Source organism: Passer montanus, unplaced genomic scaffold (assembly GCF_014805655.1).
Source record: "Passer montanus isolate IOZ18808 unplaced genomic scaffold, ASM1480565v1 scaffold58, whole genome shotgun sequence".
NCBI lineage: Eukaryota > Metazoa > Chordata > Aves > Passeriformes > Passeridae > Passer > Passer montanus.
In genome coordinates, this window is record NW_024370816.1 from 802694 (window position 1) to 1091051 (window position 288358).

The 288358-nt window shown below is 38.6% G+C and overlaps 2 protein-coding genes across 9 annotated transcripts in view; one reads left to right on the forward strand and one right to left on the reverse strand.

Moving 5' to 3' along the window:
* The first annotated feature begins 28925 nt into the window (after positions 1 to 28925).
* Positions 28926 to 175040, forward strand: NTNG1 (netrin G1). 8 transcript variants are annotated; one of them, XM_039726340.1, is made up of 10 exons: positions 28926 to 29415; positions 34670 to 35359; positions 90474 to 91114; positions 118127 to 118299; positions 128008 to 128034; positions 137607 to 137672; positions 139580 to 139639; positions 144677 to 144844; positions 150319 to 150456; positions 174462 to 175040. In XM_039726340.1, exons 2-10 carry the CDS (start codon positions 35114 to 35116, stop codon positions 174779 to 174781), a joined length of 1839 nt encoding a protein of 612 aa, XP_039582274.1. In that variant the 5' UTR covers positions 28926 to 29415; positions 34670 to 35113; the 3' UTR covers positions 174782 to 175040. The 8 variants fall into 8 exon arrangements, with proteins under 8 accessions (XP_039582274.1, XP_039582276.1, XP_039582278.1 ...); XM_039726342.1 differs by lacking the exon at positions 150319 to 150456; XM_039726344.1 differs by lacking the exons at positions 144677 to 144844; positions 150319 to 150456.
* A 25905-nt stretch (positions 175041 to 200945) lies between these two features.
* The window catches only part of VAV3 (vav guanine nucleotide exchange factor 3), a 147367-nt gene continuing 59954 nt past the window's right edge, over positions 200946 to 288358 (reverse strand). Inside the window, exons 8-27 of the mRNA XM_039726393.1 lie at positions 287264 to 287367; positions 285198 to 285297; positions 284345 to 284440; positions 282624 to 282692; positions 280115 to 280201; positions 279598 to 279683; positions 279102 to 279234; positions 278658 to 278767; positions 264035 to 264136; positions 262790 to 262890; positions 254280 to 254302; positions 251328 to 251373; positions 229264 to 229400; positions 225423 to 225488; positions 221793 to 221827; positions 219926 to 220042; positions 219166 to 219253; positions 215954 to 216083; positions 205139 to 205290; positions 200946 to 203415 (exon numbers count right to left, since the gene is read on the reverse strand). Of these exons, the coding sequence (XP_039582327.1) occupies positions 203374 to 203415; positions 205139 to 205290; positions 215954 to 216083; positions 219166 to 219253; positions 219926 to 220042; positions 221793 to 221827; positions 225423 to 225488; positions 229264 to 229400; positions 251328 to 251373; positions 254280 to 254302; positions 262790 to 262890; positions 264035 to 264136; positions 278658 to 278767; positions 279102 to 279234; positions 279598 to 279683; positions 280115 to 280201; positions 282624 to 282692; positions 284345 to 284440; positions 285198 to 285297; positions 287264 to 287367 (1824 nt within the window). The 3' untranslated portion in view covers positions 200946 to 203373. The remainder of the gene's footprint in view (positions 203416 to 205138; positions 205291 to 215953; positions 216084 to 219165; positions 219254 to 219925; positions 220043 to 221792; positions 221828 to 225422; positions 225489 to 229263; positions 229401 to 251327; positions 251374 to 254279; positions 254303 to 262789; positions 262891 to 264034; positions 264137 to 278657; positions 278768 to 279101; positions 279235 to 279597; positions 279684 to 280114; positions 280202 to 282623; positions 282693 to 284344; positions 284441 to 285197; positions 285298 to 287263; positions 287368 to 288358) is intronic.

A 288358-nucleotide genomic window follows, 5' to 3' on the forward strand; every position in this document is an offset into this window, starting at 1 on the left:
GAACATTGTTTGTCTTTTGTAGTTGTTGAAAACAAAGTTTTGTTCTAATTTGAACCAGAAGTACTACCAAATTTTAACTATTTTCCCCTGGAGGGATGATTCTGTTTCAGACACAGGGTAAGAACAGGGAGGGAATAGTAAATTGTTGCCATGAATGAGCACATTAACTGCTTGTGTTTTTCTGATTTTTTGTCCCTTACTGCTGTATATACTCATCTTCATGTTTTACCTTATCTTCATGTTTTACCTGAGCAGAGCAGACCTGTTTTGAAGAGAACTATGTCCACAGTTTGTTCCAGTTCCAAACTAATGCCGATTTCACACCCAGTGTTGAAAGGCACAAGTTTCCATTCTGAATCTAAGTAGTTTAGGAAAATAAAGTAGCAGTCAACAATACCCTACAATGCCTGTGAGGGGACACTTGCCCAGCCTGGCTACAAACCCTGTCACGTTCACAGCACATCCAACCAAAAGTGTTGCAAGCATTGCCAGCAACACAAGAGCTGGCAAATCACACTGGAACCTTGCTGCAGTTCATTGACTCATAAGGCAGAGAGGAGACCGTATAAACAGCTCCTGAAAGCTGTGCCACTGAGCCACCAGGAAAGGCAGCTTCTTCCAAGAACAGGATCTGCCACAGCAGTGCTGTTTCATCAGGAACATGTCTGGAGCCCAAGGGAGGAAGAGAGAAAGGGCGGGCAGTTGGCACACTGCATCTCCCCAGCATCCTCCTTGCTGGGCTTCAGAAAGGCACTTCAGAAGGAAGGTGGTACTGCCCCAACAGGGCCCTCCAAGGGCCAATTTGTAAGAGCAGCACATCACTTAGAACAGCAAAGCTGCCAACAGGGTAAACCATGTGCAAGAGCCTTGGTGGGCACTAGGACCTGTGGGATCTCTGCCCCTGCCAGGCAGGGACCTTGTCTGGTGAGTCCAAGAATGGTGACACTAAGAAAAAAAACCATGCCAAGATATTTCAGCTCTGGCAGGGACGGGCCTGCTGCTCCTCCCCAGTAAAGAAGTTTGTGAGAGGGAGCCTCAGAGACCCTCTTTCAGTACAATCTTTCAGGAGCAATCCCAGTGTCCATGTGGGGAGGCAGCCCAGCTTCTGTGGGACACACAGTGCCAAGGTCCCCGGGACAGTGACTGCTGAAAAGCCCACAGCACTGTCCACTATAAGTGTGGGAGCATTAAATCTAACAGCATCCAGGAGAAACTGCAATTTGGATAAACTAAATTACACCTGCATTTACAGTCAAATTCAGAATTATCCTATTTCTGAACTACTGTGGCCCAGATGAGAACGAGGTGAAAGGATTTCTGCCTTGGAAAGAAAGGAGTATTTTCATTTTCCCTGCCTTGACTAGTTTTAAATTTTTTTTAACTTACAGACCAGCTAAAACTGAAATCTAGAAGTAGTGATATGATACCTATTAACTCTATTTTCTATACTAGCAAAGCAAATGTGTAAGACTGAAGTGCTTTTATGGTATCCTTGATTATTTCTAACAGAACTTGGGGGGGGTGGAGACCATCAGCTCAGCTCTGGGATGAGTATATCTATTATAAATCTGTTATCTCAAAAGGAACAGCAGAGGTGTTATTCTCCAGCTGGAAAGTTGTATTTCTCGGGTTCAAGGATTTTTTGTTTTGTTATTGTTTCCCCTCTTGTAGATTTGCCACTGTAACACTTGGCATTCAATGGATCATATCCAGCAGGTAACTGAAAGGGTATGCCTGTATTTATTTTGAAAGACATAAGTTATGTCCTTATTATCTACATGAAATTGCTAGGCATTATATTATTAAATACATTTTAAAAGCGCATGCCTAATTGCTTTATAAAAAAGGCAAATCAGGAAAAAACATTGGAATTGGAAAATAATTTGCACCATGCTTCTTTACAGGTTTGTGATCTGCAAAATACAGTTAGCTTTTTCAACTTGTGATTTTTTTTCTTTTATGATATGTGGGAAGTTATTAAATTGAAATGAGCCTCTTCAAATATAGTTTACACATTTGACCAACGTCTAAAAAAAGGAGTATTTTGCTATATATGCACCAATAAATGGAATAATAGCAATTAATAATAATGGAACATCAAACTTTAATTCAGCATTTGTAAAGGTTTCTGAATTTTTCCTACAAACACTTCTGTGGAAGAAAAAGACCAAATATTTCATGCAGGAATACTAAATTACAAACCACCCTATTCTCTGACAGAAAGCAAGAGAGGGTGACTGCCCAAGTTTGCTTCTCACTGGCTCCTATATCATTGATTCCTTTTGGCACTTTCTATCTAGAGCACAATGAAGTTGTTCCATCTTCATCATCATGCTACCTGCTGAGCTTTGTACTGCCTGAATTGTGCTGCTTTATTTGGAAAGAATTAAAATTATCTACTAGAAAGATTGAAAATGTTTGATGCTTGCATTTTGGAGTAAGTGGCTGTTCTTGGTCATCTGTCAAGATTATAAAGAACACATTATTGTTGCATGTGCTGCATACAACTCATGAATAATAAACGTGAGGCAAAAAAAGAAATGTAGATCACGATTTTTTGCTTTTAAAATCTGTACTCATGTTTACACAAGTTTATCATTATCATGACATCACTCATCTGATTCTTCTCTTAGTCCAGAGTTGAGACAGAAATTAACATATGAGAGATGAAACAGTCTTAGGTCCTCTACTTCAGAAAATCTTACAGATATCAAGGCCAGCAGGAGATTTTAGCCATGTCTCTCCTAAAAATTACTCAAAATTAGGTTACATTCACTCCCAGCAGATGAAGTTATTGTGCAGCAATGGAAGTACATGGCCAGTAACAAAGAGGCACTGCCCTTACAAAGAGCAGCCCAGCTGGTGATATAAAACACTGGCCAGCAGTTACAGCATTTGCTGCTGTCCTGATCCTACTGGATGAGTTGTGGGATGAGGAGCACTCTGCAATTCAATTTTAAGAAAAGAGCAGTATGTCTAAAAAATAATTGAGAAGAATTGTGAACAGCCATGACTAGGAAATTTCTAAGTAACACATACTGTATGTCCCTGGCTAGAGGGGTCACTGGTATGACCTTTTTTTCCCCACAGATAAATACAGCAGGTGCAATGTAAAGCAATCAAAATGTGCTTTTAAACAATCATGATCAGGAGGAACTCAATCCCCAGCATCAGTAATAACAGACAACAACCATGTGATAATTACACTAATAGGCCTTATTGTTGCAAGGCAGAGAGAGAACAGACACCAGCACTTACCAGTCTTCCCCAACTAAAACTGCTGATCCAACAGAAGATACTATCCTTCTAAAAACCCTGCCCATTTAAATCCTAAAATATCAGCATTACAAAAACAGTACTATTAGTGTTTTACGTATACAAACAGACACATATCGCCATTATAAAGGGTGCTATTGATAAGCAAATTGTTTAGGATATTTAAGGTTTTTAGCACAGTAACGATCATCAGGTTATTGAGGAGGGCTACAACAGAAAGGAGATTTTTTTCTACCTCATTTACCATGAATAATGTTCAATCCTTATGAATTCTTATGATCTTCATGACCCTGAGATAAGTCCCATGGGTTAGAGCATAGTGCTAACACCAAGCTTGTGGGTTCACCCCATATGGACCATTCACTTAAGAGTTGGGCTTGATGATCCTCATGGGTCCCTTTCAACCCAGAATATTCTGAGATCTGTGATTATGATTTATGACCAGTCAAGAAACATGTATAAGTTAAAACTACCTCTCCTCCAGGAGACAGGTGACTGTCAAATTCCTCCATTTACTCACAGTTAAAACTACACAAGCAGCACCTAAAATGCAGGCACTTTGTTCTAAACCAACGCAAGGAACAAAGGCTGCTTAAGTAGTCCTCTGTAGACTGCATTAAGGTTACACTTCTCAATTTCAGAATACCTCCATAACCCCAAGAGCCACAGACAAAATCCAGAATACCACATTTGAATGATCACCTTTTATGCGTCGCAAAACACAGATTGCAAAATTTAACATGAGGATGGAGGTGTGCTTGTACAGCAATGACAAAGTGTACCATCTTTCAAGGAGCTGACTTTTACAAGGCTAAACCACCTTTTCTTCTTTCCTTTCCCCTCTATGCCATCCATTTCTTTTCATAGTGAGTGGAGAACTAAAATTGCTTGCACTCACTCTATATAAATTCAGCCTGCACTAAATCCCAACACTAGTGTTTGGCAAGACACACCCACACCAAGAGCAGGAACCTAAATGGCAGCAAACAACTTCCCAAAGGTGTTCCAGCTTCCCACTCCATGCCAGATCCCCCTTGCCCACCCAGGAGGGCCCACGACTTTCAGAAGTCCAAAAAGAACACACTCAGCCCTGCAGTGATAGGGTGCTTCTGCCAGCCAGAGCATAGGAACAGGGCTGGCAAGGGAGACAGTGCTGCTGCTGACTCAGCAGTCTCCAGGCCAGAGGTTACTCCCTTGCAGAAGGCAGCAGTGACCACGGGCAGCAGAATTAGGATCAGACAGAGGAAGAATGAGGGTCATTAAAATGTTTGCAGGGAAAAAGAAACAAAAAAAAAACCCAAAAAAACAAACAGTCAGGCAAGTTTGGAAACCGCTGTAGTAAAGAGAAATTCATAAAATAAAACTCATTGCAAAATATATTTTTTTCTGAGGTTCTTTTTATAGCAAGCTTTATTTTTTGAAAATTGATATTCAGTTTTACGAGATATTTACAGCTCTTACAAGCACAGCAATTCCTGCTTTCCTTACTGTTTTGATGTTAGAATTTGATGAACACCTTCAGATGTGCTGATCTTTATTATCAACTGCAGCTACGCTAAACACCTTTAAGGAAAAGGATGTTGGCTCACCTGTTTGTAAGAGCCATCCATCAAAATATGCAGATAATTGGGCTGCACACAAACTCTAATCATAATAAGTAGGAGGCTGGAAATATTTGCCACTGCCAAAACAAAAAGGAAAAACCAAAATCACCAAATCAGGGACTGTCATTTTTATTATTTTTGGTTGTAAAACAGCCGAGGTGATTCTGTTCGGAAGACACTGAACTTCATGTCCATGAAGCCAATTAGCATAGTCACTGTTTGTTCATTACTCAAACCTATGTCCTCCAATTTACACTACCCATATGCTGGGCTAATTTTGTACAGCATAAGATGCCAGAGAAAGGTGCCAGATCCCTAATACAAAAAAATTACAGATACTGCAGTGGCTCAGCTGACAGGCAGAACTGCTTCCAGGATGGAGTTTTGGACCAGTCTGTCACAAAATTCACCCTACCCATATGAATCCTTTAAATCTTTTTTCCTAGGCTAAAATTAGATTTTAGCGATGCAAGGGGGCAGAAGGGGAAGGATTTTCTGTGATAACTGATTTTGGTGGTGACTGCGCAGAATTGTATGGGAGGTACTGAAAAAATTTTAAAAGATCACTCTAACAGTCTGATGGGGGGAAGGGAGTGCTAACACAGAAATAACTCCTGTAAGACAATTTTCCATACCAATCTTCTACTCTGTGCCACAAACATACAGTATATAACATAAGAGAGACATATGATTACATCTATACAAGACAGTGCAGAGGTGCTGCTGAGGTACAATCTGACAAGACCAAGTTTCCTAGACAGTTGAAAGGGGAAAGCATCTAAGCAAGACCCTTAGACACTGATGCATGGAGAACCTTATCAGCATCAATAAGAACATGGATAATTTCCTGTCTGGTACAAAAGGCAGCAATGAGACTTTCTTGTGTCTGAAGGAAAGAACAGGTCTTCCCTGTTCAACCTCTGGGTGGCTTACAGGCACTCTCTCCATGAGAAGAGGAAGCAGGCAGGAATATGCCAGCCATTCACAGAGTGGCCCAGGCTGGATGAATGCCCAGCCTCAAACCCACCAGGACACAGCCTACTGCAAAGCAAAACAGGGCTTTAGGAGACTCTACTCTTGCCCTTCCTGGACAGATCTGAGGCTCTACCTTCTCTGTCACTCTGCCTTTCCTGATGAGCTCCCATTCTCCCTTCTCCCACAACATCATGTGCTTCCTGCACACCCTTGTATATGGACATGAAAACAGGGGAAAAGTCACTTTTGTCTATAACAGCAAAGAAATTCAGCAAATGTTTAAACTATCAAACTAAGTGGAATATCAAGAGAAACTTCTGAAAATAAGAGCAATAGTGGTTGTGGAGTTCTTCCCCCTCTACTTCTACTTTGTCTTAGTAATGGTGCAGAGGCCATGTGAGCTGCTCACCATGCATTACAGAGCTCATCCAGCAAGGAACACCAATCAAACAGGCCATGGGAAAGCCAGTAACATGATTAGCACCCAAACAGCAACAAGGGTGAGGGTCCTCTGTAAGAGCAGGAATTCAGATGTGCAGCCTCCTTCCTCTTCATTATCCCACAACACAAGCACATAGAGCTGTAAAAGGAAGATCCTCCCACCGAGACCTACTGCAGATGCAAACATAACTGTCTCCAGAAATTAGCAAGGCAAATAGATCAGCAGAGTCTTATTGAGGCTTGTGACCGCTATTATACTTGGCTGCCACAGCTTTCCTGGTGGAAATCAAACACTAAGTGAAAGAGAAAAAAAACCCTTTTGCACCTTGCCTGTCAGTGAGCCATGTGCAATCCAGCCTGTAAATAGCTGAGCTAATTCCCAGCTGTCATATTTTTAAATGCCACCCAAGTGCCAAAGGGAATGCAGACATCCAGAGCCATGCATCGTCCCGATCAGCAAGAACAACGCTACCCACTCCTGCTCCCTTCTGCCAGAGGCCACTGGGCTAATACAGCTGATAAGTGTAATTCAGAAGGCCAACTGTCAAAGCAGATGAAGTGCATGTTTTCTTCCCAGCCTTGTAATGCAAATCAGTACATCCTGTCAAAGAATGACAATTTCAGGTTTTCTTCTTGTACCTGAATGAAAAAGGCACAGATTCTCAAGACTTGCAAAGTCATATCCTCTTGATGCACAGGTCAGGGGTGGCAGCCAGCTAAACTCTGAGCCTTGCCAATGTGCTCCATGGCAGACCTAGAGCCCATGGGCAGAGGCTGGATCACACAGCTTTGATGTACAATCATGTCCGACAGGAAAAGTTCCTTTTGTGTACAACACTTAATTCCAAAGAAAAATGAAAACTCCCTGTTTGTTATTAATTAGGAAAGTAATAAGATTGTGCCCAGAAGTACTTTTGCATCTTGTGACCTTGTCAAAAAGCTGATGTCATCTACATTAGTGCACACACAACAGCATTCCTCATGTCTTGCACCTGGCATGAGAATCTCATTGCCTCAGAAAATATATTTAACATTATAGGAGTTTAAGCCTCTGCTGAAGCCTTTTAAAAATGTCACATACAGCTCTTCAAACCTCCAATCCCAGAGCCTTCCTGAGAATAATGGAGAAGTTAAATCAACTTTACTCTGGGATTATCTTGCCCCTCCAAGTCCTCCCTTGGTCAGAAGTAATTTATTGGAAGATTATCACCACTAAAAACAATTCTCTATCCTCCTTGGAAGTATTTCCTTCCAAAGACTAAAGAGCTTATGCTAGCTAGACTTGGAAAAGCTGGCTAATCAGAAGGACATTTCTGTTAATTTCTCTAATGTTCTTTGCAAACTGCTGGCATTGCAGACAGGCTGCTCAGGTGTGTGGACAAGCATCCTGTCCATTTTTCCTGCATTTATTAGAGACAAAATTCAGCCTCCACCAAAGCTGCGCACATCATCCTGCTTTTACTAGTATCTCTGATGTGTGAGTGGTAGGTGAGCTATCTCATTAACAGCAACTGCTTTCAGTCTGGGTATTAGCGATTTACAGTACAATGGCTGGAGCTCTCTTTGCATACCTGTATAGCACAGTAAAAAATACAACACAGAAAAGTGTTAATGAATTTGTAAATTATGGGAGCAGACAGGGTCAATGACATATTTATTATCTTAAAAAGATAGATTAATCAGGCCTTGCTAGAACAGGATAAAAGGTGGTTCTGCCAGTAGATACATGTGAAATCCCTGTTAGTCTATGACACAGCATAAGCAAAAAGAGCTTAAATGCCACATTGTTTTGTTCAAAGGAAACCATTTCAGAGAATGCATATTCCAATCCTTTGAAAGGGTGGAGATACCTTTCAATCTGTTTAAACTATCCCTGATTCTTGATCAACAGCAATAAAATGAGAAAACACCCTTTACCTTAGCTCAAGGGGAGCTATTGTTAGGCATATCCACAGCTGTCCTCAGTTTCTAGGTAGCCCATGCACTCCAGCACTGCTCCATGCAGCCTGCTCTCCAGGCTGCCCTGCCTCTGGTAGCTAGAGAGCAACCCCTGCACATGGGTAGAGAGGGGATACCCTGTACCCAGTAGGAACAGGATCAGGCTCCCTGCCCAAAACCCACAGCTCTCCACAAGCCTTTATTCCACCAAGAACCCTTAGACAGTGAGAAATCGGGTAACATTATAAAATTTTAATTCAAATACTTTAATGGTAAGCCAACCGGATTTTAGGTGCATTGCTTTAAAAAATAGGAACACATATAAAGGGATCATAAAAGTGTAACTTCAGATTTCTCAGAGAAGTAGAACTGGGTTTCATCAATGATGCCCAGACATAAGCAGCATTAGAATAGAGGTTTTCCTCTTTTCTGACATCCCCTCTCCTGTTTGGTGGTATGAGCTGTATCAGTACAAAATCTCTCTGGCATTTCAGATCCATGTTCTACCTGCCCTCCTCTCTCCCCACCCTCTCAATACTCTGTCATTTACAAAAGGAAAGATTTTGATTAATGAGTTCTTCCTGCCAAAAAGATAGCCTCACAAGCAGCAGAACAAAAATAAGTTAGAGTCTACAGAGCCCATAAATACAATATTTCTGCACAAAAATCTCCAATTAGTCGCTAGGCACACTTGCTTATGAGTCATTAATGAATACTTCTATATGTTGAACATTCGTATCTTTCTGTTTGTGACACCGCCTCCAAGCCTGACCCCCTGTCATCACATCAAAAGGATCAAGATTTTAAATGAGGTATTAGCAATTTCTTAAATAGCTTTTTTTAGCAGCAGGGGAAAGCTATTGAACCGTGACTGTTCAGTCATAGGCAACTATTGAAATCCCAACACTTCATCTCCTCCATCCTTCAGCAGAGGAAGGCAGCAATGCCACGTGTCTCACCACATATAGCATTCCTGTATAGGAGTGATGGAATTTGCGGTTATTTAGAACCCAGCCAGGCAGTGGGCAGCTTCCTGCACTCTCATGGAAGTTTACAAACAGCAGAAAAGCCAGATTCTGCATGACAGCATCAGGAGGAACTCACCCATAAATTACTTTGCTTTCTAAAATGCAATTTGATTCCACCAGGTACATACAGATTAGAGAGAAACTTAATTAGTATGTCTTTTATTCTGCTATTCATTCTACTAGCCCTAAAACTGCCTTTTTAATTATCTTCAACTTATTCTGTATTTTAAAGTGAGGTCATTACCAAATTTGGGCAAATCACATTTGTTTTCAACATATCACAGCTGATACCATTTGGTTCTTGGACCACATCACTACCAACAATAACAGTGAGTATCACAAAAGTAGTAAACAAGGGGTTTGAGTGACTTAAGCAAGCAGGGAAATTGTTTCCTTCTGCTCTCAGCTATCCTCTGCACAGCCAGGATAAACCTTCCCTTTCAGTCACCCCCAAAGTACCAGCACTACTCATCTAATTTATCTGCCTCCCCAGAGCCCTCTCCACCCACAATATGTTTGTTCCTGCTTTGTATGGGATTTAAAATTCCCATTTAAAGTTTAAAATCCCCAAATTTCTATAGTACGAAGATGCTCCCAGGCTTGGCGTAACAGGGCTGGCCATGGCACAATCCCCAGCTTTGTCCCAGTGCTGGACAATTCTTACAATTCTTACCCTCTCCACAAAGCTTTCCCATTTAAGCCCAGCACATCAGCAGCAATGAGGCAAGGTGGCCCCTCCTGGGGACACATGTCATTGTTCACCTTCCCTTCTGGTGAATCAGAATTTTACCACAACCAGGTTCACCCAAAAACAAAGCAGCAAGATTCAGATACATTCAGCTGTCCTTGCTGTCTAATAAATGAGTGTTGTCAAAAGAAATCCAGTTCTTGTTATTTTGAGGCTTGCATGGGGTCATTGCATGATTATTGTTCCTTCTCGGGGGGGAGAAAGGCAGTTTCTGTGCTGGATTGCTCCTTTTAGATATAAAAACCACGTAAGGCAGCGGATGTTAAAAAAAAAATTGAAGTATGTGCAGAAGAGGTTCACATACACTATTTTAGGCTGGAGGAAATACCTTACAGTAAGAAACCTGAACAGCTCAATCTGTTTATCTTATCAAGAAGATTGACTGGAGAGTTGATTACAACAGATAAGCACCTCGTGGGCAGAAAATACCAGGCACTAAAGGATTCTTTAATCTAGCAGAAAAAAAGTGTAAGAAGAAGCAATGGCTGAAAGAAGATTAATTCAAACTAAAAATTAGGAATGTATTTTTTAATAATTAATTCGGCAACCTATTGATCACAATAACAAACGGGGAGAAACTGAGTAGTGTAACACAAGAGAAGGTTTGACTGGACAGCCTCAAGATCCCAAGATCCTTCTGGCCCTGCACTCTGAATTTCAGAAGGTGGGGGGTGAAAGAACTGGGAAGTATTCTGGTGTAAGAAAGTGCAATTCATATTTCTTGTCAAAATGAGAACTTCACTTGCCCATGCTTCATTCCTTTCTTCTCCTGGTCAGTGAAAGGAATATTATAGATTTTGTTAATTAAGAACATTTAAACAGCTAAATCATTCACGTATTTCAATGCACATTTATATTATGATGTGCATCCAGAAGTCACATCCAGATAACATTTCAATGAATACCAGGAAGTAAAATTCTCTTAGTATACTTTTTTAGGGAATATTTTATGTACATAGCTGTCATATATATACACACAATATACATTTTATGGGGTTTTTATATTGATATAGATATATATAAGTATTTCATAGTAACCAAAGAATAAAGCTGGAAAACTAGAACTGGAACCAAACAAAAGTAGCTTCTAAAGAGTCCTTAGACATGACAGCTCAAAGGGGCAAGCTGAAAGGCAGCATTCACCTCTGAAAGAGTCTGAGATGCACCCCTTAACCCCACCTCATATTGTGGGCACAACACCTTGGCAGAGGTGGGCAGGGTCTCACACCACACAGTGTCACTCAAAGGATCCCCATCTCAGATCAACAGAGGTGAAGCTTGGGGATCTCTTACATGTCCCACTGGCCATTTCTTCATCAGCCCATTGGACAACAGTGGTGGAGAAAATATTTTGTTTATGTGAAAGCAATATTTTTCTGCATTGTCAGTTTCAAATTGCTGGAAAACCAGCACTGAAAAATAAAGCTTGTATAGAAATTGACTGTTTTCCTGCAGCAGTCCCTGTTGTGCTATGGGGAGCTACAAAGCTATTGATATTTACCTTGGGGTTTATTCTTCTATTTACTGTGGATTTCAGTGAAAGCTATTGCTCTGGTAAACCTCATGCCAATTAGTATGATCTCAATAGATACTGAACATTTCTTTTAAATGCATGTGCTACAAGGAATGCAAATAACACCATAGAAACTCCTACTTTTTAATTAGAAACTGCATTTAAATAAAATTTCATAAATCAAATTCTGGTCAGTTTTAACAACATAATCCAGGGTACATTAATACTATTACATTAATGTAAATTATGTATGTAATTATGATTATAGAATTTTGCCCAGTAAAGCATTAAAAAGTCTGAATATTTACTAAAGAAACGTGGTAAGGAGTCACACTGTGATCATCCATCTCTTCACCATCGTTAAAACAGGCTGTGTAGATACTAACTGCAACTTTGCCCAGTTGGACAACCTGGTGGGTAAAGAGGCTTGGCTCCTGGGAACAAAATATAGCAATCTCCCAACTCAGAATGTCTGGTCATTCTCAAGAAGAAAGTTGCTTACTGTACACCAAAAATACATATTGAGTTACTACTCCAGGTGACAAAGCTTCAGCAATCACCATAAAATAGTCAATCAACACTGGAAATTGCTCATTATGAGCACCCAATTATAAGATCTATTGATTATTTCAGAAAAAAAAAATTAAAAACCACCACAGTAAAAATACTGCATAAGAATTCATACATTGTGAAGCTCTCTTAAGCATTTGGGCTTTCAGTATCTATAGTAAATGCTCCTTACTAATCAGCTTAAACAATGATTTGGAATTCCTATGGACAACAAGTCCTTTAAGGTCACACAGGGGACCTGTACTGATAGACTGATAAGATTTCAACTGAAAGACACTCACAGGAAAAGAAAAGAAGCTTCTACACCCAAATGACACATCAAAAAATCCACCCACCAAACAAGATTTAAAGCAAACAGAAAATCAGATGTCTGGGCAATTAAGCAGGTATGGGATGAACACATCAAGTAGTAGAGCAACCCATTCCCATGGCCTCTGTGTTATGGGAACAAAAAGCATAAACTGAAGACAGCTCAACTTGTCCATGATACCATCTCATGTATTTCATGCAGAAATGACAGGACAGCTGAGGGGGGTCCAGCGATGCAGCAGGTATGGGATCACAGGCAGAGAAACCAGCAGGTCTCCATGCACAGTTTGGCAGGGAAGTGAAGGATGCTCTATTCTACAGGCTTGGTCTTGTTCAATAAGATAAGCAAAAAAGGCAAGACAAGAAAAGGTTACATTAGCAAGCAGTTATCTACAGAAAAATGATTACCAGATTTCAGATATGGAAAACATAGGTAGAAGTCTAGCATAATGAATTTGAGTATTACTCAGTTTAATTCCATCTGTAGTTCTGACTGTCACATGATTGCCATGAAATAGAAAAAAAGGCAGAATTAACAGCCTTGCTGATGCAAAGCACCTGCAGGACACCACAGGCAATAGCCTGGGAGGGGGAAGATCCCAGGGGCCTGAGGACCATTCAGAAATGGTCTTCAGGGCAACAGTTGACATGAAAGGTGGGGATTAATGATGGACTCAGAAAGCAGCACGACAAAAGATGCTGAAGCTGTGGAAGGAGGGGTTTAGGGCGGGAGGTTTGTGCCAGTGCAAGCAGTCATGCAGGGTGGGCAGGGATCACGCAGGAGGGAGGGCACAGGACAGGGGCCTGGAGAGCCTCTCGCAGCCCTGCCGGCTGCCCTGATTCATCACTTCTGCTGGGGGACAGTGACTCCCAGGCTGTGGAGGGAAAGCAATGCACAGTCAGGCTTGTGCTCAAGCATGAGGAATCATTCTCTTAATTATCACTTAGGTGACTCCCTAACTAGTGTGTAAGCAGCCATTTCTTACCAGAACACTATTCTGAAAGAGGTTCTCTTTTTCCTCTCAATTTCAATGTAATCTGACAAAAAAAAAACCTCCACCAAACAAAAAAACCACAATGCTGAAGGCTTGATAGTCATCGCAAGAACAGTTGCTCTTTGCCTATCGATACTTTCAATACATTACTGATGAGTAAGGTTCAATCAGATTTACAATTAAATTATTTGGTCATGCAATTAATGATGAAGATGTCTGACATATGTCAGTAGAGCAGCATGGTTCCTGTGTAGGCTGACAGGACTTCTACTTTTTACCTCAGTGGCAGCAGAGCCACCCTAATGGTGAGCAATTCAGAATTTTCTGCCTTAGAGCTTTTTTAATGCCATGAATAGCATGCTGTATCCTTGGTAGCATATCTTTGAGGCTATCTGTTGGCATGGCTTAATTATCCAGTATCAGCTTTCAACAATGAGAATATGAATTCTGACATGGCTGTTAGAAGTCTAACAGCTCTTTACCCAAAATGTACATGCATTCTCTGGAGTCCTTAGGCACAATTTTTCTTTTCCATCACAGTAAAATGTGACCTCTTTACTGGCATTAGCAGTGATATTGTAATTCATAAACCATCCTTAATTGGGGCTAAAAAGCATTGTAATGATGAGAAATACTTCCCTGAAAAAATAGATTTTGCTTGCTGAGGTACTGCCTGACACCTTCAACACTCAAGAATCAGAATGCTAAAGATATTCTGAGTCAAAGAAAGCTTATGGTAATAAAGAATAGCCTGGTATATAAAGGGAGAAGTCGCTGTCTTAAGGGTGAAGTTAGAAGACTTACTTTGACTGCATTTCTTTTCGTCTTTCCATGCACCTTATTACATCTCCTGCAACTGTGACAGAAGAATTTCTTTAGAGCAACCTTCTCCCTGGCTGCAGTCCTGGACCTCACAGCAAGTCCCAGTATTCCCAAAGACAGTCCTCTCCTCTGCTTACAATGAGAAAAACAGTACTGGGAGGAACAGGCTATGTTGAAAACCGCTCTTCTAGAGAAAGGCTTCCTAATTCCATTATGATTTTCATTATGTTACCATTTTAAAATGTCCAAACAATAAACTCATAAGTCTCCTGCAACTGTGACAGAAGAACTGCTTTAGAGCAACCTTCTCCCTGGCTGCAGTCCTGGACCTCACAGCAAGTCCCAGTATTCCCAAAGACAGTCCTCTCCTCTGCTTACAATGAGAAAAACAGTACTGGGAGGAGCAGGCTATGTTGAAAACCGCTCTTCTAGAGAAAGGCTTCCTAATTCCATTATGATTTTCATTATGTTACCATTTTAAAATGTCCAAACAATAAACTCATAAAAATACATAATGAAAACAGTCAGACCATTAACTAAAGTCAAATGCAATGCCACTATAATAAAACTCACAGGTGCTCCTGCAATCAGCAAAGCAGCACAATTCTGATTAAACCATGAAGAAGGGATTCTTTTAAATCTTTTACTTCTGTTTCCAGATATGTAGAAATGTGGGTTTAATGTGGCAAATTATGTTTCTTTATGTCATTATTTTCCTGAACTGGATGCTGTGACAACAGTCTGCATTTCATAAGGCATGTCTTCCAACTAGCAAAATCTATGCTCAACAGGAAATATGCTCCACTTAGTCCAAATGTTCTGAGGACATCAAACATATTTATATAAACATGCTGTATCATAACTGAGAAGGTTGCTGGTACTTGGGATTTAGACAGCACTTTACAGCTTCAAGGTGCTGTACAAACATTTAACTTATTTATTAATTTTCTAACTAGGGACATAACCTAGATTTAGTTAGAAGAAAGCTGTGGATGAGAGGAGGTTGGGTAAACAGGTTTATCATACTTATGTAAAAGACCATACAGAGTTCTCTTAGAGGTGCTTCCTCACCAAAACAAAAAGGTAAAACATCTCAAAAGCTGCTAATCCCTGATGGGGAAACTCTATGAAGGCCAGCTCAGACGACCAGGTTGAGGGTTTCAAAGGTATTCTTCACTGGTCTCCCCATGTTCTCCCAGAGAAGAAAATATTATTTCCCTTGGATTCAGTGGAATATCAATGAATACTTTTCAAAAACTTCTTCCTGTCACTCAGCCATGTCCTTCCCTAGTCCGTAAACTAGAGCACTACAAACCAGCAGGCTCAGTACTCCTGCTCTGGATTCCAGGGTTTAATTCCACACTCAGGTATATTTTCAAAGGCTCAGGAGTTATGACCTAGATTTACAAAAATATGTAGATTTATAATCCCTATTAGCTGCTTAACATGAAGCAACATAAATAGCCTCAGTGCCCATCTCCAGAAGGGTTTTTGGTAAGAGCCATTTACTTCACAGCTGATTTTTGCCCAATTTATAAAATTGCTCTGAGTCAAACAGGGTGCAGCTAAAATCATCTGACCTCTACGGGTTTATGTTCTGACAACAGAGGAGAGTGAAACTCTCTCATCTGATATAGGAGTGTCTCTGCAACTTATTACTCTTTCATTGGCACATAGTAAATTGAGCTCTGGCAATAGCAATGCTACTGGGAAATAAAGATAATTAAGAAACATAAAGCATGCCACTCTTCTTGAACCCAGTTGGAATCTTGGTTTTCTGTGTCTCTCATTGTAGGATTATGAGTCTGGTTTTAAGTTTGTATTCTCATAATTTTACATAATTGACCATTTGCAATCTTTTATAATCTAAAATATCTAATAACTATGCACAGAAAGTGAGCCCTTTCCATAGTATTTATAAATATTTCATATGAACTGGAGTTAATACAATTTATTTATAATGCATGGGAGTCTGCAGTGGGTTTATAAAAATAATGTGTGTTAACATGCAGTCATGATTTAATAATCAGGGACTAATTTCTAAAATACATACAGAGAGTGGCTGGTTCCAGTAATTGGCAATAGGATCGAGAGGTGCAGATATTGACAGATGGCTGAGCTATGGTTAACACACCATACAGGGGAGAGCAAAGATAGCATTAACACAAACTTCATCCTATTCATTCCTTAATAATTTCACTATCCACCACAACAAACCTAGAATAGCTTCTTCAGAAGTCCCCAAGATGAATTCCATACTCCTGCTAACAACCATTGTGGTAGAGGATGACATCACATATATTATGTAAGCACAGTGCAATACAGCCATCCAAGGTTTTTCACCTGCTCAGAAAGCTACATGAGCCACTAACCACCTATTAACTAAATGATTCAAAACTGTTAAAAGGGAAGGAAAGTACTCTATCTGTTCCATAGTGAATGCATCTCTCATCTGATACACTGAGGTTGCTGAACCAATTTCCACACCACTTTGGAGATCTACACAGAAGATGGGAGTGAAGAAACTTATGTACAGAAGAAAATAGATAAAGCTATTGGACTGACTGAAGAACATGCATACAGCTGAAATAGACTTTCTCATTTTGATCTGTGGTGAATAAAAGGATGCAGAAATAAGCAAGCCAATGCAATACTTCCCATACTCTTTTAGCAGCTCTATATGAAAGACAACAGAAAAACAATTGTTTGTGCTGCTAGATAATAATTTCTTCGTTTGAGGGAGGGGAGAGAGCCACAGCATACGCCACAGTCCAGACAGCCACAACACACAGAGTATCACCTACAATTTCAGAAAGCTTCAACTCACAGCTGCAGCCCATTGGCGATGAGGGTGAGCCACAGCCCCACTCCCAATTATCACAAGCTGTGCACCTACAGAAGACCTTAACACACACAATTAAGCCAAGAGACCTCTACCGCAGTAGTTTCAGCTGCACATTGTTTATTGTTTGTTATGGGATTAATCACACTTTCTATAATGTTACAGTGACAAAATTACTCTAGATATATTTCTTTACTTTTTTTTCACTACTCAGCAACAATAAAGTGAGAAGTGTGTTAGAAAATAGTATTTCTAATGGCTTTCTTTTAAAATATATTTCAGGTTGTTCATGTCACAAAATGCTTATATTTTGAACTCTCAGACTGTTGGGCTGAGCAAAACAGGGCCTTAAAACAAAATTAAAGAAAATTAAAAACCAAGCAAAAAAAAAAAAACTAGTTTTGATCCCTATTTTAAATACAATTTATAAATAAGAATCATAATGGAATAAGCAGCTCTTTTAGGGCAGTTAGAAAAGTTTCTCAGAAGTAAATGAGTGTTCAGGCAACAACTTACTACAGGATGTGAATTTTAATATTTCAATTTCCTATTGTAAAAGACTTTGTATTATCTGTTTGGTAAGATAACCTACATATTTATTTACAAGAGAATATAATTACAAAGACAAAAGAACCCTTAAGAACTAATATGAAATTATTCCCCTAAGTAAAGTTACTTTCAAGCTTTAGCACCTGCAGTTATAAGTTGTATTGTCTTGGCTCTCCTATGAGTATTTATTTAGCACACCCTTCCTGCTGATTCCCTGCCCCATTTTGCCTGCTGGAGGTGCCCATTATGGAATGTTTCAGCAGGGCCACTGCAGACTCCAATCAGAGCAGCACATTTATATTTCCTGTAAAAATACCACTTAGCTCCATGCCACTGAATAGATACAAAGAATAATATATTATGACACTCTATAAAAATGTATTTTTTTAAAAGCTGCAATGTGTACTAGTTGAGCACACAATGTTTCTCATTTTGGATATAATTTGTGATTTCAGACATCAGGTGAAGCATAAGAAAAATGAGAACACATATTTTAGATTATGTTTTTGCATAAGTCAGAAGGATATACATGGCTAATACTTAAAGTGACAACTGTAGCTGATATTGATTCTGATCTGCATGAAGTGCTGGGCAGGACTGGAAGCCAGTGGCAGATTCCCCATGGAGACAGATGCTAATGTCAAAACATGCTCTCCCAGCTCTCAGGCCCTGAGAACCCAGCCCCAGATCTGCTGAAATCAAAGAGCCTGAGAGGGTAGATGGTCCAAAGGACACCTTGCAGGCAACTTTGAAAGAGACAGATCTGAACCCTGCACCCACTGAAAGCAGTTGTAACTTCACCATCAACTACAATATGGATGCTAGATGCACCCCCTTGGCATTTAACTTCTGATTTTGGAAAATTTTCTTTCTTTCAATCCTTTTTATGTGCTTGTGAATCATTCTGAAAAATACTAATTCTGTTAAAATATTTGCTTTCAGAGATCCTTTGTACTTTCTCTTTTATTAGCAGACCACATCCATTGCCCAGCTTTCCCCTCTTAACAATCCCCAGGTTCTGCTTAATCCAGTTTTGCTTTTCTGAAATTACTTGCCTGTTGTTCATAGTTCTTTTTAAACTCTATTTTAAAAGTGAAACCTCCAGGTTCACATCTTTTTCTCTCTGTACATGCCTTTTTGGAACACAATACACTGAGTTCCCATCCTCTCAGGTCTTGAAATCAGTCCTTGGATCCCTCAAAATGTCCAAGCTCAGAGGAGGGGAGGGCATGTGTGATGTTTAATATAATGTCTTTTCAGAGCATCAAGGAAATGAGGAAAAAGAGACTAGGAAAAGGAAAGCTTACCCTCGGGAACATTACTTTTAAAAGCCCTAGAGAAACAGAAACCCTCTGAGAAGAAATGCAAGAAGCCTACAGAGGTGCGCTGCGCTGCGGCCTGAACTCACAAGCCTGGCACAGCTCTGGTCTCCTCCTGCTCTTATTCATGCCAAGGGCCAAACTCCTGCAGCCCTTGCTCTACAGCCTTCTCCGCTCCACTGCTCCTGCAAGGAATGACATCCCTGTCCTGAGGGAGGAGGCAGAGCTGAGAGCCCCAGGCTGCCCTCCCTCCCTCTCCAGCCACAGACACTTGGGGCCCGGCACAGCCCCAGCCGCTGTCACACACAGCACGCACCGCCCTGGCGCGTGAATGATCCCTACGGTATCACTTCACCTGGGACAAACATTTGCCCTCCTGCTCATTTTTTCTCCCGCCTCAGGTGGAAGCCCTACCAATGCATGGAAAGCAGAGCTCCCCAAGATGTCCAAGCATCTGCAGCAGCCTGAGTAATCAGTATACACTTCTCAGGTAAACTAGTAAACTTTTAGCACAAGAGAATACAATCATAATGATGTATATGAGAATAAATTTGTAAATATTACTGATCAAACTTCAGATCAATAGATGTTTTACATACCAGAGTAAACATATAAACTCCACTGCCAGCTTAAGCCTTTAATCATTTTATTCATTTGTGGATTCATTCATCTTTCTATAATCTGATGTATTGGTCTGGTTCTCCAACATAAAAACCATTATTGCAGCAAATGTCGCCATTTTAATTTGTAACCAGTGTCCCAGAATTTTTCATGAATTAATTGGACAGTCTTGCACATTAAATATAGTAATAAATGTCTTGCAATGCAGGTGAAATTTAAATTTAAAATATAAATAAATTGTGAATATCCCGATATTTATGTTTACTAAGTACACAAGTCTGCTAGAGAAAGAAAACAACTAACATCATCTTGGCCCTGACACTGTCTCTACAGTACTGCAAGGCTGAAGGCATTGTAGATCTGCATGAAAAAGAAGACAAGGAAATAAAGTCAGGACCTCTCTCAAATGCAGTTTGGAAGAACCATCCTGGGGCTGGAGAGGCAGCAACAAGGGGCTCTCTCCCCTGCAGCTCACTCCTAAGCCATAAGCCTCCCCACTGGGTTCTTGTTTAATTCAGATCTTACAGGGATTGAACCCTTGCCCATCTAATCTCCTTGCCTAGGGAGCCAAGGGTGGCTTCCTCAGCCAGCACCTACTTTTCTGTGTCTGAAGCACTACAGGTGAAATTCCAACTCTGGTAAACACCAGTTAGACTCTTTTTTTCTTTTTTAGCAGAAGAGCCAGCTGTATGTCAGAAAGACTTAGATATCTTTAAAAAAAACTAAAGCACTCACATCATGCAAAACATTGCAAGGCCACAGTGTCACCATCTGAATTCACATTAAAAATACTTCAAATCCAGAACAATGTATAGCTTTGCTTTTACACATAACTAGATGAACTGTTGTTAGTACAGACTTGTAGTATAACACAGTTTCCTCTGGAAAGTCAAGATATTATTTTTGGAGTAAAAACCAAAACACTATTTTTTACATGTGCACATGGGCATAGAACCTTTAAAAAGAGACTAAACAGTAGAGCACCTTTTAATTTTATTCCCTCCCAAACAGCATAGTAAATAAAATAGCACTTTGAAAGGGTTTGTATAAGTTATACAGCTAAATTTTCACACATAAAGAAAAAAATAAAACTCTTAATGGAATTTCTTTCCAATATCCTGTTATATTGAGCATAAATACAAGTATCAGACAAACCAATCATTAATTCCTATTGAAAAATGCTGAAGAAAACTTCAGAAAAAAAAGTACTAATCTAATCTACCAATTTGTGTAGAAAACCAGTGTTTTGAGCTACAAAAATATCTGTATTATTTTTCACATATTTCTGATACTAATCATATTTCAATTTGCTAAAATCTGTTTTGATGTGTGGACACTATGCTGCAACCTAATAAAGCAACTGAAATTACCATACTCTTAGCAAGAGATTCAATTTTTCAATAAATGAAATGGCCTTCCCTAAAATTCATTATAAGAAAGCTGTTAATTTGTAACTGCAGAAATTTGGTGACGATTACAAAAGGCTCTTGAAGTTACTGTTTCACAGTAATACAGCAACACAACCATTTTCATAGCAAATCCAGTCAAACATTTAATGTTTACATCATTGTAAACTTGAAAACATAATTAGTGATCTATCCAGTTACCTAGAACAGTTGGATAGTGCTGCCCTTCACTGGTTCATAATGGTATACCACAAATCAAAACTAATGGCTACCTGACAAATCTGTGGCTCAGCTGCATGAAAACTGAGTTTCCCTGCTCCTCCCTCCAGGACTTCCACATACCAGTAAATGAACACCCAAAACTGCCTCTTCATAATCCAGGTTTTCAAGTAATAAATGCTTTTATATACTTACTCATGCCTTTCACTGGGAGAAATAAGATAGTTACCAATACTATCCCTGCCCATTGTTCTTGCATTTTATCCCATGTCAGAGCACTACTGTAATCCCCTCCTCAGTGTTAAATTATGCTTTTCCTCCATGCAAGAAATGCCTCAATAAGAGAATAATGAACATTTTTGCTGGAATGTTTCTTTTCAATATTAAAATATTGGACAGATTAAAAGTGGTACTAATAATGTCTGTATTTGTGTAGGAACAGGTGGGATCATAACTGGTAAATAACCAGTAGTTCTGAACATGTGCATTTTGTCCTGATGAGGGAACAGAATATAGCTGGTTTAGCAAATGTAATAGTCACCTATGTCCACATATTAAGTTTCATCTGGGAACTGAATTTAGATTAGTTGGTTGTTTCATATTAGTTGTCATACACATACTGAGACCTTGTCATATACATAGTGAGACCTATGCGTCTTTGAAAAAGTGCTTTTTCCAAAGGAGATGCATTTAGGATAGTATTAACAGCTAGAAGGTGTCTGATGACAGATGATGAATGACTGCTAATTACAGTAGGTATTATATGCAGCAAGTCCAACCTTAGATGCATAACTGAGATGAGAGCAGAGCTCCTTTCTGTACACAAACATAAGCAGTAGTCCCTGACTTCAAGTCCTGACAAGTCTGTCTTCTAAAAATAAAAAAACCAAGTACAAGAAATATTTTCAAAATACAGAATCAAAAGATAGAACCTCCATTTCAAAAACAGGCTCAATACTTTTTGACAAATAATCTATTCCTATTTATAATATATTGTGTTTACTACTATGTTTGAAGAATGGCTGAATCTTGCATTGGTGCTGGCCATTTCTAGAGAACATTTCATTTTTAAAAGCCTTTTTGGAAGTGCAAAAAAACCTTGCTATGCACATTTTGAATCAATTGTATTGACAGCTGTACCCTATGATCACCCATGCGGGTAAGCAGGCTCCCCCAGAACTCGGTTCGGTTACAGCCGCAGGAGCCTCCATGAAGCTCTGCATGACTGTGTGTTTCCAAAAGAGTGTCCAAAATTTCTGGAAAAAGTGCCCAAACAGAAGGTGAACTGAGCAAAGAGAAATTCAGAAAACAGGGAAATCTGAAAACTTTCCTCCAAAGCACCTTGGACAATACCATTTAGTGAGTTTGTCGCTGTAGAGATGGCTGAGTCATCCCAGCCCAGTTACTCTGCACTCACCCTTCCTAGGGCACCTTATTTTCATTTGATTAATAAGTATTGGCTCATGAACAGCAACTGGACTTTTATGATCTTTGTCTTCTACAGAATGCATAACGATACCATGGAAATGCTTCAGATAAATCTCTTTCATCTCTTATTTCATGGTGGAATATTAAGGTTCACTTTTTCTAGAAGGTTTGACAAATTTCTGAGGACCCTTATGTCACCCCCACTACTAACCACAACCAATGAACTGTCAACAAAGACAAAGAGTTAATGGCTGGAATAGTATAAATAAAAGCAAAACGAGCATATAAATAAAAGGTCTTTACAAAACAGCCTAATAGAACATCTCGTGTTTTGTTAAGCCTTTGGTGCAAGCGCATCACTACCTTTCCCACAGTCAGCTCAGCCTGCTCTGCAAAGATGGTTATTTCCTCTGCCGTTTAGCAAACCACAGTTCCGCGTGGCTTCCCTGAAAACGACACAAACTACATTGCACCTCCTACCAGAAATCAGTGCTAAAATACCATCTAATTTGTTAGCCAGGGTTCCTGAGTGCAGCCACAGCTTGCAGCCAGCGGCTGCAGCCGGCTGTGCTCACACCGTGAGGAAGAGCAGTCACACTGCGAGGAAGAGCAGTCACAGCGGAACCGAGAGCAGCCGCGCCCCCGGCTGCCAGGTGGGACAGCCATTAGCGGCAATACAGCCCCAAGGCTTTGTCAGGAGGGTTCTCAGCTACTGCTGGTTTCTAGGAAGTGATGAAAACTAAAAATCCTGGACCCTGGAGGGAGGAATCAATAAGCGACAGAAGGGTGTACCTCTGTCTGCTACCCTGCACCACTCCAGCGCCTTGTTCTGCACACTATTCCCTGTCCAGCTGCAGCTTGGACCCCAAGTTGGTCATTTCCTTCTTTTCCCTGCAGAAAAGGACTGATACTCTCATATCTAATCTTCCCTCCATTGCCCGGATTTTCTACATTTCTGTCTGTATTTTGCTTAGGATACAGCTGGAAAGACTTTTTATTAGCCATGTTCATTTCAAAAATAATTATCAAGTATTTTTCTTTTCTTTAAAGTGTGAAGTATTTGTTAATTGCAAAGGAAAACATTTAATTTAATGACATATCTGTTCACAAAACAAAGAAACAGTGATTGAAAATAGAATGTATGCTGCCACTTTGTGAGAATCATTTACAGCACAGAAAGACCACTTTGGCAGACACATTTATGTCTATACAAAATTAGATTTCACATTTATTATGTGCATGTGGCATATTATTAATTATTAACACCAAAAATAAATGTTTATGTTTGCAGAAAAACAAGCTGCTAAATTCTGAAAAAATATTGTTGAGGATTTACACATTGTGTCATGTATGTTATGTAAATGGGAACAGCAGAGATTCAGTATTTATTATTAGAACAAGACATTTTTCATTCTGCAAGTGGAAATCCAGGCTGTAATTTACATGCATCTCTGAATCAACAAGTACAATACCTAAGAACAACACTTTGTATAAAAAAATAACTGACTTTGCCTTCTCATGAAAATTCTTTGCCCGCATTCCCTGGGGAACTGCATGGGAATTACAAACACACTGCTCTCAGGAGACCTAAAATGGTCCATTTTCTACCCTAGACCTGAGGAAAAAGTAATGGGGTCCCACAGCCTGCTAGCAGGAAACAGTCCCAGCCAAATGAAAAACGCTGCTGATGAGGTACTCTTTCTCCCAGATTTCATACCTACCCTATTTCAAGATTTCAGACCCCAATGTCCTGTTCAGAGAAGCTCTCAGCCCTGAAACATCATTGGGAAAGATCTCCTTACCCTCTAAGGAGAAAAAGTCATTATCAAGCTGTATGGAAATGGAAGCAGGAGTAGGATGACTCGCATATCTCTTGATGTAGTGTTCATCAGTGTAACATCATACTCCCAGCTGGCTGCCCAGATTACCTTACTCAGGGGCGTGCCTCCGCAGGCCTTTCCCATTAGGACTTGCAGGCCTGCTAAACTGGGGCTGCTGTGATGGAAGCTGTGCTCTAGACAAGGCACCTGTAGCTGCCCGCATTTTTTGTTCTGTCACCCAGCTTGCTCAGAGAAAACCTCTCACAAACCGTGCTGTGATGGAGATTTCAGAGCAAGAGGTGACATTTTTTTCAGTAGCCTCCAAGTCCCCTGCCCTTGAGCTATGCTGAAGCTTGAGTAGTGTCAAAACACTACATAGGGATGTCTATGTAGTCACTGTTTCACTAAACAGAGGTCAGGATTTGTCCCCTGCCGGTACAAATCACAGAATCATTTGGTGTCCTGAGTTGGTTGCTAGTTCCAATCCTCCTGATGTGGGCAGGACCACACCATCCACTAAAACAGGTTGCTCAAAGCCCCATCCAGTTCCTCCTTGAATGCTTCCAGGAAGGGGGTATCTACCACTTCTTTGGGCCACCCGTTCCAGAGCCTTACTACCCCCAGACTAAAAGATTTCTTCCTAATATCTAATTTAAATCTATCTGCTTTCAGTTTATAGCCATTTCCCCTTTTCATGTGACTATACACCCTTGCAAAAACCTTTCTTCAGCTCTTTTTCTGTTGGTCTCCTTTAGGTTACTGGAAGGTGCTATAAGGTCTCTCCAGAGCATTCTCTTCTCCAGGTTGAACAACTTTAATGCAGAAACCTTTGATTTTGTCATTTATCTAAATACAATTTTCCAGTCATTCTGCTGTAAGCACTGGAGGCACTAAACATGGAAGCCCAGAACAAAACTCAAATTCTAGACAGCCAATTGATTTTACAGAAGGCTTAAACTACTGTGGGCAAAGCAGCAATAAAGTGAACAGACGAGCTCTGCCGCTGGGAGAATTTGCTGTTTCTTGCCATTTCTACCCCTGTCTCAGCTCAGCAGTAGGAGGCAGGGGCAAATTAGCACTACTCTTGCTCTTATCTTCCACACCTTTTGCCTGCTGCTCTGCAAAAAACTCCTTCAGCTGGTGACAAAAGAGGTCAGAAATATGCATGCAGTGTGATGGAGGAGCAGAGCAGCACACGGAGCAGGTAGTGGCTCCACAGAGCAGAGGTGTGCAGAAGCAGCGAGCTACTCTCTGCTCAGCAGGACCCTCCCTGCCACCACTGAGCCCCAGCAGCTGCAGCCACTGCCTCCCCTCTTCTGTCCTGCCAGGGCACTGGCCCCACCATGAGCAGCCTGTGTTGTGAGGTCAGGCCCAGCCGCTGCATCGCATCACACCTGCAGTGTTCGCTGCGGCCCTCAGCCACCAGCATGCTGAACACGGAGCTCCAGGCAGGGAAGCTCCCTGTGTCTCTGGATACATTTCCAGGGACAGCTGCTACTTCAGGCAAAGCCAGGTACTCTGTTAGTGCCCATTGCAGCAGTACTCTGCTGTGGGGAAAGGCAGTAATAAAATAATTCTGCTGTATCATTAGAGGTCAACTTGGACTACAGCAAGTAATAAAAGATTCATAATGGCACATGAGGGGATGCACTAAATAGCCAAACCACAGCTTGAAAACATGCAAAGCTTGTTTAGATTTAGGACTTGGTTAAAAACTTGCAGTTCAGCTGGTGCTTCACCAGAAAAGTTTGCAATCAGCGATATCACTTCTGTACCAGCAATTTATGCTGCTTCTAGTATAAATTATGCCTTGCAGCAAGGAGTGTCCTAATAGGCATAGGTGCTCCCATGTTCAGGCCAGTAATCAAAAATTAATCCCCTTTCCTGATTCTGTTAGGGGCCAGTGCCAGCTATTACTGAGAAGACATAAGAAATACTGCTGGAAGCACTTTCAAGATAACACTTTTCCAGTGTTGTGACTTTCAATCCTTTGGTATTTAACAACTGCTAAATCTTAATTTTTAGTGAATTTCCAATCCTGTAAGGCAGGCAGTGGGACATGAGGTGTTTTTAAATATTCCTTTCAAACTTTGGTTAATCTTATCTTCTGTCTACATATCAAATCTGCTTTAGGAATCCTGCTGAAGTCCAGTCTCAAGGTGCTGTGACAGTGAGTTGCTCAGCCCATTTATGTGTGAAAAATCATTACTTACTACTAAAAGAGTTTCAGAAATTTAGTACAGGTATTGGCACAGTATTTTTCAGTTTGGTTATAAAAGCACTGTCCCTTCTCCCTTTAACTCCAGCTTGTCACTCTACAAAGAACAAAAACAACACAGACAAATCTCTAGCTGCTGAATTCCATCTGCTTTTCCATCCTTTCAACAGCCCTTGACAAAGAATTTAAATCAGATTCCTTTTCTCTCGTGAGCTTAAAATTTGGCTGTAAAGTTTGGCCACATCCTCAGACTAGACTTGATTTTTGGCCATCATTTTTACCAGTAAGGCACATCTAATCTCAGACTTGGTGACACTGCACTCAAACCAGCTGCTCTAGCTTTGATGCAGAAGAGGCCAATACCATTAGCATGAAGAAGTTAATGACATTTGACGTATCAGATGACTCGGTCTTGCCTTTAATCTTTGGGGCCAGCTCAGTCCCACCCGGAAAATAATGGCCTCAGGAGAGAGGCCAAAGACTGCAGAGGAGAGAAAACTTCCAGCACATCTCTGGAGGTGAGGTTTAGGGCATGTGACCGGAGCAGCACAAGGTGCAGAGCAGGTGTGAATGGCACACTCCAAGTGGCATTGCTGTGACATAAAGAGCTATGCTCTTCATGTGGAAAAGAAGGCATCCTCTCCCAATTCAAGTCTAAGCAAGACAACACTCCTCCAGCGCTCCCAAACCACTCCCCTCGCAGCACCTGCAAACAGCCGATCCAGCCTGGCCAGAGACGGACAAAGCCACACTCAGAGCACCACGAGGCAGCGGAACCCCAGAGCTGTCACAGGCAGCAGGGCTGGTCCGTCCACATGTGCCACTGCAGGGACTTGGCTCAGTGTGTACAGTCTCTTGCACTTCGCTGTACAGCCCACCATCTGGCTGGTAATTAGGAAAACAACCCTTTTCTTCCAACTGCAGTGAAACTCTGCCCCTCTTCTTTACAAAAGGCCCTATGGAGTCTCGATGCCTGACATGCTTCCAGTTCAAGTGGGAAGGAAAAATTACTGATTTCCATCTTCTATCCTTTTGTACCTCAGGGACCAGGAGGCTGCAAACAAAGCAAGAACTGCTTCTGGGGATTGAAAATCCCTGAAGCTGGTTTTTACCACCCCTTTGATCATTCCTGGCTTTCCCACACAAAGAACTTTTCCATGTATGTGGTACCTGCAACTAACACGGTCACAGAGATTCCAGAGCATGAATGGAAATGCCAAAACAACACTACTGCCCACACAGAGAAACAAAAGCTGGGAAGAACTAGGAAGCATCTTTTTTTTTTACTTTACTGGGTTACCTGTCTTAGGGAAAAGAAGAAAACTGCCGTTCCTAATGGCTCCTGCCAGATATTTCCACAACCTATCAAATCCCATGGCTCAAATAGTGAACAAATTTCTTGCTCTTCTGTAAATCCCTGCCTCATTTCATCTGGTTACCTATTGGCATTGCAAACCGCCAAATTTTGTCAACAAAATACAACGGCACTGTTGCCTACATAAATACATTTAACACTTCTTAACATGCAAAACACGCAAACAAACGATAAACGCAGCTTCTGAGCGTTCACAATGCAGCCAGTGTCCCACTGCCCAGCGCTGGCAGCTGCAGTCGGTCAAATTCAGTAACCAGGTAGTTGCCAGGAGTAAGCACAATTCCTGCACGGGACTTGCTAGTCATTAGTTTTAGATACTGCTTTGCAGCTTGAAGAAATCTAAAAGGAAGAAGTGCGTGCGCCTCTCGTTTAAGCGACAGAAGTAGAGGGCGTGCAGGAGGGAACGGGAAAGCATAGCAGAAGGAGGAGACGGGGTTTTCGCGTCTTTCAGGAGCCCCGAGGGGCTGGTACGGGGCGGGCGGTCACAGCAGCACCACAACAGGACAAGTCGCACTCCCTCCCTGTGTCGGTGGCACTTCGGTGCTGTAGGCAGAGGACGAAGCGGCGCTTCCCCGGCGTGCCCAGCACTGCGGAGGGACCCTCCGGCGACTCGGGCGGCACGCTGCCCGGCTCCTGCAGCCGAGCGCGGCTGCGGCGGGGCGCTGGGGTCAGCCCGCCGGGCTGGGGGCTCGGACGGCAGCAGCACGGACAGCACCTCCGCCTGCGCGTTACCAGGCTGAAGCCGAAATAACACGGGAAAATTAAAGCTACTCCAGCGGGCACGGAGGAGCCGCAGCCCCGCCGGCGGCTGGGCGGCTCCCGCTCGGTTCGGGGCGGCGGGTCCGGTCCCGTTGCCCCCCCCGCGGGGCAGGCGGCGCCGCGGGGCCGGGCTGGGGCGGTACCTGCGCGGTGCCTCCTCCGCCGGAGCTCGGAACCGGGAGCCGGAGCTCGGACCCGCCGGGCCGGGCTGCGCCGCGCCGAGCTTTGAAGGGGCGCGGGCGGTGCGGGAGCCCTGAGGCAGCGCGAGCGAGCCCTGAGGGAGGGGCGCGTGCCTGGCGCCGGCGCGCGCCCCGCAGCGCGGAGTCACCGCAGCCGTCCCGGTGCGCGGCGGCGGCGGCGGCACGGGGCATCGCCCCCGGGAGCAGCGGGCAGGTCACTGCCGCCCAGCCTGGGAACAGTTCCTCCCGCGCATCGGAAATTGCAGGCGGCTTTTCTAAACATTCACACGCGCACAGAACCCCCAAAGAAAACCCCTGATGGCGGTGAGCAGCGCAGATCAGCTAAACGCGATGAAAGAGATGCTTTTCTACGCTCAAAGTTGGTGCATGTGCGGTTTTGGCCTCTGACTGATACACTTTTATTGTTCTGCAATCAACTTTTCAATACTCCGGATCTGATGGTAGGAGCCAGCATTACTTCTACAGAAATGCTAGCAGAGACAGTGAGTGGAACAAGCGGTGGAGATGCTTTTAAAGAGGGAATAAGTCACTGTCTTGCCTAAGGACAATGCGGTTCAGGATGAGAAGCTGTGGCTTGGGAAGCCCGTCAAGGGGAAGAAAACCACAGCAAAACTTCCCCTGGCTTGTTTTTTGTTGTGGTTATGGTAGTTTGTTTTGGTTTTTTTTGTTTTGTGCTTTTCATGGGGAAAAAAATAAAGGTCGATTTCTGGTATATTTCTGTACCTTAAAAGGATGATTACTAGAGAGTTTCAAACAGTTAGTGGCGATACTCTCATGGAGTTATGAACTTTGTATCAAACCTCTGACACTGTTAAACAGCTCTAACTTTCTAGGTATTTATGTAAAATACAGCTATAGCACAGAGCAAATTCAGCAACCAGTAGGCATTCATTTTTGAACCTGAGAACTTTCAGTTAGAAAGTCATCAGCTCACACCATAACTTGAAAAGCTTTTTAGCCTTATACCCTGGATAACTGTGTGATGAGCATCCACACGCTTCACCTTACTGAGTGTGAAGAATCATTGAAAAAGAACCAAAAACAAAGCCTGTAACTTCCCCAAATGCTAACTTAAATTCCCAGAGGAAAAACTTGCAGAACAGATTGATGCTAGGTACAGAGATATTTAAGGCAAGACGCTACAATTATAAAGATACGAGAGGAAAAAAAGCAGCTATGTACTGAGGCTCTAAAATTTAAATAGCTGAAATGCTTTTTACTCCATATTCTGACAGCTGATGATACCTGGCAAGCAATGGCAGTGGTAGTATGATGTGTCAGTCAGCAAAGAATAATGTGTGAAAACCAGAAGTATTTCAAGTGTAGTGCCAATTCGCAGGGTTTTGGTAGCTGTATTTTATTTTCTTTAATTAGGTATTGACATTTTAAATTTCTCCTGAGGCTAAGAAATCATTTTCTGCTAAATAGTTAAATAAGCTGCATAAGAATAGAACCTAAACTTTAACTGGGAACAGCATTTGAGGCCAACGACACCAAAGCAGCTGCTTGAGTATACTGAATTTCATACTAGTATTGACAGAAATAATGTGTATTAAATCATTAAATACAGGTTTCCTTCTTCTTTGAATAAGTAAATAATTTTGCCTTTATAAAAGGGGTTGGTTTGTATATGTACAAGGCTCTCAGGTTGTCTAGGTGTAACATGGTATACAACACAAGGTTAGTAAATGTAAGTTGCACGAGGGTTAGTTCTGTATTCTAATACACATTATTTCCTATGCTCTCAACGGACTTTAAATAATTAACTGGAGTGGACACACAGGCGCTTTTTACTTGGGCTTGATTGGATCCATTCATCTGCTTAAGCTGTTCGGGATACAAACTTGAAACATGTTTCTCTTGGAAAAATCTGTTCCGCAGCTGCCGCTGTGGGGAGGTGACAGCCGGCGCTCCTCGCCTGGCTCGGCTGTTCAGCCAGCTCTCCTCAGGCAGAGGAGTATCTGGTGCTGGCTCTCCTTGCTGCTCGATCCAAGGCACGGGCACTGTGGGAGGTGGTCACTGTTTTATTACCTCCTTCTCGTTCCTGTGGCTTGCCAAAGGGAGGCCCAAGAGCCCACCCCTATGGATCTCAGGGATTTCCCAGCAGGGAGCTCATGCAAGACATCCAGCCGCTGTGGTTTGTGAGGAGGCGAAGGGGGTGGATTTTCACAGTGATGGAAGGAGGCAAAGGAGGAGTGTTTGCTAACATCCCCTAATGAGACCTGAAGTTCTTCCCTGGCACTGATGCTGCCAAGTTGCATTTTATCTATTCTGTAAAGGGGGTGTCTCCTCCATCTGCAGAATTAACAGGCTGCATGAGCTGTGACTTCCCCATCTGGAAAGGGATTCATGTGCTCAGAGCCTCCCCGCTGCTGATTTCAGTCTGGGGGTCAGCTGCGTGCCATTCTCAGACGGCTGTGACATACTCACTTGTGGCCGGAACGACGGGCACTTCGCACACGGAGCAGCGCTCGGAGGGGAAGGCAGAGCAGACGTGGCCTTGCGCCGGTGTCTCCCAGGTGCCTCCTAGTGTTTTCCACAGTGCAGAGGCTGTGGCACATGGGAATGTTCGAGGCCCCAGCGCTGCTGCCCCACACAGCAGACGCCAGGAGCAGTGTGCTCTGGAGGCTTTGCATACATTTGCTGAAGCCGTCCCGGCAGTTTGCCGTTCCCTTGCCCTCACAGCCAGCAAGGATGCTGGTCCCTCTTTGCCGCCTCCATGGCTCCCATCACCAGGGTGTGCGACTAGCAGGGCAGGGCAGGCGGAATCAGGGCATCAGACAGTAGTTATCAGTGGTTTGTTTGATTACCTCTTCCTCAGGTCAAATGCACAGGCATTACAGGGGACAAAAAAACCCATTGCTGTGTGTTTCCCACAGCTAGAGGCTTATCACTAAACATCTGGTACAGCTGTAAACTTCAGAAATGTTACTCTAAACGTTTTTTCTACAAAATAATTCAAATAGATATGTCCTTAGCAATAGGGCACTGAAATGTAAAATGCATATCATAAGTGACTCTGCAGGAACAAACAAAAGCAAGACAAATCATATAGCTCCATCAGAAAAAAACCTGGCAGCACTCAGCACATGATCCTTAATGTGCTTTGGTCAATATCTTTCTCTATATCAATGGAAGCTCATTAAAAGAAGATATTGCAGACTAACTGAGCCATGCCATACTAGTTCTTGCCAAAGCTTGACATTTTTAATACATTAATAATATGTCTGTAATGTAATGGAAAACTATTAATCAGAACTGGTTATATGCCAGAAATTTAAGCTATAATTGGCTGCTTCTTGTCAGGAGTGTCTGTTGTACACGGCTACAGCTGCCTAATGCTCAGATGTCTTGCACTCCTCTGCACTTTTTTCTTGTCAGTGCACTAAATTCAATCGATGTTATAGTCTATAATTCTGTGTAACGACCATCATTATGACTGGCTTACTTTAATGAGAATTCGTTATATGGGAAGTATTTTAGCACAGTGTGTTAAGGTAGTGGCTTGCTTCACATTATTTAGTCCTACCCAGTCCTGTTTATTAGTGGATCTGAGTCTCGGCAGTTATCAAAGGTTACAGGTAACTAAAGAGCTAGAAAGGGAGATGTTAAATAAAAACTTTTTTTTTTGCCTGAATATACAAGCTTGCAGTCTAATGATAATTACACTCAGTAACTTCTACACAGAAAAATTATATTTATTTATTTACTTACTGTTTATTCCAGCTATGACTAAGCCATTTCCAGTAAAGGGTATTTGATTTGCCATAAATTTAAAATAATTTGCGGCCTCTTCTAGAAGGAGTTGTTTCCCATTTTCATAGTGACATAGTTTCCCATAACCCTAAGCTGTGGGCTCTTGCAGGTGCGTTGTTTTCCCCTTCAAAATTGTAAGTACATTGGAAAGGAAACACAGGAGAAGGAGTGTCTTTAGAATGACACGGAAAGTGTTCTCTGAATTACTGAATTCCAAAATAATATGCAAACACTCCCACTGAAAACAAAAAAAAAAAAGAATGTAAGGTTGCTACAAAGCCAACAGTACTACCCAGCATGCGTCTTAAAGAGATTTAAATTTAATTTGGTCTTAGATATTTCTGCTTTTGTGTCAAATTCAGATTTGAAGCTTAAATATGTTTGAACAAATTGAGAATTGTTACTGCAGGAAAATTCAGATATTCTCTGCGTATTCTGATAAAATACATGAGAGTTGTATGGTAACACTTGATAAAATGAATATAATGGAAAATTGCATTTACGTCCATACAGCAATTATTGTAAATTACTTTGCTATGGAAACACAATTCAACCATCTGTTGGCATTTCATGGTGTCTGTAGTTTAGCTCAGTTTAAGATGAAGCATTATTTAAATATAGGGAGGCTGTTTGTGAATAGCTTTGAAGATAAGTTTTGAAAACGAACATTCCCAATGTGACACGTTAAGGAGCTTACCAGGTCACACACCTCTTCCCGTGGCTGTGGGGTGTAGGAGGGTTCATGGCACTGGGCATAATTTAAAGCTGGGAAGCAAAGCAGGCTGCAGAAAGTGGCAACTTACGCTTGTTTCTCAACATCTGTCCGGTGGGTCTGGCTAGATTTTAGCATCCAGACAAAGAAAGTGGGGAAGTGCTGCAGCGCCTGGCTGAGATCTCCTGCTGGCAGCCCAGCGCCCTGGCTCTCCAACCTCGGGTGGCACAGGCTGACACATATGGACTGGAATTCCTGGTTTTCCTTGTCCCTGTTTAGGGTACTTACTCTGTCTTTGCAGTTTTCCTCATACAGAATTTGGAAATTTTTTTCCTGTGTTATTCAGGAAATACATATTTGAAGTTGCTGTGATATGATTCTAGCATTTTATACCTGTAATAATATAATTCAGGTGCTACAAAGTAAGGGGATTTCTGGTTGTTTTCTGAAAAGGTGAAAGGGCATATATCTGCTGTGAAATAAGTGCTGAGTACTCCGGTACAGCCACCCTCAAACCTAAGAAAATAAGGGGGGAAAGCATTCTTATAGTAAGCTACAAAATAAGCCATTATCTTTATTAGTAGTTTGTCATCAGTGTGGTCAGTAAATCACAGTTCAAATGTAAAAAAAAACAAAACAATGGAGCAAAGCTCTTGCAATGCTAATGAGAAACATGAAGGAAATTGAATTGTACTTGCTATATATTTGTTATTCTTAAAATAATAATAATAATAATCTAAAAGAAATATGTAAGGCTTTTGGAGCTCCATGAGGTCCTCTTGCCAAGAAACTACGAGCACCTGCTAGCCCTGATGCCCATGTCTGTGTCACTTGAATAAAAGAACCTTGCTGCTGCTGCCCTGCAGTGCTGGGCTGCCTGCTCCCCTGCCTGCCTGCACCATCTGGGCCATGGCTGAATGCAGTAGTTTGCTCTTCAGTTTTGCTAGGGTGAAAATACAGTTTTGGAAACAGGAAGCTCTAACTCACCTGGAACATTATAAATCTGTCTTTGTTAGAGTACAGTTAAATCCTTCATGTCAAAATACTTTTCACTGTGAATGATTTTGGTAGTTTTTTCATTCTAGCACAGAACCCACAGTAAAGGTTATCCATATTGTACCAATTTGCTTTATATTGCATCAAATCTCCAAAATGTCAACATATCGTATATTTTGTAATGCATTGATTCTTGGACAATAACTCTTAATTTTTATTGTTTCTAAAAGGGTGCTGATGCCAGAAGAAAAGGATGATTGATGGGAAACAGACACCAGCCTACAGACACTCACCCTCTTCCTTCGGATACTGATTTATCAGTGTGTCCAGGCATCCCCTGCGAGCCCTGAACACGGAGGATCACTCAGGGTTATCGACAGTGTAGCTGAAGACCTGCAACTTCACAAATTATTATCTGCTCTTGGACATCTTTTACAAGAAGCCCTGACAGATAAGTTATAAGGCAAAGGACAAGCGCTGCATGGCTGTGAAAGGCTGTCATCAGGGCCTGGGTGGCTTCTACCAAAGTCTTTAACAAACATCCCATCCTAATGCTTCATGTTTGAGTTGGAACCTATTTTATAAATATATAAATTAGATGTACATATAATCTCTAGACTGCACATACGCCAGCACTGAGCATCGTTACGAAGCTGACATAAAAGGATTTAGAAATGTATTTGTCAAGATTCCTGTCACTTCACACCCTCTGGGTTACTGTATCCTCCGTGATGCAGCACTACCCTTCTGTGTGGGGACACTATGACGTGTGTAAGACTCAGATTTACACCGAAGAAGGAAAAGTATGGGATTACATGGCCTGCCAGCCAGAAGCCAGAGACATGATCAAATATGTAAAAGTGACTCTGGATCCCCCCGACATAACATGTGGAGATCCTCCTGAGACTTTCTGTGCAATGGTAAGGCAAGCTTTTCATTTTGCATAATTAGTGGGGATATATTTGTGATATATGGCTTCAAAATAGAAGCCCTAGAGTGCACACAAAATTATCCAAGAAAACCTGCATCATATTCCAAATGTGAAAGGTTCTGCTGTACAAAACTCTGAGCAGTACATTAAGCTGAGCAATGAGATGTTCTGTTTCTGAGGACTTGACTTTATCTGAATTCCATGTCTCTCTACAGCAACTTTTAATGTATCTAAAGAAACCAGCATGAAACTCTTATTGTGCTAACCCATAACTGGGATGGCCTTTGCCTGATCAAGAAAGATTTGCATGAACTGATTCCACTAAAATCAGTTTAAAGCATCATAGCATGGCATAATTAAGTATACTTTCCAAACAGTGAGACCAGTTAAACTCTAATTGCTAAAGCTTAAAAAATGGTGTTGGGAGTTGGGCTGTTGAAGGTTTCCCAGCTACCCAAGGAGCTGCAGCAGGTATGTATGGACAGTGCAGCTAAAATCACCTCCAAGCTCTAGCAACTACTCAGAGCTTTCTTCCTAGCTGAAACTGTAGGCATGCAAGCAAACTAAGAGACCAGAGCTCCTCATTTTACATGGTCCTAAAATAGACTGGGTTTGGAAATATTTGGCTTGGTAAGTAAATGCACAGGTATAAGAATCTGACACTATATATGTATATACACACATATGTATGTATATCAATATTTTACAGCTGTGCTGCTCCTGAGTGTTTGATAGATGACACTGTGAGAGGTTGTTTCAGTTAAAGGAGATCTTTAACTTGTAGAGAACTTCTTTGTCCTCACACACACAGAGACTCTCTTTTCTTTGTGATTGGACATTTCTGTTAAATAGTGAGTGGAAGATACTGAGTTCCTTGAAAAGAAAATAAGAGTATGGTGTACAAAACATGCACACTTAAATCTCTTAATACAGCACTGGAAACATACACCACATTACCTACATTATTTAGGTTTGAAAGACCAATGAGTTCTGGTAAGTGAGGTTATCACAACTGAGAAAAGCCTACAAGATATTTATTTGCCTGTGTACAAATCATCATTGCTGGGTGACAGCATCCCCACAGGAAGGAAATTTGCTTTTAAATGCCTTGTGGCATCATTTTCCACCACTGCTGTTCTGTAAGGAGTTCAGATCCAACCACACATACATTTAAGGCATTATTTGCACGCACGCAGCTGCTTCCCACGTACATTATGGTAATAGCCACGTGATAAATTGTTGAGCTACATGAATAAATTACATTCAGTATGAACCTTTGACTGCACCACTTGCTCTCTGCCCACTAATCCATCTCTGCTGACATGTCTTTGACACTCTAAATCTCCAAGCAGCTTCAAGCAGCCACTGTTTAAAAACAAATAGAAATCATGTGCCCCACATAACATTGTCTTGCTGGTTTTTCTCCTTAATCTTGAAATACATTTTTTCCCTCTGAATAGTTATAGCTGTGATTTAGCACTCAATAATATTTAGTAACTCATCATGTAATGCAAAAAGTTGTTCTTTTAATGAGAAAACAAAACAAACAAACCTGCCCAATAAAATTTGTTTCTTCCTTTTAGTGCAGATAAACATTGCAGCAGTTCCTATCTTAAGTAATACTGTAAGTTTCTCAAGGCCTTTGTTATCAGTATGCACTCTACTTAGAACAACAATTTTAAAGGAAAAACAACCAGGCAAACAAAAGACATTTTGATTAAATTTAAGTGTTAAAAATGGTGCCAGAGCTCCCCTTGAAAACATTTGACCAGACCAGGTCATCAGAGCTGTGATGTGGGAGCAAAGTTTGCTTGGGAGTGACCTGAGATTACAGCTGTAGCTCATTTGCAGCTTAAGCCTGTGAGATGCAGAAGGCCACCAGAATCCTCACATGAGGAGCAGAGAAAGGGGAGTAACTGGGGAAGAACGAGAGAGCACACACAGAATGAGAGTGTGCATTCAGCTACACAAGTGCAGAGTGACTCTTACACGATAAACTGTGGGATTTGTTTCCAGGATAGATGTAGATTGTACATATACACTATATTTAGGTATGCATTGGTAATGGCTGGGTTTGCTTGAAACATAAGGAAAATGACAGAAATATTTAATGGGTACTGCCCATGGCTCACAGCAGAGCGTTCTCATCCCTAAAAATGCTTCATTGTCTATCTGTACTATAGCTACCTGTAGGAATTAGATATTTCCTTCAAATAAGGTTTTATATATTTTGTAGGGCTGAGCCCTTGGCATTTTTGAGACCTTGAATTTTTGTGTTCACTTTTGGTTTTAGAAAATGAGTTAAGATAGCACTGACATACTTGGAGAAAGTGGGCAGCAGAAAAAAGTTCTTTCGTGTTAGGCATGTTCTGGTGCTAAAAAATCCCAAATTTGAAGTGACAAAGATGCAAAGGTTTCTTTTCAGCACAGTGAAGTGCCAAACTGGCTTATACAAATGCTTGGCTTTCTTTTTGTAAGTACTGGCTATGTGCCTGCCAAACCTGTACCACTGTTTTGTTATTGAAATCAGGTTAACACTGACTTGGAGAAGAACAGGGTCTTTTCAGGTATTTTAATAATAAGCAAGGGTACCAAGCAGCCAAGTCTGCTTCTGCAGGATGACAAGGAGGTTGAAGCAGCCTCCTGTTTTATTTGCTTGTCAGTTTCCTGATCACTTTACTAATTTTCTCTTCACCAAATGGACTAAGGTACTAGCTGTGTAATATAGATTAGATCCTTGAAACAAACCAGACTGAGAATTTCATTCAAGTCCTGCTGAGAGATTATGGTAGAATCTAAGGCAGTCTGTGAGAGTAGCTGATCATAATCTGCAATAACACACAATGCAGCTGTGCATTGCAATGTGTGCAAGCATACAATACAGAAGAGATGGGTGGTTAAATTGGCCCCTTACTTATTTCTGCATATTCCTCATGGCATTAAATGTTCTTATGAGTCTGTGATGAATTTGTACTTTCCTTGTTTAGTTGACAGACTGAATAACAGGGCTTTGCATATGTAAATTTGTTGCAAAATATAACAGCCCTAGCTGACAGCTAAAGCCAGCATTTGGCAGCTCACCACTTGCAGGTAGCTTTGTGGTGTCCCCCCAGAACAGCATTTGTAGGTATTATGGGGAGCATATAACAGAAAAACTATCCCACCGTTGCTTTTAGGCATCTATTCCGAGAATAATATTATCGTTTCTGGTGACATTCAGTATTGACAGCTCATGAGATTATTCTGAAACCTCAAACCCCTGGAGTCCTACAATTATGATTATGAGATTCTCAGGTTTCATTTAAAACATCATGTTTATTTCCTTAGTCCTTCTGGTTGCAGGGAAAAGTTTGAAAATGAAACCAAGGAGCTCAAAAAGCAGAAGCCAAAAAAATAATCTTCCAAATTATTGTTTGTTTAAAATCTCATCAGATTTAAAGTCATTCGGGTTTTCTACAACTTGGAAAGGATTTTTGCTCAACAGGAGAGAGGCATAAAAGAAACTTATAAACAAATAAGTGGCTAAGAGCAGTTGAACACTTAAAATTTCTAGATGTGGAATTGCATGTATCTGTAAGAAGGATGTGACAACATCATTCCAGCATAAGTAGGGCTCCTCCTGCCTACAGGATAACCAGCACTGTGGGGAAGGGTTCACTGGTCACCTCTGGCTTCCCTGTCCATTATAAAGCAGTCTCTAGTGTCTCAGAGTGAGCTACATAAGCTGGCAGAAGGTGTATGACTGCTTTCTGTGGTATTCCTTCAAGGAAATTTGGACATCTTTTGTCAGTCACAGACTTGGACTAAACATTCACAGTATTTGAGCCAGCGTGACCCCTTCCTGCAGATCTGTAATTTATGAACTTTGAGCATTTGGCATTGCTGAGAGTGTGTCTGGCACCGTATGCTTGTGCATAGTTGGCCTGGGAGGAGACAGGAGAGGAGAGAGGAAAAGAGAAAGAAGCTATTCACATTTTCAGATTTGAGCTGCAGAGACACTAAGCAAATTCTGAAGTACCTGGTGGTGCTAGTTCTTGTGGCCTGCAGCATTTCAGTGCGAAACAAATCTTCTTGAAATTCCTGGGAGTAAGTAATAGTCAGTGAAACCTGCTTCCCTCTTTGTAAAAACAATTCCACAATACTCTGTCCAGTCATAAAGAGAAACAAATCTGACTTCCTGTAATTTTCACCATCTTTTGCTCTACCAGAACAGTGTGTAGGTGGCTTCTGGCTTTCCTTCTAAAACATGTGCCAGCTATATCCCTGGTACAGGCTCAGGAACCTGATGATGCTGCTCGCAGCTCAGAGATCCTGTCGCCCCAGTCCCACCTGCCCTGCACAGGGACTGGTCCCTCTGCTGAATTCCAGCCTTTAGCATGGGGCTTGTATTCAAACCTGAACCGTGATTACTGTGCAAATTCATCATGGATTTGACCAGGAGACTCCTAGTGGCTGTTGCTGTAATTTGCAAACTGGAGATGGGTTTGTGTTACCGACCTGTGTTTGCAGCTCAAATGGCAACATTAAAATATAATTTTCTGTTTGTGTTTAGACCTAGATATCATAATACATCCCAACAACTAAAAAATGATGAAATTATCTTCAATTATAGTTGCCTGCAGCTAATTTCCTTCGTAGGTTAAATAGAAGCTTGAAAAGGAGCCTGCAGATGGGAGTCCTGTGCATTTGTACATTTTATAGAGCAGAAATGCTGATGACAGTAGAAATTTGAGCCCTTGAGTGCTACTCCGTATTTCATAGCCAATCAAAACTAAATTAAGAAACAAAGATTATTAAAAAGTATTCTGCACATGTAATTCTGCCGTAATATTATGAGGTGGACATTAAGTTTTTTTCCCTTTGAGACGTTCAGCATCATTAATATAGCATTCCTTTAATTACAAGTAGGCTCATATTCCTTAAAAAGGGGGAAATACTATGTAGCATAGATAGTGATACCAATATTATGTTTACTGAAATAATTAAATGAACAGATACTTTTCCGAGTAATGGGTAAATCAAAATGTGAAACAAAAATTATTTTTGAAAGCATTTTGGCATTCATAGATACTTTCTCAAATGAGACATTTCAAATGAGTGTTGTGCAATACCATTAGAAGATGCTGTTAAGAAAAAAGCTTTTTTCTTTTATGGGCTAAATTTGAATAAAAATAAAGGATTCTAAATTCTGTCTGTATAGTCTTACTAGATAGCACGGGGTAGAATGGGAGCAGGAAGTTAAAGATGAAGCTATTGCTACTGTATTGTTTAAAGTGGATTTTCATAGTTGTATATTTTTAAAGTATGTACAGCTCAGAGTTACTGCAGACTTCATTTACAACATCTGCATTCATCTAATTTGAACTCTTTGGGCACGTTTAATTTGTACAGCTGTTGCTTCGTCACTGTAGAGCGCCTTGCCCTTCAGAGAGCAGGGTTTTTGTTTGTGTGCCTCCTCTTAAGTCACTAAACATTTCATTGCATTGCATTTAATTTCTAATACTGTGAGCCCTGAGAGCCTCAGCCCCTGCCCATTGGCCTGTCCCCAGCAGGGCAGGACAGCTCAGCCCCACCACTGCTGGGGCTGCTCCCATCCAGCCCCACTGAGCCCCTCGTGCAGCCCCTCAGCTGCCAGTGGGGCAGGAGGGACACCAGGGACACCGACTGGCCCTGTCTGTCCCCCAGGGACATGAAGGGCATGGACTGTCGCTATGCTGTCCCCCAGCTCCCCCACACTGGGCAGCACCACCTGCCAGCCTACCTGTGCCTCTGGCAGCACCTGCTGTACACTCTGCAAAGGCTCCTTGGTCCTCATGGGAAAGGATTCCTTGGTTTCCTACAAGATTTAAGAAGATGGATATACTTAATGACAGCAGGAATAAAAAAATAGTTTGGTAAAAATTTCTGTTTTCATCCAACTGGAAGCAATCTAAAAATTAATAATTGCTCATAAATCAAAACTGAGGATTAGTAGTAAAACAGAGTTGCATTTTATTCATTATCACATATCAAGATGCTCTAGTAAATCTTTAACAACACTCTGTCCAGTTGCTTTTTTTTTTCCTCCTCAGTTACACTTTGGGTACTGGAATGTTTTCAAGCCTGAAACAAAACAAAAGCACACCCACAAAGTACTTCAGTTGTTAAAAATATTTGAGGGTAAAACAGGGTTCCTAAATAAAATAAACGGTTTCTACATATTTTCAGTTGCAGTTTTAAAGCACATGTCACTGGTATGTGTAGAAGAGCATCCTTTTAAAGAGATTTATAATTTGTAAATACGCTTTGTAAGAACAGCTGTTAAGCATTTTCTAACATTGCCTTTATTCCATTTACTACTTGCTCTTCCAGTTTGGTTTGTTTTTCCCCTGAAGTTAGCTGGGAATAGCAGACATTTTTAGACCGTTATTTAAATAACAATTGATCTTAAAAAGCAGGGAGCTGTGCCGGGGGAGATTGTGGCTCTCTGGACGAGGCTCTTTAAAATACCTGAGCTGGTGCCTCCCCCCACTGCTCCCTCCAAAGCACTGAGGTGGGTATGTCGAGGGAGATACCCAAGTACTCTGTGGGAACTTGGAGTTTTGGCTTTGTTTGAGTATGGAACCAGCAACACCAATTTTATAAAGAAATAAATATCTTCCAGTATAAAATGAATTCCCAGACATCCATGTTGAATGTGAATGGCTTGCTGTCAGTGCAGTCAGACCAGAAACATCCCCTCAGCAGCACCTTTAGCAAAGTAAAATAATACCGCTTTATAAATAAAATATTTACTAGACCTATCATAATTTGAACTGCTGCTGGTGAGGCGGAGGTGATCTCGATCCCGTGGCTCACTGCAGGGAGACTCCTGACCAGATTTGCTGGGGTGCAGTACAGCAGCACATCCCAGCTGGTGCTCCTCAGCCAGGGCAGGACAGCACATCCCTCCTGCACTGATGCGAGGAAGAGCTGGGTGACCCCATTTCTTCTCTGCTGGAAAGCCTGAACTTAGAATTTTTTCCAGGATGGCAAATCCTCCTTTCAGCAGAGTGACCTTTGCCTCCCAACCTGCCGGTGTCACGCAGGCAGCCGGGAGGAGCGGAGCTGCAGCATCGCCCCCTCAGTTTGCTTTCGCACACTTTGGTCAGGGGCACGATGCCCTCAGTCCCAAGGGAGCGTGCAGCATCAGGCTTTCCAGGCTGAAGACACTGTACAAGGAGAATTGTATTATATTTCTTCCCACTGTGGTAGACAAGTCTCAGAATGTGAATTTTGGATTTACTTGGCAGAACTGAGCAGAGATAATTTGGACAAACCTAAGCAGCATAAAACTATCTGGATAAACATATTTTTCAATCTTCATTTAGTACTTGAATGTCTCTGAACCCTAGAGTTTCGTGTCTTTTTCTTGCAGAGCTTGTACTTTGTAAAAGCTAAGAATCACTGGAAACCAAATGCAAGTTCCTGAGGCACTTCCATATATTAAAATTTCCATTTGTAAGCATTATGTTGAAACAAAGCCAAGTGAACTCAACTGAGAATTCTACAAACCTAGTGTACACCAGGACAACCACACTGGTTAGTGGGCTCCCCAGAGTCCTTTGAGAAGGAAGAAATCAGTAAGTTGACTTTCAAGTAATGATTTTAACATTTAGACGTTTATGTTACTTATAAAGCATCCAGTTCTTATGCAACCCAAATCACCTTCGTTCATTCATTCAACAAAAAATAAATGTACAAACTGAGATGATAATCTGCGCTTTCGTCCCTTCTCCTGTATGCTGAGAAGCAGAGGGGGAGAAATGCAGACAGGCATTAGCAATTCCTCTTGACAAAGTATGGAAATTACCCATCTCATTATGTGAGGATGAAAACCTGTCATTTATTTTTACCCACCAAGTTTAGAAAGGCCTGAATCTGTGGGAGCTGGTCAATTTTAACATGAGTACCACTGCCACTTTTTTTAATACTCATACTGCTTTGCCAAAACTGCCATTTTCAATACATAAAATGACGTACCTATTTAAGAATAGCTAAAACCGGATGAGAGAATCTGTTAATCCAAATATTTCTTGACTTGTTTCAAGGCCTATGAGTACTGGCTGAATATGAAAATAAAAAATAATCCCAGATACTATTAAGGCCATTGACTGATGAGATGCAGATCCCTGTGTACACTGGAAAACTCATCTCCCTAGTTAAAAAATAGGTAGCTCTGTACCTGATTTACTTGTAGAAACAATGACTGTTGTCGACATTTTAGGTATGGAAATTTCTGTTTTCACAGGTCACTTGTGGTGACATCATGTTGATCTACAAGTATAAATATAGCTAAGGACACAAAAATCCTTGGCATTGAGCTGACTTGGCAACGTGCATAACTGATTTCATGTAGCTTTGATGTTTGATGTGTTGTATTTTCTGGAAAATGGTTTTATTTCTTATCTTTTAGTTCTTCAGGCAGATTGTTTGTATGGAATTTAGGAATGAAAAAAGGAGAGGAAAGAAAAGTATGCAAATGAATTTTAATTATATTTACTACAAGCAAGAACTTGTACTATATCTGGGATATTTTATGTCAGGCTTCAGCCCAGAGAGAATTTTTATAGCTACGTATTTGTAAAACCTCTAAAAGAAGACACCATTATGATGAAAGGAGCATTTTCTTACATGTACGTGCCGTGTCTTTCCAACATCTTGGTGCATTTTACATTTTTATCTGTAAAACTGTCACGAGCCACATTTTAACTCACCAATTTGATTTTTACCAGCTACACCTGCTCATAAGACGTTTTCCTCCAGTGAAAACTAGAAACAGAGCTACTTGTGGGTGACATTAACAAGTGACTGGGGGTGGGGAGATGGTAAAAAATAAATAAAAAGGAATAGCAAACAACTACACAAAAGCCCTCATCCTCTAAAATCTGCAACATGCATAGCTGTAGGGGGAAAAAAAAAGTACAGAATGCAGTTTTCTAACCGCTAAAACAACTTTTCTACACGTGCTATTTTCCTCCTCTATTTTTAACACCAGCTTGCAGACTGACATGCCTCTTGGCTTCCTTGACCATATGGATCTGCCAAGTAGAATGAATACTGTAGGGATAGCCTGCAGAAATATCCTAGCAAGGTGTCTCACTTCACAAGGGTTGATTCAGACTGCCAAACACGTTAAGTAATGGGTTTAAGGGGTTCAAGCATTGTAGCTTCCCTCACTAAATTAGTGGGGTAAATTTTTGCCAGCATGTTTGCAGCTGAAAACCCTGTTTTACTTAAAAAGAAGTGGGATAACCCTTTGAAAATAAAATGTTAAGAACACAGAAGCTTTTTGTCATCTGAAGCAGTGGCTTTGATTTTTTAAAAAAGATACACTTCAATAACTAAAAGGAAATTAGAAGTGACTCATCATGTATATTTCATGCCTAAGAGCTACTGTTTGACTTTACATGAACAGAGCTTAAAATATGATCTTCCATTGAAATTAATGTGTCCTGTGTTAGGCAACAGAAGGACTCCTACTGACAGCAATGGATGGTGACAAAAAGCAGCTTCCTTAGTAGTGAGCATTATCTTCTGACCTGTACTAGTTTGAAACTCTCAACTAGAAACCATAAAACCATCTTAAGTTAACTGTATGCCTTTATATTCTAATATTTTTCTTGTCAGAAGCAATTTCACTGAAGTTCAGTTAGGTACAGCATTTTCAGTTTTAAAATCTTCTTTACTCATTTTACTTGTACTGGGGTTTGGATTAGTTCAGCCATTGTGAGCTTCAGTGCAAGGCTCTTTGTCCCCAGTGACAAAACAAGTTTTGGAGAATGGGACATTACCCATCTTTTTGGTTTTGGGGCATACAAGAATATATACTGAAAGCATCTAGCTGGAAAGTGCCAGCTAGGATACATATATAGAATACATAACAGGGTTTGCATATTAAAATATTCTATTTTAGCTTTATGCATCTCATGGATTATTTGTAAATAATTGAAAAGGACAGAAGACTATTATTGACTAATCTTTCCATAGTTCTCCATAACTGCACCATCATGGCTTGTAGCACTCAAACATCAGCCAGGCATCATCAATCATGAACTTCAAGTTTTATAAGTTTGAAAACAGGTCTCAGAAAACACTACAACAGTTGTCCTTCCTTTGTTAGTCAAGGTGGGGGTTTCAGCAGAACATTTTGTCAAATTTGAAGCCTTGACAAAAAGTCTGCCATTTTTTCAGTGTTAAACAGTGGACTGATGTCTGAAATGCCACATGGGGTTGGTTTGAGTTTTTTTAAGCCGTACAGACAATTGTTTTCCCTCTTCTACAATCTTCAAGTCTTCAGCTGGTGTAGAGTGTACACACATTTAATGGGATGGCGTGGCAGGCAGCTCTCCATGTCTGCCACTTGTGCAATCCATGTGGCCCTCCAGAGTGCCAGCCCCTCTCTCCCTTTCTTGAAAATGGTGGAGAAAACAAAGACTGAAGAGAGACACGGAGAGTTGTTCCAAAGAACAGAGGAGCCTGCCTTCCTGGTTGCACCCCTGTCTTGTCACACCTTTAATGTTCTGCACCTTGAGAAGCCACCAGGGCTGATGGGCTTGTTCTTATACACAATTCTGATATCCTATATGGATAATATTCTTTTTGGAAATGGTACAGACCACACAGACCTAATCTGTGGACTTTTGATGGGTACAGGTAAAGTGTTTTCTAGAGGTTTTCTAAATTTAAAGAGTTCAGCAGTAGGATGGGAATAGATTGTGCAGAAATGCTTATTGGTTGATGAGGACCTGCTCACCATGCTGCTTTTCCCAGGTGCTCATTCTCTAGGACAGTAAACACATTGCAGGAGCTCAGAAAAAGCAGGCATAGCTCTTTTACCAGGCAGTGTTTGACTCTCCCAATCAATAACAATCTGGCTAAGAATTTGAAGTAAATCTTGTTCTTGTGATTGTATCATGTCAAGGGCATCGTACTACTAAGTGATGGGTTTGGAATAATAAAATTGTACATAAGATCAGAAACAAAAATCAAAAAACAGGGCACCACTGAGTTTTACTTTAGGAACAGGGGCTTTTTTCACTTCCCATCCTCAAGGTCATTACACCTCTACTAATGCAACCATCAACATCCTCCTCCTCCTGTCAGGGCAGTTCTCATAACTTCCAAACAAAATTTAGAGGAGCTGACCAAGAAGAAAAATGTTCTTCACAAATTACTACAGGGATGAATGGCACCTGTGTCTGTGATGACCTGTTTAACATTTTCTTGATGACACCACCATACATGAGCTTCCTGTCATGTAAGCCACAGTTGATTTTTTTGTCTTTCAGCCAGCCAACCACCAAGGCCACAGAAAGCAGATGTAAGGGCAATGCTGAGCAAACCTTTCCTGTCACTGCCTTTTCTCTTAGTAATTGTTTTCTTGATAATTATGAGCTGTATAAAGCAGGAAGAAAATCCTGTATCACAGGAAAAGCAGAACAAGTTTACTTTTACGGTGATGAAATAAATCATAAATTGGAAACACTTTGGAATTCAAAATTACCCCTCCTAACCAAGGATCAGGTGCACAGCATTTTGCTGCAACACATGTGAATGTTGGCAGTGCAGCTCTAGCAAAGGGCAGCTGCTGAAGAAGAGGACAATAAACCTCCTCATCAGAGCTAGTAGGGAACCTGAGAGGGAATGCTGGTCTTGGTGGCACACCTGCCCTGTATCCAGCACACACCAGAGTGTTCCAGGGGTGCTGCAGCCCCCCAAGCAAGCCATGCACACAGCAATGTTGCATGTTGGAAGACGGTACCAGATATCCCTCCCGTTTCTGTGCTTGGACAGAAATTGAAGGGTTCTTGGATAGTTTGTTTCCAGGAGAAATCAGCTTTCTGCCACATAAGAAATGCATGAGATTCTAACAATATTGTCACTGAGACTTTGTTAGAAGACATTATCTGGCCCATAAACACCCCAGACAGAGGAGCTTGCAATTGAGCCTGCAGTACCACTGTACCTGCCAACACAAAAACTTATTTCAAGCCTGCACATCGGAGCTCTTCACGTGCCAGGTGATGGGGTTCAGTTATTATTGGCTTTAATTACTTACAGTATTCTGACCTAGATTTCTTAATGCTTGATACAGAAAAAGCAGTACAGATAGTAAGCACAACAAAATACAGGCAGACTTTAGAGCTAATTTACAGAACTTTAAGCTAATGAGAAATGAGAGTCCATTCCTTCTATATCTTTGTCTCAATGTCTTATTCTGCAGTCAGTGAAATTCTCAGTCATTGAGCAGCCATAGAAAAGAGCTATTTTCTGATTTGGTTTGGGTTTTTGGTGGAATGTGTTTAGCTTTTCCAAGTTTGATGAGTCAGGTTTCAGCTATTTTTTTAATATAATTTTCTTTGCTAATTGTATGTGCAAGAGTCACAGAACTAAGGTTGTAAAAAAAAAATCTAATTTTAACCTGCACTTGATTTATGAAATGATACTGAGTTCCTTGAGTTTGGGAAAATAACATATACCACTAATAATCTCTGGGAACTGATTTAACACTGTATTCTATTGCCGTGCTAGGAAGAAGCCAAGGACTTGTAACAATCTGTCATTTGCAGTGACATTTTTATTACTCTTTCAGAAAGGCTATGCTTTAATTGTCTCCTTGCTTCAAATCAACTTCTTAGTTTGCTTTAACAGTATTTTTTTCGCTGTAGCTACCATTGCCCTTGCTAGAAGAAACCTAAACTCTCTGTATATTTCTGGCATGGTAACTGCCAACAGGAACAGGAGCAGAGAACCTACCCGTGTCCTTCTAATTTAAGAGAGTGAAAATGCTACTGACTGCAAGTCGCATTTTCATAGAGTTGACACCAAATTCCTTGTAGACCTACATCCCAGGCAATTCCCCCTTGATTCACTAGGATTGACCTGAGAGAAAATCCATCAAAATAATATGCCATTTTTTCCCAGTATTGTGGAATTTGCAACAAGCTGCCCAGTAGAGAAATAGCTTTGCTTTCAACTATTATAAAGAAACTGCAAGCTCTTAATTTAGTAGCAATGTCGCTAGTGCTTTAGCATCTTCTGCAGTGTGCCTCCAACTGATGAACTGAAGCACAACTATAAATAACGATGATGTCTTTGTCAGCTTGTGAGAAAAAAGGGTTGGATTTTGGTTTTGTTTTTTAGGTTTGGTTTATTTTTCACATTTCCTGGAAGTGCATGTAGTAAGATATCTCTAATCTCTTCTTTTGCTTAATACATAGATTTATCTCTTTGATGGGTTACTGAATCAAACCACCAATTTGTTGCCTGCTGGTTCATGCTCAGTGACCCATGGGAGCACTGCCCTAACATTTTGTTGTATTCAATGGGTATGCCAAAGTTCAGTGATTGCATCAAGTTCTCAGTTTACAGTTCAGAACTTTGAGGTGCACTTCCCTTTCCAAGTGAGAGGCAATTTCCCTCCACCCCAAACTGGACTTCATAGAACCTGGCCAAACTGCATTCTCAGACCTCTGGTTTCTGTGCATTCCCTATCCTTCACCACTCTGTATTTGATAACTAAGAAGTTGTCCAGGGAACAAATGGCTTTGTTCATTTGGATGTACCAGCTCTGTATTTTAACTGAGCACCAGTCAGAAAAGCATAAAGTTTCACAAATCCCCAGATTGAGGACTCAGTGCAATGATGAAGAGGAGGGACTTGATGCCAGCTGTGGCAGCATAGCTGGTCTGCATGCTAAGAGGTTTTAATGAAGCAGATGAAATCCATCCTGGATTCTGAATCACATACACACTCAGGCAAAATATGATTGGGAAAAAGAAAAAAGAGTTAATTTTCAGGGCTTGCATGCCTTTGGATTTGTTTGCTTGAGTATATTTTTGGAGGGTAATGTTAGATGCTAAGGGAAAGTTACAGCAAGGCTTGTGACTAATGGATAAGATGCAGTATGCTCTGTGATGCTATGAGAAAAATGCTGATGCAGTCAACTGATACCAGAGAGATAAAATAACACTAGCATTGAAAAAAAAGAAGCCAAACTGAAAGATTTTGTCAAGTTTTTGAGATCCCACCTTGGTATCATTTTAGAGGGTGTTTCTAATTAGTAGCCACAGAAATAATTGCTGATTAAGTTGTTATACAACTCGATTAATGAGGTGAAGGAAAAATAGCAACATTTTCATTTTAATGAGATGTCTGCTCTCTGCTATGCATCTTAATGTACCTTGCTGTCTGCACTGACTTGGGGCTCCAAGGCTTTGTCATTTCTTGGCAATTCTGTTCTCTAATTTCTTCTGACACATGGTGCTTAAATCCACACGAAATGTGAGGTGAGGCAGAGAGGATTCCTGCAGACTGCCATGCCATAAGAGGAACACTCATTTGCATTATTCATTAGATAAATGCACTGATTTGCATCTCATTCTGGTCTCCTCCATTTCCAGGCAGGGGATGGAGACAATTCACAGAATTGCTGAATTTTTGAATGATATTAATAGTGTTCATTTGGGATTAAGTCTCCATTGTCTGCTGCCCTGCATTTTGTCCCACACTTACCTTAAATACCTACAGAAACTGATTCTTTTGTTCTTTTTATAGTGAACTGTGCCTATTTACTGCATAGTAAAAGGGTGCTAATTTGTTTATCATTGCAATTTTGAAAGCATTTATCAAAGCCATAATTCAATGTTTGATCATTATTTGTGATTATTGCAATCTTTCTCCTTGTTTTCTGAGGTTACAGTTCAAAAACAAAAGCTTGTAAATCAACTGCAGTGATCTGACAGTATCTATAATTTTTTTGCTATTCAGTATTCTTGAGCAGTAAGCTTTTAAGAACTACATGCCCTCTGTTAACTAGAATGTTAATGCAGTAAAGTTGAGAAATAGTATAGCCCTAGATAACCATCAACATTGTCTCTCTCTCTTCTAAGCTTTATGAACCCATTTACATTATGCTTGGCATTAATATTTGATTCAGAAATCTATACTGTAAAAAGGATAGGATATCATGGTTCTGTCCTCAGGGTGTTGGGGGAGGAAGGTTAATTTCGCAGGATGGGGGTTAGTACTATTGAGCTCTTTCATCCTGTTATTAAACACAGGGTACTGTCTGGGGAAATTGGAAATTTTAAAGGATTTAAACCAGTATCATTATTGCATCAACACTTTTTGAGAAAACCTATATCATAAACACCTTCAACTGCTGCTGCAAGCCAGAGGTATTCCCTGAACCATCATTTAGCTCCAAGGACAGCAAATTGCAAATACAAATAGTGGTTTATTAGCTCAGTGAGTTAGAGCATGGTGTGGACAGCACCATGGTTGTGGGTATTGGCCGTTCACCTAAGAGCTGGACTCAATGATCCTAGTGGGTCCCTTCCAACTCAGAATATTCTGTGATTTTGTGACTTTCAAAGCCCTCCTTTACACCTGCTGCTGCACTGGGCTGTATATTGCCCAAAACTAAGGAAAGACATTGCCACCATTTTAAATAGCTTGGACCACAATCGAAACACAGACGTCAAAAGCAATTAAAAAGTGAGGCTCTGAAGGCTGACTTAGGCACGTTATTTTTGTTGAAATTGTTGCATGGCTCTCTGGCTGCTGCTGTAGCTCTCTGATTTGCCATGATAGACAAATTCAGATCCTGAATTAGAAGGTGGGAAACACAATGGCCCTGAGGAGCAGTTAGTCAAGGCTCTTCATCAGAAAGCAGGGTTATGGCAGAAAATACAATTGAAATGGCATATGAAAATTAAACCAGTTTATATTAGGACTCTGCCTAATACATAGCTTAATTATAAGTGAGTTTGCCACAAGTTAGTGACAGCTGAATCTAAACAAATCACCTAGCTAACGTGCTGATTGCACTAACCACAGTTGTTGTCAGGGGTGGAGGATGCCATATGGCTCCTCTTCTCTACCCAGGTCCAAATATCATTAGGAAGAAGCTTAACTACATTGACAAAAATGAGGAATTAGCCAGTCTGGCTTTCCTCCAGCCTGTGGGGTGTGTGCATGTCCCAGGGTCTGGCCATTCCCAGGCACAGTGAGGGGCCACCCAGTTTTTTCCAGAATGTACCGAGTGGAGGAATATCATGGTACTTGAGGACAAACAAAGGCAGCTGGTGCTCAGTTGCATTGCTCAGGCACAGCTTAGCTCTCCAAGACATGCCCAGATTATGTCTGGGCACTTGGTGAAAGGAAAATAGAATGTAAGTGACACCGACTGCAAAGCAGGGCAGGGCAGGGCAGGGCTGAATGACGCACGAGCCGGTCCTGCACCAGGCGAGGTCGGGTTCAGCCACAGGGAGGGCTTTCTGTGCAAAGGAGGACAGAGTCACGATCCCAGGCAGGGTATTTGGTACAAGGCTCCTAAAGTTTGTACAGCCTTTTGATTTTGTGAACAGACAAAACTGTATAGAAATCCTGCAGTGCCATGACCAAGGTGTTACCCCTCACATTCCCTTTTAATTTCAGAATCTTGTCCATTTACAAGTATCAAATGCTAAAACCAGTCACTAAGAATAATGCAGAAGCTACTGCTCCTGCAAGAGCCACAGAGCTTGCTTGCATCACCACTTTGAAATGAACTTTTAGCATGTCTGTTCTAAACTGTGTGATGCTTTTCTAGGTTGCACCAGAAGTACAGTTTATGCTATATTAAATTGTTATTAACTATGAAATGTCATCCAAAGTATAATGTTCTGCCAGTTCGAATTATATATTTTTGTTTCGCTTCTTGCTTTGAAAAATACATATTTGAAATTTTTAAGCGTGCCAAGTAGGCCAGATGCTGCCCTTCAGAAATAAAAATTGCCTTAACTGATTCTATGATGATTTGGGTTGTACAAGAGCCGTAAAATTTCTGGCAGACTTAAAATATCTTTTCTTGAACACTGGTCCCACTGTGCTGATCTTGCTGTCAGCAAGGGTTTGCAGATCCTCAGTTATGAAACACCTTGTCACCACTCACCCAGCAGCCGGCTCCTGCTTTGCTGTGAAGTTTGCTAAAATGCTTTGTCCAGATTTTGAACTATAGAATGTATTTTCTAATGATTTTTTAGGAAAATGGTTGTGGGCAGTCCTCACCCTGAGATAAAACTCGGGGTAGCTATTGTAAAGGGTATTGCAGAAAAGGTGGATAATTCATTATGCAGAAGCGTTTAGATTATTCTAAAAAATATTTACCCTTAAAAATGTCCTTGTCTAGTGCAAAGTGAGTAGAGCAGCTGTTCAAAATTTATTTTTATCATCACTCTTCAATGGATATTAGACCTCTTTCTCTTTTGGGGCTTGCCACAGTGTCCCTGGCGAATTTACTGCACAGCTCTGCCTCATTCATTACAAACCACCTATTTTATCTGCCATGGGCTTCTCTGCACAACCAGAAGCACCTCTGAGTCTAGAGCAAGCCTACTGAAGTCACTGTGGAAGCATCTAGACTCTGTTTTAGTTTTTCCATACTGTCTTCACCATGTTAAGTAGACCCAAGAAAACCCCAAATTTAGGTTGGTTTTAGGATGGAGCAGAAGATTTTTACTGGCACAGGAAAAATTCCTCCAGTGGCAGAGGATTGGCAAAATCAGCCCAATGCCATCTGCTCTTTGATCCTCCCCCGATTTCAAAGGCTTATTGAGGAGATGGACCATGCCAGCAGCTGGAAGACATGAAGCAAGGCCTGAGAAAAACCCTTCCAGACAGTCAGAGTGCTGGGACTTGTGTAACCAACGCAAGCTAGAGTACCCTACACCCTACAGGATGCTCTAAATTATGCCTAGAGTTCTTCCAAGTCTTAGCAGGATGAAATGCTCTTTAGGACCACTCTTCTCCCTCTTCATTTGTGATGAGCACAAACTGGAAACCAAAATACATGAATTTGCTCCACACTATAGGTAACAATTTCTATAGTATGTTCATAAATTTTAAAACTAAATTTGTTTAAAATAAGCTTCAAGAATGACAACTGAAATAAAAATTTTGGCACCTTTCAAATAGAATAGACTCATAGAATCACTAAGTTTAGAAAAGACCTCCAAGATAGTTGAGGCCGACCTATTACTGAACAACTAAACCTTGTCAGCTAAACCACAGCCGTAAGTGCCACATCCAGTTGTTTCTTGAATACCTCAGGAATGGTGACTCCACCACCTCCCTGGGTAGCTCTTTCCAATGCTTAACTACCCTTTCAGAAATTGTTCCTCATGTCTGACCTGAATCTCCCCTGGCACAGCTTGAAGCCATTTCTTCTTGTCCTGTTGCTGGTTGTCTGGGAGAGGGGCCAACCCCCACCTGGCTACAGCCTCCTTTCAGGTCATCTTAAAGGGCAAAATGTATTCCCTGAGCCTCCTTTACTTCAGACTAAACACCCCCAGCTCCCTCAGCTCCTCATAGGACTTAGTCTCTAGACCTTTCACCAGCTTTGTTGCCTTTCTCTGAACATGTCTTCCCTGAGCCTCCTTTACTTCAGGCTAAACACCTTCAGCTCCTCATAGGACTTAGTCTCTAGACCTTTCACCAGCTTTGTTGCCTTTCTCTGAACATGTTCCAGCTCCTCAAAGTCTTTCTTGAAGTGAGAGGCTCAGAACTGGACACAGACCTTAAGTGTTTCTCAGTACTACAAGAACATTAGTCATTTGGAGCACAGAACACTTTACAGGCTGCAGCCCTTCTAATATGCCTCACTAATTACAGAGAGCTGATCCTCATTTGTTCATCCCTCACGTGTGAAATTCTGAGAGCTGCATCAAATTAAGTTCCAAGTATATTTTCAGTTTATGTTGAGATGCCACTATTTCAGCTGAAAGAGAAAAGGAATATTGCTTTCCTTCAAGCGGTTTGAACAACAGTGCAAGGAGCTTACATCTGTTACAAGTGGAAAACACTATCTTTATGCATTTTTGCAAAGCAGCCAGTGGCTAATGGACAGGAAGTCTTTTTGAAAGTTTTGCAAATCTACATAATGTTCCTGAGGACTGGAGTGTGCGTTCGAATCACAGATTTAACTGAGAGAAGAAAAGCGGGGGCATTTGTGCAGATAGCTCACTGTTGGCTGTGTATCTGAGAAGGATCAAAATCACAAGTCTTGCCAGCTAAGAATAGCATTATTTTAAGTTTAAAATACTCCCTTTATGATGTTTCCTTTCAGTTCATAGCACATAGATCAGTGCTGCTTCCTGCCCTTCACAGGAGACCTAAGCGTTTGTAGGTGTTGTGCCGTGATAAATGTGGATATCTGTGAGTGCATGGAGTTGGTCCCTTCTCCAGAGCAATGACTCACTTGTAACCAGGGTGCCTGACAGAAATCCTATAGAGGCATGAACTAATCTAAATTGCAGTGACCAGAAATAAATGTGTATAGTGGTAGCTGATTATACTACAGTTTCTTACCACAAGCTGAAGCACAGAGTTGTAAGACTGCTCCTGAGAAATGCAGTCTCTGATGGACTTTCATTGCACTTAATATTTGTGTTGTGGAGCAAACGCATCATGGGGGTACTCTCTAAAACCTGGAGACCTCTGACTCAAATAACATGATTTATACAATGATCTTCCTGTTCATCTGCAGTGCCTGTGCCCATGCATGTACTTGCAGTCATGTGCTGTGAACAGGAGCCAGCACCTGCACCTCAGCTCACACCAGTCAACTTCCCACAGCAGTGCACTGCTTCTAAATGCTTTAGTGTGCAAGCCCCTACTGAATACTGTGATTAAGGGTTCTCACAGAGGAAAATTAATATAAGAAAATTATAGGAAACCATACTTTATGTTTCCTTAACTATCTCACTGTTCACTCCAGGTACCTTCAAAAGAATTAAGTATATAAATATATATATTTTTAGTGCTTTAGAGGCTATACAGGAGATCACAGAGCATTAAAGTTCCTGCTTTCATATAGAATTGTTAAAAGTCAATCACAGTGGTAGCTTCGAAGGAATAGCACTTATTTGCCATGCCAGCTAAATTTAGGAGATTACTGCTATAACTCAGGCATTCCAGTCAGTTGTATTTCTTTTTTTTTTAAGTCGATGGTGCTATTACAGCAACTTAATGTATTTGCATTTCTCAATACATCTTCTTCATCTAAGCAGTCTAGATTTTCTTTGTCTGAAAACCTTTCCAAGCTTCTCATCCTTTCTTGGTTACAAGGTAATCAGAGTTCTCTGAACATCAAATGGCATGAGAACAACAGCAGCAACAATGTCTAAAAACTTGTGGGAGTCTGCAGGGGAAGTCAGGCAGAAAGTAATATCACACTCTGCATCAGCACTTAATGATGCATCATTTCCATAAACTTACTGAAGATGGGGGTTTAACTGGTTGATTTCCAAGTGAGCATTTTCTGTGTTGTCACTGTAAAAATATTTATACAAGTGTATTATTTAGGGTAACATGTATTTATAAGCCCTTCTTGTGCTAACAGCATGCTGTCCAAACATCTGGGTGATCCCCTACCCCAAATGCAAGCTCTCATTTTATGGACAAGTTGTGAAGTACAGGGAAATGAAGAATCCACATTAGCCAGCATGAAAGATACTAGTTGTAACAAAGAACACAATGAATATTTAGTGGCATATTTCCAGTTGCTGAAAAAGAGGGCCCCTTTAAGGAGATTCATTATCTCATTTCACTGATTTTTATGGAGAACTCCTCCCAAGTGTGAAAAATAGCATGAAAGAAAATACAAGGGTTCGTGTGTAATTAAAAAAAAAGTGTAAGTAAGTAAAAAACAAACAGATAAGGAGTAAAGGCTCTTATCACCAAGCAGTGCTATGAGGGCAGCACTCACTCACTGATATCATACTGAATGATGAGTGTGGCAGGAACAGGCAGTGAAGGGTTCCAAAAGTGAGGGTGAACAGCTAATGGCTGATGAGATGGAGAAGGAGTAGCTGGTGCTGGAGTGCAAGAGCATGCAATGAGCTAGAAAAATAATCTTAGCAGAAGCATTCTGGATTTCTGGATGGTTATCAACAGGCCTAGATTGCATTTGTCAAGGCCAGAAAAAAGGTTGTTGCTATAATCAAAACACGGTGTGGGAAGGGCCTCAATGAGAGTTTAACTAGGAAGACGGATAGGAAAGACTGTATCACAGTGATACGATAGTGATGGAGCATGGAAGCCATAAATCATCTGGCAGAGCCAGTCCACTGTCAGCAAGGCCAATTAGCCCATGATGAGCACTGCGCTGCCAAAACGAGGCGTCTGCTACCCAAGCTATCGGGTTTTAGCTATCACAAGAACATCTAAACAACAGATTTATAGCTAGCTCAGTTCTCTGCTCTGTGCAACTAAATACAGTGGAAACATATTTAGCCTAAGTGTGACTTTCCAAATTAATCCACCTGACAGGCAGGAGGTACAGCAGATCCTGTTCGCTTTAAGTCATTCTTTGCAGAATGTTTCCTGCAACCACAGTTTCCCTTCTCTGCAGTCCTGCTTTTGACTCACAGCTCTCAACTTCAGTCACTTACAGTCTCTCCTCTGATCAATTTCCCTACAGCAACCCCATTTCCTCCCCCAGTACCTCAAGTTTCAAACAGAGGGTCCAGTTCTGCTTTGTCTTCCATGCCAATGCAAGCAGTATTTGTCCAGACAGATACTCAGCAGTGACGTGCACTGCGAGGACTGACATGCTCAAGGAACAGACATCTTCTGGATCTGGCTGTTTGCTGTAGTCCTCCTAAGCAGCATAGTGTCATGTCTCTTGCCTCAGCATGTCAGGTTTGCCATGGCTTTATTCGGGGCACTTAAGCATATGGAGATTTCAGATGGCTGCTTTCCAAAGGATATACTGGTCATCCAAGACACACCAATCTTACAGTCATTTGGCAGTTCCAGACTGCACTGGTACAGGCTACACACATTCCATCATAGGCCCAAACCATTCAGTGCATTTACAGTAAAGAATTTTGTGTACCTGATAATATTTGAGTACTTTCTAACGATGCTAAATGATAAACACAGGCATTCTGGAGAGGGGAAGACATGGAACCCAAAATGCTGCTAAAAATTGTGTCAAAAAAACTTTGAAAATTCATGCTGTGCTGCTTTGAATCTGATTACCATCAGTATATTGGGGTTTTCTTTTCTGAATGACAAAGATACAGAATTATCATTAAAACTATTTTGTATACTTGGGATGACATTTTCCTAGTTATTAATTCAGTACCTTCCAGATGTTAAGCCTTTGAAGCAAAAAATTAAAACAAGTGTAATATGCTTGATGGCATAAAATAAGACATAGCTAAACATCTGTATGAACATGCTATCAAACAGTATCAGTCAGTGAGTTTTTGAGAAACTAGAGCAATTTACTATGAAGTACCTGTATATAAAATGAGAAATTTAATGACTGAGACACAAATAAAATTTAGAGGCTAGCTTCAAGCATTCCTCAGCAGCTCAGAAGGTTTGTGTTTTTGTGGCTGGGGCCCATGGAAAATGTTCTGGTCAGCATTAGCCAAGCCAGAGGCCATCATTGTATTCATCAGCAGTGCTGTGGAACACTGCAGATCCTGGATGCTGCCCAAGCACTGGTCTACCAACCCAAACTCTCAGGCAATGAAGCTTGAGGTTTGATAGAAATGTCAATACTGAATTGCTGTGACTGCACTATTCCTGCACATTTTGGATTCTGCTTCCCCCACTATTTACCCTGCATCCTTAATTTGTCCTGTTTTCATCCACTGAAACCATTTCAACCTCTAAAGCACTTGCTTTCTTCACAAATTCACAGACAAATACAGGAAAGGAGTGAAAAACTTCAGCTCTAGAAGGGTTACCTGTTGTGTCAGAGTAATTGTGAGGTTTAGAGAAAGTTTGATTTCTATATAGAATTTGTATTTAGGGTTTTATCTCAATTTTGTCTGCTTTAGACCAGCATAACCATGACTTCCCTAGAGTGATATGAAAGGAACATGCAAGGTATCTTTGCTTAAGCTTTGGTAGAAACTCAGGCTATGCTTGACAAGTCAGTGGTTCATGTCCCCAAAGAATGGAAGCAAACCTGTTCCTGCCTCAAAAAAAAAAAAAAAAAGGGGCAAGAAAGACCTCTGCTCCATTCATTTTTCTGCAGAGCTGGCATTTTAGGATGCTGAACAATTAGTGGTATGTTTATAAAAGTCATTATAAAAAGTGTTGTTTTCAGCAGAACAAATTCAAGGGTCTCACTCATCAATTTTAAATGAGAGTAGCAGGACTGCAAGGTCAAAAGTATGAGCTTATGCTGTTGCTGCTTTGAAAATGCCAAGATGGATTTTCACCATAGCTCTGCTTCACTCCAGAGTAAAGCCTCCTCCATTATCTTTTTAAATTAAAATGGACACCAAAAAGCTAAGTTTTATGAATTAAGAGAAAGGACTTTGCACTCTGGTTTGATTTGGAATAATTATAATTATTGGGAAGTATTTTTCCCAGTACACTTCCTGTCTCTAATTAAATCCATGGAAATGCCTCATTTTTTCGGTTATTGCCAAAGTGTTTCAAACTCACATAAAAATGTGCAATTGTAATTTCATTAGAATTGCATTTCTCCAGGCTATACAGGTGCAATGAAAGAAGAGGTAAAATTAATTAAAACTGTGGACATGTTTATACCCACCAGGTGTCATAAAAGGTAGTGGCTCAGACATTTTTCAAGTAATTAAGCAGACAGTTCTGCTTTTTCTGATGAGTTATTGCCCTTCCCTCTTTAATCTGTGTAAGAGATTTCATCACAGAGCTATTGTCAGGTGATGGGATTGCTCTTTACAGTCGGCATCCCCCTCACACTGCCTCTCGTTAATCGAAATCACATCATCGCTGCAGAGAGGCAGTGACATGCCATCGGCACGTTTCCAAAGGCAAGCTCCGTGTGCCAAGCTCTGCCCACAATTTAGGCTAAAAAGGGGATAACACAATTTTCAATTTAACCATATTTGGATTAAATAGCTTGAGTGTTCATTCAGGGCATAGCACATCTTCTGAACATAAAGCACAGCTCTCCTCAGTGAGGGCAGCATTTAATCAGATTCATATGTGTTGGTGGTGTTTGTGTTATCGAGTTTTTTCATTCCACTTCTATTTTGTGAGGAGATTTTCTTTTCTTCTGGCCATGTTGAGATAATCACTGGTTTTCCTGAGGATGTGCAAATTGCCATGGTCACCTCCTCAGGCAATACTGTACATTAGACTGTAATGATGGCATTTTCTAAGTTTTTAATGTAAGTTAGGACCAGAATTTTGTACAGATTCTTTCTCTGCTTTGGCAGTGGATATAAATATACCTCTTGGCTCCTCTCTTTGGGCTTCCAGTAGGTAAACACAACCTCCACATCCTGCTGTGTATCCTGTGTACACCGCTCTGCCTAGGGGAGGAGCAGATGCTCTCTGGGCACAGACACGACCCCACAGCTCCGGTACCGAGAGCGGGGCAGCCAGGTTCAGTCAGCCTGGACAGAGAAGGTGACTCCTGGGACAAAACAGGAGGCACTGCCCCTCCTGCCATTGCCCCTCCTGCAGGGCGGTGCAAGAGCCCTGCTAGCCCTGTGCTCCCCGCGGCTCTGCTCAGCATTATTAACAGCCACAGCCACCTCCAGTACCATCCCCAGAACGTGAAAGCTGTTTTCCATCCCACAGCCAAGGGAACAGGCTAAAGCCTGCATTCTATAGCAAGTTATGCATTGTCCCTCCCAGTCATGCAGCATTGATGCAAACAGACAACCAAGTCCACCATGCTTTCTCAGGAAAAGTGGTCATTTCTTATTTTTGTTTCCTTTTTCAGTTGGTTTGTATTCTGCAATTGCAAGTAAGTACTTTCTAATGCGCAATTTTTAATTTTTTTAATACTGCAAGAAAAAGAGTCAGTGTATAGATTACCCTATATTTGACAAAGTGAAACATGCTAACTGCATTCACTTGCAAATATCCATAACAATGGACATACTTAGAGCAAAAATAATTCAGAATGACAGTATTCACTGCCTGTTTCCATTTAGAGTTGGTACATTCCCTGAGCTTGTTTTTTATTTAATGCTCTGTCTTTATTAACTTTTATCATTTCAATTAAATTACCTTTCATAATATTATAATATTCTCCTGCTTTCAACATTATCCCTTACAAGGTCATCTCTGATACATGACTAATGCATTTCACTGAAATGCACAAATAAAATATGATAGTCACATTAAAGCCTATGGGACTGTGCTGAGAATAACAACTCAGTCCAAGCTTTTAACAAAAAAATTTTTTAAAATACAGTAAAACCTTGGAGATGAAGGATAAAGTCATACCCTTCTAGCACCAAATTCAGCTTGTGTATACTTTGTACCTGCTGTTCTGTGGCTGAATTTGACCTTTTGAGGGTTGAAGATGGGGTTTGAAGCAGTTGGTTGTTGTTTTTTTTTTTCTTTTCAAGTTTTAAATAGCCATTTTATTCTATTTCAGTACTGCTACAGTACTGCTTCTGCTACAGCCAACATAATTCCAGAATCTACCTTGACCTAAATGATGCTTTGTTGCATTTCTGTGTCACGTTCGGTACCTTCTTTGCAATGCCCTGACATTTGGTTAAACATCATAGGATTAAGCTCCATCAGTAATTAATTTAAAATATATTGCTTGTTCCACTGATTTCTCTCATTTCAATAGGTAAAATAACAAATAGAGCCCTTCATTTACTACTTTTGTGCAAGTCACACTATTCTCCCTAAACATGCTCTCATTTTTCCTCCTGTTGCAGTCAGTCCAGACATCTAATAATTTCTATCACGTGATCTTGAGTCTTTTCTATTTCTGCAATGTCCTATGTCAGGTGAAGCAAACAAAAATATATTTTAAGAGAGGGTACAACAATGATTTATGGAATGACATGCCAGTATTTCCAGTGTCTTGATCCGATCCTTTTGATGTCTTACTGTTATGAAATTTTTAACCCATGGAAGTTCCTGCTTCATATACATTGTGCCGTCTTAGGTTCTTTTATAGACTTGAAAGAACTTTGGTTTACCACAGGAAATACTTTACAAAATGTTCAGTAGGCACCAGACTCCTCAGAGCTTAAGGTAAGATAGTTTGAAATCAGCTTTAAGCAAAATACAATATGGAGAATCTCAGATTTATCAAGGAAGAATTTTTTCTGGGAAAGTTTTGGCAGTTGGTATTTTCTGTCACTTACTGAAGGAGTTGTACACTTTTAATTTCTTGGAAAACAGTTTGTATGGCAGCCAGGTGCTTTCAGAGCATCTGACACCAAGTGCAGTCTCTTACTGTTCTTTTGTGAAGTAGGGTAACCTTGGATTGGTAGAGAGTTTTTTTTTTACTTCAACTTATTTAAAGTGCCTTGCTAACAAGGCATTAAACACATTGCTGAAGGATTTTTTTCTTTCACAGTAGATATCAAATTTTAAATTAGAAAAAAAAGAGCTGTTCTGGTGGTGGATACTGCAGCACCTTGGACACACTACTGCAGCTGCCCCAGGCTTGCCTTTTGGTTCTGCGTCTCCTGACATGCTGCAGTCTTCCCTGGTGAGCCAAGGGGCACTGCACACAGCCTCACAAGCCTTCAGCTGAGAGAACTTGAGAACCAGCATTACTGCCCAACTGAGACCCAGCACTGCCACTGAGGAGCTCCAGAACACATCCATGGTGATAGCCCCAGCTCCAGCAGTAACTCAACATCAATCAATCCATCTCTTTCCTGCCAGTACTGTCCTCTGACCATCACCACTTGCTGAGAGCCCTTCCAGTAGTGGCAGACACAGTTACACACAGCAGAGTTTAGCACACAACACTTTCAGTAGGTAACTACAGCATAAAAAGTAATGCTGCTGGCTGCTCATGAAACACTAGCCATAAAAAAAGCTGCAGAATTCTAGGAGAATAAAAACCTTAAGTTCTATTCAAGTAATTTGAAACTCACCTTGCTCAGGTGCCATCACAGCCTTCCAAACAGTAGCAACATCTCCAGACTGCCCTTGACATGCTCACTTAAGCTCTTAGTTAACAACCACCATTAACAACCTTAATTGGGTAAAACTGTGGAGGTTTTCAATCAGAGGAATCATCCATGCCTAATTTTCACCTCGCTTCTGAAAGCTGGGTCCATGGTGAGGCAAAGTTTTCATCATGGTTCTCAAAAGAAGTCAACCTAAAAATTGAAAAAATGGAATTAAAAAAATAAATGCGTGTTACAATGCTCACACTTTAATTAATTGGGAATGGAGCAGTCCATCAGTTCTGTATTTTTATATGATGAAAACATATTTGTGCACTGCATTTTTAGACTTACATTTTTAGAAGTAATAGTCTAGTGTGGAGATTACATAGGATTTGAAGAATGCCTCTTTTTAGAAAGATAATACTCCTTTTAAAATGTGAAACTGGAAGCAGAATGGTAGCACCTGAGAAAGATGTAGGTGGATAAAACTTCAATAAATAAATCAAGCAGAGCAAATCCACTGTCATCCTTGGATATCTGGAGCGTGTTCTGATGCTTTCTCAATAGAGGATACTTTGATTTTATAAAAAGTATTAATTTTATAGAAAAGTTGTATGATCAAAAATCCAAACCTATAAATAAGTAGGTAGCTTGGAATAAGACACTGAAGCTTAACATTCAGTTGAGCTAACTAAATCATGCTGTTTGTACCTGTCCTCATCCCACTCTTTCCCTAGCCCACATACATGTGTTTTTCTAGGTATGGGATCACTGAATTTTTATATAGCATGTAGGCAGTTATGTATGTCATTACCAGTGTGGCAGAAACAAGTTAGTTCTGATAACTAAACTTTTCCAGTGCATTTTGCTAAGCGAGAAAGAAAGAAAACAGAAAATAATTGTAACTTGTCTGTGACTAAATGTGACAAAGCTGCAGTATGAATGGGTATACATGTTCTGTCTTCTCTTGTCTTGGGACCACTGTTCTCTCTTGTTGCTGATAAAAGTAAGATTGACTCCATTACTTCTAGGAATGGAGGCTGAAGCTAGACACACATTTCAGTAAAGCAGATGCTGAGCTAGTGAAACATCTGGAAGAAAGGTGGTAATCTTATTTCTAATTATTATTCTCTCTATGGGCCACCACCTCTGGAGGTTTTCTAGTTTCACAGAATCTGATGTTCCAAGTGTCTTTTAATCCTCATTCAGCAAGTGCACCACATGGCTGAGGATAGATTGTCCTTTGCTGCAGTGTCCTCCTCTGCCTGCTGGGGTTAATGCCCATTCCCCGTCAGCAGAGGCCACAGAGGACTCCCCCTCTGCTTCAGCCCTGAGGTCTCCTGGTTTAGCTCTAAACCACAGCCAGCAGGGCAGTCAGCAGAACTGATGAATTCTGTGCTGACATGAGCAGCCAATCTCATCTGCCAACTGCTGTGGGTCTGTGACCTCTAGGGAAGAGCCATGAATTCTTCTCTCCAGCCAGAATCACTGGGGAGCAGATGTCAAAGCCCTCTGTGAGCTGGAAGTGTCATCATGTCTGAGCCCAGCAGCACTTCATGTCTCTTGGTTTTGGATGGGTGCATTTATCTAAACAAAGCTCCTTTTCTGTTTTGTTTTGGTTTTTGTTGGTTTGTTTGCTTTTTGCTTTGGCATTTACAGAGGGGGGTTCAAATCGCTTCAGTACCAGTTCTCTGCTGTATCCAGTACTAGTTACAAGCAGAGTAACCAAGGAATAGTGAACTTGTGCTTTCTTATACCAAGTTCTCACCCTCATTTGTTTTATCTTGGCCTTGTGGGAACATCTCAGCTAGCCCTCTCAGGTATGGCCACATGGAATCATAAGGTCTTTTTGTTTCCTTTTCCTGGTTCCTTCTATACACAGCCTTAAATTACTGCAAGCCATAGTCTTGCCTGTTCCACCCGTGGCAAAACATAGTGCCTAGCTGCCAAAAACACTCCCCATCTTTCTTCTGGACATCTTGCAAACCACGGTAAAAACTGTTTTGTGCCCCAGTCTCCTGCCAAGTCTCTTTCACATTCAGGTGATGACTTAATGTTTATTCTTCAAGAGGATCAAAGGCTGTCCATGAGTCCTTGTTTTCTGGAGCACTGTAAGCTTCCTAATGCAGCTTGGGAAGTTGTTGAAGACACCTTGGCCATGTATCATAGGCACCTTCAGCACAGGTCCTGTCAGGTGGGGTCTGACACATGAACGTTTGTCAAAAACATTCAAAGGAACACCTTTCTTACAACCCAGGAGTCCCAACATGTTTCCAGTTGGGAACAGTACAGCCAGCACTGCAGCCAAATAGTATTGTGCTTTAAATGAATCATGACGTTGCAATTTCAAGAAATACAGTAAAAATCCTTAGAGAGAAAATTATCACACTTCTTCTCTATCAGGCTGGTCTTTTCCCATTTTTCTCCTAAAATGGGTACTTCTAAGGGAGGTGGGAGGCCCAGGTTCTGTCACCTGGGGAGGCTGAGCTGTGATTACTCACTGTGCCGGCCCCACTGCACCATTACTTACTTGAGCAGCACAAGGAAATGTTTCCTTCTTCATTTACTACTCATTTTCTAACTACTTCTATCTAAATCAGATTTTTGCCCTAAAGGACTCATGTCTGGCTTTGTGGGTGTAAAATATACTCATACAGGTGTTTTAGGGTTGTGTTCTTAGATATTTCAGAAACTGTGCTTTTGTCTGGCAGCTTCTGTTGAACTTCATCAGTGAGCAGGCTAGAAGTCTGACCTAAGGGGTTTGTGTATTCATTTGTATTAAAGCCATCAGTATTTGGGCAACTCAGGATGACTGTGATTGGAAGTTCAAAAATACAATGATCCTTTGTGTCTAGTGCATGTTATGCAGGAGAATATTTAAATCAATAATGATGCTATCAGAGCTGGAAATCAAATGCAAAATAATTCCCTGGGCTTCCCATGTATAATGACATTTGCTCTTTTGATGAATTGCTAATGTATTCTTCAACAGAAGAGCTGGCATCCCAGCCGGCTTCACTATATAAATGGCAGGATGGAGAGAGCAGGATTGTATTTACTACTATTTACTGCTAACAAACTACACACCTTTCAATGTGTCTCTCTCTCTCTGCTATGAATTACTCTTGTTCTGAAAAGGGAACATCTAAACAAACTTTAAGACTAGTCTTTTAAGAAATTACTATTTTCTTCAAGGAAATGTTAGTTTGCTTTGTTTGTTTTGAAGTGACAGTACCAAATTGAAACGTTATCTTTTTAAATAGGCAGGAATTATTTCAGCTGTGATGCCTGCCTTACGCTCTCAGCAATTTCTGTCACTCTTACTGTAGAGCATTATTTTCCTCTGTTCTTTTCACTTGCATTTGTTTCTGACACCCTGTGCAAGAGAAGCAGCCTAACCTAACCTGTGGCAAACCAGCACTAGCGGCAGTGAAATGAACTAAATCCACTGTGCTGTCCAATGAGATGATGATGGGATGAGAAAGCAGAGGAAAAAAAATCCTCTATTATTTTCATTTTATGCTGGTATTAATTTGGGGAGTTTCATCTTTCACAGTAATCGGCTAAAACTCAGATGATCAAGCAAAGATAAATCTGAGTTGTTTTGCTTCTTTGTTAATAATGTCACCGTAAGGTTAAAAAGGCAATGATTTTGAGTTTTATTACTCTGAATTATTAAATTTTTTTTGTGAGCATTTAAAAGGAATAGTAGTTCTGAGATTTTTTTTTTCTAGACGTACTGTTGTGTATGATTCCTTTCCATAGTGGATTCATAAAGATTTTCAAAGCATGAAGTATTTCTGATTCCCAGAGGACTCCAGCTGGAAGATGACAGCTACAAGACTGTACAGAAAACTTTGTATTTGAATGGGGTCTAGTAATTTTTAGCAGATGCATCTTTTTATCTTGAGATTGGTTGATGCTCTGTACCTGTAATATTTAGGTATTTTACAAACGTAACTCTTCGGGTGTCGGTGCCACTGTATGATTCGTATCTGCAGTCCAATCTGCATTAATCCCGCTCTGGTTACCTCTGCTGGTTCTGCTGACTGACACTGAACCCCGCAGACCATGCTTAAAAATCATCAACTCTGATACACAGTTTTCAAAACATCTCACTAAAGGTGTGAGACTGTCAGAGAAGAACAAGTGAAAAGTTTTCATCTTATCATCAGTCTTCTACTTGACCAGCAGGCAGAAAAGCTGAGTGCAGTGCCCCAGCCAGCGCCCATGCCAGCCGTGGCACACACAGCAGATTGTCTTCCTTTTGTTTCTTTTGGATACCATGGTCATTGGAATGCATGGAAGTTAGGTGCTTCCTTCTTTTGCTTCCCTGCTTGCACCATTGCTCCAGAGTCCTGCATGCACAGGATCAGGCTCTTTGCTTATGTAAATCACTCAGCTCAAAATATCCCCAAGTTGTGTGTCCTCCTTACAGACTGCAGCACGTACCATGCCGCTCTCCCAGCGCAGAACAGTTTATAGCCAGTTTACTCCCTAACACAGCAAGTGCAAATTTTATCAGGGTGATGGATTATGTAAGAAAACACATTTCCCCCATTGATTCATTGTTTCAAAGGACCCATTATCTCTCCCATTTTCTGTAGCATTCTTCTAAAGGTCATATCACTGTTTCTGGAACTTTTTGAGGAAAAAATAAAACTGTGATTATTTCCTTTTTTTTTTCACATCTGAAAAAGGAATAATTTCACAGCTGTTTGCAAGAGGTTAAGAGTGTGCCGACAGCTCCAATGATTAGCACAGGCTGCTTCTGTAGCCTTGTTTGCTCATACACTGTCCTGCATGTTTCTCCAGTTCTCATTGCAGGGCCTTGAGAATCCAGGAAAACTCTCTGTGAGAAAAGCAGCTTGATGTCAAAGCAGCTTTGCTGATAAGATCCAGTCTGGCTCACCGCTGGCACTGATAAAGCTTTAGGTGGATAGTAAATAATAGATCTATTTGTGCTGTATGTGTTAGCTGCTGCTACCCTTGTGAGGAACACGATTCTACTGGCATTTGGCTTTTTGTCATGAAGTTTGTCTTTAAAAAAATCTATTGTAGAAGAACTTCATTGGTCTCCATTTCAGGTGTTTAAACATTATGTGGGCTATTCTTTTAAAAGGATGTCTAAATACCTGAGGGTTTAGGTTATGAACAGGCCTGTAATAATCTAAATAGGCATTCACACATTCAGAGCATTAAGCCCCCTTAGACATAATTTTATCTCTGAACAGAGGAGCTTAAGAAAGTGGGGATGGAGAGCAGCCCTGCTCACTTGCCCCTGTGTGGGTCTGGGGCAAGTTGTGAGGACAGGCAAGTGAGCACACAGCCCCCCCAAGCCCCATGGAATCCATGGTGACCATGCCACAGGAGGTTTAACCTATTTCTCAGCAGTCCCTTGAACTGCACACACAACATTTCTGACTGTGCCTGCCATGGGTGCCTTTGCTGACTGTCTCTTCGCCGATCATCAGTGTCATTCTCCATGGCAGGTTTAAACATGAAACCAAACCCTGGTGTAAAGCAGGGACCCCCCTGAGAGGCAGATGAAGAAGCTGCCAACTGTTTGGTGCCAACTGCTGTGGGCATCAAGCCGCTCACTGTATCTTCCCCAGAAATGCAGGCACGCATTTAAAATACCCAGCCACTCTCACTGGAGACTGAATCAGTCAAACATTAGATATTCATCTTTCATTCCTGCCTATTGCTACTAATTGGTAGCCGAGGTCTTTAGCATGCATCATAGCTGTAACTAAGTTAAAAATACAAAGTCCCCTTAGAACTAAGAGACTTTATAGATCTAAAGTTGATGCAATGTTGCCTTTTGTACAGCAATTCCTATTCTTCAGCTGGTTACGTCCATGCTGTGCTCTGATTTGCACCAGTTAAATCCAGACTAACATCAGCAGCTTTAGCAGAATTAGCACAAGTTTGCTCTTATTTTCTCTATGAACATTAGTATTTTTCAACTTCTACCATAGCAAGGGTTATCAAAGCATTTAGACAAAATCTGAGCATCAGGAAAGATGGAGAGATGTAAGAGCAGGGGATGAAATGGGGTGAGCATTGTGCTTCCTTTCCTTCCTCCTGCACCTTGCCCGTAGCCCAGGACTGAAGCTCTCCGTTGATGCCATGTCTAGGGAAAGCAACCCATTCTTCAGAGCTGGAGATTACTAGTTAGTGGGGTTTCTCACTAATTTGCATTAATTAATAAACCAGTTCTAGCTGAGAAATTTGCAGGAAAAAAACAACTAAACTATTTGAATATCTCTTCCATTATGCAGAACTGCAGAGAAGACTGCAAGGCCAAAGTAAGCTTGAAAGAAAACTTCCAGTTTCATTACCTTCTTTCTTACCTTTCTCTTTAGAAATCCTGCAGAATATTCACTTGAAATGCTGATCCATCTGAACTTTAAGTTGACATCTGCATGAACTTGTTACCTGTGGTTTTGGGTTAGCTTCTTGGCTGCTGAATATACTTTAACATTTTTAATCTTTTATTTTTCTAGCCTTTTTCCATTTGCCAGATTTCAACATTTTTGCAATAGCACATAGAGGCACCATTTTTTTTTCTGTTATCAGTCAAGGGAATACAGAGAAGAAAAGGAAAAGAGAAGAAAAGGAAAAAGAAAAGAAAAAGAAACTTGAGCAAAAGAGCAAGCACCATTATTATTTGAACAGGCAGCTGCTTCTGACAATTCACCTAAGGTAGTTTTCTTTTTCTCTGTAGGACTTGAATGCATTCCTCTCAAGACTTTGGTATTGATCCTCCTTCTTTTCAGAGTTCCTGACCTTCCTCCTTTGCTGTCTCAGCCCAGCTGGTATGCTTTCATACAGTTTGGTTAGCTTCTCAGCACTTGCATTTTACATTTCAGCAGGGATACCCTTAACATATTTCATCTACTCATGTATACCACAGCAACTGAACTGGTGAGAGATAGTCTGTAGATCTGGTTTATTTGGTTTTTAATAGCTGATGTTATCTGTTGAAATAAAAACTCAGGTTTATTATGTCTCAACTATGAAAATCTCACAGATAAAAGTCATGCTCTGTATCCCACCTTTTTTCTTTTTTCTTTCCTCCTCCAAAAACCTGAAACAATTCAAAGTGTTTTGTGTCAACATTTTTTAAAAGTTGTATTTGCTAGATACAAAAATCATTGTTGGTGGACATTTTCTTCCAAGTGAAATTTTCAAATTTTCAGTTTGATATTCAGCTCAGAGCCCAGACTTTGAAATCTCAAAGTCCTTCACAAGCTACAAGTTCTGCCCTCCTCAAAGCACGACTGGAAACCACCTGAGCCCCCTTTCCCAGTCTGTTGCCATTCACTCTGTGGAAGGGCTGCTCCCGCACGCGCTGTGCCTGGCTGTCCCTGTCACCATCTGAGCGCCTCTCTGGCTGCTGTGCGCGCAGGAGCAGCTCCAGGGGCTGTGAGAGAACCGTGCCCACGGCGGGCAGGAGGCACGAGGAGCCCGGGCTGCTGCCCGCTGAGCAAAGTGGCCATGGAGGAAGCCAGAGGAAATGGCCAAGCCTTGTGAGACAGGGAGGACAGAGGGAAGGAGGAGGCTTCCTTCCCACAGTTCACATCTTCTGTGGAATGGAAGGCAAAAAAAAAAGACTGAGTTGCTGATTCCTTCTGTGGTGAAAAAAAAAAAATGTAGCACACGGTGGAAATGGCAACAGGCACTCTGTCAGTGGCTGAGACATTAGGAAAATAATTCTTTTACTTTCACACTATATGGAGAAGGAAAACATTGATATATGTTTAACTGTGGCAGAGGAAGTGAAAACAAGAGCTGTCTGTGGTGACATCATAGAGAAGAGCAAAAATAATTATTGAGGAGAAAAAAATCTCCAATAAAATATATTTTACATTTTAATAGTTGTGCTGAGATGTTTCTTGAACCATCATTAGTATGTTCCACTCTTCTCTTTTCCCCCTACTTTTCCTTTGCTCCTCATGCTCTTTCTTTGTGAGTAAGCAAGGTTATTATTAACAATTAATTTTCTTCTTGACATGTAACTGCTCAATAGTTACCTGGCAGGCTTTTCCATCATTTTGCAAGCCCTACCTTTCCATGGACCAGGTATATAATATGCTTAATGCATGGTTAAATTTAGGTGATGGATTTAATGATTCACAAGACAATTTCAGAGTCATTTGAGAAAGATGCCATGATGAGCATTTCTCATCAGTCACTAGGGAGCATCCACCCAGTCTCAACTAGTGAGCTACCACCAGAAAAAGTACAAGGAATTCTTTTTTTTTTTCTTAGTCTCATTTTGAAATGGCAGCCAAACCAAGTAAATAAACAGTGAATATATAATTTAATAAATCCCATCTTTACATGACTGATAGTGAAAGTCAACATTACCTGTATTTGTCTAAGGAGAAGTTTCTTTTTGGTGGCATTTCTTAGGCATTTCCTAGGTTAATTTTGGTAGATGGATGTAAAAAAAGAAAATCTGTGTAAAAGATTGTTAGAGGTATCTGTTAGAAGATGCATTATTTTAATCCTTAGGGAAATGCTTTTGCTCTTATTTAAAAACACTTCTGCAGTGCTGCCCTGGAAACATTACTGTGCACAACAGCCTCCAGCCTGCTCACTGGGGACTGAAACCTGCCCACCTGCTTCTGATGTCCAATGCCGATGCCAAGTGAAGAAGAAACACGTTCATTTAGAACCTTGACGTGTTGCTTACTAAATCAGATTAAAAAATGTCTTGTCTCAAAAAATTGCATTACTATCTTAAACTAGACTGAGCAAGATGGCACTAGGCCGACTTACACTGGCTGAAGATCAGCCTGCAATTTTCAAATTACATGTCCTTCTAATTAATAAAGAGGTGCTTACACTGCCTAATTTGAACCTGTGCCAAACACTTCTCTTTCTCCACCACTTATTGCTCACAGCCGTTGATTGCTTGTCTGACGCTTTGTGGTTAAAGGACTGGGTTTGCTGTGTAGGTTTGATGGCCTGGGTTTTTTTGGTTTCTGAGTGTATTATATCCTTCCTGTTCTGCTTTGACATTGACACTGTGTTTTGCATCAGTCTGAACATGTAGGAGCAGACAACCTGATCTGCATGCACCCCTTGTGTCACATTCCCCTCCTGAAATCAGTATTCTTCAAAACAGCCCAATATGTTTGTATTGTATATAACAGACTATTTGTGAAAGCCAAAAAAGTGAGTACAGTATGGCCACCATTTCAGGCTGACTATATTCATTGCCATTCAGGTCATACTTAGATTAATTATTGCATTTGTGTAGGATGTTCATTAGGAGATTTCCTGATTGTTGTTCCAAAGATTGATTACTTGTTACATTTACCCTGTGGCTTCTATGGGGAAAACATCTTTAAGGCTTCAACATTTACAAACATACTGAGGCCAGGCAGGGCCCCTGAGAAGTGAGGATACCTACACCTGCCACATCAAGAAGCTTGACTTACATCTGCATTAATACCAGGTTAGAAAGCAGAAGATGTATAAAACAAACATTTACTTTAAAGTGTCTCAGTGTAGAGATAGTAACATAGCCCTCGGTACTGATGTACCTCTCATAATTACAGTAAGGGAAAAGAAATTTAAAAACTTACAGAAAAATGCCAATTAGCAGATTTGTATAGATGAGACAAATGGTTTACAAGTACTGATGTACCTCTCATAATTAAAGGGAAAAGAAATTTAAAAACTTATAGAAAAATGCCAATTGGCAGATTTGTATAGATGAGACAAATGGTTTACAAAAGAGCCCACCTGAATCCTAGCTATAGCTGGCATGCAATTTGCAAAGATCCAAGTTTCTGGGCCTTGAATCTCATCATTTGGCAAGAGAGTGACCCAGGCTTTGCAGGCAACTGCAATGAATTGCGTGATGTTTCTCCTAGAAATTGGCTGGTTTGAGGCAGAAGTAGGAATATGAAGCTTCCTGCAGAAAAAACACAATGTTCCAATTAGTATTGGAATGATTTTACAGGTATTTTTAGGAACACTAGCTTTAATGGAATTCAAAAATATGTTCAAGTCACATTAGGAGACATCCTTGAGCTTGGCAAAGGATAAAGGCAGGAACCATTAGGTTTTCATTTTTCTCCTGCGCATCTCCTGAAATATGTTTACTAACCAGATAGACTCACAGGTCAAATTTCCTGCTGTTCATCTTTTTTGTCCAAACACATGACCGTATACAGCTGTTTGCAGCAATAAAATTATGAGGTACTGAAAAGAAGACAAAAAATAAAACAATTCAACAAACGTACATGCTCTAAATAGGTTTTTTTAATTGCCTTGCAAAGCAGTGCTTAAAAAATAGGAATAAGCTATAAGGCTGTATATAACTTTGCAGCAGACGTGAAGTTTGTCTTTGTTCATTCATATAATTCACTTTAATTGCAGGCTAATAAAGCAGGAAAAAATCTTTAAACTTAAAAATAATCATTAGAGCCTGATAAAAGATCTTAGCAAGCATTTAAGATGGTAGTATTGCCAAGAGCAGCTTTGTTTCCTAATTGTTTTCCTGGTGAGCCAGTAGCAGCCCCAGTCAGAAAGGGTTCCGAGGACGCTTTTCCTTTCAGCTGCTATAATGAGATAAACTGTCAAGTAGAGGATAGTAGATGTGGTGATGATGGATGTGACACAGTAACACTAAACGGATAGTTAACAAGTTTGTGACTTGCTGCTAAATCTCCACATCCAGCAAGCAAAATGCTGTGCTGCAATACCTCTGAATGCACTGGTCAGTGCAAACTCTCACACTGGTCCATCCAGTAAGTCAGTTAAACTGTGACCTCGTTCCTTCATCTGAAAAAAAATATTTTAGAAGCACCTTAAGAAGTAGACTTATTTGTGAAACACTGCAGGAGACTTACCTGCAAGAGTTGTCTAATGCTGGAGGAATGTGGTGTCAGTGAACCAGACCAGCAGTTTATTTTTCAGTATAAATCTTACTTTGTGCATTTGCTGTGTCTCATGCTTTTCCTTCTGTCATGCATTTAGTTTCAAAAATGCCATGTTAAGTAAAATTACTTAACACTGCAAGCCATAAAAATAAATTACAGTTTGGTTCCATTAGAAGCCCACTTCTGTTCACAAGCATATACTCTTTATAAGAGCATCTTTAGAATATTGGGGGAAAAGGAAAAAAATACAACTTTACAAAGTTGCACTTCTGGCAGTTTTACATGAGAAGTTCTTGTCCTGGTCTTTACCATTTGTTTTGTCATTTAGCATAGTGACTAAGACAGAGGACCAAAAGGAAAGCAGGCAGTAGGGAAAATTACCTAATGGTAACTCACTTTTTTGTAATCTAGCCCTTTTACATCCCATTTTCTTTACCCGTCTTAAGACAGAGACCTTTTATTTCCTTTTGCTTTTCTTCTTATGTGCAAAATTCCTCCACTGCCTTCAGACTAGACACTCAATTCTTTGCCTCACACCCAGCAAAATGAAGGTGTGATTTTATATGCATGAATGTAGTTCAGCAATTTGGATGTGTTAGTGCAGATTTTTTAAAAAAGAGCAGGAATGTCTGCCCATGGGAAGTAGCAAATTAATTCCTTGTTTTGCTTTGCTTGTATGCATGGCTTTTGCTTTCCCTATAAACTTTAAACTTTATCTCAACCACAAATTTTCTGGCTTTTACCCTTCCAGTTCTCCCCCCAGTCTTCTGCAGGGGGATTGAGTGAGCAGCTCTATAGAGCTTCGTGGCCAGTCATATGTTCGGGGGAATGACCTGAAATAATTGAGGGCTAAAGAAGAAGAAAACAGTAACAAAAGGTTGTCTTTTTAAACTTCAGTTGGCTTTTGCATTTTTTTTCTGATGACCTCAGTGCTTTACACCCATCCTTTCCTGTGTCATACCATTACCACCTCTCTGTTTCAGTTTTACTTGGTATTGCCAGAAGTTGTTGCTAACTTGTTTCAAAATTTAGTTGTGCTCTTTCCTCCCGCTCTGCTCCCCCCACTGTCGTTTCAAACTTCCTTCCTGACCAAGGACACACCCAAAGCCTACCTGTAGAAATGCAGGAGGAAGGGCTGCAGTGCCCTGGGATGGATCACTGCTGCGGCACTGCGGTCACTGACCCCATTTGTGCAGCCGCACATGCAGCTCACACAGTCAGCTCTCAGGTACTGCTGCAGCAACTTCACTGCTTTGGGGGACAAAGGCTCTGAACTGTAAATAAAGAATTCACATTTAATTCTCTGGCCAGAAGATCATCAACAGCCTGTGTCAGTAAATGCTGCCTGTGAAAAGCACAGCACAACTGCTGCTCTTCTGTCTCTGAAACTTCCCACTTCTGCAGCAGTTACCCATTCTGGGGCACTCTGAAAAGTAAACATCCCAAAAATTATGCCAGCACCTGTTGCAATTGGTCAAGCATTCAAAATATAATCTACTTCACATATTCAAATATCAAAATATTCAGCTTCTAAAGTCTTCATGTATTTTTAGAGAAATTTGATTCTGATTAAAGGTACTGCAGGGAACCTTATACATGTTTAAAGATCTAATTTCCTAATTTTTTTCTTGTCACAGCTTTAACGAAGTCAGAAGAGTTATTCCCACTTTATTCTGATTTACACAGATTTCCCATAGCATTTCATTAAAGATAAGAATATAAGCACTCTAGTCCAGATTATCTATATTCACAGCACTACGGAGTAAGTGTATATTCTCCCATATATTTTATTCAGTCACCTTTGATATCCTCCAGAAAGCTAGAAATAAACTTTCCTCAAACTCTGGAGCAATTTAGGAATGCAACACAGAATCTCCTTTGTATGTGACTTCTGTACTGTCATGGAGGAGTGTTAAAAAATAAGACTTTCTTCCAAAACTGAAAAAGCAGCTGTACTGCAGGAAGGGAAATTTATTGTTCTTACAAGTACTGGCTTGTGTTGAATCATTGCAAAAATTATTATGCCTTCCCCCACCCTTCTTACTCATCTGCTCTACTACAGATTCAAAACTCACCTAAATCCTTCCTTCAGCCTTCTCACCATTGAATTGGCTTATATTGCAATGACCCTTTAAAGAATTATTTTAAAAATACAAAGCATGAAATCACTTAGGACACTGCAATCTGGGGCATTGCCTTTATAGGTGAATGGTATATTTTCTTACAAGATCACCCTCACAAGTAATTATTATTCTTGGTATTTCACCAGTTCAGAAAAGTTTTGTTTCTGAAGTCTAGGCACACATGCATCAGGAGTGCCTGTTTGGCTAATGCCATGCAGGCAGCATGCTGCAGCCTGCCCTCAGAGAAGCAGTTCTATTTGCAGAACAGTCTATTTGTAACTTAATTACACTCACTTGGTGAATTATTTTAAATGTCATCATTCATAATTGGTGTTTGGCACTTTTTTAATGCAGATATATTAAGGAATAATTACTTTTACATCAAGTTAAGTCCAGTAATAAAATAATACCAAACAATGAAACACAATAGGAGATGAGTCCTCATCTGAGGTGACTAGAAGGGCACATTGTTTGTTGCAATGTCATTTTTTTAACCTTTACAACTATTCATCATTAAGAGACTGATTTTATTCCGTGTCCCACATTGAATACAGCGTGTCCCTTCATTATTTTTTTCTCCTAGTGTGAGAAAATTTTGTCTCATAAGCTCTTGCTGCTGTTTTCATAATTGGAGCATCTAGGAGCAAGTCTGCCTCAATTTAAATCAGTGCAAAGATTCCCACAGTCTTCAGTGGGAGTTCAGAGTGACACATGAAGGACTTGTCCATCTCAAATGCCAGAGTAACAGCACCAAATACATATATGTATATATTTTCTTCTTATACTTGCTTCCTGAAGTTTTGCTACTTGGATTTACTCAGGAGTGTAGGATGGGGCTGTTTTACTTCCCCTTCTCCAAGGCACAGCAACAAGCAAACGCCTGAGCTTTGCTAAGACCAGCACACACTTGACAGCTTGTCATTGTAATAGTGACAAAAGAGCAGCTGGCCATCAACAAAATAATAACACTGACAATGAGAGATATTAAAATGCTGTCGAGATGGGCAGTGCCTCCAGGCAGAGATTGTCTTCACCCCTGCTTGGACAATGGCCCTCAGCAAGCTGTGGGCTTGCGCCACTCCATGCCATGCCACTGTAATACCAACATGTCAACAAAGAGTAATAATTAAGACATTCAACAGAATGACAGCCAGCAGAAAGCTTTTTTTTTTTCTTTACTTAGCTTCAACCATTGTATAAATCTTGTTCATCTAACTGAGCTACAAACATTTTACACAGACCTGTGGCATTCAATACCATTATGCCCCTTAGACCACTGCGTAAGCTGAAAATTGGCTCCTCTACTGCAAATAAGAAGCAGGATGACAAACACTGAGTTTAGACTCTTTGACATCTATGATTTTTAATGGAAAATGTGGACTGTCCAGTACATAATCCACATTTGAACACCATTACTATATAACCTACGTTAAACTCTCCTGCAAGGTGATAAGATTCATGATTGTATAAAAGCTAGTCAGAACCTCAACAAATCTGCCTTTTCAGTCTAATTTCTTGTAGTTACATCATCCCATGGCTATCTTCACTCTGCTAGCCTAGACTCAACTAATAAAGCCAGGCATTTCTAGGTGGAGGTATTAAAAAACAAAATCCCATTTGTGATGGTACTGACAAACATAGAGCATCTGAAATGAAGGTGTCCTGAAGGACTTAGAGCCTGCAGTGTAATTTAATTAAGATATCAAAGTGATAGCATTATATCATCTGTGACAGCTATTATATTATAAAGCATTTCTTTAATTAACAAAGGCAGCACCTGAGAAGGCAAGCACTGGTATGAAACACACTTGCCTTACACTCGGAGAAACACAATTACTCTTCAGACTTACTTGAGTTACACTTGTTTTACTGCCTTATTTGCCTTCAGGTGGGGCTGTGCCCCCATTCCCTGTTTTAATGGATTCCCCACAGCCCCAGGATGCTGCAGGGATCTTGTCCTAAGCCTTGCCACATCTACAACCTCCAGGAGCAGAGCAGTGACTTTTAGTTTCCCCTCAGTCAAAAACTGCCTCCTCATTTTCCTCCACTGCCAGTGGGGGAGCAGCTGATGGCAAAGCAGCTTTGGAGAAGCTCAGTGTGTGCAGAGTTAAAAGCTGCTGGGAGGTGACAGGATGATCTGGAACTTCATAAGCACTGGGATGCCTCCTGGAGCTTTCGTTCAATTGCTATTCACGTTTTATTCAGTAAGAACATCTGTTGGTTTCAGCAAATTCATGTCTAGGAGTTAAATTAATTGAATCTCGGGATAGGATTTGCCTCATTGAAAGAAACTTCAGAGAATTTAAATAAACTATAAAGTCCTAATAAAATATTTCCTATTGCATAGGGTTGTTTTATAACTACTTAAATATCCCTTCATATATTCAACACAGTTTTAAATTGTTTTCTTCATGCTTGCAGATTTAAAAAAAAGTCAGAAGCTTCTATTTTTGAGCATCATATCCAAACTTTTGGTATCAGCCAAGTTCAGACACCTGCAAGTATGCAGGCAGTTTCTGCAGGTTTGGGGGGTTATAGGACCCTACAAGAAAATGTTACTTAAATATACATTTATATTTCTCTTATATCTGCAAAATAACAATTACAAAATGAAGTCTGGAAAAGCAGTCTGAGAAATATGAAGGAACTTGACTAGGCATAATCTCACATGGAGGAATTGATTTTATGATCAAAAGCTAGTCAGTACTGTGTTGCAGAATATATACAGATAAGTAGAGAGATACAGTCACAAATGTTTGCAAGGAGATGAGAAGTAAACAGTAGATTTTTTTTCTTTATTTGCTTCTACACAAAGGCAAGTATCTCTCCAGCTTCTTGAATAAATTACATTAATACATAATTTCCATAACCTTACTATGTCACTGTGAGTTACCAAAATCAAAGATACCTTAAGAGGCTTGCTTTTTTCTTATATATATTTTAATTATTGACTAGCTTTTTGAACTTGCATGTGCCCACAAAATATTATTAACTGGTGTATTCAAGTGCTGTATAACAGAGTTCACAAAAATAATCTCAAATCCATTAAAAATTATTTACAGCCTTATGTTCACTTCCATTATAAGCGAAAACTTGGAGTTATTTTCCCTTGATCTCGCTGCAGCACTTTTAGTAAATGCCCAGTGAAAAATTAGGGGAAATGAAAATTAAAAAAATTCAAGGGCACATCTTTTGAAGTTGCTTTTTTCTTTTTTACTTTTGCATTAACATATCACAGATGGCCATGTGGAACAGGGTGATTTTGTATGCTGTCTAAAGACATTGTTACAAGCAGAGCTATGCCACTTCTTATCCGTAAAACACTTTACTGAGGCCTGAAAATACTCAGATGCTATATGCAAAGGGTTTTTTATATGAAAAAATTTAAATGTTGCATACCTTTAAAGAAAGGGGCATATGGCTCTGGTTTGTAGCACAGTACAGCCTTAAATTCTCTGTCAGATGAGAGAATACCTCACCTGCTCTGAGGTCTTTTATTTTTGCACCCTTACAAGTACTGACTCATTTTATAAACAGATACTTCTCATTCTAGTAAGTGCACTTCATACAGCTCCTTTCATACTAACTGGAACCTAAAACTCCATTTAAAGATAAATGCTGAGCAGTGCTAGCTTGTTTAAATTACTGAGTCCCTACAGGAACACGTATATCTCATATTCATCCCTTTCTGGCTTCAGATGCTGCCTTGCCCAGCTGCCATGTGACATCAGAAGCACATCCAGGTGTTGGGGAGGGACTGTCCCTGTGTGCCCCTCACAGAGGCAGCTACGGTGGAGCTGGGCTGTCCCAGTACTCTCCTGTCCCTTAGCCCCCCGACCTCTGGGCTGCACAGCCAGGACACTGCAGGCTGGTGAAAGGTTTTGACCTTTCTTGCACCTACTGCAAGAAACAGACTCTGCTGGAAAGTAGTCATACAGTCGACCATCAAGTCATTAAACAGCATCTTTTATCAAAATTAGTTGAGCAACTAGACAGGCTGGACTAAGAGAATGTAATTCTTCACATTTCAAATGGCAGCAGTTAATTGCGTTACTCTAGCCAAGATGTTTCTCTTTATCACATCTTCTGTAAGACGTGTGATGGGTAGGACTGATAGGGAACATAATATGCTGTAATTTATTACTTCCCAGGGTGGTACAGTGGAAAGAAACAGAGCTTCTCTTATCAACTTGCTCTGTAATAGACTGAAATGTATTAGGATAAAAGGAAACCCTGGCCATAAACTTTACCTTCAGGCATCCCAGCAGGTGTGTGTAGAAAGTCTATTTTTACCACTATAGAAAAATTAGATTCTCTTCTTCTGAGAAACTCCTCCACCTAATGCTTACCAAGAGTCAAATACTTTTTAGGTTATATTCATTCAACAATGTTCATGAGTTACAGTTGCCTTCTCCTAGCATACACATGCAGATTTAATCTCTGTCGGGGGTTAACAGCACAGAAAAAGAATTAGCAGCACAACATCCCCGTAGGCCAGCAGCACTGAAATGCCCAGAGCACTGCATGGCCCAGGCTGCCCTGGTCTTACTAAGTTACCTGAGTTAGCCCAGTTCATGTGCCATGAATTCATGACTGTTCCTGGTTACACTGTAGGCACGCACAGGTTCAGAGGGAGACCCCAGCTTGCAGAAGTCTTGCCCACAGCTCTGTAGAGAAAGAAGCCTCTTCAGATTTGAATTACTTTATAAACAACCCAGAGAGCAAGTTTGCCTCAGTTCAGGGGAGCTGGTTGCATGCTACACATCTGATGAGTTAATTGAAAGTGTTACATACCTTATCATAAGCCTTTCTTGCACTTGGAGATGCTGTTGTTTTACTTTAGGTAAAATATTCACATTCAGGCTTGGGAGGTACTCTGTGTCATCTGGGACAGTACCTGAGACTATGAAATCTTGTTGGGACTGGTTTTATCCCCAGTGCTCTGGGGTGCCCACCTGAGGCAGCAGCAGAGATTGTGCAGGCTTTACACCCTGCCCTCTGCCTGGGACAGGAGCAGCTGCTTTCCTTCCCCTTTTAGCAACACTGCCACACAGCCAGTTGGGCTTTTCCATATTCCAGTGGGCTATGATGAAATAATTTTTTTAAATGACAGGTTGTTAGGAGGCAGTGCAAGCACATATCATACCTGAAATACAAATTTGCAGATAACAGTATTAATGATTTTAGGAAGTCATTGTATATTTTTCAAAGCTGTGTGGTTATTTTTTATTATGAACATATGTAATAAAGGAAATTGCATGACATTCTCCAGCACAGAACTGAACAAATTACCAGTTTATCACAAAGTTTGCAACCCTTCCTCAAAAGATAATATGTGGGGATTGTTTTTGATTGAATTACTTATATTGGTGCAGTATCCTAATATGGATTTGATGAGCGACTTTATTCTTTTTTCAAAGCACTATGTACTCTAATTTGAATGTGGAGAGACATCACACAATTCATTGTGAATACCAATAAGACATCGCTTCACAGTATAATGAAATTCAACATTCAAATTTGTCTCTATAACAATTCCACATTATGTAGGTATACACTATGACTCATTAAAAATATTTATTTTAGCATCCTGACAAACACAAATGAAGGGAAAACAATGGGGCCCACCTTTTAAGACACATGAGGTGAAATTGGATTTCACTTACAACTGTCATTATTGTTTATGTTCTTTTTCATTCTTCCTTTAAGTGGTTCACATACATGCAAAGGTCCTCTAAGCCTGGGAATCCTGTGACAAAAAACTTAACAAATTCAAAAGAAATTAGTGCAGATTCCGCAGCAGTAATAAGATGGGGGCGAAGGGGGGGTTACAGATATTAAGAACAGTGTTTCTGCATAACATCAGCAATTCTAATTGTGGTGTTTGACATTCAGTGTCAATCCATCAGCTGTAAAACTTATTAAAAATGGCAATGGATATATTAGTAGGTCCGAAATTGTCAAAAATAATATTGATGCTACTAATCAGAAATAAAATTACAGTTATTGTAGAAATACAAATTTGCATGAGGTCCACGAGCACGGAACCAATAACACTCTGGAGTAGGATGAACAGTGTCTACAGATGCAGACAGTCACAAAAACACAGCTGAGACACCCCTAACAAGAAAAGTATTCCTTCTGTCTCTTTAGTCCTTTTCATGTGTTGTCTGGCTTTGCACTGTCTTTTCTCAATGGCATTAGCCATAGAATTAATTAAAAGATTTGTCTTCCGAAAAAAAATTATTAAAAAAAATATTTTAAAATAAAAAGGACCATGAGGCAAATGGTCTGGTTTAGCCACTTGTCTGAGCACTAATTACTTCACCTCTTTGTCTGATCTCTTGCACCTGTAACTTTGTGGGCAGCTGAACATGGTTGTAAGTCATTTGGAGATTTAGAGCTAAAAAGTAGTATGCAAAACATTACATAAACATGCAATATTACATAAACAGGGATTGAAAGGGTTTTTTTACAGCTTTAAATGACCTGGTTTTGCTATCTTTATTCACAGCTACTACACTGCATTCTATTCAAACTGGTGTGATAGCACACAAAATAAAGGACTGTCAGAGCTGGGGAAGACAGCCTGCCTTGGATTGGAAAGGTTGTCTAATTTCAATGATAACAAGGAAAAGTTAGTCCAGCATTGGAAAATTAACTGTTTATTGAATGGCACTCAGCATTTCTCTCATTTGAGTGATTAGTAAAACATTAGCTCACTGTTTTGGCAATGCACTAGTGAATATAAGCATTACTTAGTGTTGGTTGTGCAGGTACTTGATTAGACCATCTGTTCTAAGATTACTTCTTTATGAAGAAATAAAATGGAAGCGAAGATAACTTTTTTCTAACTATGTTTTGCATTACATTTGATGAAAGTTATTTAACTATTGCTACTACTTAGGAATCTTTTTAGCAATCTCAAAAGTCTCCCACAGAGGAAGCAAGAATCACGCCAGGAAAACTATTAAAGCTGACAGTGGTTTGTCACAGGCAACCATTAATGAATACCGTGGAGGATTTGGTTTTCTTCTGCTCATTGTCTTGCCATAATTCATAGTCAATATCCCACAGATTTTGCAGAATGACTGTGTAGCTGCACATCTAAGCAACCAAATAGCATCTTTTAAGTTGGTGAAAATCACAAGTGAGAAATAAATTATAAGATCTTGTTTCTGACAGTGAATACTTAAACAAGGACTCTGTCTTCACAAAGCTAGGAAAGGTTTGGGATTTGGTTTTGTCAGTTTCCCTTTTAACTAGGTCCTAGTAAAGGAGTTGTGCTTTTCTGTGCATGAAAATAGTTTTGTATCAACTTCTTGTCAGTCAGAATAGCTTGGTGCCTTTGGCTATCTCCACTAACACAGTCTGCCAGTATTCAGAGTAAAACATAAAACCTACAATCACAATGACATAACAAGGTATGCTTCTATCGCACTGCTGTACTTCCCAGGTGCAGCATATTCTACAGTTCCACTTTCAGGAAATAAGAAAACAATCAAGTGAAACAAATTAAAAATATAAAGTCTGCTAACACAGATGTGTAAATACAGAGGAAGTAAAATACTGCCAGTAGAACAAACAGAATTCTTCATACCTGAATTTAGATTGTTGAGTTTGCAACAGCAATACCTGCAGTGCAGACCAGGGTAAGCTTTTGCAGGTACTATGTTTACATCTGTCAGAAAGGAAATAATCTGAGTTTGTTGTCCTCAATCCTGCTGCTCTCTGTAAGAATAAAATTGTAATGATGCCTTGGGGGGACATATGCAGTGAAATTCTTTTTGTTGGGACAGAAATGGTTGTGTCTAAGTCCAACAGACACACATATTCCCTGAGTAGTCTTCTGCAACATAAATAACATTTGCACATGCAAGTTGCTGGTTTTGAATGTAAGTGACCTTTTAGTCACTTAAGCATGAGTACAACAGCACAGGCACAATTTAGCTCTCTGTTCACTATTTAGGGTGCATTTTCATGTTGCCCTTAAGCCAGTCAATCTATCTGCACTGCTTCACTTCATTCCCAGCTGTTGCATCCCTTCTGGTAGTACCAGTACTCTTCCAGCCAAGCAGTGCAACAGAACAGAGACCTGAGCTTAAATAGGGACTGGCCTGGCGCCCAGGTGGGGCTGGTCAGGGACATCAACCCCTGCTGCCAGGCTGGGTATGGGGAGACATTAAGGCCTGCAGGGGTCTTCTTTGCTATCAAAACCTGTTTTCAAACTTTTTGGTACGCACAGTTTTCTTTTCTGGACCAAAACTCTGAAAACAATCATTTATAACTACAAAGGAACAGAAAAAGAACAAAAAAAAATTTTTTAGTGTTCCCAGCACCGTGATTTCTTCTGTCCCCACCAGGATGATTTAATTTCTCAGATTTTGATGCTCATATTCCCTCCATGTTCACTGTGATCACTGATAACATCTTTTCATAATAATGGACCAACTTCCCTCTGCATTGGTTTTTCCTTGCTCAGGAATGGCACCTTTCAGCTGTAATGTTTTAGACTTCTTTCTACCTTCTCAATGGCTCCCATTCTAATCCATGGATAGTCCAAAATAATCAGAAAGTGAGCAAGATGAGAGCTGTATCAGAACACAAAACCTAATGCAGAGACACCCCAAGCTGTTGTTTCTGGCAGCATAAGCTATTCCCAGCTGAGGACATCCCCTGTGTCTCCTGCACTGTTTTCTTGCCAGAGCTCCTGCAGGGCAGCAGGATGGCTGGAAAACTGGCTCAGACAAAAATGCTGAGCTGAGCAGGATGCTGGAGATGGATACCCTCTGCTGCCTTGTCCAAGGAGTGCTCTCATGGACGGGCTGCTTTAGCCAGGACAAGTGCCACTGTTCTGAGATAAGGGGATATTACACCCCCTGGGATTTCAGTTTCTTAAATTCAGGTATGCATCTGGTATAAAAGAAACTCCATTTTTCTTGGAACATTTTCTGTATTGTTCAGCCAGAGCTCAGCACAGTGGGGTCCCAGCATCAGGCATGGCATGACACTGCAAAAGCTATAAATAGGAAAGTGATTATGTTGCCAAATACCTGCTGATGCTTGAGGAAAACACCAATATTGAGTTTCTGAAATAACAAAACCACACTGGGATCGGTGCCAGTAAGATCTGCCATAAGGTTATGCCAGAAGGATCAGGTGGCCAAAGTTACATCAGCAAGGTTGCCAAGTCAAAGACAATTTCAGCAGCAGAAAGCTACCAGTGAGGAAAAGAAGGATTCTCACTCCCCAGAAGTGGATAGAAATATTTCAGAGGAAACAAAACTCCATTTGACTCATAGAGTAAATTGAAAATAATCATTTTCAAAAAGTAACTAAAGTTACTGAAAATAGAGAATGTTCTGCTAGGAAGTAAATGCCTTTGGCAAATGCACCAATGCATTTGGTGCTGCAAATATTAAATGTTTTCCTATGCAGCATTTTCAATCCATAGTATTGAAAAGAGGCACTAATCTGAGAACTACTCTGTATGCCAGGAATACCTTCACATGATCTGCCAAAAGGCTTTGCAAGCAACAGTACAATATAATCAGGGATTACCGAGTTCATCATGCAAAAGCATCCCTCTCTAATTCTGCATCTATATGTAAATTTGGTATAGGATTCCATACCTCGTGAAGGTCATGAAGAATAATTAGCTAGGTTTGTGTGCCACACAGCAAAAGTGACAGATTTTTAGAAGCTTAAATGTCTTTTTTAAATCTGAGTTACAAGGGCCTTCTTACACCAAGTTGGTTTCAGGATCAGGACCATAATCTACAATGTACTTTCAAGCTTAAAAGTACATGAAGTTGTTAAGCATTATTGTCTATTTTTGGCCAGTCACATCCTCCCTGGTTTAATCTTTTTAAGTCTCCCCAGAAGGTATTGATTTAAACATGCTTTTATTCTCTTTTTTGCTCATTTTGAAGAATGTACATTGTTCAGCCTGCAGCTCAGAGTTCAAAGTGCTAGTCTGGGCATCCAGATGCCCTCGCTTGGGAGCCCTTGAAAGAGCATCAAATCTTCCACTCAGATTTTAGCACTTTTTCTTTCTTAACTTAAATCACTTTAACTTAAAATGCTGTCACTGCAGTGATGAAAGGCTGTTGATGGTAAAATGTTCTTGTCTACAGCCATTCCTGTCATCATCACAGCAATAATTCTGCAGACATTGACCGAGATGCTCTCAAACCAGCTAATGGATGTTGTGGCTTTTGATAACATCAATTATCATGCACCAGATCCTGGACCTTGCCAATCCTCCACCTCACTGACTGTTTGCCCTTAGGAGAACAATACCTTATTAGGTGTAGTAGTGTCACAATTAATGGTTTCATAATCTGGCTCTGTCATGGTAAACAAGTAATTCCTGGTTAGAAACCACATGCAAAATGTAAGCATTAGGGCAATTGCTGCTGTTAGCTATTGCTGTCTAATTAATCATCTACAATGTACAGCATGCACCAAGTGAATTAATTGTAGTGATCTTTTGAAAAGGAAAACAGAAATACTCTAATATTTCTAAAAGTGTGATGTGAATGTGGTAATTTACCACACAGCCACACTCCAGACGTAAGTGAGGCTGTATTCATTTCTTGTCTTGTGCATCTGATTTAATTACCTTGTGGCAGTGGTATAAAAATCAGTTGGAGTGACTCATTTCTTGAAAATTTATTTTGCTTCTTCTTAAAGTCTTGGCCAGCTTGACCTCAGCAGCCTTTACCAGTTTGAAAATGCAAGTTACAATCCTCTGTAGGGATTTAGCCAGGTGTCCATTACAGCATGAAATCTGTGATACAGCTTCCAGTCTTCACACTGCAGACGATTTCAGCCCCTCTGTGTTTGTTCCTGACTGAGAAAGTCCATGAGGTCTTAATGTGGACAGGGAACACATTGAAAGGAGCAACATCTTCAATCAAACCCTGAGCCTGTGTGGGTGCCACTGAGGAGCTGCACAGGTGAGAGACCAGAGGCTTCACCTGAGCAGCAGCACTCAAACTGCAACCCTTGAACAGCAGCTGCTCCCCTGCTGACATTCAGAAGTCACACTGCTGCTGGACATCTGATTTTGACCTAAATCCTCACTCTAAGGCCACTGTGCTGTTCCTGGAGAAGCTTTTGGTAGGACACATTGCTGCCCAGGGGGAGCAAGGCCAGCCCTGGCACCCCACCCCAGCCAGGGACACTTGCACAGCACCTCCAAAACCACTGTATAAGTTCAGGCTGGCTGCCACAAAGAAACATTGCTGTGTCCTAAAACAGACTAAATCCAGCTAGTTGTGGGGAAACCTACTGGAAAACAAACTAAATCCAGCTAGTTAAGGGGAAACCTGCAGTCAGCCCTACTCAGGAGCTTGTCAGGTAACTCTCCTTTTTCCAGCCAGGGTGGAATGTGATCAAGTCGTGTGATACAGCCACATGCCCTCACTGTGCCTGCAAATCAGGTACCTCCTCCTAAAGCCAATACTTAGACTGTGCCAGTAGTTTCAGTAATACTTTCAATTCCATGAGCAGCCAAAATGAAAATAAATAGCAGCTTAATTTGCCTGCCTGCAAGGAGATATCTAATATCAATCTCCCATTGCTGTACAGGAAAATAGCGGGTTTCCTTTAGGTGGTCATGGTTGTGGTGGTGGGAAAGACTCAGCTACCTTTTATGCTAATTGGCACTAAAGTGTTTAGAAGTATTTATCAGTATTTAATTATTTAGAACTCTCCTAATGGCTTAAATATCATTTTGAAAAGTTATAAATATTTTCCACCTTGTCCTACTGAAGAGCTGCTTGTTGGAAGGCTTAAATGAAGATCTATTTACAGCTGCCTCCTAGGCACAAAATTACTTAGAGATGCTAATGCTCTGGTCCTTCAGATGGCCCCAACACAGACTGAGCTTGGCTTTCACAAACTGGACAAAGTTTGTCTTTGTTGTATTCATTTTACTGAGACAAAAGTCTTAAAGAGGATTATCATACAGATCAAGGCATTAAAATATGTAACTAATCCCAGTTAAATTAATTGTTTTCATAATAACATGTACTGAGGGACATTTGTGTAGAGTAAGACCCTTTTAGACTGTTTTGGTAATGTAAGTATGACTTACCATGCAAATTATATTTAAGATTAATTAGAAGCAGTTGAAAGCCAAGTTGCTAGCAGAGAAAATGGGAACCTGATTCCAAGCCTCTGAAGAAATAATTATGTTAAATATTTCAAAATTACATCAGCAATTGCCATGTCAGTAGACAGAGGGGAATTTACATAAACTCATAATTTCTCTCCTCCTGTTAGAATTCAGGACACTTGTTTTATTGGCTTATAATCAGCTTAGATTTTTTTTCCTCCTAATTTTCTTTTTCAAGCACTTGAACTCCACACAGGTTATTTTGGTGTCATCAAATCATTCACCTCTTAAAAGAGAATTCTGTGCCATAAAATTAAAAGAATAATTAAGTTTATTGGTGAGGATACACCTGAAGTTTTTATTAGGGTCCTCATTTGTAGTAATGTCCTTATCTCAGTGTTTCAATGGCAGGTTGTGGCACTACTTTTACAACTGGTAAGAGTTTCAGGTGCAGGACAGGACAGCACTGTGATTCTGACCTATTTCTCAAAATACTCTGCCATTAATTGGAATAGTCTCCTCTTTCCCTAAAAAGCACAGAGTTGTAGATTGCATTTCAGTTGCAAGCTAGGGCTGCCAGCTCTCAATGTCATACTGCATTCACATCAGCTTGTGGGGTGTTTTTAGAGCCCCCCTCCCAGTTATTCTCTGATTGTGTTGGCACCTCAGCTTTTGCTAAAACGTAAAAGATAAATGGCAAAGGGAGTAAAATAAATCAGCTAATATAGAGAAAGAAACATTACATCCCATACAACCTGGGTTAGCTGCTGGAAGTCATAAAAGATGCTTCCTCCAGCATCCAGGGACTAAGGGATCAGAGTGGCTTTAGGTTTTAGCACAAAGAGTCACAACAGACTCAGCGGTTGCTTGTGGAGCAGGAAGCTAAAGCCATCCCTCAGCAGTGCTTAATGCACCTGTCTGGCTGCACAGGAGCATTTATTCCTTGGATTTCAATATCTGTGACTGCCCACTGTAGTTGCTTTTGCCAAAGCAAAAGCAGAAGCATAAAGCATATGGATTAGAGGTACACAGATCTAAGTGACCAGATTTTTCTGGGCAACCTCAGAATGGGAGCTCAGACAGGTGTGATTTATGCAAACTGAGCATCTTCTGATAAACTGATATTTACATATAGCCAAAGGATCTGGAACCTTACAGATTTCACAATATGTATATTTTCCCTGAGGAAAATATGCTTGTGTAAGTTAGCAGATTCTAGCATTTGTATCTGATATATTAAATGGAGCTTAAATATTTAAAAATTCTGTGTTTTCTCTCTTCTGCTTGAAACTTACTTTTAATTTTCACTGTTTTATTCAAAAGGAAGGCATAGAAATAGCAACCATGAGCTTGAAATCAGAGCTGTAACAGGTTATAGACAAAATTTTGCAGAGTATTTCCAGTTACAGCTGGTTTTCAAATAACCCTTTTTGTTGTCATGTAGTTTTTTTTCCCTAACTTCCAGTCCCAGTGAATCGTTGTCAGTTTTAGCACTCAGCTGTATTAACAAGAAAGACAGAGAAAAAAAATAGCATTTTCCAACCCAGGTAAGAGGAAGTTGCCAGTGGGGAGGTCAGAGTGAGTGCAGAAGTTCTTTTGCTTGTGTTTTGTGGGAGTATATCAAAGAGCAGAGCAGTGGCCAAGGTGGAAACTCATGTTTGAAACCTGTTTTCCACACTGGATAGCACTGAGTCACTTCATTGCCCTCAGGCTTTGAGATGGAGAGAAGTATAACTGCAATTATAAGAAAAGAAAAGGTTGATCATCATGCCAGGGCTTGTTCTCTTTTCAGGGCAGGTGCAGGGCACTCTGAATAATGACAATAACAGCTACATTAATGACCTCATCGAGCTCTGCTAGGTGTAGGCATGTGTGTATTTTCCCCCAGCAGTGCTGACTATCAGTGAATAGAGATTTCTTCACAATCTCAGTGTCAGGTGGAGGGAAGGTTACAGAGCAGCAGTTGCTTTCTGGAACAAACACAGAATGAACAAGTAGCAAAATACTAACGTACTGTTGAAAGCTGAAATTAGATATACGTGATTCAGTGCAGCCTACAGGGTTTGATATCTTGGCAACTGCTGCAAGATATCCCCAATCTGCAGACAAAATAGCCTTTGTGAAGAAGCAGAAGATTGTAGTGTGAAAGTTAATGCATCAAAAGGCCAGAAAGAGAATAATTCACTTTCACCTTGCTTCAGAGGACAAGCAGCAGTAAAAGCTGTGCACTATTGGCAAGCTTTTTTTTGTTGCTGTTTTTAACTCAACCCTCAGTTCAGAACTCCAGCCACCTTGGCAGTGTTCCAGCTGGAGCCACTGACATCTCCCACCTAATCAAGTGCTGGATTATCTTGTCCTGATAAATTGAACCTGGTGCCTCATGAAAAGTCTTCTCTGAAGTACTTTGGTACCCCGTAATAAGATGGCAGATACCTGAATCAAGTCCCAGAGCTGACAGAACACTGTTTTTCTAATAGCTTTTGGTTGCAAGTGTAAATGTTTTAAGGCAAGGCAGTGTTGAGCTGGTTAAGCATGATGAATTTCCCACCTGGGTGAAAGGAATCTTGAAAGTGTACTGAATACTGGCTCATACTGAGTACACACAGGCTGCACTGCTAACAAAATACACTTGCCCTAAAAATTAGTACTTTTTTGGGCAGAGCTCTGAGGAACATGCTTGTTTCAAAAATATGTTCTCTTTGGTTGCTGCAGCTTTCTAAGAAGAGTTGGAGTTATTGAGCATACTGTTCTTAGTCGTTTGTGACTCAATCCCTGGTCCAAGTTATTTAGGGTAAATAAGCTTGTTTCTTTCTTTAACCTATATTAAGAAAAATGTCTACAGTACAGACACAAGGGTGCTATGTTGTGTTTGTACTTCAACAGGTAAAACAGCCAGGATTAATCTCACTAAGATAAAGTTATTACTTGCAGGCATTTGTTTTTTCTTTCTTGGCTTTCCTCCTGGAGAAAAGCAGTCCTCAGTCAAGAATCAACCTGTGTGTCACACTCTCCTCTGTGGTGCCCCTTGTAACACTGCTTTGCTCTTTTCCAGGGGAATCCCTACATGTGCAATAATGAATGTGATGCAAGTACCCAAGAACTGGCTCATCCTCCAGAACTGATGTTCGATCTGGAAGGAAGACATCCCTCCACATTCTGGCAGTCCACAACTTGGAAGGACTATCCGAAGCCTCTTCATGTTAATATTACACTCTCCTGGAACAAAACCATTGAGCTTACGGATAACATAGTTATCACCTTTGAATCTGGCCGTCCAGACCAAATGATCCTGGAGAAATCACTCGACTATGGACGAACGTGGCAGCCCTACCAATACTATGCCACAGACTGCTTAGATGCTTTTCACATGGATCCAAAATCAGTGAGGGATTTATCACAGCACACAGTCCTAGAAATCATTTGCACAGAGGAATACTCTACTGGGTACATGACAAATAGCAAAATAATCCACTTCGAAATCAAAGATAGATTTGCTTTTTTTGCTGGACCTCGGCTTCATAACATGGCTTCTCTTTACGGCCAGCTTGACACCACCAAGAAGTTAAGAGATTTCTTTACCATCACAGATCTGAGGATAAGACTGCTTAGGCCAGCAACTGGTGAAATATATGTAGATGAGCAACACCTGGCACGCTACTTTTATGCAATCTCAGACATAAGGGTATACGGAAGGTAAGAGAATATATAACTTTAGAAACAGGCATGTGTGTTTGATTTGAGAAGGTATTCAAAAGTGTTTATTTCCCCAAAGAAGATGACATTTTCTGCCAGTGTTCATTGGAAATCTGGCTCGGCTGAAGGCCATTGCTGTCATACCAGAAGTTTCTGACTCAGTGGCACAAGGTCTGGGTATTTGCTGGCACTCACCTTGGATATTGAGCCCTAGGTCTCACAGGCAGGACAGTTCATGTGTTGGCTCAGGAATTCACCCTAGCAGTCGAACACTTTCTTCTCTTTTGTAGTTGCAGTCTGATCCAGTGGCAGTTAACTAAAAACAGAGATTCTGTTTTATCATTTGACCTTTCCAGGCCTCTAATGTAAGCTGTGATTGATACAGCAACCCTTGCACAAACCCCTCCCGCTAGGTCTGGCTGTGAGCAAGGAAAGCAGCAGAGATTACAGCCCATTCCTTCTACTTTAATTAGCTCTGAAATGCAGAGAAGCTGAATTAAAATGGAAAAAACCCAACAGTGTTTTAGATAGACTGATTTGAATATAACAAAGATGATTATTCAGCTGCGTTCAAGACAAATGGTTCCCTCTAGGGCAAGTGGTGGCTGGTATCAAGTGCTGTAGTCCCAAAAATAATAACTGCAGTGACATTCCTATCAGGAAATTTTGTTCCCAGCTCAAACTAGCAATTGACTGATGCCCTCAAGCAGGAGGGTGATCCCTTTGTACAGGTCTTGGATGCCAAGCTGTTCAGAGGAAATAAGTGGGATCACCTCTATTAGCAATTCACTTGCCAGTCTAATATACCTTTTGTTCTGTTTCTCCTATACAGGGTTTAAGACTTCCTTCTTAAAAAAAAAACTTTCTTCTCTAAGAGAATCTAAGTATCAAAACAAACAGAAAAGCTAATATATCTTGGAAGGCCAGGGACTTTCTTTGCAGACTCAGAACTGAGTGAAAAAAATAGTGATTATATAAAACAGTTCTGACTATATTTTTATTATTCCTGTAGTGAAAATCAGAATTATCAAAATGCATTTCTTAGGACTGGAGGTTTAACATGCAGTTACAGTCTTCTGTGTCCACATCAACTATATATCTATACATAATTACTAGTCTAACATTTGAAAATCTAAAATAAATGTTGCTGTTTTAAGAATTCTTCTTGCAATGCTCATTAGTTACATTGTAAATTATTTTTCAGAAGTCTCTTGGGAGGGATAAGTAGATCATGAACAGCTTAAGATACTGTCTGAAATAGTTTGGTAAAATTAGCCTCAATATAAAAAAGTAACACCTATTTAATGTCTATGTTTTCTCCACTGGGCTCTCCCACATAGGTTAGCTCTACTGAGGCATCATATCAAAGCTCAGGATTTGGTCCTGAGGCTTTAAGGAAAGCCTGTTCCCTGTCTGAAAATCCATTTGGAGCTTAGTCTGACTTCAATTAGATTATCATTACTTTATCAAAGAAAGCATCAGTAGGATTAAAAAAGAGTGCATTGCATGCAAATTAGAAACAGAAACCTTCTGAGCACATCTGGGGCTCACCAATCTTGTGAAAAATTATCTGTAGAAATGAAGTGTGACCGTACAGAGAACTTATCTGATGCTGATGCTTGTTGTCTAAATGCTGCAGTAATTGGACATGTGCTTTAAAAGAAGTATCTGATGTGTAATAGGACCTCACTAGATTAGATTCATGTGAATTCTTATCACTTTTCTGCTAATGAGAAGAGCAGCTCTTTTGGGATTTGGTGCCATTTCCTTCAGTATCTAGTGAGCCCTCCTTGTGAAAATCTTAAGGGTGTGCTTGCTGCTGAGCAGCTGTGGGGCTGCAGTACACAGCCCCTGGTTGTTTAGTCACACCAGTTGTAACTTGCAATAAGCCCACTGTTACCTCGTTCTAAGTATTTTTTGTCTCTTCTCCCCACCACAGTCTCCCAATCAGCATTCCCAGCATGTGCCCTGGCATGGCCTGAGCATGGGAACCAGTGGAGGGAAGCAAGGGTTACCAGGGTACTTGTGCCACTGTTTCCAGTTCAGCTAAGCTTTCCAGCTCTTGCTCCTTAACTGGAAATTCTTACAATTTTTTTTAATTTTTTTTTTTTTTTGCTTCCAAGACTCATATTCTGGGCTTTGAGACCCAGCTATTTATATAAATTTGGTAAGACTGGACTAGATTATTTCATGAAGACAGGATACAAAGGGAGGCTACCAAGGAGCTTGACATGTAGTGGATGAGGGATGCTGGCAGTCACTTTAAAGCCAGTCCTTTTTCTGAAAAACATAACCTGTAGGTCAAGTATAGTTAAAATCACCAAAGCTCATAATAGCATATTTCTAAAGGCAGCATAAAATGTAATTTCACATAAAATTCACACTGTGTTTTAAGCATCAATGACAGTGAAAAGCCTCTATCTTAAAGCCACTATGTTAAATATACAGGACTATGTGGTGGTTAATACTTCACAATGAATTATAGACAGGAGACTTGCCCACTTAATATAGGTTTGTTTTGTCATTGCTTTGCATTTTGGTGTGAAATAAGGCTGATGTATGTTGCATTAGAGATGAAAACCTTTCCTGCTCTATTACCACCTGTTTATTCTTCTTCAATTTACCACTTCCATTGTGTATTTATTAAGGTGATGAAAAAATGGAAACATGGCTGTTAGCAATTTCAGCAACCCCATTGTGCTCCCATTATTCAAGAAACCTAATAATCCACATGAACTAATTCTGACTTACTGATGGTCTGCTTCACTAAATCAGGGTGATTTTTTCTAGTGAATAATGGACGATGCAGTGTGCCAGTACCTTAATTAAAGAGAGCCTCTCTTATTCTTGATCTTATTTTAATTTACAGGGTAATACTACAATAATATCACTAATGGAAGGTACATTAAAGGGCATAAAGTAGCATTAACTGTATTAAATTATGGCACTTGTGTTAATTAACTGCTGAAGCAAGATGGTCCTAACAGCTAGAAAGGTCAACTAATGCATAAATAAAGTCTTCTGGGATGGGCAGCTAAGAAAGAGCAGACATCTTCCCCTCATCTGGCCTTGCTGCAGAGGATCAGAGGATGTCCTGTGCCGCAGCCTCAGGAAGGGTTCTTTCACTGTGCTGCCTTGCAGAGGTGGCCTGACCTGTCTGCAGGCTCTACCTGTGCTCAATTCCACATGAAGGACAGTCCTGGCAGTAAGCAGTGAGGTACAGCTCCCAGTTTTAAACCTATTTTTGTAGAAGTTCACTAAAATGCTGATAATAATTCCTTTGAAGTCAAGCTCAAGGTTCCTGGCAGATTTTGGATCAGACTGCTGAAGGTTTAACCATGTTAATTTTAAAGTATTTTTGCTCTAACTGTTATATTGTCAGTGACACGTACATTTATACACTGTAAATTAACTGTAATTCGGGATGCTTGTAAAAACCATGGTCCCAGTGGGTAACAGAATGACTGGCTGGGTAAAACAAAAGCTCTTATTGCTTTTGAATGATTAGGTTTTGATCTAAGAGCCACGAGTTTCTTTCTGACACGAGAATATCCAGTCTCTGCACAATGTTATTAAGCCCTCTGGAATTTATTTTTGTACTCTTCTCGCCTTGAAGCTTCTGTATTTAAGCCCCAGGGTTTTCTGACCGCATCTCAGCTGCGCTTCAGTCCCAGCTGCAATAGAAACCTCTAACTCACAATACACAAATGAAAGGTAACCTCAGTTTTAGCAGTTCCTTGCTCTCACATTATCTATTCTAAATTCAAATCCATCTCAGCATCTGAATAAATTAATCTGAAGGAAAATATCTTTGCTACTTAGGGGCTTGGGGCTTTTTTGTCTCCTTGGTCAGCCCGCTGCTCCTGGTAGCTGTGAGGCTGAACTGCTCCCGAGGCTGTGGTGGATGTGGGGTGGGTGAGGACCCGTGCCCTGAGTGGGAGCTCACCTTGCAGCTTCGGGCAGGAGGTTCCACCTGGCAGGCTGGGCTCTACAGGGTCCCACCCTCTGGTTTATTCTGCAGATGCAGTCTGTGGATGGATTTATTGGAGTAAATCTCTATGTTCTCTGTCACACACTTGGCAGCACTGTATGATACTGTCCCTCTGTTATTTACCCAAAAGCAGAACTTAGCCCTAGGGAAGTTATAATCTATACAAATGCTGTAGTTTTATTTATAATAGATAATGTTTTAATTGATGTTCAGCTCAGAACCAGACCATCAATATTAAGATATGTAAGCTTCAAGCTTTTAAGGAGATGACTGAATACCATTCTTGACTCTAGTATTTATTTGCCATACTTGAATACTCTTTGTTTTACAGGAACACTTGCATAAGCAGCTTTTCTCCTTTGAGATTTTCACTAGTATTTGGAGGGAATGTAGCAGTTTCTCTGATTAAATTATAAACTCATTAGAGAACAGGAAAGAAAAAGAAACATGTATTTAAGAGCATGTCAATTGATCTGTAAGTCCCAAGGGCAATTTTTGCTTTTTTAATATATCTACTGTAATACGTCACTAAGGAAAATGGTCCTTCGCTTTCTGTAAGCAAATCTAGGGTCATCAGGAGCTGAAATAAATGGTCATGGTCTTTATTCACACATGAGCATTCTCTAGGGGTTTACTCAGTACAGGTGTTCTGGGTGGATTTTACTCCTGCCTGTGTTCAGATAATACTGATTTCTACCCTCCATCCTGATGGCACAAGTCCTGTCCATCAGCTCAGTGTGGCCTCAGTCACAGTGGCTGGAAGGGGAGCAGAGCAGTGGAGGCTGAATGTTGTCTAAGACCCTCATTCAAAATACATATGCTTTTGAAATCAGTGGGTTTAAATCCCCAGGATTCACTCACCACCTTTGCTCATTAGCATCTGGTCATCTTTTCTTTTTTTGCAAGACATCAAGCATTTCCCTACTGATCTCCCCCAGCTGTCTTTCAAGAAAGCTCAGTATCATGCAGGATCAGGGTTATTGAGGAGAGGCACCAAGCCTTTTTGTAGTATAATTCATTTTTCCATTGAATATTAAAGGAGTAGAGATAAAAATCCTGATGAAAGAAATGAGGATTTTTCTTTCTGTATTGCTTTGTATGCTGAGAAGGAATCCAAAGAGCCTTTCTGAATAAATTCAGTGACTCCAATAGCTTGCAGAAACTTTCTTTCCTTTAAGCTTTTGAAAAGAGTGCAATTTAATGCAAACACTGAAATAAGCTTAAGGATCTTCTGTATCACATATACAAATGATTCCTGGCACAGGGATGTCCTTCTAGTTGAAGTTAAAGCTGGAGTGGTACAACATATTATCACATTAAAAGTTTAAAAATTTCCAAACTACCATTTTTTAGGCATGGGTTTGTTTGGGGTTTTTTTAAGTTCACATTCTGATCTTTTGCATGGGTACCAGTGTGGTGGCATTGCCTGCCATTATAGTTTTGTTCATGTCACTACCTGACTGTGTCTGCTTTGGAGCTGATTCTTCCCTGAAACTTCTCAGCATGTGAAGTGCCTTAGAAAGCAGTAGCTGAACCCAAAATATTCACTCACTTTCTCTTGACATAGCTGATGTTTCTCTCTCTATTAATTTTTTATTTTTTTTTTTGGTAATAAATAACCCATCATTCAGCTGTGATCTAGGGAAATATCTGAAACTAAGAGAGTTATCCCACTGTCTTTCCTCTCATTTCCCTTTAGAACAGTGCCATAGTATGCTCTGTATCACTCCCAACATGTTAGAAGTTAAGTACTGAAACAAAAGACCAGTCCTGACATTCATTTCAGATGCCATCCTGTAAATCAGGAGTAATTTGAGTGAAGTTACCCTTATTAACCCATTGAGTTTCAAATGCCTGCCTGAAAAGGTAAAAAAAAAAAACCCAAAAGGAACAAAAGAGGGAAAAAGGAGGGAGGGAGGACAGTAGTCAGGCAGCTATCCCAGCTTCTGTTAAAAAAAAAAAAAAAAAAAAAAAAAAAGAAAAAACCATACCTCTCAGTCTGTTCATCCTGTCTCATGTCCTCATGATAGAGCTGATGTAAAGCAGCCAGTTTGTTCAGTCCAGTGGTACAGTCACCTATTCAGAAACTAGAAAGTGAATTAGTAAAGGTCAAGGTCTAATGGTATCATTATATGGGGTCTGCGAGACCCTTCCTACCATTCCCTCTGGAGTCCACCTCTGGGATTTTTGTGCCTCAGCAGTACTAGTGACCCGTGCTCAAAGGGAATCATCACAGTCCCTATTTGATCACAGCAGGCTGTAGTGAAAAATCCTCAGTAAAACACAGGTGAAGCGTATTGTTAACTGGACTCAGCTACAGGGTAAGTTTTCAATACTTTCCTACAGATTATCATCTAGTTCATGGAAAAGCAAGGAAAAGCTACAGAAACAAATGGCAATGCTGCAATTTTAGCAGGCAGCAATATGGTCAGGGAAAAGGAGCCGAGGAGTTACACTGCAGGTCGTATTCCCAAGAGAAAGTCTGGCTGCTGACGCATTCAGGAAAGCAGAATGCTGGCTGCAGCCCTTTGCAGGAGAACAGGCTGTGTCCCTGGAGATCTGCTGGATATGGTAGAAATGAAAGGAAGCTGAGAAGCAAGAGGTGTCCTAATAACATTGGCAGGGAGCAGGAACTGCTGAACTTCTTGACATACTGCCACTCCCAAATGAGACCACCTGTAATTTTTGCAGCATACTGAAGCCTTGGAGCCTTAGAGTCAGTCTGTCAACAGTACCTGGTTGTTCACACAACAGTTAATCCAGACTTTTATGCTAGAAATGCTGGTATACTCTGGAACAACCCAGCTGTACTTCACTATAAATTATTTTGACATCTCTGGGGTGATGGCCACCATTTTGAAATAAGCCAAAAAGTGAACAAAAACCATTTCAGGATAAGGCAGATAATCCATAGTTTCATACTGAACATTAAATCTGATCAGGCCTTGGGACATACCATGGGTAGTGCGATACTTGGCATATAGACCTGCCCATATCCTAGTTGTGCAGGGCAGGCTTCTAAAGTTGAGTTCTTCTTCTGAACCCTTGAGTCTGTCTTCTGACTTTGATGTTCATGTAAATGTCAGTAGTTGTCTGCTTGTTCTTTGCAAACTCCCCTGAAGACCTTGTGGTTATTTTCATTTTCTCTCTTAAATCCATTTCTGTCTTTATGGTAGCTCTGAGTTCTTTCTTCTCTTCCAAGCAACATTCCCACTTCCACCCTCTCCAGATGTCTGTTGTCCTGTAATATGAGCCAATATGATACATTAGGATTTGTAAAGTACTTTGAAATACACTTAAGAAGGATTGGTAGAGAAGAACAATGGATTGTTATAATCTACCCTCTGTGCACCATCATTCATAAAATAGGCATGTAAAGGAGTGCTGGTGGAAATGTTAATGATACCAATACTGTCTCAATGGTAAAGTGACATGAAAGTTCACATTTAACTGCCACCAGTATCTCTGTTACACCAGACATTAAACATAATAACAACCAAGAAGATTAAATTTTATTACAATAAGAATATATACATTGAGATATGCATCTTCACACTCAACTAATTAGTTACCATCGACTGTTTTTACTTTGCTCAGTGACATGTGGTATATAAATCACTACAATATGTTAAATGCAAATGGTTGGTAATAGGGTAACCATCTGCTCACTGTTGGAAAGTTAGCAAAGGAATATAGTAAGCTGTACTTCTAGTAACGATGCTAAACTCACATCCCTGAAATACCAAATATCTAAAAACAGCTGCCTCCACTAATGCCAACATTGCTAATACGTCTCTTACCCTTTTCATTTTCAGAAGTAAACCACATATTGTAAGAGGTAATTTTGTTCTTCAGCTTGAACTTGATTTCAAGGCTAGAGTCTGTAACAGCAATGTTAACCACCGTATTGGAGAGCCTGATGTTTTTCTTATATTGTGCTGAGTGCTTTTGAAAAGCCAATAAATAATCAGGCTGCACACTTTTCTCAGGACATCTTTTCATCCACAAATAAAATTAAACCCCCTTCCTCCCTAACACCAACTGCCAGGCCCTTTTTCAGGGATGACATTATTTTGTAAGTGATAGATAGGCACATTGCTGTCTGGTAACGTATTACACTGGAGACCATCAAAGGGTGCCTTCCATCTAATAACCTCCCATGCCCTCTGAGCATTAAAGATCACCACTGCAAAGAGGGATCAATTATTTTGCCACAGACATGTATTATCAGGGGCTGTCACATACCTTCCTAATGAGGTTTCCTAGATACCCAAGCCACAAAGTAATGTGTTGGAAAATTAGCAGTGGGGCAAGAGTGAAGGACTGCCTGCCGAAGTTGAGGCTGTGCCTTCAAGCCAGAGCAGCTGCTTCACTCCTTACCCATTCAGTCATCTGCTGGTCAGGGTCACTATCACAGTGCTGACGTGCTGGCTCCCCCATCAGTAATATATTGCACCGTCACCTATCAGAGAGATTAATATGTTCCTGTATTGAATTCCTGAGATGGAGCTCTAAGCATTAAAAAAGCTGAGGAATTAATTTGGCTTCCACTGTCTGAATGGAAAAGAAGTTTGTGATTTCATCAAAGTCAGACACTAGTGCTGCCATGGCTTGCTCAGACCACAGTGGGAGCATTTGTTCAGGAGGTTACGTCTGGCATGGCCGTGTCTGATTTAAGATTGTGCTTCCAGGGAAGCACCTGCAGGGGAAGAGGCTGCAGGAGAGCTCGTTATCCTGGCAGTTTCCCCGTCCCAGAACAAATTACAGAAGAAGATATGAGGTCCACAGGGTCTCAAAAAGCTGTGGCATTGTGTAGGTGTGCTGTCCTGCAAAGCTTTCCAAGTTTAAAGTGTTACAAAGAGACTTTTTGTTCCAACACGTTTTCCTTTGTTACCTTGCAAGAAAAGAAGCACCAGCTGAAGGCTGCACATGTTTGGTGACTCCATTTTGATTCACAGTGAACACTTGCCTGTTTCAAAATGAGGTATCTGCACTTTAAAGTTATTGGGAGCATTTATAGACAGACAGGGATGCTGTGATGAGCAGCACTTCGTAATACCTCAAAGGCATGGTGCCAGAGCAGGGAATTTGATAAGCTGAGGTCCTGAATTGGATTCCAGCAATGGTCACAAGTTTTAAGAAGCTCTCATTTGAAATTGCAAGCAGAGGAAAAACAGGATTCTTTCTCTTTAATTACATTAGTTTTATTGAACTGAAGCATTGCTTCCGTTCCCAGAATACTTTATATATATATTTTAATGCCAGTTACCAGATACAGAATGGTTGCAGTACTGTTTATTGTTTGTGACTTTTGTAGGTGGTAAAACAGATTTTACTTTTTTTCCCCCTTCAACTCTCTTGTGCATTAAGGATCTTTAGATGTTGGAATGGTGTTTACTGAAATTGTCATAACCATAGTAATTTAACTTTTTGGTAATGGTTCTATAGTGCTTTGGTTTAGGCCTGTTCAGAAAAGCCAATCCAAGCACATGAACATGCACTGGAGTCCAGGAACTCTGGCAGCCTTTTGTGCAGGAGAGGAAACATAAAATTCATTCCCTCAGTAGCTGATCTTTTTCTTTGGCCTTAGATTTTTCTCATATTTATTGAACTGTGGGCTGTTTCTTCCCTTAGAGCTAGAGCTGTTGATTTTGCCATGTAAGCACAACCATGAATTGACTTGGAAAAATTGTTTTGGGTTTTGTTTTTTTTAATTACAATTTCTGGCCCGCAGTTAGAGCACAGCAGGTCCACAAACTGCTGCTCCCTTGGGGGAGTGGAGCCAGCAGGAAGAGGGAGCAGCAATGGCAGCTGGGCCAGGGAAGAGAGGTGCAGTGTGACAAGGCATCTGTTTTGTCAGTGACCCGCTTCAGGAAATCCTCCTTCCCTTGTCCCACAGCCCATGTAGCTCCACTGCTCATTTCTCACAGTCTTTGATTCTCTTTTCCATGATGTGATCATCACTCCTTCAGTCGCTGCCCAAGTGGCTCAAAGAAGGAATGGAAACCTTCTGGAGGAACATCTCCCTTTGGAATAAAAAAGTCAAGCAATTCTACTTTGTCAATGCAGAAAATTGCTTATCATTTAACAAGCTTCATTAAGGATCCTGTGTTTATGGAACCATGCCTTCCTTCCTTTGAATGCCCCTGAAATAATTCTTCCAGCAGGACAGCAAAACAGCAAGGAGCCAGTTACATTTTTAATCATTTATCTCCCCTTGGAATTGCAGTCTGCCAGCAAGGGCAGCTCCTTCCCCTCTGCAACACAGGAGGAGAATTAAAAGATGGGAAGCTGTGGTTTGAAAATGGTGGCTTACAGTTAGTAATGAGCTAAAAATCAGTTAATCTGCTACTAATAATTCTGCTACTGAAAATGTTTTACCTAATCCAGAAGCTAGATGGGATGGGTTCGGGCAGGTATGAATAAAGGGCTTCATCCTCCTTTTCCATGTTTTATTCCTGAGTGGTGACAGGGGAGTGGAGAAAGAGTTGGATGAAATGAAAATGAAAAATAATATTTCATTTCCCCTTTAGTGTGCATGTCTTGTAAGAAAGGCTCAATAGTGTAGAACTCCTACACACCCAAAGCAGTTTGCATCATTGTACCTTCTCATCAGGCAGATCAGTTAGACCCTGCAGGAGTAACCCTCAGTGTGGTGATTCTTTCCAACAGTAATCCTGCCAGGTGGATGACAGCAATGGCCTCCATTCTGCCATGTGCAAATATCTCATGCTTCAGACTTGATGCCTTAAAATATATATCAGAACTTTAGGGTTTTAAAGATACTGAATCACTGTACTGATAGAGCAGATCCTGAAATGCCTTGTCTTTCCAATGGCTGCTTTTGGAGGCTAATGCTGACTTTGTGGTCTATATGTTGGTTTGTTTGTTTGTCTGTTAGTGCTTCATAAAATATAGATGCTTTAAATAGGAGAGATGTGAGACAGCAATACCACAGGAATGACAAAGGGCTGTGTGCTTTGATTCCAAAGGATATACCTTTAATGTTCCCTGGTTTCCTCCCTGTGCAGTCATACCTAACAAATGCACAAGTGTGTGGCTGACATTCAGCCTGCTTGTGAATTGGGGAGGGGAGATACATATGCTCTAAAGGCTTCATCCAAAGAGCATCACTTGATGCATCACTCACAGATTTTTAGAGACATTTGGCATTTAAAATTAAATTATGTAACAGTGGTTGAGTGCTGACTCTTGGAAAAAATTTGAGATGTTGGAATTTTTGACTGTGTTTTATTATACCAGGGCTTTTGAAAAATCTCTTGCACATATTAGGACCACAAAAAAAAGTGCTTACTTTCACTGAAAAAGATTTAGCAATTTAAAATGGGCTGAGTGTGTGTTGTAACAGGAGAGAGATCTTTTGGACAGTTGTGCAAATATTGCTGCAAACACAGTTAATACACCATAAAGTCCAGTCTCAGTGTCCTGTATGCAGGAGCTTCCCCCTAATTCCTAGCACATAAAATGTGTAGTTTTTATATAATCATAAACTTAGCATATTAAAGAAACCCCAAAAATCAAAACCAGCTGCCATAACTACATTAGTTAAGCAAGAAAAGACAAAGAATTGCCCAGAGGTGTAGGGGAGAGCAGGACACTTGTCCTGCCTTGCAGCTACAGAAGCAAGGGCTGGTAAGACTGACAGGGGGCAGCTGCTTGGTTGGGGTTGTTCTCAGAGTTCCCATTCTGCAATGCTTGCACCTCAAGAGAAACCTGTTATAGACTAAGACTTTTTTCCTTATTTTATAGAGGTCAGCATCTGAAAACCCAGAGAATATCATGAAGCAGTAAAACTAAGACAAAATACAGGAGATATTTGCATAGGGGGGAAAAAAAGGAAGAGTAATAGAAATATTGCATTCTCAAACAAAAAAAAAAAAAAATTAAAAAAAAAACCCAACAAGCTACATTCAACTTCAGTTAGAAGAACAGATGCCAGAAGCTTATCCCCTTTGTGATGTGATTATATGGCCACTAAGTCATTTGGCTCAGTCAATCTGCTATTTATCATGATAAAGCTGTGTATACCAGAAAATCTACAAGTGCTGCCCTTTTTCTCTCCTGATTTTTTTTCCCCCAGTTTGCAAGCAAAGAACTGCTTTAACAAGATCTGGGGACGCTTCTGAATAATGCTCCCTCCTCCTGGCTTGTGTAGGTCAACAGGAGGAAATGCTGAGCAGGCATGAGAGTAGATGAGGAGCAACAATGAACAGTATTGGTGGGAAAGGAGGTCATGACTGCTGTGGGCACCATCCTAAATTCCAGTGAACTGTCTCCCTCCTTCCCCTCTGCAGCCCTCACTGTCTGAGAGAGAACACAGCTATAAACACATCAGATGCAAACAATAACTCCTTCATCCCCAGAAGTATTCCTTAGAAAAATATTTCCTAATGAAATGGCCATTATGTTTTTCTTCTTGATTTTTTATTTGCATAATTCAGGGAGTTTGTGATAATTATGCCCCAATGCATTTAAGATAAAGCTCTGTGTCATGCAAGCATTTTTATAAGGATCCTCTCAGGGCACCATGGCTCTTACATCAGGTCTACATGACAAATACCTCTTCTCATTTTCAATGGATGGCAACTCTCTGTCAGTGTGCAAACAAAACTCAAACAGCACACTTATGCCCTGAAGAATGCTTTAGTGCAAGGAAGCTCTTGTTCACCATCTGACTGTGCCCCAAAATGGATCCTGTTCTGTCTTGCTAGATCTATTCCTGCTAATAACCTGCTGCTTGAAAAATAGATACTGCTAGACCTCCTTGTATTAAGGACTTCTGGATTTTTTTTTCCAAATCTAAGCTCTTCCTTTACCTGCATCTATTAGTACTCTATTATTTTTCATAGAGCTATTTATTTTATATATGCATACATTTTACTTCCAGATTAACTCAGTCTTTGAGAAACAGAAACAGCTTGTATATTTTCCAGTGGAGTTTAAGGCTGAGGAAGACTGCTTGACATTTCAGGGAAAACTGAAAAGTTTGTATAGGATTTTAAAAGCTATGTTATGCAAGATGGAATTGCTAAGGTTTGTTCTTCAGTATAAACATGTACTGATTGTTTCTGTCAGCAGTATTTCACTGTTGCTTTCCCCTATGACAGCCTTACATTATTCATAACTTAAAATCTATTCTTTAAATTTTCAGTTATAAGAGTTTCCTGGCGGGGGTCACAGAATATGAAGGGAAGTATTGATTTGAAACATTTAAAATATAAATGAAGTTGTTTAGTTCTTCTGGTACATGGAATATTATAGTCACTGGATCACATTCAACCCCCCAGCATGTCTGTTTTCATAGGCAACAAAAACATTTTCCCAGCCTCTCCGTGGACACTGCAGTGTCTGTGTGAACATTCTTTGATTTACCCAGTATTTGTTAAAAACAAACATGAATAATAAATGTTCCAGAGCACTTGAAGGCCAAAAGCCATCCCTATTTTATTCTCATCTGACATAAGGTCAGAATTTTAAGACTTTAAAATACAAGGCTTTAAAACTACCAGCCCTTTGTCACTTCAGCTTCCCAAAGCAGTGTCAGCAACCCCTTTTCACAGTGACATACACGAAGTCTCTTGTCCCATGTCACGTAAGTTTGTGGCTAGGACAAGTATTAAACCCAATGGCAGAGCTATTTTTGGCTCTGGGGGAAAACCAGCACTGGTGGTACCACGATGAGCAGGCCTGTATGCATGTCCACACGTGTCACCTGCTCCTGTCAGCATGTCACCTGCCCGTGTCCACGCATGTCACCTGCTCCTGTCCACATGTGCCACCTGCTCATATCCACACACATCACCCACTTGCTGCTCCAAGGCCAGTGCCAGAAGCCAGGTCCCCTCTGCCTTTCACCATCTGAGCTGTCAGAGCTCCTTTCCAGCTGCCTCTGGCCAGGCCTGCCCCACTCTGGCCACCCAGCTCTGAGAAGACCTTGTCAGCCATTAGGAGTCACACCCAGAGACCATCTAGGGATCACATTGTGGGTCATTCCAACTCAGACTGTTCTGTGATTCTGCACTTAAATTATTCCCTTTAAATTTTTCTTTGGTAAAAAGTAAGTGAAAATGGGACCATTTATCACCTATCTCAAGCATTCTAATACTAGAAAGTATTTTCCCATCTTTGTATAATTCCTCTGACTTTAATACAACATAATAAAACATTTCAGTTCTAGCCAGTTTATTGGCTTCAAGATAACAATAAGTAGTGTCTATAATTAAAAAGTACTGTTATAGGGTATTTCTGAGAAAGAAAATAAGTTTTCTCTCACAAAATCAACAATTGAAGTACATTAGATGAAAGAAGAATTGTTTTCCCAAATTAAAAAGATACACTTAGGACTTTATAGCCTAAACTATTTAAAATTACTCCTAAGATATATCATTGTGTTTGCTGTGTTATAATAACCAACAGGGCTAGAAATAGGGTGACCCAAGGATTAGTATTTTTGAAGTATAAATCATTCACAGAAGAAATTTCTGTCCAGGATGGCTGAAAGCATCTTCAGAATTTAACCCACATTAGTAAATACTTTTGACTAACTTTTCTAAAAGCTCAAAAGAGGTGCAATTTTTCCATTGGAAATATGTTTCTTTTAAAATTGTCAAAAATATTCTAAAGTGTAGTTTAAAATCTGAAAATAAAACTACACATTTCATTTGACACAAATGATCTTTTCCCCCCAGTTTCTTTTTTCAGTTCAGTCAGTGAGCTGAAAAAATCAATTACTTGCAATGGCACTACTGGCAAATAATTCATATCATAATCATTCCAAAAGGAATTATTCTGTGACAAGGAGCTTCTATTGTATGGAATTTAGAAGTTAAAAGATTGAGGCTAACATGATAAACACTGAGAAATGTTGTTTCGTTTTTACACTTTTCTCTTTCAAGTTATGACTCTAATCAAGATGAAAAACCAAATGAAAAAAAAAAGGAAAAAAGAGGAACTGTAAAAGCTCTGTGTATTTTAAAGTAGATTGGGAGTGTCTGCTTTGATAATAAGCAGCTACCAATTCCCAGTTACTTTAGGTGGAATTATGAGGCCTAAGCATTTTAAAAGTCAACCTTAATGAAACACAAGAAAACACCAAGAGAAAACTAGTTTTGAAACCTTTACTAGGCTTCCCTTGCTCTGATCAGGTTGTTAAGCACTCTCAGCTTTGCTGGTTTAATCATGAATACCCACTCCAGAAGAGAACAGACCTGCTTTATCATTATCCTTAATGCTGAAGTTCAGCAACGTGGTTTTTCAAAAAGAGATCAACTCACCTGGCCTCATGTAAGCACCTTGCTCTGCTGCAGCCTCCGAGGCGCGGAGCAGAGGCAGCAGGAGCTGGCAGCGAGCAGCCGCGGGCTCGGAGCGCGGGAGCCACGGCCAGGCTGCCCAGGACAGAGGCACCGAGGCACCATGCAGCAGCACCTGCACACCTGCAGGACTCCGTTTACCTGGTAAAATGGTGCCTTTCAGAGTGGTTACAGCGCTGAACCTCGGGCGGTGCCTTCTGTGCAGATGAAGTGAAGGCAGGAATGAGCCTGAAAAGAGAAACGTTAAGCTAGTTTTCAGAATTAAGCATTAGTCTGCACAATTCAACAATATTTTACATATTTATCATTTTAAAATATCCACTAAGAGGGAAGGCCATAAATCATATGCCAAAAGTTTTCTTGTCTGGATTCTCAAAACTCTGAAAAGACAATCACCTGAATTACATTTCTATTTATGCCCTGACTTACGCCAGCAGTTTTTCTAAATGTCCAAACAGTGTCCAGACATTTCATGGTGATATTGAAAATAAAAGAGTGCTTTTATCAATATTTTTTACCTTTCCCCAACACATCTCCTATAAAACAAACAAAACAAAAAAAAAAAGGAAATCTGATTTTTTTTCTGTTTAAAGTACTTACAGACTGGGCTTTTCAGGGACTGTTAGGTCACATGTAACCATTAACAGAACTAAACTGGAAAGAAAACTTAGCCTTTGTCTTTTGGTATGCTTTATCGCGGGTTGTGTGTACTGGTGGTTCACCTAAAGCAAAAGGTGGCCAAGACACATAGCAAAAAAACGGAGATATGTTCAACAGACCCTTTATCTTTGGATAAAAGTCTGACTTCTTCCTGGCTCTCTTCAAAGAGAAGTAAGTGGGTCTTCTGATGACCTGCCTGAAGCTTTTCTGCTGGCTCCTTTCCCTCACTCCAGCTCCATATCCTTGCACATCCTGCATGGCTGCTGTCACTGCAGTTGAAGCAGCACCTCTGGCAGGGTTAGACAGCCTCCATCAATGATTCTGCTTTGTGTTTGCTTTTTTTTCAATGCAACTCATCCTCTTGGAAACAAATTTTTTCCCTGGTCTTTGTGTTTATTTGGAAAGGAGGTGAAAATCTCTTCAGGACTTTTTGATTTGTAAAATCCCCTCACCTACAGACACAAGCATAACTAGAGGGATTTGACGCAGAGCTGGTCACAACAGGTGCCTATCAGAGAAGAAGCAGGGGAGAAGGTTCCTCATTGAATCCTGGTAGCAGTGCCCACAGGAAAGCCTTTCCTGTTACTGACTGCAGTAGGAGCAGGACCTGGCTGTTCATTGCATTTAAGCTATCAGAGATCTCACTTTTTCAGGTGATACCTGGTGCCAAAAGCCAGTGTGGGTGGGATGGGCTGTTCTGCATCCCACAGGGATCCTGCCCTCCCAGCTCTGCAGCTGCCTGGCATGCAGAGGTTCCACCAGCAAGGACAGCAGCGAGCCCTGTTCCTCCAGGAGCACTGCTCAGAGTGGCACAAGGCACACTCTCTCTCCCTTGGAGGCAACCAGTTACAGCCCATACCCCACTCCTCCATGTATGCCATCCACAGCAGTGACTCCAGGGGACACGTTTTAGCTGTTAAATTAGTCTTTGGGAAGTTTCTTAAACAAATGCTTTCAAACCTTTTAAGAAGAGCAGCAGATGTATGGCTTCACAGAGCTGGTTTCCCTGGTGTTGAATTCACTATACACATGGATATCTTTATGCTGCTTTTCTTGGTTATAGTCCCCCAAAGGTTACCAAAATCAGTATGAAATTAACCTTGCTTGTTTCTCATGTAGCAGAAACACTGCTCTCTTGACAATAAATACTTTATTCCCTACTGTGACACAATAGGTGCTACACCCTGAGTCTTTTTCTAAGCTAGTAAAGACATTTCTGCTTCAGCCAGGTCTGTCCTGCATCAGTCATGGACACAAATTCCTAACAGCTCGCTTGGGGTATTGCTGCATGCAAGAATAAAATTTCTTCCACTGCAGATAGTTAAATGACATTTTTGAATGGGATTTGTAAACCATGTCCACTTGGATGGTAATTTAATGGCCACAATTTTAGACCTCCTGCACAACAAATTGTTCCTTTTCAGTGTTGTGCTGGGAAAAAGAATTTGGGACCAGCTGGCAGCTGATGCTGTGAAATACTACTTACAAATAAAGACAGGAAGCTTGGCGTAATCACTGGCATCTTAGAGCAGCTTTCTTGGGAGTGCTGCTGAGCAGATGTAAGACTGGTATTTATTAATTAAACTAAACCCAGAAAAAATGATTTCTCAATAAACTTGAAAGTGGTGATGCACATTAGCACAATGCCGGGAGTTTCAAATCCAGTGTTGAGATTTGTATCAGGAGAAAAAAAAAGAAAAAGTGACTCCTAAAGATTTCTTAACTTCTCTTTATTTCAAATCCAGTCTTCAGGTTTATATCAGGAGAAAAAAGAAAAAAGTGACTCCTAAAGATTTCTTAACTTCTCTTTTTAAATTTGTAAGCTATAAAAATTTGCAGTGATATATTGCTTCACCTTTCATGCAAGATTTGTGTACTACATTCTTAGATCTAGATTTCTGCAATACAGTGGTTAAATTCTGCCTGGTGGTAGTATCATGATTAATGATTAAGACAGAAGGTGGTTTTCAGGTATCTTTTCATGTCTGTTGACTTGTTGATAATGATAACTGCTCAATGATAGATGGCAAACTAAGAATGGGTAAGAAGGACATTGGACAGCACCAAAAAAATTAAAAATACCAAAAGCTTTTCTTTGTTAATATCCTGATGACAATGAGTAGTTGTCACATCTCAGATTTGCATGCTTCCTAAATTCATCAGGCAGACAATGGCAGGGTACTGCCAAGCAGACTGTGTTATTCCAGCTGGTGGGTGGAGAGGAGTGTATTCTTGTCCCAGTACACCTTGCCACTCTGATATGTAACACTATGGGGAGCTGAGGATATTCAGGTTTTTACCATCTCCTAGTTTTTTTCTTTATATTTAGAGCAAAGCAGTTAAAACAGGAGATACATCATGGCAACTCAAATACCTTAGCTCTGTAGTACCTCTGCAACACCTGCTTCCCCCTGTGCCCTCTCATCCCATCCCTGTGTAAAGACATTGATTGCTGTGTGAAGTACAGCAATTTAGTAGGTAAGACCAAAGGGATTCCAATGAGAAATAAAAAAATTCTCAAGTGAGAGAAAGAAAAAGCAAAACAACTTGTAACACTGATGTACTTAGAGTTTACATCAGTTACTTTTTCTCACTTCTTCATTGGTAGTCTGGGAACCTACAAAAACAATCACTAGTGTTAAATGACCAGTTGGTAGCACTGGAAGAAACTGTCATTTTTGACCTTGATCTTCATCTTCACAAGAGGTTTTGCTGCTTCTCTGGGAGAGACATGACCACCTTTGTCAGCATCCTTCATGTAGGTAAGAAAAGCTTCCTATTTCTGAGGTTAAAGATTAGAGCAAAACAGATGCATGGAAACAATGTGGAATACTGGCATCCTGCCTTGTCAGCAGTCCTGTCCCTAAGCACATCACACCTGGGCTCCTGATCATCCACTGATTCCCAGTTTCCATCCCATGATTTTTCAAGGCCTTGGACCTGCCACTGCAAATTATAAAAAGATTATCTGTCGTTACCTAAAAATACAGCCACCAAGCTTAGGATAATATGAATGAAAGCTGGAAACAAATTAGGCTTCATTTCAGGCAGTGTGAACTAACATAAATTCATTGAATTTACAGGAGCCAGATGGATTTACATCGGCTAAGAATCTGACAAAGTGTGTTCACGAGTGAAAGTATTTGCAGAACACGCTGCTGGCAAACTCTAGCAGATTTTATAATCACTTTCTTTATTGACACATTTCCATAAAAACTAATACCTCTGAAGAAAATGCAAAAATGAATGCTTAGGAAGGGAATGGAAGTTAATTTTCTACAGCAGCTAACAGCAGCTATATGTTCAGACACGTATTTCTGCTTTCACACTTAGAGAATATGGAATCAAAGTTAGAAAAAGTATGTGTCCACTCCACTTGGCTAAGTTGATAAAAGCATTTAAGGATAGTTATTTTTTTATGTGGTAAACTGGTATAACTAGGACTCATAATTAGCTGTTCTGTTCTATTAGACAAAAGTATCAGTGGATTACTTTTAGACTTTGGATCTAAGAAACTGAAGCAAGTCTGAATATTCTCTGAAGTCAGAATATCTGTTGGTCTGTGACATTCCTTTATGCAGTCACAAAATCAGAACAGTTATAAATGCTCAACTACTGAGACATTTGCTCAGGTTACTGCCTCCTATCTGGGTTTGTGATGAGTGCTGATGATCTAGGCTGCAACGTTTTCAGTTGCCTCTTTTTGTCTGGAAGGCTGTCATTTGGTAAACTACTGCATTTCAGAAACATTTCGTTTATTTGGCACGGTATGGTAGGTTGTGGCCCTCTGTCTGAAAGAGGCAGGGGAAAAGGAGAAGCAAAGCCAGAAGGACCTGCCTCAATGATATTTTGCTTCAAAATGAAGATAGTATGCATCTATCAGACAATAATCAATCTTAATCAAATACAGGTTGAGATATAAGTGGATCAGTAATGATGCTGTATTTGTTTGTATTGCCAGCATTTACTTGCCAGTATATAGAAATGCTTACTAGCATATGAACACAATAAATCTTATTAACATTTAAATTTAGCACTTGCATTCTCTTATTGTTGGGTTGGCTTAGTGCAAACAGTGGGCAATTCCATGCCCTGCAAGCTTTCTGTGAGCCTTGGGACTGAGGGAAAGGGAATTATGCTGCCCTTTTGGACTTTGTTTTCTTTTTTAATTTCAAGCTCTCCAAACTGCTTGGAAGTAGGCCGCTGAGAAAGCAAAGCAAACATGCTCTCTGTGCCACGGCTTTGCTGTTCCCCACTAGATACATTATATTCAGCTGAGGGAGAATAAGAAGCTATTTTCCCCAATTTTCCATACTGCCTGTGGGAATCTAATTCAATTTCCTCCCAAATTTAGCAGTGAAAACGAAACAGTAAAGAATAAAGTTGAAGAAGCTTCTGTAAATCTCTGGATTGTAAGGTACTAAGGTGCAGCAGGATTACTGAGCACAGGTTAAACTTCTTTTCTAACCACAAAGCTACTTACAGATTTAAGAAGCTTAAAAACCTGATCCACCATTAGTCCTTGCTTTGCAAATGAAAGAATAATATATCTACCTGTACAAAGTTATATTTGTTATTATTGAATTGTTTATCCCTTATTTATTGATGTAGCCCTATTCCACAAAGGAATTTTTTTTTTTCAGTGAGAGATTATGATGTATTAGATAAATTCAGGGAAAAGGACAAGGAAAAAACTGGTGACCAAATGCATTTCCAGAAATAAACAAGTGAAAAAAGGACTCACATTTCATTACTCTCACTGTAGTGGCTACATTTAACCACCAGACCACAGGGGTCTTTCTCCTAATGTCCAGAAAAAGATGCAGTGCCCACTCTGCATTTAGATTCCATACATCATTGTGCACCTGAGACTCATATGACTCAAAAAGAAAATATTAATAGAAAACAGAAGTTACTTTTTTGCTTCATGTGAGCCAGAACATTTGTTCAGCAGACCTACTTGCAGCCAGCAAGCCATGCCATTTTCTGATTGTCAACTGTCCTTAGGTGGTTTTGACCCTTTTAGCTCAAAACTTCAGATGGGTAGTCCTCACAGTGAGCATTGGTAGCCAAGATTGCAGTAATTATCTTGGTACCGCTTTGACGAAAGTGTGTCTGCTGCATCCCCACAGAAATAAATTGGCCAGCAGTCATTTTTATTTCTTCACAACAGTATCTTTTATACTTGTTTTTATCCCCACAAAATCTATTAAGCTTAGAAAACTGCAGTAAGGATCAGCATACTTTGGGGTTTTGACATGACATGGAAAAATCTTAGAATATAACAAATAATAATGTTCAGCCAACATGATGTTTCTGAGACTGTGAGCCTCAATGAAAATGTGTTTACTTGTGAGAGAAAATTAAAGGATAACTGGACTTACCTAAGTAATGATGTTTACCTTGTACACTTGCACAAACAGTGTAAGAGTTTTGTAACTTACCTGTACATATGGTTTTTCAAGTTATGTAAAATCTGTCTCATGAAGAGTAAAAAAAAACAAATTTAAATCTGAAAAATAATGATTCAGTGACAAAGATTTCATGGTATATTTTGACTTTTGCTTTCTCAATTTATATCTCATCCTCCTTCCTTGCTGGAGTATCACTTCAAATGTATTTGTAATGTGGAATTTTCCTCTGTCTACATTACATTACAAAACTAAACCTCACTGGGGAAGCTGCCTCAAGGTCATTAGTAAGCTTGAGATGCATAATGTAGATGACAGCCTTAACACGTTTGATGTCATGATAAACACGGCCAAGTCCTTTAGGACGACTGTAACAAGGTGCTGGAAGTAGTTGCTAGCACTGGGGAGCTGACTAAGGCTCCTAACATTGCCAACAGTATTTTGAAGTGCCTAATTAAAACTATGTGGGGATGGTATTTTTCGTTGTGTGGGCAGTAATGTGAAGAGCAAACACACCAACCCTTCTGCAAGCTCAGGCTTTGCTTACCTGGGAGCAGGGAGCCGACTCGTGGCGTGCAGAAGTGGAGTCTGTGCAGAAGGCTTCCAAGTTGGTTTCAAGTTAATTTTCTAAACTTTGGCAATGACCTAGAATGATTCAAAGATGTATCTAAGTGAGGAACATATGGCTAGTCGTTAAAAATGTATCAAAGAGCTCCTCTTGTCTTTCTTTCTCGTGAATGATCTCTTGAACATCAAGGATCCCCTCACGTGCCCCCAGTCTGTTGGTTGGCACTCCCCTGCGAGAGCATCAGCACGCTATTAGCAATTACCTTGGTGATATTTACAGCATTTTAATGTCACTTGCCTGTATGTAAATAGAGTCTGTGAGGAGCACAGCACACCCAGGGCTCCCACCACAACAGCACTGCTCCGTCAGTGCGCCAGAGCGCTCCTGGGCCTTATGTAACTGCCAAAAATATCATTTCAATTGCTTTATGACAAAATAATGAGTCTGTCAGAGATGAGTGGTCAGAAAAACAAATTTGTTCTCCCACACAATTAGGGTTTATAGCATTGGACAGCAATATCAATCTCCAGTGATTCAAAATTGAATTTGCACATTGAGGGAAATGTGTTCTTGCGTGTGCTATAACCAGGCTGCTTAGCAGGTTGAACTGAGAAGATGGATATCCACTGTGCTGCAGAAACATCAGGGTGGAAGTTTCCAAATGCAGACAAGTTTTGTGGGGCCATGGCATTCACTACCACAAGCTCAGCACTGACAGATCTGCCCCACCAGGAGCAATAATAAAAAAGTCTGCAAAACTGTCACCAGATATAAATGGCAGACAGCTTTTCCCTTCAGGTAGAAAGCCATTTCAAGGCCTACATCTCTCCATACGTGACCTAATTGTCCATGGAGTTGTTGATATTTATAATCATGGACTTCAGTCATTCTCTGTAAAGTCATACAAGGATTAGACCTCAGCAGTGCCATTTACAGTGAGCATGTACTGTATCTCAGAACTGCACTTTGCCCTTAACATTTGCTGTGTCCTTACATGAGATTTTGCCCTTAAGCTGTTAGCGAGTGCAGTGCAGAGGCTGCAGCACAGATCCTCCTCTGTTTTCCAGACCTTAACCTGTGCACTCCAACCTGCTGTACTGATTACAGCTCCCTCTGTCATTCCCTTCTCTGCATAGGCAAACCCACTTGGTGTGCCAGCAGCTGCTACCCACCCACTGCTGCCCGGTAATTGCCTTTCTGGGTGTGTGTACATCATACCATCTACAGGGCTTGGACTTTCTTCTTTGGATTTCTAAATGGGCATAGAATACTGTCAGTATACTGGAGGTGAAATCAGTTTTTTAGGTTTTCAGACCTTCTCCACTGTTATGGAGCAGCTGAAGCAATCACATTCTGCCAATGGAAACATCAACACAGGCTATGGAATTGTTGTGTTAAATGTTCTTTGTATGTAATTAAACCTTTTGTTAGTATTTTAGATTGACAGCAGTAACAGCTGGGAACCTTCAAAGCAAGTGGTTAATAAAATTACAAATGGTACCTAGGATTTTCAGTAATAATTTATCACCATGGATATTCATATAAGATAACAAAATCCTTCCTTCTTGCCACAGTAGAAAAGAAAGGTAATCTTCCATAAGAAAGGGATGAATTTGGGTATCCTCCATAGGAAGCTGATTGCACGTCTTGAGTGATCTGCTGGGAGCTCAAGTCAGCTCCCAGATCAGCGGTGCTCAGCTGATTGACAGCTGAAATTCCTACGGTCCAGAATGTGCTGCTTTGTTTTCACACCACTGACAATCCAGTGTATCTCATAAAAAGAGTGATTCTCTCATGGTCTGTCTGGGTGCTACTTTTACCAAAATAGCCCTCTCTTTCTGTAATCCTAAATATTTGTTTTTCTTACTGCCTATTCTGCAAATAGAAGCAGCTTTTTATTGTACTCTAGTCATCTCTGAGCCCCGCTCCGCTCATTTACCTCTCTCAGTCATCCAGAGAAGCCTGTCCCTCAAGCACAACACGCATTGCTCTTTGCAGAAGTCTCTGAGACTGTGCATATGTACACTCTGATGAGGTCCCTGGGACAGATTACCCAATTCCTAGTGCACCCTTCATAAAAAACCAAAAGCATATGAAATATTATTTCCCTGTTTCTCTCTCCACATATACCACAGATTTTGATACTGCCTTGGGTTTCCCCAGACATGGTACCCTCCAGTTTGCTTTCTACAGATGCTTCTTGTTCTCTTCCAGTTTTAGCACTGCCTGCATTTTACACACATTCACTGTTCAGCTACAGTCTTGATTTGCAGTGGAAGTCATGATCTATCTCTTCAAAATCTGTCAAGTGGCTTCAGAAAAAAAATGGTGCAAGAGGAGAATCAGAGCCTCTGGTTCAGTCTTCCAAACATCTTATTCTACTTACACTTCCACTCTTTTACTCCTTATCTATAGTTACTGACACTAAGAAGACTATCAGTTCAATCGCTTCAGATTCCATTAATCTACAGAATTTTTCATACTTGTATGAAAATAAACATGAGCCAAACCCAACTCTTCTGTTTATACACTAAAAAGGCAAAGTTTTTACCACACATTATCTGATATTTGTGGTTTAGGTTTAGGGGCGGTTTTAAACATTTATTTTTGTGCCCAGTATAACTAACTCTTATTAAGTCAAATTTGACATTTTTAATATAAATGTACTTTTAACCTTAATTTTAGCTAGTCTTGTAGTAAAGTTTAGTGAACACATTTTTTCTGTGTTTTCTTCTCATTAGAAAGCGTACACAACTAAGTTTGAAGTATTCTGAGGATTATTTGGAAATTCACCATTGTTGGCTCTTTTTTTGCTCAGTTACTAACATTAGATTTGGGCTATCCTCTGCCTACAAAAGTTTTAGATCAATCCTTTATTTTTTTTCCAGTGATCAAACTTACTGTTCTCTTATTCTCTTTAAATCGTACTCCTAGAAGGCTACACTACTCTCTCCACATAGTTTTCTTTCTTTTTTTTTCCTTTTTTTTTTTTTTTTTTGGGGGGGGGGGGGGGTTTCAGTTTTTTGTTATTACTTGGAATTTTCTTTTAGACAGGATGCAGCATTTGGGGTAATTCTGCTGGGAAAGCTTTCAAAAATACATATAAAGCATATAAATAAGTTGATTTGCATAAAGGCATTGATTGAATGAATCTTTGATTATTCTACTGGTTTAGGACAAGAAAAGCCATTTAGCAATTCTTCCATTTAGGAAGCTAAGTGGCTAAAATGTCCCTACTTTGTCTATTTTGTGTGTGTTTAGTCTGAATGCCCGTATGGGGGCTGTGGGTTTTAAATCTCAGTTAACAGGGTTTTAAAATTTGACAGGATTGACAGCTACTTCTACAAGAAAATGCATTTTGCTGGCTTTGTGCAAAGCTGCCTGTACCTGGTACAAACGTAGCCCTCCAGGATGTCTCACTGTCTCTGTCTGGTGGGGCTTGGTTGCAGTCACACGAGATGCCTTGAGCAGGACCCCAGTCAGTCCCTTCCTCTCTCCAATTTATTCTAGCTACCTGCTTTTCTCCTCTATTTTTTGGTCTTGTTCTTACTGTATATGTCTCCTGTTTGGAGTGTTCCATTTCCAAATTCCTGTGGACACTAAAACAACCCATGGCTTTTTTTTTTTTAATAGCAGTACCCTTTACCAAAAGGTTGAGTGTCTGGTGAATAGATAGAAGTCATTCACTGATGCCCAGACAAGCATCTTTCATTCTACTCTGGCAACTCACTGAAAATTCACAATTGATTTAGTCTTCAAGCACATAAATTTTGTAAATTGTGTAAAAATTACTCTCTTTCACTTGTCCAGCATATTGAGTACATTTTGGTCATTTCAATTTTAAAGGTGTTGAATCTGTTTCTCTTCAGAATGAGCATTGCTCAAATAACAGCAGTTGCATTCATTTCTAGCACAGAGAGAATGCTCCACCATCTACTGTATTACATATTCTTGTGGATTTTCTCCAGCAGCTACTTATGACAACTGCAAGCTTGTTTTACCCTGGGGATATATATGTATGTGGCCAATTGCTTCAGGTCATATTCCTTCCAAATGGAAGTCAGCTTGACAGCTGTTAATTTGCACTTGGCCATTCCACATGTTGTTTTGCTCTAATTATTGGTCACTGTATGGAACAGGTGACAAATGCCCACATGAGAACTCTGTAAATTACTAGATGTACGGTCATTAGGAAAACAAACAGGAAAGGTCATTAAATACTGGTTTTCTCTCCAGCCCCAAACAGAAATAGATTTTAGCTGGTTTTGACATCCATGGGAAAGGGATTTAAAGAGGTGAAAATACCTTATTGTTTATGCAACTAACTTCCCATTCTGTAAGTGTCCTAGTTTTAGGAAAAGAGGGGAATTTAAGACCAGATGCAGAATCTGGTTTATCTAATGATTTTGTCACAAGGCTTGATTAGGTTTCTTCCCCAAGTAAAACTAAATGTGCCTACCAAAATAATTTGTCTGATCTTCAGCTACTACAGCTATATTAAATTAAGGCAGGAAAAGAAATTTCCTTTCTGAACAAGACAGTACTTGCTGAACAAAAATGGCAAGACACCATTACAATGAGCTTTCCTTCTATTGAAGTGTGAAATTGCAGAGGATATTTAAATGAAGTATGTTTTCTCAGGCTCCCAGGATGTAATTTGGACCAGATTCTTTAAGGACATAAGCAGAGGACTTGTTTTGTTCCTGGGAATAGTAACTCTTGAATTTTTGCAAGATTATAGACCTATCTGTAAAAAAAAAAAATATATAAATCACTTATTTGTTCTCAGTGGTGCTGTATTAGTGAAAACAAGATTCAGCATATTGGAGTCTTAGTGACATTTTTGCTTTTAGACCTTGTGAGCTGAAGATCTGCAACTTGCTCTTTGCAGGGATGTGTTGGGATGCCATGTTTTCCTGGTAGAACAATACCAGACGGACAGCACAGAAATCAAGTGGTTGCCATAGGACATGCTTTTCTAAAACTTGAGCTTAAACTCACCCACCTCTAAATAACATCCCACTTTGTTTTATTTTTGCCTTTTAAAATTAGGTGTAAGTGCAACCTTCATGCTACTGGCTGTAAAGAAGAAAACAAAAGACTACTTTGTGAATGTGAGCATAACACAACGGGCCCAGACTGTGGAAAATGCAAGAAGAATTATCAGGGCCGACCGTGGAGCCCTGGTTCTTATCTGCCTATACCTAAGGGCACTGCTAATATCTGTAAGTAGTTCTGTATAATAAGGATATTTTATTATTACAACTCTTCCCCATATCATGACTCTGAAGGAAGATTAATGTTTGCAAAAGTTTGTCATTTCTTCGGACTCGGTGTGTATAACTGGACAAGGTGTCAGTTTGTAAGTGCTAATTGTAAGTACACATCATCTGTGCTCTCACATGGTTTTAAATAACTTCCAGGAGAACCACATGATTATATCCATAGACAGATCCCTGGACACTGCACAGAGAGGGCTAAGGAATGAGAAGGTTAGGTTAGGACTCGTCACATAAAAAACACACACAGATGAGAGAAAACAGTGGGAATAACTGCAGTACTGCTCCAGCCACGGTGCCCTCAGCTCTCCATTCATACATTGTCTTGAGGTTAGTGACACTCTCAGCTCAGCATGTGAGATCCCTGCACATTTTTTGTGCATTTAAAAAAGGGGGGAAAAAACACCGCAGGCCAGATTTTTCATATTACTAACTAAAGATCTAAACCTGCAGTCCAGACTCAGATGCATTCTTGTAGATCAAGTGTTGAAGAGAGAAAATGAGGGCAAAACTTGGGGTTTTATATCTGCTTGTTTCCAGCTAACAGCCCCTCCACAACACACATGTGGACTGTTCCAGCACACTTCCATATTATCCAAAGCAGGAAGTTACTGACAGCTCTGTTTCCTGGTTCTGGACGGGATTGGGCCAAAATAAAATGTGGGACTGGAAAGAGAGGGCACAAAGACAAGTATGACCATCAGTTCTTCCTGTCTCGCATACATGAAATACGCAGTGATTCAGAATCCCCCTGAACTGAAAAACGGAATTAAATTCCTTTAAAGAAAGGATGGAAAATGAGAATACCTTTTGATAGAAGTTACTAGCTTCTTTTAAGAAAACAGTCCACAGTTTTGCCCTGATTAAAAGCAAAACATTCATTTTAAAATATTAGATATAACAATTTATTGAAAAAGTTATTTGAGAGAAACAGAGCTATGGATGCAGCTGAATGAAAAGTTTAAAACCAGGAGCAATGTGCAATGCTCAGAATGTTATCTAAGACTTCAAAGCAGCAGCTGTGAAGAATCAAAACTCAGAAATTAAGATCATAGGAAGCAGGAGCTTATCAAGTAAAATGTGAGAGTAATAGACCAAGTAACAAACCATGAAGTGTGGGGGCATGAAATTATGATAAAATTCTTACTGAGCAGAAAAAAATGAACTTCCAGAAAGCAGGGAAAAACATTTTGTAAGAGTCTTCACTTTTTTTGCCTGTTATAAAAACTGAGTGTGGGTCACAGAATTAATACTTTAAAGATGTGTTTATGGTGAGATGCACCAGGTTGATTTTAGCTAAATTCACCTTGCTGTGAGTTTTACCTCATTCCCAGTCAGATGAGCACACGACAGATGGAACAGTGGAATTAGCACCTACTGAAAGTGTCTGAAGCTTTAAATCAACTTTATGTTAAAACAAGATCAGTGAATTTCAGCAAACATACAGTTTCATCAAAAATCAAAACATTTTATAAATAATAGGTAGTCATTTCTGGGGATGATGGTGATGATGATAGCATCATGAAAACATAACCTTATTTGAGCTGAAGAATACTCCACTTACCCTCAAATCCTGACTTGAGCAGTCAGCAGTAACAGGAATTTCTGGCAAACAGGAAGAAGCATGAAGGATTTCTTCTTCACCTTCTCAGTTTACCAAATAAACTGGCTTTCTGAGCAGGACTTCTAGGGTTGCTTGCTGCTGAACAGAGAGAGACACACAACTAACATAAGCTTGACCTCAGTGATACCTTATGGCAATACATTTCTAATTTTAGTGAAACAGTGAGTGAAAGGTATTTTATTCTGCTTGCCTTAAATATTTTTCAATGTTTAAGCCAGTACCTCCTTAGATAAGAAAGGAACAAAGAAAAAATGCACCTCTGTTTACATCTGTTACACCATTTATAGACTTGACCTTATCCACTCTTCCACTCTTTTTAAATGACAGGTCCTGATCTCTCTCATCTTATCATAAAACCATGCCACATTTCTGGTCATCTGTGCTTTCTCTTCTGGTTCTGTGATGTCGTTTTTTTATTTGGTGAGGCTGAAACTACACATGATATTCTAGACAGGACAACAACATGGCTCTTTCATGATAACATTAAAATGTGGGGTTTTTATATTTTGTTACTCTCTGGATCAGTCCTTGAGTCCTTCTTTAAGACTGTATTACAGTTAAAACATTCATTCTGGCCTCAAGGCTGACTTAAATTACAGGTTATATGCTACCAATAGTTAGTTCAGAAACATCATATTTGACTTCCTGTAAAATACTTCTTGGGGCAGCATTTCCTCATGGCAATTCTTGTTCAATATCATTTACTTCAGATGCTCACAGACTTTGAGAAAATTCCTCAGCAGGTGAGAATCTCTCTTTCTTTGTTGTGAACATCAGTGAAAACAATTAATTTAGTATTCAATATTAAATTAATTCTTAATTAGTCATAGTATTAATAACACCTCAATTGCCCATCTTCCCAGTTATCTCTCTGGGCCTCCTGCTTCTAGAATGATTGTTTTAACAAAAAAGAATTTCTAACTTCTGTGTCCATAGGTAGTTGATTTTTGAAATACTGTGGTTTATATTTAAATTGGCAGATTTAATGCTTTTTTTTCCCATGTCTTTCTCCATTGAGAAGACTTACACTTGTGAAGGGTATCTTTCCAAAATCATCTACATTCTGTTGTTTTGAATTTGGCATTGGGGTTTGGATTTTTTTTTTCTTTTTTCTTATAAGTGAGCTAATTTCTATAAGTTACAAAAAAAGAGATGAGTTACATATGATTATTCTGAGCATCTCATACACTTGCCTCCAGCTGCTTCCATGCTGTTTGCATGCATATCTTTTTAGATGTTCTTTTCACTTTCCTTTTATCTAACTTCCTCATTTTCGTTTCCTCGCTCTCACAAAGTTAAATATTACTGCAGTGGATTTTTTTTTATCCTTTTCCTTCTCAACAAGCATGTTAAGTTTCAGTCCAGAAGTGGTTCTCTGATAACTACTTCTTGAATTGTGTCCTATGCACTGCTTCAGAACTAAATCAGTTTCTCTTCTTGTGGGTTGTCTGATTCTTTGGTACAAGCAGCAATCATTTATGATATGTAAATCTTCAATTCTTTTGTCATTCCCTGATTTAAGGCTGTATGTGTTGGAGCCTATGAAGCTATTCATTACTGTGTGAACTCTTTGCACAGTCAGTGTAATTTCACTTAACTTGTTGCCTTGATGTCACCATCTCCATCGTGTGGTCAGCAGTGCAGCCCTGGTGTTGCACTCTCCCTAGTCAGGTGTGGATTCTGAAACAGATCCTGGAACATGTTGATGGAAATAACTTCCCTTCATATATTACTTCAGTTCTCTGGAGGCACTTTGTATAATCCAGTAATACAGTGTTCCTCTGATACTTCTCCTTCCTCTAATTTTCAAAGACCATCTTTTTCATCTAAGAACAAAATATTTAAAAATTTAAATATGTTTGAAGTTTACATTAATATGCTTAAATAAGATACACTTTAAAATAGTTGTATAAATGAAAGACTGATTTTTTTTCTTCTTTCCACAATATTAAAAGATAAAATTTGTGAAATTTGTTTAGATTCAACAAGAAGCTTAATGTTTATTTCCAAATCTTTCCCAGCTGGAACTTCTGTTGTTTCCATTGCTCTGTTTCTGCCATTTTTTCTGGCCAATAAGACTTCATCATACCGTTTCAAGCTACAGCTCCTGAAACAGAATACTATTCCAGATTATTCTGTAGTCATAGTGGGAACCTTGACACAAAGCTGTTTTCTTTATCCATTTATTTCTTCACCATTTTAAGTCACCCTGAGTTTTCAGGAGAATGCAAAACATTTTTCCATGCTTTTCCTGTGAAGGACAGCAAGTACTCTGTTGTTTACTGGCACTAACAATATTTCTCCATTTGTCTCCACACAGCATTTATTTTATATTTCCACTCTATCTTATTGACTATTTTGTGACTACATTCATTCCCTTGTGCTGCCACATTCTATAGATAGTTTTTTCGGCAATATGTTTTGACACACAAAGTGAACTTATTGAATTTCTCTCTACTTGGTATTACAGGATAGCTTTTCTCCTCAGCAGTTGTGTCTGACAGCAGTAGCCCTTTTCTTCCTCCTGTTGTTTAGATCATCTTTGGCACTTAGGTTCTTTGCTCCATCAGACAGAGCTGTCTCAGACTGCACTGAGCTGCCCTGCATCAAAGCCTGCTCACTTTGTGTCAGTCACCACCAATAACCTGTATCAAAAGTGCCCCACACTCAGCAGAGCCCCCTCCCAGGTGTTACATTACTTTCCTAATTCACAGTTCAACATGAAACAAAGAATTGACCAGGACACGGGAAACATTGGTGGCTCTTTTCAGTCAACAGTCAGGCAGACAGTGTCAGTTTACCAAATTTCTCCTGCAGTGGGTTCCCTTCCCATGGTACAGCCTCTGTCTCAGCAACACAGCCTTAAACCTCCTTAAAAGGGAAAAGACTTACAAGACATCCATGCAGCACAGCTGCCACAAAAACAGTTTCTGGCAAAACTTATGGCACCTCCAGAAATGCACTGGTATTACCCTCATTGATGTTCAGTTTTTCCCATAAATACTTGCTGACACAAAGCCATCTTGAAGGACCTGCATAAATGAAGCTGTCCAAGAAGTTGTGCTTTCTAGTCAGGAATCCAGGTAACGAATCTCTTTCACTGAAAGGATCACACATGCTGCTTTCCAGTCAAAGCAGACTCATAAACTAGACAGTGTCCCATTTTCTAATGGCCCATTCTCCCAAGTAACTGTAAGTTTTCCAGTGCCTTTTTCATGACTTGATTTGAAGGAATGGGACACTTATGTTGAAGTTATAAAATATGGTTCCTTGATGCTTTTGACAACCTGTTTCGAAGAGAAAAAGGAAGATATCAATCAATAAGTTACAAAACAGCAAAGCTTCATATTGCTCCTATTTTATATTTATATTACATATTAATATTAGTCCACGAAGCTTACAGAAGGTATAAAACCACAGGAACATGTCACACTAAAGGCTGGGAAACCAAGTGTAAGGACAAAACTGCAGTGTATCAAGAACATTCAGGTAAACAGGAATGTCAGGAAAAACTGCAAAATCTGCAACTGATAAACTCATTTTCCTTCAACTGGGTATCCAGTGCAATAGCCAGCAAAACATTGCAGGTACATACCTAAAAACAATGCATTATAAATAATATGGTGTATTTTTTTTAAAAGGCTTGAAAAATTATCCTTCAGCACTCTACCCTCTTGCATGACCCTGCTGAGCTGGCTGTTTGTGCTGGCTGTGGTGACATCTGTTGCTGGGAAATGAATTGTTTCCGTACGTCACTGGTTTCAAACAACTCTATTTTTGCCATATACAGTGAAAAGGTGAAATGAAAGAGACTTCTGGTCCTTAAGCAGCAGCACACGGGAAGGCAAAGTGTCTGTTTTAAGATGTTCAAAGTGCCAGAAACAGTCTGAGTTTCAGGCTTTGCAAAGTTTCTAATATTCTATCAATAAATTATGATTACTTGGAAAAAAAAATCTTTTTATCTCACTGGGTATTTCCTAGACAGAGTTTTCAGTACTGGTTTGGACTCACTAAAACATAACACAAAGAAGTTCAAATTTTAAAAGATGTTACCCAATAAAACAATAATTATTTCCTCTGTCCCATTTATTTCTGGTGGTATCGCTTGGGAAAGCAGAGGTGAGGGATAAGAAACTTCATCAAAGCAGTGCCTTTTCTATTAATTCAATCTATACAGAGGAACAACTGCAAAATTAACAGTAGCAGGAGTTCTGGGGCTCTTGCAATGAAACAGATGAAATTTCCAAAGAATTTTCTTTGACTGTGTGTAATCCTTTGTCTGAATACAGGTTTAACAATCCATGAAAAGTTTGCTCCTACAATCATAATGATCACTCCCTTTGAGGGATTACAAGACACCAGTATCATCGAGCTTCTCAGGGCTTTAAATTGCTAGAGATTCAGAAGTTCTGAAATTGATGCTGAGCATCTGATATTGCAATCATTCCTCAATAGAAGAGCTGCAAAGGGAAGAAAGACTCACTGCAGGGAGTGCTGTCATGCTGCAGGGCAGATATTCTAGCAAAAGATCGGATGAAGCATTAACATCCCTGCTCTGACTCTGCTATGAAAAGCTCTATATTTTGTTCCTGTTTAAGAGTCCTGCCAGAAGCACATGCAGGGCATTGACAATGGAGGTGCTAAGAGGGGCTGCAGGGTCTGACCTGCCCTGACACTGGAAGCAGCAGTGTGGTCCTTCTCATGGAAAGCTTGATCCATTTCTTTGCGTTAGGGATTTCACACTGACACAAACTAGAGATAGAATCAAAAACTTGCTTTCTTTGCTAGCATCTGATTTGCTTTTTTCTTCATCTCAATAGCCAGCTCCATGGTAGCTAAGAGCTAAAACAACCCATTTCTGAAAGTAGGGGAAATGAGAAAATTACAGGGCAGATGCAGAAGATCGTACGAACGGAAAACACCAGATTTTTTTCTTCTCAAGTAATGCATATATATTTAGATGCACTTACAGTGAACATGTAATATACCAAACCACCGCCCTCAAGTCAAAAATAATAAATAGTATTAGTGACTTTCTCCTGCAATATTTGCAATTTCAGGGGCAGTACCAACCTCTGAACTTATTTGGCATGCTTTACTTGATGTCCCCTCACTGTAAATCTATTACCATTAATAACCATCCCAGTGATTTCAACTGGAAGATAATTTAGGCTGAACATTGCTTTGGTTTAACAACTGAATAGGTGTCAATTCAATCCCATTTTGTGCCTTGTACAACAGAATTGTCCATCAAAGGAGGCCTGATCCTTCAGCTCTCTAACCTGTCCCCATCACTTCACTGCTGCAAAGTGCTCACAGATTTCAGTTTCAGTACAAGGCTGACTGGAAACGATCCATGCCATGTAACAGAGCAGGTTCAAGCCAAGGGCCAGCAGTGGGAGCACAACCCCACAGCCTGTGGTTGTCCCCAGCAGTGCAGGGATGCCCCCGCAGCCTGTGGTTGTCCCAAGCAGTGCAGGGATGACCCCACAGCCTGCGGTTGTCCCCAGCAGTGCAGGGATGACCCCACAGCCTGCGGTTGTCCCCAGCAGTGCAGGGATGACCCCACAGCCTGTGGTTGTCCCCAGCAGTGGTGACACGGGCAGAGGCCTGTGCTCAGGCCCTTGCCTGCCTCCACACTGACAGAGAGGGAGAGCAGAATCACACCTCCTGTGCCTGATTACCTAAGGACTTGCACCAAACCCAGCTCAGCTGAATTTAAGAGCTAGCCTCAATATGTAACTCCAGATCTCACACAAACACTCCTTCTAAGAATAATTTCCTCATCATATGTGCGGTTTTCACAGAGTGTTAATAGATCCTGCGTCGTGGCCCTACATAACCAGCTCCTTTCCAGACAAACTCAGAAGTGTCATTCTCACTCTCTTCAGTAAGAAGGACATAAAGTAGTGCACTATCAAGGCCAGTCACCTCACACAGAGATACCTGGTAGCACAAAAACCAGTGTGGTTACAGAAGACCACACCAACTAAAAAACTCTGTACAGAAATAGCAAAACAGCTTTTGAAACAGAACCTGAAGATATCTTTGCAAGGTTAATACAGAGCCCTCAAGCTAGCAGGCATCTTGTGTTCATTATTTTCTGCCCAGGAAGCATTTATCACTATGAATTCATTGAAAATTTTGACGTACAATAATGTGAGGCAAGCAGACTTGCAGGAAAACCTCTTCCTTTGCTACAATCTGTTCAGGAGAGAAAGGAAAGGATATTTGTATATGTGTGTAGGAGACAGAGAGGTTTGAGGCGGGGGAGTATACCTAGAGGAAATACAAATACCATTTCACAGCTCAAGTGTGAGTGTGAGAACACAGTTTTTGTCTTTTGTCTAATATTTGTGTAGGTTCCATGAGTGTATAAAGGAAAACTAATCCTGCTAATTTAAACCAGCTACAATGACTTGCAAAAATTTAAACAAGCTGCTATTGAAACTTCAGGGAAAAACATTTTAAAATAGATTGTCTTTTTGCCATTTAAAATAAGGGGATAGGCATTCTCTTTAATGATCTTAACCACGAAAAGCACTTTTTGTTACTATAAGAACTATGACCACATTGTTCTATTATGATGATATTTGCATTTAGCTTTCACCTTTTTCATGGTGCTAAAATTTTGGAAAATACACGTTCATCTCAGCAGAAGTAGAAATACTTAAGTTTGCAAACAGTGTCAGTGTGGGGCTGGGTGAGCAGCAGGTGCTGTCCATGGTGCTCTGCCAGGCCATGGCTTCCATAGGATATAAAACCCGGGAGCTGCAATTCTAACGTGTGCCCCAGGAGTGATGTGGTGAAACATAAAAAGTCTAGGTTTGGTCCCCATTCTGCAAATTCTTTTACTTCAGCATTGTCTTAGCCATGCCACAAGTCAGGATTTTTCCCAACTTGTCTCTGAAACCTTGCTTACATTGAATATCATTTATTCTCAAGACATTCCTTCACTTAATTGCAGAGTGAGGTCCATGCCATCTCTGAGTAATGGAGAACTTTAAGATAGATGTTGAAAGAAGTGTAGCAGATGTTTAATGGAGAAACAGACAGATTTCTGCAACAAAATGCATGCCACAAAAGTCAATAAAACTTAAAAAAAATCAAACTGTATTTAAGGAAGAGGATGCAAATATCCAGGATTTCAATACTGATCTGCAGTTTCTGACTGACCCAAGTGATGAGCCACAGTCCCATTAACAATGGCATTTAATCTTACGAAAATGGCATTTTAGGAAAGATTTCATATCAATGGTTTTGTGCTACACACAAAGCCTAATTTTCAGGGCAGACCTGACAAGAAGCTAGTTGTTGGGATTGCATTATACAGCATGAGATCCCACACTGCTAACCCAGTGAAGGAGTTTTACTCCTTAACAGCCCCACCTCTTATGGTAAATTTCACCCGTCTCTGGAATGGTTTCCTTGCATTAATTCGGTTTAGGAATTGAAATGAACACAGGAAAAAAAATAAATCAATGAGAGGCTTAATCAATATGGCCAACCTACTGCATTAGATTGTTTCACTCAATTACATTTCTTTTACATAGCTTAATTTAGATAAGTGTCAGGTAAAAGAGGGAAAAATAGTTCTATACAATTAAAGCAACAGAAGGTACCAACTGATTTAAGCAGCTGGCCAAAGCAGTTAGCAGTGCATCTATCCCTTGGTTAAATTACTCTCCTGGATCTGCATAATACATGCATGACTGATATTTTTATCTAGAGCATTAAATCTAATGGCTGGTTAGTTGAAATACAAAACTGTTCTGAACAAATTCATGAAGTTAAGAGCGCTGGTATAGATCCCATCTGTCAATGCATTTTACTGGTCCCTGCAGCCCCATACTGAAAAATCTAAAAGACTCTGCATTTATAAAGGACTGGGCATGTAATGGCAGATGCTTGAGTTTAACTATGTATTGATAAAGTATTCTGAAGATGTTTTCGGAATCTTAGGTATAATAGCTTGGCCAGCTACAGCAAACAGCTAACTACACTTCTTTGTGTTTTTTCTTTCTCTGCAGGTATACCCAGTATTTCCAGTATTGGTAGTAAGTAATAAAACCAGTATCGTTTTGCATTGTCATTCAGCTTCATGGATCTGATTTCCCAACATCCCTTTCTGGTGTAGATAAGTTTCTCTGACAGCATGCCCTGTGGTGCAGGGGCTGTGTATTGGCCTTCCTCTCTGGCATTAACATGTAACTGTTATTACGTGGTCAGAGACAATGTCACTCCTTACATCTGCATTCAGCCCCAGATTGTCTGATCGATTCTTATCAGCAGATGAGCACTGAGTCCTATAAAACTAGTGTGACACAAAGAATTAAGACACTGTTGCAGAGAAAATATTTGTTGAGCATTTTGAAGTGTTTGCTAATAACAGAAGCATAGGACCAATAATTTTCATGCATGTATATGTGTGTAAATTCAAAGAGCAAATGGAAAAGTTTATAAATGGAATAGCTTTCATTTCTATGAAGTAGATTAGCAAATGCAGCGTATCTGCTGGAATCTGCATTAACTCTAGCAGGCTTTGAACTCGGCTTTACTCCACAAAATAAATAGAATTATGTTCCTTCACAGAAAAATGCTTGCCTGTATGTAATCAAAGCACCAAAATACAACTCTTAAACTATAACAAAATCATGACACTGTTATGTAAAAAACTGGTATATCTATGAAATAGATGATTACTGAAACAAAGCATGTGAAGAGACCAAGTGCACAGCAGCTGAGCTGTGAGCCTCAGCTGAGTTCCACAGCTGAGGAGTGCACACAGTCATGGCACGTTAGTTAATTGTCAATAAAGCAGGGAGGGAGAAATGGGATCCTGCTGTGGCTCAAGGAAAGAATATTCCCCACAGCCTCAGCTTTGCAAATACTTTGGACAGAACTTGCATAATACAGGACAATCACAGTTGTAAAATACCACAGTTGTTAAATGCAATTTGCTATATCCAGTATCCAAGTGAAAAGTTTTTAACAATTTGGGTCAAACTGTCTCACTTCTTATGATGCAGTGTCAGGACTATCAATTTATAATCAACTCAGTTTACTTAAGCTCATGAATAGCACTGATTTGTTAAGCTCTAGACAGGCAAGTTAAATGCCATCAAAACTATCTCCCTTGCAAGTGCAAGCAGCTGAATGCCACAGCATCTGTTTTCTGCTTTAAATAGAAAAACAGCATCAATGACAATAATGTGCAAATGAAAGCCTTCCATCTTAATAATGTCATTTGCCTGCTCTAGTGTCTCCTCTGGTATTGCACGCCTGCAGATTCATAGTGATGTGCTATTTTCAAAACTTTGTGTTTATACATGTTTGATTTAAAAAAAAAATAACTAAATGAAAGAGAATAAGTTTATGTCACTGTTCTCAGAAATAATCCTGCCATTAATAACAGAAATGGGATGAATGGGAAACAGTTCTTTGGAGTTTGATTGTGCTAGTTTCTTAGTACTACTGTGTTGCATGGTCGATATGGTTGTGTTTTCACTTCACCCTCCATACAGCCTTCGTCACCACATCTACCATTTCTGAGCATCAGCAGATGTTGGCCTTTGAAAACTTAATAGGGAAACTCAAATACCTTTTGAACAATGGTGAGCTGAAAGGATGCATTGTTGACCTCTTTGTATTTTACACTGGGATGGTTAGTACAGTTTATTTATTACGAACAGAGAAAATTCTGTTTAACATTCTATAGGAAATACAAGAGTTTCTGCAAATCTATGTTTTATCTTTAGTCTGCTGTAAATGTCTTGGGATAATATGTGGTAGAATTCAACATGTTTCTTTGTCTACCTGGAAAGGGTGAAGTATGAGCATCTCTTCATGAGCACAAGTAAATACTGATACTCTGCTTGCTTTTTCCATGTGATTTTTCTTAAATAGCTCAGGGGAGAAATAACTCTGCTTGCTTAATGTTCTAAACACCCTTCCTCTAACATAGGAATAGCAGAATTTTTGTTAAACATGGATAGAATCCATAAATTTATCCTGTTCTCAAAGAGAATTTAACAGAAGTCCAATTAACACACAAAACCAAACAAGATTAATTAGTCATGGCTGCTTTAATGGATTCTGCATGATTTTTGTTTTGTCTATACTAACACAGCATTTGTTTTCATATCAACGGAGTTTTTCCCCATCTGGGAGCAGGAAGTTACTCTTGGGAGATTCCGTTTGGGTTTCATTTTGCCTGGCAGCAAACACCTACAGGGGGTATTGGCTTTTGTGTGCTCCCAGCTTTTTCTAGTTTATAAGGAGGAAGGGGTTGGGGCAGGGGGTTAGAAACACTAAATTTCCAGCATGCAAAGAAGATGCCATCTCAAGCAATGTTCATTGACACTTTTTTGAGACTGCAATGAAAGCCAGCAAAGAATAAAATACATTCACCTGTGTGCACATATATGTATTATTCTCTATTGTCATTTTTTTACCTCAAAGGATTTTGTATTAAAGCAGCTTAGCACTAAAATTTGATCACAAAAAACCAGTGGTCATTGGTAAACATCCTTTCTGATCATCTAGAAGAAAACAAATCAAACCAAAAAACCAAAAAACCCAGAGCTTTCCCATTAAGGTAATTTGTACCTGCTGTTGTCTATTAGTTGAATAATAGGTTCTCTGATCATTTCCAGCATTCTTGATTACAATGCTGGCTCTTTCAGCATTTTTCAGCCATGTCTGAAAAAATACTGGTGAAAGTGTTAGCAATTAATGAGTCCCAAAACAATTTCATAATTTTAAGCAATGCTTATATACAGTATGTAAACATTCTGAAAACTGCATTATTTTACTTGCTAAAATAATGATTGTACAATTTTACATAGAGCAGTGCATCAAAATGTTCACTGTTGTGACCAAATACCAACATTACTAATCTGTACATGTATGCCTTCAAAAAGTTGAGTCTTCTAAACGATTGCTTCTTTTTTTTCTGTAAAGCATAACTCCGCTAATTATGCTAAACAGTTTGTTACAGAGGGTATAATTAGATAGAGGATAAGATAGACATGATGTGCAAATAGCTCTGTGTGGGCGATTATCACCTTAAAGCCTGCTGCTGGCAGATGAGTCAGAGTTTAGAGACAGACCATGCACCCAAGTGCAAGATGCAATCACAATAACCAAACAGTATTTTCTGCTTTGTTCTCTATGTTTTTGTTCTTCCTTATAGTCAATTTTAATTTAAGAGAACTTTAATGATAATGAATGCAAGATGAAGTAAAAAAAAATACTGAATGGGCACTTTCTTATTTGATTGTTTTCTTAACCTTGAAAAATACTCGTAGATATTTTTCTGGAACTAAAATAGTGTCTGGATGAGCATAGATTTATTTCTTTGTAATGAAATTCTAATGTGGTAAACATATATCTTAAAAGGTGGCGAGAGCAAATATTAGTGGATTTTTTTTTATTTTTTAATAACAACACAAAGTATTTTGGACCTGATTTGGCCCTTTTGCAGTAACCAAGAAGTTCTCTTATTAAATCTTCAGTCGTGTGAGCAAAGCCATTACCATGCCAAACTCTGGACTAGAGTCTGTACCCAACACATGTCAGCAGGGCATAAACATGCATAACTAGGTTGTACATTACTTTCCTATTATTACTTGAGGTCAAGTTTTACAGAAAGCTATACTGTTGAGGGACCATTCAGATATTTATCTCCTTAAAACATTCCAATATTGTCTTCAGACTGTGTCTGTTATTTTGGACATATAAGCAAAATGTTCTTATTTCAATTTCATTTTATCCAAATCTGACCTTCTAATAAATAATACTGTTAATCAGGCTTCCTGTCTAAGGCAATCACCTTATCTAGATAACTGATTATAATATCAAGCCAGTATTTATTTTCCTTCCTTTAATGCTTTGAAGCTCTTGGAATCTTTTCCTTCACAAATTAGATTTTACACTATATTAAAACATTACTGAGCTGAAAGAAAATACAAATGGCCTTTGTGGTATGATGTGCTCATTTGAATACTGGATCTGAGAGAAATTTACATTCCAAATAATTCCATTACAGATAGTTGTACCTGGTAGGAGTCCCAGCAAAGCCACTTTCTTGCTGTATAGCTTGGGTGTGTCCCCTGAAGGTGAGGAAGCAGAACTGAGCCCAGCATGAAGCAGAAACTGCCTCTCTGCTAAAATTGCTGTGACAAATATATTAATAAATCAAGTGATTTTAAGGGCAGGGTCAGAAACCACCAGTGCTGCCCCAGGGAGCACTGCCAGGTCCTTGGGATGGGATTTGAGGGAGCCTTCATTTCAGTTTTGGTTTTGCCAGATCCACCAATTTTAACAGATAAGAAGAGCTGTGCTCAGCAGTCTCAGACACAGCCACTGACAGTTTAGAGTTGTTTCTCATTCCTCTTCCCAGTTTTCCACCACCATCTTGAGTTAGTTTAAATCAGTCTGTCAATCACATAGTGTTTTCAATGCTTTTTGATTTGCTGCAATATATAGAGAACTACTCAATTCATAGTTATCTTTCATCTAACCAATAAATAATGCAGTGACAGGATACTCCAAAAAATAAGATGTCAACATTCCAATATGTACCATGGTACCCATGCAAAACACATGACACTTGCAATATGCAAGTTGAGCTCAGTTACTCAAGAAAGTTTATAGAGAGTAGACACAACCTAAAAAGATATTTTAACATCTAATTATCTATAAAACTTGGGGAGATATTGCCAGGAAAAAAATGCATTTCTATGTTACCCTCTTATCTTTTTCTTTCTGTTCCTTAAGACATGTAATCAGTTTATTTCACAGACTAAAGCAAAGAATGAGATTTCCAAATCAGCACAGTGATTTAAAAAAACAAATCTTGATTTACTGTTCATCAGTTGGGAATTACTGTATAGTAATTCTGGGTGATCAGACAATTTTAACATTTTTATAGGAAAAAGCAGAACCAGTCCAAATAAAAAATAACAACACAACCCCTGCAAACAATCAACAAAGTAATTTGTTTTTTCATGAGAAGGTACCTAAATGTTTAATTCCAAAAATACTTGAATTAATTGTGCACTTCTACAAACATTTAAATGGAAATACTTAAAATTGAAGAATTCCCTCAGCCCTCACTATTTTGAGAATCAGCCAAAAATTTGTTCAAATCATTGGTATATTTTTTCTGATCTCTGAAAGTTTCCAGAGATGGATCCTTGGATTATTTTTTTAAGCCTCTGAAAAAAACACTTTCTTTTTTACTCTACAAGTGGACACATAAAGGACTAATTACATTTAAATTCTTCCAACAGTTATAAAAGCTGTTATGGCTGAGGAGCTACCATAAAACAACCACATCTTCACATTTATGCAGAATTCTCCTTTCTTCAAAGGAACAGGTATGAAACTTCCTACATTGCTCCAAGAAAGATTGCCTAATATTGGCCAAGTATTTTTTTAACTTAATAAAATAAAGCGTGATTTAAAAAAAAATCAGCATTTCTCTCTTTCAGTGATTTAGATTTTGCAGTTTAATGAGAGTGCTAAAAGGCAAATTTTATGTGAGGTAGATTATCACAGCTTCCAAAAGACCAAAGGAGATAGAAATGCTGTAACAATGATATGATGATTGCAAGTGGTGGAATACAATCTGATATAAACACACTTGATTACTCCAGCAGCTACTAAACTGCCAGTGATTTCAGTGAGCATTATTTCTTTAAAATCCTAATTTTTTTTGTTCAATATTAGCACCTAAAACAACTGTCATAAGTCCACTGTCCTCAGCAGGCATCTCTAATTGAGAACAGATATTTACTGCTGCCTACTCATGGTTTAAAATAGGTAGCAGCAAGGCCAGCTTTCTGTGGCTAGAGACATGAAGTTCTACTGAATCATGAAGTTTATACTGATACACGTTTATTTTTTTTTTATGGAAAGAAAGTTAGAAAACATCTTCATCAGCATATCTCACAGGGGTTCCTTATTGTTATTAAAAATTAAATTAATTATGATAGTTGCCAACACAAGTGCTCCCTGTCTGCCACTAGTGAGCATTATTTAAGACTTAGAGATTTATAGGTAGTAATTTCCAGCAGCTGCACTGTCTGTGGGCTGGGCCAGCAGGATCACTTGAGGGGGTGATCAGGCACTGTCGGCAGCAGCGGAGAATTCCTGCGCTCCATCACCCCTGCCCTCATCCCTGAGCAGGGACAGCCCCTCTCACTGGGAATACACTTTCATTTTACTGCCAGCTCACTACTTGGTTGGAGTGAGAAACCAACAAAATGCCCATTAATTTCTGCCAAGATCGTGACAGGATTTTTTCATGTGCAGCTGTCGGGTTGGAATTAGGCTGAAACTACCCATTCATTTCCTTTATTTTCCCCATTTGAAACCATGATACAGCCCATGGTGCAGACTGTACTTCCAGTGAATATTTGAGACAGATTTTCTTCATTTAATATTGGAAGTAATTCTGATACTGTATGTCAGGGAGGAAATAACAAAAAATATTGGGATGAGACAAAGGAAATTATCATACATCTAATAAGTATAATGCAGTTAGTTTTTCCTTACTTCATGAAAGCAAAATTTTTTTCCAATACTTACTTTCTACATATGATTGGCTTTGGAACAATAGTAACTAAAAATGCAAAAATGTCCAGTGCAAATTTAAGGTGTCATATTTGATTTTTCCTCAGTCACACAGCTTGCATACCTCCACTCTTAAAGATGCCTACAGTAGTTTCTCTTTTAAATAATAACACTCAAACATACATTCAGAAACTCTCTTTCACATTTCTTAGCCTTGCTTGCCCAGAATAACTGTCATGAAATATTTTACAGTAGATTTTTACAGAAATAGCACATCTTATAGAACACCTACCCCAACATTCATTTATTATTCTGGTAAATAATGACTCTAATTACAAAATGCAGTTTCCAGGCATGGAACTGTTCTGGAAAAGATTGGTTTATCTAGTCAACTTCTCTATAAATAAAGCCCTTGGTGGTAATCACCAAGGACTAGAAATATTTTCACAGGTTGCTGTGAAAGAATAACTAGTTGCTAAATGAATCTTCCCAGTGTCTGTTCAAGGGATGACTCATCTGCTCCAATGTACATGTAGGAATGACATCCAGCATCTTTGGACTTGGATATTTCACCTACCTTTTCAGATAAAGCATTTCAAGTCATTGCCATTAAAAAAACATTCAAAGACACAAAGAAAGACCTTTATCAAGCAACCTGTAATCTCGATGGAAATACATACCATGAATAAAGGATATGAGTAAAAGATATTCTCTTTACCAAAGACTGAAAAAAAACACATAACAGAATGATTTAAGTCTAAGGAGCATTAACCACATTACCAAGTAGCAGCTGGTTTCAGCTGGATATGACCTTCAACAACCTCATCTGACTTTAAAGTTGACCCTGCCATGAGCAAACTGTGGGAATAAATCACCTCCAGAAGTCCTTTCTAATATGGTTATAATTATCAGTAATATCCACTAATAATCACTAGTAATAATACTTAAATGGTAATCTCCTGGCACTGTAAATATGCTCTTTATTGTTTTGGGTGCCCATTAAGAAACTCAGTTCACTGTTATCTAATTTAAAGGGTCAGGGAATTTTTAATTATTTTGCAGGAAGTCACAACCTCCACTTTAAGTTTGCTAAAACAAGTACAGATCTACGACATTTATAGAATTTCTGAGAAATTGAATATGACTTTTTTTCTGCCTTACAAGGAATGATTTTACTTGGACATTATATTAGTCAGAAAAATCATAATCAGGATAAATTATATATTAAATATTACTGGTTATATCAGTTTGATTATGTAAAGTATCTGATTTACTATATAGGACCTATAGTTTATGAAATTACAAATTTCAGAGGGTTAATCCTAAGGCATTACAAAATTATTTGACACTATTAATTTTACTTCTGGTAATACCTAGGCCCTTTCAGTTGAAGACCACTATACATGGGAATTTTTATAGCAGGCATGCCACACTGTACTCAACAACACAAGCAGGATATGGGAAGCTCCAGTCTGAAATGTGACCAGTTTTCTGCAACAACTCTGATGCAACACAATGGCTAAAAATAAAAAAGACTCAGGGGACAGCAGCACAACATAGTCCATAACAATTGCTTTTCCTTTTTTAACTCCTGATTTTTATATTATGCCTAATGTCCAGTCACTTTCAAATGTTTAGGTCAAGTCTAAGTGTTCCTAAACCTACCAAAATTTGACAGGGAATAAACTGTGCAAGCAATTTGTCAGTGAGTGCCTGAGGAGGAGGAGGAAGGTGGTCTCTCAGGTGCTTGGCAGCAGTCTGTCAGTGGAGGGGGCGAGGGTTACCACAGCACCTCACTAGGTACAGCTTGGAGACAGTTCTTGTCATCCACTCTGACTGGGCACTTGCACTTCCTATGTGTGGGAATTGGTGGATCTTGACCTGTAGAGGCAGGTTAATGGCAGTCAATATGCAGACTCTTTGAAAATCTACCAGACTCGTTCCGTTTTTCTTTCTTCAGTTTTCTTGATTGATAAGGAAAAAGCACAAGAATGAAGAATCCGATGTAATTATGTGATTAAATTACAACTTGACCCATTCAGTTGCAGAAGACTGCCTAACAGCAAATGGCACAGTGCAGGTCCCCATCCTTTCCTTTCATTGTTCTCTGTGTGGGAGAACTTTAGGGACAAAGGCTGATGTGACCTTTAAGAAGAATTCTGTTTGGTTCAGACAAGACACAACCATTGCAGTACTCAGAGAAGATTATAAAAACACAGTCCAAGTCTAATGTGCAAAGCTAGGCAGATGGTAACAGAGAAACAGGTTTTCTTTCCTTCCCCAAAACCTCATCCCCTTCACTTTCCGCTCCAAGACCCAGCACCATTCTGCTAAGGGTTGTCATTCCTCACTTCCCCAGCTCCAGAACATATTAATCAAAGGAGATGAAGATCTAAAGAGACACAGCTAATTCTATAGCTCACACAAAATGCTTCATGCAAGTAACACATTTTCTAGAACTTATAAGAAATTTAGATATTTAACGTTATGACAAAAAAAATCAAGCTGTAAAATATATCAGCAGATATATCAGATGATAGGAAATAGATGAAACACACAAAAGTGCGAGAGCCAAAGAAGAGGCCCACTCTACTGGTAAATATATTTCTTCTAATAACAGATATGCAATTCACTCAAAAGGCCCTGAAACAGGATGTTACAGTAAGATATGTGTCTTTGGTAAGAAGTCCATATTTGTCTGATACTGTCGTTTTATCTCTGCAGAGCAGATTTAACACAATATGTTCCTGTTTTGTTCCTGGTGTTAGAACTATATATATTGGCCTAGGATATCTTCTCATCATGAAAAATTATATTTTAAGCCACAGAAGAGGAATTGTTATGCACAGTATTTTATGTCCATTTGGTGTTTTGGGAATCATCAATTGCTTGTTTTCTTGTTCACTGTGGAGTCATGTTCTGTTCTAGTGCAACTTAGACTAGTCCAGTAATAGCTGTGTGTAATCTCTGTCTTTGTCCATATGCTTGCCTGTTTAGAACAATATCACAGATGTAAATAACAAAACCTGATTTTTCCTGATGCATGCAGATCCTCCAAAGTTTGATAGGATATGGCCGAATATTTCTTCCCTTGAGGTTTCTAAACCAAACCAAGGTAGGATGCTGTGAAATTCTTAGTGGTCTAAAGGTACTGAAATTGCTCTCAACAAGTCCCACGTGGTAAAAAGTAGTAACAATGATACTCCAACTAATTTTTCTCTGGTGCTAAGTAATGCTATCCTGTGAGAAAATAACTATAAAGCAAACCTTACCTGAAAAGGGAGTCTTCCAACACTCAGACTGTGCACATTACTGCAAATATGGGAATAGCAGACATACAGATTAAAATTTATGATACACAGAAAGCCCACGACAATTTTGGACCTGTTTAGGTAGCACAATCTGTATTTTGAATAAGTTTTAAGATTTTTAAGTGAACAAAGGTTGTCACTGTCGGCCTCAAAAGGATTTTTAATGTCTTGTTTCCAATTTGTTTTCCCAAGTGAGCTGAGAAACATTCTCAGCTTTCATGCCATCCACAATACAAGCAAGTTCTCTGCAGGAAAGACCCATGGTTTTCTACAATTTGAGTGCTACACAAAAAATTGCTCACATACTGTGATATGACGATTAGCACTGAAAGAAACAAAATTACTTTTTAACATGACTAATAAAACTAAGATTCTTTGTTAGTTGAAGAAGTATTCAGCTATACTTCACATTGCAAAGTGATTGCTCATTATAAAAATAATTTCCTTCTGTTCTTATTTACTGCCCTTTCCTCCCCCAAAAGTCCCTGCAGAAATCTGGCCTGTGGCTTGCTTTCATGTTCAAAGGGTGTCCTTTCTGTGCTGTAACACGCAGAGGTGGAGGATAAAATTAATGAAAAGGCAATCTAGACAATGGCCACTAAACTAAATGAGATGTATTGGGAATCTGTTGGGAATTACAGGGGAAGGGCTGTAATTAAGTCTGGATCACAATCACCAAATCAAACATACGCCATGTGCATGTGAAATCTTCCATGTTATGCCTGCAAGTTTCTATGTGCCCAACAAAACTGAAGAAATTGATCTAAGCTCTATGTAAGGATTACAAATGTACTTTAGTTTGGACTATTCACCATATATTTAAAACAAAGCATCCCTGATAATGTAATACCTAGCATTCCAATTTCATTTAGCTCCACTGTATTGCCCAAGTTTTTGCATGTCTTTTTTAAACAAACAAAAAACCCCATCCAGACTGATCTCTTTTCCTCTGCTCTCTGTAAGGATTAGCCTATGTTATTCAGAAGAATTTTGAATTAAAACATTCTCAGTTAAATTATACTTAGCATTTCTAATGGATTTCATTGCTTAATTATACTGTGTGTGATCCAAGATCTAACTTCATTACAAAATATGTTTTGAACAGCACAGAATTATTCAGTGTTTCTTCCCCAAAAATAAGAGTTGAAGTAAATTTAGTTTTGCTGTTTTGGTAGGGAGCACAAAACACAAAAACTTCAAAGCATTTCTATTCAGCTTTTGTGTGTTTGCAGCATATTGTTACAGTCTTTAACATATAGTGTAGATTAAATATTTCATTTAAGGATAATGTATGAAAAGAATTATTACAGAAATCTGCCTATATCTAAATATTTTATTGTGGGGTTTAGGTTTATGCTAATTGGCCAGAATAAATATGCATTCAAATTCAATAAAACCCTTTTCAGACCACTCTGGTTACCATATAGTCATTTGTCATGGATTGGGAGAAACCACCAAATAGCCTCTAACACAAAACTGCCACAGTGCATAGATGTGAATTACATTCCCTGTCTTGATCTTGGATGTTACAGCTCAAATAATTCATAATTGATAATGTATAACTCATTTTCTGTAACTTTACCCTCTCCTTACAAGAAAATAACCATTGTTAAATTCAAAATTTGGAGAATAAACATGTTTATCTTAATATTTTGATTTGTTCCTTTATGGTAATTTTTCTAATTTGCTGTTCATTTTATTACCTATCCAGTTGCTCCCAAATTAGCTATGTCAACTGTTTCTTCTGTTCAAGTTGCAAACCACAAGAGAGGTAGGAATTCTAGGATTCATACAGCGATCCCATAGTGCTCTGTGTTGTGAAAACATTGCACTGTATGAATCTGGAATATCTGTGGAGTGTACCCATTAGTTTACTGGTGAGGCATCTTCATTGAGTACAACAGAAGCATTAAGTCACATAAACATAAGCCATACAAAGAAAAATAAATATGCTTCTTAGACAGTTGTTGGTGGCAAATAAAGTGACATGGCATTTATTTTTAAAGGAGTTAAATGTATGAATATGACTATTCAGATCCTTGCCTAGAAAGCAGATGTTTACTGGAGTCTTGTTTTCCTCAGTGATATGCATAAATTGTAAAAGAGGAAACATAAGCAGATTAGTTGAGGGCAAACAATCCATAAAACATCAATTGTCCATGTCCTCAAGAAGTATCTGTAAATGCCATGGAATGTAATGCATTGTTATGTCTTTTAATGCATTGTAAGTGTGCCTTATGTCTTCATTTTATTGTAAGTGTGCAAATTCAGAGTGCAGGCATTACATTTTGAACTGACGTTCTAGTGTTCTATAAAAATAATGGAATTTTATGAATATAATAAAGGATGCCAATATTCTTTCTGACTTACAGGCAACCTGTTTCATTTGCATATCTGTCATTCACAGTCTGAACCCTGAGATCTTTTCATTGTTTTTCCTCATCAATTTATCTGTAAAGAGTATGTATGAAGATGTTTTGTCTTTCTGCAGCTATTGTGAATATCTCATTATTCCTGAAATACATACGAACAAGGAAAAGGGTTATTAAGAAATTTCTGAACTTAGTTTGACCCATTTGATGAGATCATGGTAATGAACCATACTGTTTGTTATGAAGCAGGTAATTTCTAAGGTTACAATGAAATCTCCTTTGTTTGCCTTAGTGTATGGAGGAGGAGCACGGAGTGACTGGAAAATGAAAAAGAAAAAATAATTTAATGATTTGTGAATGCACTTTTCTTGAAATATGCTTTGTGCTTTTAATTAAAAAGTGACACTAATAGCTGTCTCATGCAACCTGTCTTAGTTTAGAAATGACGCTACCCTTCCATGTGTGTTTATCATTGTTTCATGTGATGACATTTCATGTTTTAATGGTTGTAGCTGAAGCTTCAGCTGAACTTCATCCCTACAATAACAGTATGTTATCTCAAAAGATGTAAGTGCATAGCATTAGAATGGGGGGAAAGTGTTCAATTTATAGAAACAAAACAATTAGATTATCAACTTTGTGAGCCTGCTTCAGTGGGTAATTTTATCATGCTTTCTGCAACAGAATCAAGATTGTTTCAATAAAATCATTGCACTGGAAAATAGTCAGGGAGGCTCAGAGAGTCAATGCTTCTGTGAGTTTGTAAGGGATTTGACAGTTCCTGAATCAGCCAAAAACAATGATCACATCTAACATGGCAATCCCTTTTTCCTTCACATTAAACCTATCTAGTCATTACCTCTTCTCTGAGATTTTTAGTTTCTGAACCATTCACTCCTTATTGTTATTCAACTTATCTGTGTCTTTTCTGACATGTGGTACTCAGAACTGAAAGCAGCATTTTCTGTCACTGTAAGAAGCTCATGTCATTTCACAATGGTTGGTAAACCATGTGCAGCCTGATTTTGAGACTTTTCCCCCATCTCCTTCAGTGTTTGCATGACTTTGCCAGTGCGTGACAGTGCTTTAGGCTGCTAGCCAGAGCTGTGTGCCTAAAGACCCTAAGCTGTGCTTCTGACAGGTCTAACAAGCAGAATACTTTCTGGTTAAGGTGAACCACGATATGCTGGAAGGGCCGTACAGCACTGACAGCTTCCCAGCTGGCACAGTGCTGAATGCAATTCTGTGTGCTGTGTCTGAGTGGCTTAGGGCAGCACCTCATGTAGCCAGTAGAAAAAGTAATTCCATTTCAATCAGAGGAGGACTTTTTACATAGCTTATTTTTGTAAGCACAGAGGGATGTAAATATGATTCACTGACCAGGCCAACAGCAAAAAATTACTGCACTAACAAACAACGTGGTGGGGAGGCAGGGGAGAAGCAAACATTGTCACAAAAGTGATTTAATCATTACTTTCCTTTTTTTGTTTGTTTTTTCCTTTTGCCATTGCTAACATTTGATCAGATGTTGGACTGCTTTCGAGTTAATTGTGTTTTTTTCTACACCATGTAGAATTTACTTGTGTAATGAAGACTACTAGAGCACTCCTGTATCTTAGCATTAGTTAACTTTGAGACAAAGACTTTGTTTCACACAGCACAGTTGTTACGAAAGAGCAATACCCATAGAATTGCAACCAAGTTTAAAATTTGGTCTCTTTGTTTACCTTAAATATTAATGACCCTCCTCTGAACTTGAGCAGTCCTCCTGCATAGGTTTCAGAGCATGTGCATATATCCGAGTGCTTCATAATTATTAGAGGTTTCTTCACTCCAAATCATAACTTGGAGCAGGCCCTGTGTTACAGAGTGAATTGCTTAATATGCAGCTTTTGTTTTTGTGCTGTTATGGCTAATTATGTGTAGTAGTAATATAATTGAAGGTTGTATTGCAGTTTCAGAGTGGAAATAGTTCAGTCATTCATTCATGAACTATTTTCAGTTTCTTTCTTGCTGCCTTAAATACAAAAGATATTGCAGCATAGTCAGCTTTTCTTTATAGTATATAGGCAAATTATTTCCTCTAAATTCACCTGGAGTGAAAATGTTTAGCAACAAGTCTGACCAATATACCAATATAGTATCATCTCACCAAAACAAATTCTCTGTTGGTAGCAGAAGACAGATCCTTTGTCAGACAGAAAGACTGACAGCCTTGCTTCTGAATCTTGAATTCACAAAGTTCGGATTGCTTATCTTTAGTCAGTCTTTCTTACTTTAAAAATCAAACACAAACATTATCACACCAATTTTCCATTACTCCTGTTTGCTAGTGCTATTTTCCACTTTTAGATCTCATCTGTTCCACACAGGCAGTTTTCACTTGAGCAAGATGGATATACTTGGAGAAAAATGCTGCAGGGTGGCTGGCTGAGATGCTGAATCAGACTGACCAGCTGCAAAAGACCACAAACTAACATTTTTTTCCTCCCTACTCAATTGTGTCAAGTGGTAACATACTGAGACTGATACACCAAATGTTTTCCTGTACTCCAGCAGTTACTGGCATCAAAATTATCAGATTAGCATCAGAACCACAAAACACTGGTTTAGCAGAATAACATTGATGAGAACAAGAAATATATGTTAACTAAATGCGTATATGTAAAATGGATTAATGTTTTCTGGCAGCAGAAAGGCAGCTCTCAAGATTGAAACATATGTTGTGCTAAGTGTCTAAAAAAAATTAATCCATTTACGTTCCAATCTATTTATGGTCCAGTACATCAGACAAAAGCCAAAGAAATATCCATGTATTGGGAGTGCAGAGCATACTCAGAAACACGTACTGTGACTGATGTTTCATTACAAAAATACAGACAGGCTCAAATACTGTTTGTGATGCCCTACTCTCCCCCAGTCAGGGGGATGATCAGGTGGCCCAGCATAATCAGGAGCATACCAGAGGAAAGGCAGCACAGGGGACTTGGTCTCTGTCATACATGGAAACACCCTCTGCTACAGCTTTATCTAATTACAAGATAATTTCAAGACCTCAAAGCCCTTCCAAGTCACTGCCTCCAGTGCTCCATTGTTGCAGGAAACATACTGTAATTTATTCTACCAGTTAATAAACTGTAAAGTATCTGTAAAGCATCAGTGTGTTTTGTGACAAGCAGAAAGTGTCCAACAACCTCACTTCCCTAAAGCCTAGATATCATCATCTAATTTCCAGCTGCAATTTCCCAGTAGCCAGTTAACACCATTTGTTACTGTGCCAGTGTTGACCATTAGGACGGCAGGAGGCTTAGTTCCTTGCTGTATTTGTACAAGAAGGTGATGCCTTCTATCATCAGTTTGCTAGACTAAACAAGGCAAATTTTCCTAGTCTTCACTTTTTAATTAGACTCAACTTCTCTGATCATCTTAGTAACCTTTCCTGCATTCATTCTGGGCTCATAATCCCAAGAGTTGAGTGATCAGGCTTACACAAGTATTCTACACAAAGTAGAGCTGTGTCTTCTATAATGTTATGGATAATTTCGGATTTTTTCTTTGTTCTGTATAAAGCCAAGTATTGCTCGTGATTAAAGACTAAAAGGCACTAACATTCTATATTTAATGAAGGGGTTTTTTAAAGTGGCTGTCATGCCAACTTCATTTCAGATGGCTGCAATAAGCATGCTTTCTAATCAATACACATTTCAGAATTATCATATTCTTTCTAGCCCAGATGGTTTTCATCTCAGAATACAAAAACTGGTTAATGCTTACCTCAAAAGTACAGTTGATGTAGTTCTCCAATAACTGTTTTCCTTCCTTTTCTTCACTGTTAATCGTTTTAGGAGGTGTTGGCCAAAATTGTCAAACTAGAGATTTGTTTGGCCATTAAATAAAACACTCTGGTTCTCAAGGTGCCTACTAGTTATAGCACCCCGAGTTCAATAGCATTTTTGAACACTCTCCATTTCTGTCAGGAAAAAAAAAAATTATTTTACTTACAGCTGTGGATTTAATCATAATTAAGTTTGACAATTTTGTCCACTGAATTTAGCATTGTTAATACGAGGAGGTTTTTCCCAGGTCTTGATTTATACTCATCTCTAATGTGCAAAAAAGATGTGCATTTCTCTCAGCGGAAACTGAACCTCCAGTAACCCTGAAAGGTTTACAACTGCAAATGCTTCAGTTCCATCAGGTCTGCCAACAACAGCCAACCTCCGACGTCATGCCATGGTTGTCGGGTCACGCTAACCTGCCTGAAACCAGCTCCACTTCCATTGCAGATAAACATCTGCTGCTGTCCATTACATTGATTAACATGTATGTGCCATTCATTCATACTTCTGCTCATGGTTCATTTTAACTAAGCATGTAATGTGCTATTACTCTGCTGCTGTATACACTCTGTATACATTTCTGTTCTTCCTTGAAAGACTGTGAATGCTTCGGGCACTCCAACCGGTGCAGTTACATCGAGCTGCTCAATACGGTCATTTGCGTGAGCTGTAAGCACAACACTAGAGGTCAGCACTGCGAGTTATGCAGGCTGGGCTACTTCAGAAATGCTTCTGCAGAGCTGGACGATGAAAATGTGTGCATAGGTCAGTCCCGGGATAACTGCGCCTTTTCTTCTGTGCCTTTTCAGCTCCTGGCAGCTGCTAGGGACCACTGCTGCTTACTTGTACTGAAGCCAGAATGAGCTTTTTCAATGGATCACAACATCTGTGTAGACTTCTCACCTCATTTCTATTGCCCTGGTAGCCCCAAGGAGGCATTTTGAATCTGTAAATGATAAAAAATCTCCCTGGCTATGGGTCCTGGTTAGACTTTCCCCAGAAACCCCTGAGACACTGGATGTGCTCTCCTTACACAGGAGGGAGCCACACTGGGGTCACACATGAAAATTAAGGAGTTGAGTCTTAAATACCTGGTCCCAATCTGACTTTTGCAATTACTAGTAGACTCTTGAATACTTGCCTGGATACCTACAAAGGTTGCCAGCTCCATCAAGAGAACAGAGAGACCTCTGTTAATCCCTTTTATTCACTAAATTTCACATGTTGTAGCTAATTCTGCTCCCAGACGCAGGGTTGTAAATGCACTGTTACCTCCCCTCTACTTAGAGGAGGAAACGATGCCCGTGAGGTTAAGAACAGAATTTGTCAAATCAGTGTGACACAGTGTCAATTTAGAAAAGGGATTCCTAGGTGAAAACAATGCTTTAGAACAAGCATCTGTTATAAATATTCAAACTGCAGAATTAGAGAAAATATTAGAACATAATAAGAAAAGCATATTAGGAAAAAATTTAAGATCTTAGCACCCTAGAAGAATATGCATTGTTCTCATGTGACCACAGACAGTATACAACAAAGTTAGGTGAAGCCTGAACATAGTCAATAAAGGAAGCTTTGCACAATGACCAGTAATTAACAGATAAAGACACTGTTTAACTTACTAAAGACATTGTTCCAATAACAAACAGAGATGGAGAATTTAATATCATGTTTCTTATAGACATAAGCACCAGCAGGACCTGTTCTGGATTTTCAATGTCATTTTTTTTCTTTCCATCTTCCAGGAAGCAGAGAGTAGTTAGCAGATTAGGACCTGTTCTGGATTTTCAATGTGATTTTTTTTTTTCTTTCCATCTTCCAGGAAGCAGAGAGTAGTTAGCAGATATTGTAAAATCAAAACATACTACAGGTGAATAAATTACATTTTAACACATTTATAATCCATTGCTGAGATTCAAGCCAGAAACTATTCAGATTGCTGTTATTTGTTTGAGTTTGTAACTTGGCAGATTTACATATTTATCTTGTGATAAACACCCAGATCCATCCATGCACTGCATTTCATGTGTCCTTCTTTTAACTTTGCTTGGCAATGCATTCAGGAAATGCATGATCTCCTTTGCCAGTAATTAGTCAGAGCTAATAAGAACTTTAGTAGGCAAGTCATGATTTTGTATGACTGTGCTGAGGATTAACACAATCAAATGTTCTTGGAAAAAAACTACTGTCCCACATATTTGTTTGATGTAAATGATAGACATCATTGGTGTGACATCAGGGCTGTATAATTTCAGCTGCCTAAATAGGCCTAATGAATACAACTCTAAATTGGTCTGTTTGGAATTTTTCATCAGCTCATTCAGTATGTTGTTTTCCCATATACACTGAAATGCTAAGACAGCAGCTGCAGCTACAGAAGACAAGGAAGTTAGCAAACAAAAAGCCAAAAATAAGTAATTTTTAAATTAATTTATAAGTGATATATTTAAAATGTCATGGGAAGACAACTGTGCACTTTAAAATTGCCAAGATACTAAGGAAATAAAATTTTAAATCTTTTATTTAGAAAAAAAAGGCAATGTGAAACATTTGCTGACTTTCCACCTTAATGCAAGCAGAATTCTCTTGTGCTCCCCTGAGAATTGCACCATGTAAAATAACTATAGGATCAAACCATGGTTTTCTACACGTTACATAATTAATTTGAAATAAATAACATTCTTGCTGGACTAAGACAGTTTTCCAGATCACAGTTACCATACAAAATGTATGTTTCGAATGTATGTGTCCTAACTGATTTGCCAACTTTAGAGGTCTTTCCTACTTCTTGTGTAAAGTCAGTGAAATGAACAGACACCTAAAGCACTTTTCAGAAAACAGAGAAGTTTGTTCTTAAAGTGCTGTCTTGATCTGGGGCTCCTAAGATTTAATTGGGCAAAATGTGGAGTATTTTCACCTGTGAGAGAGCTGATGGATTCACCACCCTTCTAGGTCAAGCACAGTCTTGCTCTATTGGAAACGCTCATTTCTCTTTTCTCCGAGTTTAAAAGCAGTGTTCTGTGGTTTAACTACAAGTGAAATGTTGGCATGAACATTTTAATAAGCAGATTTGCAGTGATATGTGCAAGTCTTATTCCCGTATGAAAGTCATTTTTTCAGGCTAATTCTTTCCTCTTCAGCCATATATGTAGAAAGGTAACAAATGTTTGGATAAGCTAGTTTAATGGCAGCTAACAGGGCTTTGGCTCTGATTTATCAAAACTGCTTCACAGTTTGATATATATGGAAATACATATGGTAAGTACATGGATAACAAATCTGTGAATCTTAGCTGATGCTAAATCAATGGAGAAAATGTAAAATGCTTAATTTTTAAGAATAAAGAATTCAAATACTGAAAAGGTTTTTTACCAGTGAGCCAAATGCAATGTATTATACAGTGGGCTTAAATCTTAATTATTGACGCCCTTAATTTCTTTAGCAGCAAAATAGATTTTATTTCCTAAAATGAAATATCAAAAATTTGTGGATTTCTATGTTAACTGCAAAATCACCTCATATGGGCAACTGCAGTTTCAGAATAAATCAAAGTATTCTGAAGTTAAAAATTATTCATTCGGTATGAAAAATAATTTAACAGCTTGGAGAGTTTTTTATTTCTTGATAAAGCCCGAGTGACTTTCAGTGAATGCACACACTGACAAGCAAGGATAGCATGGAAACCACCAGGTAGACCCAGAGTAATAAAACATGGCCTTTGCCTCACAGCATAAATACTGAACTGGTGATTTCTGTCACACTTCTAACAAAGCCACCCTTGCAGTCAGTCAGCCTCAAGCTTTAGCTAGCACCAGAAGCCCTAATGACACGTGGTTAAGTTAGCCCTGAGGTTTGTCCTGGAGCCACTGTCAGCCCCAACTAATAAGCCTGCAAGCCTCAGCCCATTTCCTCACCTCCTTTCTTATTTATGCTCATTGTGTTTTGTTTGAAGCATCACACTGATAGAGTGAAGCCCAGTGAACAGATTACCATTTCTGTTATCTTCCTATCCTTACAAATAGTTCCCAGATGAAGGTTAGGATGGAAATTCTTTCTTGGTTCAGATCTGCAGGGGCTTTTTCCCCCACCCTGGAACCTGTGTGTGGTTTGCTTATTAGGGTGATCTGGGAATGTTAGTTTAGTGTTATTTAGTGCCCTGTTGTTGCAAGGGCATTGGAGATACTCGCTGCCTCCCTGTGGCACACTGAAATTGTGACCTTTGAGATTTGTGATGTCTTAAGTATTTGGTAGGCCTTGGGAAGTGTTCCAAAAATTGTGGTTTGTGTTGAACAATGACCCTGAATGTTCTGTAGGTTATATTACTGTGGTATCAATTGGGAAAGATGGAAGCTAGAATTAGTCTGTTGGGTGTTCTGATTGGATCGACTAATTTTGCAAAATGGCCTGGCTTAAAACTTTGTTTCTACTATTTACTTTCCCTTCAATAGCATGATATGGGCCTGGAACTTCCTACATGTTTATGTGACAGAGTTCAGTAGGAAAGGTTTCACTGGTTCAGGGTCTTGTTCTCTGGAAAATATAACATCCAGTATCACATTTCCTTCACAAATATTTGTTTAAATCACTGTAACTTCATTATGTCTCACAAAGTTGTTTTTAACAAGAATTGGGCCCTGTTTTTTAATGAAATTCCAAGTTTTTGTCTTTCATGGTTTTCTATAAATACTCTTGAAGCAAATTTTACTTCCTGCATTCAGAATGTATCTCAAGTCTATGCCTGTTTACATAAGCATTTGATACATCTGATTAACATCAGAATTCCCAGCTTTTCAAAAGGCACTCACTTTGCTGTAATACTCAGCCTTGCACAGTATTTTTGGCATGTCAGTTTTGTGCTTCATTAATGAATGTTGCCAGCTAATTGATTCTATTATTATTATTGTGGAACCCTTTTGCCAAAGGTAACTATTCTTCTTCAGCATCCCAAATGTTCAAAGTGCCATCTGTAATTTATAGTTAATAAACAGTGAGACAAGAGATGACAAATGTCTTTCTGGTAATTTCTATTCCTGTTAGTTTTTTTATTGGAGATTTATACATATGTAACTTCCCAGTTCAACTCCATTTTTTCATTTATGGTACCACTAAGGTTTAACCTTATGCTAGGGAACAATTGCCAGATATAGTCATCAAAGCAGCACTGATTCACAAAAATATAAATCCAGACTCCCAGCATGTTGCCCCAAATCAGGAAAAAGCAGAGATCAGATGCTTCCAAAAGGAGTCTGTGATCTCAGTTAACAGTGAAGTTACTCTGGGTCTACATGGGTCTACATAAAAATGAGATAACCCTTCATTTGAAAACAAAATATAAATAACCAATGTGAAGAACAGGAATGCCAAAAATGAGCTCTCTGAGCTCTTTGCCTTTGTTCAGCTGGCTGAAAGCTGAACACAGATATTGTAATCACATTAAAGAAAAGGGCTGTGAATGAACAGCACAGTAAGTGTTGTGGGAGGAAATGTGTTACCCTACTTATTCTTTAATTAGCTGAACACATGTGAAAAATATACAGCGGGGAATGAGCCTCACTGCATTTTCCATCTGCACGCTGGGAGATGAGAGAAATTAAAATGGCTGCATAAAGCCTGTTCTTAAGGGTTTTGCATTACATTAGTGCTCACCTCAAGCTTTTCATTGCAGAATACGCAAAAGGTTTATTAATGTCACTGATAAATCAATCTCATCAATTTAATGGCAAATATTCACTTAAATTATTATACTGCTCAAACCTATAAAGGAAGACTATCTTGGAAATAAGTAAAGTGCATTTATATAGCCCTGTAAAGACATCTAGCACTTCTGAAAATATTGAGTAATACAGATAAGTCTATTTTAATAAAGCAAAACATTTCACCCTGATGGCGCATGGATATATCCATACTATACAAAGCTTTTCTAATGTTCATTAAATTGTCAAAAATATTCTTGCCAAAGAGAATATGTTACAATCACTTACTCTCAAGACCGTGGTATCTTCTGCTTTAAATCTTTTCTGTTTACTTTTTCTCTATGCATCATAAAACATCTCTTCCTGAAATGACACATGCAAACAAATAAATGGACATGTAGTAATTATATTCACTACAGTAGATGTTCTTAATAGACAGTCTTCCTTTACCTTTAGCACTGGAAATGCACCCTTTATTGGTTTTGAATGAATTATCTCCACATGTAGACCTGAATCCAGTGTGTATGTGTTGTCTTGTTTCTGCAGACTGTTATTGTAACCCTTTTGGTTCAGTCCATGATCGCTGTAATGACAGAGGATTTTGTGAGTGTAAGGAGGGAACATCAGGGCCTAAATGTGATAAATGTCTGCCGGGATATATCTGGCACAGCTTGGGCTGTCAACGTAAGTAACTCAGAGTCGCCCCTCTCCTGCAGCTCCGCTGCCTCTCGTCCGTGTGCTGTCATGTGCCAATTCTTGGGAGCAGAGAAAGAGCAAAAGCTCTGGGCTGTAGCAGTGCCATAATGCACTCTCCCTTGGGAGACTCCCAGCTGAGGGCACTGACTGTGCCATCCAGCTAATTCAATGCACTCCCAGTGTCCTCTCTCTCTCCCACTAACACTCGGAGGAGCTCCTGCTGCCATAGGTAAATACTCGTCTTGGCAACTGTGAAGTAAGTTTTGTATACTAAAACATCAGTATATTACTTCCAAATTCAGAATTCCTACTAAAACAAAGAAGGTGATTTCTCTGCATGTTCACGTTTTTCTGTCCTAAACTTCAGCTTCTAAGTTTATTATGCTTTAAACTATCCCTGGACAATAACTGCAAAACACTGGCTTGGTACCTGTAATAATTAGTGAAAACTAGATGAAAGCTAATGGTTGGAAAAAAATGGAAGTACACTTCCTTAAAAATAAGAGCTGAAATTTTCCTTAAACGGTGTTAGAACACATGTTGTTTCAATGCTTAGTGATATATTTTGCTTCTCTTCTGGTTAATGGGTTTTGTAAACAAGTGAGTAGAAATATCACTTCAGTATATACAAATTTAGACTTTTACTGCAAATTTTGTTCATAGTAATTTACTTAAGATTTATTCTTTTAACAGTTTTGATCATCTACTTCCAGAAACTCTGGAGAGTCCTCTCATATTTTTCTTCCATTTTCTCTCACTGCCTGCATTCTTAACCACACACACAGTAAAGACAGATTTCTACAAGAGCTTGCTTTTGATTCTTAAGACTGAGAAACACGAGAAAATAATTACTGACACCAATTAGTAATTACTGTCAGTAATTACTGAGACCAATTAGACAAATATTATAAAATTGGTCAATAGACATACAAATGCTCTAAATACTCAAAACCAAATGCAAATCTTATGTATTTTTTAAAAAAGGCAATAATGCTAGAGATTACCACTGCCTATCCAAGTGATGAGTACCTCTGAAGCAGAAAAGCTGGACTTGTGACAACACAACAAATTATATTGAGAAAGAAAATCAATAAATAATTTCAGGAAATATTGTGATAATTAACCAAATAACATTAACGAGAGTATATGAAAAGAAAATAAGCTTGCATTCTTTTGCATGGCTTGCATAGCAACACTGTTCAGTGCAGCCTGAGAAAACTGGACTTCCTCAGCTTCTACCAGCAAGCTCCTGTTTGTATTTGGCAGGGCATTTAAACCAAACCATACTTTTCACATGTGGTTGTTGACTGTGCTCATTTTCCAGATACTTCTACTTGAGTTATGATTCACAAAATTATTGGGCAGTTAGAATTGCAGCAGAAAGCAGGTGAAGTAATGTTTCAAGTTTCAAAGTTCTCTATTACCAATTCTTCACCAAATCAGATCCTAGTTACCTCCCAAACAACACACTCAGAAATAAGTGGTCTCCCTCTGTCTTTCACCCCATATGCAGAAGAAGGTTGTTGCCACCCTATACCTTATCCTAGACACTGGCAAAATAACCATTGGAATTTATGAAGCATTGGAAATACTGCAGTGACCCAAGCTACAAGGCAAAAAAGCGAAAACAGAAATCAGTATGGTTCTCTGCATAGAATTTGAATAAAGAAAACCTACCACTGTGTCCACCCAGTGGGTTTAAAAAAAGATATTAAGTACCTGAGGTACTGAACAAGTCTGGAGGACTGTTGAGCAAATTTTACAGTAATATATATACACCAGTTTGTCAAAGCAATTACTTATTAATTTCAGTACTTCCTATATTTTCGGGTTTGGACATTACACGGCAAATAATGTTCTTTTAATGAGGAGTTTTTTGAGCCCAGCATATAATTAGCTTAATTTTAGCTGAATCAAGAGTATTGTAAAAGCTTTGGACAGTTTCTGGAAATGCAAGCTAGTGCTTTTATATTTGCTGACAAAACTAATTGAGTTTCCCTCACTATGTTGTAATTTTCTGAACAAATCTCAGTCTGATTGTGTAACTGTCAGATATTCTCCAAGTTTGAACAAATTATCTGATCAATTTCAGAAGAAAAACAACTAGATGCGGTTGTCAGTTTTATGGAACAGACATCAAATTGTCGTGTTTTACCAACCACACACTGATTTAAATCTCATTTCAAGTCTTATCATGGAGGAACAGAATTCCAATTAATTTAATTTTGTACAGTGTCAGTTTTAGCTTTCTTATTTTCCCATTGAATTCTAAACAAATGACCAGGCAAGCAAGCAGACCCTAATATACAAGAAAAATAAGAACTCATTCTGTTGCCTTGGCAAAGCTCAAAAAGATTATTTGTCTGGACACGTAGCATGTGGTTTTGATCTGTTTTTCCCTAAGCCTGTGCTGCACAGGAACATAGATATGCAAAGATGGATACACACACTCACTCAACAGACCAATATGCACTTGTTTACTTTTTGTTAGACATAGGCTATTGGCATTATTATGAAATTCTATTCTTATGGAGCTTTGTTGCTAAAAACCATTGACCTACTGCAAACAGAAGCTTGACTATAAATAAACAATTTAAATCTATACCATAGCTAGTTTAATTACATGTATGATTCTATAAGTAAATGGAGTGTCATAATTCTATATATTAGTAAACCTATTAGAGAAAAAACAACACAAATGCCAAGTTGTGTTTTCTAAGGCCCACAATGTATCATTTGATAAATTACAGTTTGGAGTCTACTTTGTACCACACAAAGTAGAAGTCACAGAAGCTATTATCCTCAGAACTATTTATTTAGGTACCTCACTCTTAGTGATTTAATCTAAACCCTTTGAGGATCCAGGCAGAGCACTCCTTGCTTGGCGTCTCTGCGCACACCGAGGTCAGATGCAATTTTAGACTTTGCCTCCCAGATAAAAAGCACTGTGATAGCAGCCGTTATCTTCTTGCATTCAGGGTTTGTGCTGCAGAGACGTAGCGGTCAGCGGGGTCTGGTTGGTACAGGAAGGTTTGCTGCCCTCAGAAGAAGAGGCACAATAGATGTGGCTGTGCTTGGCGCAGCTTCTGAGCCCTTCCCAGAACCCCTGCGGCCGCTGGCGTGGGCGTGCGGGAACGTGCTGGGCTCAGCGGGGCCTCCCTGCCACATACCCACAATGGATTTTCTCACCAGGATTAAAGCACAGGAATGAATTCAGAACAGAACAGTTTGGTCCTGAAACCCTTTTAGAACTCCTGGAACATGAGAAATTACATAGCATAGCATATATTTGATTTTTCTATTTTACGGAAACTGAACGATTTCCTTTAAAAAAGAACATTAAAACAGAACTACAAGCTCCAAGCCTGGCAAGAAATTTAACCTTCAACTACAGTTGATTTGGGCCAGTTTTTAACTGAACGTAGTGTTTTTTGGAAAAAGGAACCTGTATCAAAGGCAAAAACATTTAAACACGTACAAAATAATAAGTAGGACCATTCATGTATTGCTCACGGTTTTGCGTCTTCTGTATTTCTTGGCCATGACATTTCAGGTGACTAAAGTCCATTGCATACATACAGCAGCATTTTAAAGTAACATCTTTTAATTTCACTCACAGAAGCATTGATTCCAAAACCAGCTGCATATTTATCCAATCAGGCAAAGAAAAGATCTTTTGCCAATATCAGTTTGGCAGCACAGCTCGAATTTTCATTAGGCATGTTCCTCATGGGGGAAAAGGTGAGGGAAGGTTCAATGATTAATAATATTCTCTATCTCCCTTCATATAAAAAGCAAGTAAACACATTGAACCCACAGCACTACAAAGGCCTAGAGTGAGTGAGAGTTACCAATGGTAGCTGGCACCCCATAGCAAATCAGTGTTTTAAATTATCTTGGTTCAATAGTGCTAATCTTAAACAATTAGCAAATGAGTTTTCAGCCAGATGCCTTATATCAAGGTCTGAACAATGTATCTCATTTTACCCTTTGTCATTCATTTAAACAGAAGCAAGCAAAGGATTGCACTCTTATCTTCAATGCTCAAATAGGACTCAGTGATTGTAGTCTTCCAGAATAAACCTGTATTACTCTGCAGCCTGTGAGATAATTCATATTCTGTCACAGCATGCATTTAACTTTTTACATGATTCTTTAAATATGAGCTTTTTAGGTGTGGATTTTTTCATGTGTTACAAATGTTAGAAGCTGGAGCATTTGATCAAAATCATCATGCAGATTGAGTTGCCAAAGAAAATCGAACTCGAAATTGTAAACTTGGAATGTAAGATTAACATTTGCTTTTGGAAGATTGGATTTACCGTTCAGCAAGAAAAGAGGAAAAGACATACACCATCTAATTATTTTAAAATCTTTTTTCAAAAAACTACACCTTGCACTTCTTTCTGGACAGATTAAATACATATAAATGCAATGGTCTCTCCAGTGAAGGTTAGTGATCTTCTACAGTTTGTACACAGATGTGTCCAATACCTACACATTGAACTTGTGCCTAGGGGACAAAAAAAAACTAAGAAGAAACAGAAATGCAGAATTCAGGGTTCCCTGCTTTCCCTTTTCCTTGTAACTGCCTGTGTGGGAGTCATAGAAGATCCACCTATCTATCTTTATATCTTTTTACCAATAGCAGTTTTAATGCTGTTAGCTGGTCAGGATACAGTAGGAATCCCCTCTGCACAGGTGCTGTACATACTTTCAGTTCTGCTGTGCTTTGGTGCCAAGGCTGGTACTGTAAGCACACTGCTACACTTGGAGCTGAAGGGAAGTAAAGAATTTCTTCAAAAGGATAAAGTTCTGCTGGGGCTGAGCATTGTTGTCCTCAGGGAACAGTCATCTGTCCCTTATCTTTATACAGAACATACTGCTTTCAAAATACCTATTTTACATGGTTGTTATGCAGACTAAAGAAATTGTGTGTGTGTATAGGGGGGTTTGGATGCAAGAGGAACAGACTCTCCTTCAAATGGCTGCAAATTTAAATCCGGAATAATTCTCTTTACATTAATCCAGAATCCAACTTCTGCAACTCTCAGCAAAGTATGGTTTACAGATGTAAGACAAGCAAGGCAAGAATACAAATAAAATTACAGCATTATCAGACCTGATCCTCAGATGATGCAAAACACTAGTTCTGCTTGCCTCAGGGGAAGTGTGCTGGTGACTTACAGGTGTAATGCCATCCTGATATCCTTTCAAAACCAGGGTCTTTTAAACCTGAGAAACAACAATGCAAATGTGCTTATTAATGCATTCCTTCCAAAATACACAGCCCACAGAATACTCATACACATACTAGGATACATAGAAAGTTGTTCACCAAAGTATGAATATCATGGAATGCTATTATTTTTTAATGAGATGCTATATTTGAAGGAGAAAAGGAAGGTTGATCTCTCTCTGGGGAGAATATATTTTAGTCAGAGTAAACATGTCAGAACACAAACACTGTATATGAACAGAAATGATTAAGTGAGGCACCTCTCCTCTATGAAGAGCACAGAGGAGATGAAAACATAAGATGCTCTGAGAGAGTTACACAGATCTGCATAATTCCTGCAGCACGTCTAGGTTGGAGACCATGCCTTAATTTTCTTCTTTTAGCACTGCTGCCTACAGCAGTGTGTGGCATATTGTGGAAATGGAAGAACCTGTAGAAGCAATAGGCTAGAGGGGTACTGGGGAGAGCTTAAGGACCTAATGTCAGTATCTCTGCTGGAAGGCCTTGGGGTTGTGAATTAGGTAATACCTGTGTGTGGAGAAGCCAAAGAATATAACAGGCAAATAAAATCAAACAGAGAGTGAGGCTCAAAAGAGGGGACTAGTTTGCATAGTTACCATGTTATTGAGAGGCACCAGGCTCCTGACAGACTGCAGCTCTTCAGGAGATTTACTCTGGTAACCTGGATCAGGAATTGCTTTTTCCAAAGCAAAAAGAAATGGTTCAGTACCAACATTTATACACCTGACCTTTAACAGAACAATTTTTCCCCAGCAAGGTGAGGGATTGGATTGGAGCAAAAAGGTTGTTCTCCTCTTGATCTTGCCCAAGTGTCAGCTTCAAAGCTGCTATTTCATGGCTGTCCAAACTGCTCTAATTGCAAGTGCTGCAATCCCTCTTCTCCCAATTCCCCACTATGTAGTCCCACACCCCTAGCAATCTCTCAGGCAGTTGTTTGACCTTTCACTGAATGATTTCAGATCTAACTCAGCGGGACACTAACCAAAAAAGAATAGTTTTTTGCTATGTTAGTTCTGTGATATGAATCATCCACTGGTTGAACAAGCAGGAGCACCCTGGGAGAGCATAACCCACTCAGCTGGGGAAGGATGGAAGCCTGGCAGCCAGTCAGGCTGGGCTGGGCTGCCGTGCAACTGTGGCACATCACTCCCCATCTCTACACCATTCTACACTCTAAGAACTTGCCAATATTTTTACCTGACAAAGCCACCGAATTTCAGAAGGATGAGCAGGTGGATAATTAGGGAAACATCTTAAAAACGTTACCTTTAAAAAAACCCCAACATTCTGTACTCTTAAAATAGTTTTAAAAATCCACTAATCTACAGAAAAACCGACAACTCTCTAATATTGTCTTGTACTGAAGCAGAATCATAGCTTTTCAGGGAACAAAACTAGGATTCTGCATGCAGAGCCAAATCAGACAGTGGTGATGGATGTGAGCAGAGTGCATTTCCAAAACAGCGCAATTCAAAGAGAGTGAATACATTTTTTGGATCTTGTGTATTTTTAGTGCTATATCAGGGGTGAGTTCTGAACAACTAAATAACAGGAAATTCATGAAAACTTAAGCAAGTAACATTATTTGTTTTCTTCAGTCAGATGATTTTAAAATGGTTAATATTTGATAGCACAATGATAAATATTTTAATAGAGTATATTGCAGTCAGTTAGGAATAGATCAAAAAGATACAAAGTAAGCTCCACTAGATAAACTTTTATTAGGTACATGAAATAGAACATAAAGCTTGATAGCAATTACTACTTAATCTATTCACATTTGGAAACGTATTGAAGGGGAAACTTATAACTCAGTTGTTATGAATTATTAAATGTTCATTTGAACAGTGATGAGCAGGACTCCTTTTCCTCTGAAAAATCTGTCACGCTTTCCTTTTAAGCCTGCTCAGTGGCCATAGATTCTGTGTAATTTTCCTGCTCACTGCCTTTTTATGAGGACAGAATAAAGAGATCAGTAGCGGCACAGACACACCCAGATGGGGCGTTTTTATGAAGGGGCCTTAAAAGGACCATTTGGAAGTAAGTAAAGTCATCTCCATCCTACTTAACTGCAGATAAAAATTACTGACCTGAGGCAAATAAAGATAGCCAAGGTTTCCTATCTTGGCACTGATGGAACTGATGGCATTGCTGACACCAGCACATGCTGAGTGTCAAGGCTTCAGTAGCTGTTGTTTTAACTTCCTGTACATATGTGCAATCACAACAGTATGGAAACCAAGGTTTCCTTGAGAAGGAGCTGATGGGTTTTAACTTGCAAAGGGCTGACAGCCTCCACTAACAGAAGTTAAGCTTCTCCAGTGGTATTAAATTTTTAAAAATGCCTTATAATTACACATTTATAAGTGGATGCCATGGAAGTAGGTATAATATGATTTTGTCCACCTGTAAATTTAAATTTTAAAATACTAGCTTGTACTTTTGATGGATTTCAGAGTTACTTTAGGTATAGGGGCACACCTAATAATGTGTGTTTCTACTCTGAATTTAAACATGCTGAATAGATGTAATCCTAAAGTAATCAGCCTTTCTAATGTCAGATTTGTAGTTCTACAGAGCTGAGTATTGTAGTAGCTAACAGCAAAGGAATTCAAGACCTTTTTTACATAGTACTACTATTTGACGTACTTGTTCAAAATATTTCGGATGTCTTGATGAACTGACGGTGTTTGTTATGAGTAATTTGTAGAGGTGGGGTTAAAAATTTCAGACTGAAGGTTTTAAGGAAATTTAGTTAAACTAAGGGAGTTATTATTTAGTATCAATACATCGAGTACTTCAGCAAAGAATTTCTGAATCTAATCAAGACCTTTCAAGATCTGAGCTCTTAACTAAAACACTTAACAGAAGTGTTGTTTTACATTTCCCAGTTCCCATTTCACCCTATTTTCTGACCATTTTACCTGGCTCATTTTAGAGCTGGTCTTCAAAACCTTTCACTCCTGTGAGTCATGTGCTTATCTTCATGCTTGCAGGCAATGGAACACCTCACAATAGGAACTAAAGCTGTTCTGAGCTGGACCCGTGCCCTCTGTGTGACACCTGCAGGCTGTATGAGCTTCAGGCAGCAGAGGCACCCAGCTGCTGGAAGGTGCAGTTGACAGATTTTCTCAGCCAAAGAATTCATCAATATCCTCGTATTTAATTGGTCTCAGTGAGTCTTTCAGCCACTAATTTGCCTAATAACTTATTGAGACATTCATACTTTTGTTATCCAAATGTTCTGGGCACAACTTCACAACAACAAAAACAATTCAATATCTTTGTTTAACTGGTTGGTTGTTCCTTCCTGGTTCTTGAGAGGAAGAATAAATGAATAATCATTTCCAATTCACCTTTTTCATAACATCTGTGATTTTAAAGACATATATTTTATTTTTCTTCAATCTATCTTCCCTTTCTTACAATGAAGAAACATAATGTATTTAATCTCTCCTTTTATATGGCCTGCTTATAGCTGTGACAGCTTTTCATTCTACCTTTTATGGTTGTACTACATATATATATTTTCAATATCAGGACTTCATGCAGTGTTCAAGAGATGGGCACATCAGGAAGCTGTATAGTGGCATTGTGGTGTTTCTACTTCACTCTTTTTCCTGCCTTGAAAAATTCAATAATCTATTTGCCTTTCTGACTGATGAAGAGCATTAAGTCAAAATTTTCAATAAAACATCCTGAACTACTCTTAGGTGCCTTTTCTAAATGGTACAGCCAAGAATCTGTAGGAATACTTTACTCTTGAACACTCAATTTCTGTCAGCCACACCTTAGAAATTCTTCTGAAGGTCTTTATAGCCACGATACCTTTGTAGTCTAAGCAAATGTATTACACCATGCTTCACTCACTTTTCTAGCAGAATTCCATATGTGTAAGTCCCCATAAGACTGATTAGTAGTTCCTGACATCTATTCTTAGCCTGCTTCTTATTATTCAAGCTATAATTATTCCATAAAGAAAAAAAAATTAAAAGGAAACAAAAAGATCCTTGCTGAGCATCTTGGAAAATACTTTTTGTAGAGTAAGATACATTGTCAACCTGATCTTTTGCATCCATATACTTACTCAATTCCTTAAAAAATCTTTTACTAGGTTTGTACACTATTATTTCTCTCTTTCATACTTATGTTCACTCACCTAACTGTTAATTCTGTTCTTCATCACATTTTGCATTAACTTGCCTGCTGCAGAAGTTCTAATTGCCAGTCTCTAGTTCCTCTCCATCTCCTTGAAAATCTTTATAAATATCACACATGCCACAGGTCCTTTTTTGTAGTTAATCAAGCCATCCTGACAATTAGAAGAAATAAAATTAGAAAAATCACAAGTAGCAGTGAAAATGATGTTTCTGCATTTTTGGAAAAAAATCCCAGCAGTAATATTTGCTTCTGGTGGTCTGATGAAACAGACTTCCATTTTTAAATAATGGTTTGTATAAACATTCAGACACACCTCCAGAACATATCCCCTCACAACAGGCAGGAGCCTGGTAACCTCCCAGGGCTCTTCCACAGTTAATAGATTTTTCCCTTCCCTACCTTACAAAGCATTTATTTGCCTACAGCCTTTCTAGAAGGCCTGGCTTCTCCTATGTTTAGAAAAAAAATAATGGCTAATTTTTATGATTTTACTAAACTGCTCAATCATTTCTGGCCTACCTGGGTACTTTAACCAGTTCTTACAGCTCAGTTAATGTGTTACAGCTCAGAGAATGTGTACTCTTTTCTTTTTTCCTTCATTTCATCATAACTGCACCATTTTTATTTACCCTTTGTACATGTATTTTCTTATAGAAATTTTTCATCTGCTACTAACAATGTATTTTTTTATAAGAATCCTTTTAAATAGGTTTGGTTTGGGGTTTTTTTTGATACTCACTTGTGCATCTCAAATACAACCGGCTCAACAAATCACCTGCAAACATTCTGCCCCTTCAGCTTTTCCTTGCATTTCTCTCTTGTAAATATCTGCATGAACATGTTCTCCCAGACCCATACCCCTGAGACATGGACCAGCCCTTCCAGCTATTTCAAATTCCTCTTCAGGTTAAGCATGCAGGGAAAAATTTTGAGAAACAGAGAACATAGGTATGATAAAATCAGGAACAAAAGCTTGATCTCATAAATGGCAGTCCAGCTTTTTGTCAGATCTTTGATTACCACCTTTTATAGCACAAACTCACTGTGAGAGTGAATAGAGCTTTACAACATTTACAGTGTAAATTTAGAGGGGACTCATAGCCCATACAAAAGTACCATGATGTTCACTAAAACATTTACAGCATTGCTCTTTCAATTTCTCCCAACTCTGCACAATTTTGAGATATTGTTTTGTTGATTATGGCCTGTCCTTCTCTTATGTTGGACTACAGTCAATGATAAAACCATTTAAAAGACTTCTGGTAGAAGCCAAGCTCCTTATAATTACCTTGGCTTCTAAAGAGAATAATTAAATTGTTAATAAAATTGTTACCTGCATTCATCAGGTTAGAAGAGAAGTGACAGTGCTGGAAGTTTAAAGATGTTACAAAGAAGGGGGAAGAGTTTGATTGTAATTCAGTTGTTGGCAATTAATTTCTATAGAAGACTACTTGTATCTGAAATCATCTTGAAATAATTATATTGAAGGGACTGTATTCATTAACATCACTGATGTCAACAGGCAGCTGAGGTTCAGGATGATTAAAGCGTTATACCCAAAATTATATTGTGTTTTTATAACTACATCTTGGACAGGTACTAATTGAGATGCTTTTTTCTTCTTGCCAATGACTTGTCTGTCTTTTTGTTCTGATGGACCTGGAAAGTCACGTAGTAACAACTGCAGTGATGGCACTGGCTGAATCTAGAGCCAATATTTTCATTTGCACTTGTCTGTAGATCAATTTACCCACTTTATTCCCTTTCTAGAGACCGAGTGGAATAGTTTTCCTGATCTTTCACACTTTTTAGACATTTATCTGTATTTTCCAGATTTACAAATCTCTCTGTGGATAACCCAAAACATTGTTCCAGCTCATGGAACCAGTATCCAAGTAGCCTCTGTTCTTACTCTCTTTCCTGCTTAAATTTGAAACTTTTTCCAATAAATCCAAGGATCTATTCTTGCCTTCAGAACTCTAGGTTATAAGGAGTTCAGCCATAATCCCTTTGGAGGAGGAATTCTCCCTTTAGTAGGTGTTTTGGTGAGCCTTAAGAAGCAGCACCAAGCAGCTACACATCAGGGGCACACAGGGGCTAAAATAAAGAGCTAGCAGGTGTGTTCCCCACATGCACTACCCAAATGCAGGTCCCCAAATACACTGGCAAGTGCAGGAGGAACAAACTCCAGTGTCCTCAGTACAGAAAGAGCAGTCCATGGGAGACAGTTCAGTGGGGTGTTCTGTTCATGAGGTGCTGCCCCACTGAGCTCTGAATAGCACACATACTTTAAATGGGAATTCAACTTGCTTTTTAAGCCAAAGGATCCTTGAAATAGGACTTTTACCTTGAAGAATTTAGAATTTCATTTCCAAGGAGTGTGAACCGTTTCATCACATGTAGCTGTTCCTTTAAAGAGCTGAAGCTGCATTTTGATCATGAGGCAATAAGCAGTGACTAGCATCTAAGGCAGACAAGTTACTCTCACAAAATTCAAAAGCCTAACATACTTCCTACTGATTTCAGGAACAGGAGAATCCTACAATTTAAACTAAAGCTTGCTAGTGCAAGGAAATTCATCTTGAGGGCAAGCATAGCATCCTTAAATCAGCTCCATTATGTTGACTTTATGCAGCAGAGCACAGCTCTTTGCAAGGAGGCTTCCACTCTCAGAAAGTGCATCCTATTCCACATATCTTAGAAACAGATTACAACAGCCTACTGCAACATACCACAACACAAACATCCCAAAAATTGAGCTGGATGCTTTCTCTGAAATGCTTCCAATTACATATGCACACGTGCCCTTTGGTACACAACAAGGGAGTACTATGAAAGGTGGCATGTATACTGCATAACTTCTGCAAAGGTATGAAAATTTGGGTCAAGATTTACACCACCTGTCAAAATAAAGCCATATCCTGCAATAATTTTTCTGCAATGACCTGAGAGCTTTGCTTAGTTCATGCTAAACCATTACTGATTTAAAACAAAGTGCAAAGACACTTAGAGAAGTGTACTCCAGTTATATCTTTTATTCAGTGGCAACATGACAACTTAGTGATGATGCTGCAGCCCACGCTGCACTGCACCATTAGAAGGACCCTGAGTGTTTTGCAAATACAAAACATTGAGCCAGCTAAGATGTGCTGAGCACCTCCCTCACCTACTCCTACCCGCCCTGGCTTTAGCCCAAACCTCTCTCCAGAACTGTTCCAGTTCCAACTACTTCTCCTTAGCACTCCTCCTGCTGTTTTAGCTAAACAGCTACTCATTCCATAGCTTCTGGCAGTCTTCAGAAAACCAGCATCCCACTCAGATCTGCCATGTTACCACTTCAGAAATGCTGTCTCACAGCAGAAAACCTTTGCCTTTCACACTCCTGTCATACCCTCACTCTGGGGCTCTTTGAAACCTGAGGAGGCACTGTGCTGCCTGGCCATGCTTGCCAGCCCTGCTTGCCTTGGATTTCCATGAAGTAGGAGGAGGCTCCATTGCTGTTTGTCCCTCACAAGGCTCCAGCCTACAAAAATTCATCCTACCTGGAATGACAGCCTTTCCTTGCCCTCCACTAGCACATGCAGCCAGCAGCACAGGCGTCCATTGGAGTCGATGTCAAAGAATACAGAGTTCTCAGGGAGCTGGGATCTGATCAGCCAGATTTCCATTGCCATCACTGCCAAGGCTGCTGGAAGAGAAGAACAAACGTGACAGGAGCTGTGGGAGCTCACGTGTAATGTAGAGGGTTCTCTGGGGCAGATGACAGGACTGGACCCAATGAGATAAACTTGCCAGGAAATACAGAATAATCATCATCCCAGGTCTGTTGTGCAGAAATTTGCCTCCTTTTTCACTGAGAGTTTTAAAAGAAATATAGTCAGACACGATGTTTTAAAAGTGCATTCTAAAAGTACATTTTCATAAAAATTGATTGTTTCTTATGTGACCCTTCCTTTTCCAAACCAGAGGTTCGTGACATTGCTGTACACACAGACTCTCAAGAGCAGGAGAAAATGACCAAGGTCTTGGTTTCTCAGTCTTAAGTGCAGGTAGAAGACTTTTTAAATGACACAACTATTTTTTTCCATCATTAGATTTAAAGCTATTGATACAATATAGCTTTAAAAATATCTAGCACACTATCTACAGTAATTTATTAGACCACAATTAATGAAGGTAGCCTTGGTATTTTTCAACTCTGGCATGACTTGACAAATTAAAAATTGGAGAAAATAATTTTAAACAAAATAAGGAAAGTACTTGGAAGTTAAATCACATTTGAGAGTTATCTATTCCTCAAGGATCCCAGGTTATTTCAGTCTTCATTAATAATTAAATTTTAACACCTTTGTGCATCACAATTGATAAACAGAAATATAAGTATGTTAATCAGCATGCCAAAAGTAATGCTAGAACGATATAAAGCTCACAGGGAAACAGCTCTTACTCATGAGAACAAAGCTCTGGTCTTTTTAATATCCTGAATTATCCTAACACTTTGTCGTAGTAATCAACATCCATGGTTAGAGACATCATCTTTAGTTCATATGCTGATAGAAAGAACTTCTCAGACATTATCCCAAACAAACCATGCTGTGTACTCTCTAAGACAGGTCTATGTTTATTCAGATCTTTTTCGACATTATAGCAAAACTTGAAAGTTGATTAAATAAGATTAATATAATTCTGTTACTATTGAAACAACTTATTAATGGTAGCCTGCATATCAATATTGTGAAAAATCTTTAGGTTGCCTGTATGCCTGCTTCAGCTCTACTGGCTAGTGTATAATAATGAACATATTTCAGATTTTTTTGTTGAACTGTGTGATAAGTCAGATTTTTAAATATTTTCAGGTAAAAAAACACTGGCTAAGACTGTGACATTGGTTATACCTGGTAAAATACTGCAGAAAAAGTGATATGCCTGAAGATGATTGTGTTGGAGAGAGGAGCTGTTATCTGGGGTTTCCCATCTAATGGTTGCTCTGTCATGAAGATAAATGCACATGATAACCCGAAGCAAATCTGTGTGCAGCAATGAATATTGTTGATGAAAACTAGCTTGCAGCAACTAATAGCTTTAATTATTTGATACATTAATTTATTCGTTCTTATTTTTGCAGAGTGCTACATGCCAGCTGTTTGAATCATCTTATTGGTATTCTGATGAAAAGAGTGGAAAAGTAAAGCATTGCACCAATTAAAATCCCTCTCACAAGAGAGCATGTTATCATCTGGTATAGCTCAGACAGGAACTAGGATATAAAAATCTGCCTGTTGAATTCATTTTTTAATGTAATACAAAAATAGACAATAACAGGTAATATTTTTATAGGTCAGATGAAGCAGAATGGGTAAAAGATTTGCATATCTTTACTGTGTATCTTATGTATGAATATGAAGCAGCTGAAGTTCTGATAGGTGAGATTAGAAGGAGATATGATTCACAGCATTGGCATTTGAGATTGTCAGAGTATTTAATCATGTTATGCAATCACATATGACAATTGGACAAGATTGCATAGTCATTTTTTAAACTTCATAGTTTAGAAACCTTTTCAAAGCAGACTGTCAGCAAACTCCCCTGGAAACAATAATCAACTCTGCTGTTGCATTTATCTAATCAGCAGTTCAATGTAATAAATAGAGCAGGAATTCACAGGACCTGCATCATTCCCTCCTTTTGTTTGCACAGGCAACTCATTGGACTTCCCTTGGCATCAACTTCCCCATTGTTCACTAGCAATAAGAAGTTCTATTCTGAAGGGCTTTGACACCTGTAGGGAAGTGTTTTTATCTCCATTCTAAAGCTGGCTCAGCAAAAGCACTCAGCAGCATTTCATCCACACTCAAAACAATAAATCAATGTAGATTCATTCAGAAAGATCTCCTGATTCACAGCATTGTTACTTGAACAAAAAACTCCATCCCTCACTTCACATGTTGCAGGAATTATGCAAATGTTTTACCTTTGCATTGTAGCTAATGTTAACATAAATTCACAATGTTCATCTCCTGAGAGATTCTACACCATTAATTTTGCACACTGGTGTTTTGGTCTTCTGTAGGAGAACATTGTCCTAATATCTTAAACCTTTCCTTTGGCAAATGCACACAGAAGGGATATATAATGACATGCAAATACATACTTGGCTTTACCTTTCCTTGTGGTCACTGTAAAAGAGCTGCTAAGTCACACTTACATTTAGTTACATACCCATGCCACTTTAATACCCTTTATAATTACTGCAGTGCAGTTAAAGATTGTTGGTGTTTCCATTACAAATGCTGGTTTATGTAGTTTAGAAGTTGATCATAACATATATTTCCACTGGGATTTTTACCAATTGTTCAAAAGCTCCCATGCAATTGGCTTGCAGCCAAAGAAGTGAGAAGAATGTTTGCAAGTTTCAAATTATTTTAGATCACAAATAACTTTAGAATAGCAGTAATTATTAATAGAAGCCATCAACAACACATTCTGTCTCTCTTTTATCCCTTCCCTAAAAAATTTAGGAAATACTTGTTGGAATGATTCTAATCTCCAAAATCATTGGGAAGTATTTTCAGTTGTTACTATCTTGCCTGGTTTTGCTGCCAAATAAAGTAACAAGTGTTTGGGGCTATTTCATGGATTTTCAAAGTCTTCAGTGTAGTGTTCACTGGGAAGAACAGCCAAAAGAGATACTATTTTCTTTGTAAACAAAGACAAATTCTTTGCATTCTTTTGTGCCCATAACGTTATTCCAAATCAAACACCTTAGCAGCCAAGGATTCAGGAACATTCAGCCTTTTATATAATTCATAATCGTGTATTTGAATTGCTGACCTTCGCATGATCCTGCTTTGTTTGTTTTCCAGACTTTCTCCCATGGTTTTGTGCTCTATAAAAGCAATACTTGTTGCAGGTCTGTTTCGTAATTCTTGGGAAAATTAAGTTCCAAGAAAATCCTGTTGTTGCACATGAAGCAGAAAATGCTGCTGTGCAGGCAAGGTCACCCTGCCAGCCCTTTGGATAAGACTGAAGTGGCCATAGATGTCTCAGGAGCAGTGGCAGCTGGATGTTCCCAAAGTGCCACTGAGCCAGGAGCAGGTCAGGAGGGGTGAGGGACAGCAGGACAGGAGTTTCCCAGCACACAGTGCCCTAGGCCAGGGGAGCAGAGCAGCTCCAGAAGCAGCCACGGGGTCGGGCACAGCCTGCAGAGCTGGGCTGGAGCAGGGAAGCTGCACCAGAGGCTGGCAGCAGAGCAGGGCCCAGGAGCCCCTGGCAGCACTGCTCCCCAGTTAAAGCTCCCAGAGCTCCTGGGCACACCTGCCAGCTCCCTGTGCATGTCTGAAGTGCCTTCTGGAAAGCTAATGGCAGTAGCTGCTCATATTTAGGGAACCAAATCCCATCCCCCAATTCATAGGGCCTTTTGATGACTTCATCATTTGCATCTGAGTACTTTTTGTGCTTAACCAGTTTTACTGATAGTTGTTACATCTAAACCCTGACCTTGCTGTTGGCAATAGAAAAAAGAAACACAACGCTGGAGTTATAACTGCTTCTTTTCCTAGTTAAGGGAAGAGAAGACAGGTCATGTGAGAATGTTCATTTTTCTCCAGCAGAGAGGAATAATGGCACTGTAGCTTACAGCTTAGTAAGTGAAATATGAATGATGGGGGCATGTAGTCCCTTCGGAGCAACTAAAGCTGATATGTAGTTTATTGCTCTCCTGAGATTACCCTAAAGTATGATCAGGGTCATACCAATTCAGTGGTGCTCCTCCATAAGCAAAGCAATAAAAAGAACAGGCAAATTTTTCTTTCCCCCACTTTGGGAATCATCCTCTTTTGTACAAGTATGAAACTGGAACCATCAAAATTAGAAAACTGAAAGGTTAAATCATTCATTTCCTGAAACCAAGGAAGATTGAAAGGTAGTAGTTCAACTATAATTCTTAGATAACTAAATCTGGATTTGTTTTCATCCATTTTATTACACAATCATGTGTAGTTTCTACCAAAGCTACTATGGCTATCATGTATGAGTATCAATTCCAAAATTCAGTTCTCCCTCGTGTCCTTTTGACAGTGTAGATGTATTTCTTCTCATTATTCTTTATTAATTAAACCCAAGGATTTTAGATTAAGAATAGAGATGAAAAATGAGAAAGCACAGACACAAGCTGTGAAAAACAGTAACTTTCTACCTCTACTATCCTCATACCATGGTTAAAAACCCCCACATATTCTGTACAGAATTTTGCACTTTCAGTGGTGAGACGTAATCAACTAAGCTTACCCATGTGGACGCTACGATAAATTACTGCCTGTTTGCAGGAGAGGAATCACCATCCATTCTCTGGCTGTGTGCTGGGCAGAACTCTGAGTAATAGCTACATCTTCTTGTAGAAACTCTGAAGACTTCACCTGCACATTTTATTAGAATGGGCTTGGCTTTGAACTGCCTGTTGTGCAGAAAAAACAGAAATTATATGAAGGAAAACAATCTAAAAATTCTACTGAAAATATTCAGTGAACACAGTATCTCCATTACTCCCCTATTCATTTACTCTCTGATAACTTAATAAAAGTGGTCTGATAAAAAATCAAGTGTCATTTCAATTGTGCTTCTAACAGGCATTTCTAAGACAAGTCAAGATGGAGATGTCTGCCTTTAGAAACTACTCTCACTTGGTCAATGTTTATTTCCTTGTATTGCTGGCAGTGCAATTAATCACAACATTGTTTCAACTTTGCACCAGACATCTTTGTATTAATGTTTGTTATTTTGTGACCATAATTTTGACACAGTAAGATATGCTTTAGGCTTGTACTTGTCTGAAGTGATTTATTTTGTCATAGCTTAAGAATGTGCTTTGGTAGATAAGTGCAAACCAGTTTTATTTTCATGCCATCAAAGCATCTGCCTTGTCTTGATAGTATCCTAAGATAGTTTTACTACTACAGCAAATGTTGAATTAGTGTCACTTCCAAACAAAGAAATTATTATGAATTTCTAAGAACTGTAGCTGTTTTTCATATCAGGTATGTTTGTGGATTCAAAGCACTGAAGAAGTCTGATCAACACTGGCACATATTCACAGTAATAAAACATTTTTAAGCCATTTGGCAGTAATGTAAATGGTAACAATAAATGAAATTCTAAACATCAGAATAAAATAAGTAAAATGAGTACTTCTAATTGGAAGACAGGCAGGAGAAGAAATCTCAGCAACAAAGCCTTGAACTCAGTTATTACTCACTGGTTATTCAAATGAGTAAGATACTTAAGCTATAAAAACTTGAAGTATTGTCATCTGCTGTGAAGCACGAACTGTAACAGCAGTAGCTGTAACCTTTCAGGAGAAGCCTGACTACTGTTTTCCCCATGCCCTTTTATCCTCTTACCTGACATCTATGCTATATGGGTGACATCTCATGAGTCAGTGGAATTCCATGTAGAGATCTTCAACACACAGCAAGTATATATTGCATTTTCAGGATTTTTTTTTCCAAATAGTGAAGATATTCATTGATGACTGTCGCAATTTGAAATATTTTGATTGCAGTCACATCAACTGGAACATGCAACTGGGTACAACTGGAAACAATTTCACACCTTTGCATTCGAATGAGACTAAGTCTTTTGCATTCCCCAATTCCATTCCTGCCTATTTGAAAAAATGTGGGGAAAATACTGCTAATGCTGTCACAACTGCAGATGTTTTCTTGCTATATATGTATGTGCAGATGCTCACATTCTTATTAGGCATTCACACAAGCTTCATTCACTGCAATTTATTTTATATTTTAAGATTGTTTTTACCATTCATTGATTAAATGATCACAGATTTAGGGAATAATGCATGTTAGTTACAGGCTTCTCATAGTACTCACAGGAACTAATTCTGCATTTGACAAGAAATCGCTTGTGCTTGGCCTGGATTTACTGTAGTTATTTATGCAGTGAGACGAAACCTCCCAATTTTTTCATGGCATTTCAATGTGCTGTTCAGTGTCTATATATAGACAGCCACTGCATATGTTGGAGCTACCTATAAACATCATTACTGCAAACATGGGTTTCACTATGCTGGCTTTTTACTCACTTATGCACAGACAGAATATTCTGTTAGCATGTGTGCTGAAATCTTCCTCATTCATGAGTTCAAGTAATATTCTTTACTAAATCATAAGTGCCAAGGAAACAAATGCATTAGAGAAAACACAGCCAAGAATAATTTCTTCAGCCATGAGACCTGCATGCTCTCAAAATTATGAACAATACATGGAATCCAAGGTCAAAAATTCAGTAGTACCAGTAACAAAATCCACTGACAAACAGTATGGAAAATTCACTGCAGCAGAAGTCAGGGCAAAGCTTGCATCAGTGCTTTAGAAAAGACAAATATGTTGTGTAATATATTCAGAGCTGTCAACCCAACAGCCTGTCCAGGGACTGTGATACTCATGACCTGGGAGACAAAAAGGAGGAAAGTGAAGTGATGGTTTTAAAAAGAGAGAGAGAGGGAGAGAGACGTCTGTAACAAATGATGCCACAAAAGGTGCACACTGAAGGAAAATAGTGATAGAAGCGAATGTAGGAAACATTGTTTGAAATTTAAGCCTTAAGAATTCAAGAAAGGAAGCAAGAATCTCTAATAAAGTCACAGAAAGAAAAAATTTTATCATTAATCATCTTTATGTTGTTCCCACAAAGGAAATTTCATAATAAACCCAGATTTTGATGCAGAAAGAGAACACCATCTATCCCAGCTCAAAAAATGTGTCAATAGCCTGTCCCACCTGAACGAGATGCTACTGTAGGCAAGCTGTACAAAAATTAAGGTAGCACAAAGAAAGGTAGAAATTTATTTTCTTCCCCTTTGGATGGCCTTTGGGAAAGACAGGAGTATAGAAGAAACTGTATTTAAGCTCTGTAGCTTCTTCTTGTTGTGTCTGGGCAGCAGGCAGACCTAAAGCCCTGGGCATGTGCTCTGCAGCTGCCCAGACACAGCAACAGAAGGTCCTTAAGCCAAGAGCACACAGCTGTGCCTGAGGTGCCCTCCAGACTGAAGAGAGCAACGCCTGCATTTCTTCTCTCTGCTGCTGCCTCAGAACTAATATCAGCCAGAGCTGTCTAACCCTTTTCTTTCAAGAAGCTGCAAAGATATTAAAGTTGAGTTTTGGAGAGACTCGGGAATTTTCATGTATTATTCAGATTTGAACATTTAAGAGGAAAGTAGTAATTTGTCAAACAGCTGTGTTACTCACAATATTTAATTTAATACCCAATATAAATTCTGTGAAACATTAGCACATCTATGACATGCTAATACTATCCCTTGAGCCAGCTCAAAGATAGGTATTTTTCCCTTGTTTTCCTTTTTTATTCCATTCCCAAATTCATTAACATTGTAATTAAAGATCAAGAATAGTTTGTGACATATGGCAAGGCACGTTGTGCCTTCTTTTCTGTCTTATTTGTGAAGTGTTTTAAGGATGCTATAGCTGGACCATAGTTAAATTGCAAATTCATGGATTATGAGAATACCTTCAAAACAACTTACTTTAGTTTACTTTAAATATTTCACTTCATGCAGTAGCACAGATCTGGAGACTGTGCTCAGAAACATCCCTCAAAAAGGCCTGCAAAGCTCTCCAAAACAAATGAGATACCTGCTCTGGTTTTTAAGTGACCAGTTTGGTGTCCTGGCTTCTAATTAAGGAAGATCTGCCAGCAAACTCCCAGCTAGTTCAGCCACACAGGTCTTAATAGTCTTCAATGTGATGACTTCAGAATTAGGTCTTTTACTTGTGTCACTTCTCATGTTTCATTCTTTTATCAGAGTTTGGTACCTGATGCCATTCAGATAATAATTAGTCAATATTAAAGTTCTGAAAGTAATCATGACCACACTTTCAGAAAGGTGAAAATGGTATTAGAGTTGGTCAGAAGAAAATTAAAACAAAATTGGCAAAAAATAATGGGATTTCATAATATTTCCAGATTCTTTTTTCTATAACTTCCAGCTCAAAATTGCTATCAACATGATACATATATGTGCATACATGTCTGTGTGCAAGAGAAAGAGATACAAGCATAAAATTAGGAAAGCTGTGTTAATACAAGATCAACAATTCCAGAATTTTCAGCTATTTTGCTGAGAACAATAAAACATACCTGCATTCCTGTGGGCAGACATTTACAACATTCCTATAAGAATAATGATGAAGCTTTTGATCCATCCCTTCTTTAAGCACATTTCAAAAACTTCCCAATGAGAAAGAAATGGTCTGATTTAGAAATCAGCATCTGTAACATTGTATCCAGAATTTTGTAGATAGCAGTGTTTTGTAGATGGCAGAATTTTGTGTCAGGCAGAACAGCCAGCAAAACACCTCCTCAGCCCCTCATCTCCAGCCACCTGTAACTACAGACCAGATCTGGGCTAAGGACCTCTTCAAATAACAGGCTGTAGTCTGCAAAATGAAGTTTAAAATAGGAAAGATATTTGTTTTATAATACATTTTAAAAAATATGGTTTACTTAATACTTGAGAAAATTTGGATAAATTATTCCAGGCAAAATGTGAAGCAAAATATCTCCTCTGCTGTTTAAAAAGTGGTATTTAATGAACTGTGGACCCCCACTGAGTTTGTCAAGGCAAACAAGGGTCTGTATTGATGGGGCAGATATTTTACAATTTTCACTGCCTGAACTGTGGGAAGCATCCCAGCAATGAGTAGTCCAGAACATGCAGATCCAGTAGCTGTACCATCAGATAAAGTACTTTGATTTTGCATATAGAGATGACTAACTATATATAATCTAAATAATAAAGTCAACTTCAAAAAATACATAGCCTCAGTTATAAGAGATGTAATGCAAATATTGACTGTATTAAAATACAGTTCATTTTTTCTGCCTGTTACCATGGTATTTTCTGGGTTTTTAATCTCATCACATTTATTTGGTGGGGACTTACTGTTTCTTATACATTTTTTCTAATGTATGTGTAGAACATTAAAATTCAGACATAGAATCATCAACAAAATGTGTTTTTTTACCTTACTGTGCAATTTTTTCCATTGCAATTCAGAAACTGGACAACAATATTAAATCCATAGCTCTTACTAGAAAACCCTTGATTGCTAAAGGAATTACTAAGAAAAATAATGATTTACTGGTGCCTCTTAACTGTATCTACAAGTTTCCAGCATATTGCATTATTTGGCCCACTTGGATGCAGAACATCAGAAAGCAGTTATTAGAGAGACCTTTTAGGGTGAAAACATTATTTTTCTGAAAGCAAGCCAGGACAGATAAGATTACCAGTGAGGTTAGTGGTGCACAAAATTGCAGATTTATGTAGAACTAAACCACTTAAGAACCTGGACTATTTCACTTGTAGTTCTCATTACATTTGGACTGCTTTTAAAAGTAATTAAATATTTGCAAAACTGTATTTCTTTGTAGTAATAAACAGTAATAGTTAAGATAAAATTAACAATACTTTCTCTATTTTGAATTATTTAGAATATTTTCAGGCTAAGGTTTACATAAATATCACATGATGTTGAGTCTGCTTCTTACCCAAGTAAATATTTTCCCTAATTCTCTAAGTTAAAATTTTTCCAGTTAGCTTCTAGATCATAGGTGCAAGTTCTTTACTAAAATTGCCTCTCAGTGAAAGGCAGAGCTGTAATCCAACACATATCATACTAGTGGTATCATCTGAAATAAAACACAGATTGACACGTTTAATTAGTGTGTTGTTCATACCTCTGCATTTTCACCCATGAAATATTTGAATTGATATTAAGCAATACAAAGTAAAGCTGTCAGCTTTTCAAATACTCTAACATTATGCAAGTCTAAAAGTTTTGCCTGTATTATTGTCTCTTAACTCCCCTGTCAAATCTGATTTCTGAAGTTATTATCAGGCTACAATATCTGAGATAGCTTTAAGATGCCATGTACCAAAGTAGCCAATCTAATCAGGAAGAAATATTTGATCTATAATGGAAATAACATTATCTTTTATTTCCAGATGTCTATGCTATATAATCCCCATCCAACAGCATGCTGAATCTCCTGCCTGTGCTTGCCTTATCTTTTTTGCATCATTTTTTCAGATCATTAATACATGCAGCTCTTGATTATAAAACCTTGTCCTCTCATGCAATTCTTTTTACTTCAGCAAAGCCATATTGCATTTTTAACCACTGTTCGTGGTTTCCAAAAGCTCTAGATGCATTGCCCCTTTCACATAACACACACCACCTACAGTTCCAGTTCAGTGATAAAGATGCAGACGTTAGCACAAGGCACGTGTTAAAATTCTTATTATTTCATTATTAAATAGTCCTTCATATAAAATTAATCAATACTTTAGTCAGTGGTGTTAAACGAATTTGATGGTTTTCCAAGAATACAGGGGAAAAAAAAATCCGAGTATTTGAAGAAGAGTCCCTTATCATATGTCTCAGGAAGAGGAGGGAGGTGGAGCCTCTGGTGCATTTCTGCTGAAATGGAACTTACATCGCTCCCTGTTCTCTCCCCCTCCCCTGCTGTCTTGCAGCCAACGTGTGTGACAACGAGCTCCTGCACTGCCAGAACGGCGGGACCTGCATCAACAACGTGCGCTGCCAGTGCCCGCCGGCCTACACGGGCATCCTGTGCGAGAAGCTGCGCTGCGAGCGGGAGCCGGGCGGCTGCGGCCGCAGCTCGGCCCCGGGGCGGGCGGCGCCCGGGCCCGCGCCTCGCCGCGGACTGTGCGCGGCCGCGCGGAAACGGGACAAAGCCCGGCGTTCGCCACTGGAATCCCTAAAGGGGAAAAGAAAAGAAAAAAAAAATAGTAAAAATAACCGCATACAAACTAGGAAGGCCGAACTGAACTAAGCCATATCACTCAGCCACGGACAGGGCTGCGAGTGGAGACTGCTGCCCTCAGACTCGAGGCGCGCCGGCAGCCGCCTGTCTGTGGGATCGCTCGGCTGCGGGACTGACACGGCTTTGACAGCCCCCGAACGGAAGAGAACTCCAACAACATTCGCTACTCCTCTCTGGTGCCCTCCTGTACCTCCGCCCGGTGTGTGGACTGACCGAACCAAGGCATTCTTTGCTGTCAGTGCATTGTGGCTATAAGGAAATCTGTAAAAGCTGCTAAAAATAACCGCATTCAAACTAGGAAGGCCGAACTGAACTAAGCCATATCACTCAGCCACGGACAGGGCTGCGAGTGGAGACTGCTGCCCTCAGACTCGAGGCGCGCCGGCAGCCGCCTGTCTGTGGGATCGCTCGGCTGCGGGACTGACACGGCTTTGACAGCCCCCGAACGGAAGAGAACTCCAACAACATTCGCTACTCCTCTCTGGTGCCCTCCTGTACCTCCGCCCGGTGTGTGGACTGACCGAACCAAGGCATTCTTTGCTGTCAGTGCATTGTGGCTATAAGGAAATCTGTAAAAGCTGCCATATTGGCCTGCTTCAGTCCCCAAATCCTTTCCAACCTGTGCTTTAGTGAACGTTGCTCTGTAACCCTTGTTGGTTGAAAGATTTCTTTGTCTGATGTTAGTGATGCACATGTGTAACAGCCCCCTCAATAAAACTCAAGCCAGTCATATCCTTGTATACCTTAGCAGCACTGCATCAGTAAGATGCTGTGTTCACCTACTGTACAAGAGTGGCTATAGGACAAAAAGTGTATTTATCCTTTTGTATTCAAATGAAGTTATTTTTCTTGAAATAATGTACAATGTAGATTTTTTGTATTATTGCCTATTTGTGTTACCAGACAATTTATTAATGTATTTAATTCTAATCAGGTAAGAGAAAACTATTACTTTTTATTTAGTCCTTTTCTTTTTCCTTTCATTTAATTGTGCAGAGATTTCTCTGTATGGGCAACGTGCTGGCATCAAAGAATATCAGTTTACATATATAACAAGTGTAATAAGATTCCACCAAAGGACATTATAAATGTTTTCTTGTTGCTTTAACACTGGAAGATTTCAAAGAATAAAAATTCCTGCATAAACAGTTCCAGGATGACTTACTGCTCTTTCTTAAGGCCTTTTTAGAAAACAAACAAACAAAAAAAGTTTATGGTTTTAGCATTCAGTATCTGGAAGAAGAAACCCAGATTTAAAAGGGGAAATTACATCATAGCAATCTAGCCTTGCTTTAATTTTACTGCTGTTACTTTGCGAACTTTAAATGTTAAGGGTGTCATTTGCTCAAGGAACATTTCATCAAATCTGAACCTTGAAAAAGGTATGAAAAGTTGAATAGTTCTCATCTTTGTTCTCTCAATTAATCACATACATTATTCCAAAACTAAATTACAAGATCTCCTAGAAGCTGGTCTTTAATTCATACCTTTTTTGTGGATTCTGGCAATAAGCAGATAGATCTACAGCTTACATTATTTCTCCAAAAGCTTCATTAAAAAGATATGTTTATATATGTACTAGTCTGCTTAAGAAACTGCAAAAACAGCAGCAATCACAAAAAAGCACCAAGATTTAACTTTTAATAAAGTCAGATTTAATATTTAGAAAGACTGTCAAAATATACAGCAGCGAGTAGATAAAAAGTGCTGCTCCAGCAAATAAAGTTTGTTTCAAGTATCGCCCAAGGTGTAATAAATTCTTGTTACTCTCTTTTATTAGGCCAATTACTGAGTGTGACAGAAAAGAATAGCAAGACTAGAGAGGCAAGCCAAAACCACAGCAGTGTTTCAAAGTCCTGGGAAAAAAAATTCTAAAGGTAGCAGGACTGTGTGAATTCATTTCCTGGCAATTTTCATCATAATGGTTATAAATATTTTACCAACATAATGGCCTAGTGTGGAAAACAATTAATCAGCAAAAGAAAAACTCCTGAGAAAATAAATTCTACCTGGCTGCCTCTTTCAAACGGTGAACAGCAGAATTTAGGGCACTGCTTTCTTGGAGAACCTCTTTCTGCTGAGGAAGCAAGTTTTGCAGGACAGTACCCAGCCTCCAGAAGTGTGTAGGGAAACCAGGTCTTCATTTCTAAAAAGAAATAAGATTCTAAAAGAATGCTATGAAGATGCTGATGACATCAAGCTGCTGCCTCTTCAGGCTGTCACCCTGACCCTCCATCACATAGCAGGTTTGCTGTTCACACTTGCACCCATTTGTGGGCTAAATAAGGTAAGGCAGAGAGAAATGAAGTGCTCTGCTGGTTGCCAGCCATGCCTACGTGAGATTGCAGGTATATTTTAGAAGTGTGTTCATGAAATAAACAGAAGAGTACCCTGAGCAGACTCAATGAGGAATAAAAATGTTAATACAGGTGGCATACAGAACTGGAGACTACCTAAAAATGGAACCTACTAAGTGGATTTTTGATATTAAGATGGGGAATTAAAATTTTCTTCTATTACCACAGACCAATTCAGATTGTGTAATTATTGCAAAAGAAGTGCTTTAATTGTGGTTATAAACTCACGGCTTTGTGAAAGTGCTAAGTAAGCATGTTGTGCTCATTTGGTTAGAAGGGATTCTGCCAGCAGTGCTGAAGAGTAATGAATAGAAGATCACAATCAACTCAGCTACGTTTCAATTTCATGTACTTGGGATCTTTTAAACCAGGACAGAGTATATGGCTTTCCACATATTTAGATACCATTTTGTGCATTCCATCCTCCCTCAACTGTTAATAAAATTACCATTTTATACAGGAATACATTCAGTGGAAAGTCTTCTTATCAATTGTGCTTTTCTTCAGCTTCATTATTTTTTCCTCTAAACTCCACAGAACTTTACAAAATGAAAATTTAAGTGTTTCTGCTACTGTATTCCAAGTATATTTCTAAAATTATGGACCTTTGAGAGAGATTACAGCACTCAGCATTACTTTACCTGCAATTTTTTACTTAACTCAGTGTAAAATGGAGGCAGAACTTGTTCCCCACTTCAGAAGCTGTGAAAAACAACAGATTCCTTTTCCTGAGCATGCAGTAGGATCTCTCCACGATAACATGCAGTCGCAGCATCTGTTTTATTTTTCACCAGAAAATATAGACCCCTTCCAACATATTGAGGTTTCTTGGAATGGCTGTCCTCTCCCTGCAAATGCCTGTAAAATAACAACACATTCATGATACTGAAAAAGGCCAACCCAGTCCCTAGGCTAGGATTTTGCTTCTGTATCAAAACACAGCAAAAAAAGCCTACTATGGAATTATCATGTTCTGCCTGATACTTCTTTCCTGGAAGGTTTCTCATATAAGAGCTGACCAGGCTTTAGATAGCTGAGTTGTCCAGATTTGTGTAATTCAGAGTATAGTGACCCTAAAACTGGCATTCATCATAGATTTACTCAGTTACATTAGTCTCAGCTGCTTTGCTAAATCAGTCACTCCAAATCATCTTGCTATTCCTGTGTTTGTACCTCGAGCATTGGTTCTGATCCAGGATCCACATGTGTTTAACATCTGAAATTTGGGCAGCTTGTGACAAGGTGCCGCTCCCTGACAGGAGAACTGCAGATATTTCCACTCCATACCAGACATCTTCATCACAGGGAAATTAAGAGAGGCATCTGTCTTCATGCTACCTAATTGTTTCAAAAACAAACTATCCAAATGGGAAAAAAAAATTTAGTCAGATGCAAATTGACCCCAGATATTGCCCTCAAAAAAATTGATCTAATACTTTATTATGACAGAGCCACAGGTGAGAAGTTATTTCATGTAGTGAACAGGAAAAAAAAATAATGTGCAAAAGACTCCTCAGATTTAGAAAGAGTTCTTTTGCTTGCATATAATTTTATACATCTTTCTCATAACTCCAAGACACCAGGGGGATTTGTTATAACCTCATTGGGATTCTAGGTTTATTAAACCATTGAATTAACTAGATTCATCCATGCATGCAGTTTATTCACCTGTGAGAAATGTGAGTAATATTTTTCATAGAATATGCAAGACCAGATTTTCAGGCAACCTTCAGCCTAGCATTCATGTTTGTCCTTGCAAATGCAAAGTTACAGATGTAAATATTAAGACATAATCAATTCATTCCTAAGAAAAATTGTACATTTAATTATTTATGGATGTAAACATTTATCCACTACAATGCAGATCTAGTATTATAAATTAGAAATTTTATATTAACCAACAATACCTTTCCCACCATCACAGAGTGTCAAAAAGAAGAGGATATAAGTATATGCAAAACAAACAAGTAGAGAGGCAGCATTTTGCACCATATGGTGCATTTCATTTAATGAAATGAAAGTTCATCACCAGAGCAGTATGTTCACCAAGACACCATTTTGCCATAATATGCAACAGATAAAATTCCAGTACAAAGCATATGCTTCCCTTAATTGTTTTTCTGGCCATCATTATCTATACAGACACAAACATACAGACAATGAAATACTGCTTAAGACTTTTTACAGCCTCAGATAGCACAGGGAAGACTAATTTATGCAACTGAGACCTGAACAGATTGTAAAGGCTTTGGGCTTGGGTTTCTGCATACATTGCTATCCAGCGCTCTTCTCTGAAGAGGACTGGGATGGAGATCACACCATGGAATGCAGTGTATGGGTGTCCCACAGCAGGCACAAAACCAAAGCACCAGCCCAGTTAGAGAAAGCACCAGAGCAGGGTGTGGGCCTGGCAGCAGGGGCACATCTCACACGAGGACACGCCAGGCATCACTCCCCCATCAAAGCCTTGGCACTGTCTTTGCAGCTGTGTTGTTCCACATCCAGGACACTCCCGAGTACACAGTGCTGCCCAGTGCAGCTGCTGGACACATGCTCAAGTCTACTGGTGTCACTGGAAATACCCTTCTTGTGCTAGAAGCAAACTGTTGTTGAGAAACTGAAGTAATAGCAGTGTTTTCTAGGAGGGGAAAGAGGGTCAGAGGTGGGTTCTAGGGCTATGCTTGTCTGCTAGAGAAAATGAGACTCATTTGGGATGAGTATTTTCCATTTCTCATATAGTGTAATTTTCACTCAAGTACTCTCTGCAAGTATTTGTGACATCCAAGAACAAATAAGTAAATTCTAATGTTTATATATGTGAACATGAGTTCTCATGAATTAACAAAAAAAATTCTCGGACTTCTGATTCAGCTCCATGGAACAAAAGGATTTTTTTTGGCATAAATTTTTCTGGTTAGGACATTGGTTATTAGAGATTAACACATTCTCTGCATTCAGAAGTGCAACACCATTCCTCCACGAAACTACCTGGTGAGATGTAGATCATTCAGGCCCTTACCCTGACAGTTTGTGTAAGGCATATTCTAAGTTCCCTGGTATTAAGAAGCCTTGATCTAGCTGATGCTTTCACATCTCTAAGTGGCTGTATTCAGTGTTACGAGATAAATGAAAACACTTCAAGTCTTGTACATCTGCTGGGAACATGGCTCACCTTGCACCTGAAAATAATTGTGGATGCAAAATTAGTGGCTGCTGCCTATATTAGTTGCTTGCAATTGACAATACCAAGAAATCTCCTTCAAAGGCTTGAGTCCCTTTGACTGGATTGTGCAAACACATTGAAGGAAAAAATGTATTTGCTTGCTATAACTAAATAAACACAAGGCTAAGTCATTCTTACAAGATTCTAATGACACTCAAAGCGAAAGCACTTCCATTTATCACAAGTGAGATACTTCAAAAACCCTCAAAGATACAATGGGGCTAGACTTTTATTCTCTACAGTCTGTATATGTTCAGATACTTCAGGTATCTCTTGACAGAGATGAAGAAACTGATTCAGAGAGGGAAATGAAGTTGCTTGAAACAGCCCAAGAAGCAGCTGGCAAAGGCAAGGAACAGATTCACCACGCTCAAGCTTTGCAGCACATTGAATGTGAATAGTGTTACACTACAGGAGTATTGAAAAGTTCTTGGTAACTTTGTTATGTGTATGCTAATGCTATACACAGTAGTAGTTGTTACCAATGTTATGCATAACCTATGCCACTGATCAGAAAATACAGCTTCACACCTGCTCATTTTATAATGAGGATGAAACCAAATTGGTTCTCACAAGTAACAAGCAAGACACAGATGTATCCCCAAATGGTGTGAAATTATTCCTTGCCTGAACAGGTAACTATTCTTACTTAACTTCATTCTTTCTTCACTTTATTAAGGGTTATGAATACCAAGGTCATAAAAAGGTAGTATTCCTGTATTGGTATTTTAATGAGAATAAACAATATATAGTGGTTAATAAATTAATGATAACAATCATTAATTTTTAACTATCATGAGATCTCAAATTATTTACTATACCTTGATATTAGCCATCTTAATCACAGGAGAATTTAATGTATTTACAAAAATGCACTAAAAATTTAGATAAGTACTAAAATAATTTATTTTATTGTTTACTTGGTTTTGGTTTTACTGACCTTGTGCAAAGTAAATGTATTTCATTCTTCTTTCAAAACAGACCTACAAAACACATGTCTAGCTAAAAGCTATGTATGCCAAAAACCAGTAAGCTAAAATATAATGACAGTCACATTTATAAGTTGATATTTGCTCATCTAATAGCACTAAAAAGCATTTACAGGAAATGGAATTCAAATATTAAAGTTTTCAGCTTCACAGTGTAGAAACTTAAAAGATTAAACACAGAAATGAATGTTGAAGACCGTACAGCAGAAACAGGTTACTGAAGATGCAGACCAGCAAGATCAAGATGAAGTAGAACCAAAAGTGTTGTTCTTACTACTCAGACACATTTTACCTCAATCCAAACAGAAGTGTATATGAAAGGTACTGGAATGCAGAGGGAAACAAAGCAAAAAGGAAAAGAAGTCCACTTTTATCAAGACTTACAATATTGAGCCCAGGCCCATCAGCACCTCTGCCTTGTCTCTGCTCCAGCTGTGCACTTGGCACAGTCTGGCCCTCTAGCCCAGATGTTCACAAAGCAGATGTTTTTTCTGCACATCACAGGGCTGGCTCAGGCCACAGCACAGTAAGCACAGTGCAGGAGGAATCCCATTCCCTTGCCACGATCTGTGTAATGCCAGCAGTTACATTGGCTCTTTGCCACACACCTCTGAAATATCTGTAAGTAATTTTTATGAGCACATAGAAAATTAAATGTGTTCAGAAGAGAATATTTCCCCTTCTATTGGCATCTGCAGTCCCCACATACAACAAGGAACTGGAAGGCCCTGGATGCATTGACTCATTTGATGCATGTCTTGTTAACAGCTCTTACCTCTAATTACTGTTGTTTGGAAGGATGGGAGAAGTGACATGTAGAACACCCTAGTAGTTACATTTATTATACTGCTTTCTTTTGCCATACTCCAGCTTGCTTTCTTCCCCCATGTCAGGGTTTTTTCTATGCCCTCATAAATTATTTTTCTTCCTTTGCTCTGCAGATCTCCCACAGGCACTAAGTAGGTGGATTGGTACCTATGAATTAATTCTGGCAGTGCTCCTCTGCCTTCCCAGATCTGATAGAGGCACAACGACTTTTACAATTTGCTCGTTGAGTAGGATGTAAGGAACGATGACTAAACTATGTAGATGGAGTGCTGAACAATTTTTTGACAGTTTTCTCATTTACTGACAATATCTAACATCAGAATATCTCCCAGACTGTACTGAGGTTAGCCTCATGACACTACTGCAAAGCAAGGAAGTATGTTATTTCCATTTTATTCATAAGGACTGAAGCTTGAAGATGCTGAGAGACTTACAAACTCAATTACAGAAAGAGAGATTAATTCTGACACCTCGTCCACCGCAATAAGTACTGAGACCTACAGTTCCCCACTCCATCCAAATTACACAAATCTGAAGTTAAATAGTCTCCCATCTGCATCTTTTTGCCACCCACTTACTTCAGATTATCCCCTCCAAGTCTATTTTACATTACACTTCCCAAAACATTGGAGTTTCAGTGTTGTGATATTTAAGTCACACGTGTAATTTTGCTGGTCTGGTTTTTTCTCTTTGGCACTTCAGTTCAAGACTAGAAGGAAACCACAACTACTGTTTTGTGAAGGGATGTTACATAGGAGTGAAAGTAATTGGAAGCATTTTAACAGCCTGATAAATTAAAAGACATGCATACAGAAAAACAGTAGAGACTACAATTCTCTTCCAAAATAAAGAGATTATTAAGGGGTTTCTTTTTCCCCTCCTTGTCTGATTTTTATTTAACTGGGTGTATTAGAGCTCACATAATAATAATAATATTATGACTTGATAAATATATATAATATCTTTTATGGCTTGAAATACCTATAGCTTAGGCATTTAATTTCTTCTAGGAATATCTAGATACTGACCCAATTAGATTTTGATACATAGATATTTCTTGCTTACTGGAAATCTGGTAGCAAAAAGACTCTACATTTTGAATAGGCTCATAAATATATATTGAATTTAATTTTTTAATACACAAAATCCATTTTCCTATTGTTTAGTTGTTTTGCTGACTGCTTGAGAGAAATATTTTCCCTAAATATTTTTGTTTTGTACAACTAATTAGTCCATAAATCAGTACATTGTAATATGGCAGAGATTACCCTCAAGCCAATAGAGAACAACTGATTGAATGTACTTACTTTCTTTGCAATTCAGCTATCTCCAATGTATCTGTATTTTCTTCTGCTGCTTTCAGACATTATCTTGCCACTCTTTTCTCTCTTCCTATTCTTCAAATGTACATTATTTAGCCAATAAGCATTATCTGTATTAAACACCAGATTTTTCCTGTGTTTTGAACCAAGCACAGTGGGCTGACAAAGTACATAAATAAATAACTAGATAATCACAGAGTAATCAGTTGGATTCTGTAGTAGGAATTTTAACATGCTTTCCAACATTACTAGGGACATTTACTGATAATAAAATTGTGCCAACTCTTAAGCCAAAAAATGTCTTTAAAAAGGGGAGACAAAACCCACAAATGTAGAATTCCAGTGACAGAAGTCAAAGTCTGAACTGGAAATCAGTTCAGGATGGTAATCATATTTTAAAAATTAAGTGTAAGCACATGCTGAACTTGAAGCATATACTTAAATAACACCAAAGTCCTCTTTAGTGTATTTTTTTTTCTAGTCTATAATGCCAACTTTATTTTCCTCAAAAGGCTCACGATGGCTAAGAAGAGGTAGGATCACTGTGAGACAGTATCACCTGTGAGCTGTATGCTCTTTGTCATCCAGCCTGCTCCAACTTTAAAAATCAAAACACAAAAAGCAGAGAGACAGACAAACAGAGACAGGCATGGCTTTGTCTGGAGACTTCAGTTCTGGGTGGTAATGCTTGTGTGGCAATTAGTCAGCTGCTAAGGGAGATGTGCATGCTGATAACAAAAGCTATCAGTGGATTGTTCCTCAGCTGTCAATCTTAGCAAAGGAAGCCAAGGGGAAGTGAAATGAAGATGAGCTAGCCCTGCATATCTCAAAAACCAGGCCTCAGAGAAGGAGGAAATATACTTACAAAACATTCTGAAAAAACACAGAACTTCAGTGTAAATGGTATATCTATTCTGTGAACAATTAGGTTTCATTCTTCAAGCAGAGACCAGTTTGCATTTGTTAACAACCTGTTCCAGAATCCATTAAATGCAAAGGAAAACCTCACCTTGATTTCAACAAAACATAATCAGGTTTTAAATTAGATTGAAAAATAATTTCAGGAAAAGAAAAGGTAATCCCTTAGGCATTATCTCTCTGATCCTACTATAATCTGTAGCATTTGTACAGCTCCATGTACTATTTATTGTGCATTATTCTACTGCAGCACTTAAATTATTCTCATTTGAATGTTTCCACAGACCCAGCATTTCTGGTGACAAATGTCTTAATTTAAGATGCTGGTCTGTATGGCAGACACCATTTCTATCCAACAGAGAAAGGAACTCCCTAGCTGAAGCTGTTTTCACCAACAATTTGTTTGCCAGCAGCATGTTTTCCTGTTTAATCCGTGTTAACATTTTGTTCAGAGTTATCCTAGCTGGCATGTATTCTATCTGATAAACATCTCTTCTCCCTCACAGAAACATTATTTATTTATGACATTATTGTTACAGACAACTAAACAGCCAAGAGGGAAACACATTTGCTTTTCTACAAATACCTGCACATGCTGTTAAAACTGCATAATTTTTCTTATAGAAACATTTAAAATTTGGTAAAAGGCTTCCTGGGATGTCTTTGGTATCCACTGAGAACAAGGAACAGAGATAGACACATGCAGCAGGACAAAATCAGCAAGGGTTCAGGAGAACACAAGGAAAATAATGACATTTCAGGTTGTTAAGCTGATGTATGAAACCTTCTCCTTTCCAGCCCAATTTGTCATGACTCCACGACTAAGTGAACTAAATGGACTTGAGATAAAATGATTCAAATCAAGAGTCTCAAATCCATTCATGTTCTCTGTATCTTTGCCAGCATAGGAGCTGGCTGCTGTATCATTAAGAACCCAGTACCCAGACACACACAGTGTGAGCCAGCACCAAATCATCTCTGTCAGAGGTCACAGTGTCCCCCAGGCTCCTCCAGAACTGACACTAAATTAAGAAGGAATAGTATAAATCAAAATTACCAAGTGCCTGAGAATAGCCTTAAATTCCCTATTCACCAGTTAGTACCACATGTAAATACTCAGTGACAAAAACACTATTCATTTACAAAAAGACTCAAAAACCTACATGTTTCATAAATTACACCAGAAGTTGTAATGAGTCATCAGATTAAGTCTGCACTACATGGGACTGACCCTTTTCTATATCTCTGAAGCTCCTATTCCATCCAGGGTCTGTACTTCTACCAATATAGGAAGATTCTAGTGTGTCTACCTGTAGTTTTCCCACCTTCTTTCTGTGTTATCTGTGTCTAAAAGTGCAAGCTCCTTTACCACATAGAAGTCTTCCAACTCTGTAACACAGTTCAAGACAGGACACATTTCCTCAATTACTTTTAACTGATGTACCCCTGGATCTTGTGGGCTAGCACTGGGCTAGCAATTTTTCACAGACAGAAAGGCTACTCTCTGCTGAGGCTCAGGTCAAAGAAGCAAAACAACAAAACCTGGGAAAAATGGACGGCATAGACTTTAGACAAGCAGAAAAAAGACAGTCTTTAAAGATGGACTCAGCTGTAGGTGTATTATTTAAGTAATTTGCCAAAGTAGAAAGTTTTTTGTTCAGCCCCTGGAATTTTTTGTTGCACACCAATGCTCCTGAGAGCAGGTCAGGCTGTGCTTAGTGAGTCTTGCCTGCTTCATGTCTTGCAAAAGAGCAGGTCTTCCAAAACTTTAAAAGAACTCACCCACAAACAACAGCAACTTGTCCTCTTCCCCTGCACAACCTAGAAAAACATCTTGTTTCTAACACACCTTAGAACTTTATAAACTTCTGTCAACAGTGCTGAGCAAATAGAGATAGTACTTATAAAGCCTTCTTAGAATCATGTGTTGGTTGTTGCATTTTCAGACTCATTCACACAGCTCCACTCCCAGCTGAAGACAGTGGGGCATTGACTCAAAGGAATAGAGGCTAAACTCCAAATCCTTGCACCCAGTGAGAGAACTGGGCACTGTGCACTTTATTTCTAATCATGTCTTAGCACGAGACAGTAAAGGCTGAGAGCTGTAAATAATTCTAAGCAAAGTCTTTAGGCTTTAGAAAGAACTGACCAACTGACTTCTTTATCAGCCTTTTAAAATCCAAGATTTCATCGTTGCCCTCATCATCATTTTCACAGAAACAGACAGAGCACTCTGAGCACAGCACTGCTCCTCAGCCTGACATCTTGTGGCTGTGAGGGACATAACACTGCTGAACCAAACACCCAAATACCATCCCCACACACAGGAGCAGAATAATGCCTGTACAATTTAAGCAAATACAAAAGAGCTCTTGAGCAATGCAAGGCGATATTTTGATTTACTTAGATGTGATGTGGTGTCAGCATCATGTTCTGATAAGACAAACTGGCACAGACTGCAAAGCTAAACCACAGTTACAAATAATGCAGTGCTTTGGTTAGCTGGACTACAGCACATGATATTTTGCTCAAAACCATAAAGCCATCTAATCTGAAATCATTTCTGGAATAACTGCAGTTATTCTTTTGATACAACTAAATATTAGTTCAATTTTTGCCACAGGAATGAAACCACTCCTGTGGCAAGAGCAGAATTTGAGTACAGGCAGGCTGCACAAGGAAAATTGATGTCTTCTGAGCCAGAAAGAGAAAAGAGGAAACAAAGAGTGGGTTTGCCTATATACATAGGCACAGCATGGACACCTGCCTAGCAGGGGAGAGAGGGGAAACGCCCATAATATGAAGAGGAACTGCTTTTTCTTTTCCTAAAAAAGTTTGCTGTTGATTCATTTTCAAGCAAAACTCAAAACTCAGGGGAAGAAAAAAAGATTCTTCCTTTTAGCAGGATTTGCTGCACTGTCTGAAGAGGTTTCACACTCACCTCCTGTTCTCCTTTTCTGGCACAGAGAACAACAATCAAGCAATAACACAGAGAAAATAATTTCTGCAGTTTGATTAGGAAGTTTTGCTGTTGATTCATTTTCAAGCAAAACAACTCAAAACTCAGGGGAAGAAAAAAAGATTCTTCCTTTTAGCAGGATTTGCTGCACTGTCTGAAGAGGTTTCACACTCACCTCCTGTTCTCCTTTTCTGGCACAGAGAACAACAATCAAGCAATAACACAGAGAAAATAATTTCTGCAGTTTGATTAGTTTCCACACCAGATGTTCCCACATATATTCACATCTCCCCAACTCTCCTTCTCCAGCCAAGAGTGTGTGCAGCTGCTACTTCTGTAGTCAACACCAAAGCTATTTAACAGAGTTATTAGCAGGGGCTTTACATTATAGATCCCACCACTATTCTCTAGGGGTCTGCTTCCGTTCCCATTGAAGTTAAGGCATCATTGCACTCATTATCTTCAGAGAGCCAGAAAGCATTGCTGGGAATTTTTTTTTCTACTCTGTTACAAACCTGCACCTTCACCTCTTCCAGCCTATGATTTTTATTTCATTTTCTTGTTGGTACTGTAAGGCTGTGCAGCTGCTCACTGGCCAGCTCTGGATTTTCATTCTTTGTGAAAAAGATTCCAGTGCAGATTTTAAGCACCACAACAGTAAGAACTGTTGCTTGTTTGTTAATTAAGCATTAATGACTGTAGATTTCAAGAAATGGGAAGTATAAAGTTGCATCTCATTAATGTAGCACTGCCTGAATAAACCTTAGAGGTAGACATGAGCGTTCCCAGATGATGACAACACTCATGGGCTCAGGAAAATTCTGCCAGGGCAAGGAGTGGCTGGAAAGCCAATCTCAAGGGGGCACATTACAATAAATTACAGCTTCTGTTCATTTGCAGGGAAAAAAGTGTTCTTACTTAATACTGACAAGAAAACCGCCACAGCCTTTGAGCTGTGGGATTTGTTGTAATTGCTCTGGTTGTGAGCTAGTGGCTTCCTGTAACATGCAGAAAAGAGAAACATTTATTACTCCTTCATATCTTATTAAGGAGGCAATTATACATGTTTGCATTTCTAGGAACTCAGTATCTATATAAATTCTGCAGCCAGTTTGTCTTCACAACTTATGTGTCTTGTTGCAGAAGACACACGTGGAATTGTCTCATTAAGGATTTATTCTTTTTTGATGCAAATTAAGGTGAGTGGAGATGGAAATATGCTGGTGGAAGCAACAGCTGGGAAAAAATCATTCTGTATCCCACAGTGCTGTCCATGGGGATTTTTTGCCACTGGGTTCTCAGAGTATTCATCTGAGGACCAGTATTTCCCTGGAGATGATCATGTGAAAGATGAAAGGCTCACGATGTGAGCCTTGAAATATGAACAAAGGACACTGGTTATCAGCTGAAAGCTGCCACTCTCCAAAAGGGACATTTTAAATAAGGAAATGCTATTAGCTAGATTATCTCAGATAACCAAAAGCATAAATAAGGAGCACTGCTTTTGGAAGGCAAGTGATTGCAGGAGCTGGTCAGTAATCACATGGTTTGAGGAGGAGAGGAATGCTCTGTTCCCACCCCTGAACTCCCTGAAAGGAGACAAGATACGGTCTTGTATCTGCACTGGACCCCACAGTGAGGCTGGGTGGGTGCTGACAACAGACTGGGCAGGGGCCAACTCCCTGTAAGGAGACAAGATACGGTGCTGCACTGGACCCCACAGTGAGGCTGGGTGGGTGCTGACAACAGACTGGGCAGGGGCTGGCAGGCAACAAAGTGCTTTTGATGTACCTTCCAGCAAGCAGGAAGGTACATCAAAATAAGAGTAGCAAGCCCAGACCTTCCTCTCAGAGAGGCACAAGCTGATAAGCCAAGGATCTCTTCAGAACAAGGACAGTGGGTATCATGAGCCTCAGGAAGCCTTAAAGGGAAGTTATGGGTACAACTAGCTCAGGTAATTAGATGTAAATTATCATATTGTTCATTGGACTTGAAATGTCACAATGTTTATCATTCTCCTGTGGTGGCTGGTATTCCAATAGAGAAATCTTGTGTAAGATCAGGCAGAAAATTAAAAGGACCTACAAAGTAAAATCATCCCTTGTTTGCCTTCTCCCAGCTAAATGAGGCAAAGAAGGGTAAAACAGCATAGAATTAGAGAAAAATTACATTGCTAACAATGTCTGTATACTAATCACTGAGAGCAGAATTAGCAAACACAGGCATCCATATTAAGCATGTGAAATCTTGTTTTCCTGAGCTTTCATGGGTTCTGCCACTAACTACAACGTAGTTAGAGTTCTGCCACTAACTCCAGTGTATCCAGAAAAATGTATCAGGTCACACTGTGTCCAAAAATGGAGTGAGGAACACTGCACACTTCAATATTAAATAAAAAAATATTTGTGGTGAGAATTTTTTTTGTCATTGGAAAATAAAATCCTTCTGCATCATACCATCCCAGCAGCTTCCTCCCCTCCCTTCACGCACAGCTAACTGTAACTCCCACTCTTCCTGTTATAAGAGAGCAAACACCAGGGCCTCTTTCAGCTGCATCAGCGGAACTGGATTTTTAAAGCTCCAAAGATGCAGAAATTATGTGGAATTCCTGAATGCATCTAAAATCTGTCCCACAAGTCCAGTGGCAATGAAATAAAACAAAGGATATTTTATCATGTTGCAAATCTCTCTCGAGAGGTAGCAAGTGAAAGCAAGCATAACCTCAGCAGGAAGGATAGCAGGATCTAGAAAAGCAAAGGATATCTTGCACAAAATGAAATAGTGCAAGAAAATATCATTTGATCCCTGCCTCCCAAGAATCACAAAGCTTTGTCATCACAAATGCTTAGGGAGACTACATGGCAACAAAGTGTTTCCCCTTCCACTAGCTCAATTCAGTGAGTTATAAAACACAATCATAAAAAGACTTCAATGAAACTAGGAAAGAGCAGATGTTAATTACGGCAAAATGGTCTCAAAGCCAAACTGAAATTTGGTTTGGTTTTGCACAATTAGTTAGGCAGCACTCCCAAACAGTGCAAACTGCAGGGCATGCAAACCCTGACCACTTGAGGAAGATATATGTAGAACCTGCCCATCCTGTGTAACTGAATGTCACCTCTGTAGTTATTGCCAATTGCCCTTAAGCTAATGCATCATATGTCTTTTTGACAAGAGTAATGGCTGGGTTCTGACAACGAATAATTGCCATTTCAATTGAAAATATTAAAATATAACTGAAATCAGACATGAAATTATTAGTGAAAAATGTAAGCGAGATGATGGAAGTGTATAACTTCACTGGAATTGTCAGTAGCTTGACTGGCATTGCCTTAGTTCTAATAAGGATTCAGTACAGTACAAACCACAAAAGCAAATGGAAATGGTAGTTACAGCACTCAAGACTCAGTGAGTAAGAGCTTCACACTGCTAACCAGAGAACAGCCAAGCTCCTAGACTGTTTCCACTCTCACCAAATCTAGTGCTTAATGGCCTAATTCCTCAGTTTTAAACTGTCAAACTATTGCAAAGACTGCAGCTCTACACACTGTTCCAAAATGAGCAATAGGCCATGTCCCTCAGGGTGACCTGCTGGGCTCCCCCAGCACACCTTTTCTGGGAAGTAAGGAAGCGGGATGAACATCAAGTGCTGCAAGTCTCTCCCTCCAAACCTCAGACTTTTGCAGTATGCCATTGTCTCACTTTTAGTAATTTAAATTAAGCTTTCTAAATATTCCAATCAATTACATTTTGATTTACTGCCTTCCATGGCATTTTTCTCTTCCATTTATTGGTGCACTTGACTCGTATTTCCTACAGGGACATTGCGTGATAGAATTATATGTCGTTCTTTTAAAATGTCTCTTTCCTTCTAGTGCAAGTTTTAGGCTGTACCCTGCAGAGTGCCCCTGAACTGCTCTATCCTCTCCCCAGTCCTAGCAGCAATCTCCAGGTAGCAGTCTTTCCACCACAGCTATGATTAGAATACTGATCAAAAGCTTCCCCTGAATCCTGTCTCTACAGGATTGCACTAAGCATAACAAAATAATGGAATTAAACATCTTCCAGCACGCATTTGTGAGAGTAGTGTCTGATTTCCTACATTCAAATGCACCAGTTGTAGTCCTCGTCTCCCCTTGAGGAAAAATGGATCCAAATAATGACTGGACTTTTCCCACCTATCTGCAGTACAGGGTATCCCAGACTTTGGGATTGCTCTTCCTACACCAGCCACTAATCATTGCCAAACAAGTGAGAAGAGCCTTGTGCCAGCTGTGGGGCAAATGGATGAGGGAGCTATCATCACAGCAGCTCTTCAAAACCCACTGACTTAAGCATCATCTTACTCACCAGCTCTTACCTGCTCTGCAATGGTTGGAAACTTATGTGTTTTCTAAAACTGAATTTAAAATATCCCTTTGTATTCTACCCAGCCTCCAAAAAATACTCCAGCATTCAGGCCCAGTGCTTGATCACTCGTACTCACAGAGATTGTTCTTGCACACACACAACCCTTACCCACCCCTCACAATTACAATGCTTTTCTTCAGCAACAGAATTCTCAAAATCTATAAATTAAACTATTAAACTATTTCAAACACTGTTATGCAGACTGAGACTCTAAAAGAGAAAAAGCCTTTGGGATAGTAATCTCTTCACTACAAGTATCTGTTTTTCCCATGTATAAACATTGCAGAATATATCCTTTAGTTTGATGTTATTTTTTCTTAAAGTACCAGAAACTAATTAGAAAATTGTACCCATACTGTAACAACAATTCATAAGGCCAAAGAAAGTGACAGGGTGGCAATATTTTGAAAATTTAATTAAACTTAGGAGAATCAATAAGACCATTTGTTTTGTTCTAGCACCTGTTTTTAGGCAATATCATCTTCATGCTGCTGCCTGTTTTGTTATATTAGAAATTACATGATCTGCTCAGCTGCAAAAAGACTATTGATTTGTATGTAATAGCAGGGAGAAGTACTGCCTGTTTACAAGGGATTCCTAGTTACTGTGAACACTGTCTGTAAACAGGCAGGGACTCCAGTGTTACACCACATGCCTCAGAGCAAGCAAGCTAAACACAGCAGCAGCTCACACAGCAAGCACTGAGCCACGTTCTGTGTCAGGTAAGAAACTTTACAAGTCTGACAACATAAATAACACAAAAGATTTCAAGCTTTTCAACAGCTTCTAAGAGGAAGATGAGGGAAAGGAAAATAAGAGGAAAATAAAAAATTTGGTAAACATGATCACTTACCATTCCAGCAACTTTTTCCGTGTTATCCTTTCTGTATACCTGTTGCTGCACGTGTCGCAGTTGATACAACCATGGTACACAGAATGTCACCTTACACTATCAAAAAGCTTCATTCCACAGAGTAACACCAAACCATTTCAGAAGGCTGCAAGCATCTGCCCTTCTCGTTTATTAGCCCAGCCTTTTATCCCCTCATGTTGATGCCCTGCCCCTGTGTGCCCTCTGCTCCCTTTGGTGTTGCTCAGTGCCCCTGGGCACTCCATGGCTCATTGCTGTCAGTGCTGCTCAACTGCTGCCACAGCTGCACCCACTGGGGATGAGGCTGGGCCAGCCCCACTCACAATCACCACAAACTGTGTGCCTACATATTCCTACTAGAAATTCTTAGGTACATGAAGAATTCTAAAAAAAACCAGGAAAACACTTATCTAACTACTAACCAATGAGCACTCATTTGTCCAAGGCACTCCAGGGAGAACTCACTGGTAAAAAGATTTCTCCACTGAAAGAGTCTGTCCTTGACCATTTCTGACCACGCTAGAGAGCAAGGAAACAGTCAGCAAAAGTGGAATCTTTGTCACAACCATTACTCTGGAGAGTAATTCTTCATCCTAGAGAGTTCTGTAAAAAAGCATCAGGTATCCAGCATATAAAAAGTTGTTCTCAGAGCATTTCCTTTGATAGACAACTAGAACCAGGTAAAAACAATAGATCTTGAATTTTGGTCTGCTTTACTTCTGACACTGTAGGATTACTGTAGGTTTTAGGCTCAGAGTGAGGAATGCTTACCTCCCACTGCAGTACATGAGGTTGCAGTCTGTGCAACTCTGTTATGTCTTTAACCTCAGCTTTCAAGTATGTGATACAGAGATGCTGATGTTCCTCTTTATGCACTGGAGATCAGTTTGCTTGAGATGCAGCTGGAATATAATTTTCTGGACAGTTACTGTATGTGATTTCCAGGCAACTATGACTTAACTCTAAGATACGGCCTCAGGCACCATCACTGGTAAAACTCATGCAGCTGAGTAATTCTCAAGAGCACACACCCTAACTGAATCATATGGCTTCAGTTTGCACCAGTCTTTGTCTTCTTGAGAATGAAAGATTCATGGTTACAACAGAATTTTTCAGTGCCAGTCAAGCTTGAGCTTTTTCTGAGGTTGTTGGATATAGTCTATATCCTCCATGGTCTCTGCTTTACACATTTTTTTCATTTCAAAAGCTTAGAAGAAAATATAACATGATTCCAACTACACTCCAGGAAGTGTATTAGTGAATTCTGATCATGGAAATAACCACATACATTCAAAGAGCATTTGAGTTTACAATTTTCCCTCTTAGTCTAATTTTTGTATGGTCACAATGGATCACTGCAGTAGAAGAACAGTATAAAATATTCCGAAATAATATAAAAACTCTGTAAAGTTCCATTATGTAACAGAACGTTGTTAAAATGAGTGTTCAGTTCTCTCTTACAACAATTTTATCCTATAAACCCTTCCATATGAAAAAGCCACCAATGAGTAGGTGACATGGTGATTCTCTTTGAGGCTCTATTCTCATCAAAGCATGCAATATAAAACATTGTCATTTTTGAAGAGAAGTGGAAAGTGGAATATATACTAGAAATGCTCACTTTTAAAAACCCAGAGCAAATGCTCATTATAATTTCAGTGTGTGTTTTGTCATTGAATTTCATACTACAACAGGGTTTCTTTCATTTATATATACACCCCATGCTTGTTACTGTGCTGGGAAGTGTTCTGAAAGCAGCTCCATTATGTATACTTCAACAAGTAGAAGCTAATGCCCTACTAAGCATTTTTCACACTGACTATGTGGGGAATTAAAAATTACATGTTTCTTGCACTGGTAAGTATAATAGGAAACCCGTGCCCAAGGCAAGGTGCTCTTTGTGAAAACTTAACACATGCTGGAAAAAGGCTTCTTGGTGATGCTTCCTAAAACAGGGATGAGGAATTGACTGAAGTGTTCTTTTGTTGATGTCATCAGACAATAGGGGAGGAACAAAGGATACAAAAGAGTGTAGGGAACCACAGAAACACTACCCAGGCAGAGAAGAAAGTCACAAATGAGAATAAAAGACAAAGGATTTGCCAGAAAAAGCAATCTCTAGAAAGAAAATGGACTGTTCATCTGGAAAATTGAAAAATCTGTATACTCCTTGTAAGTATACTGGCTGTACCAATGAAATACTTGGATTTTTCCACCCATTTCTTCTCCTAGAAGCAGCAAGATTCTCAACACTGGCTAAAGAATATTCTGTGTGCACAGTTGAATGCCTTATGTCACATCCTCACACCACACAGATATAGCTGTAACTTCAGTGTCTAGATAACACAGGTCTTACAATTTATTAAAAAATTAATGCATCGGTAGAGCAAATCCTGATATTTTGCCAACTCTTTGAAGGTAAAGTGAAGCCACACAAGGACCCATTAATATCAGCTCCAAAATAAGCAGCCATATCACACCCAGGCTGAAGTGTAGTGAAATATGTACATGCTCCAAATCTTGATTTTGAATCCAGGTTCATTTTGTGAGTGGAGACAGGCCAAACTCCAATGACACAGGGGAGAACAAAGTGTCATCTTATATGCCACTTGTTTTCCAAGCACATCCTGTTAGGCCACAGGTTAATCATTGTCACTTCATGCACCCACATATCACACAGTTCATTAATTATTACTTAATGTCACTACACTACTAGATTGTTTGATGAATTCTGTTAGTAATTAGAACTGCTCATGCAGTCACATTCAAATAAAACATCTCTTCACAGCGCATTCATTATGAAGAGCCAGAAAGAGAAAATAGCCAGATTTTATTAGATTCATTTCATTTAGAGTACAGCTTGTTGATTTATTTTACTGTTACCTACAAAATACTCATGACAATCTGAAAAACTGAGACTAAATTCAGCTGCATGTAAGAGAAGTCCCTGCATCTCCTTATAGACATTTAGAACAGAGAAAAAGGATGCCACACCAAGAGCTAACACTGTTATTTATCTAGAAAAGGTCAAACAAGGAGAGGATGCTTTCAGATACCAAGTAGAATTAATCTTAGCACTAGTATTCAACCATCTGACTTCAAAAAAGAGCACAGTCAAGCTGATGGCTTGCTTGCTACTCTGATTTAGGGACAAATTTCAATACTACAGTACTTTTGCAAATTCTGCCTGAGAACTAAATGAACTGGGCTTGTTTTACAAAAATGTAGTCTTTGATGATCTGAGGGAAGAATGCTTGAAGCAAAGTAATTTCTTTCTCACATCTGCCATTTGTTTTAAGTTCAGAACCAAGCAGAAAGACATGGTATCTTAGCTGCCTTTCTTGTTAACTTTCCCTGAAATCAATACATATTTAAGAAAAGTTTTGATTTTCAAACCTACATATGTTGCAGCAACAGTATGTTCTATCAAAAATAAACCTGTGAACTGCAATAATGTTCTTCAGCTCATGCCTCCCACTGCGAAGCAAGTCTTAAACACTGTGGTTTTACAACATTTTTACACTATGAGCTAAATATGAGCCAATTGCATCTCCTGAAGAAACTGTTTTAGTCCATCAACATTCAAACTCTGCATATTTAGCAGCCTGCTAGCTATGGATGTTCACCTTATTACTTTTCATTTATCTTTTCTTCTACACATTGGCATAACATTTCTATGAGATTTTGGTAAACACCAGCAGCCAACTGCAGCCCTGCAGAGCTCAGAGGCAGTTAGAGGAAGGAAGTGCAGTAGGAGCTCCAAAGAGCACCTGATGTGTATCTCAGGCATCTCTAACTCCACATTAACTATCCCTGACAGACATTTAGCTAACCACATCCGAAACACCTCAGGCTGCAGATAACACAACTTGCCCAGATAATTTTGTGTCTTATGTAACAAGTTATTCAGAAAACCTTCCTAAAAACGGAGTCCCCTTTCTTCTGCTCAAGGCTTTGTTTTCTGTTACTGTTTACACTGACTAGGAACTGAACTAATTCACTGAACTGACTAGGACTGAACTAAGGGTTCAGTCTCTTAAGTTATGTAAAACCTTTTAGTTACTTGGATGCTACTGCCACACCCCCCTTAGCCTGTTCTATACTACCACTCAGACAATGCCAGTTTCTTCACATTTGCTAAGTCTCTTCAGGAATATTTCCATGTATCCTATTCCCTGTATTCTGTACAGGGCTTAGTGGCCAAAACTGAACAATTAAGCTGAAGCCTTACCAGTAATTAACTAAATGATGACTTCTCATTTTATAGATGATGCTCCCTTTACTAGGCATCAATACAGTATTTACCTTCTTCACAGTAAAATCCTGTCAACTTCTGTTCTGTCCATGGTTCATTTTTACTTTTTTCAGCTGCTTAGCCACAAGTTGCCCAGTCTTAACTGGTACAGATAATTCTTCCCACCTGTAAATAAAACTTCATGGATATTTAATTGCTTACTCTTTCCTAAACTACCAGTTTATCAGTATCTGGGTGATCCAACCCTCCCGTCCACTCACAGCCCATGCTCGCATGATATCAGCTCAAAATATTTTTAAATTACTCTACACATAACCAAGAAGTATTTGTCAAGAATTTTTTTGGGGGAAGGGTACATTTGAAAAAGACATCCCTGAGCATGGTATCTTAACTCCCTAAAGACACACTGAGACCATCAGTGACTTGAAAGGGAAGAATGTGCAAATTCCTTTGCTTTTGGAAACTTGCTTTTTCTAAAGCCATGTGGCTCTTCAGTGTAGCAGATTAAAAAAACAAATAAACAAACAAAAAAATAAAAAAAACAAAACACTGTGATCAAATATTTTCTGTAGCAATGTTTTGTATACCTGTAGATAGATATAAAAGAAAATATTTACTAGTGCATCCCAGAAGATATCAAAAGGATTTCGTGCATCTGGTCTCACTGTATAAATTTGAGGAGTTGTAATCAAGTTCTGGTAACAGGAAGACTAAAGCTGCATTCCCATATTCAGGAGAATTTACAATAAAAGGTATGTTCTCCTAAATGAATCAAAATTGCAAAGACTTAGAAGCTGAATCTAGACTTTTAGATTTCTGCAGTTTGATTTTCCATATCCTACCATACTGATTTGGAGATCAACTGACCATTAATCATATGATTCCATCTTTACCTGATCCAATGTACATGCTTACATTAAAACACAATCCAAAAACCATGTATCTTCTCCAACTGCCATCGACTGCATCCTCTGTTCGGAACTGTTCTTGGGAATAAAACAGTTTATACAAAAACTAACAGAAGTCCCATCCCGCCCTTTCCCAAACAATAAAAATTAATGCTACAAAAACAAAAATCAGGCATGACTGCTTTTATGATCTGCCTGTGTTTTTCTTCTCCCCACACAAGTGGTGTAAATACTTGTGGGACTTGTACCACACCTCAGCTGAACTTTGTAATGGGGGAGAAATAGAAAACATCTTTGTACATACCCAGGTAATGGAGTAGGGTGGGGGTCTCCTGGCATTTGGCACATTATTAATAGCTACAGGACATAAGGACATTAATTGTAAAACTACCAGAGAAAAGGTTTACTCAATTATACATATTTCCTTTAGCCTTATGCACAGGTAAGAATTATAATCCTAGAAAAAACACTGCATCTCCTTGAGGAGACCTTTCAATTGCTTTGGGGAAAAAAGCCAACTAATTGAAAACAGACTTGGAGAGTTATCTGGTAAGAGCCAGACCAAGTGCAAGAGTCCTTGATTAGGACCAAACTAGCAAATGTTTTCCCACATGGTGACATAAGAGAATTTCTGTTTCCAATCCAATGCTATCAAGAGACATATAATATGTTGGGCAATCATTTAGAAAAATTACCACATATCAGGTTGTTTTTAACACATATGGTGTTGTAGCAACCTTTTACTTCTTGTTTTCCAGTCTTCTATCTTTCTTCCCAAAGTTCTTCCCAAAGCCACTACCAATATTAAAAAACCAGCTCTTAATAAAGCAAACCGGCCTGATGTCCCTTGGTAAACAGCCACCTCTGAAACTGCCATTTTTTGTACCTGTAATTTTACTTAAGGTCAGATTTCAACCTTTTCTAATGAACTCACACATTTTCCAAAAAGCAGATTTATCAGGCAGAAAATTGGAACCCAGAAAAAATCACCAAAAACTTAAATATTCCAGGAGGCTTATTAAATAAAATCTAACTTTACAGTCATGTAAGCAGCAAAGATCCTCATAATGAATGGACAGAATACACTACAGCAGATCAGGAATTATAAAACTAAATTAGAAACCCAAATTTCATTTCCTATAAAAACAAACGTCTCTTTGTTCTTCAAAAGGAAGTTGCTGAGATAATGCAGTGAATCACTCTTCCGCAGTCAATTTCTGAAGCTTAATCCTATCTATATTTCTTTTTGCTAATTATATATGCATCATACATTTCAGCATTTTGTGAGAAAGTGGATATGATTAACATCTCATCTCACAGCTTTAGGACACTTAATTACCCAAAACTACCTCTCTCCTCCACAGAGTGGACATGGAGGAAAGAGCCAAAATCCCACAGCATGTTTCACTGCTTGGCTCCTGCTTCCTGTAGCTTGGGACAGGACTGAGCATTACACACACACAGAGCATCCCTGCCTGGCAGCTCCCTTCATGCCTGCACTGGGTGTGCCCCAGATGGTGCTGACTGCCATCATCCCAGCTCTTACAGCCTCACATTTTACATCTGCAGCAAAAACAGTGCTGGCAACACACTGAGGCTTCAGATCTTGGTGGACAGCGTTGCACTCCACCAAGATTTTCTGTTTGTAACTCTGTGCCATGACCCCCAGTGAACAGAAATTTGGAGGACACAAAGAAGTAGACAACCCAAACTAACCAAAGAAATATTCTGCCATATAATCCCATGCTCAGCAATAAAATAGAGAGGAGGGAGTGCTTCCTCTGTCACTCAAATGAAATAAGTGGTGCTCAAAGAGAACAACAGACAAAATAGTAATGTAGGCTCTCAGCAGTTTCCAGCAAGGAGACAAGAATTAATAGAAACAAATATTTTTGAACTGAACATTAAAGTCAACAGAACAAAACCTTGATCTGAGGCTGGGTATTTTGTATAAACAAGCACCACCTCTTTCCAGATGTACCTCTGGCTCACCTTTATAAATGGCTAAAGCTCAAGAATTGTTCTTTTCTTCTTCTCACAGAGCATCTCAGGCTTGCCTGAGAGGCAAAGGGGAAAGGAACCCTGGTTGGCATAATTTTCATTGTCAAGATTGATTTTTTCAAGCTGAGATTTTCAAGCTTCCAAGCCTTACAATGGGAAAAAACCTACTGAGAACACAGCCATAAGTGGTTCTTATGCCCTAATTACAGTGCTTTCTCAATTTCTCACCCATCAGAGGGCACATCTCTTCTCACATACAAGGGGAAGGAGAGAATGTCTGTGACCGAGTGTGATACTGTTAACAAGAGCATTTAATTGGGACACATTTTTGCATCCCACATTAGGTGTGACTCTTCGTTATGTGGTATGTTCACGGGTGACAGGAAAATTATGCCTTACATCTGCAGAGATGTGTAAATGCCTCATTAGCTTTAATAATTATCTGTTAGAAGGGCAGTTCCACAAGAAAATCTCTCTTACTGAAAAATGAAGGGACACAAAAAAACCAGTGCAACTGAATCATCACTGTCCTTGCTGAGTTAATTCACTTGTCCAGAAATATTTTTATAAACACATGAGTAATGAATGTTACATTGTAAAATATACATGAATGGGCTATATCACAAAAAGGTTATCAAGTAGCCCATGAAATCAGACACAGACTGTATTTTCAGACCTAAGCTAAATTCAGCCTGAATTTATGTTAATTCACATACGAGAGAGAAAAGAAAAAGAAGGTGGAAACGAAAAGATGTTGCTGTGACAAGTTACCAATTAAACTTTTTAGGAACAACTTAAAAAAAAACCTACGAGTATCAAAAATCAGTAGAATATTACTGATTCTCTATAGCTAAATATAATAATAAATATAATAATAAATTTTAAAAACCCCACACAAAACAAAAAAGCTACAGCACCTTCCTGGCACAAGGCATGTTATCCTGATAATAAAAAGTTCTCAAGGAAAGCTATACTATCCCACTTACACTGACAGCTCAGTTTTACAGCTAAATAAGGATTATATAAATCTTGGAGACCAAAACAAACCATTATCAACTTCTCACAATGAGAAAGTGGTGAGACAAATGAAGCACAACCTTCACAGTAGCAAACTACACATTGTGACACATCATTAAACAAAAAACTTAACCAGTTTATTATATTTAACATATTTACAAAATAGTACAAATTAAAGTACTGTAACTCCATTATTGCATGACATAAAACAACTCCATACAGGCAAAAGCAGCACATGAAAGAGATGCTCCAGAATACTTACGAAGTCTTTGGTACTCAAAATATAGTTTAAGATGCAGCATTAACTCAATGAATACAGGGCATTAAACACAGACAATGATATGCAGATTTACACCACAAAAGTAAAGTTTACCTATGGCTTTCATTCTTCTCAAAGGATGACCGCTGGACTTAGAAATTGCTTAAAAGCTTTACAACATTTTTAGGATGGAGAGAATACTCAGAATTATTCTAAAGCCAAGCTGTTGAAAATGACTGTTTTAGTTTTCAACTCTTACTGAATTTAACTGCCTCTTCTCAGAACTATATGACAGCCAAGCACTCAACACTTCACAGACCTAGAGCCTATTCCTCTGCCCCTTAAGCAGACAAAACTGGGAAGGAATCATCTTTGTCTCCTTAAGGAATATAGGATTAAGCTCACAGCAGACAACCAAACTGCGTGGCAAAACATGATCAAAGACTGCTTACTCTAGCCTACACTGCTGTACACATCATTTACAAAATTTTTATGCATCATCTACATATTTACAGATGCTCTCAATTACTCCATCAAGTAATGTACTCAACACAATCACAGTTTACATAATTTTGAGGTAAATCCTTGAAAAGTTAGAGCATTGGCAGAATTTCATCTGCAAGGCTGAATCTCTCAAGTTTCTAAGGAGAAGCTCCTCTCTTTCCCCTGGTCACACAGCACTGCCTGCCAGGTGGGTAAGACACTTGCAGAGATGAAGGGGATTTTGTGAACTCCCTGTGTTGTGCTTGATCCTTCTTGATGGCCAGGAAAGGCCCAAAAGAAGCAAAGAATCCTGAAGGCAGCCAAAGAGCAACCCAAATATGCACTAGCAGACTCTGCTCTGTGGACAAATAGTGGAGATTACAGTGCTTGTAGACTGGGAAAGCACTGCAGAGTTAAATCACGCAGTGTCAGTGCACACTAATTTTAAGATGCCAACAAAAAAAAGAGAACAGGCAAAAAGCAAAAGAGAGGATTAATTATCTTCATTTAAGAGCTTGATTTTCTTTCAAGTTCTCAAGTGACACTACTTAAATATTTAGAACTGCATATCTGAAGATATGCATCATCCACATTGGTTTTAGCTTGTAACTACATTTCTACTTCTTCATAATTACAGGCAACACTGCCTCACCAAGCAGTGGACACCACTCTACAAGGCCTGATCTTTCAAGCTGGCTAACCTAGACACATTTGGGAATGTTGAGAACACTGCAACAAGACAACTCCCTCATTGAACTGCCATTAACATCCCAGGCAACAAGAAAGCAAAGGGCAGAAAGAAGTTTGCAAGTTCCATTTGCAGTCACAAAGGGTGACAGAAACTCTGTGTAACTAGGAAAAGACAGTACTGAGTTGAAAGCATCGAAGCTCATCCAAATCAGTCAAGAGGTTAAGATAAACACTTTTGCTCTTGAGAAATGGCATCATCTTGCATTGGTATTTTCTCCTTCAGAATAAGTCTACAATATTTATTTAATGTTATTGCTGAAAACCTTCAACTCATCTTGTCATGACTATCCCCCAGTTGCACTTTTGTTGTCAGCTGCTTAAATGAAAAAACCTCACATAAAAAGGCTTGAGATGACAACAAAAGGATCACACAATTCCATTTGTGAATGTTTTTTAAAGCCATTCCACATCACTACACCTTTTTAGAATGCCTTTAAATAGATTGTTAGAAGATCCAGGCAGGACCTCTAAGTAGCCAGTTAAGTAATTTCATATGCATGAATGCTACTCATATTTACTACACATTTTCTTCAGAGTGTTTTTGTGAGTGTAAAATGGTTTGTAAGCTGATAAGTAAAGTAGTTTGATGTCTCAAGTCTACTGACTATACTTTATGCCCACTGGAATGATTGAAATCTGTTTTCTGCATGCAATGATAAGAAATAATAAGCCTTCATCTCCTTGTACCATCACAGATTTTAGCTGGAAGAGAAATGTTAAATATTCAGCCATTGCTAGTACTCATGGTCTAGTACAGGGTGAAATGAAAAGGAACAAAGAATTTTGTTTTCCAGAGATCTTCTGGGAAGGTGAGGGTTGGACTTTGTACTGATCCCCAGTGATGGCAAACTGGCAGCTTGTTTCTTGCACAGCTCTGGGGAAGGTAATAATCTGTCAGCCCAAACTTCTGTATAAATCCCAACATTAAGACTGGAAGGTTCAGACAGGCAAAAATGTTGCTGTTTAAATACTTAACAAGACCAATAACACATTGAAGATACAAATTTTTACAATCCCTGAAACCGCTGATCAGCAGAGGATAGTTTTTAATTCATTCGTCCTCTTCAACATAAGTTGATGGAAACCAGCCCACCTAAAAGGGGAAAAGCAGAACAAAATAATATATGAGATACACAAGGGTTTTTTTTAATAGCTGAGCTAGGCACAACAAGGATGGGTCTGTTCAGTAAATATATTAATAAGATTATAAAGATAAAACTTGGCTGACCTAACACAGAGTAAGTACCCTCAATAAAAGAAAACTTGCAGATATGACAGTTTGGAGACCAACACCCTCTATGTCACTTCCCCTAAAAAAATCTAAAACACATTTGCCCAGTTTGGAAGTCTAAAAGTTCAGAAAATGCCAACAGGCATTTCTTCTTACTACAGGGAAGACACTACTATTTTTTGAATGAGAAGTTAAACTTTTAACTGACTCTAGTCAGGTCCACAGAATCCTCTTCTAAAGGAAACACTGACTGATTTAATTGCTTTACATGGAGTTGAATTCCACTGCCACCAATGACAGGACACCACGCCACACAGGTGTTACACATGACACAATGAGACAGCAGAGTCTAGTGTCCTACACTTCAGAAGTTATAAAGTTATCTATATTCTGAAATTAATCCTGTGCCAAATAAAGTTTAGGTAAGACAAAGGATGTAATGTCATATATTTCTTATTTTATGTATTTCCTTTAGGTTTCTTCAGATTTCTTTATACCTAAAGTGAATTTAACATTCACAAAAGAACTCAAAACCAAATCTAGAGCATAACTAGAAGGGGTGACTGCAGAAATATTTAGACTACCTTGCCAAAATATGTCCAGAGGTGAGTTTATAATGTCATGTCCAGGACATGAAAGTTGCCAAGGAATGCCAGCATGTAACAGGGCATCTGTTAGAATGTGGGCAGCTGCGTTACAATGAGTTGTTCAGCTTTCTTCACATGTAAAATGTATGTAGCACAATGGGTATTTTTTCTTCTTCCCTATTTTTTCTGTCTAATTGACTATTTTAAAAGCTTTAACCGTTTAACATAACCAAGCTTATGTACACAATAAAAAAGATTCTTCAAATTGCATAAAGCTGTAAGTCTGGACATTCACTTCAATTGCACTTCCAACTATCATTTCCAGCTTCAGACAATTTACATTCTTCTCACATTCCTTGACCCTGCATCTCAGCACTTTAAACATGGAAAGAGCAGTCCCAAATGCTTCTGACTAATCTGCATTATAAGGCAGTAAACTAAGATTGAAACAATAAACCCTTTATAGGTCAAAACTGAAACTTCACTTCCAAGTCTCAGAGCAGGGTGTAAAGTGAGTTCATAAAAATCCCTGCTAAATATGTCACTTCATCTGGGCCACATTCCTAGAGATCAAAGAAGCAGCCTTCTATAAAAAGGTGGTTGATTCCATTGCATTGTGTTCTGGCAGAAAGATGTGGGAAATCATTCTGTGGTAAAGTGCTAAAGAGAGTTCCACAGCATCAGGAGCCTGACCCCAAATATCTGCGCAAAACAGTTCAAGAAAGGTCAACTGTAGCAGTGCTATTAATCCTGGTTATTTTCCAAACATATAACCTTGCCCAAATATTCAGCCTGGTAGGTCACATTAAATAACCAATAATTTAGATGCTGGGAAAGCTACCTGGCAAGAGTTCTGCCTTGCTTCTATGAAACAAAGATGAGAACACGTTCTGTCTTTTGAATTTAAATACACAATGTAGGAACACTTTTTTTTTAAACAAAATCACTGTCAGTGAAGGCGGAAAAAAACACAGGAAAAGAAAAATAAATAGTCTTACCCTTCCATTTACTTCACCTCTCCACCAGCCATTGGCACTCATCTTGGTGTAAATTTTGACAACGTCCCCCTTCAGCAAGGACAGCTCTCGCATGTCTCGTGCACAGAAGTCATACCTGGCTATGGCAATGCCAATCACCTTCGGGCTCAGCACTGCAAGGAAGCAGATGGTGATATTGTTAGGGCTGCTTAAATGAAGGCTACCAAACTACTGTAAACAGAAATACTGTAAAATATAAAACAGGGACTCGACAGCAACATACACTGGCATTCATTTTGTGCAAAAACATCTGCACTACAAACATCAAGAAGATTTAAATATAGGTTAATGGTGAAAAAGCTGAAGGGATTTTTTTTGTTATTTTTTGTATAGTCCTCTTTATTTTTAGAAGAAAAATCAAACTAGATGAGCCATAAATAAAATATTCCCCACCCTGAGATTGCTAAATACATTTGCAATTATTTTATTCTTGTGCTTCATAATAAAACTTGCTGCCAGGTATATGCATCAACATATTTTACAGGTCACTAATTTCTTTCCAAAAGAATTATTAGCATTTACAGTTGATTTAACTTTAGACCTCTAATGAAGCAAAACAAACAGAATAAGGCGCTGTTCTTTCAAAAAACAACTCTCCCAAGTTAAATATTAATGCACTTAAAACTGCAAGCTAACATCAGCATGAGCAAAAACTTACAGACTTTCCACAGGAAATTTACACGGATCATTTGTCACAATCTGCATTAATATTGACTGATGTAAATCTATTCTTTTCAGGAGTTTGTTTTGTAAATCACCATTGAATTTTTCTATAAAATTAAGGTTCAGTGAAATTAACACTTTATAGTTTTACAGTACTTCAACACAGAAGAATTTTGCCAATGGACATTTTAAACAATAAAAAGCTGTTAAGAATTTTTAAAAAGCAAAGGTACAAAAAGCCTCACTTCAAAAACCATCCTTGTTCCAAATAGTTTTATAAGAAATTGTTCCAACACTGATGTAGAATGTTCAAACTTGCAAAAGAAATCCTGAACAATTCCAGTGTGAGAACAGTAAGAGGATAGTAGGCATGGCCTAACAGATAAAAGACCTTGGACTTGAGCATTTCAGAAAGAATATCTACTACCCCATGGCATTTTGCAGTTGGATTATTTGGCCAAGGCATTTTTCAGGGTTTTTTTTCCCATTAATGCCACTGTTTTCCTATGTAAATTGCTGTAAGAGGAGTCCAGGAGCACAGGCATCCTTCCTCTGAAAAGATTTCAGATTAATTCATATGATCATGATGGATGACTTGATATAATGTACATAAATCATCTCTGTCCTCAGAACCCTTTCACATCTCTTAGAAATGCCCAATCTTCATTAGGAAATGCCTTTAAGATTCTAGTTTGGTGGTGCCTTCAACATTATAATACTATTTTTGGTTCATATGTAGATACCTTTAATTTAAATCAAGAACCCAAAACACAGCAGATGAGCTAAGAAACATTAACAGTTTCAGTTCTGCTTGTGTTTAAGTTTTCTTCTGCCTCCACTGGATCATAGATATGTAATAGTATTAGATATCTGAAAATCATATGTTCAAATACTTTCAGTTTAAAGAGAAAATACAAACAATTTATTTTAAACTAACAAGGAATACAATGTTTAAAATCTTGTTAGATGTATCACAGAAACAGAATGCCTGAAAAGCAGTTTTGACAACAGATAATGCCCCAGTTTATATCACATCACTAAAGTTTAGTCCAACATTTCTGACTGCTTATGTAGAGTATGCTTATCAGACATTGATAAATTACGTAAAAGATGCCATATAACAGAATCAGCCTCTCAGCTTATTGCTTATATTGATGTTACAAAACTCTAGGTGATATATTAAGCACATCAAAGCTTAAACATGCTTTTTTCCCCCTCTTAGCCAGTCAGATGCAGACGCTACTTGTTTAGATCCTGACATGAATGTAATGTCCTATACCTTATCAGCATTGCAGTAATCAATTTTACAGGGAAAGAGCACATCATGGGCAGCAATTGTTTTGGAGAAAGAAGAAAGAAGAGCAGTTATTGACTGGAGGGTCAGTAAGCACTCCCAGGCATGCAGCATTCACTGACGGATTTGGAGAAGCACTGCAGGATGCAAGGAGTGATTCTGGGGAGCAGAGTATAATTTCAGATTCTAGAAAGAAGATAAAGGGGCAAGGAAAAATTACAGGAAGCAAAGGTGAACAAATTTTGGAAAATGGGGAAGAAAAGAACTAGGAAGGGAAGAAATGCATAGAAAAATAATAAAGATAGAAAATAGCAAGGAAAATTAGGATAGAGAAGAAAGAGGAGCACATCTGGGAGAAAGGAGGACTTTTGACTCTTTTTCAAGTCACAAAGCAGAGAAGAAAAGGAGAAAAAAGCAAGAGAAATCAAAACCATATATCTTCAAAAGTCTTGAGGCAGAAAGTAGCAGAATTCAGATTAATTTAGAATCCAAGATCCATATTTTCAAATAAAAGTGAAGCTCATGATAGGAAATATATAAAAGAAAGCCAGATGAGTGATGGAATACAGGAAAATGACAGTGCTAATTTTGGAAAAAAATATTAACCATATCTCTCTGCTGACACAATCACAAAAACACCTTGAGTAGAGACGATCAGCCCTGAATACCCAATTAGTGCTGTCCCAGCATAAATTAAATTGAGGGAAGACAACACATGGAAAGGACACCTGGACAGATGGGAAAGAATGAACATTGAGTGAAGGACAGAAACAGGATAGCTACAGGAAGAACACAGAGAATGGGATTAACAGCATAGATCCATGGAAAGAAATGGCCCAACAGGTGAATGAAAGTGAATGAGAAATTAAAGGGACGGGGGAGGGAAGGAGAAAGTGTTAAAAAAGAAAATATGTTGTTAAAAACAGTAATAAATACATCTTGTGTAATAGAAGGGAGATACTCAGAGAGCTAATTGGAAATAGAGCAAGAAGTCCAAAGGAGGCAACTAAAAAGTGCATATGTGAATGAGAAAAATGTGTTTTTACTTAATCCAGCCTTTCCTTCTGCAAACAGAAGATGATGACTACAGGAACTATCATCAGCTTTGACTTACACTGGAGTATGTTGGACATTAACAGTGAAATAGATGTGCTGCAAATGAATTTTAATACTAGTTTGAGCCCCTGATGATGCATCTGGGGTGCAAACAACAGAGGTTCCTGTGATCACAGCAGGCTGGTCTAGCTCACATGCTTGAATTCCATGAAGGTCAATGTAGTATTATTAAAGCTGAGAGTAGTTGTTTCTCTCTCCTTGTGCTCTGGCCTCCTCATAAATCTGCAGCCATTGCCCTGAGGGTTGCTCCTGTGTATTAGTTTCCAAGCTCCTTGAAGCCTTGTACATTTACTGTTTCACCAAACCTCAGTGCCCTTATCCAGGCACAGGCAGCACCTTCAGTAGTGCTCAGCAGTCAACTTAACCTTCTCCTGTGTTACCAGCTTCCAGATCAGCAGAACTAAGTCAACTCTGAAGATACTTTTAAAAAAAGATACTTGTAATACCATGAAATAAGTATTTGGTCTTCTAATGTAGGCAAATTATTGGGCTATTTTTAAAAAGAAGCTTTACTACAAACATATGAAGCAATGCAGCTTAGCACTCAGAATATAATGGGTAGATATGCTTAATTAAGCACTGCAGATCAATATTTCCCTTTAATATTTTGTACTTGTGTAACAAAATACTTAAATTGGCCTATCATGATATGTAAGACATTGAAGTGATACCTATTATTGTAGTTATTAATGAGTTTTCTGATACAGCAGTTTTTCACATGAAAAGAAAGAACATCATTATCATTTATTGAAACCTCATTATGGGAATATATGGAAATGTGTGATAAGGTTAAAGTGAGTGAGTCTTGACTGCTGTTCTATCACCATAGGCCACTTCACAATTTTGTTCTCATGGAACAGATACCAGTTTCAGTAAGAATGGAATTTACAGTCAAGTACTGGGCAGCTGAATGCAAGATGTCCTCTCCTATCCCTGCCCAAAAGGACAAAAGCCCACAGTATTTACCTTGAGCAAAGAGCTAAAACTTAACTCCATGCTGTTTCAGATCAGGTGAGTGCTTCAGGGAGTCCAGCTGAGCATCATCACCACAGGGGAAACAGCTACACCAAAATGGCTCTCTACAGAGGTGTCCCTTTATAAAAGCAAATATCAACTGGAAGGGCACCTTCTAGCTTGGATTCTCAGTCATTGTTGTGACTACTGAAAGGAAGTATCTGCCCAGAAAATGTATGTATGTAATGGAAGAAACAACTGAGGGGCAAAACATCCAAGTGTAGTCTAAGACATGGAGACTGAAATCTCTGGGGTGAGTCAAGGGAGGGTCACCAGAGATGCTTTCAGCACAAGTAAGCTCAGTAAGCATTCTCCTACAGAGCTGCCACCTATGTTCTTTTCCCCTCAGGAAACTATGGAAAGCCCCAAGAATCCTTCTTAGAGCACTAAATAATTTGGACAACCTCTGTGGAGCAGGTGTAAAACATACTGCCCACTGAGATCTTGATGATTCCATCTGCATTTGTGCTTGACTCCTCCCTTCCCTAGAGCAAAAGCCGGTCCCAAACCTGCTGTGCACACCCCAGGCAGTGTTCTCCACCCCGTACACAAAGGCAGGCCAGTGTAACGTGAGCAAGTACTGCATTTTGCACATCAGTAGCTCCTTCCATGTGCTCCTCAAAGGCATTCACCTTCCTACTGGCAAAATTCTTCTTAAATTGTCCAGCGGAGCAGTTCACCTCTTTGCAGACCAGATCTTAGAGATCAGAGTAGGTGATACCCATACTGATGCACTGACTGAGGCTACCAGTGTTAATACTTTTAGCATTTTTATGCAGCCTCTTGAAATGATTGCATCTATTAAAGCCAGAGATGGTTAAATGGAAATAAATAAAACCATATTTAGAAAGCAGATGGGCAAAATTAATTAACAATGTTAATGCAGAATTTAAAGAAAGCATTCTCTACAAAAAAAAAACTACTGTATTCTAAGATGCTACTGCAGTATGGTTTGCTGCAGGGATGGGACGAATGTATTATTTACCAACAAGCAATGAGATTTCCATGTTTGTGCATTTGAACAAATACATTAAAAATATGTAGCTCATAGATGTCAACTGCACAGCAAATTAACAGTCAAGTGGTCACTGATGGAATCTGCTGCAACTATTGAGCTTTGCAACTCCTGTTCAAACTGCTCACTGCAATAAGCAGTAATATTTCAAAAGTTTAAGAGTTTTATTTTTGTTACATTCCAATAAAAACAAGTAATAACTCAGTTTTTGGAGTCAGAGAAGAGCTGAAGTATTAGATTCGTCCCTTCCCTCACTTGCTGCACACAGAAACAACAGAAGCAAATTTAGAAGAAATATAAAAGCAGTAAAGCAGTACCTGACCAGAAAGGAGTGGAGGAAGGGGGAACAAAGCTGTAGTCTGGAGGAGTTACAAAAGAAAACCCACAGAACAAAGAAGGGGCTTAGAGGAAAAAAAAGAGAAAAAGAGAAAAGCAAAAGAACATTGAAATATTGGCATAAGATTTAAATAATAGTTTTTTAACTATATAATTCATTGTTAATAAGGAAACTAAGGTTCCCTACTGAGGATGTCTGCAAGGAAATTGACTGTAATAACCAGAAAATTTGGATCTATGATTTAATTTTTAACAACTGCATTTTTCAAAGAGTAAAGTTGGAAGAAGTCACCCATTTCGGACTTCAGAGAAGTAAATTTTAACTGCAGCCTCCTGCAAATATTTTCAGATTTAACACAAGTTTTTTACATTCTTCTTGTGCCCCACTTCTTACCACTACAAAAGCAAGAACTCATGCATACATAAATCCTTTTAAGCCCAGCAACACTAGTCACATGCCCTTAATTAGGATACAGTCTAAGTTGACCTGGAGTCAACTCCAAACTATGGCATGGAAAAGAAGTATGCATTCTGCTCTGTAAATCATTAACATCAATAGGAATTCCACAGCTAAACCACATCCTCTAAGGCCCAAACAGAACTGCTCATATTTGCAGTTTCCCCAACTTGGAAAAAACCTCTTGAGCAAGCAAAAAAAGCTTGGCCTAGGCAGAACCAGCCCCTATAGCAGCTTCCCTGGGTGAAAGCCACAGGTGCCCTTGCTCTGTTGTCAACAAAACTAGGGGCAATGTACTTTTAAATGCAAAAATTAGATGAAATTATCTAGAATTGCTTCAAGTGAAACTAGAGTTTATTGACCTGCTCTCACATTTTGTCCCTCTTTTGAAGAGGCAATAAAGATATATAGTGTACATGTCTAATGAAGTTGGGATCTTTGCTCCCAGCTGCGATTTGGAAAGGTACATCCATCTCAACTGGATAAATGATAATGCAGCCTCTAAATTATAGCTAATAATATCTGTAATTACTGAACAGGAATTTTCCTTCAAAAAGTAGCAGGGTTATATTTATCACTTACAGCTACTTCTCTGAATTTATTCTTCTGACTACACATGAAACACAGTAATTTTGCTTCAAAACGGTACTTGCAGGAATGATGACTAGAATGATTTTATGCAAGAATCCATGGTGGAGGTAATGGTACAGCTTTGTGCATCTTACCTGGATGACAACAGATGCATTTGTGACAAGCAAACTACAAGCATGAATAAAATAAACAGAACTGATACTGTATTTTAACAGTGCTAAACCTTTCATTTAGAAATAAAAAATATCCCACAAGACAAACCAACAGCATTTTAGGTTAGTGTCTCACAGGACAAGAGAAGCGTGGCTCCAGGGCCTCTTACACTCTGGAAGCTCCCTTCTGATCCTTCCTAGTGATGATGCTCTCTCCACCTCTAACACGGAATGGACTATCTGGGATGCATGAGGGGTTCCTTTACACTGTAGCTAACAGCTCTGTGGGGAATTGTGCTACACAAACCAAGAGGGCCACTTGACCCAAAAGCAGTGCCCATGCTTAGAGGCAAACTAAAAACCTGCCTTTACTTGTCCAGAAGCACAATGGCAGAGTGGAACAGCAGCCCACAGGAACACACCCAGGTTAGGTGCTGTATGGACGATGGCTGGTCTTTAACTGAGCAGACTTTATCCCAATTTTTTTTCTCTGGTATAGCTGGAAGTTTGGTTTTGTGTGTCAAATTCTGGACAAGTAAACCTATGTGGGCAAGGAAATCCTGCTAGATTTCTACAGATAACTGATCTGTTTTGATGATAGGGTGGGTGTTGGTGTTGGCTTTAAGCAGAAAGGCTGAATTCCTTTGATTCCCTAAGGGTTGGGATGATACTTGCTTTGTTTTACTTTACTAACAGATTCTTTCACACAGTTAATGCATTAAGCATTAGTAGGTAGTTAATGCATTAAGCACAAGTAGGACGTGATAACTACTTAATATACCTACTCCTAGTTAACTGACAAAGAAAAATATCACTCAGGTAGAACTTGACTTCATTATTTAAGTTACATTAAAATTGAAATTTCATAAAGATTCTAATTTCTCGATATGATTGTGCTCTGCATCAGCAAATCAGAATAAAGTGCCATTATTCCACTCCACAGCGTAATGTCCACTTTTCTTCCCTTTTTGCCTTTATTTCATTAACTGGTTGATCATTCCTGTAATCTAATGTAAGAATTAGTATTTTTCTGTGGAGCAAAACAAAACTTGGTCATACTGTCTGTGTCTAGAAAAGCCTAAGACTGAAAAACTAAGAAGAAAGGACATACAATTTCCTAAAAAATCTTCCCAATTAAATTGAAGTTCTATATTGACAGAAGTAAACATCTGACAGCTTTTACAACCACATTAAAAGAAGCGTACAATGAATATAAGAACAACACAGGTGACATCTGCAAGGAGATGCAGATGTCACCTGTGTTGTTGGAAATGCAAAGTTCTAACCCAGGTGGGAAGCCAGAAACCAGAAAGGCAAAATAACTATCCCACTAGGAGATTTTTATTCTAAAAAATTATTCTAAAAATCGAGTAGATGCTGAAGCAAGAATCAAATTCCATGAAAACTGAAGAAGTTACAAGATGACTTATTATGATTCATATTAGAAATCACAAGTTAAATTAAATACCAGTTGTTTTTATTTTCCCAAATGGCTAGATGAAAACATAACAAATACCAAAAAAAATTAACATACGTCTTTCTTATTCTTTTCTGGGAAGTAAAGTCGATTTAGTATTGCCATCCAATTTCACAGCAGCTCAAAGACCTTGGCAGCAGAAAATGATAAAACTCTGTCAAAGTCTGCAGTGCTTCAACTAATGTTTTTTTGGAAATACTTTTCCCACTTATTCTGTCAGTTATATATCCTGAAAAAAAAGCTGATGTCTTTTCAAAAGTGGCTTCATTAAAAAAATCCAGATATGTGAATAGTATAGAGAAAAATACTGCATTAAACCCAAATCCTTCTTTAAATTAGCTTCAAACTGCCAAAGCCCATTGTATTCACTAGCTTCAGCCTCGTGCTGAGTAGCTGCAAAATGGGAAAAATATGAAGTGCCCCCTCTCTCTTCACCTACTTTGTCTGGCTTCCTTCAAACAACTATTTTTTTTGCACTTTGATTATGTGGAAAGAGATCAAAAACATCAGCTGTGTGGTGGTCCTCAGTGAGGGCTGTGAGTAAACTCCATGTCCAAATGCTGCCCCACATGACTTATTTGCTTCCTCTACTAAACCAAACCACAGCCTCAAGTTGCCCAAATTCTAAATTCAGCCCAGCAGGGTTCAAGGCCTTTCTTACATCAGCTTGGTAAAATGAACAAGACAACTTAAAACCCGAGCAGAGTGACCCTGATGGACTAATAATCATGGACATTTTGGTTAAACAAGAAAAACAAAACAAACAAGAAAAAAAAAAAAAAAACCAACCAAAAAAAAACCAACAAATGAAACACCACACTGTATTCGACACACTTTACTGTCCAATCCATGAAAGGAAGTGTCATTCAGAGTCTAGACAGAGCAGCAGAATTATGGAAATCTATTAGATTTTACATGAGGAGTTTGGGAATTGAAAGGTTTTTCAGGTCAGTTTGGTCTAAGACAAAACCTGCAGTTTGCACCAGCACAGTTTGTAACATCAAAGGGCTGATAGTTACTGTAGCCCTTCCTCATCCCCTGGACTAAAATGAGAGCATCCCCCAGTCATTTCTCTTGCTCTCCCACATACTGCCTATAAGGTCTTGTAAAAGATGATGTTTTCTTTTGTATGATGACTGAAGTGAATGAGGATGTACCATAAATCTTGTATCCTGTAAAGCAGGAAAGGATTGAGCTCTGGCAGAACAAGAAGCTGGTGGATAGTACAGATATATTCAAACTGAGATACATTCTAACTGGCCTAAGGAAAAAGACAGAAAACAATCTGGTTCCTCTCACAGTCAATAATAACACAAAAAAAAGCAAAGTAAATCAAGCAGGACATGTTCTCTCAACAATTAAAGCCTCAGTGCTGTGCAGAGGCAAGGGATGAGGCAAGCACAAGAGATGGCAAGAGGAAGAGAAGAGAGAAGCACAGGGAGACCACAAGCTAAGGGAGAGCAAAGAACAGGGCAAAGAAATTCACCAGGAATGGACATGAACACCACAGAGAGGAGACAACTGACAGAAGTCCTGGGAAGCAGTGAAGGAGAACAGAAATGGAAAGATGAATTGGGAAGTAGAGACTACATGAAATGCCAGGGACACGCTGGTTTCTCACATTGATTTGTCCTAAATTATCTTCACTTTAACTAGGAGAGGAAGAAAGCCTCCAAAGTTACAGAAATGTTATGGAACAGAGGCAAACAAGAAAACAAAAGCTCACAAACACAGCAAATGAAAGTAACAAAGCCACCACCATCATCACAAAGACTAGACTGGGCTTTCAGGGCTTTTACAGCAGTCTTCATATTGTTAAAATCCCCATTAATTTTTATTTTCCTCTTATTATCTGTTACAGTACAAAGATGCAGCCAATGACTGCAGAACAGAAAATCTAATATTTGCTCTTTGACAGAAACATTATATATTTTCCAGAGGCCAGACACGTGGTAGGTTTTATCATTAACATTGAACCTGTCCATGTTCTAAAAATCATGCTAATTTCCACTTAAATTGTAATAGCTTAAATAAAGGACAGCAGGTGCATTGCAAGCCTTCTCAGTTTATCTCTAAACTTCACAACTTTTTAACTGCTGTTTACATTGGACAGTAGTCCATTAACTTTTGAAGCTTAGTAAGGGAACTCTAATAAACATGCAATGTTTAAAAACATGCATAAAAATAATTATGATATAGTAAATCTAATTTTTTTTTACACAATTATTTGGTATTACTGAGACGCTACTTCATAGGGCTATGCTACAAGACTGATTTATTTAAATCCCCTTTTAAGGATTAGAAATTGTCACAGATATTAACACTTGTAGCTGCACATATGCAAATTTCTTAAGAAACTAGGCAAGATGCAGTTTAATCTCTCACCAACATGTCTAATAGAATTTTTGAATATCGGGGAGATTTTAAGTTTGGCAGCAAGACAAGCTTGCTAGACATGTTTATAAATCTCCTGGCAGATCTGAATCTGCTTAGCTTCCAAAAATCCTAGCTAAAAGCACTGCCATAGTAATTGGTTATATGTCAATAATGGAAGATGAAAATGTTTCAAGTACCTTGCCCTTTTAACACATATATATACATACACACACACATATATATTTATATGACAGAGTGTAATACACAAAAATTTATAATCCTCACCATTGCCAGCTGTTCTGTTACTCCTCTGTCCCACTGAGTTTTCAGATTCTTTGTATGGAAACTGAAGAGTAGTATCCAAACTTCGAAAACCTTCTTTGAGAGAGTGGTGCTTGTAGTATTCTACGAGTTCCTTTCAGAAAGGAAAAACACTTGCATTGGAAATTGAAACCACATACCATTCAGCATTCTGGTGCACAGCCAATGACAGCTTTATTATGTAGGTAACCTTATTTAACAATAATCTCATAGAAAATGGTTATTTTTTTAAAATATAAAGTACCAAATTTCATATTGTCACTTAAAATTTAAACAAAATATACCAGAAAAGACACCCCAAAAATCAGCTCAGTGAAATCTTTTTGTCAGTCAACATTTGCTGCTCCTTTAAGTTGGGCTTTGCTTTTCTGGAGTCAGGCAGAAGGCAAAGTCAGCTGCTTGCTAAGGATGAAGTGGTAAATGTCCCTGTTTTCTCAAATATCTTTTGCTATAAAAATGATGCTTATCTACACATGTATTTGTAAGTACACAGATCTGAAATAAAGCACAAGGCTTATAAGCTAACAGCAACTTCATGTGCAGATACTGAGATGATGTAAAACTTCCACAGCAGGGCAGGCTTGGGGGGTGTCAGTGCACACTGACAGAAAAATCCACTATTTCACATTCTCTTTGTGCCCAATGCAAAAATTTCATCATCTCTGTGTGTGCATCTATACAAGCATTCATAGCTACACACAGGAATATTTCACATATATATGCAAAAATTCATATATGTAAATACAAAAGAATAGCTGACATAGTTATGTAACCCAGAAGCCAAGTTACTCAAATTCCTACTCCAAAGAAGGCAACACCCATCAAAATTCTGACAGCTCATGCTATTCCCTTGCAATCTTCAATCCCTGCCATTGTATGTTACATTTGAATTAACCCTAGAAATTTCAATATCACATCATTTGTACACAGAGCTAGAAAAAGATTAAAAGTGACTGGACAATTCAAAGCCAATGTACTTCAATTGATCCATTCAAATGTGGGATTTCACTCTTCAGAAATGCAAGCACAAAGCAAGGTATTTACTGTAAACCCTTTGCTTCATTCCACTTATTTAATTTAGACTTGCAAAATCAGAGTTGACCAAGCCAAGCTTAGGTCAAAATTAGGAGATCACTGTGTTTAATAATTTTCTTCTACGAAAAGAAACCTCAACCAAAAAAACCAAACCAAAACAAACAACAAAAAAAAGCCAGAACCAAAAAAAGCTGCCAAAATGTTTAGCCTATAATAGCCTACATCAGTGATACTAAGAACTCTTTGGGCTTTGCTGTTTGATATCAGCACATCATACAAACTGGAAAGTCTGCAATTAAATTTACTCCCATATCATCACTGAATATCCAGACATTCAAATTACCATGACAATACTGTGTGTTATTTGTAAGTAAGTAGTATTCAAAGTAGGATATCTGGATAAATAGAATACAATTAGCACTTTTCGCACAGTGTAAGTCTGTAAGAATTGCATTGTTTGGTAAAAGTAGTTCAAATTCCAAATGGACAGATGTTGTTTGTTGGCAAAATAAGTAAAATTGTTTTAAACTGAGGAAAAAGAAAAAATCATTTCAAGTAACAGATTCAGTTACTTTTAAAGCTTCGGTTTTAATTCCATTCTTCCATGAAAATGGTTGACTGACAACTGGCCTCTAAAACATGATTTGCACAAATCACAGTAGCAGCTTACAAACAGATGAGTGAGGTAAGCAGTCTGTGCCAGCATGGATGGGGCTCCTCAGGAGCCTGTCACATCACCCTGCCTCACAGCAGCAGCCAAACTGACCTTTCACTGCACCCTGCTTTATGCACTCAGCACATTTTAATTACTCTGGTGGAAGTTATTCAAATGTACTATGAAAAGTAGACACAAGAGCTCTTCTACTTTTTTGTCCCCTTCAAAGCAGTACAAAATGCTGTGTCACTGCAGATCACAACTTAATGTTTCCATGGATGCTGCCTTTGTCTCTTTTCTGCTCCCACTTTTATTTTGACTACTTTTGTTCCTCTTTTCTTTCAGAGACTTTTTCTCTTGCATCTATCCAGAACAAAGCAGTTGTTCCATGGCATGTACAAACACCACACTGCCACATGGGTATTTAACTCTCAAGGGCAGAATTCATAACTAAATCTGTGTTAGACAATAATTCTTTCCTTCTTGAATGTCAGCAAGGCTAAGTTGGTAGCAGTGAGGTCCTTACACCAGAAATTTCTTCTGTCCTCTCAATTCTGTGATGCAATGCATATTCTTTTTGCTCATTTTCCATCCAACTTGGTCCTTCATTTATATTTCTGCTCTGCTTTGGAGCCTGCACCAGTGCATCAAACTGCATCACTGCCATAAGAAGAAAGCTGGCAGTGTGGCTCTCCAGCTGCCGTGTTTTGCCAAGATCAGTTTCCAGCTGATCATTTGCAGGGTTCACAGGCTAAGCAGCCACCTCCTCGTGTATGTGAGCACCACCATCATTTCTGCTGCTTAACAGTGAAGAGATCTCAGGGTCCCCAGCCCTAAAACTGAACAACTCACTGGCTTGTAAGTGTGAAATGAAGATAAGAGTACCAAAACAGCTTGGTGCATTCTTCATCAAGAAATTTATGTTCTTCCTGTTCTAAGGAGCACTTACAGATTACAATTAAATCTCTCCCCACTTCTAGGATGCTCTTGTTTTACAGAGTATCAGTGGTTAAACTAAAATAATTTCTAAGGCTTCCTGGTTTTAAAGCTTCTCCCTGCTCTTTTGTATTATGCTTCTTTTCTATTTAGCATTTCACGTACTTGAGTATGCATGCAGGAAGGCTGCTGCATAGATTTTAATCCAATTGATTCCTAAAAAACAAGATTTCCAAAGAAATCAAATTCTCCTTTCCAGAGTCAGCCTAACCTCAGAGTGGGCTGATGCATGGGATTCAAATTTCTCCTCTCTTCCACTTCACTACAAGGGACACAGTCCAGTCCTAACAATAAATATGTAGTCTTAAGCACATAAAATTATCACTTAGAACTAAAACCACAAACATAAAAAATTAACCTATTATCAGGAGTGGACAAAATTCAAATCTTTCACTCACATAGCTTTCTGGAAATTCATAAACCAAAGTTGCTCTAACAGAAACAGCTACAAAGAAAATCTCACAATGTTAAAAAGCTAATCAATGCTTACCATTAAATTTTTAAATTTTCTATTTTCTGCAATGTGGAAATAGCCATCTCTTGTTAAAATCTTGATGTGTTTCACTTCGTTATTGTACCTGTGGGCAATGAATAACTTATGAATATAAATGTGTTTTTAATCAGACACAATCAATAATTACCTGAGGGCATGCCCCTAGAACACCACACACATAAATTCTTAAGACAAAATGTATATCTGTGCCAAAACAAAGTTGACATCTAATCAACCAAACATATTTATTAAAGTACAGCTAAAGAAGTAATCTGTCATCAGAAAAAAAAAGTCACAGCTAACTGCTTATTCTAATTGGGAATTCCCATGTACTTCCTGCTTTTATATTCACATTGATCAACAACATGAATGCAAACAATAATTTGCACCCACAAAATGTAAAAACCCACATTTTACTGAATGGTCTGAGATGCAAAGGGCTTTGAGTTCTCACCAAAGTCAATTAAACTGATCTCTCTGTACTGCAAACAATGCTTACTTATCTCCAACATACTCAACCTCTATTTTTGTAGCTAATTTGCTACATCAGCATTATAAAAGCATTGCTTCTTTCCTTCTATAAATCCTGGGTGTTTTTGACAGCAGCTTCGGCTTTCCTGTATTGACTCTCTTAAAGGCTGCACATAATTATGTAATGGAAACAGTGGTTTATTTCCCGTATTTATTTCAAATAATATGTAGACAAAAATGAGAACAGGAAACTTTCTTGAGGCATTCTTATTCCATTTCCACTTACTTAATACTAATTGCATATTCTCCTGATTCTTTGGTCCTGTGCCGCACCAGGTAAGTGCTGTTTACTCTGTTAATTAGTTCACTTTCTGCTTGCAATCGTTCCATTGCTCCTGCAAACCTGTAACAAGGAAAATAAAAATTGCCTGTGATTTTTTTCAAAGCTCCAAAGGACTATTAAATATGCAATAGAGAGTGAAAATATTCTACATATCATGAGGACCAAAAATATATCAGTTGCAACTGAATACCACTTCCAGATTTCTGAATGAAGAATAAAACATGAAAACATTCCACAGTTGGGGGTTGTGGAATTCCTAATTTAAAAAGTACTTATTTGCATGGTGAATACAATATCTGCTAAGGAAAGTGCTCAAGCCCAAGTATTAGCTGCACGACTGGTGGCTTGAAAAGTTCATAAAACCAAGTGGTTCATCTGAATCAAATTCTGCAAGAGAAGCAATACAACAGGGGTCCAGAACCTTTGAACCACCCTGAGTTTTAAGGAGATTTATTACAACAGAATGGAGAAGCAGCCACAGAGGTAGATCAGGTCAACAGAAGACCTGTATGAAAATTTGGTATTTACAAAAGACAGTATTTTATTTGGTTTCATAACTATGCATAACCTCTAAAGGCTAAAGTGCAATGGATATACCCAACATCCAGAGGAAAAAAAATAAATCAGCCAAAACCATCCAAATTTGAAAAAGCTGATGCTAAGTGTTGAAAGCTAAGACAAATAAATCACTGATTCTGCAGCCTGGCAGCATGAGCAGATCTGTGCCCTTGCTCTGCCTTGTGCTTTGTGTAGGACATCATGACAGGCTGTCATCAGACACTCATTTGCAAAACCACAGGTTAAACTGTTAATTGGAGAAAGTGACCTAGCTTCCAGGAAAATTATGCTTATCTTACCATTTTACAAAGGCTGCCACCACCACAGATCACCCCTATGTAAAATTTCACACCAATACATCACAACCAATTAGAAAGAAGCTTTAACTAAAAAAATAGTTCTTTATTAAAAATCCATAGACGATAAAGATTAATGCCAGTAATATGCTTCCTTCTAACAAAATTATAAATCGACTAAATATTAGAAATTAATTCAAAATATCAATTTTAAACAATAAACATTTTACTTGTCTTGTTATGAAAAACCAGTATTTGTTTAGATGCGATTCTAACTGCACTTTTGGCAAGTTAAAAGGAAGTCAGAATTCGTGTCTAAATGGTAAGGCATAAAACCAGTGAAAGAACACAAGTGATGCTCTCTCAGAACCACCATGTCTTTTCTGAGTTGTGGGAAAGAGTTCACACACTTCATAAACCCCAGAGCAGCAGTGGTTGCAGTTTTGATACAGCAATTTTTCCCAGTGTCATCAAGGTTGGAAGAGACCTTCAAGATCCATCTAGTCCAACCTTGCACCACCACAGACACCCCTAAACTATACCCCCACCTATATCTCTACAGCTTCAATGTTGGTGGGGGTTTTCAAGGAAATGCAGAATTATTCATGATAAAAGATGTGTTCAACACTATTCCTTCCTTTATTCACTCAACATACTTCATATACGTCCATGCTTCATATAATAATCATCTCTTATTGTTCTATTTCAGACCTCTGGGACTAAGGCTGTACAGCCACAGACTTTTAAATAAAACATCAAAAGCATTAAGCACTTTATTATATCAGAAATACTTTTAGGTATGCTTTTTAAGCATGGTATTGCTTTCCCAAACCATTACACAATGTCTTCTTCTGCAGCCTAGAAAGGTTAAACTAATATAATTTAAATTGTAGTAAACACAGTTACTTTCTGGGACTGCTTCTTTCAGAGATTCTTGTAAGACAAGACAGACTTACCACAGCTGTGAAGAGTAGTCTACTGGCTTAGGAACCTAGGATTTCAAAAGAAAATTAAGATCAAGATTTTTTTCCTAAAGACCAGAAATTAGATAGATTTAACTAACAATATCCAGGTGATCTAATTCATCTACAAGTCTATTTTCTTTCAAGGAAGTTATAATAAAGGACAAATATTCCATATCATTCTGAAAGTAGTACATAATACTTTAAGCTCTTTTCTTCTGTGATAGTTTGTTTTGGGTATTTTTACTTCACAGAACTGTTCAAAGCTTTTCTGACATTGCCTATATTTAAATTTCATACACAAAACAGCTCAGTGTTCTGTACTGTAAAAAAGTGCACTAAAACATGCAACCAAATTAAAGTATAAAATTCATTTCATGTATTCAGGTCTGTGTGGCCTTAGACTGTCCACTGGGAAATATGCTCTATAATCTTCAGAGAGACCTGAGGATATTGCACAACTTCTATCACATGACATCATTCATTCCTTTGTATTCGACTTGAGCAGCTGTTGCACTGTATCTTGCTAAGATACAGTGCAACAGCTGCTCAATTAATTTCATAATCAATTTCATTTGATTATGAAATTAAATTTAAAAATTACACTGCAATCATCTTGCAAAATTGATGTTATATGTACACAAACATATGCATAGAAAATGTTTATTCATGCACAAGAGGCACAGTATCATCTCCCATTAGTGTGCAACAACTCCGTATTACCCTACTCTTCCAGAACAACGTGTGAAATTGCACAGTCCTGAAAAATGGACTTTAGTGAAAGGTTAACATAAATCTCACACACTTACAACTTAAGGTCACATATTCTTAGTAAGCAAACATGTTTTGGTTTTTTTCTTCAAGTAAAACCAATGAATGTTTTCTTTTCTGGACTCTAATAGGGAAGAAATTACAGTAATATTCTTCTCAACATTTTTTATTCATGATATATGGAATGTCACCAAAAGAGACTTTCAAAAACAAATCAAGTCAGGAAAATATTATTACAAAGGCCTATAAACTTAAATTGATTGAATTGCAATCAATTACAATTCCCAGTGTCTTGACCTCAAGTATCAACCAGGATCTCTATCAAGTCTCTAGACCTGACCTTGAAATAAACTTCAGTGTGGAAGACATTAAAGTTCTCTGTGAAAAAACCAGGCTCACGTGTTTGGCTTGTGTAGCAGTAAATCCTAACAGGTATTAAACAGTCATTTAGTCTAGTTCTTGAGAGAGAAAAAAGAACCATGCATTATTCCCAGACAGTGTAGAGAAAGGGCTCTTTTCACAGCAGCATCTGCAGTGCTGGCAGCACTGAACCCCTCAGGGGTGCAGGGCACCCAGGAGAGCCAGGTGTCACCCTGGCAGCAGCACTGGCCTTTCCCATCCCTGCAGATACTGGTGGTGCTACTCAGGCAGCTCTGCTTCTAATGGCAGAAAGTTAATGGGCTATGTGAATGCTGACAAACAATTCCTAAGCAAAATGTTTCAGGGGATCAACCTGATGACACACTTCAAGGCCACAATTTCAAAAATTACAAAGTTTTTACATGTCACAAGATATTCTTAAATATTTGGAATTTGTTTCAATATTTTGAGCAGTGGTAGTAGACCAGAAAAGATATAAAAATTCAAAGGTGGTTTAAGTCCATCCTCCAGAGCACTTAAAGGATAGATGAGTAGCTGCTTTTGTAAATTTTGAATGGACAAATATATTCATATAACAAGTGTTGCTCATTGGCATAAAGAGGATAAAATCAAATGTTATTCCAGAAGCTCTTGGCTCATACTGTGCTATGTATTCAATGCCTCTGCAGAAACTAGAAAAATGGAGGAAAGCTTGGAAGAAGCAGATATTACTCATATAGTGCATAAAATGTCTGCTGACATATACTACTTATTTTAAAGGGAAAAAATTGTTTATAGGGACATCTGTGAAAAGTCTGGAATATAGATATTCTGGAGCTCAGCAGTTTTTCATTCAATATTCATTCCTAAAGTCTTGTGATATATGGATTTTATGCTGTTTCTGGGCATTTTTATATCAGATGGTTGTAAAGACTGTTAGACGTAATAATAACAGTAAAAGTTATAGCATGTTTAAAACCTGATTGATGTTTCAGTATCTTTAACTGCATCATTTATCATAATAAGATGTTTATATTTCATCCTTCCAAGTTAACAGTGGTGAAGCATCAATTTATCTTTTTGTTCTGATCATGACACCAGTTGGTAACATTTCATGAATAGTATTTATTAATTCTGTAAAACTGTGTTATTTTCAATGCTTCTTTAAATAGTATATTTTAAATTTAGCAGAAAGCTTCACCATTAGAAAGACATCTACATAACACCCCAGCAGCATTTTTCCTAACTTCAGATATCACACTGCCAGTGCTTTTAAAATATATTGGTGATTCCTAAAAGTGCTGCTGCAGCTGGAGTCAATGACTACAAAATGACTGATGGGGTCACTGACAGTGACACCATGGAATGGGAAATCCACCCTTGAACAATAAGCAAGGGGTGGGAAATTCATAAATTTAACAATAAGCAAAGGGTGGAGGGATGAAAGCTAAATTCATACAACAATTTCATCTTCATTTCATATTTGTCCTCTCACCCAAACTAACACAACATGTACCAATAAACAGTCTGTGTGTTCCTCTTCAAACAAAATCCTGGAAATAGGGTATTAAAGATGTCTTGTGGTATTTTAACATACTTATACTCTTTAGGATCTCATGTATACCTGCTCTGGAAACTAAGGCACAATAAGCTCCAAATATATATCAAAATGCAGCTACTAAGAGCTGACCCCACCTGCTTATAAAAGCCATTGAAGTGGTATAAAAGCAATTTTACTAATAAGTCAAACTGTTGACAATCAGGTTAAAGTAAGTGAAAACTACTTTAAAGCAAAGTAGGGACTACAATTCATTACAGGGTTTATGGGTTTTTCTCAATTAACCTCAACAAAGGAAGGAACTGATGCATAGTGTTACAGAGGGCAGAGAAGGAACAAGTGTCTAGTATATTAATACATCATCACATCTGTACATAAAACTCTTGAGTACATATTATAAAATTATTTTTCTTATTACTTTCACAAACTTTGAGATTGAGAAGATTCTTCTGTGAAATAAAGACAGGTAAGAACATAAAGAAAAAATTTATCAAGCAGTCAGAATTCCAAGTTTTATATTAGTTTTACAATTTTTAAACTTACTACCTAGGCTGTAATCCCTCTCTCTAACCCAAAGTGACTGGGGAATAGATTAGAGCCACAGCAGTCTCACCTTCCTGCTGGGGAAGGAAGAAAGTTCACTTTCACATAAAATGTGTTTGATCTACACTCTGGAAACTCGTCAGACAGTTCAATTTCTTAATATTCCCAAAAGTTAAATCTGCTTATCAAACTTGTTTTCTTGACATGTCCTACTTATATCCAATAACCAGAAGTATTAGAACTCTCTACTTTAAGCAATACTGAACCCACCATGAAAGCAGCAAGGAACTAGAAACAATATTATTTTTGTAAGATTAATTTTATCTTGATGAACTAATTAACTGGGCAGTTTTCCTGTAAGGTGGCAAACAGAAGTAAATAATTGTACTTACACATGGACTAGGTTTTACTGCATCACTGGGGAAGAATCCAAGCTCTCCTGTTGTTAGATTTCTTCCCTAAAAAAAAAATCATTGCATTTTTGAGACATAATTGGGATTAACAGTAAATAATAATACATGCCCAGGGATTTAGGACAATAAATATATCCAAGAGTCTTTAAAATAAAATGCTCTTCTAATAAAGTGTTCTCAATATTTTTGTGGGTTTGTTGTTGTTTGGTTGGGATTTTAATATAATTAAGTAATAATTATAACTGATAGATGTGAAAGCTCTGAGAGAGGAGAGGCAAGAAAGGAGCTCAGAGACTGCAATGTGATTCCCAGTTCTGTCAATGTCTGCCAGTGTCTGATATCTTCATTAATGTTAATTATCTCCTTTCAAGTTACTTCCTCCTCAGCTGGCATTCTACAGAAAGCTGCCATCCTGCAACCCTGCAGATCCCCAAAATGCCTACAGCACTGTGCAGCAGGGGCAGCAGCCCCTGAGAGAGCAAACTCCAGCAGGAGTTCAGAGCTAGTGAACCAACAGCCAGTGTTAAACATTTCCCTAAGTGATGCACGTCAGTGGAAATCAATTGGGCAGGGGAATGCTGACAGAATTAAAGATGACTCTCTGATATGATGCACTGACGTGCTGGAGATGCATCCACGCAATGGGAGACTGGGGCAGAAATGCATCCAGCACGGCCTAAACCGAGCCTGCTCTGCACCACAGCTGCTGCCCCCACAGAGTGGCAGGAGCACCAATTCACTCCAGCTTCTAGCACCAAAGTGACCTGCCCATCACAAATCCATGCTTCAGCAGCTCACACACAGTTCAACACCAACCAAGCTCTCCTGAAGAACACCTTAAAACATCTTTTTATTCCTAGTAGTAATATTTGGCAGTGAAGACATTTCAGAGTAGAAGAGAGCACATACCTAAAATCCTGAACACAGATTCATAAAGTGAAGGCATCAAAATGTGTATTTAGGCAAACAAGTGTCTTAATTTAACTGATTTTTAAAAGCACATAAATACTCAACCTCCATTAAATGTAATATACTGACTGTAAATATAATATTTACAGCATTTGGCAATGAGATTAAGCATGAGTACTTTACAAGCATTAAAATCATGCAAATTAGATTTCTTTTTTATTTTTGATGGCATACCTGCAACATAAAAAAAATTTTAAAGGGAAAAACCCTCAAACATAAATGAAATTTCTTCAGGGTTTCAGTTCATTTTGTTTCAGTAACACTAAATGTGTAATTCTACCATAATACCACCACAAAAAATAGAACTCACAAAATTCATAGAGTAGAGCTGAACATAAAATAACAAGGGTTTATGAAAAAAAATACAAACATACTTTGATTGGTGCTATCCTAAGCACAATAAGTGAGTGCAGCATCCTCCATAGGAGATCACCATGCAGTTTATCATACACAGTAGCTACCACCTTAACCAAAAACACAGAAAAGTGCAGAGGCAGCAGAGGAGAGGGAGAAGCACATAGGCAGTACTTAAGCTAAAAGTGCTTTATACCAGTGATATTTAAAAAAATAATTCTGTGCAAACAAGTGACAATCTCACAGACCTGAATCTGTGTTCAGCAAAACTTCCTTACCCTGTTTCACATCATCTGCTTGAATACAGGTTACCCTTTGTATCCTTGTATCCATATACTCCTGAAACGTGAATCCCTCTCAAGTACAGACCTAATTTTAAGCAGAGCTCTGAAACAGTCTGCCATCCAAGTGATACTTATTTTCAACGCTAATCCTACCTGAATAGCAAGTGGTACCACACTCAATAAGACCAGCCACTGAACAAAACATATTAATGTCTATCAAGACATGTTTGACCACACTTCAGCTACAGCTCAAGCACTGCTTAATAACCTGTATTATTTATTTGATGTGCTGTAAAGAATGAAAAAGTTTTACCTAAACCACACATACTTATCGATTACAATCATTTGAATTTCTAAATGGTCAACTTAGAAAACCACTGTAATATTAGTCTAGTGGGTCAGCTGTAAATTACCCTAAAAGCCCTTTTGAATAATTAAACATTTTAATATGAATTGCATTTTGCAGGCTCTTTCTTAATATGCATTTTGAAATGTAGACGTCATTGAAAGACTCAGAAAAATCTGTATTAAGCAGTCTGTGACAAGAGAGAAAAAAAAATTCCGGAATGATGCTAATGGAGATGACAATTTCCATTAGGATTCAAATCTATTACTGAGGCTTCTAGGGAAAAGCCTAACACACTTTCTGGTTTCTGCTAGTTAAACACAATGAGATTCCAGCTAAATTCTTTAGCATGATAATCACAAACAACCTCTAAGACAATTTCCAGTAAATTGAGTTGACAGATGTGTATGAACACGGCAATAGAATCAGTCCCACGTGGTAGCAGTAATTTTGGCTTGTCCTAATTGTATTAGTCAGATGATTACCTTCTAGCCAGTCCTAAGTCAAGAGCAGGTTTAAATGCTTCTCCAGATCAGAAGTCTAGACCTTGCAGAACCAAGTCCTACAAACAAAACTACACAGGCCAAACTCTGTCATTTGAAAAGATTTGTTTTTAGTGATGTGAAATACCCATGTCTGCTAAGTAACAGGTTGGGGGGTTTGGAGAGGAGTTGGTCGGTTCCTCGGGTTTGGAGGGTTTTTTGGGAGGGGGTAAGGTGGTTTGGCTACACCTATTTACATATTTTTCCAATAGATAAAGTAATTATGTTGTTTATTACTTCTCCCAATTAAATGTTCAGGATGATACAGTGACATGAGAAGAGTTCACTGATCCTGTCCGGAAGAGTTTGAAGAGATTCCATCCTAACTGTAGCCAGAAAAACAAAAGCCAAAACAAACAAGAAAAAGTATGACCCTAACACACAAAACAGACCAGGCAGTTTTTATATTATATTCATTACCTTATTATAGCTTAAAAAAAGAAACAAAAAAGAAAATCAGGAAGATCAACACAGGAACATCAATTGAAAAAGATATATTTTCCGCTTGTTGTTCTATTAATCTCCTGATAGTTCTATTTAGCTCAATTTCCATGCTTCCAATAATACAAACAATTAAGAAAGCAATCAAGAGAAATGAGACATTTTAATGAATTTACTGTTAAAGTGAATACAAGTCAGCATTTGCAACATTTATAGTTCTCATTAAAGAAGAAATTTTAGTAACAAAAGTAGTGATGTGAATCACATGACAAAATTTTGCCATCAATAGAATATACTTTTCCCATGTATATAAATCCCCTATCCTTGATTGACTTGAGTCAGCATCAAGTAGTTTAGGTGTGGTTCTGTTTTGCACAGCTATTTCTCGCCCTTATAAATGTAATATTCACTAACTGGGTTTGTCAACACAGTTTTTACTTATGCTGTGTTACAGAACCAGACACTGAAAACTCAAAAAACTTTGCTTTTTGTGCCAAACACTCTCCTTAACTCTTATAATTTCATGTCAACATAGCTTTTACTTATGTTGTGTTACAGAAACAGAAAAATCAAAAACTTTGCTTTTTGTGCCAAACACTCTCCTTAACGCTTATAATTTCACTAGGATTGCCACCAATGTCATGCTCTTGCAGATTTATTTACCAGGACTTTTACTTTGAGGTTGCAAGAATAAAGATGTACACTATATAGGAACTACTGGCAATCCAAAAGCAAAATTAGTTGTATCAGGTATTTATTTGGATAAATCACAAAGAATTTTGTTGTTGTTGTTCAAAAAGAAAAAAATTTGGGAGAGTAAAATATCACTAAGTAGTTGACATTTGGACAAACAGAATATAGCCATTTGCTATATGACACAGTACCTGCCAAAATAAGCTGTGTGCATCTCCTCGAATGAGTTCAATAGTGTCCCCAATCTGGATATGCAATGGTGGCCCATCCTGTGCTGCTGGCTGCGGGATTCCACTGTAGTTCCGAATCACTTGCATTTTTGGTAAACCTGAAAAAAAAACCCTATTAAAATAAATAACATAAAAAGAAAAAATCCCAAAAGCCAGAATCAATTTTTACTTAATGACAATCTACAGAATCTGAAAACCATGACAGCAATCAAGCAAAGAAACACAATGCCTTTAGCAGGTATTTGACTAAGGCCCTAGTATACTTAGTATTATACCAGGCACAACCAAATAGAAAATAATTACTTGGGAAAAACATCTCTATCCCCCTTTCTTCTTGGGGTAACATTGATTTCAGGCTTATGGAGACTCTTCTCTGTACATGTGCACCCATGGCACTGCACAGGGTTCAAATATTAAGGCTATCTTTACAGTTTAAGGCAAAGATTTCAATGAACTAGCATTAAAGACACCAATATGAATAATGTCATCCACTTTATAATGCTATTACCAAAAACCTACAGCCAATGTGAACCTGGCCAGGAGAGTCAGGATCACAATTCTTTGAGATTTCTTACAACACTTTTTGGGTTTTTTTAAATTTTCACATTATAACATGATTTCTGGATGCCTGTAGCAAAGCCTGGATCAACTGAAGGTCTCACTTTCAAGACAAGAACTCTAGATGCACACTAATTCTTCCACATCAATACTGATTGCATCATGGACAACTAAGCTGGGTTGGGGATTTTTATTTTTTTTAAGGGAGTAACCCATTCTTTCTGCTTGTACAAACTAAAGCACTATTAGTAACTACGGTTCAAGAATCCTCCGCAGGCGTGTATCAAATGGGGGGCAATCCCTGTATCTTCATTCAGAAGACAGAACTGTAGATATTGTAACCCCATGTTCTTATAACTTTAACAGCTTTTTTTTAAAAAAAAACAACATTTTAAGTATTATGGACAGCTAGTATATTGCACTCAGAGTGTGCTCTGATACTATAAGAATACTTGAAATCAAGTGAAGCACCACCCACTCCATAACAAACTTGTTAAAGACTTACAGGCTTTTAGAAAAGCTTTTTGCACTCTATTTCTAAAGAACAGCATTTTATGACAACAGTTATTTTTAATTATTCTCCCTCTATCTTTAAAAAAAACCTATAGAATAATTTTCCTGGTTTTAACTAAACATGGGATTTTCAAAATCATTATCATGAAGTGGGTATATCAATTTCAAATCTTAACCAGACAGTTTTTGGTTAAGTAAGAGTTTTGTAAAAATCTATATTAACAATTACAGATAAGAGTGACAAGCTGCAAAGTCAAGGTCACTGGGCTGCCATATTTAACGTGTTTCTTGCTGGAAGGTCACCATTAATTTCATTGTAACAACAAAGGATCAGCAAGCCCACAGAAGACTTATTTCTGTTGCAAGAACACTACTGTAATTTAGGTGGCAACAAACACAAATATCCATGATCTCCTCTAAATTGTATGAAACATTAAAGAGATCAACTTCTATAATTACTACTCTCTGTATTAATGAATAAATACTAATCCTAAGTGCTGATGAAACATTAAGCAAAGTAATACCAGCTCTTACATTACTCAACCCAAATGACACCTTAACTTTTACTGTTTCTGCAAGTTACCTGGCATACTTTAAATAAGCACCTAATTATTACTAAGCCATTATTCCACTTAGGCAAATACTAGACATTACTTTGTTTCTAAACTGAAGGCTTTCATGCTTTCATGCACTGATTCAGCACCAACAAAAGCTCCATGCACTGCATGGCAAACACAAGTAATGTCGCATCCAAGTGCCTACTGAAAGCTGACAACTTTGTCCTAATGGAAGCAAATCCCCCATCAGAATCTGAATTATAGTTCTGCATATGCGATGAACAAACTGTCAGCAGGTATTCCTCTAAGGGACATACATGGAAGTCAAAACAAATGCACAAAACAATTACTCACATTATAAAACCATGTATTTGGTGATTTAGTTTATCACATTATTAGTGTACAGATACAATATACTTAAAACCCCACCCCTGGATTGAGCTCATCAGAATACAATCAGGAAATAATCATGTACTTTTCGATTAAAATCCTGGTGGGCTTTTTTTAAGATACTATAGTGCTTAAGTTATTAATCATAAACATGAATAAAAGTACTTTTTATTTCTGTTCCACTGGTAATTATAATTTTGGCATATCTGAAAACCAGGGCAAGATGACTGTGGAAAAAAAGGAGAAATTGTGCTGTGTCAACTAGCAGAATTATTCAAAAGGTAACACAAAATTAATCCTGTTAAAACGTACTATGCCCAGCATACTCGTGCATAATTCAGTATGCTTGATTCTGTAAAATCCTATGACAAGTTTCACTATGAAGTTACCTTGGCAGATATAAGGTTGGAAGATTTGATCTAACACCTCTTGACATCACTAGAAATAATCCTATCATTTAAATAGGCTTTTGGGTTACAGCCTTAATGGGGTTTATTATCTTGCTTCAGAACCCTCCTTAAAACCTGTTCATTGTAATGCCTACAGAAATCCTGGGAACTACAGTGCTCATTTGCTTGCTGTAGCTGGTCTCTACTATGGTGACACACAAATCTTATTTTTCTACTGGAATTTTAACACCTATTTTATCCAATTGTTGTCCTTGGCCTACTTAGGAGCTCCTTTTGCTCAGTGTCGTTGCTATGAATACTCACTAGCACAATGTCACACTCACATAAACCAGCACCTGGAGTAAGTGGGATGCAGGGCCAGGATTCCTGTATTTTTCAACATACAGGAATCACTGACACTGCAACGTCTTCTTTCATTCAGACACTTCTGTAATGATACTGCCTGCTAGCTTCAAGGCTATGGATAAAAAATGCATGGATGAACACGGGAAATGGTATTTTGGTGCTAATTATTTTAGCACATGTTAGATTTTACTCAGATTCTGAAATGTACTTTATAGCTCCAAGTAAAACAACTAAAGGTAAATTCACTCTTCAACAACAGGAGTGTCTGAGTCACTGAGGGCCATTTTCAGTACCAATAACAACACACATGCACACACAGCCTGCATCAATCAAAGATACAAAAGCAGTCAGTATATAATGAAATGGTTTTGCTGTGCACAACTAATAGGTTTTTCTAGTTATATGAAAATATCAAAAGGACTTATCCTTGTCATATAATTTTAAACTTTTTATTTTAATCAGCTTTTCCAACAACAAAAGACTAAATGACATCTTTGAATCATCAATGAAAAACAAGTACATATTCTGGAATAGCTAAATTTTCATGGGTAAGTGTTCTTCTCATAGAACTTCCCTTAGATCACCATTAAGCATGGAAAAAATAAATGGGGTACAGAAAAAATAATAATTTGAGGGAGAGAGTCAAGAAGCTCCAAATAGAATACTTAACTTCTTTTTTAGTATGCAATTACAGATTTGATTATAGTAGTTCAGAAAGAGTTTAGTAGATTAACACTGTGCTGGTGGACATTTAATTGGGCAGAAATTGGTCAAGCCCTCATCTTCTAACATATACAAAGGACAAACACTGGGGTTTGATGTACCCAGACCTATCCATCATTAATATACCAACCATCTCAAGCAATCTATGAGTTTAACAAGTTTACCCTAAAACAAATCTGTTTGTTCCAATTGCTCATTCTAGAACTCTATAGTCTGAGCACTTGGATTGTGCTGACTTTGGCTGGGGGAGTTCTCAGAAAAGGCAGTATGAGGCTACCTGTGGTTTGAATTTGTGCTGAAAACAGGCCTTGCCTGCACAATGTCAAGGCCTTTTCTGCATCTTTTACAACCGTGCCAGTAGGCTGGTGGTGCACAGAAAGCTGAGAGGGGACATGGCTGGGACAGCTGGCCCCAACTGACAAAGGGATAAGCCATCCATATGACATCAAGGTCAGGATATGAAGTGGGGGAAGGAGGAGGAAGAAGGGATGTTTGGAGTGATGGCATTTGTCACCGCAGGTCACCATTACAAACAATGGAGTCCTGCTCTTTCCTTGGGATGGCTGCACAAGAGAATGGCCAAGAAACAGTGAATTAAACCTCTTTTTTGCTCTACTTGTGCGTGCAGCTTTTGTTTTAGCTGTTAAACTGTCCTTATCTCAACCCACAAGTCTTCTCACCTTAGCATTTTGTTCCTGGCTGGGGTTAAACCACAACAAGAATTCTACTTCTCAGTGTAAATTAGTTCATGGCCAACTTACATCCATTTAGAAACAGGAGCCTGCAGAGTTCTTTTCCTTGGCTGCTTTTATTTTCATACTACAGTTAAAGAGAGCAATCATACCCCTATTAACCTTCATTTTGCTAGGCTAAAAAAGCCAAGTTCTTTTAGCTTCCTCTCATAAGGGACCAATTCCTCTGAGGCAGTACAGCAGCTGCTTTACAGAAGTTCAGACAGACAAGATCTAGGATATTTTCCTTGTCATTCTTGACATTTCATTTTTAATTGCCACATGGATTCGTAACAAATATACTCATTAAGAATCCTGAGAACTTGCTGTAATTCAATAATGCAGACAAGAAAAAATGGTATTCTACAGAAACCTGAAATGCTTTAGAGTTACTGATTATTTAGAGTAAAATTATGGATTATTTGTGACAGAAACAGTATAGAACCTCTATGCATTAATTACTGAAATGTGAAATATGTTAAGCATTTAGAGACACTAATTGCCATTGCAATGGACATAGCTGCAGTACTGACAGTATCTGACAACAGCAGAAATATATCTGGCACAAAATGTTACTCATGAACATGTTAAAAACAGGGTAAAATTCCAACACAAGGGAGATCAGCATTTCATCCATATATTATCATCAATTATAAAAATCCCATTGGTTTCCATTAAGCCAGATTTCCGCATGACAAAGTTTTTTATCTGGAAACTTTCTAATTTAAAGACACAAAAGAGCCTGGTAGTTTCCAATACTGAAGTCAAAAACCAAACGTATCCAGTTATGACACCAATAAATAGCTAAAGCTTACTTCACTTGAAAACCAGGAAAAAACCACAGATTCCTGGAAAACTCCATAGCCAGGCTCTGCGTCACAGAACTAACATAAATTGATGGTCTAAATAGTAGCATATGAGAAAAACAGAAAGCATGATAGATCAAGATTTATAAGGTATCAATTAGGTTACATTATAGAAAAATAAAACCTTTCATAAACTGTGCCATGCATTTGAATATTTCATCTGATAATTATGAGTCAAGGAAGGAGGCTACAATTTAGAATTAACATAGTACATAATAAGTTACAATATCCACTATATAGGAAACAAAAAAAAAGTAAACTACTTGTATTTCTTACAGCAGCTCTGCATTTCTAAACAACACTGAATGACTCTCAGAGTTTCATGCAAGGATTCAAAAATGTTATTTTTTGCTAACAACGTGCATAATGCACGCCCTACTACGACCTCTATCTGTCAAAATTGATTTCAGCATCTGTTATTTCCAAGCAACGCAAAACGTGGTTTATGCTTTGGGCAGGGATCATTCTAACATACAAAATAATGACTCAGCATATAGGAGAGCAGGGTTCAAAGGTGGATTTCTGGATAAAATTTATACTGTTACCAGAAATACATGAAACAACTTTGTCTGCATTAAACATCCCTTCTTAGTTCAACTGTAAGACTTTCTTTTTCTCTATGAAAAATTTAGCCTAGTCACCAATATTTATAACCTGACTGGAAAAAAACCACACTAATGCAATGGAACTAAGCTTCCTGACTTCATGAGGCTTTGAACCTGAAGCAGAATTTTAGACCATCTGACAAGGCCACATCCTGATGTTTCCAGAATCGCAAGAAAAAAACACTGCCTTTCATATAGGAAATGACACAAAGGCTCACTAATTCTGTCCTTTCTTTCACCACAACAGCATTTTGGGTGTCTGTTTGGAACCCCTGAACTTGCTTTGACACTTTTTGGTTTATATCTTTGCAACTACTAACATAGAGAATGTAGTCCTGCTAAGAAAGAAGCTGACATTTAGTGATTGATAAGCCTTCCATAGTAAAGACAGGAGGAATATTCCACCTGGAATCTCTGAGCAGATACATTTCCATACATCTTCACACTCCACCCAGGAAGTGAGGGCTAACTCATGGCAGTGTCTCACCCGATTAAATGTCTAAACAGTAGCCCACAGTGTCATGGATGATTTTTAAAAAGCAGAAATTAAAGAGACACAGGCAAAGGGAAGCTCATATTGAAAGAAAAAAAAATAGTATTTACACCATGGTAAGTAAAATTACACGTGGAAGGCTTCTGATCAAGAAGCATAACTGCAAATACTAAAGTAACAAGGAGTTACAATTGAAAGAGAAAAACAGATGGGTTGATAAGGACAGCAGTGTAAAGAACAGGTGGAACTGTTATACCCACAATCTGAGCATCCATGACACAAAATCACCAGCTTTGACATGTTTTTTGGCAACATCATCTAGGTCCAACACTAATATTAAAAGCTAGTTTAAGGAAAGCTCTAATATGAGCATGAGCTGTATGAAAACAAAGTCCTTTGGCATTCTCTGTACGTTCTTCCAATCAGCACTGCTACCTTCAGTATTTAAAATCTTGTTCATAATCACTGTATTGCAGAATAAACCATACACTTGGTTCTTCTCTCTTGCATTTATCACAAGAGCAGCTTCCCAACTCCTCATCAGTGTCATCCATCTCCACAACCAGTGGAAGTCAATGGTTTTGTTACTGCCAAGGCAAAACTTGTCTAGAAGGCCTTCTCAGCTGGGGAGGAGACATGAGGAAAGCAACACTACTAATCTGTTTAAAAAACCCACTTCCATTCAGTTTCTGAGGCGGTCTATTAATGCCTCAAAACAGACTAGATTGGGGTGGGATTTCTTAATTTTTAGGCCAAGTACTTTAGAACACAAATTACAGAACTCATGTAGATGGAAGATGCCAGCACAGTCTATTAAGAGCACTCTTCAGAGTGGCAGTGATTTAAATAATTACTATTGGACAAAATTAACACAGTTAATAAGTACACATACCTCAACGAAGCTATTTTAATTGAACTTTATATTCTCCCAGTTTTAGTCATTATTTTTGTATGCAATTGTAATTAAAAGTTCTAATTTTAGATACTGCTTTTAAGCCTTACATTCGTAAAATCACAAAATGGGCTGAGTTGGAAGGAACTTTAATGATCATCTCATTGCAACCTTCCTGCCATAGGCAGAGACATTTTCCATTGGACCAGGTTGCTCCAAGCCCCATCCAGCCTGGCCTTGAACACGTCCAGGGATGGGGCATCCACAGCTTCCCTGGGCAACCTCTGCCAGTGCCTCACCACCCTCACAGTAAACAACTGCTTCCTAACCACACCTTCCTCCTTCCAGTTTAAAGGCAAGGTGGCTGAAATGCTGACAGAGCCTGGAACTCAGGAATATTCCATTTGTCTTCTCTTTAACTGCTTTGCCTTGGTGTACCATTCAATTAAGTCTCACTATTAGCATATGATTAACCACAACTCTGCAGTTTATCACTTAATTCTCAAGTAAAAAAACTACACAAGACTGATTATTAAAACATTTATCAGCTACCATAAGCCTGAAGTCAACTGTGAAGTTTCTGTTTATAGAAGTAAAGCAGCCCTTTCTCCCACAAATAGAAAACTTGCAAGCACTGGGGCAAGATGGAGGAAGGATGTGGGGAGAGCAAAATTCCTCACTATCTCAAAATTCAGGTGACAAATCTGTAACGCACTCCAAACCACATCTGATAAATATCCACATTTCGCTTCCATCAAAATGGAAGATTTAAAGACTCTCACCTTCCAGAACACATACAACTACTGGGAAAAACACCCTTTTTTCACAGTCCTCGCCATGCTTTCTGTCACTGTCCCTCTCTTTTAACAATTTTCCTTCCTAAAAACCTTACTGAAACAGTTTTTTTGGTTCCCTCAGTCCTTTACTACCTCTCAAATCTACGTTTTTTGAGGACTCAAATTTTCCACCATTTCGCCTTAATGCTGCATACAGAAATTGTATTCTTGGCAGAGACCTCTGCAAAAATGGTCAACCATCAACCAAAATGAAGATGTGTGGGAGGAAAAAATCTGTCTGCTAACAGTCTGATCAACAACTTGTTATGAGAAACAGAAAAACACCACAACTCAGGAAGTCCTTGTGCTTCCCCAGGTTTTGTAGATCTGATCATTAGCAAAAAGCCTCCCGATAAGGGGCTGTATCTCCATTTCCTATTTAAGACCCACACAAAACTTGGAATTAAATTGCAGTTCATAGCAGGAGTTCACTGCAAGGAAAATAAACAAGACTAGCAACGTTATTCAATTTACAAGGCTACTTTTTGAAACTGTATGAGCTCTGTTATATTTCTAAACATTTATTTTTTATATTACAGTAGTTTTGCTGCTTAAAGACTTATTTTGATGCACTTATTTTGATCAAAAATAAGAAATGTAGCCAAGAAAATCCAAAATCCAAATTAAGTTTCAGAATTTATTTTTTTAATTTAGAAAAATAACTCCAACAGAAAGCATTTTCTTTCTTCACTCCTAAGCAGGGACATTTGGCACATTGTGACATTCATTTTAAGGAGCCTGGAAGCTCATCCCTGTGCAAGGAAAAAAAACTATCACTACAAAAATGCTTATGAAAAGCCGTGTTTTTAAACTTCAGAAGAGAAAGTCACAATGGCTGCCTTTTAGGAAAGAATGACCCTATTCTTATTTAGATGGCCAATGACCATTTGTCTTTCACATCCTTAAGGGTGGTTCTGCTCATAACTCTCATAGGTTCACAGTTTAATTTACTTTTGTGTCTCAAAACAGATGGAAAAGAAACTCTGAAGATTTTGGGAAGTCAGGTGACAAAATTTCAATACAATAACACAACAACTTTTGTGTTGTGTTACAACACAAAAGAAATACCAAAATTAGTCAAGTACGTTGCTGAAAGAATCTACAAATGCTAACCCAATCCCATTTGCACAGCAAGCATTTTCATAAGCTGTATTTGCATCTTTCAAACACTCACTCTTCCCCTATAATACATACATTTGTCTTCGTAGATCCATATTAATTCAGAAAACCTGAACATGCCCTAGATTGAGAACTTCAGATTGCAAATGCAAGAACATATGTCTAAAATAACTGACATTTCTTGTGCAATTCCAAAATTATGTCTTAGTTTTTCTACCCAAACCCAGGTAATTTCTCAAGAGAGGAGGACTCTCTCCATGACTGTACTGAAAGAAAGCAGAGAGCTAAAAAAGTCACTGACTTCCTAATGGTCATTGCCACATACTTTTTGTGATTCATTTAGAGTGAAAACTGTTTTTCCTTCACTGACAGATCTTAGTTTCCTCTTCACAGCAGGTTTTCGTCCATACAAGTGTTAAGGACAAGCTCTTCTTGTTTCGTACAATTCTAACTTAAAATGTTTATTAAGGCAACTACTCCTTACTTGGAGTGATACAAGCAGCTATCCTTGTGAGAGGAAGCAATTTTGGAATTGTGTGGATTGAAAAGAGTCTCAGCACTTCGAACAAGCATTAGAAACAGCTGAGCATTAAATGTTTCATGGGAATAAACAACAAAGAATAATCAGGTTCAAAAACACAGTTTTCACTTGTTTTGACAAAGTAATGAAATCTCATCCTTTTAATGTACTCTGGGAGGTGAATTAGGGATATAAACTTCAAAAATCACATTGCCTCAAAAGTCAACAGCTTAATTTTTTTTTTTTTAAGTTAAGCAAAATGGAGTTTCAAACTTTAAAAATCACATTGCCTCAAAAGTCAGCAGCTTAATTTTTTTTTTTAAGTTAAGCAAAATGGAGTTTTGGCATATGAATTAAAAAGTGTGGTATATGTGGTGCTGCTTTTTATAAAAACACATGGTATGAAGATTAACCAGTGTTAATTATCACATCTTTTAATGTGATGCCATAGACAGGCATGGCATTCTAATTCATGTATTTGTTCAAACATGCACCTGCCCTCAGGGGCCAACAACTTGCATTGGGCAGATGAGCTATGAAGGTGTGTCCAGACAGCAGATTACGTGCAGCAAAGGGCTCTGAAAAACAGGGACAACTCTTGGAATATAGAAGTCCATTATTCCAAAGAAGTAATTAAATATTATAAATACTAACTTACCCATAGGAGGGAAGGGATAATTCTGCAGCAAGTAGTAAGAGGAAAAGACTTGAAAACAGGAACCCCACAACGGAAACTGAACGTAATACTGCAAAATGTTATGAATCTTGTACAGGACCCAGACTTTTTTTCTTAGAGTTGAGAATTTGCAGACTGAATAATTTTAACAATATAGAATCCATGAAAATACATGCCTACACCACCTAGAATCTTTCACAGGTATCAAATTTAAAAACACACATTGCTGAATATGTGCTGACATTTTATTAACCAAGAATTGCAAAAATAAGAATTCAATTCTCTTTCAGGCAATTTCTTTTGTGCTCAGTATTGACTAATAGCATCTGCCTCTAAGATGAAAGGCCTTAGTCTCCCATTTGTGTTACTTACAAGAACTCAATTCTCTGGCAAGAGAAGCATTTTAATTATTACATAACACGAAAGGGAAGTGGCTGATGCCTGGCAAAGCAGGCAGCTCCCAGCACATGACAAATAATTTTGCCTGCACGTACCCTTTTCATAATGCTGTATAATCCTTCAGCTTTTCAAGTCAAACACTCATGATCTTACTTTTCAAGCAATTTTTCTTCACTGTGGCCTCTACCCTGATTACAGCAGATACCTCTTTTACTTCTTAACTGATAGTTCTTAGCACACATGCAAAAAAATTTCAGGCCTTATACACTACCTTTGCATGCAATCATCAATAGACAAATGTTGCCAAGAATTAAGGCATTATATTAAAGCAATGAAAAGACACCATTGTTTTGGCTAAAACAAAACTGCTCTTAAAAAATATGCCTACTTATTTCTGGTCTGTATAGGCTACAGCAAGTAAATTATTTTCTTTGAGAAAAGACAGCAAAACTTGTTTTCATTACAAAGTATTTGTGCAATAGAAGTAAAAAAAGATGAATATGTGTTTCACTGTTAACATCAACATGCAGTTAAAATTGTTTATTCCTAAATAGTATATACATGGGATTTTACTTTTTGCTGCATACTTTCCATATTTGAAAATTTGCAGTCTATGAAAAAAATTCTAGAAAATCCAAAATGCCTCACATTTTGTGATGCTTCCAGCTTTCCCATAAATTTGTAGTATCCCTAGCCTCAGTTAGCAGATATACCTGGACAAAGGCATTCAGACTACAATGAAAATATCCACTGAGTATAAAAACATATGTCTTACATATAAGTTTTTACTGTCTTCATTTTGGTCAGCCTTTCTTTTCTAGCACAAGTAGCATATAAAAAAAATTATACTATTCTGATATACTGTTTCTACATACTCCCTTTTATCAAAGAATAATATTTTTAATTTTTAGTAACAATTTTCCAAATAGTTTACAAATTTAAGGAGAATAATTTTCTACATCTACATATAAATAAATTCTTAATTTGAAGATTGCTTACATGATGAATAAATAGTAAGCTGTAAAAGGACCTTCTCTTAAATGCAAAAACGAAAACATACAATGAAATAATCCATCACTTGATCTTTGTTGCAAAATCAAGACATTATTGCTAAATTATCATAGGCAGCAAAGATGGGTATCAAGTTTAGTCTCTGTCAAGACATCAATGCTGCCATAATAGTCACGCTGCATCTTACATATTTTTGCTTCTTTCCTTCCCTGTCAAGGAAACCCATATATAATATATTCATCTGCTCAATAGTGAAGGTTCTCCTTCCATTTTCTGTTTCCAGTCTGAATGCAGATTATATACTCCAGCAAAGTGTGAGATCTGTTAAGACAGAAACCATACCCGAAAGCAATAAAGTCTATGGGTTGATACCCCAGGTAAGTCAGGCTTACCTCACTTATCTCCTGACTGCGGCTGCCCCCGCTGCCTCTGTGACCAGTTTGCCATTACCTCACTGAAGTTACTTAGCCTATACTGGGTGATCCATAGGTTCAAAAGAAAGGCAGTAAGGGGACACCTCAGTGGGAAAAAACGCCACACCTTGTGGCAACAGCCTGTAGTTACAGCAAAGAATCACCAGAGATCAAATGACACCAGCAGAACACCCAGACTTGGTTCTTTCTCCCAAAATACTGCCCTGACAAAGAATACACCTCAGACACTGAAATCCCAGCACTGGCCCTTTGAGCTTAGTTGATCCTTCAGTGTTTCTCAGGTGCCTGAGCCTTGTGCAGAGCAACACACAATTGCAGGGTTTAAATCAATACCTCCATAAATGGACAAATAAGAACGCTGCACACAATGCACAGGAGCAGTTGGAGCTTTAAGTCCCTATCATTAAGCCTCATACTCTTTTCCTTTTTAGCCTTTCTTGTGCCAATGATAAAGCAGAAGAAAAGGGGAGGGTAGAAATTATAGGGCAACCTGTAGGGTCTTCTGTAAAGAAGAAATAAAGAAAAAAATGTTGAAGATATATCAGCACTAAGTGAATTCCAGAGTACTAAAATGATCCCTGCCAGTCACAAGAAGACTGCTACTGCCAGGAGTGTAATGTTGTTCTGGAAGGAAAGCTGTGATCCATACTCAGCTTTTGTTGTATTATATTTCATGCTATTTGTTGCTGTCAAACCCAATTAAGGAAAAAGTCCAAGAAGAGTAAACATCACACTTTATTGTCTGAACTAAAAGACAGTGCCTCATGCTTCCCCCTCTCCACATGCCCTATTCCAAACAGGCTGGTTAAAAAATAACCTCTACGGTTAAGGGACTGAGGCAGGTTTTCAAGGTATCAGATAATGAAGTTACTTTTTAATTCCCTGTTGCACACTGAAGCTTAAGAAACACAAGTTCTAAGAAGAGCAAGACTGAACATGTCTTCTATTTATTTGCAGGTCAGCAAGAGCAGCAATGAGGGCTGAACTCCAAGTTCTTTCACTTAATGCTTAAGTACTTTACCTTTTTTCCTGGATAAACCACATCTAAGGATTGAAATAACCAAATAAATTGATTCTACTGAAAAATCATCAGATCAGGTTTTATAATGTTACTACTTGAAAATGCTAAGTACCAAATAAATTGAAACATTACATCGCTGAGCTGCTAATTATGATCTGCAAGCTATTTCTTAAAACAACTCAGTACCATAAAAATAGGTAGTTATATGTGAGAAACTCAGTTGTAATCAGTAGATGTCTCACCACAAATATCAGACAGTTGTACAAGGCAGACTGCTAAAGACTACTATAGAAATAGAATTAACAAGTATATGGATAATATAATATAAAGACTACAAATACTTTTTAAGAACAAGTCAGGCACATTGTTTACAGTTCTTTAAAGCAGATAATGAAGTAGGATTATACATTAATGTGGATTAGCAAAATAATTCTAACCGGCCTCACAATGAGGCTCCCTTTCAGCTTACATGATGTAAGAGGAAAATTTTCCTCTCTGTCCCCAATAAATAAACAACAATAGAACAGGACAAAAAAGGCTAGAACAACAGTATTTTTTTCAACTAGAAGGCAGTTAGTCCAGAAGGATCACCCAAAGGAATCTGTGCTTGGCCCCTCCTTGTTCAAAAAATTAATAGACAGGACAAAAAAGGCTGGAACAACAGTATTTTTTTTCAAATAGAAGGCAGTTAGTCCAGAAGGGTCACCCAAAGGAATCTGTGCTTGGCCCCTCCTTGTTCAAAAAATTAATAAGCATTATTAAAATGGTAGTACAAGTGGATTAAGTCTTGGAGAAGGTGCAAAAGCATTGCTTTAAAAAGAACAGTACTTGCAAAGGACTGAAGGAAGATTTAATGAACAACAGGATTCAAAATCAGAGAGTAACTCTGGCTGGAAGGATCTTTGGAGGCCATTTGGTCACACCTTCATGAAAGACTTAAAGTAACATATGGATTGAATACTCATACACAATGATGGAGTGCAGAACAGATATCATCACAGAGACAACACATCTCAGAGTAATTGCTAAGTATTTTTTACAATCAGTTCTTCAATATCATGATCTAAATCTGCTCTGTACCAACACTAAGAAATTTCTTGTGGCACACACAGAACTAGAAAGACTGACTACTCCTGGACCTAGAATTATGCAAACAGGCAAACAGGCTGGTCAGACATACAGAAGAGCTTCTGTATCAGCAGAATTAAGCAGATAATAGCTCTTCAGGCTGGAGGACACGTGACTGGAGGGGATGTGACAGACCACTCATGAGTGGTATAATGGTAACCAGAAAAAAAAAATACTCATTATTTCCTTATTTTTAATCATTTTCTCGATCCAAAAACATACAGGCATTGGAGTTGTTATATTTGCCCAAGTTAAAAGCAAACAAAGACGTGCTTTATTCACACAACTAATTATGAGAGAGACAGTTAAAGGATGCTGTGAAGATTTTAGACTGGTTTAAATAAGTGGTAATGAAAATACATGGAAGGAAAATTAAGAGCTAAGGAATCAATACACAAGGTAAGGCAGGAAGTACCGCAGCACCTTACCCCAAAATCTTTCTATCAGCATCCATTTAATTGGCTGCTGTTGGAGGCATCCTGAGCTACCTTGGCCTGCAGCCTAGCTCAGCCTCATTGTTCCCTTCTCTGGCAATCTCAAAGTGGTGAGCACATTAAAAACTCTCCTGAAAAGCAGCATCAGTTTCTCAGGCTCTTGCCTCTGGCCTCTTCTACCAAGCTTAAAAACCTTCCTCAGGCAAAAGGCAGAGGCAGATCTGGGAGCTTCTCTTGTGTGAATTTTCAGCAGTCTTTTTTCTCCCATGGGATGGCTGCTTTCAATTTTACAGTGTTTCCCAAATTCTTTGTGTGAGAAGTACTTTGAAGTAGCGATCAAATACTGATTTAGTTAAATGAGTGAGCCACAAAAAAAGAAACCATATGCTTTAGAGTACTGTTAAAATTCAGTTACTTTTGACTATTTTTAATCATTCATTGCCTTATTATCTTTGTTTTGCCTTCTGAGAATTACAGCACCCTGAAGATTAAAATCAGATATGAAAATAGATGGGTAAATGCAATATTCCTCTTGAAGATGAATAAGAGATTTTTAAGTCCCAAAAAACTTTACCAAATACCAAGCAATTCCCTTCCACTTGCCAAGGTAAGTAAAGGCAAATTTAGGCCATACAGCTGCTGGCACAGGTCTCTTCCTTTTATTAAACAGTGCTGCACTACTTTTGTGTGTGTTTAAAGCACAAAACAGTGTATTTTTTTGTTTTATTGATCATACTTGTATGCCCATTTTTTCCACCTCTACTTGACCTTTTCCTTTTTTGTTCCTGAGAACTTCCGTGCAGTTATCTCTAAACAGTGATGTTCTGCCTAAATAGTTGATTCTGAGTGTTTTTATGCAGAAAAGGAGAAAGATACTGTATGATTTTTTAATCTGCCTCAGCTTAAAAATTATGTTAGTATATGGCTAAGTATGTATTGAACACCATTACTTCTCTAAGAGAAACATGAAATGTTAATTGCTTACGATATAGAGACAGTCCCAAAAACACATCCAATAAGACAAAAGAGTTTAAATCACTCAACTACAAACTAATCTTGCAATCCAACCAGACAAGGATGAAAGAGTTTGACAAAATAAATACATTTCACCCTTTGGCATCTGGATCTTCTGATGTTTAATTAAAAGAAAAGGCTAAAGGCTATGTTCTTCTCTGAATGTTAGCTCACTGCTGAGATGCCAAGGGGACAGGCACCTTTCAAATACCTCTCCCCAACAGGAATTTAAAAATAATTTTAATTTAAAATAAAACAACCCAAATAAAAATCATTAAACTGCATTTGAAATGCTTCATTGGAAGACAAAACTCTGTTTCACCTTCCAGAAACGCATTAGTGGAAAATTTCTTCGTGCAAAACATTAGACATGTCTTTTCTTGTAACACAACAAAGATGAATTCATTATTTTGTGAAGCACTGTAGAGGAAAGAAAAAAAAAAGGCAAAGATCTTGAATGTAATGCATATTTTTAATAAATATGTGAGATAAATTAATTTGATCTCAGCTAATTAGGCTACACAATTCAGTGTATCTCTGAATTCACATCCATGAGGCCCAGCTGAGCGAACCTGCCCCATGACATGGGACCACAAAGAAATTCACTGATTCTGGTCTCAAACACCAACCCCCATTCCAGATACTTGATGTAAAACATGCTCAAACATGTCTATCAACACCAAGAGATGGTCAGGTCAGAGCTGCAATCCAAGTTCCTCAGTGAATTCCAAGATTCCACACCGTTCTCTCCTGCCAAGGAGTGTTCTCCTTGCAGCAAGTGTGCTCCCAGCTCCCCATTAAACCCCTTCTGACCTGCAATTCCTCTGCTCCACAAAGATTCCTGGAGACATGTATTGGATACCGTAGAGGCACCTCGAACAAAGTGTTTAGATGCTGTGCATTAAAGGAAGAAGCATCCATAGCTGCATAAAACCCAGCCAAAAGTTAAACATGTATCAACTATCTGTACAATCAAACCTCATTGTTGGTTCTGTAGCTTGCTTCAAACAGAAGCATGCAGAGAAGTCCTAAGTTACTTAGTAAATCTAATGCTCCACAAACATTAGAAAATACCTCAAACTCTGTCAAACAACTATTTCTTCACTACAGAAAGTTTCCTAAAACATTTCTCTTTGCTCCAGTATTCCTTCTGGCTTTCCTCAATTTAATTTACAGTCACACTCATTTTGTCCAGCCATTAAAACACATCATGTCGCATGCTAACAGGATCTGAAGTTGGAAAGAATGCCAATTTTATATTCTAGTTCATGAGGAATTGCTATTCACTTCTACATTTTATTTACAGGAAATATAATTAAATAACAGTATTAAATGTATATGAAAAACACCTATCAATGTATTTCCTATTTCTATACACAGGGATTCCTTTACCAAAGCAAAAATATGCTACTTGGTCTAATTCATCCAGATGAAGACAATCCTAATAATAAGGAGATACTATCAATGACATCAGTCAACTCCTCATGAAATTTATTTAATGGTTTTGGTTTTTTTGTTGGTAGACCATTTTCTGTGGCTTAAAACCAAGATAAATTCTTGCTCTCAACACTGATTCTGATGGCCAGTTAGTTAATACTGGGCCACCAAACCACAGCCAGACTCCCAGGTAGCTGCTGCCACTGTTGAAATGGAGAAACACATTCCTGACTGCCTGCTTTCAGCACTGGGCTTCACACTGCAGAAGGTTATCTTTTCTCATCCATGAAATTGGGTATTCTCTGTACTGGGCTCAATGAGAAGACAACAGTCAATCAGGACTACTGAGGATGCGCCTGGATAGCTCCATGAATGAGCGACATGCTTCAGAACCTTAGTTAAAGAGCAGCTTTGTCTATAACAACTGCATACTTGGCAAAGAATTATCTGCTGGTTGGGATATCCCAGCACTTGAGTTTGAGCCAGATTTTGCTTTTGGCTGGGCACATGCTTGGAGTGGCACTGAGATGGAAATCAGAGTTAGACTTGCATATCATAGAGCACACTGTGTAAGAATTTGTGCAAATATCTCACAGCCTGGCATGCTTCATGCTTAACTGAAAAGAAAATCTAAACTGCCAATATGACACTACTCCTAATTTTTACTCCAAAGACAGGATGCAAACACTACCACACTACACAAACCCCTGAATATTGTTCCACTGCTTACTAATCACACACACAACCTAGTTAAAAGATTCCAAAATCCAACTTCAACAAAATATGAAGCACAAAGTAGCTTATTTCCCACTCTAGCTAATGAAACAAATGTATCTCCAGTTTTGTACTTCTCCCTACACAGATAGTTGTTGAGATTTGTTTAATGCATATACTTCAGGCTCTAAACCTAGTGACACTCTTCAGATCCCAAGGGGTTTCTAATAATCTGTAAAACCAATATTAGAGAATTCACAAAGCAGGTATGAACCAGACACCAACCAGAAATACGAACATCTCTTTTTAAAATTATTATTTGAACTTTGAATTCCTGGGCTGAAAAATACATTTTCCCAAGCTATTGCACTGTGTACATGTCTCGTTAGTATTGTTTCCCTCTATCCCAAAAAAAGTTTGAGATATTTTACTTATATTTGGGATATTTTACTACAATATTTTACTTTCTGTGATGGGAAAAATATTGGTTCTGGTCCTTGGTTCAGAACTGAGGCTTTCTAATCTTTAATCCTTGCTTATAAAGAAATCAGCTGTTTAAGAAGTCAGAACATGCTCAGCAGTGATCTTTCACAGATCAGATTTTACATTTAATCTACAATGAATCTTGACTATACGGCTTCAAGTATTCTATTTTTACCGAGTTTATCCTTCTGATATGAAATATACTTTCACACTTCTAGAGATTAAAATTCCAATGTTTATATTAGCAGAAGTGTTTAGAGTAAAACCAGTTTCAAAAACACTAAGCTGTGAATCTATCACATTTAGACTCTTTATACTGTAAAAAAAAAATACAGCAAACATACACTGTACTATTTCAATAGCTGAGAAAGACAGTAATTTTTACTCAAAATAAATACAAAGTTATTTCCATTAAAAACATTGGTCAGACTACATTATCCTTCTCAAGAATTCACACAATAAGAATTTGTGCTTATGAATATACATATGAATGCTTCATTCGTCATTTAAGCCAATGTATTTTCCATGCTTAAACATATTCCCTACATGAGAATAAAATGTCCTATAATTATCATTTCACATGCCCATTCTATGCAAAAACTGACATCAGCCTGATCACTTCTCAAATGTATTTAAGCAGAATCATGTTGTTCTACAGTCACATGCAAGCTGTAGACCAAATTTTCCCTGGATTTATAGCTGCGGGTGTACTCACCAGTTCATTTCATCGATGGCTTTTATTATCTCCTGCTTAATCCAAAGAAAGGTTATTTAAAACCTGTCCCATTAAAACCTAGTAGATGAAGTAATTCAGGATGGTCTCTGCAACTGGATTGCAGACTGAAGGCCTAGTGCACAGCATAAAAATAAAGCCATATTTTGTAGGATTTCCAGTTTTTTCTTCACCTGTACAATTTCTGTACACTGTTCTTTTTGTACATATTTTTTTCTCATGACTGCTTTCATTTCATAGGAATTTTTCTACCTCACCATCCATTAATCATTTTTTCTTTTACCCTTCTTTCCTATCCAGCACAAAGCAAATCTTGAGGAGAAAACTGTCACTGTCAAAACTTTTAACCCAACTTCAAAGAAACAAAAATGAAAAAGCTATAAACTAACTTATTTCCTTTAGGGTACTTCAGCTAAATGGGTTCCTTCATCAATGAGCTTTGCCACCAAGAAACAAGATATCATAATCCAGTATCTTCCCATTGTTTTAGTTAGACCATCTTTCAACTTTCAACTTACAATACTTCTCATCAAATGTAAATGATTTTTCATTCTGGGCCAAGCTGTGTCAGCAAAAGTTGAATTTGACTTTATGCATAAAAAGAGAAGCACCAATGCTTTAACTTGACCATGCTATTCATTATTCTTTACTAAAACAGCCAAGACAGGCATAACAGAACAATCTTGAAAAGTTACAACCCAAAATATTTGCATTTACTGGTGATATCAAATTCCACCAATATTTAGTCACTGCAGGTGATGGTTATTGATTCACATCAAGTGTCAGCTCCCTAACCTAGCAGCCAAGCTTGAGCACCATCACAGCACTGGCTGCAGCAGCTGCAGCCAACCAAACCTCCTAAAAGAGTCTGGCAGTCAATCTTTTGACCACCTCTCTCAGCAAAAAGAGCATCCTGGTGCTCAGACTTCAGAACTTTACATGTCAAGCTCTGAGGCTCAATGCAGTAATGTATGCCTGACATGACTGATCTCTTTCAAGCACTGCCCTCTGGATAGCATCTGTCTCTCAAGGCAGTGTGCCATCTGATGAACAGTAGTACTTAGATTGTCCAGGAGTTTACCAAACACTTTAAAGGTTATACCCACCGAGTTACAGGAGGACACAGAATGCCTATCTTGACAAAATGCAAAACAAAAATCTCATTTCATTTTAAAATTGTCAGTAGATGTACAGAGCACATTAGTATGTAATAGATTTCTCATTATTATTTATTTAAAACCTTTAAAATGTCAGAAGCAATTCTGTAAGAACTCTTCTAGAGCCATGTCTAAGAAAGGGAATTAAAGTTCATGCAAACACTCTGCATTTCTTTCAGCTTTCAAAAATATGAGGACCAAGAACTTCTTCACTCCATAACAAGATTATCCCAACAATTCAAAGAACTGTTCTGTGTAGGTAAAAGGACAAGGCAGGGGGCAAGCAGAACTGTATTTTAGGCATTGGCTACATACAGCTTTTAAACACCTACTTAATTCAACTATTTTTGGTGATTTCAGTGGTACTTGATCTTCAGTAAAAACTACTTTTAAAGTGTCCTTGTATATAAAGATCCCGCAAATACTTCCATCAGACTTCAACAGCAAGTAAAATCACCAGCATACTCAAAAGGTTCTCAAAGCTAAATTACTTGACCTTCTTTGACTCTCTATGAGACAGCTGTGTTTAAAGGTACTGAACCTATAAGGACTATTCTGCAAGCACACAATTACACTTCACTGCAACATGCACCAATGAATGGGAAGAACTCAGTCTTGTTAGCAAACACTTGGAAGAAATCATCCCCTGCTGCATTATTTAATTCCTTCCCTTGATGTTTTCCCCTCTGACTGTATTAATTTTCAGAGTTACAGGGTGCTCATTTTTTTCCTTTATGGCTGCAGTCGTCACAACACACAGAACAATTTCTAGAATCATGAAGCAGGTTTATTTTGCTAGAGGGAGCAAAGTGACGATACGTGTTCCAAAACATGTCAAAGGTACGTGAGTAAGAAAGGTGTGGTCTGCTTCAGCTAGTTACAACATTTAGACTTTCCAAGCCAAGGCAGCTGCAATGCTAGTGGCACAACCAGCATTCCTACTTTTTGAAAAGTGCTTAGCTCTGCCAGGCTATAATGTGGTGTACAGAATTGCCATCCTGTTTAATGTTTAACTCCAACTATTCTCAGATGTCCACATCTAGAAATATTTAATAATCCACAGCTTACTTTTATTCCAAATAATATCTGCATAACAAATCTCCAGTAATTAAACTATACAAGAAACATAAAGGACAGAAATGTAATTACTGACACTAAAATGACACTAAAAATATCACACAGTTACACTGAAAAACATTGAATATTTTATACAGAAACATAATGGGTCTCCAGAGGAAATGTTCACCCCCTTGAGTACACAACCTATAACCAAGCATTTAATTTTCTTAAGGGCTGCTGTTTCCATGATTCCACAGAAGTATCTACTATAAACTAGCAGGGAAAATAAAATCAGTTTGAAGTTCAATATAAAACTGCAATTGGTTTATGCCTTTCAAAAAAGCAACTCACAATTAAGCACTGAGCACCACTACAGTTAAGAGCTGAGAATACTCACAACTTGAAGACTTAGAACCTGAACTTTATAAGCAATTGTCTCCTATTCATCCCTTAGTTATTTCTTATAAAACTACAGACTGCTGTAGGGTGGGTCATATTAACTGAAAGCCCAGAGGCATTTTGTTGTTCAAATAGAACCAGAGCTCTACTTAAAAAAAAAACAAGGGGAAAAAAACTAAGAGTTTAACCAGCTGACCTTATCTTTGAAACCCCAAACAAAGCAATTGCTTTAGACCTTCATGACTTCAGCAGTCAAGTTCTCAGCATTGTGTGCATGGCAATAGCATTCACAATGCAACTTAAAGCAAGTCACAGCTTTCTTACTCTTTTTATTTCATGTTTAAGTATTAAAAAGTCATGACACAAACCTGGGTCCACGTGTCTAGAGCTTCTTCTAATTCCATTTGTTCGTTTCTGCAGAGCAAAAATAAGAATCAAGGATATGAATAAACATGTTTTCATGGAGGCTCACTGCAATCCTTTCATTACCACAATCTACTAGGCAAAGCTGGTTTTCTTAAGTTATTTCCCCCAACCACCAACACAATTATCTTTATCTCGTCAAAAGATCACACTTTGAAAAATATTCTTAGAAATGTTGATGGCTTTTTCATATATCCCATTTTTTCTGACACCAGGCTGAAAGAGTCTGAGTCTATAGAAGGTTTGTTCATAAATCAGCATTTTATTATACTGAGAATAAATGTATTTTTAAATCACTTATGAATAGGATAAGGGAAAAACATGCAGTCTGGCATTTTATCTGCCCCAGATAACATTCAACAACACAAAAGTTAAAGCCACTTTAATATGGTAGAAACTTTCACTAATTCTACTTTAAACTGAAGTTAACTACAATTCCCTTGGAATGCTTAATTTCCTTATTTTTGGGGCAAGTATTTCAATATATTTAGTAACTTGTCTATCTCTGTAAAATTGGAGGAACCAGAGTTGTGTGAAATCAGAAACTCTCTGACAAGATTCAACTATTTCAATTTATTTTCTATATTTTATACACTAAGCCACTTACTATGGATCCCTGGAAATTTCAATGTGCAATAATGCATATCTGCAAACCACTCATCTGCTTTTGCAAACTTGTTTTATCTGGTAACTTGCATGATGATTCATGCATTTATTTATTTTTTAATCAAACCAAGCAGAGAAAGGCACATTGCATAACAAAGAGAACAATTAGGTTGCTCTGATTTACTCGCCGTTGATATAAGCTGATGCAGGACACACACCAAGGCAAGCCAGAAAGCAGTAACCTGAGGCATAACCCAATTACCAAGCCCTGTAGCACGCAAGCAAAATCAAAAGCTTGGTTTGAAAATAGCTCTCAAACTCTCAAGTCCTTGGACATATTCTCTCTGTACCCCACAAGTCAAATTAAATAAAGGATACAAGTTTTGCTTCATCTGCAGTGGATAGAATAAAAATTTAAAGCTGATACCACAAAGAAGATAATAGTACTAGATAAAAGCAAAACGCTCAACTATATTCTCTATTGTTTTTTTACAGATGGAAGCCATGTTACTGATATGGACTGATGCAGATGGTTGAGCAACCACAGATTTGCACAAGAAAGGGAAAGGGGCAGGACTTGGGAAAGTACAAAGGGAGAGAGAGAAACATTTAATTGAAATAAAAACAACAGCGGGACTGTGACAACTCAAGTCATATACACCAAAGGACTGGCTGGAAAATGGTTTTAAGGAAATAGTTTCTGAGTTCTATAAAAATGAGCTCAATACCCTTAAACATAATAAATTACCAGTAGATTTTTTTACTGGTATAGAACCTAAATCCATGTTTTCCAAAATGACAGTTCCTCATCCATGCTTAAGTTTTCTTCTGCACAAAGAGAATTAAATCAGGCATTTCAATAGGAGTCTTGGTAAAAGTTAATGTAATCCTGATGTTTTGGATCAATTCAATAGGCAATAGCAAATCAATAGCTCCAGAAAGGAGATCTTAACCTTGCTAACTAGAAAAAACTATTTCTTCATCCATGGTCACCACAGTTAGCTTTAGGAAGCCTGGCAGCCTTGTCCACTAAACCCAGTAGATGATCTGCTCACAGATCTCCAGCCATGCCTGCCAGCTGCAGGACTGGAAAGGCAAATGGACTACACTGTGATTCCCAAATTTTTGAGCGCCCTTAACCAGCATTTATCAAGGCAGAGACATGACAGACTGGGCAGCACCTGGCCAGAGGCATGGCTGAGGATGCAGTAAGGAACAGGCACAGGCAGGGTCAGGGCACAGGCAGCACACCCCTCTCCTCTGCTAGAGCTCCCCTGTCAGTGTACGATTCCCCTGCAGAATCCCAGGAGCAGGAGCCCACCCAGGGCTCCCATGCCAGGAGCTCACCTGAGGGTGCAGAGCTGCCCCACTCATGTCTGGGGTTACAGTGACACCCAAACGGGTCAAACAACAGAGGGCACAGCCGTGGTCAGCCCTGCACACAGCTAGCCCTGCACCAGCCATGTCAGCAGTAACATCCTCCCATTACCCCTATCTGCAATAGCATCAAACACAGCCATGCTTATGGAGAGCATTAACATTTATACTGATGCTGCTCATAACTGGCATGTCATTTAAGCAATTACCATAAACTTCTGATCTAAAATTAATGCTAGAAACTATGGTCTAGGTCTGAAGTGCTGCCTTTTGTCAGACGGGACAGACAAAATCCAGCTGCTGTGCCCTCCTGTGTAACAGTGAAGAGGTCCCAGGAGCTGGTCAAAAAATAAAGGCTGCAGGGTGGCCTAGGCTGACAGCAAGCCACACTATGTGCATCACAGCAGTTCCCCTGCTCAGGTCCTAACATTCTCTCCAGATTACATAAATTTCATACCACAGGATACCCTTGCAAACAGTGTTTTCACATGAAGAGGCAAACACTGCCCTGCCAATCCTTCATCACCCCACAGCTCTCTGGTATGGCAGAGGAAAAACAAAAAAAACTTTTAACTCTACAGCCAGATTTTGTCTAGGAACAGTAAGGATCTACACACCAGTTGTGAAGCAATGTATGTTTTCTTACCTGCAGCTTAAAAAAGCATCTCCACCCCTTTCAGTGCTCTCAGCACTGTCATTTCATTGCAAGTTTAATTCGCATTTGGAGCAGAAGACATTTGTATTTAATCATGAATACCTTGTTGCTTAGACAACTTCTACAGCACTCGAAATAAATCTGTTTGCAAACCCAGAAGAAAAACACACCTTCTCCACCAGCATGTACACAGAGTAATAAGGAGCTCGTATGTCACCAACAAAACAAACATCACATGCAAAAGAAAACGAATCCTTACCTCGTGTTTCACGTTTCCGTGCTCTGAAACATAAGAAAAAATTGGCATTATTGTTGGTTGCAAATTGTGCACCTTTTATAAAGCAATCTCAGCCTGTGCTGCGTGGTGCAAGAGAAAACCCTGCTGCCTCCCTTTGCCACCTGATCCAGCAGCCGCCCCAGAGCTGTTGTGCAAACGCCGCTCATTGGCCCCGGCGCGCTGCGCCCATGGCCGGGCTGGCTCCGGCTGCAGGGCACCTGCACGCTCCAGCAGCGGCACGGCAGGCCAGGACAGCACCCCTGACAACCCTGAGAACACGGCAAAAACGCTGCATAAATGCTGCCTCCTTGGGAACGCAGAGATACAGTTCACTGCAAGTCGAGTTCACGCCTTTTTTTTTCTTTCTTTTCAGAGTGTGGCAAGGTATATCAACGTTAAATGTATACCTTTAGCTTCAAAGTGTTCTATGTTTCGTGTTCAATTCAACATTGCATTAGTATACCAGAGACCAACACTACTGCTGCTTTATTTGCTTTTACTATAAATTTTATGATACTACATAAAATTTAGGGAAAAAATCCTGTGGGACATCAGAAAGACTGAATAAAGCCAGTAACACTTCAGTACATACAGACCACCCACCACCACAAAAGGCACAAAAGAATATGTATTTTCTACATGTCGTTAGAATGTCTAATCTGACAGCAGGTATTTGGGTGCACTTTAGATTTTGGGTGGGTGCCTTACCAAAGCACACACAGCTGTATTTGCCTGTGTCTGCCTCTGGCAGTGCACACACCGCTGAGGCCCGGCACAAGCTGCACGTCCCTGGTCCCTGTGCACTTCAGGACGCTGGAAAACTTTTACTGCACTAACTTCTGAACAGGAAGGCATACCCACAGTAAAGCAAATAATAAACTTTAACTTTTGCTCCGCAAGCACAGGTTCCATTAGGCAGGGAGTGTGGGAAAGCAGGAGGCCTGGCGTGCCGGGGCCCAGCCCAGGCCGCGCGCTGGGCAGGCACGGCCCTGCAGCGCTGGCAGCGCCGCGCGCACGTACGCCCACAGTGCACGGAGAGCTCCTGGCATCGAACCTCTCCAGGAGGATTAGCTGGCATTTCTAGAGTGAGCAAAGAGAAGAAAAATAAACCCGCCCAAAGGAGGAGATGCACGTAGTCTGTTGAGGTTTCCCAAACAGCTTGAGGGAATCAGTTGCCCAAGTGCTGCTGAAATTCAATAAAATTTTGGTATTTTACAATCTGATATGCCTTTTCAGAATTTTTGCCAAAATCCGAATAAAATCTCCTCTTTTGAATGTTTGATCTCAGCATTATGAACGACTTGAAATGAAAGCAAATTATATAGGTAACTAGTTGCAAAGGAGGCCAAAACGTCCAACCCAGACTTAGGGGTTTTCTTTCTTTTTTGTTTCTGAAGACTTACATTTATTTCAGTAGGTCATTTATCGAAAAGTTTCAATGGAAATGTTGTTCTATCTTCCAAATGGGAATGAATGAATCTGATTTTTAAACACTGCTGTTGAATATTTTTACCTCTAGAAAATATCCCAAATCCAACTAGATGAACAAGTTCCATCTGGTGATCGCAGGATCCCAAAGGTTTTTATAATGAATAATTAGGAAATTCAGTGATTAACTTTCGATAACTGAGTAACTGAGCTCAAGAAATCACTACATAAGAAGATAATTACTCCTGATCATTCACGTAAAATAAATTTCATTAAAAGGGAAGTGAGGGACTTGGATTAAAAGAAAACCAACACTGATGGACCAAAAGGCCATTTGTGGCTTCACTGTTAACAATTCAGGAATAGAAAACAATATCCAGTGTCTGTATTTCTACCTAAAAGCCTATTCAAAAAATTAAGACTTGTTATTTCATTACAGTTTAAATATGCCTGTATTTCAGAATATTCTATATTGAAATATTTGTATCATGTCCTCATGATAATGTTTTCCAAACATTACGTAAGTACAAGACCAAGAAAACTTTCATTTCTATTTTTAGGGGGGGAAAAAAAGTAGTGCCTGAGGATATCTACCAGCAGATATTTTACACACCACAGTTTTAATTCAAGTTTCTGCTCAGCACCAGTGTGCCAATGAAATCATCAAGTGAGTCCTCAGTTCTGACAGCCACTTAATTAATGCCATAGTTCAGCACAGTTTTGGGGTTTTTCCTGTTTATTCACTGAGGCCACATTACCACTGGGTCACATTTTGATAATTATATTTTACTACAGAAGCAAGAGGAGCAGCAGCTGGTCTCAGTAAGTGAGGGAACAGGGCTCAGAAAATGGGTAAGCTGCTCTTCAGGGATGCAACAGAGCAGCTGGATCTACATGCTAACTAAACAGAGAGTAAATAAATATATGTTATAAACTACTCACCTTTCTATTTTAAAACAAAACTCAAAATATTTAAAATGCAAGAGGTATAAACTAAATCCCTTGGGAAGAACGTGTGGGACTACGTGTTCCTTTCCAGTCATTTAGCCAGTCATTACTCAATCAGAACAAAATTAGAAATGTGACCCAGATGTACCATAATGTAGGACCCTAAAAAATATCAAGCGCCCTAACTGGCTTTTGTTCAGGTTGAGCAAGAATCATTAGTTAAGCAATACAGCTCAACCTCTTTTGCAGTTTTTTTAAAAAGTGGTATAACTCCAATGAACTTTGTGAGATTTGAGTATTTACTTGTCAATTCAGTTGACACAAGAGGTTTGGAGGGGAGCCAGCAACTTTGCAACTATTGATTAAGTCAGCAAAAACGTAAATAGTGAAAGCTGCTGGGGTTTTTTTGAGATGTCAAGACCACAGGCTTTTCATGAATAATCTCTAATGTGCTGTAGCAAGCAATTAGGACATGAATAGCATGGACTGTATCACTGGGCAGGCACATTACTGTATGAAAACAATTCTAAACTTAACCCATTCATATGCCAGCATTTCAAAAGAAATATAATACCTTTTCAAATTAAATTATCCAAATAAGAAAGAAATAGTGCATAAATTAAGTAAGATTTACTATAAAAATGATCAGCTAATGTTTTTCTAATCTATTTATGACCTGATGAGACATGCCTTCAACATTCCCTGGGAAAAGCAATATAAAGAAGAAAATTCTGTGGGTTTGGCACTATATTTTAAATATTCAAAACACTTTCAGATTCTGGAATCATTGGTGGTTTCTCTAATTGAAATATTCAATAGTCAGTAGAACCAGCAGGCATTTGCCTGAAAATACTTAATTCAACATAATTTGATAGACTTGGAAAAATTCCAGCCTGGAAATAAAAAATGAATTGTTAATTCTGCTGGTTTAGACTAGGAAACAGACTGGAGTTCTTTAGTATGTTCTGGGCTTAGTGATACTGTCTTATCAATCCTATGAGGCCTCTGAAAAAATTGCAAGGGAAACAGAACACACTGTACAATAGAAGTGGGAAGAACAAGGGATACAAGCTTCTCCCTTTGGATACTACAGCTGTGTCTTATTCTTGCTTACCCAAGGCCCCAGTCTTAAACATTCCCAGACACAAACCCTTCCAGCCAGTGGGAGAGCGTCACCAGAGGAGTGAAATTGCTCTGTGACATGAACTAAGACTCAGGAATGCAGCTGAAAAGCCAGAAGATGTAACAAGGGAGGGGAGATGCCCTCATAGCCAGCAGAGAAAAGAACACCACGTATGTCTTTATAAACGGCCTGTGACAGAAATACGTCCATCCATTTTCTAATCCTTGTGTTTAAGGATTTCATAGTCTGTTCTTGTTTAAGACTCAAAGGACTTCATCAGAATATTAGCAAGCATTCCAAATCACAGAAAAATTAAGTGATAGGGCAGAAAAGTAAAATATATGAAAATGTAGAGGACTATTTGAGAATATACAGGACAGCATTTTAGGGGGAAAAAAACCTGTTAAATCAATAATGACAGAAACGAGCACAGACAACTTCAACCAACACTTCTAATTTAGAGCAGCAAGGGCAGGAACAGCAACCAAGAAAACCCTAGGGCTAAATGGAAACATTTTGTTCTGTTTATTAATTCAACTGATTAACTCTGCATCTTTTATCACTAAAATTTCTACAATCTGCTGAACTGGCCTTCTTTGAAGCAAAACTTCTGAAGAACTGGCATATGTTTGTGTATAAGGCATAGCATGAGAACACAGCAATCTATCTTCAGATTTTGTCAATGTTTCTCTCATAAGTGTATCATCTAAATCTGACACTTAATAATTTTGTCATTCAAAAGGTTTCATCTATCTTTGGATGTGTGTCTTTTGAATTTTCTCAAAGTGCGACTTGGAATGAAATTTAAAAAGATTTAATCCACTCAGGAAAGTTCTAAGCATCATTTCAGAAAGGCTGGCAAAAACATCTGCTCATGGCCTATAAAGGAAACAATCTTAAACTTTACAAAACCAGGAAATGCTGAGGAAAATACCAAATTCCTTTGAGAAACCTAATGGCATATTCCCAATGCAGTGCTTTGAACTCTGACCACCTTTTTTCAAATAAGCCTCTAGAAGTACAAGAGGTCTACAGAATAGGAATGAAAATTATTTGAAACATGGAAAAAATTACACTTATAAGAAGATAATTTAAAAATTGAAACTGTTCCATTTAGAGAATATACTATTAAGAAGTCAAAATAATTTATCATAGAGAAACAGTCAGTCAAGACTTCTCACAAAAGCCCGAAGTCACATGTTCACAGAGAACTCACTGTTCTAACACTCTGAATTGCAGTGGGACATTTCCAAAAAGGGAAATGCAAAAGCATTAGCAAGATCTAAAAACTCTTCAAACACAAAAAAGAAAGGAAGAAAGTTTAAGAGGATCAAGCAAGGAGCATCACTCCTGGACATTGTCTACCACACAGAGGATTTGCACTTTGCTGTGAAGCATCTGGAATGGCACTGACAGAATGACAGAACACCAGATTAAACAGAAAACACATATATCTACACATATATAGATATACATTCCACATCTGTGGCCATAACTAATACCACATGACTTGGGAATAATAATGTCCAGTTTCTCAAAAAGATGATTCAGTTTCATGTACATTATACCCTGTGAAAAAGGCTATAATAGTCTCCTAGAAAAAAATCTAGGGCGGAAAAAAAAAAACAAAAAAAAAAATCAAACCAACAAAACAACTCACCAAACACAGCAATACAATAAGTGTTCCAGGCATTTTGCTGCTGTACAAGCCTTTGCTCATTGCCCCTAGGAGCAGCAAATGACACTGCTAAAAAATACCATATTTATCATAAATTATTTTCTAAATATTTCAAAAGAAAAGTATTCAAAATTAAAACTGTGTTAGATTGTTGTGCCTACAGAGCTTACTTCTTCCACAAAGTGGAGTGAAGATGTTGAACTTCACATTGCATCTTTATGTCTGCATGCCTTTAATAACATGGGGCGGAATAAAAAACCAAAAAAAAATCAAACCAACAAAACAACTCACCAAACACAGCAATACAATAAGTGTTCCAGGCCTTTTGCTGCTGTACAAGCCTTTGCTCATTGCCCCTAGGAGCAGCAAATGACACTGCTAAAAAATACCATATTTATCATAAATTATTTTCTAAATATTTCAAAAGAAAAGTATTCAAAATTAAAACTGTGTTAGATTGTTGTGCCTACAGAGCTTACTTCTTCCACAAAGTGGAGTGAAGATGTTGAACTTCACATTGTATCTTTATGTCTGCATGCCTTTAATAACATTTCATACCTTAGCAGGCATGAAAGGTAATTTATGGGAGACCTCATTTCTCAGTATAGCTCTGAAATAATTAAAGGACAGCTCCAAAAAAAAAAAAAATTCAATTTGCACTAATCAATTGTTCAGAGAGTTTTAATTGTCTCATCCCTTCCAGGCCCACATAGGGAAGCAGGTACTGGTAAAGCTCCTCCTTAAACCTTTCCTTGGTCTGTGCACATTATAAATGGCCAGCACTGCTCAATCAATGCTTCTTTCTTTAAAAAAGGCAAATAAAGAGTAAAAGCGGAAAGCACTAGAGAAAAAACCGAGAATCTCCTTTCCTACTCATTGGCCAAAGTCTCTTTATCAGGTGGAGGGAGGACACATTTTCAGCTAGGTAAGCAAAAGTCCTTGTCCCTTCCATGCTCACTACTTGATAAAGGAAGGGGAAGTACAGCAAGAGCTGCACTTTAGAGTTGGATTTTGCAGGTGTGATCCCAGAGCAGACTGTAAGGAAAGACACAGGGGAAGGTAGGAGATGCACAACTCTCCTGTCTGTATGAGAGCTACAGCAACCACAGTTATGGCATAAAATTAAAAACAGACTGAGAAGAGAAAGTGGGGTTTGAAGAGAGGACAGAATACCTGGACGTAACCAAAACACGTAACACAAAAAAGGATCTTAGCAACACAGTTGCTTGCAATTTCAGTACAGTATAATTCTACAAAAATCAGGAAGATGATTTAAAGTAAAATACAAAACACCATTCTGCTTCTTTGAATTTTTAAAATTATAATTTATTCCACTTAAAAAGAAGGAGGTATGTGATTTGTTGTTACTGTTATTTTGTTCTCTCTAGCAAATCTACAGCATTGCTTAAATATGCAAGAAAATTAAAAGAAATCAGACCTTTTCTTATCTAGGCATTTATGGTCATTCTTACTGATGCATGTTGCACCATATGTGTCCACAGATATTTACAGAGGAACAGAAAGACAAGCTCCTGCCTCCTGGAGCGCCAGCTATCCAATTAAAATAAAAACTACAGAAGTGATTAAAGGAAAATGAGCAAGACAAAAAAAATAGAAGTGGGGTGGTTTATACCACAGAAGACAGCTCTTTTGGAAAGAAAAATATGTGTTTGTTTTTCCACCCTATTAATTTCAAGTAATTGCTTTAAAACATTCAATTTTTAAGATCACTTTAAATATTTATTTTCCTTAGAATATCTGCAGGAGGTTCTGTGAAAAGTCTGTGTTCCAAAAAGGGTTTCAGTCACAAATACTGTGACTGCTTGTATGGTTTTTAGATCTACAAAAGATTATTTGTAAAGAGTTCAGACTTGGAGGATAGCATGAAAGATTTCTAACACAGAAAAGCAGCTGACAAAAGTTTACTGGCTACAGCAAAATTCAGTGCCTGCCATCCTGTTGAAATCATGGAAGACTGGGACAGGTAATTAGCACAGAGAGCCAAAAGTCAAGTAGAAGTCAGAAGTAACGCATACAGGGGCAAAGAGAGAAACAAGCTTATACAATGTTGAAAGGAACAACAAGCTAGACTCAAAATTTGGAAACATCAGCTTAATAAAGAGCAGTGCATTAAGTCATCACATAATTCAAAAGTATGAGAGAGAATATCTCTGCAGCAGCGCTCCACAAAGATTGTAGATACTAACGTCAAAAAGAAAATAACCCAAGGGAAGAGGTTGCAGTAGCTTATGTGAAGTATGTGAGACATGAGAAACTTCACAAATTACTATAAAATAATTCTGAAAAGGAATGCAAAGATTTTAAAGAAGTGAGAATGATACATGACAAGAAACTTCCCCAACACATAAAACTCCACTTTCCCGAAATCGTCATGTCCTCCCAATGGCTTTTCTTTTTTAAACACAACAGCAATTCAAAATAATCACTAGAAAAAAAGGTTTGAGAAGCTGAACAGAACTAAGAGTCCAAAGTCGCACCAGGATTATATGACTGTGGCAATAGTGTAACAAACTCACTGCCAACAACAGAGCAGGTACAGGGAAGGGAAGGGTGGCCAGTGCTGGGGGCTAACTGAGCATTAGCAGTGGCAGATCCAGAAGATGTCAGAAAGAGATTTACAGGTATAATACTGAGCAGAACAGGAAGATGTCAAATTTTTGGAGTTACTTGTGGGAGGCCAAATGGTAGTTGAAATCAAAAGATTCCTTAAGGTCCCAAAGAGCAAAACAACAGGGGAAGTGCAAAGTGACAATGGCCAGAGAAGAAATTCACAGAGCAATTGATTAAAAGAAGAAAAAATATAGTTCTTAGGTGTGGGAAGTAGAGAGCCATCAATCACCTTGTTGTGAATATTGTGAGTGGACAGAAACCATGGAAACCAAAGAGATGAAACAGGAAGCTGAGGCAACACAAACAGCTTTAGGAACTGAGAGGAAAACACAAAAATTGACATAAAGGGAGAAGCACAAGGATGACAGATGATGTGCTGTATTGTAGGGGTTATATATAAGCAGTCCACAACTGAAACGAGAGCAATTCCTTGTTGTATACAACATTGACGAAGAAATTTGGTTTGACCTGTAACAGTTCTCTCCTGCTTTGGAACACTTCAATTTAGTAGCAATAAAAATCCCTAAGAATCCTAAACGCAATTCTAATTGTGCTTGTAAATGGTAGCTTCACAAGTATGCATGTTACAATAAACACAAATTAGAGGTAAATTAAACCTTAAGTATATCTAGCAAGTTTTATGTCCTAATTAAAAATGGTATTCTAACAATTAAAATGACTTACCACCTAAATTAGCCCTGCCACAATTGTCTAGTCTTCCTAAACATTCTTTGTGTGCTCCAGCTCCACACTTAGAACATAAATAGCCTTGATAAAATGTTCCCCTGTAAAATAAAATTAGGTAGTGATACATTAGAGGTGACAAATTCCACACATAAAGGACATAAGAGACATGGCAGAAGGTATTAGAAATCATTGGTTTTTCTGCATAATGATAGTCCTTAAAGGCTTGAGAAAAAGTGACAACTGACAAACAAACAGCTAGCTCATCTGCTTTCTGTCACTACTAGCCATTTAAAAATCACAACCAGACAGTTCTTTCAGACTACTAGTAGAATAATAGCCTCCATTTCGATGTAATCCAAAGCTACTTCGGAACAGTGCACTTGAAATCGTACCATTATGCATCTATCCTACTACAGTTCTACACCCCACTTCATCTCAGTGGGAATTTGCCTATGCACCATGAAGAACAGGATCCAGTTCAAGAGAGTTGTAGGTTTGAATGTATATTTAAGCATTAAGTAGTTTTTAGGCTGTATGGCAAATATTCTTGACTTTAAATTTGTTCAGTTTTTAAAAACTATATACCATGGACACTTCAGGTAATATTCAGAGCTGCTACTTCCTCTAAACATCTGTCCCACAGGGTGGCACTTGGGAATACCCAGCTGGTGGCCCATGGAGAACCCAGGCAGCATCCTGGGGGCTGTGTCCTGACTGCACAACAGCTGCTCCTCAGAAACAGCAGCTGCTGCAGACCCAGTAACAACTACACTGCTCCAAAGTCAGGAATTAGCTCTCTTGACTTTTAAGTTTAGAAGGTCTGTACCACTGTTCATAGTCACTTGGATCGTGCATTGAGGGGAAAAAAAACAATCTCTGAAAACACAGGTCAGTCTGACTAGTCAGGAAAAGCATTGCTAAAGGAAGAAAAAAATATATAACAAGGAGGAACATACCTGAAGTTCATTTATTCCATGCCTATACTTTAAAAAGGCACTACCCACACTCAAATGCCCTTGTTAAAATGCTGTGGCTTCATTTTTCAGACTACCAACAATATGCAACATAGAATCATAGAAGGGTTTGGGTTGGAAGGGACCTTAAAGATTATCCAAACTCTCTGCCATGGATAGGGACACATTTCACTAGACCAGGATGCTCAAAGCCCCATCCAGCCTGCCCTTACATCCAGCAGGAAGGGGGAGACCACCACCCAAAAAAAAAGAAAACCCTTTACAATACCTCAGAAGCATCTGACAGACTTTGCAAGATGTCACTCGACTGAAGGTGTGCATTTTGAACTCATGAAAGCTCGTATCTGCATAATCTGGCCGGATGTTTGACCTAAAAACAAAATTTGAAAATTTGCATTAAATGAAATCTAGGACATGAGGCAACATTCACAGCATGAAATCTTAATCCCCAAACAACTAGTTTTATTTAGACTTTAATGTTTTTCACTGACAAGAACCAGAAGTATGGACTTTACCAAACACCTTGAAATTAGATCTGTATTATGGTATTATGCAGACTTCTTAAAATATATCCTATAACAACTTTAGCTGTCACAATAAATACAAAATTAAACATTTGGTTTTTATTCTTGTTTGAGTAACTAGGATCATTCTCAACAATATTTTAGTATGTGAATGCACAACGAAAATAACCTCACAGTCTGAGAAGCACCGTATCTGAAAACATTACCAGCAAATTTAAGACAGTTAGGTCATAACTATGCAGCAAGATACTGGATAACCCCAGTGCTTTCAAAACAATTAGAAAATATTCACGAGGGTTTGGTTAGTCTTGTTTAAATGTGTTGCACAGTGCCCACAGCTATAGATGCCCACAGCAAACTAAACAAAATAAAAGATCACTACTCACACTGCTAATATACTAACACACTACTAGCAGACTTATTTCCAAAGATCAGGTTTAGGTACAAAGCACTGGTCCACTACTGTACTTGTGTTTCGTTTACCTTCCCTACTGATCCCTTTTAAAAGCAGGAGTATAATTTAAATGTAAACCATTCATCATTTGTTGTACCAGTGACTGTTTTCAGATTTAAATTTTATTAAGTTATCTATCCAGTTTTTTCTGTCATCTGTCCCATTTCCAAGACTGAATGGGAGAACAGGCATTTTCAATTAATTTCTTTTTTCTTTTTTTTTTTAATTCAATAAGATCCCCAAACTAGCTTAACACTGTCAAAATCAGTAATGCTGAAATGCTAGGTACATAATTTAATATTAATCTAGACTGTATCAGATAAGAAAAAATAATATATAGTAAGGCTTAATTAATTTTTTAATATTATTTATATTAAAATGCTTAGGACTCCATGAATTTCTGGTATTTTTTAATCAAAGCAAAGCACAATGCATAGGAATTAAAACAGGAAAAATAATGAGGGCAGGAATGCAAGAATCTACAGTACTCAAAGAAGAAACTAGAAGCTTTTTACAACATAGAAAATTACATATTCTTCCACTGAAGTTGGAGATATTTATAATACATAAGAATGAAACTTATAACTAAGTACCAGACTAAAACACAGACCAGCCACAAACTGCAATGAAACATAGATAACCATGCAAGCATCACTCCCTCTTAGATGGAATTAAAAGGCTTGCAAAAAGCCATTCAAAGAATCTGCTTAAGTACCCAGTGTCAGAAAGGTCCATCTTGAAATCCACCTGCTGAAAATGAACATGCTGAAAATGAAACCATACTTCAAAAGCAAAAGGAATTTTGCTTCTATGCCTGAGAATAACCTTACAATCAGTACTGTTTTAACCACCTCACTTGTCTCTCTTTCTGCTCTAACATGCAAAATGTCAATTCCACAACTCCTGCTAACTGAAACAGGTGTGCATACTACCCATCCACAGCAGGAAGGTACAGTAGCATGACAAAATTAATCTCATAAAGTAAAGAACTTTTCTAACCAGGAGAAAAAGAATTATTATTTTTTTGGCTCTTAACCAGGTGCAGCCTGTATTTCACCTGTCTTCCAGAGGGCTGCCAAAACTTCTTAGGCTACACTCCAAGCAATCCTGAAAATCCCTAGAACAAGTTGCAGTACTTCACCCCCAACAAAAGCTAATATTTATTGACCACTTGGTTCAGACCAGGACATCTTGCAGAACTGTGTTCAAAGTATAAGCCAAAAGTGCAAGACTCCTGAGATTGAAAGCATATCAAATTAAACCTAACAACCTGACCATTTTTCAAGAACAAACCAAAGAAAAAATTCCATTCATTTAATTAGAACAGAATCAATCTTTAAAAATAATAAGCATAGGTGGATCAAAAGAAAAAAAACATTACAACCTTACACAGACAGTAGTTTAACACATGGATATGACTATACAACTTTCTTCCATATGTAAAAATTCTCTTTCCTTCTTCTCTCAGGCTATATTCCACAAAGATTGAAGTGCATGAACTACTCAAAATATACCTCCTATTAAAAGAACAAAGATGATACACTGTATTCATTCTTCATTACATTAAAAGCAATATTTGAAAAGAACAGTGTAAGGTAAGAAATTGTCTGCTTACTCTGGAGACACAGTGCTGTAAAGTGAAGCACAATATGCAAAGATAATTAGTGATACAACAAAACCCAGAAAAATAAATCAAGGTGTGCTGTCTACTCCAAATGTAGAGGTAGAATAAGGAAAGCTCTGTAGAAGAACATTTAGTGCAGTGCTACTGTGGGCTGGAAGACTCTTGCACATTCTGCTACCAGATCAGTAATGCAGCATTATGGCAAATCCAGTTCTGTAGTCACATCAGATAAGGCTGAGATGATGCACTAGAGCAGCATGGATGGAGCAGCAAGCCTTTAAATGTAAAGTCAGGAACTTAATGAATCTAGGGGTTTGATATTTTAGTTTTCAATTTTTTTTTTCTGAAATCAAATACAAAAATAACCCAACTTGATTAATACGTGAAGGTTTACAGCTAGAGTTTAAGCACAACTCATCTGTGACTAAGTTCAAATACCACAAGGATCATAAGAATTTTTTCCCCACAAAACCTCTCAAACTGAAAATTACCTACTATGTCTTGAGTTTTCAAATACAGCAAATAAAACTGATAATGCAAAACAGTCATGGCATAACATGCAACTTTTCAAAGCCATGTCCAACCATTTTGGTTATAGCATGGAAGCCTTACACTGATACCCTCAGAAGAGAGAGCAGCGCTCTCACAACACAGTAAACGAAACATTTCATCCTTCTCAAATCTTTTCTCTTCTACTTTCCAACCAGTAGGCATATTGCAAGACAGAAAAAACCCTGAGTATTTATGTCAATATTAATTCTGAGCCTAATATTATTTTCCTCTTTAGAAGAACGATTTCTTCTAAAGGAGACCAAAAAAAAGAAACCCTGATGTAATTGTTAGCAAAATTCAAATGTATTGAAGCAATCAACAACATTTCTTTTGGGTCTTACACTGGGTTCCTTCACTATCACAGTGGAACAGCCAAGCCCTCCTGCAGACTCCTCAGTCCCTACTACCACAACCACTGCTATTATGAGGTACCCCAGGCAGCAAAAAAAATTTTCTATTTTTGCTGTCAAACAATCTTGATGAGTGGCCAGAGAAGGAAGTCACTCATACACCAGAAATACTTAATCTGAAGTAAACAGTGACACAGAACACTTTCCTCGTTTTATTGTAAAACTCTTTTTTTCTACAAGCAACAACAATGTGGGGAGGGAAAAGTAGTTTCCCTTTGTCTCATCTACTTTCTCCTCAGGCAGTTTTAACTTCCCCACTCTAGCAGAGACAAAATGTCAATGTCAATCTGTTATTAGGACAATTTTTCCAATTCTCTCCTCAATTCAGCACCAGAGATTTTATAAGGGACAACCACAAGTGTTCCTCCAGCACAGTGCTGGAACCCCATAAGCAGATTTACTCCAGTCACTACTGCAATGTCCTTGGGCTGCCCCTGAGCCTTCTGAGCAAAGCTTTCTCCTTCCAATTTACTTCCAGAATATTAGTCCCACTGGGACCAATTCACTGCTACACCACCAAGCCAAGAGTCCTGCAGGTGCGTATCTCACGAGTCTCTGTCACTCGGACATGCAATTCTTGTCTCTCCACAAGCCACGGGAGCCAAAGTTCCAGGGGCAGAATGCCCATCTTCTTCAGTCAGTCCTCCATCTCTGAGCGGTCCCTTTGTGTTAAAGTTTTGAAAGTTCAGTGGACAAAAGAGTTGTCTTATTCAGGTGTCTTATTCAATTGCCCTTCATATCCTCAGCCTTTGGAGTACTCTCTGTGCATATGAATTACTCTCCTAAAAATATTTTCTCCACATTTGCAGTGCCATTTCTTTCTACAGAGTTGTTCTTTTCAGAAGTGTAAATTGATCATAGGCCAATCTCATCCCACCCACATAATGCAACACCTTTATATATGGTGTCAACAAGTGTCATGTTATCAACCATCCCCCACAGGCTTCTGCAGACAAAATCCATTCCAGTAATCATCTTTGTGTAGATTAATGGCACAGCTGGCCACGGACTAATGATATAGATAGCCCAAAATTGTCTTGTCAGACAAGATGTCTAGGTGCTTATTCCTATGCCTATAGAATGAGGAATAAATTCTCTTAACTATCCTGCCTCAAAATACCAAAAAATAATTGTTCATATAAAAAAATGAAACCGATTGAGCTACAATTTTCTCACACTAGCAGATGAGATAACACATCAAAGACTTAAAACTCATGCCTAACCCTCAAAACACAGACATGTCACCATCAAAAGACAAATAATTAAGTCAAAAAAAACACCAATGAACCTTGATAACCTTGACATAACCAACTCTGTAAGTCCTGTGCCCCATTTTACAAATGTGAACTTGGATTGTCTTTGATCCAAAGTGTTGCCAAGGTGTATATGCAAGTAATACATCATTAGTATCAAGCAACTTATCTAAGATTTGTTACTGTAATTTCCTTACTTAATGAAAACCATATTCTGATTAGAAGGCACTTAAATCAGAATGTTTCTGAAGAGCAGTAGAATACCACAGGCATTTGGTCTCTCATAGCAACAATTTAGGTTTTATCAGCATTCTTACATTTTTGTTTCCTACAAGGAAAACTATACAGAGTACCTTCCACAACAAATCAATTACATCATCTTCAGGGGGGTAGGCACAAATATACTTTATTTTACTGTCAGTTAAACTTCCTCTACACAGGTAGGGCTTACAAAGTGAAATGCACCAGGAAAACTACTGAACATTCAGCCACAAAACTCAGTCGTTTCTCCAAAATATGTAATTACTACATGTTTCCCAAGAGAACAAATAAATGGCTGAGAGATAGCTTACTATATAGCCCTTTCCTCCTATTTTCCCAGCTGGCAAATAAGTATATTAAAATCCCATTAATCCCACTAAGTCTTCATTTCAGAAAGGACATATTTCTAAAGTTATTAAAAATGAAAAAAGTATTGTAGTCTTATTTTTTAATTTTTTTATACTGAGTATATCTTTTCTTGAATGTTTAGCAGTTCAGATATTTCAGTATTAGCCTTGAAGACCAAGAACTAGTGTCCCACATTTGTCTTGCGTGGACATACAACTGAAAGCTTACAGGCTGCCAAATCTAACAGAAGCATAATCAAGGGATAAAATGAAGTATTACATTTGTTAGATTAATTACATCCTTACAGCAAGTTTAAATATTAAATAGGAAATTAATAAAATGCAAACCACAGGGCCTTTACTAAAAAAGTGTGCACAAAAAAGAAAAAGTGGCTTTATGAAAATGCAAAGAGTAGAAGCAAATAGAATGTGGAGCCTTTGGCTCCTGGTTAGGAATGTCAATCTTGTAGCACAGAACAAGCAAAAAGAAGCTATTCAGCAGCAGAGAGCACTGCAAATCTACCATCTTTCACCTCCAGCAAGGAGTTAAAGGAAGGAGACTTCAGAACACAGCACAAGGGAAAATACCTCTTTCTTTTACTATAAACCTATTTACCATTGCATTTAATGCTACCAATTAGAAACTGCAAGGTCCAGTGCTGTCCTCCACTAGTGACCAGTTCTCTCTCTCTCGCTGTATTTTGAGGGCCATTTCCTTTAATTGCTTTCTTGGCAGCTTTTCAATACCAGCTTGACTTCAGCAATTAAGACCTTTACAGATTTCCCCCCTCCCTGGGTCTAGGCCACTGAAAAGGTGTTGTTTAAACCCACTACAAACAATTTAATTAATGTTGAAAAATTGCTGCTCTGGAGTACTTAATTAAAAACTCAACTTCTTTCCCAAACTTCAAGTGTTTTTAAATTTAATTTGTTTTTCTTCTTAAAAGGGAAAGGAAAATGTATTACAGGAGGAAAAAACTCCTCTGAAAAAGTTTGATATTCCTCGGATATATGTACACGAGAAGCACGTCCATGTTTAATCAGAGCATGCATAGGAAAACAAGGAATGAACATTTCACATAAAGATTAATGCAAAAGTAACCCTTTGTAAATAGATCAAGGAAGTTCCTTTCAAAAGTGAATTGTCTGCAAAACAAGAGGGTATCAGCAAGAGCAGGTGCTGAGCCAGATAACCTTGGGTAGATCACTGCTGTTAAACGCAGAGCAAGCAAAGGCCTTGTAAACATTGACTGAATCAAGTCATTCTCAGAGAGAGGACTGATGACAAACCTCTCAGGTATCACTGAGGTCCAGAGATGCTCCTCCATCTGCCACTCAGTGGCACTGGCATCTTGGAGAGCAGAGGAACCTTCTCTTCCCCCAGCAGCAGTCCCACAGCAGTTTTCTGAGTAACATGAAGCAGCAGCAATTTCTTGGGTTGGAAACAGGATGTGGAGCAGCCATGGGCTCTGCATAACAGTGCAGTGAGACAGCTGCCCGCCCTTTGGGGTTCAGAGTTCTCCCCAAAAGGGGAAAAAAACATACAGGAAGTTCTAATTATATTTCTTGGTTTTGGGTTTGACTTCTTTTCACAAAAATACTATTTAGGTGAGGTCTCAAAAATCATTTTCCCACCTTAGTCTCTTCAAGAAATGTAATCGTGTCACAAGAAATTATGCAGAGTTCAGTTGTATGTACGTGCTTGAAAAATGTCCATCATTTTGGAAATGCATTATATTTGAAACTGAATAGCCGTTTCACTTGATTAGAACTTGGCTTTAGAGAATAGTTAATGCATGTATGCCCACCTGTGAGCCCAGAGGCATAACAAATAAGGAGATGCATGAAGTATCAGATAAAGAGTCTGCAGTGAATCACAATTGTTTTAAGTATTAAAAGAAGAAATACTACAGGGAGCTCAGATAAAACTCCATACCTTGAACTCTCCTCAACTCTCAACCTCAAGTTAGACCTTTGTATTTCAGAGCTGATGTTATTCTGCACTCCATGTTATGCTTATAATAATTTAAAATGCTCCATCCAGAACCGTTCAGAATTATGGACACCCTGAGCACAAACTGCTGAAGATCATTTTCAAGTGTATGTGATGTGAAATCTGATGCTGTACTCATGCAGTATAGCTTGTAAAGGAAACAGCACAGGTTAATACCTCTGGATACTGAAATTTTTTATTCCAGGTTTACTTATTGTATAAAAAATTGGCATCACTGCAGAAAATGCATCAGTAAACTCAGATCTAATGTAACTATTTATAAGATACTAGTTGCTAACAGAAATTATTTATGAAAACATCCAGAGTTAAAATTCCTAGTTTGTGTCAAAGTCACCTCCTTTCAAAACTTTAAGCACCTTAAAATTCAGCCATGACAATTGGCACTAAGCATCTCAGAAAATTTTGGAAGTACGTTACTGTCAAACAGGGCTAAAAGCTCTCAGCCAAACCTCATACGAAAAAATTCTTGCAAAGATGGCCCCAAGAGACATGCAACAGACTCACCCCCTTAGGATCCCAGCCCCTACAAACAGAGCCAGCCTTACATTTGGACTTGCTTTACACTCCAAGCATTTCAGCTCTGTGCAACCATCCCCATTTCAACTGGTCACACAACATCCTGTCATCTACTAGAAAATGCATTTGTGCAATAACAAAGTAAGAGAGAAAGCCACAAATAAGTAATTTACAAATAAGTAAAATACAAATAAGTATTCATTTTTTAAATCTTTACAAGGATTTTATTATTTACGAAAAATAAAGGCAATCCTAAAGGATATTTTCACTAGAGGAGAGCAATGCCATTTCACAAAAGATAATCTGCAGCTTCTTTTTTACCTTCTCAGGAGCAATGCTGAGTACTTACAGCTAATTCGTTTTCTCTGTTCCAGCTCAGCTGTTATATATCAGAACCATCTTTGAGAATGCTATTTATTGAAGTAATCAATCAATCAATTTTCCATATGCTAATACTCAAACATTCTGGGTTGTGACATCAAAGAGTCTTCATCAAGAAGACATGTTATAAAATTAAATTATCACAAGTAAACTGTGCTTTTGATTAAGAACACACAACTTCTAAGAATTTGCTTGGAAATTTTCTTATTTGATCATATGATGAGTGGCTTTTTTGAGATCAAGGAAATTATCTTGTTAACTTTTTGGAAACATACTGCATTGTTTCAAACAAGATAATTGCTTTCTATTTCTTTATCTACTTCCCCAAAAAGCATGGGAGGTGAACTGCTTTGAGCTAATCTATTCCTGTAAAATATTTTTGAACACTACCTGATAGGAACAAAGCTCTGTGAGACATCAGTACTCGCAAATCAAGAGCATCTATACTTAATATACATCTGTATTCAATGGCTGAATATTATTTATGGAAGTTCTAAGTCTAACAAATCCAAATTTACCAAGTTGCTTGTATTGATAAGCTTTAAATATTTTAGCATATTTACATTTAACTGAAGATAAGTCTGTGTTTTGGAATCAAAAACTCTGAAAATACAGGATTTATACAGCCATTAACTTGTAAATTATTAGAGAAATATCTACCTGTGCTAAGAAAAAGATAGCATTGGTTTGCAGGGAGAAGCTATGACATCTATTCATATAACCAGAGTATCAAGACAATTATGTAATTCAGCATTCCATGTTTTAACACTGAAAAAACTCCTTGCACAAGAAAGGCCAATATTAAGATGGTGGTACTTTATTTTTACAATGTAGTGTCACTACAAATTTATTTCACTGAATTTTAAGAAGCACTAATTTTCATAGTAATATTCCTCAGATACTGTAAGGTAAGATGTAAAAACTTAAGGATTGGGATATTTTTGGTTTTTTGTGAACTGGAAGACATAATACTGAAGTATATTTATCATCCTGAGGTGTTTACCCACTGTTTTCATAAACTCTTGTTTGCTTTCACATTTTACACTGTCCTTACACTGTGCTCTTAATCATATCCAGCATCTTCACACAGTTCTTGCTGTGTCTGGAATAATCTAAAGAAATTTTATAACTATAAATATGTTGTGAATGATTGCTTATAACCCTGAAAAACATTTGATCAAAAGCAACTGGAGTCACAGCAAAGAACAGGAAAGCATTCTTTTTTAACAGACAAGAACTTGGCATTCATTTTTGCAGTATTGCAATACTTATACTGATGAAAAAACCCCAGGCAGACATGATTGTTTATTGCTTTGGTTACCTGTGTGAGGTTGGTACAAGTGCAACACCTCTGCAGGTTATTTTAAAAATGCAGCAGACATCTTAAGGCTTTTATGATGCTCTGATAAGAAAGCTTTAATTTAATATGCCAGTGTTCAATATGTCAGAGCTCAAATATTCTCTCAGAAGAAAGCTTAATGCACATGCATTATTAATGCTCTATCTGAGGGAACAGATCTATTGGAGTGGAATCTGACCAATGTCATTAGTCACAGAGTGCAAAACCAATGTGAAAATACAAATTATGATAGGTACGAGACACTTTGCACTTACCTTGTGTCTTGTACTAGTTTTTATTAAAATTTAGAAAACCAATGAGCTCTGGGTGCAATTTATGTAGTTTTTCTAATCTAAATTGTTGTGCACACACTTACCAGGTTTGATAATCAATGAATCTCAGGATTATTTCCTCACTATCAGATGATATGTTCTGTGTCCCTTGAGTTGCAAGGTGTGAATTTATGTTGAATTGATGCAGCAATTTATCAAAAACATGTTAGACTCTACCTGAGCTGCTGCACAAACTCTCTAGTGACCCAAAACCAAGTACAGTGTAATTAAAACTAAAACCACTATTTTGTGAGGGCTGCACAGCTTTCATGTCAGAAATCTTTTATTTAGGTATTTAAAAGAAAAATCAGATTCATTAACTGCATACAATTAATGCATACCCTAATCACTATAATGAACCTGTTTCCCACTGATTTTTCAGGCATTACTAATTAGACATGACATTAATATTGCTATTTCAGCTAGGTCAAAGCAGAAACTACAATCATAGTACTTCAGAAGGTGAAATTTTAACTGTTCCTCTGCCTGCAAGATCTTTTAATAAATTTCTCAGTTTGCGAAAGGCAATAGTTGAGTAAAGGCTAATTAGGTGTGTTACAACACTGTTGCAAGAAACTTTACAATATTGGTTCTGTGTGTCTTGAAATCCAGCAGGACTAAAGCTGACACTGCCCTGAGCAACCTAAGTCTTGCAGGAGACTAAAGCCAACCTCTTCCAACCTAAATGCTTCTTTAAATTGCATTTATGTGTAAGATGTTTCTATACTCAAGTCAAGTTTGCTGACAGTCATTTTTAGACTGGATTACAAAACCCAGTTGAGAAAGGCTTAAATTAAATTAGGAAACTGGACAACATAATGACAAAATAAATTCAGTACAAACCAGCATAAGATATTACATGTCTAATGGACTCAAATATTGTCAGTGGGAAAATATAATCTGCAGCCTTTCATGGGAAAGATCTCTGCTGTTGTGGTGATGAGAACAAACACCTGCTTCATGCTCTATTGTGATCAAGAAACAAACTACAAACCAAGTATTTAGTGGATGGAAGGGAGTGTTAAGTGTCAGCATGGGAAAGATGTAGCAGCAAGCAGCAGATTTTCTTTCACCATTTATTCTATCATCTCATGAGAAAATAGAAGAATTAAATTCTTCCCAACAATGATGAGAAAAGCAGTTGCTCTATAATAAGAAATTAAGCCTTGTAATTAGTCAGCTAAGTAACAATATAACTAAGGTACATACATAGAATATGTACATATGCATACAACAGAGGAGGGACACTTCACCTTTCAAGGCATATTTTCTTCTATAAAGAATGGTTAGCATAAATTCATTGACACAAATATTAGCCAACTATTTTTAAAAATAGTCATTTTTAAAATCAAAAAGCATGTATGGAAGAGCTTTCTAGGGAAAAAATATCAATCAACATTCCCACCTTTTAGCATAAGCTGAATAACATGAAAATATTACATATTGGTTGTGATTCTTTTGGTGTTTTCAAAAGGGAAGGAAAGAAATCAGACAAGATGTGCTACTAGAAAAAAAAAATTGTGTCTCACACAATCAGTTTTTGAGGTTTTAAATGGCCTAGTTATGGCAAATAAACCATGCACTTCATCACATTGCTGACAAACTTTCATTTAATACATGATGTCTCTAATTTGGCTGAATGAGAACAGTAATTTGGCTGTACACTTCTATCAATATTATCCTGGATATGGAATGACTTTGCATTTAAACCAATGCTATTTGACACACTAGACCAAATTTAAACATTCCATGTCTGGTACAGTAGCTTTTGCAGCATTATATTTGAAAAGATCCTTATTTACCCTTGCAGCTAAAGGCTCATCCACTGCTATGAACAGCACTCCAAGAACAAAACAGCAACTGCTCAAGCTGGCCACTGTCATAGTCAAGGCCCACATCTCTTCCAAGGCAATGAGCAGGTTACACCCCTGTGCATGCAGAACATGCATTCACACCAGTGAGAGAAGAGGCACATCAAGGCACAACTCAGGCACTGGCAATGAAGAGACTTCAAGAACACCCATGAAATTCTTAGGAGAAAAAGAAACTGTGGTGTTTGGTATATTATATATTTTCCAAATAAAGCAACAGACTCAGGAAAACAGCAAATACATACTGTAGGAACAGAGCTGCCATACATAAAAACCAATAAATAAATTAAATAAATAAAAACAATTTACTCAGTTTCCTATGACCAGTAACCCAGGATTTCCAACCTCCCTCAAAACAAAACTCACCACACACTACACTAACAGAGCTGGCTAAGAGGTAGAATATTTTCACAGGTTTTTGAAATTAGCTTTCCAAGAGAAATTTACTACTCTGGAAAGTAACACTCTGGAAATAACACTGGGGTTTCATCTAGCCTTCCTTTAGGGATTTTCCATACCAAGTATGCCTAATGTATTCCTGCCCTCTGCACCTAAATCAAGTCCAGCCAGCAAAGCAGTGTTCTCCTCTATTTCATACTTCATCAATAAACTTCCCATATCTGGAGGCAAATACTCATTTCAACAACACCAGCATCTCCACAATAGGTGCTTTTTCATCAAATAAACTATCACCATTTTTTCATACACCAGTATAAACATCTAAGTTCCCCCCCTCAAAAAAGGAGAAATTACAGCCTAGCTGAAATAATTATGCCTCTTAGACTGTTCTAGTAGCAACAAGATTACTTCTTACTTTAAAAATAATAAGAGAGATCCTAGTTTGTTCTGTTATTATGTTCTTGGATTAACACTTGCACAAACCTGTCTTCAACACACTGCTATCCCAAAGGCATTGAAACTTCTGCCTGGAACTCGGTAAACAACATCATTTCTGATAATCCCAAGTTATTCACCCCTTCAACTGTGCTGGGTTTGCAGTCCTGTAAAATTTCAAGTAATGAGAAGTATTTTGCCCATGGAAGCAGTAATTATATTGAATGCAATGAATAAGGGCACAATTTCAATCACAGCTACTTTTCAGAGCAGAAAAGTCAATCTACACAGTGACAGTGAGAACCCTGAAAACTACAAATGAAACCAATCAAGTGACCCTTCAACACACCTGGCTTAGTTTGTTCCCAAATACAAACTCTTGTGTCTCAACATGCATTAGAAGATTATTATTGCTACATGCACCAAGGTATGTTTTGGGAGAGATGCTGAGGGAAACACGCAGTGAAGTCAAAGCCATGTAACAGAGTTGGGGATAAGCAGTGAGAACTCCAGAAAGGATAAAGCAATAATGCCATTGCATCATGGTGCACCTCAGCCCTGATCCTGCTGCTCCAGCCCCAGTGCCTTAACCACACGGAAAGAGGTTGAACTACAGGTGTGGCTTTACAAGAAGGACAAACATGCATGCAAGGCAGCACCACCCATTTTCAAAGAACAAGTCCATCTGCCAGAGAGGAAAGAGTGACACACAAACTCACCAACCACAGAGGTGCTGCCTGCTCTGCTCCCACAGACCAGCAGCAGCCATAACTCCTGTGACAGAGGACATTCCCAACAGCTGAGCAGTGCTGGCTGCTGCCCAGCACTGTACGAGGGCAGAGCTGCACTCACACACCAGCACCAGGAGGGGCAGGGGAGAATGGTCCTCACACAGCCATAGAAATGGCTGGGAAGAATTGGGGGAAAAATCATAGTGCTCTCCCCACTCTTCTTAGCTCCTTGCCCGACTTCTGGTTTGTTTGCTTTTTTGGGGCACTGGGCCAGGATGCCTGAAGAGTGATCAAGAGTTACAATGCTGAAGGTGATAAGTCTGAGTGCCTCACTTCTCACACACATGTTAATGTTAAGTAAATATAATTATGGTATTACACAAAGCACAGCGGGAAGAGAGAAGGGACAGAAAGAGGTACACATGCCTCCTTCCAACCCCACTTAGAAATTTTTGCCAATCAAAATTTTTGCCTTCAATAAAAATCAGCAAGATGGGAAAAGTAGTAAACAGGCCTTATTGTATCTGCCCAGCTCAGGTTCTCCTTCCATATGTTTCCGTTATATCATGAACACTCACCATACTGAGGTTTTTAAAAATTAGGTATAATTTTGGAGGAAGTTTCACTCAAATCAGCTCACAATACCCTTTTTCCTGAATCCACACCCCTTTACAACCACATCCAAACCTGCCGCTGTTAATGCTGTGTTCACCTGGGAGCCTCTCACTCCCCCTCACACTTTTTCTTTCCATAAAGCAAGCATCACCTGTCATCTAATTCCCTTGTGCATGCTTTAAATTTAATCACAATACCCAAAGTGTCAATAATCATGTTTGTCTTTCTGACAAGAATCAGAAATGGAAATAAAGTCCATGCTGCATAACAATAATGTAATCTGCAGTGCTGCAACTGAACAACTTAGTTTTCAAGAAGTCTAAAGCAACCTCCTCTCGATTTAAAACATACAAAGGAAATCAGCCCTTTGAAACTCAATCTAATACGTCAAGCAACTTGATTCAGCTCCTAACTAATAAATTAGATAAAACCCCCTAGGAAAGATGCCAGCATCCCCTCCCAAACCACCAGCATTACCTTTCAAAAACATACTTCAATTAGTCAAAATTAAAATGGCATAGGAAAAATGCCACAATTCTGATAGATATTTGTTGTTAATATAATTATTATTTCCCCATGGTTGCTTAAGACAGCATTACTAAAACAGTTTTAGTGGCAATGTTGGAAAATACTACATAGCCTAGAGTGCCCTCTTCCTTTTCCAAGAGGAATTTCAAATACTGTTGATGAAGATGTCAATCAGTTGTTTCTCAGAACGTCAAATAAAATAGCTAACTAGACTGTATAAAAACATGAAAAAAATTTAGTATAATTTAAGCAAAATCCTTACATTAGTGATGAAAGTGATTCTACCTTAATAAAAATATACTTACAGAGCCATCTGAAATTGTTCAAGCCATTTCTTCTTTAAGTCTTTAGTTTTGCAATAAACTTCTAAACCATTTTCACCTTGGATATGAATGAGGTAGAAGCCATAAGACCACTGCATAAGAAGATTGGTAATACAAGAGTCATCAGTTATGAAGAACTGAAAGGGAGGTAAAAAACCTCTAAAAAATAACAAAGCATTTGTATATTCTTTAATTCATTAATTTTGGGAACAGTAAGACCACTTTCTTGTGTTCCCTTAGAATGACTTACTCAAACGTTTTAATTACCTCAAAATAAACAAAATTGAATTCTAAATATTCACTCCAACTTACATTTAAAATGCAAAATATCTTAAAGAAATTGTATTTAAATTTTAAACTCCCATAAAATGCTTCAAATTCTTGCTAAAAATAAACATTTTATGTGAGTTAGCAACAAATATTTACCTTCTTATTTTCTTTATCAGTAGTAGGGTTATTTGTAATTTTGTATTTCTGAAGATCTATTATTTCCTTCATTTCATAATTATCCCCTCTCCTTTTGCAAACAATGACAGCTAGATCAAACAAGAAGATATGCCTATGAAAATACAATACAGAGATGGTTAAAAACACTCCAGAAAACTAACACCAAAAAGTCTTATTTTACACACTTTTGCCAGTGGCATTTAAAATTTTGAAGATGAAGAACTAAACTACTGGCTAATAAAACAACTAACACTGGAAGTACTTTTGCTTAAGACCAAGTCCTTGTAAGGGACTTAGTGATCTTAGACACTAATGTAATAACTAATTGTCCATTCATCACTTTGCACATTCACTTGGTCAGTGGTAGACAGGCTCTGTGAGTGGAAAGCCCTCAAGAATCAGTGAGCTGACCTCCCATCTCTCAAGAGTTACTTCACAGGTTTTCAACAGCCAACACCACAAGCCATGCCATCACCTGTCTTGCCTTGCACGTTTGTCTAATGTCGTTATCCTTATTTCCCCATCACCTTGAGGTCTGCCATATTGTAAGAGGGAATGGTTCTGAAATAGAAGAAATGTATGACTCCATACAGCAACAGTGTGAAGATAATACATTCAAATGTTAGACCACTCACTCCTTTTACCCCAGTAAAGGACTTTTCAGACCAGGAAACAACATATTTTCCTCAATAACAAACAAAATACTATAAAGAATCAGCCCATTCTAATTTTGTCTTCAAATGTGAAAGGTTTTCCCATTACAAAAACATCTGAGGATCACTGTACACATACAAACATATTTAACTACTAACACCCATTATTGTGAGACTTATTTACTTTAATATGCATGTCATTCTAAACCAAGCAAAACATACTTAAATATTATCAAAAATATTATAAAGTCCTGAGAAATGAGGACAAAATACATTTAATCAATACGTTTGATCAAAAGTGATTTTAAAATTATATGTAAATTTTAAAAAATCACGTACCAGATTCTCTATTGATAGTTGAAACTGTCTAATTTCCCGAAGTGTTTCATTATCTCTCTTTACTTCATTTACGTACTGAGCCAAGTCCTAGAGTATCAACAGCAAAAGGGAGGAAAAGAATAACTCTTCTATAACAGACTGCTTCAATTGATTATTTTGACATGTTTATTCCTAATTTTATATTTGTCTTATCTACATATTTAGTAATTTCTTTTGAAATTCTCTTTAACATTCAAGAACTACCAATATGTATGCCTAAATAAAGAAGGAAATATGTGTCTGCATATCTTTAATAATATTTAAAACACTCTTCATGATATCTATTGGAACATGAACTTACTATAGAGGGAAACAAGTAATGAATTCTTAAAAAGAGCTGATTTTTTCTGAATTTCCTTAGTGTTTTATTTTCAAGATTAAAGATGGAAACTAAATTCATGCAGCTGACTACTGAAAAAGCAGTCAATATCCAACCTCCGAGGTAAATAGGAGGTAAATAGAGAATACAGCAGAAAACATATATAAGGCAGCTCAAAAGCAGAATGTAAGGTGTAAATGAATCATAAACCTGGGTGCTTGTAAGCTACGGCCCCAGCAGGGGGATCTTGCTCTTACTGTTGCACAGCAGAGAGAAGCCATTACACAGCAGATTTTAAAAGGGGCTTCTGAAGGGATATACTACCTGAAGTCACAGGGTGAGATCATTATTGTGCCCTTTACCAGAACATGTGCTGTGCACATTTCACTAAAGCCTTTAAAACGCTCTGAAGATGCTTGAGTAATAGTGACAATTTGCTGGGGCTTCCGTGTTTATGGGTAGAGATGAGGAGTGAGCAGAAGAGGTAATTGGCAGGGTCAGGAATGCTGAGAGCAGCAGTTGGAAAAGGCATTCTGATCTTCCTAACTTGCTTTTACAGTACCCCTTCAATATGGTCACAAATTTGGAGGGTGGGAGGAAAACGTATCTTCTCCCTAAGATGTTTTTAATCAAAATCTATGAATAGCTGCAGTCATTATGCTAGCTTCCCAAATGGATCTGTGCAGGACACATTCACGTCAGTCTTAAAAGGCTTGGGTTAGAAATTAAATAACCTCCTTTCTTCTGCCAAAAGAAATCCAATAGCATTATCCTTCCAAGAATTTTCTTTCCGGGGGGGGCAGTACCACTTTGCTAGCAGTTTTACCAAAGACATTTTCTTTTTGTCTCTCTTGATGAGAGACACCAGGTTTTTAGAAGCAAAACACCAGGGCTACACTGTTATTTTTACTACAATGGCAGGGACTACAGTAAATCAGAATGGGAACAATGCTGCAACCTTAAGGAGAGACACTCATACCTCAGGGGTTTGTGGGTTTGGAGGGAGTGGGGTGAGGTTTTGTAGTATTTTATTTGGTTACATCCTGCCAGTGCATCTCTGCCACAGACACTCTGGCAAGAGATTTCTCTGATCTTTACATCCAACAGACACCAACAATGAAGACAACCAGCAAATTGGGAAGAAAAAAACAGGGGTAAATATAAAACAGTTATTTTCCAAGCCAATTAGCAGCAACCAGGATGCATGACCTGCCACTAGATGGATGAACACTGTGCCATCTCTTTTCAGGTACCTCTCAGAGGGAAATTATTACAGTGCCCATCCCTTTACGTTCACTGCACAGAAATGGATAACAAAAAAAGGGCAATAAAAATCTCATATTTGTGCTGCTTTGTATTCCAGACATTCAAGGCAGCCACAAAATATGAGACAGCTGTGTGACCCAAGACTAACTTAGTCTGACTTCAGCATCTACTGTGGACCATACAGATTACAACAGGAGACATAATTTATGTCATGTTGGCTCCTTTCTCCACAGAGAACAGAAAAAACTTTCTAACTCCAGCACATGAATGTCACCATTCATGCCATGAAGGCAAGTGAAGCAGACCTGGGCTTTGTTTCTGAAGCTGTGCAGAGGAGCACATAATATATTACCTCATGCACAAAGCAGAACAGTTATTCTATAAAGCATTTGTTTGTACCACTTGCAGGTGAATCTATAGTGACAGGTACCCTACCTCCAGAAAGACACTACTGCTTTCAAAGGTAATGCCACAGAGATCATATTAAGATGACAGAAAAAGGCCTTGTAAACAAAGACAGCTCTCCATCGTACTGGGAAATTACTGATCTTGATTCAAACTGACTTACAGCAGTAGATATACTCCTAAATTTCAGAAGCAAGACCAACATGATTGAAACATCTGTTTTCCAGCAAACGCAAAAGTAACCCAAAATGAGGAAGTTCCATTTCACAAGCCCTCTGCTTCAGAAAACTAGTGAACTTGTTTCCCAGACTTGAGTAAAACCCTCAACTTCACACTTGCCATGACATACAAAGCTCACAGGAACCTGTGAAAACATGTTTGAAATGTTGTGAAGAACATGACCTCCTCCAGGAAATACAATTCTGAGCTACCATTCTAACCACCAACAGACATAAATACTTCACTGCCATAAATACTCACCTTCATTGCATCAAGTGCCAGTTTTAGATTTGCCTTCTCCATGGCATCAGTAGTGTGCTTTACCAGCTCCTGTGGACAGAGCAGTTAAAACTTTCCACCCACTGTTCATCATTTTTTTAAACTGAAATCATCATTGCTCATCCCCGCCCCCAAAAAATACAGAAGCCAAAACCAGAAAACACAGCCCAAGAATAGGCATTTTCATCCCCAGAGTGAGCAGCCTATCAGTGAGTGGGGACTATTGCAAACAGTAATTGGCAAGTGTTTAGGAATGATTGCTGCACAGCCTAAACACTGACTTCAGCTGCTAATGAACCATCACGAGAAGTGAATTTGGTCTGTCTAGCACTTAAAACTTGCCAAATCAGATCATACTGTATGTGCATGCTGGAAGCCCAGGTAAACAACACTCAGGTTCATTTATACATTGCTATGTGGTATTTCATCCTATTCTAAAGCACGCACTTGCTCACAGACAGGGATCCATGCTGGCAGTAAAACCTCAGCTGAAGTGTGCACAGCTTAAAAGTCACTGTCTCATCATACCTAAGAGGAAGCTGACTCAGAAAACATACTGAAATCAAATTTACATGTTCAAAGAATTCTTTTAGCCACTTCCCATATGGAAAACACAGAGTCTTTTGGGGGCTTTATGAAGTAGAAGTGCCACCTCTTGGGGAAACAAGAGGTCTTCTTTATAATTTGAGACAATAATTATACATTTCAGCTCAGATAACTTAATAAAATCATAAGACATAAGACATGGAATACTATTTTAATACTCATATTACAATTAATAATAATTAGTATTTATATTTGCATTGCAGTTCTAATAATTTACTCATTATTTTCTTTCCAAGTCTGTAAAATATTTTTTGTACAACATATATTGCTACACAGAGCAACGTGACACTGTATATCAACTTTCCACAATATACAGGATGATTATAAAATCATGAGTCAGATCTCATAAGTTTTTTTTAAGAAGTTGTACCATTAATTTTGCTTCTCTCCAATTTTGCATTGATCAAAATATTGATGACTCATTTACAGAAGTATTTCAAAAATTTAATATTACAAAATGTATGTTGTTCTGCAGAGTAAAAATTATGCTCCATATATAAGTAGTAGATCTTTTTAAAATGACATTTTACAAGCATCAGCAGGGTTGACAGTCTAATATAGTAATACATTTCTTCGCAGCTGAACTAATGAGTCTCCTGGCACAGCTATCAAATTAAATTTATAAGACTCTCCACCCTTATTACAGGACTAACTGCAAAAGCTAATGCTTTGTGGGTTATAACAAGAAGCATTTCAAAATAAATATGGCTTAATTGCAATTTATGACAGCGAAGAAGTATCTTAAAAGTATGCTGTATGTATGGCCCAGCTTCTTGTTTTGGAGGGTAATGGCTCACATTTCCAAGTACCATGCTTATGGTTTGGTACTACTAACCATTTTAAACACACAAACAATAAAAGGTCCAGAGACTGAGGAAACAATAGTTTTACTTTATTTTCCCCAGGTATGCTTCAGCTCTAAGAAATTATCTCTGGGAGAAACCCTGCACTTGACTGAATTTTATTTCTTAACATATCTAGGGATGCATCAATCACCTTCCTTTGATAAAGACATTTGGCTTTCATTTTTACAACCCACTGATGAGAAACAATCACAATTTTGCTCTCAGCCCCCTTAAATTTCAAAAATAAAATACCTGGAGCAGTAGGTGATATTTCAGCACTCTTTGCATTGGAACCACTAAAAGATCCCGCAATGTAAATTTCCCATTATTGGCCCTCTTGGAACATTCCTAGTTCAAAGCAGAAGAAAGAATAAGGCAATAGAGCTAGAAAATAAACTGATTCAAGTGATACATATGAAAATTCAGTGACATATAAGCAACTATCTTAAATAGCAGCAACAAAATGAAGAAAAACAGTTTATGTGGCAAAACCAAAAAAAGCCTGCATTTAGTCACATGTTCTCAGATCTTTCAACATGCATGAGAGAGTAGAACAAAGGCAAGAGAAATTAGCCATTCCATACAACTAAAAGAAAAAATATTTTCCTATGGGGCAAAAAAACCCCAAAAGGCAATTATGGAAACTACAGGCCAGTAAGTCTCACTTTAGTACTTCAATGCAAAAATTGTGGAACAAGTCCTCTTGGCAGTAATATCTGGGCACATGAGGAAATTATAGGGGAATACCTAGCATGGATTTACCACATGTAAGTCAATGCCTGACCTACTTGACTGGATCTGTAAATGGGTGGGGAGAGCCCACCTTGACTTTTCCACAGCTTCATCTCTCACAGTAGAGTAATATCCAGGTTGGGATGTTATGCTCCAGGTCTATAAAGTACTGATGAATTATGAGGCTCAAAAAGACTGATGTTTCCTGCATCACCTGAGGGACAGGTGCAAACAGAGCTCTTTGGGGCTCTGTCCAAGGCCCCCTCCTCCTCAGAGCCATAAAGGTTTTGACTTCAATGAAAGCAGCACATAATCACAGAAACTCATGGTATAAGGTGTATACATATATATACATGTTAAAAAATATTGATACCTCTAACTTCAATTTAACATCTTCTTTTGTCTTAGAGATATTGTCTAAGCACGATATCGCTATCTCCACTTGGCTGCAGTACTGTCCATAAATAACCAACCTAAATCAAAGCAAGAGGAAGAAGGAAAGGAATGTGTGTTAATTTAAAAACAACCCTTGATCATTTTTGCACAATCCTTGTTTCAAAAGAAGCAGTGCCTATATAAGCAAGGGTAGAATTTAACCATGTGTTCAATTAACAACATGAATTAATAAAGACTATTCGGGAGAAGAGTTTTGCTCTATTTTCAAAATAGTCTAAAATCATTGCCTTTTCCTTTAATAGTCATATACATATATATAAATGTTCTGATAAATACAGGATTCATTAAAAAGCAGCAAAATTTCTGTTGAACAGAAGAGTCTATAGTGTTTACAGCAATGTAGACTTCCAAGGTTGTAATGAACGAATTCTGAAGCACAGGCCTAATAGGATTAATTACAACCATCCTTTAAAGAACTTGTAGATTATCCAAACTCATCTGTCTCCAACATTGTCTATCAGGTCTGAACTCTCAGATCAAAATAATAGTGTATGAAACCTCGAAAAATTTTCAATAGATACCAAATGAAGCAAGGCTTCCTGAAGGAGCCTGGTTTTATGACAGGAGTTTCTTGCCTCTCTGTGGAGCGCTTCTTTCCCAGCTGCAGGAGTACCCTCTTCTTTCACCTTTTCATCTATTTCTTGAGGTGACGACTTCTGTATGCTTCAAACCTTTTCTGGTGTGTTCCCATGAGTCCTCCACTGTGGTATCCTAAATTTATTTTTCTCTCACCTAAACTTTACCCTTTTATTTAATTATTTATTTTTTTTTACAACAAGGTGATGACAATGATTTAAAACTTATCATTTCTGATTACTTTTAATCACTGTATGGTTCAGACACTGCATCAACCTCTGTTCCCTTTTTTTAGTAATGTAACTTTGGTATTTTTTCCTCAGTGTCCTTTGTTCCTCTTTTAGCATACATTTCAGAACAACTTTAGAAAGATAAGCATTTTCCAGAACAATTCCTGCCCCCTGATTCCCTCCTACAGCAGCAGAAAGTGTAACAGCCTGGGAAATAATTGTGTCCTGCTCCAAACTAGAAGCTGACACAGAGGGTCTCTGAAGGCAGGACTGTTTATGGGCAGTCTGGGACACCCCCTCCCTTGGCAAACTGCCTCATCTAACATTCTTGGGATGCTGCTGTCCAATTTCTCACACACCAATTATTACTGCAATAATCCTCCCTCACCCTGAAGCAAACCCAGTTAGCTTCCTTTCCCTCAAGTCTGACTCTGCTCCCAGAAGGACTTAATTTTTAACCAAATCCCAAAGGTTACTTTAAGGTAGGTCAGCAACGTAGCCAACAGAACAAGTGTTTTCAGCCAAGTACCACAGGCATATAAATTCATCTGTAGAGTCCAACAGCTGTTCAGTGCTGGCAGAAGGAACAATATGAAAAGGTGGGTAAAAAACTGGCAATTAGCCCACAGGGTATGGCATGCTGCCACAGCTATCCTGTTATCAGCTTGGCTGCTTTTCAAAGGCTGCTTTTACTTGAAGGCAGAGAGTGTTTGCTTTACTATCACACCTCTGACTCAGGGCAAAGCAAGACCTTAGTCTCTTCTCTCTTCTCTTCCACATATGCTGCCTCTTCTTTCCAGTTATGACCTTCTCTGTTTTCTTTAATCTGAAATATCCCTAATAAGTATTCTTTCTTTAATCTCTTAAACAATACTAATACACGTTATAAAATATCAGGGATTATGTGCATGAAAAAAAATGCTGTGCAAAACTGAAGTTCCCTTAAAAATATATTTGTTACCTGTCTAAGCAAAAATATTGCCACAGCTGGGCTAACAAGAGTGAGGGCTCATAAAGCAATAGGTGGCATCTTGACTTCCAGGCTCAAAACACCAAAACTAGCTTGATAAGGATACTTACTTTGAACATAATCCTGTTTCAGAAATATTCATCAAATAGAGTAAAATACTGAACTGAGCACATATCAGCACAATTAGTAAGAATGCTTAAATCTTACCTTTCCTTGTAGTTAATAAAAATTTGATATAGGTTCTGATCATTTTTGTTAACAATGGAATCATTGATGTCCTGTGTAAGATTCCTGTGAATTTTCACCAAATCCTTAAAAACAGTAATGGGGAGGGGAAAAGCTTTGTAAAAACAAAATGGCTTAAAGATTTGAATATAAAATTAAATTATTTTATGTTAAACCCATTAATTTCAATAAATTGGAAAACAGATTATTTGAGAGTAGAATCTAATTTCAACGTTTGGCACATCTTCCCTATAGTGCAACAAGAAAAACTAAACTCCAAGAACTACCTATTAGAGACTAATTTATTCTAGCTTGGAATGTGCACTGTTAATTCAAGCTTGGAATGTGCACTGTTAATTCACCTTTATTTTATAATGATAATTTTAAAATTAAGCAAGTCAAGTGAATGCTTTAGTGACAAGCTAAAGTAATGATTCTTGTCCCTGAGCTGTGAAAAATTAGTTCTGTACATTACATTGGTCAATTAGTGATGTCCTAATGCTAAATTAACTGCAATCATAATGAGTTTCCCAATACAGCACTCAGCTAATGTCTGAGAGAAAGAATACTGCAGTAAGATTTGCTCTTTGATTACTGTTGCAACTGTCCTTGCTTATACAACATCACACAAACCATAGGAGATTGCATCAGCTTCAACAATTTATGGACACTGTCAGAAAATTCACAAGAAAACAAGTCATGGTTAAGAAGTTTTGAAACCTGGGTAACTAAATAGTATACAGACCATTGGAATGAAAAAGAGAGGACTGTTTAACAGAGCAAGCCACTGGTGATGATTTAATGAAAGAAATTACACGCTGCAAAACTAATATTCAATAATGAGTTGTGAACCAAGTTAAAACATTTCACTTCACACTGATGAAAACTAACAGTACATACAAGGTCAATCACATCACTTATGAGGGTGCAGTATCTTGAAACAGATCAAATTTAGTTGCTAGCAACTGTATGGCCTTATCCTCAGAATCTTAAGTTGCAGTACACAGACATTATTACAGAAATCTTCCCAATTAATGTATTTGGAACAGGAGCACATTTTCTAACGAGCACACAGGG

Bases quoted from the DNA above. Each gene is read 5' to 3' on its own strand.
- NTNG1 (XM_039726340.1), top strand. From the start codon at position 35,114: ATGTATTTGTCAAGATTCCTGTCACTTCACACCCTCTGGGTTACTGTA. The intron at 91,115-118,126 runs GTAAGAGAATAT...TTTTAAAATTAG, and splicing joins GACATAAGGGTATACGGAAG to GTGTAAGTGCAACCTTCATG. The intron at 137,673-139,579 runs GTAGGATGCTGT...TTACCTATCCAG, and splicing joins GGTTTCTAAACCAAACCAAG to TTGCTCCCAAATTAGCTATG.